Genomic DNA, 288,358 nt, shown 5'->3' with positions numbered 1-288,358 from the left:
CATCATCCTCGTGGACCTCCTCTGCACTTGTTCCAACAGTTCCATGTCCTTTTTATGTTGAGGACACCAGAACTGCACACAATACTCCAAGTGAGGTCTCGCAAGAGCAGAGTAGAGGGGCAGGATCACCTCCTTCGACCTGCTGGTCACACTCCTCTTGATCCAGCCCAGGATACAGTTGGCTTTCTGGGCTGCGAGCGCACACTGAAGCTAGCTCATGTTCATTTTCTCATTGACCAACACCCCCAAGTCCTCCTCTGCAGGGATGCTCTGAATCTCTTCTCTGCCTAACTGGTAGCCATGCCTGGGATTGCTCCGACCCAGATGTAGGACTTTGCACTTGGCATGGTTAAACTTCATAAGGTTGGCATCAGCCCACCTTAAAAACCTGTCAAGGTCCCTCTGGATGTCATCCCTTCCCTCCAGGGTATCAACCGAAACACACAGCTTGGTGTCATCGGCAAACTTGCTGAGGGCGCACTCAATCCCACTGTCCATGTCACCGACAAAGATGTTGAACGTGACCGGTCCCAACACCGATCCCTGAGGGACACCACTCGCTACCGGTCTCCAGCCGGATATCGAGCCATTGATCACAACTTTTTGCGTGCAGCCATCCAGCCACTTCTTTATCCACCGAGTGGTCCACCCATCAAATTGATGTCTCTCCAATTTAGAGACAAGGATGCAGTGTGAGACAGTGTCGAACGCTTTGCACAAATCCAGGTAGATGATGTCAACTGCTCTGCCCCTGTCCATCAGTTTTGTAGCCCCATCATAGAAGGCCACCAAATTGGTCAGGCAGGATTTTCCCTTAGTGAAGCCATGCTGGCTGTCACCAACCACCTCCTTGTTTTTCATGTGCCTTAGCATGCCTTCCAGGAGAATCTGCTCCAAAAGTTTGCCATGGCATGGAGGTGAGACTGACTGGTCTATAATTCCCTGGGTCATCCATTTTCCCCTTCTTGAAAATGGGGGTTATATTTGCCTTCTTCCAGTCGTCGGGAACTTCACCTGACTGCCATGATTTCAAATATGATGGACACTGGCTTAGCAACTTCATTCGCCAGCTCCTTCAGGACCCTACATGATTATTCAGTGTATACAAAAAGATGGGTAGCTTAAGTTTTAATCTGATGATCACTTCAGTTTCAAGAATTTTAATCACTGTATTGAGAGGTAGGAAGGGAACACAAGACCCCTTTTCTCTTCATTCACAGGAGACCAAACCTAAAGTTCGTAAGTAAGATTAATTCTCTTTTCTTCTGACCTTTTCCTCCAAAAATATAATGTTGTTAAAGTAATTGCAAAGCTCCTATGCAAAGGTAGGTGGGAGCAAAGAAGTTATAGAGGGAAGAAAGGGAAATCTCTTCAGCTGACCTAATGCAAGAGTCCAGAAAATTACAGAAGATATTTATTATTTTGACAAATCTCTAAAAATTTGCAGATATTAGATCTGATTTGTCTGAGGCTGACTGACAGCAAATATAGTGCTAGCCAAAATAACACCCGCAGTAAATAATCTAAGCAAAGTGAAAAGGGATCCTAAAGGGGTTAAAGTACCTGTAAAAGGCAGAAGGAGAGCTTAAGTTACCTACTGTATACTGCTTTTTTCAAAGGCATATTTTCTTCAGTTCTACTTTTTTTCTTTTTCTTTATTATTTCAAGTGCTGGCACACTTACCTTCTGCAGTTGAATTTGTTATTTGTTAATTGAAGAGACAATAGTATTTTCAAGCCTATAGGGATGGCAAATGCAGGTCTGCTCCCCAGCAAATGTCATTCATGACAGCAGTTCTTTCCTCTTTCATTATATTCAACATGGCAAATACACACCCTAGGAGTTGAGGAGAGCAGAAGCAGGTCTTAAGATAACTGGCATATTTTTCAAAATCTGCTTATGGACCTGGAGAAGACCACTTTTGTTTGAGAAAAAGGTGGGATTATTAAATTATTTTAGTTCATTTGGCAGGCTGATTCACTTTAAAAGAGGAAAGGCAGGAAAAAAAGGGAGATGAAGAAAGAAAAAGTTTTCCTTTCATTCTTATTGCATTCTTAAATGAAGCATTAGAGCTTAATTTGTGGTTCTCATTCAATAACAGACTAATATCCTTTTATTATCAAAATAGAATGGACAATACTGGACTATTTTTTTTGCCTTTTTTTTTTTTTTAAGACTAAAAAAAAAATCCCAAAAAAGCCCTGGTAATGTTAACACTAATGTTTGATTTTGCTTTTAGAAGTTAAAAGTATGAACAAACACTTCTGGTTCATTGAAAAACACATACAGCAATAGACTACTCACAGTTGGCATTGCTGTATGTCATGATTCACTATCTGGCTGCTGACGGGTGTACTATAGCAGTCAAAAAAAAAATACAAGGATGATTACAGAAAATACAAACTGCTGAACCATTTATAGTGTAATGAATGCTATACATGGCATACACTTCATCAACAAGAACATAGGGCCAAGTTAATCCCAGTTAATTGTCTCTGTGTCTCTTAACGTTCAAAGCCACTGATGTGCTAAAACCAAAACAGCAGAAACCTTATTTTGAAAACAAAAACATCCGTCTCCTGTCTTCACAGACAACTTGTTGAAGTATGGACTGGATAAGCAGACAGTGAAATAGTCTGACAACTGGATGAATTGCTGGGCCCAGAGAGTGGTGATCAGTGACAAGAAGTCTAGCTGGAGGCCAGTAACCAGTGGTGTACCCCATGGGTCAATACTTGTTTCCATCCTGTTCAACATCTTAATTAAAGATCTGGGCAGAATTTATCTTCAGCAAGTTTTCTGATGATAGAAAACCAGGAGGAGTGGCCAATATAACAGAAGGTTGTGCTACCACCCAGAGGGAATTTGAGGCACTGGAAAAGTAAGTTGACAAGAACTTCATGAAGTTCAACACAGTGAAGTGCAAAGTCTCACATGTGGGAGAGAATAGCCCCATGTACAAGTTTATATGAGGCCTACCAAAGCTGAAAAACAGCTTTGCAGAATATTATCTGGAGGACCTGGTAAATACCAAGTTGGTGTTCCTTGTGGCAAAGGTGGCTAACTGTATTCTGGTCTGCATTAGGAGGCATGTTGCCAGCAGGTAAAGGAAAAGATCCCTGAAGTATTGTTTCCAGTTCTGTGCTCCCCAGTACAGAAGAGAGAAAGAGCTACTAAAGGGAATTCAGCCAAGAGCCACTAAGGTTATTAACGGACTAATGCATATCCCAGGGAAGAAAAAGCTGACAGAGCTGGGACAGTTCAACCTTGAGAAGAGGTCTAAGGAGTGATGTCATCCATGTATATAAATGGCTGAAGGGAAGCTGTAAAGAAGACAGAACCAGCCTTGCCTAGTGACAGGACTCAAGGCAGTGAGGTAGTCTGTACAAACTAAACCAAATGATGTAAAACTCAGAAAAAACTTTTTTACTGTGTGAGTGACTGAGTGCTAAAAAAGTTGCCCATAGAGGTTGTGGAGTCTCCATCCTTGGAAATCTTCAAAAGCCACCTAGACATGGTTCTGGGCAATGTGCTGTAGGTGAGCCTGCTTGAGCCATCACTTTTGACCAGATGACCTCCAGAGGTCCCTTCCAACCTCAACTATTTTGTGATTCTGGCTTGAAAATAAGTGTTTTTTTCTGTTGCAGGAGAAGGATATCTGTGATTGGTTCTGTTTTTGTTATAGGTATGTTCCAACCCTGGTTACTTCTTTTAGCTTAGGTTTGCACACCAGTAAGAAAACTAATTATGCAAAATTTTTTTTTCTCCATTAAAATATCTAGGAAATGCAATGAGATTTCTAGAACTCTGAATAAAGAGACAAACAAGGAGGGAATTAAAAAGTTGAGATGAGTTTGTATTGCATCTATCATGCATCTTCTGAGTCATTGCTCTCCTCTGAGTTATTGGCATGCCAATATGCAATGTTAACTGATCAGGATGAAAGCTATGCTAGTCTGATGAGAAATACCAGTCTTCAAGTAAGGTCTGAAAATGAATGAAATATTTTCATCACAGAAAAGAAATAAAGGTTTGATGCTAAAGTTAATGAAGCTGTCATTAGGCCATAGACTTTTTTGGTAAGTTTAAAAGCTAGTCATCATCACTAAAAATTGAAGTAAAATTAAAAAAAATAAAAATCTTCTATTAATAAAGTTGTGTTTACATGGTGAAGTTTTGTTAGTTTTTGTCAGTTCCAGCTGGCTTGGGAAAGGACCCACCACAGGATAGAGCTGAGTCTCTGGGAAAATATCTTTGAGAAAGGGTAAAAAAAATTGTGAAGGAGACAGAGAAGTGAGAAAAAGTGTGAGATAAACAACCCCACAGACATGAACGTTGGAGAAGGAGGGGGAGGCAGTGCTCCAAGCACCAGAGCAGAGATTCCCCTGCAGTCTGTGGAAAAGACCCAAGTGAAGCAGGTGTCCCTCTGCAGCCCGTGAAGAGGACCATGCCAGAGCATATATCAACACTTCAGCCCATAGAGGACCCCATGCTGCAGAAGCTGGGCATGCCCTGGGGTAAGCAGTAGTCAGTGAAAAGCCCACAAAGGAGCAGGCACCTGCCAGAAGCTGTGGCTTGTGTAGAGGAGCCCACACAGAAGCAGATTTTTGCATGAAACTGTGGCCTCTGTGGGGTCCACACTGGACCAGCCTGTTCTTGAATGACTGCGTCCTATGAAAAGGATCCATGCTGGATCAGTTGTCTTTTTTCTCACCATTCAATTTTATGTTTAAATTGGTAAAATGTTACATTAATTTTGCCCAAGTTAAGTCTGTTTTGCCTGTGACAAAAGCTGTTAAGTGTTATCCCTATTTTCTGACCCATGAGCTTTTCCATCTTATTTTGTCTTGACTGATCTGATCAGGAAGGGGAATGAAAAAGCAATTGGATGAGGGTTCAACAGCCAGCCAGGGTCAATGCATTACAAATATTTGTTTAGTAACTGTGTACAATAATTCATAAAGCTTCGCCCTTTCAGGAATGATAAAATTATATATTATATTCTGTTGTCTTTTATGATATATACTACTCATTTTCCTTCATTATCAGGCAGTAGTCCTGGGATTTTTTTTTTTTTTAATTTTTATATTGAATGCATCAAATATTCCCCAACTCAGTGTGATAAAATTTTTCAGTTGTAGTTACTAAAGCCTGCTGTTGCTAACAATTCTGTCCATTGAATTAAACCAATATTGATGTTTCCAACAAACTGTTTTCTGTGAAGCCCTCAGTAGATCTTCTATTTTTATTTAGTAGTCTGTTTTTATCAGACAATTCATTTTGCATTGACCATTACACATAACTTAGCTAACTTTCTTTCAATGGAAGGGACATTGTATGTATAGGGAATGGAACTGTTTCTTTATCCACATTAATCAGAAGGGAATATTTAGAGGGTGATTTTAGAAGGATAACATGTAAGAAAATTTCCTCGCCAGCTAAGTGACATAACTGTTCCTTGACTGCTACAATAAGATTGTTTAAGGAGAAAACATTGATATGACATTAAAAAGGAGGACACATTACTAACACTTCTAGACTGACATGCCATTGGTAAAGACTCTTGTATTGAAAACAATCTGTTGCCATCTCATGAGAGCGCATAAAGAAAACCAAGACATTTGTAACAGAATAATTGGCAAAGCTGTTAATTTCCTAACATGGATCTTCAACAAGATCCTAATTGCCATTTATTTCTATGCAAATGGTAAAAGGAGTTATGAATCATCTGAGAAAAAAACAGACTTAGTCACTCTCTGCTACTTTTTCATCAGTCACAATGGAGACGAACTCATTCCATAAGTCAATGAATTCTCTCTTTTTTCTTGTTTTTATAATCTATTCTGAGATTCATTAAGTCTTCAGAAGTAACCTTTCTATCAAGTAATCCCATGATACTTTCTTATCTCTCAAATATCTAGTGGTCTTGTTGCACTCACATAATTGCAAAGGTGAGCTTAGTGGCAGCTAAAAATAAAAGGAAAAAATGTCTTTCCCTTTTGCTGTACCTGAGATTATTTAAAGTAACTCACAATATAAAGGAACAGAACTTGAAACATCTGCACAGATTAGGATATCGTGTTTCCTGAATTCAGGATTTTTATTTCCAACAATTCTGCCTCTATGCAACAGAAAGAGTTTAGAGAGCCAGCAACTCCTGAGCACTAACCCCACCGCTCATTATCTTATTCTGTATTATCAGACTATTCACTTTAACTTCTTTCTCTAATATTCCCATTAAGTAACATGAGAGATAACATTTTGCAAGGTTCATTATGAGTATTAAATATAATTATCGTTTTTGTTTACTTCTATTTCAACAGTTTCTGGTGTTGATTGTGAGAGGTTGTGAAGTTTGGTGCTTTTTTAGGAAGACAAAACCCATCAATCAGTTCTGTAATTTCGAAAGTTAATACAACACCCTATCTCCTGACAGCAGCATCCTATCTCTTCTTCCAGACAGAACATTAAACAACACACTGTTTAGAATCATAGAATGGTTTGTGTTGGAAGGGATGCTAAAGATCATCTAGTTACAACCCCCCAGCCATGGGCAGGGACACCTTCCACTAGAAAAGGTTGCTCAAAGACCCATTCAGCCTGGCCCTGAACACTTCCTGGGATGCGGCAGACACAGCTTCTCTGTGAAACCTCTTCCAATGTCTCACCACTCTCACAGTAGAGAATTTCTTCTTTATATCTAATCTAAACCTACCCTCTTTCAGTGTAAGGCCATTACACCTTGTCCTATCCCTACATGCCTTTGTCAAAAGTCCCTCTCCAGCTTTCTTGTAGGTCGCCATTAGCGACTGGAAGGCTACTATAGGGTCTCCCCAGAGCCTTCTCTTCTCCAGGCTGAACAACTCTCTCAGTCTTTCTTCACAGGAGAGGTGCTCCAATCCTCTGATCATCTTTGTAGCCCTCCTCTAGACTCATTCCAACAGGTCCACATCCTTCTTATGTTGGGGGCCCCAGAGCTGAACGCAGTACTCCAGATGGGATCTCAAGAGAGTAGAGTAGAGGAAGAGAATCACCTCCCTTGACCTGCTGGTCACAATTCTTTAGGGTGTGATTGGCCTTCTGGATTGCAAGCACACACTGCTGAGTCACAGTGAACTTCTCATCAACCAGTAACCCAAGTCCTCCTCGTGGCTGCCCTCAATCCATTCACTGCCCAGCACGTGTTTGTGCCTGGGATTGCCCCAACGCAGGTGCAGAACCTTGCACTTGGCCTTGTTGAACTTCATGAGGTTGGCATTGGCCCACCTCTCAAGTGTGTCAAGGTCTCTCTGGATGGCATCCCTTCCCTCCAGCATGTTGACTGTACTACACAGCTTGGTAACACTTGCAAACTTGCTGAGGGTGAACTCAGTCCAACTCTCTGTGTCATCGACAAAGGTGTTAAGCAGCTCCAGTCCCAGTTCTAACTCCTGAGGAACACCACACCTCACTAGTCTCCACTGGGACATCCAACCATTGATGGCAACTCCTTTGGCACAACCATCCAGCCAGTTTATTATCCACCAAGTGGTCCATCCATCAAATACATACTATTCTGGTTTAGAGACAAAGATATCATGTGGGGCAGTGTCAAATACTTTTTACAAGTTGAGGTAGACAATGCTAATTGATTTTCCTTTATCCATCAATGCCATAACCCTGTCATAGAAGGTCATCAAATTTTCAGATACCATTTGCCCCTAGTGAAGCCATGTTGGCTGTCACCAATCACCTCCTTATTTTTCATGTGCCTTAGCACAGTTTCCATAAATATCCGCCCCATGATCTTGCTGGACACAGAAGTGAGACTCACTAGACTGTACTTCCCTGAGTCTTTCTTTTTAAAAATGGGGATTATGTTTCCCATTTTCCAGTCAGTGTGAACTTCCCTGGACTCCAATGACTTCTCAAATATGACAGATAATGGCTTGGCAGCTTAATAAACCAGCTCCTTCAGAACCTACGAAGACATCTTTTCAGGTCCCATGGTCTTGTCTACCTTCAGTTTCCTTAGATGATCTTGAAACTGATCTGCTTTTGCAGCAAGTGGCTCTTCATTCTCCCAGTCCCTGCCTTTGCCTTTTGTAACTTGGGTGACTGGAACACTTGTCAGTAAAGACCAAGGCAAAAAAGTCATTGAGTACCTCAGCCTTCTCTATACTCCAGGTAACCAGGTTTCCCATTTCTGGAGGGTGCCTGCATTTTCCATAGCCTTCTTTTTATCACCAATGTATCTGTAGAAGCTTTTCTTGTTGACTTTCTTGTGCCCCTCAGAATAAGTCTCATACTACTATTATCTGTTGCCTTTTATTACTTGTGCTGATTGTTATACAGTGATCAGATTGGGCTGCTGTACTCAGGATCTCTCTTAATGAGGCAGGTCTTTCCTCTTCAGTCTTCAAAGCAGGGAAGCAGTTCTGAAAGTGAACTTGCAGGTAAGTTCCTCTCTCCTGCAGGTCCTCGTTTGCTGCAAACTTTCATCTTTTGGTGTTATTGCCCCCTTTTCTTCTGTGTGTGCTGACGGGGGAACTTTTTGCTGTTTGGCTGCAGGCTGAAGGTCCACTTGCAGACTGTGCTTGGAACCAGCTATCTAACATCTTCTTAGTCTTCTTGGTGTTGTGCAGCCTTCTCACTGCCTCCTGCAGCTAAGCCACCTGCTGTAGGAGGTTTTCCACACATTTTGCACACATTCTGCAGTCAGGTCTGCTGCCTGTTTCTGTCCCAGGAGAAAGGTCTGGGCACTTCCTGCAGCTGAGTTCTGCTCTGCAGCCTCTCCCTTCAGCAGCTTCATCTAGGTGCAGGCATTGGAGCAGATCCCCCAGCCAACACCGCAGCCTTTGCTCTCATATGAGTGCCCACCATTCTGCCTTGAGGGTCTGACCCGTGCAGGTGGCCATTGAATGGTGCCCAGTTGCTGGGTTATTAGACTTCAAGTCTCTCTACTTGGCCAGTGGAACGTCTGTCCTTCAAAGAGACAGCTTCCCAAGTGAACTGCTGTGCAACCCGCTGCACCACAACCCAGCTGATGTGCTATGCCCTGGTGGATGGTCTTGTTGGTGGTGCTCCTGGTCACCCATGCTCCCCAGGGCTGGCATGTGTGGGAGTGGAGGGTGACCACTGTTACTCCAGGCCCCACACATGCCTCATCAGCTGTTCTTGTGTGAGCTGCGGGCTCTGGCAGGTCTTGGGGTTTTCCAGGCTCAGGAACCTCACCCCCAACACACTGTGATCCCCAGCTCCTATGCAGAATGTGCCTTCTCTGGAGCTGATCACTTCAGTGATACGTCTCTTTGAAGAAATGGCATAACAGTCTTTTCATTGTAAATTAGAATTGTCTAATAGGAAGAGAAAATGTTAATACTTCAAAACAATCATGGTATCAACTCATTTTGGAGACTTTGCAGTCTCATTGGATCATTTGTTTCATTTGATAACTTAGAAAAAATTCTCCTTGTCTTATTCTTAATGACACTGAGTAATGGGTTAGATAGTTATATGTGATAGAGTAAGATTAGTATGAAGTCTAGTTTTGTTAGACTACTTGGAAAAAAAAGAATAACTCAGGGGTTCACCTAGAGTTTGACTATGAACTTAATTTTAATAGTAGAGATATAAAAAATCTGAAAAGATACTCATTTCCACAGTCTCTTTGAATCTGTAATTTTGGTCCAAACTAGCAAAACCACCAAAGTATACTGAATATTATGTTTCTGTATTTTTGTGGATTATATTATACAGCAGAGTTATTAGTGTGAATGTAAAAAAGAAGTCCAACCACATGAGTTGATAAGGAAATATTTTTGTAAATTTTTGAAACAATTTGGCCAGAATTTTAAGTCTTTCAACCTGATTTATAGTAATACATTTCTCTTAGGACTAATGATGCCTCTGTTTCCACTGCAATTTTGATCCACAATTTCGACCTAGACCTAAAAAATCCATGAAAACTTCTATTTTTAATAAATAGTAATTTTCTAAGAAAAAATTTGTTCATCTTCTATTCTTAATGACCAAAGTAAGCCTTCATTTTTTATGAGATATGAGATTACAACTAGCTGACAAAGCAGCAAGATGCCAATATGGTCCTGAGCAGAAGACCACTGTACACAGCACAGCATGACCCACAAGACAGATAACCTGCAGAGATGCAGGTCTGTGCTGTGCTGTCCCTCATGTCAGACAAGGACATAGGGGTGCTGATTGATAGGCAGCTGAACATGACCCAGCTTGTGCCCAGGCAACCAAGAAGGTCAACAGCATCCTGGCCTGTATCAGAAATAGCATGGCCAGCAGGGCTAGGAGAGTGATCATCTCCCTGTACCCTGCACTGGTGAGGCTGTATCTCAAATCCTATGTTTAGTTCTGAGCCCCTCACTCTAAGAGAGACATCGAGGTGCTGGAGTGGGTTCAGAGAAAGGTAACAAAGCTAGTGAAGGGTCTGAAGCACAAGTCTGATGAGGAACAGCTGAGGGAACTGGGGGTGTTTAGTCTGGAGAAAAGAATGCTCAGGGGGGACCTTACTGCTCTCTACAACTACCCGAGAGAAAGATGGAGAGAGGAGGTGCCTGGTCTTTCTCCTGGGTAACAAGTGATAGGATGAGAGGTAACTACCTTAAGCTGGGCCAGGGGAGGTTTAGATTGGATATTAGGAAAATCTTCTTCACCAAAAGATTAATCAGGCATTGGAACAGGCTTCCCAGGGAAGCGGTGGTGCCATTGTCCCTGAAGTCTTCAAAAAACGTGTAGATGAGGCTCTTGGTGATGTGGTTTAGTGATGGACTTGGTAGCCCTGAGGTGATGGTTGGACTTGATCATCTTAAAGGCCTTTTCCAACCTTGTTGAAAACTTTTCAACCTGGTTGATTCTATGATTCTATAATTCTATGTCCAGCATGACACTTAAACTTGAGAAGAAACTTCTTCTCAGTGAGGGTGACAGAACACTGGAACAGGCTGCCCAGGGAGGTTGTGGAGTCTCCTTCTCTGGAGACATTCAAAACCCGCCTGGACACATTCCTGTGTAACCTTATCTAGGTGTTCCTGCTCTGGCAGGGGGATTGGACTAGATGATCTCTTGAGGTCCCTTCCAATCTCTAACATACTGTGATACTGTGATACTGCACGGATCTCATAGCTGCAAGGAAATTTCAGCCAGCTGGTGGTAGCAGATGAGCCTGCAGGCAGCTCCCACTTGGTACTAGTAATCATGCCATCTGTGCAGCCTTGTCTTTATCTGAAAATTCAGCCAGAAGTTCTGTGTGAAAAACCTTGGTGTTTGTCAATGATGAATAAAGGTTGTTTAGGTTGGCTTTTTTATTTTTTTCTCTTTCTCTCTTCATGATCAAAAATGGGGTATTCTACCACAAGCAGGAGCTTCACTGTGTGCTGTGTCCTGATCAGAGCCATGTTTGATGTTACAACTTGAGATTCACATCTGAGAGATGCAAGTTTACCTATACTATCCTCTTTTTCTGTCTAGTGTTATCTTTAACAAACAATATTTGGATTGACACTTTACCAAATCTGAGTGCCTTTCTTACTGGGATTGCAAAAAACAAGCACATTCTGGTGTAAAACAGATGCCCAGGTGCTGCTCAGAGGTGATAAACTGCAAACTGAAGTGTCTTTGAGGAAAGTTAGGAAGCAGTTGTAGCTGAGATAAGTTGTGTAAGCAAGTCTCCATTAGTGAAAAAAACAAATCAGTAGAACCAGAGGGAAAATTAAACATGTAAGAGAAATTCCTACTCTTTTAAATATAGGTACAAAATATACAAGAAGTATGAATACCAAATGAAAACTAGAGGAATAAAAACGTAAATGCTCTGAATAGCTATGTAAGCAGAAGTCAGTCTAAAGTCTGGGTGTTGCATTAAGAAGACTGCAATCTCTAATACAGTGCATTGACTGCTGCCTCCCCTGAATCAGAATGGTTCCTTTGAAGAGGAAGAATGCAACGGGGTATTAGCAGAGAAACCTGTGATAAAATTAGTACAACTGATAACTTGTAAACCGGCTGGCATTAAATACAAAGACTCCTACATATTTGTGCGAAATATTATAATAATGCCAAGAGAAGAAAAGAAGACTTAGAATCATTATTCATATTTTATATTGTTTTGATTTATTTAAGACTAAGTAGTTGCCTTTTCTGTCTACTGCACTTCAGTTAAGGTGGCATCAAATTACAGACGTATATGGTATGAGGATGCCAAGGAAATTGTTCCCTTTCTATTTTTTCACCCGGGGACATTTCCCTTTCCATGAAGTAAAATGAAATTGAAAAGTTTCTTATTAGAGGTTGTTCAGAGTAGCTTGAAGATATCTTATTAAATGTTTATATTCTGCACTTGACAAAGAGTGGAAGTGTCCTCTGTGCAATTCTTTCTGTAGAGCTTCAAAATTAGAATGTTACCTATGCTATCCTCTTTTTCTGTCTAGTGGTGTAGAATCATAGAATCATAGAATAGTTAGGGTTAGAAAGGACCTTAAGATCATCTAGTTCCAACCCCCCTGCCACGGGCAGGGACACCTCACACTAAACCATGTCACCCAAGGCTTTGTCCAACCTAGCCTTGAACACCGCCAAGGATGGAGCATTCACAACCTCCCTGGGCAACCCATTCCAGTGCCTCACCACCCTAACAGTAAAGAATTTCTTCCTTAGATCCAATCTAAACTTCCCCTGTTTAAGTTTGAACCCGTTACCCCTTGTCCTGTCACTACAGTCCCTAAAAAAGAGCCCCTCCCCAGCATCCTTGCAGGCCCCCTTCAGATACTGGAAGGCTGCTATGAGGTCTCCACACAGCCTTCTCTTCTCCAGGCTGAACAGCCCCAACTTTCTCAGCCTGTCTTCATATGGGAGGTGCTCCAGTCCCCTCATCATCCTCGTGGACCTCCTCTGCACTAGTTCCAACAGTTCCATGTCCTTTTTATGTTGAGGACACCAGAACTGCACACAATACTCCAAGTGAGGTCTCACGAGAGCAGAGTAGAGGGGCAGGATCACCTCCTTCGACCTGCTGGTCACACTCCTCTTGATCCAGCCCAGGATACAGTTGGCTTTCTGGGCTGCGAGCACACACTTAAGCCAGCTCATGTTCATTTTCTCATTGACCAACACCCCCAAGTCCTCCTCTGCAGGGATGCTCTGAATCTCTTCTCTGCCTAACTGGTAGCCGTGCCTGGGATTGCTCCGACCCAGGTGTAAAACCTTGCACTTGGCATGGTTAAACTTCATAAGGTTGGCATCAGCTCACCTTAAAAACCTGTCAAGGTCCCTCTGGATGGTATTCCTTCCCTCCAGCATATAAACCAAACTACACAGCTTCGTAACACTTGGAAACTTGCTGAGGGTGCACTCAATCCCACTGTCCATCTCACCGACAAAGATGTTGAACGTGACCGGTCCCAACACCGATCGATCCCTGAGGGACACCACTCGTTACCGGTCTCCAGCCGGATATCGAGCCATTGATCACAACTCTTTGCATGCGGCCATCCAGCCAGTTCTTTATCCACCAAGTGGTCCACCCATCAAATTGATGTCTCTTCAATTTAGAGACAAGGATGCAGTGTGAGACAGTGTCGAGCGCTTCGCACAAATCCAGGTAGATGATGTCAACTGCTCTGCCCCTGTCCATCAGTTTTGTAGCCCCATCATAGAAGGCCACCAAATTGGTCAGGCAGGATTTCCCCTTAGTGAAGCCATGCTGGCTGTCACCAAGCACCTTGCTGTTTTTCATGTGCCTTAGCATGCCTTCCAGGAGAATCTGCTCCAAGATTTTGCCAGGTAGAGAGGTGAGACTGAGTGGTCTGTAATTCCCCGCGTCATCCATTTTCCCCTTCTTGAAAATGGGGGTTATATTTCCCCTTTTCCAATCATCGGGAACTTCACCTGACTGCCATGATTTTTCAAATATGATGGCCAGTGGCTTAGCAGCTTCGTTTGCCAGCTCCTTCAGGACCTGTGGATGGATTTCATCAGGTCCCATGGACTTGCATACATTTAGGTTTTTAAGATAGTCCCAAACTAGAGAAGAGACTGTTTGTCTTTAACAAACTGTATTTGGATTGATAGTTTACCAAGTCTGAGCGCCTTTCTTACTGGGATTGTAACAAACCAACACATCCTTATGAAAATTGTTATTTGCTAAAGGAACACATTACCGCAGAGGAACATCTGCCAGACCAGACATTAACTAATACACATTGTCCAAAATACCTGAATCTCAAACAACAACTGAATCTTGACTATGAAGAGTTTTCACTGCTTCTGTTGCTAAGGGAATGGCTTTTCTGTTAAAAGAACATTTCTGTGAATCCTAATTTTTAATAGCTTTTGAGAAAGAGAACAATCAGAAAATGCGTAACAGTGAAAGATGGGGAAAACAGCTGAACTATGTTCCAGCTTTCAAAAATACTATTTGTCCCTTCTAGAAGGGGAACATTTTCATTTTCTCAGACAAAGAGCCATAACTTTTGTTTTATATAGTTAAGCTTGAATATTTCAAAACTGAACAATCTTGAAATACTACTTGTCCCTTCTAGAAGGGGAATATTTTCATTTTCTCAGACAAAGAGCCATAACTTTTTTTTATATAGTTAAGCTTGAATATTTCAAAGCTGAGCAATCTTGATGGAATGTTTTTCTGTTACTTTCTTGGACACTTCTAATTTTTTTCTTAGACTAATAAGTACTAAAATAGTAAGATATGCCTAACCTGCTTTTGTTTATTTTATTTGCAAAAATAAGTCAGATATTTGGATTTATATTTTTTTCTCCCTTAGGTGAGTCAGTATGAAGCAAAGGATTCAGGAAGCACGTAAAATTAAAAAGTTGTATAAATTGTGTAAGTAATTATTTTATTATATATTAAATATGTTTTCAGGGCACAAAAGTTCTTTTTTTTCCACTATGAAAATCAAAGACTTTAATCAAGATTGTGTTTTCTTTCCATTCAACTATCAGCTAAATAAGTAAGCATATAAATAGTGAAAATAGAATATTTTCAGGAAGTAGTTTCTGAAAGCTGGAAATACAGATGAAGATAGAGTCATCACAACTCCTTTGAAAAGACACAAAATTTTCAACTGAAGTTATTTTACATAAACTAATTGGCTGTTCATTGTTTGGGGTTTTTTTCCCTCCAATTTTTTTTCCTTCAAACTAAGTGCCGCAGTAACTAAAATACCTCTTAATCTGTAATTTTGCATCTGTTTAATCATAAATTTGTACCTTTTCTTTTGGATATGGTTACCTACATCTTTGTGATCTGTATCCAAGATCATTATCCACACATTAGGAACAGTTACATTTTTAATTTAAGTGGAATTTAAAGGAAGCTGCCTGCTTCTTGAATGCACTTAACAGAATAGCCTGTAAAGTGTTGCTCCACTAAATTCCAGTGACTTATTGGTGGGAGAGTATGGGTTACAGTTTGGCCTTTAAATACTGCTACTATCTGATACAATGACTCTTTACCTAACTACCTAAACCGAACTTAGCAAGCAAACTAATTGAAATTGATGATCCTAATTTCAGAGATATTATTAACTATGAGGGTGTTCTAATTGGTTGCCCCCATTTACAGTAACTCTCTGTCTAATAAAGAATGAGGCAGGGTTTGAATTTCTGGTTCATCCTATATAGACTTTTACCAGCATTTAGCACTGCCTGACAAAATAAAGGTCAAGCAGGTATGAGATTGTTGAATGCGGATATATCAGGGTATAGACAGCAGAACTGGAAAATATCTATAGAAGATCTGCGTAAGACAGTGGTCAGTTTTGGTGCAACGTCAAATGGGCATAGCTGCCATATTATATAATATTAAATAATTTAAATCATTTAACTGGAAATTAAAAGCATTCTACAACAAAGTCCAAACAAATGTGAAGCAAATAAATATGGAAATAAGTCTTTCCCTCTAATTTTTCTGCCACTCTTAGTAATAATACCATAACCAAGAATAGAAAGCATGGTTTACTTCAGAGTGATTTCAGTCTTTGTACTGCAAGAAATGAATTCTTGTTACCTATTCTGCCATGCTTATTTGATATAAATGTAAGATTGTGATAAAATGTAGAAATATAAGACTTGGTTGAAACAGTTCTTGAATGAGTTTGATTAATAAAATACATAATTATAGCATGGAAACTTGTCATGGTGTTGTGGACAACGAATTTCTAATGTGCTGCAGTGCACAGTGTGTGTATTAGGAACACATTATTAATGTAAATTGTGGACTATATTATAGGACAAAGTTCTGCTGGTACCAGATGTTTTTCTTACCCTATTGCTGAAGAAATGAAGTGCCTGACTAATACCTGTACTTCTTCTCCCTATAATTCTTGTGTGTTGTGGGAACAAATGATAGGTAGTTTAGGGTGTATGTTTAGTAGAAAATAAGGAAAACTCTAGCTTCTATATAATGGGATAGTTTTATGCTACACGGAACCAATGCACAACTTACCATTTTCATCATGTTCACAAAATATGATCAACACTGGATAAGTTACTTAACCGAAAGCCCTAATCAGAAAAAAAAAAAAAGAAAATTTGGTTATTTCTATTTTAAGTGGCGACTTATACTTTGGAAACTTTGGTATACATGTCAACCATCGGGGTGAACAAATCTCCAACTCCAGCTTTTAGGAGACCTTATATGCCATGGAAATATTTAGGCTAAGTTCAATAGATTTCACAGGATGTGAAATTGCAATGATTCAAGAACCAGGTGTCACATGCAGCCTGACAGTGGCCAAATTGGAGATCAGTGACACTGGAAAAAGAAAATCTATTCTTAGAAAAACAGATTAAAAAAACCCAAGCCATTTCTGAGCCAGGAGTCATTAGTGAGAATTAAACTTATTTGCATGAAAGATCAGCTCCTCTACAAGCAGAAGCCCTAAGATAAAGCTTGTATTTGGTAGCAGAGTGGACAGCAGAATACTTTTTTTCATTTATTTCTTGAGCAGCATAGACTTTTGTTAAAAAAAAAAAAAAAAAGCCTTACAAAAATCATATAAAAATGTACAAAATCAGGCATTTTTTTCCATCCAAGCTTTTGCTTTAAGAGTTTTCTCCTAGCTGAAAAATGATGCATTTTTTTTCATTTGTATCAACTCACAGTGAAAATCCACAGAAATAAGTGACCTTTTTTTCGAAGTTATGGCATTTTAAAATAGTATTTCACACAATATTTCATAAATCACTTTAAAAATTCTGAAATGTATTCATTACAGTTCTTGATTAGCTGAAACTAATTACAGTTTTCTGTAAGTCCACTTACTCCAAATTGTTTTGTTTAGGAAAGTTGAAACCATTGTTAAATTATGTAGCATACATAAAAAATACACTCTCAATTGGTGGCTGAGTAAATGGTGCATTAACAGAAAAATTATTCTATTCAGATTCATGGCTTGACTTTTTGTTGTTACTTTGCTTTGGTTGTTTTATTTTTTCTTTTCTTTAAATCAACCACTTTTTTTTTTCAATCCTGCCTGAAAACCTCATAGTTGCATTTATGCTGCCTCTTGCACAGTGTCCTTTGTGTAGACTGTGTAAAGTAAAAGGAGCCAAAGAAAGAATATTAGTTAATGCCTTCAAGAACGTGGTATTTTTGTAAATGTCATTTTGGTGCCAGTGAATCAGCATTTTTCTAGCACTGAAGTGCCATTTCTGAAACTAACACATATGTATGGATTACTTCAAACAGTGGGGATTGAGCAGTGTGAAAGATAAGATAATGCTCCCTTAAGCATGCTGTGGAGAGAATGGATTTCTCCTAGCATTGTGAAAAATAAAAAAAGGCAACAAAATTAAAAATCATATTTTTTAGGTGTCCCAGATGATATACATTAGACAAAACTGGATTTTAAATATGTCCTTAGAACTGAATTTGCAGGGAGATGAATGCATAAGAAGTGGGAACTTGGCTACGAGTCTGATGCAGTAGACCCTCCAAGAATTAAAATTATTAAGACTGTATCATCTGGAAATCCATTCTGTTTTGAAGCTTGTTAAGTAAACAGAATATTTTTTCTAACATTGAAAATAGACAATGGATTGTGTTTAACTGTGATGAAAAAGGCTTTTGCTCTGGAAAAATTATGTAAACCTAAAATTATATGTGGCTGAACACAAATCTTATTGGTAGCCATGCTTAGTAAGAAGCTAAAGAAGCTAATACTTTATCACATTTTCTTACACTGCCAACACCTCCTTCGTCCTCCTTTTAAAAGCAACTTTACATCTGTGTTCAGATGATAACATTTGTTCAATTTAGAAAATGTCACCTCTTACACAAGAGGGTTTTGAGGAAAATGCAAGATGGATCATTGAACAACTGTAAAGCAGTAGTTTGGCAAAGACAATCTATTTATTGAACATAAATAAAGTTATACATATTCATTGTCTGGGTTAAGTAAAGCTGGCCTGTCCACCTAAGAAACGATGGGTGATTATTTTCTTTTGGCAGGGTAGAAGACACATCAAGATTCCAATCTTGCTGTTCCCACATTCTATCAAAGCCCACTTCTTTGTCTGCTGGCAGTGGCCAGGGGAAGGAATGCGTTCCACCTGGGATGGATAGATAGAATTGGTTTATTTACGATTCATCAATTCATGCAATTCATCGATCAAAATTAAGATCTTAAAATTATCCGTGCTTGACTAGGAAATATTTATACAATATCTACTGATGTAAAAAGCACCCTATTTTATAAACAGTGAGCAACCTTTTCCTGTAGGGAACTGAAGAGTGCTAATCCAGCTAATAACTTATAATTACCTTGATGTCATTTTCCACTTGCTCCTAAAGGAAATCCAGTAAATTTAATAGTACTGGCATTCGTCAGTTCTTGAAATTGATTTTTAAGATGTTGATATTTCTCTACTTCCTCTGCCGCTGCTTCTGGCAAAGATCTTGATTTAATCTTATATCTAACTGTGATGTCAACTACAAGGGCCTCCTCTCCCTTAACAAATGCCAGGTCTGGCTTATATAATTCATTATGTTCATCCTTCAGCAGCAGCTACTGGATTATTACCTATTCTTTTTTCTTGGCTTCATTCACCAATATCTCACATAGCTAGTTATGTCTATTAATACTTGCATTCTAAATAAACATTTTATCTTGTAGGCTTCTGTTTCACCTAGAAGGAGGTGGTTTAAGACAGAGTTAATGTTTGTAGTAAAGATAAAAGCCAAAAAAAGGATTACTGAAAATTTATATTTTGCAGTTCCTTCACTAGTATAAAACCATAATGGGTGGAAACAGCATCAGCTAGACTAAGCTACATAATTTCTGTGTGTCCTGTAGGGCTTTATAAATTTTTCCAACAAAAATTGTTATCTCTTTAGAAGTTATGTTAGGTAAGAAACAAACCAGCAGACAACAAAACAAAAACCCAAGAGACAGCATTTTTTTCTTTTTTTTTTGTAGAAGTTATTTCATGCAAAATAAACCAAATACTCATCCTGCTTCACTGAGAGTACAGTTGAAATAGTACTGTTCCACTTCAAGTTCAAAAGAGCTGCTCCTTATCTCAGTCCACAGACATTCCTAAATTTCTTGCAGAGTAGAATTTGAGGTTGAGGAGACTGTGAGGAACAATCTTCTCCACAAAGATAACAGACCTGTAAAATAGGACAAATGGTTTTCAGGTCTGTACAGTGGAAATCAGGGGACTTGGAAAGAAAAACACTGTACCAGATAACAGTGACATACATTGCATTCTTATGGTACACACTGGAAAGGGTCTAGGTCTCTTAATGTCTCCTTTAACAGGCACATTCCTTGAGTTTCTCCTAAATTCTTTGTGAATTTTGCCTTATTTTCATAGTGCACAAAAGTGTCCCTAAATATTAGCCTCAGATATTGTATGTATTTGTTATTTTGGGTACAGATATTTTGTCAGGATAAGGCCTCATATGCTTTTTAATCTAAATATCCAAGAGTCTATTTCATCAGGCAGCTCTTTCAGCTTGGAAGTTAAAACATTCAATTCTTCCTTCACTGAATTTGATGTAAGTGTGAGAAACAGCAAAGTCATCCAGCAGTTATAGAGATAAATATATTTCTTGTTTGAGTGTGTTACAGACTTTTATTGATGTTATTTATTTTTAAAGATGTTGACTCAATTTTACAGTCTGATTACACTCAGATTTTTTTCTTTCCAAAAATGAAACATAGTTGACTGTTCATGCACATATGCACATAATTTACAACCTACAAATACTTTGACAGTATTAACTGACTAAATTCTACCAAAAGTGAGGGGAGCTCTTTCTATTTTGTGATATCCATGTCACATACACTAATGAAGTCTCCTAGTAAATTTAATGCAAAATACATAAATCAGGTTACTGCAATGTATTGTGTTTTAAGCAGTGTTCAGCCACTGTAATAATAGTTCAGCCACTGTAAATAATGTTTTAGTACATACAACTATTAGGGTATCCGACAGAAGCATGATATCTGTTAATCAAACTGACTGCAACATACTTGCAGTGCTTTAACTGTTGTTAGTATTACAAAAGTTCCCTAATGTCAAACCTGAATTTCACCTGTTATAATTTAAGCCCAGTACTTTTAATAATTTACAGGATGAAAAATGGGGAAAAAATAATCTCATACTTTGTGAAAGCCTAGATGACAATCAAAAGGTTTTCTTAATTCAGCAACCCTAATTTCTCCAGTCTCTCCTGATAGGTTTATGATTGGTATTCGTGTTTTCCTCTGCTGATTCCAGCTATCATGTATTTCTTTGAAGTATGAAAAATCCATGACAGAATGCTTGCTGAGCAAAGTTTATACTCATGCATTTTCTACTCTTTCTGTTTATGTTGTCTTGTCCATTTGCTGTTTGTATCTGCAAGACACTGTTAATTCATGCTTTCCTTGTGATCCATTCTAGTTGTGCTTTCTGGACCATTTTCTGCACAGATACTGTCTGCAAAATCATTCTGATCCACTATTTCTGCAGCTGATTTTTTTTCCTGCCTAATTTCACACTTGAACCTTTTGAATGTGTTTGGCTTGCTTTTTTTGTTTGGTTGGTTTGTTTGTTTGTTTTTCTACAGGAAAATGGAATTGTGTTCAGTGCTCATTTGTATGGTTCTTGTGAACTCAAACCATACTCTCTATCGAACTGACAGATTCCTTCAGCATAGAGCCTACAAAAATGTTATGCACCTATTTTATTTTTTACCCTAATAGACCCAGAAAAACCATATGGAATCCTTCTCCTCATACGTTTTCACCTTTACAATAAAAAATTCAAAAGTATTTTCTGACTACTATTTGCAAAGAGCTTTGCAACTTAGCTTGTAGGGATTTCATACAGCATAGATTTCCTTACTTTGCTTCAGAAGGTGCTATATGAGACAATTTCAAAAACCACAGCAATTCTAGAATTGCTGTGGTTTCCTCTGGTCAGAAGTTTTTGTTGTTGTTGTTGTTTGTTTTTTATTTGGTTTGGGGTTTTTTTCTTTCTTTGTTTGGTTGTTTTTTTCAGTCAACACACATTCTCTTATACTGCATTTAATAGAAAGTTCAATGGGAAATGTCAAAATCAGCATCTCAGAGACAGTGGTTACCATTGTGTTTGGGCTCAGATGAGAATCAGTTATAAGCTATATGAATAAATCTTAGTTATATGATTCTGTGAGAAGCAAGTTCTGTGTTTAGAAATTAGGTGAGGTTGCATAAGGGACCTGAACATTTAGTCAATGGTAAAGAACACTGTATATGTCAGAGGGAGGTAATGAGTTTAGTTAAGCCAGTACAGAAATTTCTCATCTACCTTCCGTTATCTATAACATAGCATAGACATCAGAGCTACTATTCAGAATTCTCTTTATAGTTACTATTGAAACAAATGCTGCTGCAGGGTGATTCATGTAACCTATTTTGGGATGAGAAGAACTGCAGCCTTTCAGCAGCTCTTTTCCTTTACCAACCATAAAAGAAGTTCAGAGAATTAGTCCAGATGTAAATTAGGACTGATGACTCCCATCCTGTCTTTGGGTGAAGTATGTGACAATAATTTGGGCTCTCTCTGTGCCTTTAAGACTTTCAAGCTTAGGTGCCAGGCATGTGAGAGGCATATTTGATGAGAAGAAGGTCTAAACTTGGGTCAATGCACAGTAAGTGTTCCTGGAGGAAAGGGGAGAACAAATTCTGCAATATCAAGCTAAAACTCTGGTGTTAAGAAGAATGAGAGTAAATGAAGTTAAAATCCTTTATTATTATTATTATTATTATTATTATTATTAATAATAATTATTATTATTATTTTCTTCTATGTCGGCATAAAAGGCTTTATGTTATTGACATTAATATTTTGCATTTTATTTATTTTTTCAAATATAGCCTAAACTGATCTGTGGTAAAAGTGGTTTTGGGGAACTCTCTGACTTTTGCTGTTTCCTTAAGATGGCAGTCCTTAGAAATATGACATGAAAACATCTCTAACATGATCTGTTCCACCTCCACTGCATATTTCACGGCACCTCCATGGCACAATAATAATAATAAATAATAATAAACTGGAATATTGTGTCCAGTTCTGGGCCCCTCAGTTCAAGAAGGACAGGGACCTGCTGTAGAGAGTCCAGCTGAGGGCAACTCAGATGATTAAGGAAGTGGAGCATCTCCCTTATGAGGAAAGACTGAGGGAGCTGGGTATCTATAGTTTGGAGAAGAGGAGACTGAGGGGTGACCTTATTAGTGTATATAAATATATAAAGGTGGAGTGTCACGAGGATGAAGCCAGGCTCTTCTCAGTGGCAAACAATGATAGGACAAGGGGTAATGGGTACAAACTGGAACACAAGAGGTTCCACTTAAACTGGAGAAGAAACTTCTTCTCAGTGAAGGTAACGGATCATTGGAACAGGCTGCCCAAGGGGGTTGTGGAGTCTCCTTCTCTGGAGACATTCAAAACCCGCCTGGACACATTCCTGTGTAACCTCATCTAGGTGTTCCTGCTCCGGCAGGGGAACTGGACTAGATGATCTTTTGAGGTCCCTTCCAATCTCTAGCATACTGTGATACTGTGAATAATGTCTCTTTCCACTTAACTTGATGGACTAGCTTGAGAGCTGATAATGCTGTGGTCTATCAGGAAGAAATGTCTTTTGGTAACTAGCACTAGCCAGCAAAACTGGGATGAGATATGTATCAGCTGTTATAGTTGGCAAGTGAAGAAAAATGAATTGTAGCAAATTAGATTTATACTTAGGAAATTAATGTGGTTTGCAGTTGTTAAAGCTATTAATTGTTTAGCTTATGCTTGTTTTGAATAATTGTATATAATATCTCACTCTTTTGAACCAAATTATTTGCCTTATTTAATCAAATTTTTATTATTTTGAACCAAATTATTTTGAACTAAATTATTATAATAATTGTTATATTTTGATTTTTTAATGTAAATAGTATATTTCAGGAACTTGTTTTGAAATATCTTGTTATTCCTTCTATAAATGTGGGTAATGTATTTTAACAGAAGGGAAGGAAATTAAATGTAGTGCACATGATGATGAAATGAAACGTAAAAATTTTTTATTATTGTTTTTAAAGTCCTATTGAAATATGAACTTAACATTAATGTTATCTTTCCTGCACAAATTTTGCAGGTTTTCTCATTAAACTGCATGCACTAATTAAGTTGCTAATACTCTCCACTCTCCTATCTTACTCTGTGATTACAGATGTGACAGTTTTTCAAATTTTTGTTCATGTCACTACTGATATCACTATCCTGTGTCTTGTAGCCCACATGAGCTTATTTAAATATAATTTATTTAAATATTAATTTAATCATTATTTAAATCAGCAAGAAAGAAGCCTGCACTTACATAACTTATTTTATTCTTGTTTTATATTCATATACTCAATTTCTAGAGATAAGTTGGAACTTATTAGTCAGTAGGAATTTAGAGCAGTGTGGCTACTGGCTAAAATAGTATTTGTATTGCACCTGATGCTTCTTTTTGATACAGTCAGACAATGCAGTATGTAAATACCAAGAATTATTAAAGGTCATTTAATGATTTTTGCCAATTTTAAAGGTATCACATAAAATAAAAATTAAAATTATAATAACAATAAAAAAATAGAAACTTACCACTATAGCTCTTTGGGTTTGGGTCCTTTTTTCTTTTTAGGTTTGTTTTATTAAGAAAGGCGTATGACATCAGTACTTAAAAGGTTGATGGACAACTATAATTATATAAAATTATATGTAATTAATTAGATTTACAAGAAAAAGGGGGAAAAATCAGCATCTATTTTGGTACCATGTCCACTAAACAACAGATTTGCTATCTGCAGATACTGAAATTTGGACCAGTTCTTCAAGATTCCAGAAAAAGTAAATTTTGTTTACATTTTTCATCTAGTTTGCCATGTACTGAGAATACAGATTTAGGACAATTCAGGCTGAGAATGACCACAGGAAATCTGTGGTTCAACTTCCTGCTTAAAGAAGAATCAGTCATGATCTCACACCATGCCGCTCAGGACTTCAATTGAAGCTTAAAAACCTCTGAGTATCAAGTTTGCATGGCATTTGCAGATAACCTGCTTTTCTCCTTGACCACCCTCAAGGACAAACAAATTCTCCTCCCATCCAGTCTGACCCTTTTCTTTTGTAACAGATACTATAAAATGCAATATAACTTTCAAAATTCGGTTTTACACTTGCACATTCACGATGTAATTGCTGACAGAATATGTTAACTAAATTTCTTAGAAACCTCAGCAGGAGTGCCTGAATATCATTTTTGTACCTTAATTTTAGCTGTTGTTGTTCTATTAAGGATAGGTCTGTATATTATATCTCCTGATGAAAATTCAACACATTCAGTTATTAGAGCAAATATATTTCTTTCTTCATAGGCCTGCATTCATTTCAAGTGGCATATCTTTTCTGAATTGCATAAATACAGTTTCACATATTCTTTGCTGTCATGATGCACAGTTGTTGTCTCTGTTGAGGCTTTTTGTATAAATGGCTGGTAGCTTTTAAGATTAAGTTAAGAAAGAACTGACAGAAATTAAGGATAAAATATAGAAACCCAATATATGAATATATTAATTATGGGTTTGTATTCCAAAGGATTTGGAGAATACTAATGAGCATCTGAGGATGGGAATGGGATTAGTAAACAAGCAAGATCTGAATGATAGGTTAGACTTCTTTGTGAAGTTAGCCCTTGCAAGAACCATTTCCTAGATATTAGTTGAGACATACATAAAATAAAAAATTACCAATTGGTCTAATACACATGCTGGACAATCAGCTTTGCAAGTAGATAAATAATTAAAAGCCAAGGCCATTTTTTCAACTTCAAATAATAAGATTATAAAAAAAAATTGCCATCTTTTTCATTGCATCTGTTTAACAATGAAGCATTTAATGTCTTTAGAAGAATGAAGTCCAATCCAGGTTCTATAAATCTGGATAAAATAAATGTCAATAACTCTTTATTCTAGATGAGTAAAAGAAGGCAAACAATAAACATAAAATATGCCATACCTATACTGACATGAAGCACCTATAGCCTACTTGAATAGCAATGCTCACATTCATTTCTACATTAAAAAATCTAGAAATTGAATTATTTGATTTTTCTCAAGCCCAGAATATAACTTTTATACAGCTCATACTACACTTCCAATTTGTTAGAGTGTTGGTCCAATGTTGTGCTTTCCTCAATGTCAAAAAAGACAAGGGAATGTTAAAAGATCTCTCCGGGCTGAAGTTCCTTTGGGAAACAAGGGAGGCTTATTTACCTCTGCATCTAACATTGTTTTTTGACAGATATCCAAATCCTAACGATTCTATGGCTGACATAACCATCTTTGGTATGGAATTAGATTTATAACTTTAAAAGAAAAATGGGATTACTTGCAAACTTGAGCACATTAAGCTGCTCTTACAGTTTCAAATAGTCTGACAGTCCATTTGAGACACCTGAAAACATTGGTGTGAGCAAGAAAATGTGGAGACGTTCTGGTATTTGCAAACCAGTGCGGCATACTGGTCTTCTAATTTAGTGTTAAATTAATTAAAAAAAAAAATAAATCTCCTGGATCAGTAATACTTGCTGGCTATTTCAGATACAGAGGCATTCATACTTATAAGCATCCCTGGACAATCTGACATACCACAGAGTCGCATTTCAAATTGCATATTACTTATTTCCAAGAACTGCAGTATTTGAATATACAGATCTTGAGACAGACTTCCATACATTCAAAAGGAACCTGCGTTAAAATTCCCTTCTGTTTCTTTTTAGCTGATGGCTTTATTTTAATTTTATAACCTTCCCTACCTAAAAAATATGGAAGCAAATGGCTAAGGAAAAAAAAAAAAAAAAGAAAAAGTTGTGATAGATTATTTCACAGCAGTGGTTGAAAAAGTAATGCCCTGGGATACTGTATTTCAATACAATCTTTCAGTGAATTATATTATGACTACGAAAACAATATGAGCAAAAGATGCTCACTTGTGGTAGGATTATCAGGTTGTATTTTTAAGTAAAAGTAGACATTTTTGTGAAAAAAAAAAGAAATGAATGTAGGTCTATAAGTAACTATATAAGTAACTTTAAGACTTACATTTAATTTCCTCAATACCTATTATCAGAGCATGTTGAAAAACAGAAATAAGGTATTTATTATTGTAAGTCCATAATTGTGATAGAAAAATGTCATTTTGATTAATTGCAGTTTATATTTCACTTGCAAAATCCTCTTTTAGCAGTTATGAATATTCGAAACTAAATATTCATCAGAAACTCATGCTCTGTTAAAATTAGGAATTTCTTAATGACACAAATTTATGATTCTAAATTTATGAAGGTAGACATAATTTAGAAAAAAAGAAAAATGCATCTATCAAACATGTTCAAGGTCATGAGTGGCAGCATTTTGACATTTGATGCCAGGATTTGAAAATCGTGCAATATAAGTTAATTAGTCAAAGAGGAGCTTGTGTATTTGCCTCCTATTCTTTAAGAATGAATGATACTGCTATTCTATTTCTGCTGTGGGATAATCTTGAAACTGAAGAAATACATACATGTCAAATTGCTTGAATCTGCTGACTTCAAATCTATTGCATTGTATTTTTTTTAAAATGTGAGACCATACTAAGATGTTATGTCAATAAGCCTTAGTTCAAAGATTCCAACAGGCAACAGAAAGAAGAGACATGATATGTTACTCATTTTTCTGGGTTTCTTGCTAGTGTAGTGACAAATATATGCTGGATCAGCAATCCTCATTTGTTCAGTGGCTTCCACACTCTAGAAGACCATATTCTACTTAATGGAACCTATAAGCACTGAAAATGGGTTAATTTTATATTGGATGGGAATTAATAATTTTACAATTTCCAAGTCCCATTACAATTTTTTTAGGACATAACTTGATTAGTTTCCCCCCTTTTGTTCTTTTCATTTAACTGCCGGGAGAATGATAATTGTACTGGTACAGTTTATGAATTAAGGTGGTAGAACTTTGATCTTCTAAGTGTTCTACGCCCTGATTGGCCATTCCACCATGAGATATATTACTGACTGTCAGGATCCATAAAACTCAGTAAAGGTTCTCAATTTTCAGAGAGCCATTCAGTCTTTTATCCATAGGGAAAAACAGCTTCAAAATGAGTACAGCGGAAGAAATAACAGCACTGAGTGACAAATTGATGAGTTTGTATTTTGTCTCTTAAAAGTAAGTTGTGTCTATTATGCATAGGCTGGCCTAAGGAAAAGCATGTAGCCTATGTAGCTCAAAAGTAGGCCTAGGTAAATAATATTTTTCAGGGTGGTTGTCAAACTGAAAATTATGATCAGAAGAAATAATCGTAATCTCTCCTATGATATTCCTTCTATCAGGCAAAGAAGCCATCATAATGTCTGGATTTATTATTAAGTAGTCAATATTAATTTTCTTTACAAGAAGAATTGAGTAAATGTGACTTAAGGATACCAGGGAGCCTGCTGCTGGAGTAGTCTTTCAGCAAGAGGAAATGAGAGGAACAAAACCTATAGGGAGGGAAAGAAACAAGTCACTTACTTACTGAGGAAATATTTTAGCCACAGGATTATTGCAAAAAACACACCAGGCACCAAAATATTGTTAATTTAGTGACACAAACTGCAGATAAAAATGTTATCAAATTAATCTTTAATTCACTTGTGGTTTGGAAACAACTGAAATTGTGTTTTCCTAGTGCCAAGTAAAGAAAAATTTTTTCTTAAATTTCAATTAAATGCATTTTCAGAAGTAAACTATTTAAGGGTACAAGTACTTAATCGTACAACTGCACTAAATTATTAAACTTTTCTAGAACATAATTAAATAGCACAGTTGAATGATCGCTTAATACTCTTTACTGGCTCTTTTTTCACTATAGCTTCACTGCTCTTTCTCTAGTAATAAAAGTCCTACCATAAAGAAGAATTATAAGGGAAACATCTTCATTCAGTTTTGTTAACCTCAGTTTTCTGATGAAACAGCAGATGATGTGAGTCATAAGATTTTTGTAAAAATAACAATGTTTCAAATCAAGTCAGGTGTCTTTTCTCCCTCCTATCTCTACTAGAACAATAAAAGTCTTACATTTAAATTTCTGCCTCGGTGGAAAGTGAATTTAACATTTACTTAGGCAGTCAAATGTTTCCAACAGCTGGGATTCTAACAGGAATCTTCTCAGTGTCACATGATTTGCAGTAAAATCTTGAGGTTTGTTATATCACACAGTGCATATCAGGCAATATGCAGGGAGGCAAATATTTACAAGAGGCTTTGCAGTGTCCAGGTGTTCTGGGTTCAGCAGTAGCAGTCATTTTTCTCCTTCTCAGTAGCTGGTGCAGTGCTGTGTTTTTGACTTTCAGCCTGGGAACAGCGCTGATACCACCGATGTTTTTAGTTGCTGCTAAGTAATATTTACTCTGACCAAGGACTTTCTGAGTTTCATGTTCTGCCAGGGAGGAGGGGAAGCCAGGAGGAATAAGGGACAGGACACCTGACCCAAACTGACCAAAGAGGCATTCCATACCACAGCACATCATGCCCACTATATAAACTGAGGGCAGTTGGCCGGAAGGGCCAGATTGCTGCTGGGGTTGGGCTGGGTATTGGTCAGCGGGTGGTGAGTGGTTGCATTCTCTTCCCTTGTTCTTTCCCTTATCATTATTATTATTTGTGGCAGCAGTAGTGGTTTATGTTATACCTTAGTTACTGGACTGTTCTTATCTCAGCCTGTGGGAGTTACATTCTTTCGATTCTCCACTCCATCCCTCCGGGACTGGGGGGGGTAAGGGGGGAGTGAGTGAGTGGCTGCATGGTTCTGGGTTGCTGGCTAGGCTTAAACCGTGACACCAGGCTTCTGCTCTGTGCTCTTCAGATCTGGGTATAGTTGTGGTTTAGGACTAGATCAGTTCTCTATTCTCCTTTGTTGTTACAGTAGTGGTAAAACGAATTCACATTGACATAGGACTTTTTCCTGTAAATTGGAAAAGTTTAGGCCTTAGGTATAGTAGACAGGGCATAGAAGACAATCCAGAAGACAATCCAGTTGACATCCCACCAGGTGTCAACTTCTTATAATCTAGCCTGCTGATTGTTCATAAACATATGAGAAACTGCACTCCTTTAATATCATGTTCCTATACCTCTAGATTCACTCTCAGTCAAGAGTTAGATCATCATGAGATATGTATAAAATAAGAATAAGCAAAAATTAATTTTGAGTATGAGTGAAAATAATCACTAATGTAAAGAATATAGAGCTTTAGTTTAACAGGAATAGAGTTTTTCACAGCTGCAGCAACAGCATAATTTCCATGTCCTTAATTCATCAGAGGAAAATAGAGAGTTAAGCAATTGAACAATGGCAAAAATTAGAATAAATATTTGAATACTATGCCTTCCACTAGTTCCATCACTACTACTATGCTTTTCAAGACATAAGTTACTGGCAAGTTCTTTATTCATCGGACATGTAAAATATTCTTATACTTAACTTTTGATAAAATTATTAACACGATGTCGTGGTTTAAGCCCAGCCAGTAACTCAGAACCATGTAGCCACTTTCTCACTCCCCCTCCTTCTTCCTCCCACAGCTCCTGGAGGGATGGGAAGGAGAATCGAAAGAATGTAACTCCTACGGATTGAGACAAGAACAGTCCAGTAACTAAGGTATAACATAAAACCACTACTGCTACCACCTACTGCTACCACCAATAATAACAACGATAAGGGAAACAACAAGGGAAGAGAATATAACTGCTCACCACCTGCCGACTGATACCCAGCCCAACCCCAGCAGCAATCTGGCCCTTCCGGCCAACTGCCCTCAGTTTATATACAGGGCATGATGTGCTGTGGTATGGAATACCTCTTTGGCTAGTTTGGGTCAGGTGTCCTGTCTCTGCTTCCTCCTGGCTTCCCCTCCTCCCTGGCAGAGCATGAGACTCAGAAAGTCCTTGGTCAGAGTAAACATTACTTAGCAACGACTAAAAACATTGGTGTCATCAGCGTTGTTCCCAGGCTGAAAGTCAAAAACAGCACTGCACCAGCTACTGAGAAGGAGAAAAATGACTGCTACTGTTGAACCCAGGACAAAGGAACATACAAATCTGTTTACGCTTCACTCTGTAGTAGCTACACCCAAATTATTTTCCCAGCATAGTTTCATGTGTAGCTTCACTGCTTCTAAAACAAGTTTGTCTGACAGACTTCTTTCCCATATACTGCTGCATTTAGGCAATTCCCCTAACTGATATGAAAAAACATAAAATACTTTTTATCTAGTCTTTAATATAAATTTTTGAACATCACTATGACTTCAGGCAAATAGCCTACAACCATTTCTTCCATCTACTTGCTTTAAATATTTTAGAACAAAATAAATGTTTATTAATGTTTAATACAAGTTTAGTAGGGTTTCTGAACCACTTAGAGACACAGAAACTTTTTCTTTCGAGATACAAGAACCTTCCTTCTTGGCTTTTGATTTTACACAGAAACTGTAACAGTATCTCTATCTGCTCCAAGGACTCAAAGGTCAACGAAAGGAGACTTCTGTGACAACCCTGTAAGGTACTAGAAGCAAGCATGTTTTCCTTTACATGAGAGATCTCAAAAAGAACCATTCCATTCCATCAACAGGTCTTGAAACTTTCCTGTACTCTACACGTGCTTAGGGTCTAAAAGAAATATTTCAGCTGAAACATATGCTTAAATCCCTTCTATGAGAACAGTGTACACTGGAGTAGGAATTTCAGATTTGTTCTCCCATATTCCAGATGCTTTGTGTTTATTAACACTTTCTTTCTTCTTGAATTCCCTTGAAAGTTTTTTATACTGAAATTTCAACCTCTTGTGGGATAGAAGAATGATTCTTCTCTGGTCTATTTTAATAATTTCTGACAGATTGCTATTCAGTTGTTTTACACATCTTCTCTCCACTTATTTTGGTAGGGTAACCATGAGAAGTCAATACATTTGTACAATTTCCCTGTGTCTGTCTTCCCAGTTGGCTTAAACTATTCTGAAGAACCAATGAATAGTGTCATGTAGGCAGAAAAATTTTCTTTTGGCACCAGATGACAATAAAATCTTGCTTGCCTTGCAACTTCTTTGCTTTCTACTACCTCTTTGGTAACACTAATCTAACAGGTGGTGTGGCCTTTTGATTTCTTGCACTCATATACCCATTGGATTTATGCTGTAGATCAGCTTTGCCTGGTAACATATTTATCTTTGTCTTAGAACTTTGTTAACAGTGATGAGTATCACTATATCTATTTCTTATAAGGGTTGGGTATTTCTGTGTCATGGTTAAAGCCCAGCTGGTAAATCAGAACCATGCAGCTGCTCTCTCACTCCTCCCTTTCTTTCTCCCCACTCCTGGATGAATGGAGAGGAGAACCAAAAGAATGTAAATTCCATGGGCTGAGATAAGAACAGTCCAGTAACTAAAGTATAATACAAAACTACTACTACTACCACCAATAATAATAATGATAAGGGAAATAACAAAGGGAGAGAATATAAAACTAAAAGGGTAAAAGGAAAAGAAAACAATATACACAACTGATGCACAATACAATAGCTCACAACCCGCCGACTGGTATCGAGCCTGACCCAAGCACTGATCTGTGCCTTCCAGGTAAACCCTCCCCTCAGTTTTATACTGGGCATGATGTGCTGTGGTATGGAATATCCCTTTGGCTAGTTTGAGCCAAGTGTCCCATCTCTGCTTCCTTGCAACTTTCCATGCCTCTCCTCACTGGCAAAGCACGAGAGACTGAGAAAGCCCTTGACCGGAGTAATCATTACTTAGCAACAACTAAAAACATTGTTGTGTTATCAGCGTTGTTCTCAGGCTAAAGTCAAAAACACAGCACTGCACCAGGTACTAAGAAGGAGAAAAGTAACTGCTACAGCTGAACCCATGATATTCTGTAATGACTGGGGATGTCGGCTGTCCCACTTTCCCATAGAAGTTAGATTTTGTGATTTTTATCTTTGACAATAAATCCATAATTTTTTACATGTGGAGATATTTTGCATGAACTTTTCGTCCTTGTGTATGATACTGAGCAACTAATGTGGTTTAATTTGAACTGACATTTTTGGCTTTGGGTTTCTTGTGGGGCTGAGGTAGGGCAGGAACATTCAATAATTGGTTCAATAATTGGAGCACATATTATAGCACAGGGCAGAAGGGATATTAGATTCAGCATTTAAAGAGTTTGGGGACAGGAAAATCAGAGTCTAAATACACACTTTGAATGGCAGTTTACTGAAGGCTGTCCTGCTGCTGTTAGGAAGCAGGAGAAAAGAGTGGGTGACTGCCCTCTTTGCCTTTGCCTCTTGTTGCCCTGGGACTGTCCTGCAGCCTGTGTGCTGGCAGCCACTGAAGCAGTGTAACAGGTTGACCAAAGCAACCGTCGCCAGCTTGGCTTTCAACACTGGGAGTCCCTGGGGCAAGGTTACTGCATGACATTGCTCGTAGCAGGTGTACCTTATGGTCCTATACACAAGCCTTTCGTAAGATGGAAAGTTTAGTTATTGCTGTAGAACATAAGGAAACCTCCCTTCCCATAGCTGCCTAAATTTTATAGCTGTTTTCTTTAGACCTTTTAAATGGGTTGTGTTGTATTTATGGCTGAGGGAGAGCATTCTGTAAAATTTTATTCTGATTTCTCTATATAGTAAATTGTTGATGTAATTTTACCCTGAATGACCTTGGATGCCCTACTTCCCTTATCTATGACATTAAGTCTATATGAAAAACCCAATAAATACTGTAATTTAACAGGAAAATTATTCTGTGTTTTAAAGCCAAATATGCTTGTGCAATTAAAGGCTGTAGATGGCTTGGATAAAGATTTGATCCTCGGACAACATCATGCCCAGTTAAATATTATTTTGAGATTTTAGATGGTGCAAAACCTGCTGTTTCCACATGGAAAAGGATTTGCATCTCCAGACAATGTGCAGCATGCTTCAGCATACTGGTAAATGACCAACTTCTGTACACAGAATTTACCTGCAAGTAATACCTTGTGGGTGGTAGTACATGTACCTCCACATTCAGAGAAAAGTACTCATACTACTGTCCGGTAGTTTGGCACTTCTTTTAGAACATCATTTGTGTAATTGTTCCTTTTTAATTAAATATTACTTTTTCTGGCAGACTGAGAGGAGAATCTAAATTAATCAAGAGCCTTGTAGTGAAATCCAATCTGCTTATTAAACAATTGTCAAAGGTTTAATTATTATAAAAAAAAAAGTAAAAAACAAAAACAAAAACAAAAAAAAACCAAAACAACCCCCAAAACCCCTATTAATTCCAATACAATGCTCCTTGGAAATTAATGAATTTTCTGGGTTTTAACGTTGTAACTTGAGTAAAATAAAGGATTTCTTTGAGTTAATTATAGTTTAAGAGATTTTCTTAATTATAAAGTTTTGGGTATTTTTTTAAAATAAAAGAAACATGCAATGTTGAAGAGCTGTGAGAATTCTAATACCTCTTTTGCAGGAAAATTTGCTAAGTTGTATTTCATCTTATGCAAAGCAAGAGCTAGCATTTTCTTATATATGAAGACACAGTATTAAAACTTGCCAAAAAAAAAAAAAAAATCTACACTGCAAGTATATAATTAAGGGGATCTTATTCTATCCCCAGTGTGCAAGTGTGCTGATGACAAACTGCACTCACACATTCACATGGAACCTGCCCAAATGGTAGCTATGGAAATCAAGACTACACCTGGAAAAGACAGGAGAGAGCTTGGCAATTTAAAATGTATGTTTGATTTGAATTGTTTGACTAATAAGCAGGCAAGTGTGTAAGAAAGGAGAGGGTTAAGTTCTGTGCCCTGTCTATGGACAGTTCAGATCCATACATAACTGTAAGAAGCTTGTATGCAGTTTGACAGAAAAAAAGTTACACTCAGCTAAATTTGGAAACTATTTCTAAAGACTTGAGGCTGTCTTAGCTTTCATGAGTACTGCCAATTGTCAAATGGATCCATATATTTGAAGATTCACTCCATTTCTTTTCAATTTCCGGGTGGGATTTAAGGAATTGTATATTGAAACCCGGCTGTATGAGAAAATGTACAGCTTAGCAGCAGGAAGTAAATTAAATTTATACCACTTTTAATAAAGCATCTGTCAGGGTGTTATGTATGAAAACTAATCACAGAATCATGGAATAATTAGGGTTGGAAATGATCATCTAGACTACCCCCCCGTCAGGGAGCCACCTAGACCAGGTTACACAAGAATGTTTCTAAGCAGGTTTTGAATGTCTTCAGAGAGACTCCCACACATCCCTGGGCAGCTTGTTTCAGTGCTCTGCCACCCTTAACGTAAAAAAAATTCTTCCTCATCTTGAGGTCAAGTTCATAATCAATTACCCACAAGCTCATTTGTAATTTAAATAATTTGTGTGTTGTCCTGAGTATTGTGGAGAAGAATTTAAGAGGGACTATGTCTTGCATCTTACAGTCTAAAAATTGCCATATTTTTCTGAAGTTATCAACTGGGGTGTTGGCTACGTCGAAACTTCAAGATTTTGGTGTTAATATTTGTTGTGTTTGTATTGCAGATGTGGTTTGATCAGGGGGTAGCATGATAAATATAAAGTCAAACAAAAATTTGTAATGTAGTAGCACACAATTATGTAGACAGTTATTGATGTTATACAGCTAAAAAATGTTGGTGCTTAGTAAATACCTAAATAAATTCTATACTGTGCAAACATAAACCCCAATAAATGTGTTGGAAATCAATGAATATGTTTTTAAAACACAAAAATTACTCTATTCTTGTTGACTCAATAGTCAGCAGGCTGGTAATAAATTCTCTAATTATTAAGTCTAGCTTAATAGGATAAATGCTACCTAGAGTGACTAAAAGTCCTTGTTATTCTTACTATTTGTGAAATGAGTTGTTGTATTCATCAGTGTTTGAAGTGATGTGTATTTAGACACTAATCACTTCTGCTAAAAAATACAATTTTCACTATTATTTTTTTTTTAGCAAAGAGATCAGTGCCTATTAGAAATTGTAATTGCACTACCTTTTCAATGCAGGAATGTGAAGCCAACTGTTGGGGTGGGAAGGATCAGCTCTGTGAGGAGGGAGGCATGATTAAATGAACAGGGCAGGAAAATGGCCTTTTAAGATGAATTTTGAGTGGAATGACAAGACAGATTTACTGAAGCCATTAAAAAAGATCTCAGAAATGCAGCTGGGAGAAGTGAATCAGCACAACACTTCTGTTTATGCAGAGAGCTAAGAGGAGCTGTATTTCATGTGATATTCTTCTGCAGAAAGATATTAGGCCATAGTGGGGTGAGGATCTAGAGAAAGATCTGTGCTCAGTATTGTATTCATATGCTAGTAATAGGTGACATACAAATGATGAGCTGGTTCATAGGAAAAAAAAAAAAAGAAAAAGGAGACATTTTTAAGAAACTTGAAAAAGATTAAGAACTCCACTTTAACTTGTTTAAGATTGAGGTAATAGCTAGGTATCTATGTGGATATGCCCAACTGTCAGACAAATATTACATTTGGAAAAGAACATCTATGACAAAATATGTCTCCTTGCTTTTTAACTTTTATTTTTGAAGAGCTTACAACAAGTAACCAACCTTGATCTTTTAAACAAAAGTTTGCCATCAACAGTGTTATAACCTAACTATGCGCAAAGGCATATGCGTAGAGCTGCATATGTTCTGGGGAGTCACAGAGGTCAGATGCAAGGAAAGTTTTCACTGAACTAGCTTCCAGGATTTGAATGCAAAGCCGGGTTAAGGTATGCTGGCAAGACACACAGGTGGATTTGCCATTGTTTGGGAGCAGACTTCAGATAACCGCAGGCTGCCTGAAAGCTTTATGCCATGTGATGTGCAATATGTGCTGGATTCCTCTGTGTAGGTAACTTGCTAAATTTCAAAGTGCTTCTGATACTTTCAGGATGAAAAATACCAAAAGGTGTAAGCATTTCCAATAATAATTATTATTACTAATTTACATTTTTATAGTTTATATTCAAAGTTGGCAAATGCAGGGCTGTAAATACCTGCATGTCTTAATATTTTATATCTCCTCAGGAACTTCATAATTGCAGACTAGGGGCAAAGGTCTGAAATAAGCCTGAAGATGATGTAGGACACATTTACATTTTCTGAAATAACCAGATCAGGAACTTACATTCACAAAACATAGTAACAAGAATATGAGTTGCTTTGCACAAGTACATCTCTGGTAATTTATCTTGCTTTGAACTTCTGTGAACAAATTTTAACAAACTCAACAAATGAGGTGCAGAAGTGTTAAGTCTTCCACCCTGATGCATCTTTAGATGAAATTACCAGTGGATAGTTTAACACATCTGTAGCTTGAAGCTCCATTTGTCTAATTGTTCCTATTTAAATGAACACTACTTACTTCAGCAGACTGTGAATTGATTTTAAATTAAGGTAAGGTCTGAACAGTATAAAAGGATTGAGATTTTTTTTGTTTTCTTGTTGCATCTAACATGATTTCATTTTTCTCTCAGCAAGGTAAATATATTATTTTTGTATTTTACCTTCAATTGACTAGGGAAATTCATGGAAACTTTGCAACTGGACTCTAGGGTCTTTTTCTTCTTGACAAATCCATTAGGCAGTTAAAATTAATAGGAGCTACAGAGAGTCATTAAGGTGAAATATAGATCAGCTATCTTCACCTTGACAGGGAGTTAGGAGAGTAAACACCCATGCCGGATTTCTGTATGTGAGAATTACTTCTCAAAAAATAGATGGGTTGTAACACAATGCTTAAATATTTAAGGGTGTGACTTTCTTTCTAGACATCTATTCTCAGAATCTTGTGTACATGTAGTGCCTTTCACTTGCTGTTTATTAAAGCATTTGTACTTAATTATTGTGGTATTAATCTTTGCAGTACAGATAAACCAAGATTTTGGATGGTGCAAAACAAACTGAAGCTTAAAAAAACAGGGTTTTTTAAAAAGAAGTGTTTAATCCTTATAGGATATGAACATTGCTCCATTTTGATGAGCTACATAGGACATACCTAGAATACACAATGAAGTGCTTTTAGAGAACTAAACAGTCTTCTTTTCCTACACAGAGTTTTTCTGTGATGCTAATTTAAGCTAACCAATAGCTTAAAAATATAGATATATTCTTTTTTTTTTTTTACTCAGTCAAGATCAGACCTGGAAAACTAATCTTACAGAAATAACCAAAAGCTCTACTTAAAATCCTCATAACACACATATATGTTTTATTTACTTGGTTAGTTCAGTTTGAGTTCTGCTGTGTGCTTTTAACAGTGACTAGTGCAAGACAACTCTGTCTGTGCTGTTGTTCATCTCATGCCCAGCTCTAATATATTGCATGTGTATCAGCAGCTTCTACATACTTACTTATGCACCACTCTCCCTACCAGGAGACATTTTTGTTTGTATTCCTGAACATCTTCCATAAATGCAGTGAATCTGTCAGGTAATGATTTGTGTTTTGACTATAAAGCATTCTTAAGCATGCATATCTTCAAGATAAATACAGCAGTTGATGTTTCAGAATTGTTTTGCATTTCAACTTTAGGATGCATCTGGAGTGTATTGAGCATGACGGAAGAAATCCCTAGCCATAGGTGAGAAGTGAGGAATATAAAGACATCTTTGTACTGCTGTTACTGTAAAGCTGTACTTCACCTAGGCTTGTGGCTCAAGTGTGCTGCGCATAGACTGCGATTCAAGGCTACTAACACAGCAAAGATTGGTTAGGTACCTGCATCCTCTGGGCATTATCTCTGCTTTGGTCTTTAGTATGATACTTACAGAGGTCTGTTATGAAGACAGCTCAAAAAACCTTTTTTACATAAAGCAACCTGTCTTAGCTATTGTGCACAGTTTACGTGCAGTTATCAAAATGGAGAAAACTTTAATTGTCTTTACTTGGTCATTTAGTTATAGACTGTATAAAATGCTTTGGGGTTAGCTACAAATCTGTGTTCATACACGATGTTATCTATACATTCACATTTTATTTGCTAATCTCAAAACCCAGTTCTGCTATGTTACTTGAATTTTTGGGGCGCTATTTACCTTGTTCCATGAAATGAGCAGCAGAAATGAGAGTAGAAACCCACTTGCTTTCAAAAATTGATAATCATAGAATCATAGAATAGTTAGGGATGGAAAGGACCTTAACATCATCTAGTTCCAACCCCCCTGCCATGGGCACGACACCTCACACTAAACCATGCCACTCAAGGCCTCAGCCAACCTGGCTTTGAACACCGCCAAGGATGGAGCATTCACAACCTCCCTGGGCAACCCATTCCAGTGCCTCACCACCCTAACAGTAAAGAATTTCTTCCTTAGATCCAATCTAAACTCCCCCTGTTTAAGTTTTAACCCATTACCCCTTGTCCTGTCACTACAGTGCCTGACGAATAGTCCATCCCCAGCATTCTTGTAGGCCTACAAGATTTTCATTCATTTCAGATAATACACATTTTTATGTTATTATGGTTTAAAATTTAAGTTTTTGAACATTCAGATAAGAAAGACTAGATCAATATGTGGCTTTTTTAAGTACTATAACAAGGAATACTTTTTTTAGAAGTTGCATTTTGTTTTACTAATAGACAACTCCTTAACAATATTCTTTGTTACATTCATGATAGAGGTAATTGCTGCTGAAAAAAAAATAAGGCCCTTATAGATATTTTGCTTATTGAAAAACATACCACTACAGACTGTTTATATATAACATCAATATCTACTTCAACACCAATTGTCAAAACCTAATTATGACTGATTTCAGAGAACATAGCTTCATGAATTAATACAGTAGAGTCATTGTGTAGAACCTCCTAGGTTCACAAACATGAATAATGAGATCAACATGCAATCAGTGATCAGATTTAGCTGGCTGAATCTATCTTTTCCCTTTTGCAAAACTGAGATTCTACCAAATGAAGAATTTGACCAGATATTTGGAGTGTGAAATTAAACTGTGAAATTAAAATCTGTAACACATCTCTATTTACTTTTTGGATGTTGTTTTTGGTTTTTGGTTGTTCTTTTTAAAAACAGGAAAACAATAAATAAATAGATTTTTGGATACTGCACAGATGATATTTTACATCACAAATTTCAAGTGAATATACCTGAATATAGGTTTCAGACTGCCTATAGCTAGTTTTACACTTACTGCTTAAGCAGCAGTAAGAAGATCATTTTCTTCTGTATTTTTTTTAAAGGAAAGCCATGTCTACTTGATTTGTGCATCCATTCTGAGTAGAGGCATTGTACCCTGAGATCTCTCTTTGCCACACACAACAGGACAGAATAAAGACAAAGAGCACTGTCATTCACTCTACCACATATGAAGAACTGTTTTACATAAAGCTATTTCTGAATGAATATGCATGCGACCTGATCTTGCATCCTGGTTCCACAGAATGTACATTTGCAGTAATCAGTTTAGGTAGCATTTCCTTCACAGCCAAACCTTATCAGTAAACTTTTAACTCTGTAAATAGTTTTGATACATATCGTGTAAAAAAGTGATGTTATTAGAGTGTAGCTTTAATGCACCATCTTCTTTATGATGTTCAGGGTATTCTTTTTTATTGTATCCATGTGCTTTAACTTGTTATGATTCTGCTAAGTCCTTTAAATGCTTCTCAGATTCTTAACTGGCCTTTAAGAATTCAAAAGGGTCTGTAATTATCCTTTAAAGGACCTTCATTAGTTTCATGGTGATAAATGTTTAAGTCTGAGACATCTCTTTAAGATTTACCTCAGCAGAATTTTTGTTTTCTTAAAATCACCTCAGCTATCTGGCTTAGTTTGAATTTAACATTGTATGTATTTTATCACCCAGCTAGCTGCTTACTTCTCTATTTCATTGTTGGTTAGCTTTACATTCTGTTTCCTATGATGCATATAATTCTTAATGAGAGCAAAGTCTTTCTCTTAGAAATGGAAAGAATTGAAAGAATGTAACTCCCACGGGTTGAGATAAGAACAGTCCAGTAACTAAGGTATAACACAAAACCACTGCTGCTACCACCAATAATAACAACGATAAGGGAAATAACAAGGGAAGAGAATACAACCCCTCACCACCTGCTGACTGATACCCAGCCCGACCCGAACAGTGATCTAGCCCTTCCGGGTAACTGCCTCCAGTTTATATATGGGGCATGATGTGCTGTGGTATGGAATACCTCTTTGGCTAGTTTGGGTCAAGTGTCCTGTCTCTGCTTCCTCCTGGCTTCCCTTCCTCCCTAGCAGAGCATGAGACTCACAAAGTCTTTGGTCAGAGTAAACACTACTGAGCAGCAACTAAAAACATTGGTGTTATTAGCTCTGTTTCCAGGCTGAAAGTCAAAAGCACAGCACTGCACCAACTACTAAGAAGGAGAAAAATTATTGCAACTGCTGAACCCAGGACATCAAGGAAGACCATTTATTGAACCTAGCTAGATATTAACATACTTTTTAAATTTTTTTTGTTCTAGAGGATAAAATACGAAATTAGAAACCCAATCCAAGAGTGCAGCACAGGGTGTGATATACTTATCTGGGGAGCAAATCTGTGGAAAGAGACCTGGGGGGCCTGGTGAACAGCAACATTATGAGTGAACACTCATTATGAGTGGTGTGCTGCGTCAGCAAAGAAAGCCAACAGGATGCTGGGTTACATCAACTAGTGCATCTCCAGTAGGGATAAAGATATCATTATCCCACTCTATGCAGTGCTGGTCAGGCCACATCTGGTTTTCTGTGTTCAGTTTTGGTTCTTGCTATACAAAAAAGATGTGTACAGGCTGGAGAGGGTTCAGAGAAGGGCCACAAAGATGATCAAAGAAGTGGGAAGCCTTCCATGTGAGGAAAGCTTGAGCGAACTGGGTTTGTTCAGCACAGGCTTAGGGGGAAACCTTATCTCCATGTGCCAGTATTTAAATGGTGGCTACAAGTAAGATGAAGGCTCCCTTTTTACATGGAATCACATGGAAAAGATGAGGGGTAATAGGTAGAAGTTACTTCCAGGAGGATTCTGGTTGGACACAAAGGGAAACTTTTCATAATGAGAACAATCAGCCACTGGAATAATCTCACCAGGGAAGTGGGTTCCCCAACACTGGACATCTTTAAGATTCAGCTGGACAGGGTACTGAGACACGTTGTCTAGACTGTGCTTTTGACGAGAAAGTTTGGACCAGATAATCCTTGAGGTCTCTTCCAACCTGGAATTCTATGATTCTGTGATTCAATTATATTCTATACAGACTGTATCTCACTTACTCATCTGCCCTCCTTCCCCAAGAAGCCTGTACTCTGTTTCTACAGTAGAATGTAAAAGTGACATTTTAAAATTACATGTTTAGTCTGTGTTGTCAGCCATCTTGCATTTAAAGAATGAGAGGCACCTCTGAATCAGAACTAACAGCCCTGAAAGCTTATCAGATGAAACCAGGTAAGGTTTTCTATGGTATCCTCAAAACTTGTTCTTTTATGAATATTTCAACCTAAAAAGATGTATTAGAAAAACAAAACCAGAATTAGATCATACATTATTTTTAAAATAAAATAGAAAAATGTTACATCTTGCAGATTTACATAGAGTCTCCTTTGCAGAGTTTTGATGTTTTTCCTGGTTCTTGTGTTGCTTTTTCTTGTCATAGTTCTATTGTATATATCACTACAGTATTTCCTGAGCTTAATTTCTTGAAGATAATCGTGGCACTCAGGACAAAAATGATAAAAGTAATAAAGATTAAGTAGCAACCTCTCTTACTGGTTATTGCAACAAACCTACATAAAGATACTGTAAATGAGAGAAAAGTGAACAGCTGTAAAAAAAAAAAAACCAAACATAAAATACAGCTTGGGGCTTTTTGAAGCATAAGCTTTCAAAGAGATTGCTTCAAGACAGATGAATTTTTATCACATGTACTATTGTCCCATAAATATGAGGCAACTTCTTTATATATGTTTCTGATTAGTCATAGCTAACACAGCTAACAACTGGGACTAATTAGAAATATATACTATTAATAGCTTCTCTAAAGTTTTTATTTAATATAATTGTGTTCAAAATGTAAAACCAAATCAAATATATTCTATCACAAAGGCATAAGAACTATTTTGGCTAAAAAATTCATTACTAAATTTATTTATCTTTGGCATCTAAATGGTTTCATTATTGCATTGTCCATATACTTCTCAGTTAACAATGTTTTCTTTTTATACAGGGTTCAGACATGAGAAGATACCAGTTATCTTTGAATATTTGAGCTTTTTTGAATACTTTTGTATTTTGTATATTTGACTACTTTTTAAAAGGCAAGGGAACTAGGACAGGCATAACATCTAATTCCATGGTTTTCCCTATGCCCAAAACAAAGGTGACATAATGTCAGAGCTGAGCAACCATCTTGGACCCTTGTCCTTGGTATTGTTTCTGCACTCAGAATACAGCAATCAGTACCCAGAAGACCCAGTCCAGGATCCAGTTACCAGGGAGCTGGCAACTCCCCCATTAAAGGGAGTTCTGATGCACTCCCTTAACTACTAGGCTGCAACTTCATGCTACTTTGTGTACTCATTTCAATTGCCAGGGAATCTTAAACTACTTTTTTAACAACTGAATAGCTTTGTAAAATGGGAGACACTGCCTTCTACCTTTCAAAATCAGCCCTCTAAGAAGCAGAGAGATGTGGCATCAATTTCCACGCATGTGGCAATTTCAAGCTGTTATAAAAAATGTAAGGAAGAATACCACAGAACCTGTAGTTTGCAGAGGATGTTTTTCCACTAGTCTATTTAGTGGATCATTAAGTCTCTTACATGTGGGTTAGACACTGGCTATGACTACTCTGTGAAAGATGAAGCAGGGTGAATGCTTTGATTCTGGAGCTCAGCCATGTCTGAGAATGCCACTTTCCTGCTCAAAAGTGGCATTTGGAGGACAGAGGGAGTTTGGGAGTGTGTGGTACACTTCCGACTCCCACCCTCTGGGCTGCTCTACAATCATAGAAATTCTTGTCACGCCTTGCTCTTTGTGTAATAAGTTGGGCAGTGGAGCGTCCCTTGACCATACCAGGGACTCTTGCATGGCTAAGGAAGAAGGCACTAATTGTACCAGTGATTCCTGACCCTGGCAAAGTGGGGAAGCAACAGCAGGGATAATCAGTCATCCCCTGACAGCCTTAGAACACTCCTTCCCTTGATGGTAGCCCAGGTGGAATGATAGCATTGTTACTAGAGTTTTGGAAAATGTCTAGTATTTATTGACTTGGGTTGTGGCCACAATGGAAATCTACTAATGACTTAAGCAAATTATTCTGTGACTCTGTAAATGTAGTCCTGACTGAGAAACATTAAGTCTTCTGGACTGCAGCAAGCTAAAACCAGAATCTCCGTCTGAGCAGGACAGCTCTCAAAACTCACAGACTCTCTAGTCTGTGATAATCAGAGGACTGTCTTCAAAAGCTGATGAAAAATTTTCCTTTACATGCCTAATCCATGTAATAAATGAGTGAACCTTGCCATTGACCTTTGTTAAGTCACACTTTTATAAATTCATATTAAAACTACTCTTGCTAATACCTTTGATGATGTTTCTTTGAGCAACCACTTATTTTGTGACAAATTGGCATAGTAAGCAGGATTCCTAATCAGGATTTCATGACACCGGCTGCAATCTCCACATTTCAGCCACCTGAAAGTCAGCCATGGAGTTCCTTGCCCTCATCATGCTCAAGGATATGGCTACATAGACTGATGCAAATAAGACTATCAAGCATCCAGCCTGGAGCTATCTTGTGTCTGTCCAATAGGTATATAAGCAATGTAGTTCAGGTCTGTCTGTACCCGTTTAAGAAGATATCCCCTCGTCTTCTTTGTTTATCAAGCCTAGATTTCATTGCCAAGAAAGTAGAAGCACAAAACTATGATTTCATAATGAGACTGGGTTTTATTTCTCTACGCAAAAGACAGCTCTCCTTGAAGCAGAAATATTAAGAAGGTGAACATAAATAAGTTGTTTATGCAAAATTTGTTTAGACCATCTGAAAAAACAGCAGCACTATTAAGACTTTAGTTTTATGTAATTGTTTCATGTTCAAAATCTTGTCAATTCAGTGAAAAGCACACAAGGATTTAGTTGCTGTACAAAAGAAAATGCAACATAAACAAGCCTGGTTTCCTCAATATTAGGATAAAAAACATATGTAATATGGCTTCTTAATCTTGTGTGAAATTGTTCATTTACCAACAGAGTTTGTGACTGCATTAGGATACAAGTGTGGTGCTTTGTTGAAGCAATGTGTAACAGAGAGATAATATGAAAGAAGAATGGCAGTAAACAGATTTGTGCAAGTTGAACAAGGTCAAAACTACAGGACTGCTTTTTTTCAAAAATGTGAATATGGCTAAAGTGAATGGGCAGGTTTCACCTGCATTGTCAGCACTTAGAGTAAGCTGCAAATAACTAATGTTTTGTTGATATGGACCATATTTTACAGACCAGGGTCATACCCTACTTGCTGTAGGTTAACTGCTGCTGACATTGTTCAGTGCAATTAAACATACAATTCTTTGAAGGGATTTTTTTTTTTCCCTTTAAGAATTATTTTGCAAGCATCAAAAATAGAAAATCTCTTACAGTTGGCTTTTTTTTTTTTCTCAGTTCCCTCTTTCCATTTTTATATCCCTAGGAGGATTATATGCAAAGTATACAGCCTGAATGTGTAGATTTGCTTATATATTGTTTTAGTAGTGTAAACCTCACATGATAGCATGAACAACTTTTAATACACCAGTATGTAGCTAGTAAATACGATAAAGACCTCTTCAAGGAGTAGATTTTCTGTGTAAGTGTGTTGCAGATATGTAGTCTGCTTATACTTCATGGTGAAATAAACACTGAGAGGGAGAGACATTTGAGATACAAGCAGTGACAGAAAGATTAGCAACCACGTGAGTACTTCTCCCATCCATATCAGGAAACAATCAAGCTCTTGCAAAAGCTGTTTCATTCTGAATGTAAAATGAGCAATTGTCTTGTATGATCCTCTTTTACATAAAACCAAAAAGAATAAATTATTCTGTGGGGGTTTTTGTTATTTCAGACATGACTGGACATGTTCGAAATAATATTTATTTAGACTAATAATAATATTTAGACTGCTCCTTTTGCTGAATACTGCATCAAGAGCCCAGACCAGTTCTTGTATGAGAATGAGAGAGCCATGGGAATTTTGTATTTCTGTGTTTGATCTCTAGGGAAATCTCATGAGATACAGCATCTCAAAGTCCTGGGATGACAAACAAGATGCTAATGAATCAGAGGTTCCTGGCAGCTTTTCCCAGCTATTATTCTACTCCTTTTCCATTTATTGCCTGCAAGACTTTTCTCACAAGATCAGCAAAGCAAAATCAGCTGTAACCAGTGGTTTAATACATAGTATCATGTAATTTTGCCTTGTTTGCTCTAGTGCTCAATACTTAGCCTTTGCACACTCATTTTTCTCCTCATCTTGGAGGAAGTACTTATCTTTATATACAAATAGCTCATGCTATGGTGTGACTGTAGTTTGCTTAAAGCAGCATTATCTTCTAAGTCCAAACATTGGTGCTTTTTGAAGAAACTAGTACGCAACCAGGAAGACAGCAGTAGAGCATGCTAAGCCTTCCATATAGCTAAGGGAATGGATGTCTCTAAGGAGTACTGCAGAGGCTAGGCATCTCTATCTTGGCATTATGAATCAAGATTCCCTCCAGATCCTCACACTTGATGCAATTACAGGGAAGATTATATTCTTTAGGGCTTCCATTCTGTCTTTTATCCCTCCTGAAACAGTAGATAATGCTCTGGGCTTTCCACAAATCAAGGTTTAATATTGATCTTTCTCAGTGCTTTTCCCGCAGAAGAGGATGATTTGTCTGTAATATAACCTTGATTGAGCTGTGCATGCTCCTGCTGATATCAGCAATACTATTAGCGCAGTTAAAAACTAATCAGGGTTAGGAAACATGCAGATTTTATGGAGATGTAGAAGATTATAAGAAAACGACTCCCAGTCTGACAATTTTGTGATGCTGGAAAGGACTGTAAGGGAATCCTATGATCCTCCAAAACAATCAGGCAAAGTTTTGGTGTTATCTATCATTTCAGAAGCACACAATGGAGAAAACTGAACATAAATTCCTGACGTTAAAAGAAACTAATGAACAAAACAAAAACACCTACAGAAAAAAGAAGTGAGTAATTTTAGGTTTACTCCTAGCTTTACATCAGTAGAGAGGTACCAAAGAGTATATCTGTTGTTGCCTTCTGCAGAAATTCTCCAACTTTAATTAAAGCAAGCTGAAAGCAGTCCTATATACTCTCTTTAACCCTCAGTCTTGTTTTTATTGTGGGTGCTCATACAGAGACAGCAATACAGTGAAAGTCATCTATACTGGTGATAAGCACTTTCTTCACCTGGAAAACTCTCTCCTTTCTCCTGTAACCCCTTTAAACACACAGCCAGTGTAATACAAGTCACTATTTCTCCAGTATCTGATAAAGACAGATTGCAAAAGGATGGTATTTTTTACTCTTATAAAGTTCTTAGTAAAAAGTACTTGTAGAAGACTGAATAAAATCATAGCCAGTGTAGTATACTGATGGATCTGCTTATTCATTTGTATGTTGTACATGATCAGACATTAATCTCATATATGTCAAGTTCAATATGTTTTATCGTTGTTCCCTGCTTTTGTGTTTTCATGTTTTAATAATAGGGAAGAAACAAATTAAGTATTCAACTGGCTTTGCTGTGTTTTGAAATGCAACTTCATCATGCACTTTCTGAATGCAAATGATAATAAGCTTTTTATTTCTTATATAACCTATATGGGAAATGGAGATAATTAAAACCTGGGACTTGAGACAGCGTAATGAGCTCTTACTGATTTGCAACTCCATATGAATAATACTTAGTCTTTGCTTTTAATGTGTGCATAGAAAAGAACTACTGACAATTAATGAAACCTTTATGTGGATTTGGTTTCAAAATTCCCTATTAAATGATATCTCGAGAATGTATTAATTTTACCTAACATGATTTAAGCGCCAGAACTTCAGGATATTATGTTGCGCACAACAAAACCACTACAAAATGGTCTCTCTTATATCTGTGAACAGGACTATACATCAGTTTTCTGATCAGCCACACAGCTATCAATGTGAGTTTTATTAAGCCAGAAAACTGAGACTTTGAAAGAAAAGCAGTTCTAAAACACGTAACCACTAAATTCTAGAATAACATCTTCAGAATAAGTGTCCATGCTTAAATTTCTGTTACCACATATGACACTAAAATAATTATTAATCTTGAACATCCATGTATTTTGGCTTATTAAAATAACTAACTTGACTAGGTTATTGGCTTAAAATGTGATTTCCCAGCCTTTGGAAATTAGTTAACTTGAAAATTTCAGTTTCCTTTAATAAGACAAGAAGTATAAACAAATAATTTTGGCACTATTCTAGCACACGCTAGAACATACTTTGCTGTCACACCTTTCCTGAATAAGTCTGAGCCATTTAAGGCAAGGTCAAAAGAAAGCTATCAAAGACCTCTGAGTTAGACGCTGCTTCCCAAACTGCAGAGGTACAGAATTCAGCCACCCACTAGTCCTGAAACCACCTTTACTCTCTGCTACTTATGAGATCTTTAGGGTAGCGCTAAGAATTCCCATCAAAGGTATAAGCAACAGTAGTTTTCATATGTGTTTATAAAAGTGTGACTTAACAAGATTTGATTGCAAGGTTCAGCCTATTACATCCTAAATTAATAAAATATACAAAGGAAAAATGAGGTAAAATAGAGCTAAAATAATTTTTATAGAAACCAAAGATGCAAAAGTTTAATAGAGATGCTCCTGTTGACTCCCCTTGAGTTGAGGATGTCCAATGCTTTCTAAACTCCTGGTGGAGCCCTGGTGAGGCTAGGCCTAGTCTTAGTCTCCGACTTTGTTAACTGTTTATATCTAAAAGGTTACAAGTGGCAGGGGAGCCCAAGAATGCTGGCTGATACTCAAGGATCACCCGCTCGAAGCTCAGGAGCATTACATCCCAACAACAAGGAAATGGGGCAAGAAGGCCAGGAGGCCTCCATAGAGGGTTAGGGAGCTGCTGAGCAAACTCAGAAGGAAAAAAGAAGCTTATGGATAGTGGCAGCAAGGACAGTCAGCCTGGGATGAATACAGGGACATTGTCCGGGATCAGGTCAGGAAATCTAAGACCCAGTTAGAATTGAGTCTGGCCAGGGTTGTCAAGAATAACAGGAAGGGCTTCTATAGGTATCTCACTAACAAAAGAGCAATATATCTATAGACTAGAGATAACGTGGGGCCTCTCTGGAAGGAAATGGGAAAACTGGCTACCCTGGATTTGGAGAAGGCTGAGGTTCTCAATGGCTTCATCTCTGTCTTTACTAGCAGGTGCTCTAGCCATGCCACTCAAGTCTTGGAAGGCAGATGCAGGGACTGTGAGAATGAAGACCTTAGGCCCATTGTAGGAGAGGATCAGGTTTGAGGAACACGATTAAGCACAAGTCCATGGGACCTGATGAAATCCATCTGCAGGTCCTGAATGAGCTGGCGGATGAAGTTGCTAAGCTGCTGTCTATCACATTTGAAAAATCATGGCAGTCAGGTGAAGTTCCCAATGACTGGTAAAAGGGAAATATAGCCCCCATTTTCAAGAAGGGGAATATGGAAGACCCAGGGAAAAACGGCAGTCAGTCTCACCTCTGTGCCTGGCAGGATCATGTAGCAGATTCTCCTGGAAAGCATGCTAAGGCACATGAAAAACAAAGAGGTGGTTGTTGACAGCCAGCATGGCTTCACTAAGGGCAAATCATGCTTGAACAATTTGGTGGGTTTTATATGATGGGGCTATAAAACTGGTGGATAGGGGCAAAGCACCTGATGTCATCTATCTGGACTTCTGAGAATCGTTTGACACTGCCCCACACAATGTGCTTGTCTCTAAACTGGAGAGACATCCGTTTGACAGATGGACCACTCAGTGGATACACAATTGGCTGGATGGCTGCATGCAAACAGTTGCAGTCAATGGCTCAAAGTCCAACCGGAGACCAGAGAAGAGTGGTCTCCCGCAGTCGGTGTTGCGACTGATCCTGTTCAACGTCTTTGTCGGCAACATGGACAATGGGATTGAGTGCACCCTCAGCAAGTTTGCCAATGACACCAAGCTGTGTGGTTTGGTTGATAACACTGGAGGAAAGGGACACCATCCACAGGAATCTTGACATACTTGAGAGGTAGGCCTATTCCAGCCTCATGAAGTTCAACAATGTGAAGTGCAAGGTCCTACACCTGGGTCAGGGCAATCGCAGGCACAGCTACAGGTTGTGTGGAGAAGAGATTCAGAACAGCCCTGCAGAGAAGGACTTGGAGGTGTTAGCTGATGAGAAACTGAACAGGCACTGGCTTCAGTGTGGCCTCACAGCCCAGAAAGCCAACCGAATCCTGGACTGCATCAAAAGAAGGGGGAGCAACACCCTTCGAAGCTAAGGAGGTGATTCTGCCCCTCTACTCTGCTCTCATGAGACCCTATTTGGAGCAGTGTGTGCAGTTCTGATGTCCTCAATAGAAGAAGGCCATAGAGCTGTTGGAGCAAGTTCAGAGCAGTGTCACGAGGATGATCAGGGGGCTGGAGCACCTCCCATACAAAGACAGGCTGAGAAAATTGGGGTTGTTCAGTCTGGAGAAGAGAAGGCTGCATGATAACCTTGTAGCAGCCTTCCAGTGTCTGAAGGTGGCCTATAAGGATGCTGGAGAGCCACTTTTCATTAGGGACTGTAGTGACAGTACAAGGGGTAATGGGTTTAAACTTAAACCAGTGAAATATAGGTTAGATATAAGGAAGAAGTTCTTCATGGTGGGGGTAGTAAGGCACTGGAACAGGTTGCTCAAAGAAGTGGTAAATGCTCCATCCCTGTCAGTGTTCAAGGCCAGGTTGGACAGAGCCTTAGGCAACATGGTCTAGCGCCCATGGCAGGGGAGTTGGAACTAGATGATCTTAAGGTCCTTTCCAATCCTAACCATTCTGTGATTCCATGATTCTATCTAAGTGTCCCAATTCACCAGAGCGTGATTTTTACATAGCTTTCACCTAGTAGCAGTCTGTGGTTTTAAGATGGCTCTTAACATTTACAATGTGAATCATAGGTATTTACTACATTTGTTGTATTAATGCAAATACACACATGCAGACGCAGACACAAAGACATGCAAAGGCACCTGTTAAAAATTGCCATTGAGTTTAGTGAAGTATTCTTGTCAAATATGTTGGTATTTCTCAGTGTGAGGGCTGAGCCTCGAGGAGTGGGGGGACTTCAGTCCATGTCCCACCACCACCTTTTGGAGATGGTCCTCTAATTATCGCAGACTAGATATTTTGTGAGCTTTGAGTGGCATCCCACTCAGAGTCTGTTGCAGTCCAGAAGACTTCAATGTTTCTCAGTCAGAACCACTATTTACAGAGTCGCAGAATAATTTGCTTAAGTCATTAGTAGATTTCCATTGTGGCCACAACCCAAGTCAATAAATACTAGACATTTTCCAAAACTCTAGTAACAATGCTATCATTCCACCTGGGCTACCATCAAGGGAAGGAGTGTTCTAAGGCTGTCAGGGGATGACTGATTATCCCTGCTGTTGCTTCCCCACTTTGCCAGGGTCAGGAATCACTGGTACAATTAGTGCCTTCTTCCTTAGCCATGCAAGAGTCCCTGGTATGGTCAAGGGACGCTCCACTGCCCAACTTATTACACAAAGAGCAAGGCGTGACAAGAATTCCTAAGATTGTAGAGCAGCCCAGATGCTGGAAAATGCACCATCACAGTTCCCACAAACAGGGAGCTGCCCCTATTTGATGCTCAGAGAGAACTAGTTGTGAATGAGAATTGCACCAACCAAAACACTCAGTGGGCAACAAATCCATTTAGTCCATGTGAAGCACTGAAGTAAGGTGTAATCTTAATATACTAGTCCTATTGAAGCCTTCACAGGTTGATTCTGGTCCAGATATACTCCTATATCAAACAGGAGTCACAGCTGAGAGATTTCTCCAAAATTCAATTGTCTCCTTTGGAAAAGGGAGCAGGATTTATCTCATTATCTGAAAAGTTTTCCAGAACATCTGGTGTTTGAAGTCACAATCCAGGGTATGAATCTTGAGTTCTGGGTTCTTTACCACCCCTGAAGATTTTCAAATCCAAGTTTCTAAACCCTAGCACAACAGCACAAAACCATGAACAGGGATTGTCTGGATCATTTGTTCATTTTTTTGTCAGGCCCATTGGCTCTCACTCCATTCCTAGGTTAGAAACTTTTCTTTTTATTGTAATATACTACCATACCACATTTCTACTACAAATAACTCACCGGCAAGCGTTACAATTGGTTTTTCTTTTTTTCGCTTAATCACATTATAAGCTTATATTATCATTATCAGCCTTAGATAATGCAAGTTCTTCATATTTTATTATCGCATGTTGTTTAATTTTTATTCTTCAGGAAGGTCATCTTGTGCATGTGTATAATAACATAGACTTTTCCTACACTTTTTTCTGAAACATCTCTTGAACTGCCAGCTCCACAAGCCCATTCCTTCTATTTGTACTGTGGCCACAAATGAATATTTCACAAATAAATGAAAATAAAATGCTTCTACTTTAATAATACTTTTTTTCCTTTCCATTTTTCCCTTTCACTCATTGCACATAGTATTTGCTATATTCCATCTTTTTTACATTATCAAAGAACCATCATAATTATATCATAATTGTATTCTATTCCAAATGTATTCTTTTGCAAAAATCTGTATTTCTTTCCTTTAGGAAGGATTCAGGTATGTAAGAGACCTGTCATATTAGCAATGTTTTAGTAATAAATTTAGTGATAAATCCATGTAATGTTTTACGACTTCACTGTCCCCTTTCAATTTCCATTTTTTTAATTATCCTGGCTTTCAAGATACGCTCCACTTGAGAGGAGAGCCATCAAAGTAGCTTAGTATCAAGTCATTCAAGACTGTTTTCTTGCTTCCTTTTATTATCCTCCTATTTCTTTTATTTGTACAAATTACTTTTTTTTTTTTTTGTTATCCCTTTACAAATTACTCCCTTCACATGTGAAACTTGTTAAAAATGTTTATTAAAAGATTTATTAATTCAGTCTCCAGTGCCCTATGTTGAAACTGTGATTTCCTGTGTTGGAAGCCCTGTTACACACAGTGTTTGCTGCAGAAAGAATAAAATTCTTGACTGTGAAATGAAAAGGTTCACAGAGGCTAAAAGAAACTATTTTCACAAAACCTCAAAAAAGATACCTCCAGGATTTTCACTGCATCCTTTCAGGTGAGAAATCTGAATGATCAGACAGCAACAACAGATAAACTGTCTGTGCAGCCACACTTCCTCTTCCATCCTTCAAACCCAGAATTACAACATTGTAAAGGGAGTACATTCTTCCCCTGAAGGTGCATAAAGCCATGTCTGATCTGTTCTGGGTTCTGTGTCTCAACCAAAGAAGAAATAGGTTTTAAATCCCTAATGAAGTCATTTTTAGCTGCAATAATTTGTAAGATGCGATGCGCACATATAGCTTTTTCTTTTCTCTTTTAAAAAAACAGCCTGAATCAAAACTTTAAGCTTTGCAATCAGAAGACAAACTGTACTATTCTGCCTGTACTGGAAAAAAAAAAAAAAAAAAAAAAAGTTAAGACTAGTAGTTATACTGCCTTTATTTCTGACAAGCATTTTTTACTCAATGTCACCCACATTATAGAGACCTATGATTAAAAAAAAATTAGTAGTATTAGAAGGGTTTGAATTTTATGTTGTCTTACATATGGCTAAAAATTATTCCAAATATCATTCTTAGTGTACCCAGCACAATGTGGCTCTGTTAATTTATTTTTGGTTTATATTTGTCTGTGTGAAGTCTCTGCAGACAGTTACAGCAATGTTTTCCTGTAGGGCTGCTAATAATGTTGGGAAGAAGATTTTACGTGATCTTGAAAGAGCTCAGTTTTCATTAAAAAGATACATTCTCCAGCTGCGCAATGCGACTAGATGCCGTAAAGACAAACCTGTAATACCAGTAAAATTGCAGCAGATGGCACTAGAAGGAGGGTTAATCAGGGCCATGAGGAAGATGAGGAGATCAAGAAAACTGAAATAAATAGGATGAAAAGAACAGAAACGTTTTACAATTGTATCTCTCTTTCTTCCTCTTTTTTTTTTTTTTTTTTTTTTCCCAGTCTCCTGAAATGAAGAGAAAGTGGTAAAGCTGGTTGGATGTAGAAAATGTTGGCTTGATAGAGCTGGATTAGTGAAAGGTGAGATGTAGAAGATAGTAAGTGAATTTCTAATTTCCAGCTTGGTTGCTGGCTTCCGAGGACTTTATGGGAAATGAGGAATTTACTGGGATGGATTAAAACAAATCTCTTCATCCAGCCAGTATTGTTACTGTTGACATTGCTTACTTCCATTCTTGTGCTTCACAAGCAAATATTCATTTACTACATTTGTTTTCATTAAACAATATATATAGTGAATAACGATGATACAATGAAAATGAAAATAACTGTTCTCTTGCAAAGTTTCCCTCCTGCCAGAGGCAGAGGAAACTGCATTCCCTGGCCTATATCTTATAGGTGTGCTATGTCTTTATCATCTTTTAAAATTGTTTTACAATTCATAAGCACATCACAGCAGTACCAGGAGTATCATTAGCATGAATTTAAAAATGTTTCCTCTTTGTAGACAAAAAGTCACAGTAAGAATAATTTTTAGGAATTATTTTTCTACCAGTTTGTGTCTGCTAAGAAAAAGGATTCTGTTATAAAGTCCTTCATTTGTAAATGAAAGCTGGCAATATCAAAATCAAATTATTTGAGTTTTGCACAACCAAATTTTGCAGATGTTTCAACAGTGAGTATGAATCTATAACAAACCATAGCTGTCTTTCTGGGCACTTGCAGTCTTTTTTAATAATACCTACATGCAGAACCACTGGGAAAGATCCTTTATCAAACCAGTTGAACAAAATGTTATGTTTCTAAGAGAAACAGAATGAATAGGATATTTGTCACACAGGGGAAATTTCAAAAACAAGATATGAGAAAGAAAACAAAACACTGAAAGAGTGAGGGAAATAAGAGTCCACCATGAAAAGACACTTGTAAAAAAGCTACGCATCCAAACAGGAGTGGAAAAGACTTGTTCGAGTTCCACAAAAAGGAGCTCAGAAATTAATAACAAGCCTGGTCATTGAATGGAAGAGAAATGGGAAATAAGATGTTGGAATAGAGGCAAGATTATAGTGAGCAGAAACAGTTCGTGGATGCAGGAGAGAGGTATTTCATGATACAATAGCAGACAAGAGGTTGCAATATTCTGGGTGAGTCAAGCTATGTTACTTTATGTACTTTTAGACATCACAGATTCATCCCTAAATAAAGAAGATAATTATCTTCACATTCTAGATGCATATTGTTGCATAGGCTTCTGTAATACTGCCTATCCATACACAAATGTATGTGCACATTTCAGCATATTATTTTAAGACTGTTTTTTCCATCATTATAAAAGTACATGATATCCATCTACATATTCACTTGTAATTCAGACGAAAAAAAAAAAAAAAAGTGACTTCTCTGCCAGATGTTATTTTTTTGGTGACTGAAAGCTTTTTTATAAGACAAATATTTACCAAAATGGCATTGGCCTTTTTACTGAATTTGCATTACATTACTAGAATAACAGTTCTTCCTGATTCAAGCCCTGGGGTTCTTAGAGCTAATCCTAAACAAAACTACTCCATAGAAAGTCCTTGCCAATATTTTATGTGATATTTATCCTATTTTTAAACATGAAATTTTGTCTAGCTGCAGAGTCCAGGACAATCTCATGGGATATTCTTTAGAGATGAGATGCAGCACAAGGAATATTTTTATGCTCATACTAATTTAGTCAGAAGGTCAATATTAACTCAAGGAACTATATGACAAAGAAATTCAGCTTATGGACAAATTACTCTATAATTGTACTAAACTCTGGAAATGCAGTTAATAATTTAAAAGAAGATTCCGGAGAGCTTCTGATCTACATAATTTTTTAATACTGTTTCTTTATTCCTTTTTCACACAAATAAAAGTTGGTATGGAGGAGAGAAAGGCTGGATGCACAAAATATTATGTTAATTTCCCCATAATCGTTGTGCCCAGGATGGTCAGAAATAGGGCTTTTTAATCTTAATCAACTTGATTTGCTGTTTTTAAAAGAATGGAACCAAAATCTGCATTAAGCACCATTCAAAATAGTTTTTGGTTTTTTGCATTTTTATTTCTGATATTTTGGTTGAGCCTTGAATATATTTTTGTAAAACCTAAATTAGGCTGGCTGAGGTAGCATGAAACCAAAATACAGCTTACTCTTCCTTCTCTAGTTGAATCAGAGCATTCTTCAAGGGATAAAGCAATTGATCTAAATAAGCAATTAAAGTTCAGAAGCTTCTGGGGCTTAGCTCACGTTTCTTCTCCATCCCACATCTGTTTCAGACACCAAACCATTCTACATGGCAATCTGCATTAAATTACATAGTCTCCGCAACACACAAGAAAGAAACTCAGCAGTATGCTAAGGTCTGACTCACCAACACCAGAATCCTTTTGGATGGAAAAAACTGTTGGTATATCTGAGCATAAGAAGTAGGAAGACCTTTTGTAGTGCATCATCACAGTAATTTTTGCAAAACAAAAAGACAGCCTGCACAATGGAAGTCTTCCAGAAGCAGAGTTGATGGAGTCACTGATGTGGTCCTTTGGTGCAGCCTTTCCCTTCATTAATTTCAGGAATTCTCTAATAAGAGAGGACTTGAGGACTAGACGAGGACTGGACCTACAGACAGTAATTTTTCTATAGTTAACATATACAGTGATTCAGTCTGTTTTGCAAAAACACTTTGAGGATGTAGTTTAAATATAATGATCTGAAGTTTGTTCCAAATGAAGCGTTTTCCCAATCTAATGGAAGTGCAAACATTAGGACAGTCTAAGAAAGCTTACTTTTTGCAAAAGTGTACAAAGCAAAATGTGCTTTACTTCGGTAACTGGTGGTTGGGTAACTGCTGGCTAAAGTCTTTTGGGAAAGATTGGCACAATCATATTTATAATTGTTTATTTTTAGCAGAGAGTATAATAGCAATAACCTGACCAGAGTGCAGTTTTCTGAGGTGCAGCTGATCACTCGGACCTACTCTCACTTCATAAGTAAAACTAGACTGCTCTTTTTAAGTTTAGGTTCTCTACTACAGGTAAAATGTGTTCATTCAGAAATCCATAACTTCTAATGCTCTTGCAGCTGAAAGTGTACAAAATTACCACACTAAAAACTCACACAGACAGCATGTGCAGCTAAAGCTTTCGTCTGCCCTTCCTCAAAACAGATAAAGATAAAAACAAAACAAAACAACAACAACAACAACAACAAAAAAAACCACACAAAAAAACCCCAAACTAACAAAAAACCAACAACAAACAAACAAAAAACCCCCCACAAAACAAAAGATACTGACAAAGAACCGGCCACGGCAAGCACTCCGCAAGCGGCTGGGCCTCAGTGCTCACGTGCTGGCTGCTCTGCCTCATTGTCAGGCTTTCAGCAGAGCCCACATTTCCTACCTGTCACCACCAGGGGTGTCCAGGACGCGCGGCGAGCGTGAGTGAGACTTCAGCCGCCGAGCGGTGCGGGGAGCCTGGCAGTTCAGCACGGAGTGATTCTGTGAAATTGAAGGAGGGATTCTCGCTGCTGCTCTTCATAGATTGCTGTTGTTACAGGGAAAAGCAGATTTGGAGGTGTGTGCGTATGTGTGAGGAGATGCGGAGTGCATTTGATTGAGGTGTCTGGCCCCTGGGAAGCACTGTGAGAAGAGGCAGAGAGAGGCAGCAAGGAGAGGCGGGAGCAGGACTGAAGTACAGAGCAGCTGTTTCCTAATACTCTGGTTCTCCTAGGTGCCTCCGTGAACATGGATTCTGTCACTGAAATCTTCTTGAAGCTGCTGTTTCTTCTGTCTGTTCATAATTGGCACCTGGCAATGGCAGGGAATAAATGTAAGTATTGCATGGGATTTAAAACTCAAACCACAGTGTTTTGAAAACTTTGGGGTATTTTATTTTCATTTATAATATTTTTGAGAAAAATGTTTATTGCTTTCAAATCATGACAGCAAGTTGCTAGGCTGAAAATGTTCTAAAATCCTTCTAGAGATTTTTGTCATCAGTCTCGGTACAGAATATTGTTTTTAAAGCTTACATACAGCCTAAGTGTATCTGAAAGCATTTGCTAAGGGATGCATGTTCAGCCCCATTTTATTTTTTGTTTTCTGTTTGTAAATGCAGCATTTTCCAAGGAATTTTGTCTTACATGAAAATTACTGTCAGATTTCTATTGTGTACTGTTTCAGCTTGGTTTTTAACAATTTATAATTTTGAAAGCTTGCAATCCCCTGAATTAAGCTGGCACACAAATAACTAATGGACATTACTGTGCAGTTCAAGAGCAGTATAAATGTAACAGGGAAAAACGTGGGTAGCAAGACTTTATAGTCTCTGCATTGCTTGCTTAGGGAATATTGTTCATGCATGACTAAAGAGAACACTATCAGTTCCAGCAGAAAGTTTTTTTAAAAAAATGAGTTAGCCAGTGGTGTGGTCTTGCAAAATAAAGGTGGTGATTACAGTTTTAAAGACAGTCTGCTACCTAGGAGGCAAATAAGACATATACCTGAAAATCTCTGGTTTCAGTGTTGAATTAGATTAATTATCTTTACATTAAGAATAAAAGTAAAAACTTACCAAAACATAATTGTCATGGATTTTATCATTCAGTAGTAGTTCTGAGCTATTCTTGATCAATTTGATTCAGCTTCAGCAAGCTGAGGGATTTAATTTTGCATACATGTGATAGAACAGTAGCCTAAATGCCAGATGCTCATAATCTTAACAGAGCATATTTTCCCCCTTTTCAGACACTGGTTGTGCATCACAGGAATGGGGAGGGCAGGAACAATGCATCTTTGGGAAGAAAGTACATGCCAAAGCAAGAAGGAATGTTCAGGAATAACCTTACAGTCCAGTGTCAGGAGACAGCTCCCTGGAAACATTAGGGCAATGACAGAGAAGTTTGAAGTGCTCAAAGGATCTACAGCCACAGGGGGTTATATATGGATGGTTTGTAAACTAAACATGCTCCCATGAGCCAGACATTCACACTGCAGCACCAAAATGATCTTGTGCTGTCATTCAGTAATGATATCTCATTTGATACTCAAGTGCATATTGTAGCCCTGAACATGAATACTGAGTTCCTCTTGTTAAACACCCTACTGCAATTCAGCCACAGCTTTAATTCTCTTCATCATTCTGCATTGTACAGTTTATGAATACATCCATTTTCACAAGACCATGATAATTGAATTGCACATTAATAGCATTTGGCAGTAGGCGCAAAACTAAATCAGTTGCTTACAAGAAGGCATATTGAAACCGTTGCAAAAAAGACTTGCATTACACAGTTACGCAGTAAAGCACTAGAGGTCACTCTTACAATTTGGGAAGCAAGGTTTAAGGAAAAGGCTCAGGCTTCTCCCCAGTGCAGAATTATGAAGCATAAAACAAATCAGGTATGAAATATATTTACTACTGGCCTTCCAAAGTACTTCTCAAAACCAAGCCAAACTTACAGTATAAAAATGAGGGACTTGAATGAAGCAATTTTCCACATATATTTTAGTATTTATTAATGTGTAGTATCTTTATTTATGAATAATTCCTAAATCCTGTGTCAAATCACTCATCTGAACTGAAAAAGTAAGAACTCTCCCATGCTATAGGCAAGGAAAAGTAAATGAAATTATTTAAATTAAGGAGTGAGTGCTAACATGTGATGAGAATTTTGCCAATCTAATGCATATTATTCCTTTTCAGTATCTAATCTGGAAAAAAAAAAATCTGTTTATATATTATTTTGGGAGTGAGCATTTCAGAGGGAGAATTAGTTAGTTTTAAAAGTGGCAGTTTCCATCTCAGTTATCGAAGTATTAATGGGTTAGTGTGCTAGGTTTCATAAAATGACCTTAGGAGAAAATATTTTTTTCATAATTACTGATTACAGTAGGTACAAACAGCAGCCATGATCTATTCCCTTGACCCTGCTTTACTCCTTTTTTCTTGAGAAGTTGAGCAGGAAATGAAATCCATTTCAGTAGCTGACTCTACTTCAGGCATTAATGTATTCAGACAGGTTTAAAGTTCAGTATTCTTGCATGAATTTTGATGGTAGATTGTCCAGTAGGCTGCCATTCATTAAAAAAAAAAAAAAAAAAAAAAAAAAAAAAAAAAAAAAATAGGTCTTTTCAGTATTCTTCCTCTAAATTAATTTATTTTTCTTCTTTAAATTTTATGGTTATTTCTTTAGTATAATATCCTGAATGCCTAACTTCTGCCTTGTCTTACTTCAGACCCACTGCCATTAAGACCAAAATAAAAACCTTTATACTTTATCCTGAAGTGACAGTGTTGATGTCACTATATCAATTTTATAAAGAAACTGTATTGGATCAAAATATAGATCTGTTCTAATTACGTCTGTCTTGAAAGAATCAATGTACTTCTCTTTTGAGTAAAATGATTTTTAGATTCTTAGATTACCTGAAAGTGACAGACTCGACTACCTAGAATATCAAAGTTAATTTCTGTGGTTTTATTTTGGATTTGTTTGCTTGTTTTCTGCTGAAAAATAGCACTAACATTTCCAACAATGAGCGGTAATAATTCCTGCTGGAAACTCAAACATTTTAAAAGTTCTGTAGTAGTGGTGCCTTGTGCTTTCCTATGCTTCCTTCATTGCAAAGAATTGCACTAACAAAGCAGTTGAAAGAAGTTTGAAGTGCACAACTGCAAATAAGTAACTGCATAAGGTCAAGTGTGAGCTTTAAATTAAGGATTAAAATATTCCTGTAAGATTTTTTCCACTGGTTCTAGGAAACATTTCTATTTTATTGAGAACTTTCTCTACAGCTGTAAATCAGCAAGTTACTAAATCAGCCCTTGAGAGCTTGCCAGAAATTTGTACTCTAATAGGTGCAGTATTTTTTTTTTTTAACTCTGTAAAACTGAAGTGTTGCATGAAACATAATTAAATCCTCTACAGACATCAAGTCAACTGTGACTAAAAATGATTAAGGTTAATTTTGTGGTGAATGGAAATAAAGAGAACACATTAGGGACTTCCTGTGTAAATTCTCACCTCTTTATACCTGCTTCTCTTTGTTAAAACTTTCCAGTTTTATGGAATATTTTATCAATTCAGATTTTTGTATTTTTTCTGCAATAATGATAATTTATAGAAATGCAGAAATTTTTATTATTGTTAGTATAATTTTTAAATATCAGGGATTTTTTTTTTTTTTGCTAATGCTACTACAGAAAACCTACTCTAAGGCTGGCAGAGAATGGCGGTTAATGATACTGAAGTTTTAAAATAGAGGACTGAGTGATCACATACCTTGATTATGTTATCAGGTGCATGTCATTGTACAAGTAATATCCAGAGGGAAGAGATTACTTGCTACAGGGAACATACTGGATCTTAATCTAAAAAATAATTTCATTCTGGTGTTAATTATTGGTACCAAACAGTTCCATAGGCTGTTTGACAACTTTATGGAATCACATTGAAAAATACGCTAAAATGCTATTTACCACAAAAAATTTAAATTGAAATGTAATTCTTTTATCATTAGTTTGTGGTTGATATTAAGTGTAGGGGAGCTGAAAGTAGAAACTTCCTTACTCGTCTTAATATTTACCTTCTTTTCATTATTATCAATCTCTACTCTGCAATAGCAGTGGAGACCCCTTCAGAGACCAGCCATGTCTGGGCAATTATTTACATGAATGAAACATTACAGACATCTCTAGTATATTTTGCATGTTTTTAGTACAGTAACATCAAAAGATTGTACTAAGATCAAATCTAAACCAATACTAATCAATAAAACTGTCAAAATTTATTTCAGACTTTCAAGGTTGAGAATTCACAGAAAGGCCTTGGGTTGATTACACTGAGTATGATCAGGAATTTGCATCCCAGAGCGCTAGGCTTTCAAATTCCCATGTACATTTTGTCCCTGGGCTCAGTCAGCGGGATGGATGGAGAAAATTTGGTTATGATTGATGGATAGTGACAGGCAAGTAATGACATTCTCGAAGTATGTTAGAATAAACCATAAAACAGAAATGCAGTAGGTTATATATGAAGTATATTGTCAGTGCTAGTAATAACTTTCGCGTTATGTGTTAGGATATACTGTGTTTTAGTTGTATATGCATATAAGGTACCATGCTCAGCTTTAGTATTTTTATCTTCTGCACTGCAGTATAAAGCAACAAATAGTTTGTCATATATTAATATATTTCATGTGATAATATATTTACCAGTATTCTGTCTACTGCTTCATCTTCATAGCTTCTAGAAGTTTAGCTGGGAAAAATAGGTCAAATCTCTCTGCCATCCCTTCTTACCCCTGCTGCCTCCCACCCCAAAGAAGCAAATCAAAGAACACTTGAATGCTTGAAAAGCATTACATGTTTCAAATACTTATTTTCTAACACACACCTCTCCTCCCCCCCCCTCCCCCCCCCCCCCCCCCCCCCCCCGCGAACTAACCCTGTAGTTTGCTGCTACTTGCAAGTGAGAGTTACTGTGCAGCATTGCACAGGATTACAGTTCTGGTTTTTTTGTGAAAGTTAGAACTGCTTCTCAGTACTTTTAAATGTTTATTCATTGTTAGTTGCTCTCAACTAAGAAGGTGACAACAGAGGTGGGGGCAGTGAGATCCATCGCTAACTCAAAGGACACTCCTTTGTAGAACACATTGAGCAATGTGTTAGGCATGATAAAGAAATACCAAATACTAAAATCAGAATGCCTGTTGGTGACTCTAGAAGTACACATTAACTTTATTCAAGAGGTTTCTGAAGTGAAAAGTTTAAATTTTCTTTTTCCTCTCAGTTTTCAGTCTTTTTATGAAGAGGGGAAGGAAAACTAAAAAGAATAATGATAACGGTGATCTCACAAGTTCCTGTATAATTGCTTGGTTTTATGCAGTGGTAAATAGGACTAATATTAAATAGTTTTGGTAGTTTGATCTGGTAGTTTTTGAATATAAAATTCTTTTTGTAACTTACAACTTTGGCAGTCAGGGTCTGTGATTGAGTTCTACATTAAAAGTTCAAAAAGAGATTATGTGTATTTCAGCATACAAACATGCATTATATAAATGGCATTATGACAAAAGCTGTCTCTCTAAACTTGAAAATAACATAAAATGTATAAGAGACAGTATGTTGTCGTGACAAAAGTGGTTTTGTTTTGCTTTTTTGTAAAAAAATGGTGCAGCTTTAACATTAAGGTTTAACCAAATGTGGTTAACTGAAATTTTGACTCTTCAGTGTTTTATATTTAAATATTCAATTGTGCTTAGTTATCTGCTGAGTGTTTGTGTTTTATATATGTACAAGTATAACATTGCAGACTGGTGTTTGTCAAAGGAATACTCTGTAGGTCTTCTATCAGATGAAAACTATGCCAGTAATCTTGAGTTAAATCTGTAAAATGCAGAGGAGGGTTGGTGTCCAATATTTTGCTTTTCAGGAGACAGTTTTCAGTGTTTATTACAAGTTTCTATGCTATTTTTTAATAAGCAAAATGTAGTGTGGACTGCGAGGTAAAAATGATACTGTTTATATTCTACCTAATGAATATTTTCAGTGCAGTAATATGAAAAGTGCATGAAAACCAGGAAACTTCTGACATCTAAAGTAGATTATAATTATTAACTACAGAATTATTATTTAAATGCCATGCTCGCTTAATAGACTAGTGAAGAAAACTACAGCTAGGATTTTAAATCTTGAAGGATAGAGAAAAAATACTGTTAGGAAATCTATTCAGCTGGGTAGCTGGTCTAATTACTTTTTTCGTAAGTAGATCTTGTTATTTGGTTGTGCTCAAGAATAAGCTATTGCTTATTCCTTGCTGTTAGAGTGCCTGTTTGTTTCTATAGCAGTCTTTTAGCAATTAAAATATTTACATACATGGTCTTGAAAGAAAAATAGTTAGAAACAGCATGCTGGAATATTATAATTTATGTTTATTACTTAATGTCACTCATTATTCAGACGATCGCTGAAGAAGCTCTTGCTCTTTTTAAGGGCTTTATCTGTACACTTTGAAATGTAGATAGAAACAGCTTTTCAAAAACTTATGTTGTTCCTAAAAATATTTTATAAAGATTTTTTTTTCTCCAGCTGTATCTGGCTGACCTGATCAGTTATTGTGAAAATATACCTTTAAGCAAAATTCTAAACAACAATAAAATAAAGTCTTATAAAGTATGTGATTAAACAAGTATAAAAATTTGCTCTTATTCAGATGCTGTAACACCAATTAAACAGCCTCAGTAGGAGAGCAAACTGAGTAAATTATTATTAGAGAAGCAGAGATCTTGAACAAGATAGCAAGAGTAAGACCTTCAAAGGGTAACATGCACTACAAACATGATGCTGTCAACAGGCTGAGTTGCATACAGAGAGCCTGAATCACTTTGGTTAATTCACCTGCAGCACTGCACTCTTCCCTCAGTTACATTTGACTGGGTATGCTCAACGTGGGTATTCTGCAGCTATCTGAAGGTTTTGCAGGAAGGAGAGGGGGTATTACAAATTAATGGTAAAGGTCGTATGATGTTTAATGCCACGTAATATTAACAATAAGACACTGATTTGAATCTGGAAGACGTTTAGAATTAGAAATAACTATAGAGGAGCTGAATTTTCACTGCTTCAGATATTAGCAAATGTGCCTTACTGTTGAGGTATATGATGAATTTTCCTGCAGAGACTGGAAAATTGGGATTTACCTGTCTAAAATTAAAAATGCTAGAGTTGGGTATTTGCTTCTGAGATAGCTAAGTCCCTTTTTAGTCATATGAGAGAAAAAAATATTTCTTATAGGAAGAAGTCATGTAGAAGATGGAAGGAAGAAATAGCATGCAAAGTTAGTTATCCAGTATGAGGCGATTACTGTGTAGAAGTGCCATTTGCTTCATCACTGATTATGACTCTGAGTCTAAATAACTAGGTCGGCTATAGGCTTTGTAGACATAAAAACTTATATGACATGGGTCCCAGTTCCATCAAAATACCCTTCTCTAATTACTGCTGGAAAAACATAATAGCAAGCTGTACTGACTGCCTTGTGCAGTAATCGCTGGCTATACCTAATGTATTCATGTTTGGTATTGAAGCTCCTAGCCTCCCTAGTCTGTGTTTGGGTAGTTGGGTTTTCCTCTATTTCCCAAGGGTTAAAGCTGCTGCTGTTCACAGTCCTAGTCAAAATATAGGGTCTAAGTGAGGAGATGGAAAAATCCTACGAGTGAGAACATATTTCACTCCTGAAAGCATGAAATACACAAGTATTTTGAACCTTACACAATGTTCTAATAAAGAGAAAAACTCATTAACATAAAAAAACTGGAATTGCCTGTTCTGCCCACCTGGGACAATTGGCTGTGTTTTAACCCCAGTCTTGTGAAAATGTCTTAAATATCTTTTTTTTTCTTTTTTTTTTCTTCTAAAGAAAGCATAGGGAAAGAAGTGACTATTATGAGTAAATCAGCATTTCTTTTCATAGAACAGTAATAAAACAGATAAAAGTATCTTGGTACGTTTATAGTTACTTTAAAGCCTGTCTACTATCCATCACCTAATGATGGTTATAAACTTACTGCTATACAGGTTAGGAAGTCCTTTTATGCTCCAAGCCAGCAAACTGGATCTCACTGTAACTTCTTCTCCAGGTCAGTCATTGGATATTTACCTACTATGCAGCAGTCTGATTTGCAATAGTTTTGTAATCATGGAGAGACTTACCATTCTTTTTCTAGAAGAAAACCCATAATCGTTAGTAGCTAAGATTTGGGTTTTTTTAAATTAATGAAAAATGACACTGTGTCTTGATGTTCTGATTCAGCTAAAGCTCCTAGTAGAATCAATTGGAGCATCAACTGGAGCTTTGCCTAAATAGATATTGAATAAAAGCTTTAGAAAGAATGAGCTGAATATTCATTCAACAGTGGTATGCTGCATAGTCTGAATATAATGGGTGTCTATTTACTTTCTATGTAGCATGCTTTATATGTACTAGTCTTTTCATTTTGCTTTGGTTGGAGAACTCAGATACGGAACTGTGTAACAAACAAGAATTGCTCATTTGTCCATTTGACAAAAAATAAACATGAGGAGAAAAAACATTTAGAATTTTAGCTGTTTCCTGTGGTTAAAGAATTTATATGCCTACAGTGAAAAAGTACTGCTCTGGTTTTATGAGCAAATAGGAACATTTTTTTAAAAAAATCGATGATTGATTTTAATTTTCAAGGGTAAAATAGCCACTCAAAACTTAGCACTTTCAGAAGTATCTGAATACAGCAGAACACACAGGGGGTTGCTGAACTCTGTCCTCCAACTGACAAGGTGTGTTGTGGTAACTCTTGGTTTTATCAGCCTGAATCTGGAATTTGTAGGGCTGTTTTTCAGCTGTACCATGCCAGTGTGCTGTGGAGCTCCCCTGTACCCTTCAGCGATTGCATTTTTGTCCTCAAGCACAGCCTGCCTCAGGGTCTGCTTTTCCACACAGTAGACACGTTCTCAAGTAATTAAGACCAAGAACAGATCTCTTGGAGAAAGAAGGGATCATTATAAAACTTGTTTGCAAATACTTGCCCACAATTTTAGCTTGTTTACTCTTGCATAAACGTATCTGTGCATGTCAATATATGTAATTGGATATGTTGCTTTCCCTGTAAGACAGGAGAAACAGAACCGTGGTGGTTTGTGGTCGTATTTCTTAATGTATTTTTGGACAGTCATGAGGACAGTGATGAGTTTGGCACAAGAAGAGGACTATGACAGGGCTTTGCTCATGGCACAGTGCTGTAAAAACTATTATTCTGGCTTCAGTAAGTAAGATGAAATGTAGAAGGAATTAAATGATAGATGAATCAGCTATGAATTATTTGTTTGGATTTGATAGCCCCATGGTTACTGTAAGACACTGTCGATATATATATATATTTATTTTTTCATCTGGGTGAAACTTGCGGTGCATATAACAATAAATAAGTGTAAAACTGTCAGCTGTCCTAGACAGAGGTGAAGGTTAGAAGCACTCTTCTGAAGAAGCCTTTAAGATATGTTAGGAAATGTATAAATTTCTTTTACAAATCATCACTTTTTTACCATCTACTCCTTGTCTATTGTTAATGTGCTTTGAGGCATTATGACTTCTTTTTTCTCTTTCCTTCCTGAGGGGTCAAAAGACCGTAATCTGTACTCAACTGCAAACTTGTTTTGACTTTTGTGAACTGTGACTATCTCTTATATCATTCGTATGCAGTATAGTTCTGCTTTACTGTGTCCTGAGTAATTCTTTTTGATCAGGAAAACTAAAAATTTAAAAGATGAAGACTGTGAGGAAAGATGATTGATGTGCAAGCACCAATGTGAACTACTCTTTGCTGTCTGTAATGAGGGGTTGTTATTTTTGAACCCTTTGAAAATTGTCTACATCTATTTCCTAGCTTGCAGGAGTCCAGAAATCATAAGATATTCAGTCAGTCCCAGATTTTGAGAACAATGAGTGAGGTATGCATTCACCATTATGAAATTGATTTGTTTTATGCTTAGGATACTGTTGTAGACACTAAGCTTTTTTACACAATCTTGTGTCATGTTTTTTGGCGGGGGGGGGTAGTGGTGAGCTGGGAGAGAACATAATCCACCATGGCAAAAATTGCATTCCTTCTTCTCTCTTTGCATTTTGATTCTTGGGAAGGGTGGTAATGTGTTGTCTGTAGGTATTCTAGGGAAGGATTGAGATCTAGGTAAGGATATTCTAAGAAAGGTTGAGAAATTCTAACAGAGAATTCTCACCTCTTGTGTGTATGTGTGATGAGTGTACTGAAAGGGTTAATTTCTGTTTTGATAGTTTTAATATGTTTTCGTAACATCTCAGTGGATGTGTTTCTAAGATACTGCTGCAGTGTCTTAGAAAAATGTATGTTGAGTGGAATCAAATTATGTCAAGTTTCAGTGTGTGGTTGTGCATACTTGAACATTACAGAGTGAAAGGCATGATTCAAAAACCTACCAACAAGCTACTGTCAGGAAAAAAATACTGTGGTGGCTTACTGAGGAAATGCTAACTATGATGCTCATATTAACACGTTTGCTTTTATAGTTATATTTATTTGTATCAATTTCTTGTTGAATGCTTTAATTGCTTATTAGCAAACTTTTTTTTAGAGATTAATTTTTCATACCTTGTTGTTTGATAGTATCAGAAGTATTATGATTTACTGATTCTATATGTATTTTATTATTTATAGTACTTCTGTTGCTTTAATTAATGTAGAAGTACATTTGGAAAATAGTGTCGCAACTTGGATGTGTCCTTTTCTCAGTCATTCAAGTTGGATAAATATAACATAAAATAATCTAAAACCTGGAAGACCCAGACTCCTGAGGATTTTGAAATGTTCCTGTGATCCTTGCTTTCCTACCCTGCCACTTGCTAGTAGAGAGGTATGTGTAGGAGGAAGCTGTATTGAAGAAGTAGTTCCTCTGACTTTGGAACCCCACTGCTAAAACCATGTTAAAAACACTTGAAATAATACACCGTTTCAGTCAGAAAAAAATCATGTACTATTTAGTGCAATATCGTTTTTCAGAATAAAACACTGTAAAGTGCTTTCTAAAAATGTAATTTCTTGTAAAATCTGACCACATAAATGGGTGGTAAATGGCAGTAAGTGGTAAGCGCTCAGTGTGTTACCCACATGGAATATAAAGAGTGTTCAACTTTATAGTATCCTTTAATGTCCTAAAAGTATTTGAAAGATAGTATCCACTTTAATTTATGCTGACCAAATAATACATTGTAATTTTTCCCACAATCTTTTCATCAGTGAGAAATCGTATGCCAGATCATAGTGTGCTATCTGTATTAGTGTAGGGAATTTCTCAGGAAAGAGGAATTGTTTTATTCCTTTAGACTGAGCAAAGATTTTATTTTCAAAGCCTAACTAAGATTCAGAAGAAAATCAAATATTCTCACTCCCATCCCACTAGACAACTCTCACTCCCATCCCACTGGGGGGAGTGAAAGAGTGTCTGTCTGGGGCATAGTTGCCAGCTGGGGTTAAACCACAACAAGGACTTAAAACTTAATTCATTGGCTTATAAAAATTTACACTTGCCCAAGATGCAGAAAATGTTCATGTTGGTTTGTTTTTTAATTGACTCTGGTTTAGTCTTTTTTCTAGGCTGAAATTTCCTGTAGTATGAAATAATGTTATGTGATTAATCAAAAGAAAGGTTTGGAGATCCAGTGCTTTGTCAGTGACAGTCACAGTATTTCGTAAACTGCTTCTGTTCCCTTTTGCAGGCATCAGAAATTCAGATGCCAGATTTTTTTATTTTTACCATGGCCTCATTTTTTTGTGCTGGCAAGTTGTCCAAGAGTTGGAATTACCTATTTCTGACATGTAGTTTGGCAGCCAAGAGCAGCCTTCGCTGCTCTTGCTCTTTACTGTTTCTTACCGTTACCGAAAAATGAGGGCTTTTCATAGTGGTATGAGTGGATGGACATAGATCCTTCCAGCTTCAAAGTTTTGTGTATACTTGAATATATAAAGAAACAACTAATAAACAGAGAAGAGACTACTAGTCACTTAAAATGTGTGTACTGCTTGTAGCTCATCTTCTGTGCTAGCAAATGAGTTTACTCACAAAGCTTGTTTGTGCATGTCAACAGTCAGTGTTGGTAGGTCATCCTTATGCTGTCTTTTGGTATTGTATAACTTTTGTGAAATTCCAGTATTAAAATAATTGAACAAAATGAAACTTTACAAGGATTTTTTTAATATCTGATCTTTTTAATTGTGGAACAAGAATAAAAACATGTAATCAGTTACCTTAATGAATGCACGAATAATCTGCATGCAGGTCTCCAGGCTTTTAAGTGTAGGCCTCTTTCTGGCCTTGCTGATGGTAGTAGCTGTCAAAGGAAGGACTTCAGCAGGGATCTAGCTGACATCAGCACCTGTAAAACAGCAAGAAAGAACTCGTATCATTTAATTCTTACATTTAAACTTCAGAAAAACTTTATGCACAATATCAATGAATTCTTTAGGCTGGCAAGATTGCTCTTGTAACAGTGTAGTTGGAAATCTAGATGTAAAAAATGACTGCATATGCAGGGATTTGTTTGTTTTTTACAAATCATGACTTTTAAATTGGAACAAAGATGTTTACCATATGTTTGCATCTTTTTAATGTGCTTCACACTGCAGTGCTCTCTTTGACCTCTATTTCATGCTCAGATTTTACATAGTTTTCCTGTGTATGTTCATTCACAATTGCATGTGTTAATTTGATGCAGAACACAAGTATTTTAATTGGACATATCAGTGCAGAATCTGCCTAAGGATGATAAGGAATAGATCCATTTTTGTTCTTGTAAGTGAGTTTCAGAGTTAATGTTGATACACATTCAGATTAAAAATACAAATGCAGAACATCCTGCACAAACATTTTCTGGGGGTTTTCTGAATGTCTCATTCACAACTACTGTGTTCTGGCCTCACATCCGCAAGAAGCAGTGCATTTCCGAATGACGGAAAACTTCTTACTGTCTTTTTTTCCTCTCATTGATAGCAGGTTTGATCAATTCTTGGTCCTTTTATGTTAAACAGCGAGCAGTCTTTTTTTTTTTTTTTTTTTTTTTTTTAATTCTGTATTTAAAACTGTAGGTTTTGTCAAGAAAGGAGATAAATAATCATGACAGTAAGGAAAGAATTTATTTTCAGTGAGATTTATAGTGGGAATTGGTGTTCTCTTTATTAGATTGGTGGATTCCATTTACAGGATCCATCAGTTGTCCAGATGGAGAGAGTTCTTGATTGGTCTCTGTGGTCTGTACAGAGCAAGGAAGGTTATAGAGTATGCTGCAGCCACTGAATGCTTTCTGTAGGTAGCAAGCTACAGATGTTAGTAAAGCTGGGCCAACAGCCAAATATTTAAGTTTTTATGGATATGTGCTTCATGACACATAAAATGTTTCTGCTTTTAGAGAAAAATACCAACATTTTGGCTATTCCTTCTGTTTTAATTGTATTTTGGAGTAATTACAACAGAAATAGATACTACAGAGTTATGAATTTTGGCCTGTGTTTTGTCCTAAGGATTTTGACACTGACTAAACTTTCCAAAAAACATGGTAACTCCTTTTTATAGGTCTCATCTCAGGCGTTCTTTAGGTTTTTGAGAAACTGGACATTCCTGATTGTACTAATACGTGTGGTACATCTAGTATAACTGGTTCCTTTCCTCTGACCGTTTACGATGTCTTTGGCTCAGCAGAGATTTTCTTATGAAGTTGGGTTATGTAGATTGCAGTTTGCTGGATGTACTGCAAGCAAATACAATTGCTTTTTGACAGTGTGGTACCACTGCAAGACTCCATTGATTTGAAAAACTCATATTGATATTTATGTCTTTGATGCTGCCATATTTAGTCAAAACCTTCAAAACATAGCTGCTTCCCTTACCACCCCATCTGCCCCTGCCATCTGTTTAAATTTACTGATTTAATAGCAAGAAATACAGGGTGTCATGTTAAGAAGGGTTTTTTTCCCCAGACCTTTCTATATGATGGTTGTCATTGTCCCAGGAATGACAAGACCCTGGAGCCTGCATAGCCTTTCAGAGCCTGCTACAAGGACTTTACTGGACAGCACACTGTATTGAAGGGTGGTTCAGCTATCCTGTTCAGGGATTCACATTAACAGATTCACCAGTCAAGTCAATTATTCAAGCTTCTGGAAATGCACAAAACAGATTGCAGCAGAGAATTTTTATTTTACAAATTCATAACAGGTTAAGGTTTGCAGATTGACACTGATAGTATTCTGACTGCAAGAACAAGTATAAAATATACAAAAGACAACTAGAGTTTATCATTAAGTGTGATATAGTTCTTGCCCCGTAGGCACCCGTGCTGGAGAGAAGACAAATCCAACTAATTGACCAATCCCAGCAGCTGTGATGGAATCTTCCCTAACTTCTCCTCTTCCTAATTCACCTTTATTGTCCACTTGAATCTCCACTTCCTAATTTACTTTTAGGTAGAGTTTGAGTGACTTTAGTCACACGTTCTTTTGTTACTGATTGTTGTAAAATTCTTTCTTTTTGCTTTTAAAGTTACAATTAACAAAATTAATAAAAATTTAAAGCACATGGTCTGTGAAGTTACTCATACATTGGAAGTGGCAAGGTTTGAGTTGGAGGTGTGCTTTGGTATTACAATGAGCTTATAACAAGCAAAGTTCATCCAAGGAAAGCAGTTTCACCATAATTCCTTGCTCAAACACCAATGTCTTTCCTTATTTTTCTTGTTTGACAGCTGCTATGTGTTTTGTCATGCCAAGCACATTCTACCCTGGAAGTAGTAGCTGCATTTTACCCTAATATTTCTTTAATGTTGTAACTTTGGGGACTGGGGGAGTTTTCTCTAATTTCCCACATTTTTGCACATCTGGTCTGATTCTAAACTTAGGCAGTCTCAAAGAGGAAATGCATTGATAATACATCACTAGCTAGATCATGAGCATTCATTGGAATGGCAGGATAAGCTTTATTTTAATACTGGATAAATTCATTAAACAATAATGAAATGCAGTGTTTTTCTAGACACCATACAAGTTTAGGAGATCATTACATTTGTTTTCTTTACAGGTGAATAACATTTCTTTAAGCAGGCCAACAAAATAAGGCATACAGGAAAACACAAACCTTTTGCCTTTGTATTGATATATACAAATATGTACGGAAGTATGAGGAAGTGTCCAGCAAGGGACTGGCATGCAAAGACTACTCTTACTGAAAATGACGAACTTGAGAAGCTAGGGCCAAGAAAAAAAATAACTGGGTTCTGTCAGACAGTGCATGCTCTTCAGAAAAAGAATCACATACTTGTACCATCTAGGGTACCTTTGAGTTATTAGAGTTTGCCAAGATATTAAGATCTTACCATCTTCAACCTAAACAAAACAGTGGAAGCTCATACAAAAATTTTATTCTACCAAAAAATTGACATATTGACAAGACATATGATAATTTATCTAATAAAGACTGTGGGCTGGTCTCATAACCATGAAGGCAAATTTATCTCAAACCTTTTTTATTGAAAAAAGATTTGGACTGCAAAATTTATTCTTCAGTTAAATTGAATATTAAGTTGTGCCTCACGTGCCTTATTAATTCTTTTAAAGCAATTTAAAAATGTGGTATATACAAAGGTCCTTTTGGTGTAGTTCTTTTATACAGTATTTAAGCTCTATTACAACATGGGAGGGGGTTGTAATGAAGATGTCTTTCTCTTCTTGTTTTTCTGTCTCTCTTTGATAACTCTCAGAGTAATTTTGCAATATTGTACTCCAGGAATAAGTGGAAAGGGAAATACACATTACCTGTGTTTTTCATTGTTTCAGGTAGGCAGCCTGAAACAGTAAGCCTAGTTTTATTTGTTTTATACTCAGTTATATTACTCTATTTGTGATAGTTTTAACAATCTAAATCAAACAGGAACTCTTCGGGCTGATTATCCATATGTCCATCCAACATCCCTCAATTACAGAGCACTACCAAAATTTATATTATCGTTAGGTGCAAGCTATTGATTTTAATTTAAAGATCCATTTTTAAAATTCCAGATTTTTCAATTTAGATGATGAGACTTGAATTCATCAGTATATTTTATTGCTTGATAGCATGTTGCTAATTCAATAGAATTCTGTCATTCATCTAAGAACAAGTAATCAGTAATGCTGAATTTTGTTTACTATCCCACCACTTCATTCTTCCTTTTAAATGTGTAATGTAAAATGATTGAGGGTTGTGGATGAAATGCTATCTTCTGCCACTGGCGTACAGTTTGGTATGTTTATATATATGTTTATAACCTTATCTTTGAGGTTGGAACGTGGATTTGTAATCCTTCATGTTAAGACAGCAATAGAATATGATAAATTTTAAGCAGCCACTTGCTTTTCACAGGTGTTCATACTGGTAGGTAATTCCATGTCATCTTACAACTGACTAATACACTTCAGCCACATCTATCTAACAAGCTTCTGACTTGAGCTGAAATTCTTGTTAATTCCTTTCAAGTACATGACCTTGTACTTTCTGGTGTTGGATTTCATCCTATTTCTGTTACTCTGTCATCATGTAGTTCTTTGTTAGGATATCTTTATTCTGCTCTGTAGTGATGACACATCCTAATTTTACAGGGAGAAGAATTCATAAACACAACTCTTTTTTTTTTCTTTTTGTTTCATATTTTTACTGAAATTAAGGAATGCCTTGATTCTAGATTGCTAATTCCTGTGCAGTTTGATTTTCTCCTTCTCTGTATCTCCCATTATCATTTTCCTGTCCTTATGCAGTATCTAGCTTCTTTTCCCATCTACTCTTAAATGACTAGCAAATTCCTATGCAACAATAGATAAAAATCAGCCACTGCTTTTCAGTCTAAAAATTGCCTTAGAAAACCATAGATTACTTCACATGATCTGTGATAGATAACCTTTGTTGCATTTGATCCAATTTTACACTTACCTTCATTTCCTTAAATATTCTTCCCTTGCAAATTGTTCTACACTTGCATATATTATTGAAGTCAGATTGACAGAATTTTACTCCCTGCTTTGCACCCCTACTATATTCCTCACCTCCACCATTCTCCATTTACTTCACGGAGCGTTGTCTGATTATTCACTATCAATTCTCCCTGGTAGATTAGTATATGGTGGTTGTTTCTGGATCTGTGGTATCTTGTATCAGGTTTTCAGAACTCAGGAATGCAGACTTTATTCTGAACAGAACTGGAATGTTATAATCCATTGCTTGATTTCTTTTTTTTTTTTTCTTACCATTTTTTCACATTTGTTCACATTATCCATCCTGACTCTGTCCTTCTGGTCATCAGTCACATTTCTAATATATTTTGAGAGAGATTGCTGTATAATTTAGTAGCTAACCATACTTGAGGGGGAGCAAAGAAATTTCACAATTAATATTAAATGCTTTCATATTTCAAGAAAAAATGAGATCTATGTTAACAGAAAGTAGAATGTCTCATCAATAAACATAGCAGGCTGTACTTGTTAAACATACTGATTTGGAGAATCATAGATATTAAAAGATAAACATACTCAGAATTCATTCTTAAATTACAGCATAAAAAAATGAGTGATAAGGGCCAATAAATGTTTAAATAACATGAACCTTGGAAAGCTTTCTGGTATTATTACTTCTAAAAAATACGTTGCACGTGCTTAATTTTATATTTGCTTTCTATTATACTAGGAGGGAACAATTAAATTTAATTTTGTACTATTGATTTTTCTTGTTTTCTCTAGCTAGTTAAATTAGACAGTGTGCCTGAGCTGCTGCAAGACAATATATTGTTTGAATTTAGTAAAAATACCTGGGAAAACCCTCACCACACAAAACTAAAAGTAATAGAGCAGTGAGTTCTGTCTAATCTAAATGTGCTGTGCCCAATAGAAATGTTTTAGTTGTTTTATATTTTGCTGAAACACCTTTTTTTTAATAATTAAAAATATCTTTCTCTTCCAAGTTCCTGAGTATATGGGGTTTTTTAATATTCTTGATTTTGTTGTAAAAGTTACTGATCTATGCTACTGAGTCAGTGGAGTCATTCAAAAATACTACATGGAAACTCACCAAGTGTAAAATTTAATTGTAAGTATCCATGTTTGTATGTCTCACCATAACACATACATTAGTAACTGAAAAGAATTACAGTATTAGTATATAGACATTTCTCTATATGAACCAGGGGTACATACTATGTTTGTCCAGAGTGATCCATTGAACCTCTCTCAGTATGTATAAACTAACTCAAAAGAAAATTATTAAATTGTGCTGCGTTATAACAGTAATGGCCCATCATTTTGAATAATGGGCCATTAATAATACAATAATACAGGCAGTTAAACGTAATGATTATTTTATGGAAATTACTTTGGCTCATTCCCAGTTTTAAGCTATTTTTATTATGTAAATTTAAATAAATATTAGCTAACTATTGCATTAAACAACAATATGGGTAGTATAATTGTGCCAAATTGAATTAAACTAAAAAGGAATTGCCAGTGGATTATATTAAAATTTGTATCTTACATGACATTCAGTCCCATGAGATACTGTTTCTTTGCTATTTATGTTATATTTCTTTGATAATATTAGCAGGTTAGGTGTTTCTGTACTTAGGGATCTGGTTGGTTGGTTAGTTGTTCATTTACAGAAAAGAAAAGATTAATGTTCCATAGCAAGCAAGTACCTTCCCAACCCTGAAAATCTAACAAGCAAACAAACAAACAAAACAAAACAAACCGAACAAAAAACAAAACAAAAAGCAAAAAAACATACCCAAAAAAACAAAACAGGGAGAAATTAAACTTAGTGATACTGTGTAACTGACTTGGACTTTTACATACTTTCAGATTATAAATTTTTGATACTTTTGTGAGGAGAAAACGCAGTGCTTTACTTCTACTTTCAAATGCTAAAACTGTTAAAAATACTTTGACTTGCTGTACATTGAGTTTCAACTGAGTGCACTAAGTATTGACTAGTATTTAAAAATACTGGGAAATAAAGGGTTAGTTATCCATCTCCCATGTGTATCTGTGCTTTTCATGTTTTGTTTTAGCTTTGGTTTTTGTTGTTGAGGTTTTTTTGTGGGGGTTTGGTTTTTTTAGTTGTTTTTGTTTGTTTGTTTTATTTCGTGGCAGGCTCAGCATGAACTCTCCTGCTGAAGGCCAAGGTTCTCAGAACTCTGTTCAATGAAGAACATAAAATTCATTTATAGACAGTCCGAGCTTGAGCTTTTTTGAAAGTTTTCAATCTTAATATAGCCTCCAACCTTGCTTTTTTCCATTAATATTTGAGACACCGTCCATGCATTCCCTCAGTTGCCACGGACACTGATTTTATATGTGTGTGTGCTTGTGCACACAATGGTATTCACTACTATAGTGATGAAAAATTGTTTTCTTTCTACTGTCTTAAAATTAATTTCTCTTATGCATTAAAAACCAAAGCTGATAAAAATAATTAATAACCAAAACTGATAGTAGGCTCTGACGTGATCATAGTACTGTCCAATGAATCAGGTTTCTGTAAAGGGAAGAGCTTGGGAGCAGCTGGCTGAATTCTTTAACCCTTCAAAGACTGAGAATGTGTACATGTAGATACAAGTCATATTGAGTTTTGGTCCTGTCTGTAAATGAATATTTGTGTTTGAGACTAATTAATGGAGCTGGACTAAGAAACAGTTGGTGGAATTGAACTAGTTCACTTCTTGTGAAATATGCTGTGTGAATGGATAAATTTTGGTTCTGTCTGGGGAGGACAAAGAAATAGAAAGTGCCAGCACTAAAGAAGCCACCTTTTTACAGATTTACGTTCTACAGTATAAGATTGTATATATACATATAGAGTGATACAAGGTGCTTTGAGCTCCATTGTAAACATTTACCAGGTTTGTGACTGTGGTTGTGTGGATTCTCTGGTGTCTTATGAGAGTCCATCTGACAGTTTTGACTGCAAGCAGAACACTAGTAAAGTCCCTTTTCCTTATCAAAACAAAATTTGTAGGAACTTTGCTATCTTTAAAGACTTTCCAGTTCTTGAAATTCTTGAAATTGAAATTAAGAAACAATGAAAAGTTGGACAACACAATGGCGATAGAAATAGTTAAATACACTGTATATATATATATGCATCTATACAGTTAAATAGTTGTTATGCCTTATTTCTTTAGGGAACTAAGTTAAACTGTATGTTTCTTTTTTCATGATGATCTTTGACGTTTTTCGATGAATTGGGAGAAAATAACTGGGAGAAAATAACAGTTTCATAGTGCTCGGAAGATAGCCACTAAGCCTTTTCTTTGCTTCATTTACACCATCTGGTATGTCTCAGAATTTTTCTGAAAGTAAATATATTAAAAGTTTGACACACTCAGATGATACAGTAAAGGTTATTGGGAACTAAGTAAGATAGATATAAATTCCTTTCAATTCTGGTATATGTATTGCACCAGAGCAACATGGAAAAGTTAAGCTTCTGGTGCAAGGCTAAGTTCAGGAAAGAAATATCCTTCCTCTGGCATTTTAAAATATGTCTATCTGAAGCAAATGTCATTAAAAATAAATCAATCAGAAAAACAGACAGAAATCTTGCTGGCTAATTCTGCTTCAAAGTAGATAAATGAAAGTCTTCAATTTTTATCTAATTTACTGTTATTTATTGTTTCTGTAAATATTATGGGATAGCTCTAAAGGAGAATCTTAGAAATACAGTAAAATGCGAACTGACAGTTTCTACATTCCTGAATGCAGTCATGCACTATTTCAGTCTGAGAGCATCAGGTTTACTACTGAAAGAGTATCAAGCACCAGGCTTTCCTCCCGCCAAGTGCTATTTTCTTTTCTTGTTCCCCTCTTTACCCTTCCCCCCTCCTCCAAAGAAAACAGGCCAAACATATTCTCACTGATGTATTTAATATAAATGTAGATATTTAATTCTAATTGGGAAGAACAGAAGGTTGCATACACATAACTAAAATCACCATGAAAAAGAACAGGTATTAGCAGGCTGACTTTAGAGTCTGATGGATTGGTATTGGAAACCAGCCATCCCAGCCCAATTACAGGTATGGATGAAATTTAAGTTATCCTAACAACTCAGATGGAGTTTGCCATTCTGCTTCAGTCCCATTTCCCATGAAAAGAGATGCTGAAAATGACAGGAAAGAAAAATCTATAAATATGTATGTATTTAAATAAAATTCCTATTCTTCATATTTATTAAACAAATCAGTACAAGTGTGATGTCAAGCAGATGTTCTTTCTTTTCCTGAAGATAACTTCCCCAAAATCAGAAATATGAGGATTCTAGCCTAATACAAGACAAAATTATTAACTAACATAGAAATATTTATTCTAACTGTATGTGAGATAATTTGTGTTCAAGAACTCCAAGTACTAGAACAGAAAATTACATGTTATGGCTATATTTACATGCCAGCTGGGAAATGTTTCATTAGTGGGACTTGATTATCTGCATTTTCAGAAGTTGTCAGAATGGCTATAAGCAAGTGTTTGGTCTCTTCTTCCCCTACCAGTCATTCCTAGGTATATTATATGAGTTAGTGTGAATTTCGCTATGGTCATGCTGTTTGGGTTGCTGAGACAGTTTAGTAATATGAATAGAAGACTTTTGTTGCTGAATGACATCTGCACCAAGGATATCACAGGCACATTCATTTATTATTGTGTGGCATTTGTGAACTGTTCTACCTTCCATTTTAAAGTGCAAATGATTTGTTCATAAGGTGATCATATGGAGTATCTTTTCTTTGAAGGCAAAGTGTGTTCAGAACATAATGCTTAAAAAGTACTATGAATTTTAGAAGTGGCAGTATGGCATGATTTGACTTCAAATCAGATTTTTGAGTAAAAAAACCACAAAAACTAATCAAACCCACAAAACTGTCTTTTCCTCAGAGTTCTTAACTAATGGAACAATTCTACATAAGTTCCTTAGGAAAAGGAATGGCAATTTTATGCTCTGTTCACTTCCTAAATGCTGAGAGACCCTGTCATGCCTTATAAAGACAAAACTAGATTTACCAAGAAACAATAGAAATTATAAATTAATTCTAAACTATTATTTTTTTAGTCTTTACAAAACTAGGAAAGTTAACAACATTGATGCCTTTGAGAATACTTGCTAACTTACCACAAACTCCTATAAAGTATGTTAATAACAGCTCTTATTTTAAAATCAAACTTTAAATGGCCTGGCTGCAGAATTAAACAGTTGAAAAGTATGTCACAGTTAGAAACAAATCTCCAGTGAATAGCTGATGCAGTTCTATTGTGTATGTTAAATAATTTTTTAAGTAAATCTTAGGGGAAAATTAGTAATAATAAAAATTCCCATTAAAATTTTAACAATTAATTACTTCATATTTATGAAGTTTACAAATCCTATTTAATTATAATGCAAATAATAGAATTGTTTCATATATAACAAAAAAAAAAAAAACAAACAAAAACAAAACCAACAGGCTTTTAAAATAATTACATCCTCAACTGAATACAAACACATTTTGATTCCAAAAGCAACTTCAATATTAGGCTGTTAATCTTCTATTGATTAAATATAATAAAAGTTATAATCCTAGGAAGCAAGAGTAGATTTAACCTGTGCATAGCTAAAGATAAAACAACGTAAATTACAAAAATTACTTAAACCTTTCTGATGCCTTTGGATTACTGTCTGTGACAATACTAATCTAGAGAAAAATATGGCTTTATAAAAGTTTTTTTCCTTTTTTCAGTGCTGGATGATGGTTTGGAATTACCACTGTCATTCATGCATCCCGCGATAGATTTTATCATTTTGATCTGCTAGCTTGCCAAATTCCAGGGTATTCTGAAAATTCCTTCTCAGTGCATGTGTTTGAAAGAAGAGGCTTGTATGATTTTTGTCCTGCTTGTGAAAGTGCAAAACTTGGCTATTATCTTTCGTTTACCCTTGTTCTCTAAAATGAAGGCTAAAGAAGGGGAACTTAGCGTGTAACCTTTCTCTGATGCCAGTATACTCTTTTTTTCTGTCTTGTCTCAGCCTAGTTTAGAAATAAAGTTACTTTCAGATATTCTGAGCTAAAAAAAGTTTTTCTAAAATTAAGTAGAACCTATGGGAGGTCACACTCCTCTGAAACAAAGAAAATTTGATTCCAGTGTTCAATACATATAAAGAAATCATACCTCTTGGATTTACTCTAAAATAGAAGTCATTACAACAAATAAAAATTAACTGCATCTCTTTCCAGACTGTCATTATTTCAGGTTAGTACACAGATTAAAACTAACTGAAGAAAACATTTTGAACTGACACCTTAATTTGCATGTTGTTGAAAAACAAGAGCAATGAGAGAACGACTAAGGCAGGGGCTGAACGTGAGGTAACCCAGTGAATAGATTTTTCAACATCAGTTAAGTGTATTCTTTGCATTTCTTGAAGACACCAGGTTGGTCACAGATAACTACTAAAGTGAATGATACTACTGTGTTTGACAAGCATGTACTCTTCTAAGGTTTCTCCACCAGCTATGGGACTTAATTTTTACCCTGTGTCTTCATTTTTCACTGAGCTCTTCGCATATTTTAATGGAGAAAAAGTTCTGAAATAAAGGTTTTCACACATGCTGTATTAACAGGCTTTAGTTGTGGGTTTGTTGTTTGGTTTTTTTTGGTTTTTTTTTTTTTTTTTTTTTTTTTTTTTGATAATTATAGGATTATCTCTTTTCCAGGCTAAATTACTGCCGATCTAATTAATTGATATATGAAATAGTTTCTTTTAGTATCTTTTAGAACCACAAAGGTTTGCTTATTTTTCTTTCTTTGCTTGCCATTCTTAGATCTTTGCTGTTTTTCAGTAAATTTTATTAGATGTTATTACGGTAGTGCTCTAGCTTTGGGTGGTTTCACATGAAGATTTATAACCACTCTTCATTAAATTATTTGATATCTTACAGTCTGTGCAACCTCTTTTCATACCAAGAAAATAAAAAAAGTTCTTGAATCTGTATTAAGGTGTAATGGAACATAGGAACTCTTGATAAGATAAGCTGTGTGCCAGAATCAGATTTGTTTTGTGTCTGAAAAATGTGAAATTCCTCAAAATCAAGAGTGGTTTTCTTCCCTTTGAGTAGCCATAAAAGATGTTTTTAATAAAAATTTACATTTTGAAGTTTCTGAGTAGGGGAAATTATTTGCAGTGTTCACATAGTAAAAAACAGAACAGAACAAAACAAAACAAAAAAACCCAAAACTGAGAATTTTCAAAAGGACTTCAACTCAATAACTGGAAGTGAAAACAGGTCTTGTAACTATCTGAGTATCTCCATTATCACTTGGCTTTCTACTAAGTATTTTATATAGTTAATATGGGACTTGTCTCCACTTATCTTGTGGTAAACTGCATGTATAAATCAGAAGCAATAACCAATCAGTAGAGTCAGTCTCCTCCCATATAGTTGTATTTAGTGTATCCAAAATTCTTTAGTCTTTTATACAAATGTAATTACCTGTTAACGCCTGCTAACTTTGAGCAGTACAAGATCTCACCTTAATTTCTGAAATGAAAGAACTTTTCTAGTGTTTTATTTTAGTTGTGATGTTGCGTGCTTTTCAAGAAAAAATAAATATTCAAGTTGGGAATAAGCTAACTACCTTAAGTGACTGCAGGACCTTTTCATATAGAAAATACATTCAGAGATATGGCTGCAGAAGGCCAAGTAATGATTGAAACAGATCTTGTTTACTCATAACAGAAGTCAGTGCAGTCATAACTTTCATTTTTTTCTCCTGCTTATCATCTCAGCAGAGGGAAAACAGGAAATACTTTAGTGCTTTAGACAAGATAGGTGCTCTGCTTTCATAATTTAAAGCAGTTGGGATGTTGGTGATTTGATGACCTGAAGATTCTTCCTCCTTAGGGGGATTTGCATGACTTTGACATATCAGTTCTAGACTTGCATTCCTGGTATGAATGTTAAAGGGGAGCCTACAGGGTTTTTGATAGCCAAAGTCTTTGCAGGCACAGTAAAAGAAGGAAAATTAGCAATGCTATCAGATGATTCTTGTTTTCTTTAAACAGTGTGGATGTAACTATGTAACTTTATTACCTGCAGCAGATGTTTCTGATTATTTCATTGTGCAACAAGGTCGGGTGAGAATTAATTTAGTTGAAAATTGCAGGTTCCAGGGAATAATAATCTGCCAATGCCATATTGTGGCCAAGAAAAGCAGAAAATACCATATGGAAAAATAGTGGCTGAGGTGAAACTTTCCAATTTAAATCAGGTAAAATATCAGAATATGATAGTGTAAAATTTTACTAGCTCCATTTCTATTTTCCGAAATTTAATGATGATGGCTAGACTGAACTAGAATAGCGTAATGCCATGATGAATGTTAGGCTACTGTTTGAATGCAGTGCCAGGCACACAGCCAACTTCCACTGAACTTATGCACAAAAAAAAAAAAAAAAAAAAAAAAAAAAAAAAAAAAAAAAAAAAAAGAAAGGTAAGTCCTTATTGTAACACAAATTTTACCCTAAACACTGTTTAAGTCATAATGCATAGACACCATAATTAGAAATGGGCTACAGTGCACTGTTTTTCTAATAGTGTGGCATTGCGCGGCTTCTATTTGAATTTGAATAAAGCTTTATTGTAGTTAGAATCGTGTGCTTATCTTCCTGAGACAAAGAACTTTGGTGTCTAGTGTATGATTTCTTCAAGTAATGTCAAAAAAGGATGAATAAAATGTTTTCAAAACAAAATCCTGAAATCACATTCTATTCAACATGACATCTCTTTGTCACCCATTCGCTACATAACAATATAGTTGACAAAAAAACCCCACAACAAAACCAAAAAAATCCAGGTATGGTTTGAGTATTATAGATTTGTTCTTTCAAAGAAAACATTCCATCAGTTGAAATTCTTTAAGTCACTTTAATAAGTCAGTTGGGAATAAGCTTTCAAAAAAAATCTCTGAAAAGTTTGCTTCATAATTTAATATTGAAAGTGTTTATGAAAAAGGAAAAAAACAAACCCCAAACTAACAAACAAACCAGGAAACTATTTCCCTGCTTTTTACAAGTAACTTACTTAGAAAAATGTAAAATTGAACAGTCTGTAATGAGGACCTTACTCTCATTTCCTTTCATTCTGTGCCCTATTGTATATTATCCTCATAAACTAACTAAAACCTGCCAAATTCAATGTATGCCTATACACCATAGTGCAAATTTGTAGAGTGTAATTTTCAGTTAATTCGCCACTTAAATCTGTATGCACTGTTACCTGGAATCATTCAGTAGTTTGAATGTACATTAGGAAGCTTCCTTATTCAATGCCACTTACTGTGTTAGAGCAATGGAAAGATAGATTTAATGTAAACAAATGGTTAAAGTCTTTTCTCTGGGCTAGACTGACCTGGCAAAGCACAGTGCCACTGTTCTTCTTTGAATGCAGTGCCCGACCCAGGCAGCTTCAGCTGAACTTGTCAAAAAAACCAAAAGGAAATTATTATCCAGATCACTGTTGAAGTCATAATGCTAACATATCATAACTTAAAATGGGCTGTGGTCCACTTTTTTACTTATCTGTGTGGTATAGTTCCCTCTGCTATGTTTTACTCTGAGAAATAATGCCACTGGTTTTACAAGTTTCATAAGATATTTTAGAGTTATGCGTGGTACATGAAGAATTATCTGAAATTTCTTACAAATAATTTTGTCTCCATGTTTCATTTAGATTAGTAGCAGTGGTAGTAGTAGTAGAAGCAGTAGGAGTAATATCTGGTTATTCAGTTAGAGCTGTGTTGAACTTCAGTTTAACAGACAAAATTGATTGCAGAGATTTTCAGAGAAATATTCCGAAGAAGTATAGCATGCACTGAAATTTTTACTGCTTAGCACTGAGCTGGTTTGAGTGAATTTATAAACCTAGTGGGTTGCAGAAAGCAACATGCCTTCCTTTGGCCTTCTTCCTGGGACACAGTTGTGCTCTTAACCAGGGATAAGAAATTTGCCAGCTAGTAATTTTGCTATGCCTTCTACTCTTTGTTGTGCTTGGATTTTATCCATGCATATTGGGCTTCACACCAAGAACTGATTTGATTTATTTTAGAAGTAACTAACTGTTGAGGCATGTATGAAAAATGTATTTTAGTTTAAGTGAAATTTGTGGATAGAAAGTGCATTCCTACATAGGGTGTTATATGGCACTTAAGTTGTGTATAGAGAATTAAATGAAACATGGATAAACCTGTGTATACAAGCAGTTTTATCTACCCTGGATCTCTGTGTACAGCTGGAATTGCTAGGTTTTGTCCCTGCAAAGCCTACATTGTGAGGCTTTTTATTTGTGGAATCCACCATGGTATTTTATCATTAGTCACATTGTTGTAGAATATTTTCTCTTGGAAAACATGGAAAAGACATTACTGATTCAAATGGGATGCACATAATTAAACTCATCAGAGAACGCTCAATCATCTGTACTGGATAGACAAAACCTGCAGGTTATTTCACAGTGTGCTTAGGAAGTAGCTTAGTGTAGATCACCTCATATTCACTCATACCCAAAACAGAGTAAGTAGATAATCATAGGTGTTTTTATGTTCCCTAGTGAACTGATAAACACTAAATAACCCATCCAGTCCAAAATACATTTGTGGTAGCACACTCCAGTGTTCTGCTAAGAGATTGGGGGGGGGGGTTTAGCTCTTTGGAGCAAAGACCTGTTTACTAGGTAGTCAAGTAGAGATGGTAGCCAGCCTAGCAAAGAGATGTCTGGATATTCAAGGAAGCAAAGCAAGGATTATTTTAGTTATGAAAAGTCATCCCAAGAAGGAAATGTGGAAGATAGATAAAATTAAGTCTTTCTGGATCCCTAGGAAGCTTTGAAGACAAGTTTGTCTATAAAAGCTAATAAAGCACTTAAAGAGGGGCACTGTAGCCCAGTCACTGGCAGAGTAGCTCTCTCCAGGTGGTCTTTCACAATTGCAAGCAGGGAAGCCTTGAAATTATGCAAAAGCCTGAAACAGTAACTATGCTTTTTAAGGATTGATAAGCAAGGTAGTTGAGTAAAAAAGTGAGAGACAAAAAGAAATCTTTCCGATTAGTGTCAGTTTGAGTGTGTAGGCTCTCACTTTTTCATAGAAAGAAATTGTACTAACCTTAATTTTCCCCATCTGCCTTAATTGAAAGATATTTTAATGTGGTTTAAAGTACCTGAGTAAGAACAAGATGTTTATCTGTGCATGTAGTTTGGAACACTCTAACAGGTGTGTTACGAACTACTTTTTCGGAAACATGAAAAAGGTAATAGTGTTTGAATTTACTCCAGCTTGAAGGAGCAGGTGGAAAAATGGCACCAAAAAGAGAAGTGCATTCCAGAAAAACAATAATTGAGAAGGCACTATAGCATACAGTGACATGCAATGAGGTGTAATTAATTAATAATGAGACCTAAGCTTCTAGGTCTGTGAGGAATGCAACATGTTTTTGTGGTAAGTACTTCTACATAAATATATATATGTTTATTTTAGTTGCACCCATAAATAATTTACTATAGATAAATACCAAAGTTGTATGAAGATATTGTGTCTATTTAAGATTTCCCATGGTCAGAGCACTTCTCATTGTCGGGAAATAATTAAGTCTGCACAGGCATTCTTTTGAAATACAACGCTGTATATAATTCTTTATGTAATAGTCTAGTTGATATTCCCATTTTATTTTTTCTTTTTTTTAGGTTTTCATTGCATCTGTTTAATGAGGTCAGACTTCATCATGCATGCCTGTGAAACTGACAGTCTGTTACATTGTTTCCTATGCAGAGTGATATCAGATGTCAGTAGATCCCAATTATTAAAAAAAAAAATAAAAAAATCAGTGCTGTGGTCCAGACACGTCCATGCATTCTAAAAAGCTCATAGAGCCATTTATTCATTGTTGCATTTACCAATTCTAAAGTGATTAACAAACTTGTTGGTGAAAAGGAGTAGTATTTGGACTCTAATGAAGTGATAGTGATAGTTTTTGAGTCAAAAGCATCCTTCATAAAGATTTGGATATAATCTATAAAGCAAACTGGAGTAATAGAAAATGGTTTTTTTTGTCTAGTATAGGACTTAGGGGTTTGCTTTATATCCGGATCAATTAAATTTAAAACTTTCACTAATAATCTGAATATGAAAATGACATTAAATAGAAATCCATGATAATTATACACTTCATAACAACCATTTGACATGCTGCTGTATAAGACTGATTAAAAGTATTGCATTTTATGTCATTAATGTAGGGCATCTTAAATTGAATTAGAAAGTGCCTCAATGTGAATCTCAAAATGTGTGGCTGTAAATAAGGTGATATCAATAGACTGAACTTTGCCTAAAAGGATGAGTTGTGGAGAGGTACTTCATTCAGTCCTATTTAGTCAGTGACGTATACTGGTATCAACATAATTACAGATTATGCAAATAATATAAAAAAAACCAAACAAAAAAAAAAAAAACAAAACAACCCAAAACCAAGGTAGGTAGGTAGTCATTAGAGTATCATCTCAATTGTCTGTTTATATAGTCACAATACAAAACACTGTGTTTCTTACTGAGAAAAATGTGGAATGATTAGTATGGGTGTACACTTGTTTTGTACCAAATCAGGTTCTGTTCATTTATTGGGAAAGTATCCCAAGTGCTAACCTAAGAAATGGTTAATAGGCCATTATAGAAATTTTTTACAAAATAAGACCTGTGTAATGCCATGGGCAGATGTTTGACAAATACAATATATGACAGTAATTGAACAAAGAAAATATGAAAGTAATTAACAAAGGAAATAAAGAGCAATATTGGGAATCAGTTTCCTTTTGAGGCACAGCACAGATTCTTCTACCAATTTCTGTGCCAGTAGCTTCCCTCCAAGAAAAATATGCAAATTCTGACTGCTCAAAATAAGCCTACAAAGTGATACAGGGACTGGAAAATAAGGCTCACAGAATAAAACTGAAGGAATTTGTCTTACTAAAAATTGAAGAGGTAACCTGATCACCATTTATATATACTTGCGCTTGAAATGATATAACTAATAGTGAAGACAGGAGATTTTTTTTTCTTTGTAAGGAGGCAAGACAACAAGATTCAAAGGCTTACAGCTGTAGTTAGACTTAAGATTTTATCTTTAAGTTCCTGTATCTGAAAAATCCATATTATTAGCTAGCAGTGGTGATATTTAACATGATGAAATTATGAAGAAAAAGATGGAATTTACAATATTATTAAACACAATTAGACTGTGTGTATATGTATGGATGTCCTGGGTTCAGCAGTAGCAGTCATTTTTCTCCTTCTTAGGTAGCTGGTGCAGTGCTGTGGTTTTGACTTTTGACCTGGGAACAGCACTGATAAGGCTGATGGTTTTAGTTGTTGCTAAGTCATGTTTACTCTGACCAAGGACTGTGAGTCTCACGCTCTGCCACACAAAACCACTGCTGCTACCACCAATAATAATAATGATAAGGGAAATAACAAGGGAAGGGAATACAACCGCTCACCACCTGCCAACCGATACCCAGCCTGTCCTGAGCAGCGATCAAGCCCTTCCGAGTAACTGCCCCCAGTTTATATACTGGGCATGACGTGCTGTGGTATGGAATACCCCTTCAGTTATTTTATATACATGTTCTTGTTTCCTCTTCCTACAGCACCATAAGAAGACTCTCTACTGCCTTCAGTATTCTGAGACTGCTTGTGTATAATAGCTGTGTCAGATAACTTTCAAGCAGAGCAGAGCTAGCACTGTGCCTTGCAAGTGACGGTCAGGGGCCATTAGTATTAATTAACTAGTTCCCCTCCTGCCTTTCACCAAAGAACCAGTGGAAGTCACTAGCGCCGTGGGTGGAATTGTTTCACCTTGGAGCTTCCTTCTTGGTTCTTATCCTTCATCCAGATGAATTGCTCCTAAATTATACTTCTCTGATACTTGTCAGAAGATTTTCGATGTCATTGTTCCTTGCTCTGAAACCTCAGCTTTGGGAATGGAAGGCAAGTGCTTTGTAGTTGAAATGCTAACTAGAGTTGTTAAAGTCTAATTAAACAAATGTAAGTGATTTTTCTGAGATGCTTTAAAAAAATCTTAATTTAGCTAAGATAAAATGCTGGACAACAATTGTCTCAAATCAGTGTGATGAAGAATGACCCAGCTGTATTGGTCTTGTAATCAATAATTATGTTTCAAGGGTTCCAGGCCTTGTGTACAGAATTTACTGTGAAATCTTAACACTTATCTTGCAAAGTGACAATTTTATCAGAAAATTGGAGGATTTTGTTCCAAATTCAAGAAAGGATCAGCCTTACCATGAAGATTATGTCCTTGATAAATCATTCTTTACGTTTCCTTTACATGTTCCGTCCCTGGAAGTGTTGAAGGCCAGGCTGGACAGGGATTTGAGCAACCTGGTGAGTGGAAGGTGTCCCTGCTCATGATGGGATGTTCGAACTAGGTCATCTTTAAGGTCCGTTCCAACCCAAAGCATTCTATGATTCTATGATTAACAGAGAAACTGTTGCAAAAGCCTGAAGGCCTTTTTTTTTTTTTTTTTGTTATCTTGAGCAAACAGCTCCCCTCTTTCTTCTTCCACCCCCTTCCAAGACATAGTTGAAATCTATTTATGAAAACTCATGTTTAAACAAACAACCTCACACACACACACAAAATCAGTCTGGGCTAATCACCAATAAAATTTCAACTTTAAGGGTTAATGTTTTTCAAAGTAGTAAGCAGTTGAAACTTTTCTAGTGAGTTGGTTTTAAACTCTTAACTACAAACAGACAGCAGTATATCCAAGATAAAGAAATGTTTAGGTTCTCTGAACAAAGATATCTTATATCTGGTCAGGAAACAAGTGCAAGGGGAAGCATATAGCAGCAGCAGGAACAACAGGCCAGTTTCATATGAGTGACATTGCAGAAGGTCTGAAATTAACCTGATCTGATTGTCTGTAAATCTATTAGCTTGACGACTTCTCACTATTCTTATCCTCACTAATAAAGAGTTCATCATCATCGGGCTCAGCATAATGGTCAATACCTCTCAAAAAAGAAGGAGAGGGGCATATCTCTTTTTATCTGTGTTACATGAATCTCATTAAGTTCAATTAATCTTTGGAAATTAATTATAAGCATGGACTGAATACTAAATTGTCACAATTAACATATTTAAAGATGCTATTAAGTAAAGTGAGATATGTGCTTAGTCCTAGGGAAAATTAAGTATCTTCTGTTGAAAACAATAAATAGGCTTGAGGGTATTTGGTCTTCACAGCAATAGGAAAAGGAAAGCTTTGACGTTTAAACCTAGCCAGTTAACTAACTACCATGCAACTGCTCTCACACATCTTCCCTTAACCCCTCTCTGGGCAGGATGGGGAGAATTGAAAGAATGTAAACGCCATGGTTTAGATAAGAACAGTCTAATAAGTTAAGTATATGTCCTGGTTTACCAGTAGCAGTCAGTTTTTCTCCTTCTTAGTAGCTGGTGCATCGCTGTGTTTTTGACTTTTGGCCTGGGGACAGTACTGATAAAAACCGATGTTTTCAGTTGCTGGTCAGAATGTTTACCCTGACCAAGGACTTTGTGAGTCTCATGTTCTGCCAGGGAGGAGGGGAAGCTGGGAGGAAGAAGAGACAGGACACCTGACCCAAACTAGCCAAAGAGGTATTCCATACCACAGCACGTCATGCCCGGGGATGTAACTGAGAGTTCCTGGAAGGGCCGGATCACAGTGGGGTGGGGGTGAGGTACAGGTCAGTGAGCAGTTGTATTCTCTTCCCTTGTTATTTCCTTTATCATTATTATTATTGGTGGTAGCAGTAGTGATTTGTGTTATACCTTAGTTATTAAACTGTTCTTATCTCAACCCGTAGGAATTGCATTCTTTCGATTCTCCTCCCCATCCCTCCAGGAGCGGAGGGAAGAAAGGTTGGGGGGGGATTAGACTGTGTGGTTCTAATTTACGGCCTGGGCTTAAACCACGACAGTTCTTTTTGGCGCCCAATGTGGGGCTTGAAGGGTTGAGATAATGACAGATCTGACCGAGGCACAATGCTGATTTATTGGCTCTCAGAGTTTTTTCTCTTGATGTCACAGTTTCAGTATGCTGTAGCTTACTTAGAGCCGGTATTTGCTGTGTTAGTGTTTATCAAGTGTGGGCCTTGGGGTAAGGTTCTTGTTTCATTGTACTTTATGGTAATGGCTTGTCATACAGGCGGGCTCTGGCAGCAGGGCGAGATGGACGTGGCCGTGGACTTGTACCTGGCCGTCCCGCTGCTCTTCACCGTCCTGGCCCTCAGCCAGCGTCCTCACCTCCGTCTTCGTGAGGCTGCGGGGAGCCGAGGTGAAGCGGCCCCGGGAGCTGCTGGCAGCCGAAGCAGCCCGGGAGAGCAGCCCCGGGGACCAAGTGGTGGCAGGAGTGGGGCTGGAGGGCGGGAAGGAGGCGGCTGCTGAGCAGCGGGAGGAGGCGGTGGAGGAGCCAAGCTCCACGGCCGAGCCCAGCCCTGCGGCGGCCAAGAGCATCCCCCAGCAGCAGCCCACCGAGCCCCGCAAGCCCGAGCCCCAGGAGGATGCAGGAGGCTGCATTTCCCAGCAAGGCAGAGGAGGAAGATCTGGACTCGGAAAAAGGGAAGCTGGTGGTGAGAGAGCTGGTAATCACAGCAGCTACACCAGCCTCAGTGACAAGTACAGCAGGATCATTTGAGAGTTCTGAAGGTTTTGAATGGCCTTTGGGTACCCTTGGAACCTGCCTGCTGATTGTGATGGTGATCACCATGTTGGCACACACACAGAGTGTGTTTCACCCACGACCATTTTGTCTGATCTCGAAAGTTAAGCAGAATCAGGTTTGGGTCTTGTCTGGGGTTAGGCGACGATACAGGGGGACCAAGAGGTTTTCCCCAAGGCTGGACAGTCATGAGTGGCAGGGCGTGTGGAACAGTATTGGCAAGCATCTGGTCCACTGGGCCCCTCCAGTGCTTTGGAAGCGTCGGAGATGGAAGGCAGCTGTATGGAGTCCCCAACGACAAGTTGCAGCAACTGTTGAAGGGGAGGGTGAATTATTTTGAGGCTGGTGGGCCCATGACACTTCAGGCCATGAGGGCAGAGATGCAACATAGAGATGGACTCATGATCGAGGGGTGGACTTAGCAATAGATACTATTGCCCAGGTTATTCACGAGTGTGAACACTGCACACAGCCTCTCTTGCTTTGAAAGACTGTTACAAGAGATGGAGCCCAACATCATGGACCGGATGGACTCAGCAGCTTTATAGGGATTGGTCCATGCACTAAGATGAGAGTGAGGGTATATTGAAAATGTGGAATCTGAGCATGACGTGAATGGTATGGAATAAGGGGTGGATACTGTCCTAGGTTCAGCAGTAGCAGTCAGTTTTTCTCCTTCTTCGTAGCTGGTGCAGTGCTGTGTTTTTGAGTTTTGGCCTGGGGACAGTACTGATAAAAAATGATGTTTTCAGTTGCTGGTCAGAATGTTTACCCTAACCAAGGACTTTGTGAGTCTCATGTTCTGCCAGGGAGGAGGGGAAGCTGGGAGGAAGAAGAGACAGGACACCTGACCCAAACTAGCCAAAGAGGTATTCCATACCACAGCACGTCATGCCCGGGGGAGTAACTGAGAGTTCCTGGAAAGGCTGGATCACAGTGGGGTGGGGGTGAGGTACAGGTCAGTGAGCAGTTGTATTCTCTTCCCTTGTTATTTCCGTTATCATTATTGGTGGTAGCAGTAGTGATTTGTGTTATACCTTAGTTATTAAACTGTTCTTATCTCAACCCGTGGGAGTTGAATTCTTTCGATTCTCCTCCCCGTCCCTCCAGAAGGGGGAAGAAAGGTTGGTGGGGGGGGAAGTAGACTGCGTGGTTCTAATTTATGGCCTGGGCTTAAACCACGACAGTATAATACAAAACTACTACTGCTACTAACAATAATAATGATAAGGGAAATAATAAAACCAAAAGGAAAAAAAATAACCAACCAACAAACAAGCAATAAACACAAGTGACGCACAGCATACTTGCTCAACACCCAGTGACTGATACCCAGCGAGTGATACCCAGCCTGACCTGAGCAGTCAATCCCTTTTGGGTAGCTTCCCCGAGTTTATATACCAGGCATGACATACTGTTGTATAGAATACCCCTTTGGGTAGTTGGCTGGTTTGGGTCAGGTGACCTGTGTCTGCTCCCTCCCAGCTACTTGTGCTCGTCCTCACTGGCAGATCTTGTGAGAAACTGAAAAGTACTTGATGAGGGTAAGTACCATAGAGCAACAACTAAAATACTGGTGTATTATCAGCATTGTTCTCAAACTAAAGCCGAAACACAGCACTACACCAGCCATTGGAAAGAAAAAATAACTTTATCCTAGCTGAAACCAGGACAGAAATATCTATTGGAGGATAGTTTTTGTAGTATTCTTTGTTGTTTTATTTTTAGATTTTAGCAAGTACTAATCCTGTTGCTACAATATGATGGCTCTTATTTTTAAGAGCCTTTTTTTCATGAAGTTTTTGATTAGATTAATTTGTTGAAATCTGGATGTGTTAATGGCAGCAAAGTTGATCCTTCCTAAGCATTGCAGCGTCACTTGAATAAGAAAGATGAACATTATTAAACTCCTAGAGATTCTTAGAGTTATTATTTCTTATATTCTGTTCCACCAAGATTGCATTTCCAGTGGTCCCTAGCTAGTCTTTTTGTCTGATGTTTAGGTGTTTAGTTTTTCCTAATTGAAGAAAGATTGCTAAACTTTCTTTGATCTATTTTTTGTTGTTGTATTGTTTTCTTTCCTTGTGACTTATTGAAGCATTTTTTTATTTTTTAACATTGAAATTATTACTTTGCTTGTTGGACACTCAGCATGTTCTGAATCTGTGATAAAACTGAAGGATTTAATATTTTTGTAGGGAAGTCAATCATTATAACCTTTTTTCTTTCTTTTCTACATATGTCCTTCTTTACTTGTACTTTTTGGATAATTATGAACAGAATCTTGTTTGCATATCATCTTATAGTAATTAAGAGCTAGAATCTTGACATTTGCTTATTTAGACTAAATTTGCACTCAAATTACTATACATGCAATTCTGTGAATCTCTATTATGGACCAAGCTGAAAAAATAGATGGCAAACAGAAACCTGACTGTTAAATTCAAGCTAAAATGCATTCTTGACATTGCAAAAGAAAAAAATTCTGTGCTTGTAAATTACATAGTGGGGTTTTTTACTACATGGAAATGAAAATATATACTTATGCATCCTTAAGAATTGAATCTCTTGATGTTCCAGAATTCTGCTATTTTTATTAATATTTTATTTTTTATTTTTTTATTTTAGCAAGGTACTGCTTAGGTCTAAGACATAAAATTTATTTGATCAACTGTAGTTGATCAACTACAGTTGATCAAATAAGTTATAAGCATAAACAAGACAACTGCTTTACTACATGGTATCCTATTTGAACTCTTATCTCTTGTAGATCCTATGGCATGATCTAGATAAATTATGGTAGTACCTCTGAATGAATAATTTCTTGGCTTAATCTGAATTTGCATAATGAGGTAGTTTTTGAAGCTGGAAGAGAAATGATAGGCAAACTTTTTACATGCAACACTTAAGCTTTATTCCTATAAAATGACTCAGTTGCTTTATAAATTGGATTAAATCTGGGCTGAAATTGTGGTATTTGGAAAGTCATGCCTTACATAACCTGAATAGATTTTTGCCTTTGGTAATATATTTTTATTTATGTATCCTTCCCTCCAGTTACACATCCCTTCTTTTTCTTTTCAACCAGTTTTTTTTTTTTTAAATCAGCTTTTCACCTCTAATTCCCAGAGTAATGTCTTTCTGTCCTTTTGAATACTGCTCTTCTCAGACATTGTTTTATAAACAGCAGCTATTACAGCTCATGTCAACATACTGCATTAGCCAAACCTAGCATTTCACAATTATTCCTCACTCTTCTAATTGTGCAGTTGTTGTACAATAACTCTGTAGGCCTGAGCTTGGTTTTATTTGCCTAAAGGTCTCTACATCAGAATCACATAATTAAATACATATTCTTTCCTTCACAAAGCTTTGTTTGATACCATATTTTTGTGCATATTACAGAAACCTTTGGTTTGTTTACATTTTTTGTATTCTTAGCTGTTGTTTAGGATAGAAAAAAAAATCACAAAAATCTAATAAAAGTTATATGATGCATACCTTTTAACAAAAATTCTTTTGTTTGAAAGTCATATTAGAATAGGTTACCTAAATTTTCATTTAGCCTGGAGCATCTATACAAAATATCCCTAGGAAGCCCTAGATTGCTTTCAGCAGTAAGGTCTGTTTTGTTGTACTACAGAGGAAGGGTGTCCAAGAGAACTGACAAGCTGACCAGCAGCATGTGGGAAAATACTGAGTTCAAACACTGTTTCATTGTGTAGTATGTCTTCCACTTTAGGTAAAACCGTATGGAATTGTCTTGCTGCACAGATTATGTTTTCATTTGCTTTTATTAAATTTGAGACACAAGTTGATACTGACCATCTGTTCCTGCCAATTTCTACAGAGTGTTTTGGATTTAATTACAGAATTTTTTCAACTTTAAGTTACATTGCACACTGTAAGCTGCCACAAGGACATGTTTTAAGCTACGTATGCTAAGCAATAAAATAAAAGTTGATATGAAGTTATTTTCCTTGAATAAAGCATAGCAGCTGTTGTGAAATAAATGTGTAATTATTCAGAGTGTATCTACTTGTGATACATTGCTCATTTTTCTTTAATTTCTACTATGTATTGTCAAAAACGTGTCTTGCACTGTTAGATTTTAGATGAAGTCTTGTGTATATTCAACTGTTTATGCACCTATTACAAATTGATATTGACATAAATAATTATAGCACATTATTTATGTTAATATAATATATAATTAATACAATATATATAATTATGTAAGTGCTCAATGATTTTTTGGGAATATCTCAAAAATATGTGTATTAGACCATCTAGGCAAAATAACACAGTACTATTAATTCCTTTTGAACTTGTATATTAGGCTAATAAAAGTTGAAAAGTGTAGTCTGCAGAATCAAATAATATAAAGGCTTCAGTCTCATCCTTCCAGGGGAAATTTTTTAAATTTGAAAGCTTTAAATGTTTTTGAGGTTTTTTTTTTCCTTAATTAAAAAGTTGTGAAGACCTAGACGCAGGAGTGTTGTAAAAAGTGTGTATCTGCTGTTGTTTATATGCTAGTGCTTGTATTAGTCACATGGTTATTAATTTAGTAACACATGCCACCCTTCACCAGAAGAGTAAATTTGAAAATATGAGGCATACAAAAATGATGAGACATTTTGCTGTATCCAGGTCTGGAATCCTCAGCACAGGAAAGATGTGGACCTGTTGGAATGGGCCCTAAAAATGATCACCTCTTGTATGAGGAAAGGCTGAGAGGATTGGAGTTGTTCATCCTGGAGAAGAGATGGCTTCTGGAAGACTATTTTGCAGCCATATTTATAAAAGGGGCTTATAAATAGACAGATGGAGAGAGACTTTTTAGTAGGGCCTATTTTGATAGGGGAGAAGCTAATGGTTTTAAACTGAAAGAGGGTAGATAAGAAATAATTTCTTTCCAGTGAGGGTGGTGAAACACTGGAACAGGTTGCACAGGGAGGTTGTAGATACCTCATCCCTTGAACCATTCAGGGCCAGGCTGGATGGGGCTCTGAGCAGCCGCGTTTAGTTGAAGATGTCCCTGCTCGTTGCAGGAGAGTTGGAATGGATTGTATTTAAAGATCCCTTCCAACCCAAACCCAGTGATTCTACAATTCTGTAATTCTAGATCATGTAGATAGATTCTTGGGAAAATACCTTTCTATCGTCTCCTCTTGTTTTTCATTTTGATATCTAGGCTTACATTGTAGACTTTGACAGTAGAAAAAGGATCAGTGGCACCTGATGTGCTCCATTACTTCAGCAGCGTCAGTAGCTCCCTTTGTGGAACACGGCATCTTACACTTCTCTTTCTGGTGTAGTTTATGACTAGTAAGTTCTTCCTACTTTTGTGCTGTAAAGAAATCTTTCACTAATAACCTTTTTTTAGGACTTATCTGTGTAATGCATTTTCCTATAAGATGAAATCTTGTTTCCTATATTTTTTGTAATTCTTCTGTGGTTACCAGTTGCCCAATTTGTCCCAGGTATCATATGCTCCTGCACCTTATAAATCTAATCTGAGGATAATGAAGTGAAAAATGAGCTTGTAATTAGACAACAGAGAGTAGTTATAAAATTTTGCAGTTTGTATTATAAAAAACTAGAGCAGGAAATAAACTCATAAATAATAATTTTGTTTATTCCTCACATGACTGAGGTACTTCTATTTGGTAGAAATATAGCATATAAGTATGTATGTAAGTAATTATGTAAGAAGTATTTAAACTTATCAAATTGAAATATCCTCTTGTTTGCAGTGGCTAGATATTATTCGTGGAATTTGATAGAATTTCTAACTGAAGCATGGTCAGTATTAAGCCTTCTCTTCAGGAAGAGTTTTGCTTAAGGAGTCAACTAACTTTACGAAGAAAACTATTTTTGAAGGTGGCCAAAAAATTCTCTTGAGACAATCATATAAGTCTTGTTGCTACTTGCAAATATCCATAATTATTCAGCAGAAATGCTTAATTATCACTGAGTCAGTAAAAAAAAATTACATTAATTTATATTCATTTTTTTGATAGCGGAAATTTGGTACGCAAACAAAAGGGTTAAAAGAAAAAGGACTTGCCTGTCTTGTCACTTGTCAGTTTAATTCACAGAATGTGTTTGTCCTGAAAAGAACCATTTCATAACGACTGATAGTTTACATAATCTCCTCTGATTTTCTAAGCAACAGATGCCAACACAGTATAGCTAGGGGAAAGCTTTGCTTACACTTCTAGTGTTTGAGAGTCAGTCTTCTTTCAGCTAAAGCAAGAACAAACATTGATTCTCAATTTATATTTTTCAAATTTAAATGAAAAATGTACACATGCCCTATATAGTAATTGAGTTGGGGAGACATTTAACATCCAAAGTATTGATTAGCATTTGCTTGCTTATGCACCATTGATTGTGAACTGCAGTTAAGTCTTCTTTTTCTGAAACACTCAGGTTTCATTCTGCATGATGTTAGGACTTGCGTACTAATAACTGCAATAATGATTTTCTACTGTGTCTATAAAATGCGCATACCACTGGCAAAGCAGAAGATTTTCCATTTTGTTATTCTTGCAGTGCTTAAAACAGATAAGACTTTTGATTTCATTTGGTTTATGGTTTCATTTGAAGGATAGTTGTATTAAATGTTATTGCACATTAAATGTAACTGCACAGACTTGTGCTGGCATCTCGTCTAAAGAAAATAACATGTATTGAGATTGTAGCTTTATGTTGCAACCAGGACTAGGTTAGGTCGAACATACAGGCAGCTGAAGAGCATGTTAAATTATACCTTGGTAATCTCATGAAATATTGGGTAAAAAAAAATAAGTGCTGCCTCAGTACTGTTACTTTCATGTATAATACAGCAACTGGAAACACTTAGAGATGTAGTGTTCTGAGATACAGGGTTGATTCAGATATTTTTCTACAATTCTCTTTCCTCACAGTTTTAGTAAATGGTGTTCATTGTATTAACCTCAATGTGATATTTTTCACTGGCAGATAATTGTGATGATCAGTTGGTGTCTGCTTTGCCTCAGTCGTCATTCAGCAGTTCATCAGAGCTGTCTAGCAGTCACAGCCCTGGATTTGCAAAGCTTAATCGAAGAGAGGGTGAGTGTGTTTATTGGTTGATTGATGTTATTTTTTTTGTAAGTATCTTTTAAATTTGTACCTGTGCATAATGTTGAAATTATAGATAGTGATCATATTCTGTGTTATTGGGTATGAAGAGAGTTACATTTGTTGTTTTAAGGAGAATTGAGGGTAGAACAATCTTGAATTCATTTTGCCATGTTAACTGAAGTTTTCATGATAAAATTATACATTCAGACACTTGTGAACCTTTTGCTAATTTTAGTATAAAGCATTGATTCTGTCTGAACCCACAATCTTTGTGAGATTTTCCAGCATAAAATGTAGACAGCTTTGGACATACACCTGTGCCTCCTCAAAAAAAAAAAAAAAAAAAAAATGAAAAAAAGAAGGAAAGATTTTGTTTCATAACTAGATAATATTAACATGAATAATCTCTTTTCTCTTAGAGGACAAACAAAAGAAGTGCAAGCATAGGAATGTCGTTGTATGTTATTCTATAAAGAAACAAGGGTAAATGTAAATTCCACTTGGAAAGTCTAAACCAGATATTCAGGAAATATTATATATAACTTTCTCTTTTTCCTGACAATTTATAGTCCTGATTATTGTAATTTTATTTCTTCACTAGCCTTATATTTTATTATGATTATTCACTGACGTTGTGGCGAATTGTTTAACTGGCATATAATCCAATTTTTTACAAAAGCAAAGGAAACTTTCCTTGGTTATCATATCTTTATACCTCTACATAGATCTTCTCAAAGTTCTGTGTCATTTCAAGTTTTCTTTGATATAGTAATTAAACATACATTTGCAGTCTTTATGGTCAATTATGGGACAGTTTCTTTTGTTAAATGCATTTAGTAACATTGTTTGTTTGCTTGTTTGTTTCTTACTTTTCTGCCATGTAGCTTAAAGTTTTATAGACTTTGATCTATGGCAGAAGATTGGGAGATTACCGATTTTAACTTGAAGTTTAGTGGTAACTCGGTTCTTATATTTTGTGTCAAGGATACCAGAGCAATGAGAAATTATGAATTTGCTGTAAATATGTTTTCTGTTCCTAATGAAAATCTATTCTGAAGTTTTTTGACTGTATCTGCTATGTTACGTAAAAATCTGTTAAAGAAAAAGAATTTAAACTGTCAAGACATATCAAATTAATAAGCATTATGTTCAAAAGTCATGGAAAAAAACACATATAAGTACACTGAATATTAAAAAGATAAAAGTTAGCTTTGAAATACCAAGAAATCTCAGTTATCAGCCATCAAGTCATCAAGTATCCAGGAGCTCAGTCGTTCCTGTCAATAACGATCCTTTCAATAACAAAAGATATTTTTTCTTCTTTTTTTTTAACTCAGCATACCACCAGAATTCTTGGTCTTAACATCACTTTGCTAATGCTAAGGAGGAAACATGGCTTTAGGAAAGATTTTATTAAAATGTGGCAGTATGGTGTTATTTCAACAAAATCCCTCTATGTTGACATACCTAATATAATACTAAATTTTCAAATTAAGGCTTTAAAACCAGCTAAAGTCTGGCTTGAAATTGCATCAAGTTAGATAACCAAGAGCATATGTTAGTGTTTCAGATCATCTTTGCTGTTTGTAAACCAGCCATAATCCACAGTGCAGTCTAAGTCTGACAATATGCGTATGCAGTGGCTGGAGTTGAGCAGCAGGCTGCTGTGCAGACTTAGGGAAGAATGAGCTTCTAAGGACATTGACTTGTGTTTAATTATTACCCATGGGGAAACAAGAAAGAATCTGATGCAAAGGTGTGGTCTTAGAATCATAGAATAGTTAGGGTTGGAAAGAAACTTAAGATCATCTAGTTGCAACCCCTGTGCCATGGGCAGGGACAGCTTGCATCAAACCAGGTCACCCAAGGCTCTGTCCAGCCTGACCTTGAATACTGCCAGGGATGAAGTATTCACAACTTCCCTGGGCAACCCATTCCAGTGCCTCACCACCCTCACAGTTAAGAACTTCTTCCTTATATCTAATCTAAACTTCGCCTGTTTAAGTTTGAAACCATTACCCCTTGTCCTGTCACTACAGTCCCTAATGAAGAGTCCATCCCCAGCATCCCTATAGCCCCCCTTCAGACACTGGAAGGCTGCTATGAGGTCTCCACGCAGTCTTCTCTTCTCCAGGCTGAACAGCCCCAACTTTCTCAGCCTGCCTTCACAGAGGAGGTGCTCCAGCCCCCTGATCATCCTTGTGGCCCTCCTCTGGACTTGTTCCAACAGTTCCATGTCCTTTTTATGTTGAGGACACCAGAACTGTACACAATCCTCCAAGTGAGGTCTCAGAAAAGCAGAGTAGAGAGGCAGGATCACCTCCTTTGACCTGCTAGGCACGCTTCTTTTGATGCAGCCCAGGATACAGTTGGCTTTCTGGGCTGTGAGCGCACACTGAAGCCAGCTCATGTTAAGTTTCTCATGAACCGACACCCCCAAGTCCTTCTCTGCAGGGCTGCTCTGAATCTCATCTCCGCCCAACCTGTTGATGTGCCTGGGATTGCCCTGGCCCAGGTTTAGGACCTTGCACTTGGATTGGTTAAACTTCATAGCGTTGGCACAAGCCCACCTCTCAAGCATGTCAAGACATCACTGAAATACTGTGCCTTAGGTCACAATCTAATCTTAATAATTCAGCATTAATACAGACAAAAAAATCATGCTGGTTACTCAGAGCCATTCAAATACATCCATTTGCCCTCATAAATTTAATTATTATTTTTTACACTAACGTATGTAATTGATAAGTATGTAAATTAAATCTTAAAAATATTTTGCAGTGCTGAAAACATTTCCATTCTTGAATCTCCATGATTTACTGGAACATTTGCTATGTACTGATAGATATACATACTGTATAGTGAAGAAGGAATATCACATGTTATTTCATTATCCTGATTTGGAAAGCATGAATTTCTGTTTTGAATGAAGTTGTGATATTAAAGAAAATTCTATGTGTGTCCTGGATTCAGCAGGGGAGAAAGGGGGGAGTGAGCAAGTGGCCACATGGTTCTTGGTTGCTGGCTGGGCTTAAACCATGACAAGGTGTTAGAAGGACTGCCTTAATTTGACGTAGTATGTGCTTTTAGGATTTTAACTAACACAGCACTTCACATCAAACAGTATATTGGTCTTTCCAGAAATGTACATTTAATAACTTTTTTCCTTTTGGCTCTTTTCATGTGCTATGATGTTGTCTGTACCATATTAGAATGCATTTCTTAGGTTTATCATTTCCTTCACATTGCCCTGTAGAGCATTCACGCATTATAATTGCTTATAGCTTTACATCTGGTATCTTTCCATCCCATGTAGACACACAGCAGCAAGTTGTGTAATGAAGGGAGAAGATTGCTAGCTCTCTGCCTTCTCATTCCATGTACCTCAGGTTCACAGTACTCAACAGAGTGTGGATTTCAATGTCTTACTCATTTGTCATGTTCAAATATTTTTTGGTTTAATAACTTCTAATGAAACAGGGAAAACATGACTATATATGTAGGTTCATGCACATGAAAATTTTAATTGGTTGAAACAAAGCAAGTGATTATACATGCATTGCTATAAACAAATGGGTTTAATCACACAGAAAATGATTGTTAAAACATATAGACTGGAAAAAAGATCTGTTATTAGAAAAATGTGACTTGGATTGTTGTGTTGTCAGTGATCTCATGGAAACAACACATAATTACAGTTTCAAAGTAAATTGTCTGATAATTGTAAATGTGTTTGCCTTTAATATAGATAATTTCCCACTTTGAATAAAAAACACAGACAGAAGGTTGTGTTATTATTGAGGTCAGGGTCTTCTGGTTTTGGCTGTAATGAGATCAACATGTCATGGTTTTTGTATACAAATTCGTCTCATTCACCATTCCAATCTTACTGGAAAAGATTTATTAATGGGACTGTGAACCATTATGCACAAAATGCAGGCCTTCTCTTGAATTAGTGAACTTTAGCAACTTTAGCAGTAAAAAATTCAAAGACAGTTCCAGTACAAGACTACACATATTGATGAAAGAGCCTTGAAATTTGGGTAGTTAAATAAGCTGGACAGGGATTTGGCTGTGATAGCTTTGCCCCATATTCACACTCACACTTGATTAAAATCCAGCAGAAGAAAATTGAACATAGAAGTTGTTAAGTAGCCAAAAAAAAATCCGATTTAGAGCTTTCTGTTTCCCTGAAGTAGGAAGAAACCCATGTATTTTAATTACACTGTCAGTTTACATTGTTGGATTTTCAGAAGCAGCCTGGAAAGTTGAATGCATTAACAGCTGCTAGGTCTCTTTTTTTCTCTGGTGTGTATATAGAGCTTCTTTCCCCTACCATTTCACTGAATATTAAATACACCTTATTGCATTTTTTTTTTTTGTGTGTGTGTAAAGAGCATTTAAAAGATAGTTTATTCAATATGGTACTGTAAGCTCCACCTTTTTTTTTTTCCTTTGTTTTATAAAACCTTACATTTTATTCCCTTTTTGGGAACTCACACTAAGTGTGCCTAAATGGATAAATGAGTTCTACTTACATGTAGTTAAAGAAAACATCTAGGAAACAGTGTGAGAAAACAAGAACATATCTCACACAATAAGAAGAAACATCTATTTTTGGCCTTTTTTTTTTTTTTTTCTTTTGTTAAGAAACAGTTTAACTTTTGTAATCAAAAAGCTCTGTAGCATCTAGGTTTGTTAGTCACCAAAAGATAATTAGAGCGAGCTTACCATCTCTATTTCATTAGTATGCAGATAAAATTCAGTAAGGCTGGTATTTTGCTTTATTGTACAAGCAATAATAAAATGACTAAGCTAGACTGAAAAAGATCCAACTTGATGGTAATCATTGGGCTTTTATAAATTAACAGCAAATCTAAGTTGATCCAGCTAACATCATAGCTTAGATTTTTATGACTTACCTGACTTTAGTTTACCTGACTTCAGTAGATACATGTGGAAAAAGCAAAAGTGATGATCTCAATCTTTTATTTTTAAACGAAATAAAATAATGAGTGGTTACAGTGAGTTATGGATAAAAGACAAGATGATGTGTACAGATGTATTGTCAGTGAAGTTCCTGTACCATTCAGTTTCTTTGGAAGAAACCAGAATTTTTTTTAACTACTGCAATAATTAGAGCTTTCAGAGAGAACATTGCCATCAATCTCAGCATATTAACTACAAAATTGCTTTTAATACAATTGTACAGTTTCACATTTTTGATAGAAAATGTTTGTAACACCTCTTTTAAACACCTTACAGAAAATACATGAGCATACATGAAAGTTGTATACAGTATGTATACGGTATACTAGGTGGACTACAAGTTCTAAGAAATTACCAAGTTAATACCAGTTTCAGTGAAGGCAGGATTTGAAGCAGTATTATTTCATAAATGTCTAAAATTTTGTTTTGGGTGGGGAGAGAGGAAGAGAGGGAGGGAGGGAAAGAAAGAAGGGAGGGAGGGAGGGAGAGAAGGAAGGAAGGGAGGGAGGGAGGAACAGAGGAAGGAAGGAAGGAAGACAGGAAGGAAGGGAGGGAAGGAGGGAGGAACAGAGAAGGGAGGGAGGAAGGAAGGAAGGAAGACAGGAAGGACGAGAGGGAGAGAGAAAGGAAGGAAGACAGGAAGGAAGGGAGGGAAGGAAGGAGGAACAGAGGAAGGAAAGGAGGAAGGAAGGAAGACAGGAAGGAAGAAAGAAAGGAAGGAAGGGAGGGAAGGAGGGAGGAATAGAGGAAGGAAGGGAGGGAGGAAGGAAGGAAGGAAGACAGGAAGGAAGGAAGACAGGAAGGAAGGAAAGAAGGAAGGAAGGAAAGAAGGAAGGAAGAAAAGGAGGGAAGAAAGGAAGGAAAGAAGGGAGAGAAGGAAGGAGGGAGGGAGGAATGGAGGGAAGAAGGGGGGAAGGGAGAAAATGAGTAAGTAAATGGGATAAAAGATTTACAAATATTTTAAATTTGCAGAGCACTGTGCTTTCACGATTATTTATTACTTAGAAATATTCATACTGTTATTCCCAGAAACTGAATTCCTGCTCTATCATCAAAATTTGTTCAAGCATAACAAAGCCTAACAAAAAGTTTCATTCAGAGCTATTTCATGTGGGAGAACATCTGTGAAGTAGCAAAATTAAATTATGGTGAAATGCACAGAAGGAACAAAGAAATGGTAATAAGGGTATTTTATTGTTGATTTTTTGGGGAGGCACTGTTTTTCCACCTGAAATATAACTATGGGAATAGAAAAAGGTGAGAACATTTTTTGAAAAAAGTTGGTAGAACTACAATATTCAGATACTCCTGGAAGCAAACTTGAAGGGGATGCAAGCAAGTTCAAATAAAAATTTATTTCAGAAATCAAATTTGCTGCAAGTCATGTATGTTATCATCTTTGTTAAACTCAATATAATAAAAAAAATAGACATCTAGATCTGTTCTTATTGATATTTTGGGTTTAGATAGTTTTAAAGGATATATTTTTGAAAGCTTAAAAGCTAAATTTTATAAAAAATTTGAAACAATGTGATATCTTTTAGAGAGACATAACTGAATTTAATTCTCAAGCCTGCTTTGAAGTAATAAATTATTTAAGACCATACCTCTTTTAATATTTTGATGGATGGAAAAACAGATCATAATTGCTGATGCATTTGATTTTTCTCAATTTTTTCCTTTCATGTTCAAGGTGGGAACAGGGGTAGGATTTTTGTGGGTTTTTTTTCTAACAAATCAAAAGCACTGAAGGCCATTTGTCTATTGCTAGATGGGCCAACATCCCAGATTTTGGACAATCTCCTAAATCAAAAAAGGTAGGAAGTTTTCCAAAAGATGTAATCTTGACTAATACCAGTTGTAGTGCAAAGCAAATTTAAGTGTCTTAAATTCCATTTTTAAAGAATCCTTACATTTTTCAATTCCAAAGAATAATATAAACCCATAAGACAGTCTTCCTGCCACATCCCTAAAAAAGTTGAGAGACTTTAATTTGGCAAAGGAACTTTCTCTTACCCTGTCCTTTAAAATATTTTTCCTTACCCTGTTAGTGCCCAATTTGCTGGCCTATAAGATACAATTTTCTCTTTTATGATCCTACTCATACTGCCATTGTGCTGGAACACTACTGCCATGCCAGCTCAGCTGCGTGGAGAGCTCAAAATTCTGAGGCTAAATTTATCTTAAAGACTTACGCAATGGTGGCATTGTCATAAATATCTTAGTCACTGTTTTCCTTCAGTGTCAGATGTGCAGGTAATTAAACCAAATACTATCATAATCTTTACAATATGATGCTACATCTTTAGACATCTCAAAGATGCAGAAAATCCTATACTAAGCCACTTCAGAAAACACTACACAAGAGCTGCAAGTAAATTAGACTCTAACAAACAAATCTAATTTACTTCTCTAAGAAATAACAAACTCCTTACGTTGACTACTGTCTAAAGTAGGTCTAACTGATGGAAAGTAACTTTCACCTGTCTCATCTTTTTGCTATACAAGTGAATAGAAATAAAATATCCATTAAAGGATATTACTTTTAATTTGCTTAAATCAAAACCAGTATTAGATAGCTGCAATATTAAGTAATATCTTAAACTCACATATATATTCAGTAATCGGCTTATGTATGCAAAATGGACTTTTATGTTTTTAGTCACTTTTTAAACTTTCTATCACAATCTGGGCCTGCTTAGAAGACAAGTAACTGAGGAACGTTTTTGAAGTGATATTGACAGTTAAAATCCTATTACTTAGCAGTTTTGAATAAATTTCATTGGTCTCCCGGCAAGTTGGAGAACAGCAGTCTCTGTCCAGCGGTTAAATATTACTTTGTTTTTCTTCCAAAAAAGAAATAGTTTATATCCTAGATGAATAATTTTCAGTTACAGATATTGTATATAAATATTTAGGCAGAGAAATTAGATAGTGAAAATTAGTAAATTATTAAAAGCAGTACATTGTATTTGCTACTAATTTTCCTTGAGATTTCCAATGAACAATGAAATCTGTCCATGGTTCTTTAATCAATTTTGCTGTTGTCTGGGAACTCGACTGATAACCAGACAGGTTGTAGTAAATTATTTGGATGTAGTGAATAGAAAGAGGATGTAGCAAATATTTCAGCTGTGCAGAGAAGTGTATAGCAGCACATTAACATCCTTGTCCATGTTGGAATTAATTCCATTCATTGCTTCTAGTTGTAAAACTGCTATGGTCCAGCATATGGTACCTGTGAAATTTTTCACCTGCAGTGGGGTTGATCCCATAACTCCTCCCAGTGACTGAAATCAGCAAAAAAAGATAAAGCTGCTCCTTCAGCAGGATGATTGATGTAAAAACAGAAGTGATAATGTACTTAAAAGGCTTTTCTTTTTAAGCCAGTTAAATTGGAATGATGGTAGATAGCGGCGTAGAGTTAAGTAGAATTGATTTGGATGGAATCAGAAGAACTTTTAATGGATATTTTTCTGAATATTGCTAACTGCTTTATAGAAGTGGCCTTTTTAGAGATTTTTCTTCCTTATTTTTATATTTCTCTGTCATTATATAACAAAAAAAAATCTGTTATGTTTACTAATACAGAGTCAGTATTACTCACTTTTTATATTAATGTCATTTAGGAATCAATAAATTGCAGTACATCTTCAAATTAATGCCACCTGCAGGGTAAAAGTATTTCCATAAGTTATTTTCCACAGATATGCAATTTATAAGCATGTGGATACTCCACAAAGTCTTCACCTGTATGGTCTCTACATTTTTCTATCATTTTAAACAAAAGATGAAAAGTACCTAAAATTGTTGAGGGTACCAACAAATATCATAGCACATCAACTGTGTTATATGATTTTGTAGGTTTATAGTCATAGAATCATAGAATCATAGAATACTTAGGGTTGGAAAAGATCTCAAGATCATCTAGTTCCAACCCCCCTGCCATGGGCAGGGACATCTCACACTAAATCATGTCACCCAAGGCTATGTCCAACCTGGCCTTGAACACCGCCGGGGATGGAGCATTCATAACTTCCCTGGACAACCCATTGCAGTGCCTCACCACCCTTACAGTAAAGAATTTCTTCCTTATATCTAATCTAACCTTCCCCTGTTGAAGTTTTAACCCATTACCCCTTGTTCTATCACTACAGCCCCTAATAAGTAGTTCATCTCCACCATCCTTGCAGACCCCTTCAGATACTGGAAGGCTGCTATGAGATCTCCACACAGCCTTCTTTTCTCCAGGCTGAACAGCTAAAACTTTCTCAGCCTATCTTCATACGGGAGGTGCTCCAGCTCCCTGAACATTCTCGTGGCCCTCCTCTAGACTTGTTCCGACAGCTCCACGTCCTTCATACGTTGAGGACACCAGAACTGTACACATACTCCAAGTATGCACGAGAGCAGAGTCATCCTTCAGTATCAAATATTAAGGACCTAAATTGCATTTTCATGAAGATTCTAGAATTTAAATAATTTATTAAATATGCTTTCTGTTGTGGTCTCTTCCTAGTGTCATAGTGGTACTTGGTACCAGTTAGTGCCAAATATAAACCTGGCCTTTGCTTCTGATCTTGTAAATTATTGCTCACGAACCATGTTGAATTAAATTAAAAGGTCATCAGTAAATTAAGCTTCTCAGTTGGCTATCAGCACTACTGGGGTTTTTTTTTCTTCCTCTTAAGAATAATTTACATTGCGGGTTTTTTTATTGTTTCAGGAGGGGTTTTGGTTTGGTTTTTTCTTTTTTTTTCTTTCTTTTTTGGTTGGTTTTTTTTTGTTTCAGTTTGGTTTGGGGTTTCTTTGTAGGGAAAGATAGAAAGGCCTTCCTTTCCTATGAATAAAAAGAAAAAAAAAAAAAAAAGGTTGTTCTTCATTTTATACAGTCATCTATTCTATAGTTTAACCTAGAAAAAAAATCCCTATAGTTTCTCATTCTGCTTTTGACAACTGAAGTACAGTTCTGCATTAAGCTCATCATTACCAGATGTGTCTAGAAAAGAAATAAATGGTGGTTCAGGTCTTGGTTCAGTTGTTTGTTGTTTTTTTTTTCTTTTTCAAGGGGTCAGTTTTGGTGTTTTATTTTTAATGTCTAATGTGAGCATTGTAGGAATAGAGAGATGGGGACTACAAAAGCCAGCTCTGCAGACACTCTGAGGTCAGAAACTTGAGTGTTTACAGTAAATTTATTATACCTTCTGACTGATGTAGTCCAATTCTCCAATAAATAATTAACTTAAATAGAACTGCTATTGATACAAGAGATACCTGTGCATCACTGCACACCAAGGTTGCTGTCTGCCTGAAGTATGAGTTCATTGCAGGATGTCTTACTCGTAGATTATCCTCTGTATCATTTGAATGGCAACATAAAGAGATCATTGCTGAATAGTTTGACCTGCAAAGGAACAGGGTTGAGAAAAAACACTTGGGGATTCATAGTAATTCTGTTATCATGAGTAAATTTCACAAAAAACGTTGCCAAAAAGGATAATTTGAAATAAATTGTTTTGGGACAGAAGTAAAGCAGAGAGAGATGTAACCCTCAATAATCCTCTTTGAGGAAGTAATCATTACTTACATAAACAAATCCATCTCTGGATGTGTTCAAACCTAATTAATCATTCTCAGAATAATAAACCCAAAAAAATCGGTAGTAATCCTCAAGATTTTTTAAAGTTTGAAATCTAAAGCAGAATTTTGAGTACATTGTCCAGTAGTTTTGGAAAAAATATTAAAAAAAAAAAAAAATAAACATGAGAAACTCCTACTGTATCTCCAGGGAAAGAGATAAGGACTTTGTAAAGAAAGACCATCTGCATCCTTGCAATGCAAGTATTTTTACTGCAAGTTTTAATCTTTGAAAAAGGACTCTGCAGACTGAAAAAACGTATTTTACTCAATAGTGGCCAAGAATGCTGGTTATTATAAATAAAGAAGTATTTGTATCCACTTCATCAACATTTATTTTATGTTGATAAATTGAAATAGTCTTTTATTTTAAAACTTTTAAATGTAACAAAATACATGCAGTACTGAACAACCTGCAAGTGTTAGTAATATACCTCAAGTATAGTTAATACAATTCTGAAATGCAGATAGAATTTTAAGTAGATAATTAGTGTCATTGATCAGGCATTGATTTAAAAATATCCATGAATGAGATCTTGTCCTGGGTTAGCAGCAGCAGTCAGTTTTTCTCCTTCTTAGTAGCTGGTGCAGTGCTGTGGTTTTGACTTTCGGCCTGGGAATAATACTGATAAAGCTGATGTTTTCAGTTGCTGGTCAGAATGTTTACCCTGACCAAGGACTTTGTGAGTCTCATGCTCTGCCAGGGAGGAGCAGAAGCCGGGAGGAATCAGGGACAGGACACCTGACCCCAACTAGCCAAAGAGGTATTCCATTACCACAGCACGTCATGCCCGGGGAAGTAACTGGGAGTTACCCGGAAGGGCATGTCCTCTTCTTTGTCGGGCTCATTTCTGGCGGGTGGTATCGTATTCTCTTCCCTTGTTATTTCTCTTATTATTATTGGTGGCAGCAGTAGTGATTTGTGTTATACCTTAGTTACTGGACTGTTTTTATCTCAACCTGTGGGAGTTACGTTCTTTCGATTCTCCTTCCCATCCCTTGGGGGGCGGGGGGAGAGTAGAAACTGTGTGGTTCTAATTTACTGCCTGGGCTTAAACTACGACAGTTCTTTTTGGCGAACAACGTGGGGCACGAAGGGTTGAGAATGACAGATCTGACCGAAGTGCATCTAATCGTATTTGTGATAAGTATTCAGTGTTTTGGATTAATAGTCACTCGTCATAATGCTGATTTATTGGCTGTCAGAGTTGTTGTTTTTGATCTCACAGTTTCAATATGCCGTAGCTTACTTACAGCCAGTATTTGCTGTGTTAGTGTTTTTTAAGTGTGGGGCTTGGACTAAGGTTATTGTCTCATTGTATTTTATGGTAATGACTGCAGCTAAACCAGAGGACCAATTCATACCAATATCGATTGCCCCTCTACGCAAGAGAAAAAGCAAAAAAGAGGCAAGAAGGGTAAAGCAAGACGAAGAAACAATGTATTCACCACCCGGGCCACCATCTGATCAGGAGTCATCATCACATGATGAAGAAGAAGAAGAGGTGACTTCTTGACCTCGGACCTCAACTGAGCTACGGAATATGTGAAAAGATTTTACCTGTCAACCAGGGGAGCACATCATCACCTGGTTGCTCCAATGCTGGGACAATGGGGCCGATGGTCACAAACTAGAAGGTATGGAAGCCAAGCAGCTGGGATCACTTGCTAGAGAAGAGGGAATTGACAAAGCAATTGCAAGAGAGAAAAAGTCCCTCAGTCTTTGGAGGCGGCTCTTGGCAGCTGTGAAAGAAAGGTTTCCATACAAGGACGATGTTATGAGTCATTCGGCCAAGTGGACTACTTTAGACAAAGGCATCCAGTCTCTGAGGGAATCAACCATCGTAGAGATGATCTATCACTTCAAGCTGAATAACGGGGATATACCCATAGACCCAGATGAAGTCGAATGTACACGACCCATGTGGCGAAAACTTACACGGAATGCACCATCATCATATGCCCTTTCATTGGCAAAGTAACCTGGAATGACATAGTACCACTAACAGTGGATGAAATGATTCATAAACTCCACGAGTTTGAAGACAATCTCACCCCTTCCATCATCTCAGCTGTGGAAGAACTGTCCCAGGATGTCAAACAATTGAGGGACGATCTCTCTGATTTATCCAGCTCCTCACGTGTACCAACACACGTCTCGGCTGTTAACAAAAGACGTCCTATTGTTCGATAGAGAAGATATAGAAGGCGTACACCACGGGCCACCCTATGGTTTTACCTGCGGGATCATGGAGAAGACATGACGAAGTGGGATGGAAAACCTACTTCAGCTTTGGAGGAAAGGGAGCGTGAATTTAAAATAGGAACAAGGGTCAAGGCTGATCATCCCATGAGAGCTGCGGCTTCAGTCTCTGGTGAGCAGGTTCCCAGATGGAGCGGAAGAGCTGATTTTACTCCAGCTCCTGTGATAACGAAGAATAATCCCTTTCAACATGACTTAGGTGTCCAACATTGTGATGACTGTTAGAGGGGCCCTGCCTCCAGCCAGGTGGAGGTAGGGGATAATCGGATTTACTGGACTGTGTGGGTCAGATGGCCTGGCACATCAGTCCCACAGAAGAATAAAGCTCTAGTAGATACCGGTGCACAGTGTACCCTGATGCCGTCAAGCTGTCAAGGGGTGGAACCCATCTATATCTCTGGAGTGACAGGAGGATCCCAAGAGTTGACTGTACTGGAGGCTGAGATCAGCCTGACTGGGAGGAAATGGCAAAAGCACCCCATTGTGACTGGTCCAGAGGCTCCATGCATCCTCGGCATACACTGCCTCAGGAGAGGGTACTTCAAAGACCCAAAAGGGTACCGATGGGCTTTTGGTATTGCTGCTTTGGAGACTGAGGAAAATGAGCAGCTGTCCACCTTGCCTGGTCTCTCAGAGGATCCTTCTGTTGTGGGGTTGCTGAAGGTCGAAGAACAACAAGTGCCAATCGCGACCGCAACAGTGCACCGGCGGCAATATCGCACCAACCGAGACTCCCTGATTCCCATCCATAAGCTGATCCGTAGTCTGGAGAGTCAGGGAGTGATCAGCAGGACCCGCTCACCCTTTAATAGCCCCATATGGCCAGTGCGAAAGTCTGACGGAGAGTGGAGACTAGCAGTAGACTATCGTGGCCTGAATGAAGTCACACCACCATTGAGTGCTGCCGTACTGGACATGCTAGAACTTCAGTATGAACTGGAGTCAAAGGCAGCCAAGTGGTATGCCACGACTGATATTGTCAATGCATTCTTCTCAATTCCTTTGGCAGCAGAGTGCAGGCCACAGTTTGCTTTTACTTGGAGGGGCGTCCAGTACACTTGGAACCAACTGCCCCAGGGGTGGAAACACAGCCCTGCTATCTGCCATGGGCTGATCCAGAATGCACTGGAACAGGGGCAAGCTCCAGAACACCTGCAATACATTGATGACATTATTGTGTGGGGAATATAGCGGAAGAAGTCTTTGAGAAAGGGAGGAAAATAATCCAAATCCTGCTGAAAGCTGGTTTTGCCATAAAATGGAGTAAGGTCAAGGGACCTGCACAGGAGATTCAATTTTTGGGAATAAAACAGCAAGATGGGTGGCACCAGATCCCCACAGTTGTGATCAACAAAGTAACAGCAATGTCTCCCCCAACTAATAAGAAAGAAACACAAGCTTTCTTGGGTGCTGTGGGGTTCTGGAGAATGCACATCCCAAATTACAGTTCGATTGTAAGCCCTCTCTATCATGTGACCTGGAAGAAGAACGATTTTAAATGGGGCCCTGAGCAACAACAAGCCTTTGAGCAAATTAAATGTGAGATAGTTCATGCAGTGGCCCTTGGACCAGTCCGGACTGGGCCAGATGTAAAAAATGTACTGTACACCGCAGCTGGGGAGAATGGTCCTACCTGGAGCCTGTGGCAGAAAGCTCCAGGGGAGACTCGAGGTCGACCCCTCAGCTTTTGGAGTCAGGGATGCAAAGGATCTGAGGCCAGCTATACCCCAACTGAGAAAGAGATACTGGCAGCCTATGAAGGGGTTTGAGCTGCTTCGGAGGTGATTGGCACTGAAGCACAGCTCCTCCTGGCACCCCGGTTGCCCGTTCTGGGCTGGATGTTCAAAGGCAGGGTCTCCTCTACACATCATGCAACCGATGCGACATGGAGTAAATGGGCTGCACTAATTACACAACGAGCTCGAATAGGAAATCCCAGTTGTCCAGGCATTCTAGAAGTCATCATGGACTGGCCAGAGGGCAAAGGTTTTGGAATGTTACCAGAGGAGGAGGTGATGGATGCTGAAGAGGCCCCACCATATAATAAACTGTCAGAAAGTGAAAAGCAGTATGCCTTGTTTACTGATGGGTCCTGCCGTATTGTGGGAAAGCATCGGAGATGGAAAGCAGCCGTATGGAGTCCTCAACGACAAGTTGCAGAAACTGCTGCAGGAGAGGGTGAATCGAGTCAGTTTGCCGAGGTGAAAGCCATCCAGCTGGCCCTGGACATTGCTGAACGAGAAAAGTGGCCAGTACTTTATCTCTCTACTGACTCATGGATGGTGGCAAATGCCCTGTGGGGGTGGTTGCAGCAATGGAAGCAGAGCAACTGGCAACGCAGAGGTAAACCCATCTGGGCTTCTGCGCTGTGGCAAGATATCGCTGCCCGGGTGCAGAACCTGGTGGTGAAGGTACGCCATGTAGACGCCCATGTACCCAAGAGTTGGGCCACTGAGGAACACCAGAACAACCAACAAGTGGATAAAGCTGCTAAGATTGAAGTGGCTCAGATGGACTTAGATTGGCAACATAAAGGTGAATTATTTTTGGCCCGGTGGACCCATGACACTTCAGGCCATCAGGACAGAGATGCAACATATAGATGGGCCCGTGATCGAGGGGTGGACTTAACAATGAACACTATTGCCCAGGTTATTCATGAGTGTGAAACATGTGCTGCAATTAAACAAGCCAAACGGTTAAAGCCTCTTTGGTATGGAGGACAATGGCTGAAGTATAAATATGGGGAGCCCTGGCAGATTGATTATATCACACTCCCACCAACCCGCCAAGGCAAGCGCCCTGTGCTTACCATGGTGGAAGCAACCACCGGATGGCTGGAAACATACGCTGTGCCCCACGCTACTGCCCGGAACACTGTCCTGGGCCTTGAGAAACAGATTTTGTGGCAACACGGCACCCCAGAAAGAATTGAATCAATGGGACTCATTTCCAGAATAACCTTAGAGACACTTGGGCCAAAGAGCATGGTATTGAGTGGGTATATCACATCCCCTACCATGCACCAGCCTCTGGGAAAATCGAACGGTACAATGGGCTGTTAAAAACTACATTGAGAGCAATGGGTGGGGGAACTTTCAAGCATTTCAAGCATTGGGATACTGCTTCAGGTAAAGGCAAACCCACTCGTGGGATTGCTTTTGCTCAGGGACCTGGATATACTTGGTGGGTAATGCGGGAAGATGGGGAAGTCCGATGCGTACCTCGAGGGGATTTGATTTTAGGGGAAAACAGACAATGAACTCAATTGTACGCTGTTGCCTGCTATAGCCCATCAACTAGAAGTCTGCAGGGCACCAGCGACTGGCCCTGACTTCCCTCCGACCATCATCCCAACAGAGAATGAACTTTGAAAGAACCGGACGAGTTCTACAGTAAAGGAATGATCAACATCAGCAGGCAACAATCCAACACTGCACACAGCCTCTCTTGCCCTGAAAGACTGTTCCAAGAGATGGAGCCCAACATCATGAACCGAATGGACTCAGCAGCTGTATAGGAATTGGTCCATGCACTAAGATAACAGTGCACTGAGATGATAGTGAGGGTATATGGAAAATGTGAGATCTGAACACGACGTGAATGGTATGGAATAAGGGGTGGATACTGTCCTAGGTTCAGCAGCAGCAGTCAGTTTTTCTCCTTCTTAGTAGCTGGTGCATCGCTGTGGTTTTGACTTTCGGCCTGGGAATAATACTGATAAAGCTGGTGTGTTCAGTTGCTGGTCAGAATGTTTACCCTGACCAAGGACTTTGTGAGTCTCTTGTTCTGCCAGGGAGGAAGAGAAGTCGGGAGGAATCAGGGACAGGACACCTGACCCCAACTAGCCAAAGAGGTATTCCATACCACAGCACGTCATGCCCGGGGAGTAACTGGGAGTTACCCGGAAGGGCATGTCCTCTTCTCTGTCGGGCTCATTTCTGGCGGGTGGTATCGTATTCTCTTCCCTTGTTATTTCTCTTATCATTATTATTATTGGTGGCAACAGTAGTGATTTGTGTTATACCTTAGTTACTGGACTGTTTTTATCTCAACCCGTGGGAGTTACATTCTTTCGATTCTCCTCCCCATCCCTCTGGGGGGGGAGGGAGGGGAGTAGAAACTGCATGGTTCTAATTTACTGCCTGGGCTTAAACCACGACAGATCTCCTGTGTTGTCAGCTGGAAGAAGTGAGGCAGAAGAGTGGGAATTTTAACACAGTCACCATCCAGAAACCTTTGATGTGAATAGAGCTTTAAGCATCATTTCTAACAATAGTTGTTGAATTTCAGTAATACAGTGAGATTCTATTGAAAGTTATGAATTAATTTTTAACAGGGAATATTACAGAATAGTTGTAATAATCTAACAAAAATATATAAGCAAGTGCATAAAATAGAATTAATACAAATGTTTTCAGTGTTATAGTTTATTTGTTGCTTTGTGAATAGTGAGTAAAAGTTCTGCTCTTTGTTTCTGGAAATAAAGCAGACAAAGTCTTTCTTTGGTATTAAATCCTTGACGTATAGAAAGATAAATGTCTTTCTGATAGAAACTCTATTGATTCCAAAGTGTACATTCCCAAAAACAGACTGACAGGATGTCACTGATAAATCAGTTTTCAGACAGCCCTTGATATTTTAGCTTCTATCATTTTAAATGGGATTTAGCTGATTCATGTGAAAGTGTACCAGATTTCTAAATATAGAATGAAGGGATAAGTGAGAGCTCCACTTTTGCAGTTGTTGAGAGGGCTAAATAAGTTTACATCTGGCAAGATGTACATGCAACCTTTGTATGAGGTTATTGTATGTCTCTACTTCTGAAATAACATGTTTGCGGTTGAAGAGAGTTTACAAAATCATCGAATTTTTAATTAAGCACAAAACCAAAAAAAAAAAAGATGAAAAGTCAATGCTACTCAAGTATGGAATCATGCTAAATTCAGGAGCTTAAAAATTGTTGAAGTATCTTAAATCAAATCAAATTTAAGACTGATTAAGGATGAGGAAGAACTGGAAAACATATTGGTATTTATTAAAAAAAAAAAAAAAAAAATTACTTCTCTTTTTCCGTAAAAGATTTTTTTATAAGATATCCAGTGGAAATTTGCATGACTTTCAATGTATTTTTACAATGCTTTATATCCCAAAGCTTCAAGACATCTTTTAAGCATATTTTGATTAATGAGCCGGGAGGGTTTAAATAGACATTTTAGTTCATTAATCATAATAACTCTGAGAAATGTATGCAGTGTTGTTTTGTTACTCCTTTGTTAAGATATTATTTATGTCTCTTAAGTTTTCAATGTCTTTTCACAAATAACCACCTTGCTGACTGCAGATTATCCTTTTGAATTTTTTGCTAACAAATGTGGGACACATAACATTACTAAAGAGTGTTGGATTCTGAAGTGACTGCTAGTTGTCGAAAGAGACACCTCTTGCTTTTTAGAAACCAATTGCTCCTAAATGAGACTGGCACTGAAAATAAAATCTTCTATTTGCTTTAAAAACTGATCGCTACAGTTTTTCGAAGTTGTGTGTATATACACATACATATATATGTATGCACAGCAACTATAGATAAAATATTTTAAATTACTAAAATGTAAGTATTCTGACTTAGGTTTACAGAATTTAACACATCCATAACCATACACATTTCTGTTTTGCTGAAATGCAAATATTCAATAGAAAGATTAGTAAAAGTACTTTGAAAATTAACTCAAAGTTAATTGTGCATCTGTGTGTGTGTGCGCCTCATATGTAATTGACGTGGTTTAAGCCAGTTGGCAGGTGAACCACGCAGTTTCTACTCCTCCCCACCTCTCCCGGAGGGATGGGGAGGAGAATCGAAAGAATGCAACTCCCACAGGTTGAGATAAGAACAGTCCAGTAACTAAGGTATAACTTAAATCACTACTGCTGCCACCAATAATAATAATGATAAGAGAAATAACAAGGGAAGAGAATACGATTCCACCCACCAAAACGAGCCCGACCGAGCAGAGAGTGCCCTTCGGGTAAGTTCCAGTTACATTCCAGGCATGACGTGCTGTGGTATGGAATACCTCTTTGGCTAGTTTGGGTCAGGTGTTCTGTCTCTACTTCCTCCCGGCTTCCCCTCATCCCTGGCAGAGCATGAGACTCACAAAGTCCTTGGTCAGGCTAAACATTTGAGCAGTAACTAAAAGCATCGGTGTTATCAGCGCTGTTCCCAGGCCGAAAGTCAAAACCACAGCACTGCACCAGCTACTAAGAAGGAGAATAAATGACTGCTACTGCTGAACCCAGGACAGTAATCTAAAATGCAATAAACCAGAACAGATTTTGGGTTTGCTATTGTTTTATAATGAAGGATCAAGCTTCTTGTATTTTAAACTAATAATTCAATAGCTTTGTTTCCTGTGATATTCTGCTTTCTGCGCTTACCCTCTAGTACTGTAGCTATATTTAAGATCTTTTTCATAAATTGAAATTATTTGTTTGACAAGACTAGACTACTTTTCTAAGTTACCTTTCCTTAACCCCCTCTAACAGTCATAGCAGTAATAGTTTTGAAATATATTTTGTAGGGAAATCACAGTTTCTAATAAGTAGTTTCTGTACATCCTCACAGGACTATGTACTAATTCACTGCAGAAGGCCAGCTGTCTACATTTAGTAAAAAGCCGACCTTGAAATTGGTAAGCTTAGAAGAGTAGTCATGAAGGAGCAGCTCAGCGAAAATGAAATGACTCATTAAAATCGTAGATTTCACAACTCATTGCATTGTTGACTGTGTTTCCTCAAGGGATTGTTTTGCCTTTTGGAGAACTACGGTGGCGTGATTATTTTTCTAGCCTGTATAAAGACGGAAAAATCTTTCATAACTTATTTTTTTTACAAGGTGGAAGTGCTAGAGATATACCTATGTCATAAAAAGCCCCATAATCTCAGGTTAAATCTCAGGCTATTTCCTGATTATAAAAAAAGGCAAACCAAACCAAACACCTTCTATTTCTAACTGCAACAAATAATCTCTTACTTTCGCTGCCATATGAGTGTTTGTCACATAAAATTAAATATGTGACCATAATTGGTGGCTTTAAGTTTTCTAGTGTGTACGTGGGAACAGAGAGATTGTAATCAAACTGTTATGAGAAGACATGCTTAAAGAACCATACGCATGCTTAGGACTCTTCATACTCAAATGAGAGAGCATAAAACTTACTGTGGCTCTGTTCTAATTTTTTAAAAGTATACAAAATATTTTTCTCTCATAAATCCAGAAAACTATCTGTGTACATCTTCCCCAGATCTCCTAGGAACTTATTTCCAGATCTGTCTATTTGACTGACCTATTTGTTTCACTCCAGTCTCTATGACAGTCTTTTCAGCTGGTGTGAGACTGTGAGCCACTGTTAAGCAGTTCTACCTCAGGTATTCATCATTTTCTGGGGCTGGGAACTGAGAAGAAACCAGGAAGAATCTGGCAAATTTAGGACTGAGCTGGGATTTCTGACACATAAAATTATACCACAAAGAATGTCATTATGACTAATACTGGATAGTTTGACCTAGTTCCAGGAGCTCCCTCCCTCCTGGGAGGGCATACATAGTGAGAGACAAGAAGATTTTCTAAATGCCAGAATTCTGCTTTACAGAAGACAAGATTCCCAGTGCAGTTTCTGGCTATATTGCCTCTGCAGTAGCTCTCAAGTCCTTTCATGTGGCTTTTCCACTAATTTCTCTAACCTTTATGTAATTTCTAGCATCAGAAAACACAAAGACACAATTATTTGTATAGCTTCCTACTTGCTGAGACAGTATTGGTTTACATGATTACAAGTGTCCTTCTGGCCTTTAATACAGGTTCCAGACTGCCTGGACTCAATTTCACGGTCGAACTACCAGATATTCAAACCAGACATGAAGTCACTGGACCTGCCTGACCGTCATGTACAAGAAGTGATCTTGTAGATAGAGAATATCCTACCATGAAAACAGTTATCAGAAAAAAGTCCTCACTCTACAATCCCTAAAGAAATTGAATGTTACCTGCAACTGATCCAGGTTTTGGTACTAATTAGCCTTTGACTTTTTGCTCATTGAATCAAAAGCAGACAGTATATTAGTATCTTCATCCATGTCATAACAGCAATATCTGTTTGTCCTTCATTTGTGCAACATGGTTATCTTTTTTGCCTCAACGTCAGTACTTATGAAGAAAAAAATTAATGACCCAACTATTAGAGAACATAGTCTAAGATCATAATTTATTCTCTCTGTCATTTGTTGCCATCCCTGATTTTGAGGTCACTTTAAGACTTTCTTCACATAATTCTTCTCACATTAAGTATTTATGTAGTACTTACGAACAGTCTGATGCAGTTGTACTAAAGCTCTTTAACTGAAGTCCAGTTCAAGTCACAGTGGAGTTCTTTGTCCCAGTCTGTATTTCTCATGTTTGATCAAACTCTGGTATTTCGATACTGAATCTTCAGCTTTCCAATCACCTAAATAAAGAAGATGGAAATACCCTGCGAAATAAACTTCCTTATTTCGGTCTGACACTTGGTGTTAGTCTATAAATCTCAGCAGCACCAGTACTTCAGTGGTATAATGCAGACAGGCCTTTCAGAGTTACCTTATAAATAATATTGATAATCTGTGTGCACAACTTTATACATCAACCGCATGTGGTGATTGGTATTGAAGGAAAGGAAAAAAAACCCTAAACATATTCTTGACATATATTTATCATGTAATAATGAAGAAAATCTTCATCTAAATCTTGGAATTGCTAAGGGCATTTGTCAGATAAAAAAGGAAATAGAAAAGGAGAAAAAAATAAACCTTGAAACAACTAAAGATTTCAGATTAGTTATAAGTCTCGGAGGATTTGGAAGCAGAGACTTGTAATTGGGAATAATGGATAACCTTATGATAAACCATACTACCAAAATTTCCTAAAAAGTAATTGTTCCTGCATTTTTTTACAAATCAGTGGATTTGAAATACAGATCGGTATGTCTTCCATTTCTTGTAACTTAATAAGGGAGGAATAACATGTCAGCTCTTGGCAGGCTATAGTTGGGGAATCAATGTTTAGAGTGGACAATTGGCCATAAAAGGTTCCATTAATATGATCAGCTGAGGGTAGGTTTGTGATTGATTTGTGGCTCACTTGAAGCCCATTTGTATATTATGCTACTTAGTAAAACAAAATGTAGCTATTAGTGCTAAATTACTTAAGGAATAGGAGTTGAAAGTGGAATTTTAGCTACCAGATCTCTAATTTCTGTGGTTTCTCATAGAATAGGCTGTCAAATAGTGAATAAGGAAAACAAAATTTTGACTATTAAAGACTGAAGCAAAGGCAACATTCAGCCAGGCTGGTCTTCTTCACCACTGATTCAGTTTTAGGCACATGGGAATTGCCTGCTCCTTCACGTTTAAGATTCCATTCTTGAACAGCTTTCAGCCTTCCTGGACCTTTTTGTCCTTTAGTAGTGTTTGCAAAGAGATTCTCTCTACCAGTGTCCAGAAGAGGCTGGTCAACACTCTGGAAGTCCAAGGGGATGGTTTTGCTGACTTTCTCCCTGGCTTAAGATCGTCCGGATTTTTCTGTTATTTTGCTTATCATTTTGCTATAGCAAAGTTGAAGAAAAGACTGGTCTTTTCTTTGACAGCTAAAAAAAAAATAAATCTAATACTAATGAATAATTAATAGACTTTTGTGTTAGTTATTAATTAGCAGTTTCACAATCATATACCTAATAGCAAAGATCAACATTCCCTAAATATTAGTTTTCACTATGAAGAAATCTTTGCTGTACTGTATCTTCATTCATCTGCTTAGGTAGAAAAAATTTCCTCATACAGATATGAATCTTCAAAACCAAAGTATATAATGTTATCATGTGGGCAAATGTGTTATCTACATCAAGTCTCAGAATTTTTAAGCTCCAAATCTACCTTTGTTAGAGATTGAGTTGTTATTCTTTGGACAGTTTTTAACAACTTTGACCTCAATCCTGGACTGAAGCTCTTCAGACTACAAAGGAATAAGTTGGCCTTATGAAGTTTAACCATGCCAAGTGCAAGGTCCTGCTCCTCGGTCAGAGCAGTCACAGGCACAGCCACAGGTTGGGCAGAGAAGAGATTCTGAGCAGCCCTGTAGAGAAGGACTTGGAAATTTTGGTTGATGAGAAACTTGAAATGAGCCGGCTTCAGTGTGCACTCACAGCCCAGAAAGCCAACTGCATCCTGGGCTGCATCAAAAGGAGTGTGACCAGCAGGTCAAAGGAGGTGATCCTGCCTGTCTACTCTCTTCTTTTGAGACTTCACTTGGAGTATTTTGTGTAGTTCTGGTGCCCTCAACCTAAAAAGGGCATGGAACCGTTGGAACAAGTCCAGAGGAGGGCCACGGGAATGATCAAGGGGCTGGAGCACCTCCTGTATGAAGACAGGCTGAGAAAGCTGGGGCTGTTCAGCCTGGAGAAGTCTGTGTTGAGACCTCCTAGCAGCCTTCCAGTATCTGAAGGTGGCCTGTAAGGATGCTGGGGATGGACTCTTCATTAGGGACTGTAGTGACAGGACAAGGGGTAATGGTTTCAAACTTAAACAGGGGAAGTTTAGATTGGATCTAAGGAAGAAATTCTTTACTGTGAAGATGGTGAGGCACTGGAATAGGTTGCCCAAGGAAGTTGTGAATGCTCCATCCCTGGCAGTGTCCAAGGCCAGGTTGAACAGAGCCTTGGGTGACATGGTTTAGTGTGTGGTGTCCCTGCCTATGGCAGTGGGGTTGGAACTTAATGATCTTAAGGTCCTTTCCAACCTTAACTATTCTATGATTCTATGATTCTATCATTCTATGAAATGAGTTCTTGAGTTCATAAATCCATTTACAATCCAGTTAGTAATCTTTATTTCTATGTCACCTGACATTCATAAATCAAATAATTAATATGCTGTTAAAACTAAAGGAACTTCAATTTTAAATATATATATGTATATGCTTTTCTGCTTTCTGTCAACTTCGGGGTTTTTATGTATATACGATGTGTAAGCATGCATATATGATGTGTATGCATGTGTATGTTGTGTGTGTTTATATGTGATATCTCTACACACGTATATGTATCATCATATTCTACTTCAAAAAAAATCTTAAAACTATAAAGAGCCAAAATTTTAATTGAAAGCACCTACTGTTCCATAACATTTTTGAGATAACAAGACAACTGTGAAATCTCTTATAAATAAAAGCAGAGACAGAAGTCCTATTTCTTATTCAATATTCATCTAGTGAATCCTGGATACCCTACATCTAGGATAATGTTTCAGGATATAGAGTTAGTTAAGCTGCCACGTGAGTATTTGCACATGGAGAGCAGAACTGCAACAGTTAGTTTGCTGTTGGGAATTAGTAATTGAATAAAAATAGATGCAGATAAAGCACAGATATCTGGTGACATTCTATTGATGATTATATCTATTTTTTGCCTTTTATTTTTTCCTAAAAAGAATTTTTTGTTTCAGCAATTAGCATTTTATTTACTCATGTGTTACAAGAATTTGAAAATAATTTACAAATAAAGTGGATTTATTTCTAAAAATACAATTATTTAATGGATAATTGCTGATATCAGATTGACTTCTAAGTCATCAGATTCATGTTAAAGCCGTGTCAGTTTACAAAATGCTTACAAACAAGAAGAGACTGTGTAAGTATTATTTAGTTGAATTGGGTTGGTATTTTGATTGTGTTCCTGTAAAAAAATTGTCTGCATTATTTTAAATGCTGTAATATTTCCGAAGAAAAAAAAAAAATTTGGAATCATGGTAGCCCAGAGAAGCAGCTTTTAACAAGAATATTCCTTTTCTGAAATCTCTGGAAACTTTTCTACACAGCAACTACCATGATTTATTTATTTTTATGTATATTGTATGGCCTGATTCCAGTAGTTCTGCTCTCTATAATGGCTGTCATTAAAAGTAAGAAGCTGTGACGCTCTGAAAAAATGGAATCTGAATATGCATAAATGCACAATTTTCAGTGTAAGGAAAGCTTTTATGTTAAACATAGCTTTATAAATAACACAGCTTAGCTGTGCATTTCTTATACACCAGTTGTCTTAAAACTGAAGCAAATACAAAGTCCCTGAATTTCTCATTTGGCTGTCAAGGTTGGCTGACTTAGTTTCATAAACATTATAATGATATTTTTGAAAATCACAAATTAGGACTAATGTCATTATAGCACTCTGGGAAAAAAAAAAAATCAGATTGCTGAAAAATTAAGTTCTTCTTTGTCCTTTGTTCCAAGGACAAAATTTAAGTGAATTGAACTGCACTTTTTCTTCATTGTTAGGTGCTTCAGCTAATAAATTTTCTCTTCCAAAGTTGCTTGAGACAATAATAAAACTCTCAATCTGGTGTCCTGAGTTCAGCAGTAGCAGTCATTTTTTCTTTTCTTAGTAGCTGGTGCAGTGCTGTGTTTTTGACTTTCAGCCTGGGAACAGCGCTGATAACACCAATGTTTTTAATTGTTGCTAAGTAGTGTTTACTCTGACCAAGGACTTTGTGAGTCTCATGTTCTGCCAGGGAGGAGGGGAAGCTGGGAGGAAGCAGGGACAGAACACCTGACCCAAACTAGCCAAAGAGGTATTCCATACCACAGCACATCATACCCACTATATAAACTGGGGGCAGTTGCCCGGAAGAGTTAGATCACTGCTCGGTTGGGCTGGGTATTGGTCGGCAGATGGTGAGCAGCTGTATTCTCTTCCCTTATTATTTCCCATATCATGATTATTATTGGTGATAGCAGTAGTGGTTTGTGTTATACCTTAGTTACTGGGCTGTTCTTATCTCAACCTGTGGGAGTTACATTCTTTCGATTCTCCTCCCCATCCCTCCGGGAGCAGGGGGAGGAAGGGGGGAGTGAGCGAGCGGCTGTGTGGTTCTGGGTTGCCAGCTGGGCTTAAACCACGACATCTGGTAATATTTATAACATTTATACTTATAATTTAACCATTTAACTAACAAAGATGTTATGTTCCATTCCTATTAATCAAGCCAGATGTGATTGTATTTGCAGATCATGAGATTCCATTAGTCTAGCTCAACTGCATTTTCCCTATGCTATTTTTCTAGCCATCACAGTTATACCCTTAGTCTTTATGTCATAAAACTCAATCAGGAGTAGATGCTGTTTGTACCTCTCTAATTTAAAATATCCAAACCTCTTCTTCCTCATAAGGGCTTATTTTCAAATCCTATGGTGAAGTATTGATGTAAGAATCCATAAATTCTGAAAAAAACAAATGTTACAGAAATACACAAACCTAGAAATTCCCTTGGGTTTGACAAGTAATAATGTAGTTTATTTTTAATTTTTTTATTTTTCATTTTTATTTTTAATTCTTTTCATAAAAGAATAGGGATACTAAGACACTGAAGGCAAATGAGTCAGTGGATTGGTTAAATAGTGGCTTTCTGAAAGCACCATGCTAAAATGCTATATCAACATTCAGGTCAATATGGAAAATTTTAGTGAAAACTAAATACAGTGGCTTAAGGAGAGTTCTACTAACTTTCCAGCTGAGGATCTGGCATAGTGTGTCTATAGATACCAATTAATGAATTGTTATATAACCTTGGAATTACTAAAAAAATGTCAGTTGACTGACAAGTAGTTGAATTATTAATATGTACGTATTCTAAATAAGTATCGCATAACCTATAATTGCAGAAGTGAACAGAATGCTGGGAGTCATAACTGGACAAACTAAGAAAATAGTGTTTATGTAGGGGACATTGCACTTACCTGGTTTGATTTCATCCTTTTATGTGTTTGTTAGGTTAAGTAGCTCACAAATGTACACGTTCACAAATAGAGCTGCACATGTGCATGCATATTGCAGCACTTGAAAGTACCTTACCCAGAGCCAAAATGGAATAAATCCAGATATTTGAGCTGACTTATAGAGTATTTGTCAGTCCATTGTAGAATATTTGTATTTTTGTCCACATAAGCACAAATAGGCTATAAGCAGCAGGAGGATGACGCTGCACTTGTTCTCTTATGTATAAAGTCATGTTCTTTTTGTGTATGTCAGATCTGCATGCAGGCCAGTAGCCAGATGGAATAGGCTGGTATTCTCCTGCTGCTAGCTGTAGTAATTTCTACCCACAATGATGGAAATACAGCTTTTCCATTTTAAATACACACTTTGAGTATTTTTGCTTGGAAAATACAGGTGTCAGTATTTTACTGTTCACTTTGCTGTACTACATGCATTCTGTTTTATGTGTTAAAACAGGTAGCAAAGTAAGTGAATCAGCATTTCCAGGGTTGAATAGAATTTTCTGAAGTCCCACCATCAGAAAGTGAGATTAAAGTAGTGATAAAAATGATAGTCACAAACATGTTCATCTGCTCATAGATACTGCTGTGCTTATTATCTCTGGTAGAATGTGCAAACATATGACTCATGCTAAGTACAACTGTAGAAGGTCTTTTTAGCTTTATATTAGAACTGGGTGATAAATATCAGAGGGATTTAAGATTTAGTTTGTTATTATTTCTGAATTTGTTGCCTTTGTTTTTACAGTTCACTGATATTGCTGTTTAACAGTGTCCAAAGCAGTGTTCAGTTCCTCAAAATAAATACAAGAGCATATGAAATATTCTTCTTATTTTTGTTTGCAGCAGGGTTAAAATTGCCTGTGTCAATCCGCTCTTAATAAATTCAGTATTTCTTAAAATCAGTATTTTCTACTAAAATGCCAATGTTTGAGAAGTCAGAAACACAAGTCATAAATGAATGCCTGGATCAGAGAAAAATAAATATACATATTTGAACTTTTCAGTGTAATTCACCTCACTGAAGACTGTAGCTTCAGTTAGGAAATTTAACTTAATTACCCCAGAAACATAACAGAAGATATTTCTGTTTTTGTTGTCCCCAGCAAGTTTTCTGTGCATCATCTACCTATGGACAAAATTACCTCCTCAGACAAAATTTACAACAATAAGGTGTACAATTCCCACTTTGCTGAGGAAGAAGAGAGAGAAGATTAAGGATGAAACGTAATGATTCAAGCTTCACACACAGTAGGATTTGCAAATACAGCATACTAAATTCATATGTACTCAGAGACTAGAGAAAGAAAAGAGAACAGCACTACTGCAGGAGTGCATTTTTCTAAGAATGAAACAATCTGCCAGGTTGACTCCTGGCTTAGTTTCAGTCTTGAGTAATTGTCAGCGTATGTGCCAAAAAAGCAGTACACCTTCAAGCTATGTGGAACTCCTGGTTCCTACTAAGGGAGGCAGTTTGCTGATGATTATCAAATGAAGGAATATGGTAACAGCCAAGAATGATAAAAATTTTGCAATGAATAAATACCCTTCCAAAATACTTCGAAGTATTGTCTGTGAAGAGCAAGAACTACTTTCCTAGCAGGACTCTTTTGAAGGATATTTTTCTAGTACCTGCCTTCTGCTGAGGGAAAAAAAAAAAAAAATCCCATTTTAATACATAGTAGGAATGGCTCAGTGTCAGAGTATATCCTAAACAGTTACAGCTTTATTACAATATTTCTAAATAAAAGTGTCTATTTAAATGAAAATGTGATCTACTTTCAGATAATACAGTACAGTTTTACTTATGTGAAAGGATTTGACTCAAACTTGGGCTTTCCAACACATACAAAACATGTTGCCTAGTGTAGGCCACTGATTCGTAGCACTTTGTGGTATAATGGTGATGAACAAATCTGAAGCAAAAATACTGGCTTTGATAAGTCTTTGATTTATTGCCAATAAGCTCTCCTTTTGATAAAGTGTGGCAGTCGCCTTTTAGAAAAATACCTCCCTAGATATATATACATAATGATCAATTGAGAAGAAGTGTCTTCAAAGCCTTCTAAAGATGGAACATAAAGAGGAATTCACTGACTGACTGACTGACTCAATCACTCACTCATCTAAATTGCTGTTAACACAGAAGAAGGGGGATGAAATATAGATAGATACATTCTTCTACATTGCTCTATGAAGCAAGAACAAATGTCATTATTAATACAATTTCCCAGAGGCTTTCTGTCGCAATGAATCAGATCCCAAATGTCTCTGAAACATCTCTTGACATAGTAACTGCTACTTGTCTTAAATTATTATTAAAACCTAACATTCATTTTATAATACCTGCTACAATTTTGAAATTCAAGATCCTTACATATTAAATATTCTGGCAGCTGAAAAAATAGATGCAATTGCACCTTTTCTTCTAAGATCATATCTGTTTTCTTCATTGGTACTCAGGTTCAAAAAGGTAGACCTTCCTACAGCAGTAAGTTTATTCTGCTTTCGAGGCCACTGAAGTAGCTGTTCCAGCCACCTCCTTTAAAAGAAAGTCTACCTGACTGAAGCATTCATATAGTTCTTTTTATGTTCTGCCTAGCTCAAAAATCCGTGAAATTTTTCAGTAGCTCTCATTTCCACTGAGAAAGTTTTGCATGCCATCTGTGAAATACTTCCGGGAAAATATAACTTCCTTACACGGATAAACTAACAAATACCTGTTATTTCTATATTTATTCCTAGAAATTACTCAAATAAATTCCTCTTATTCTTCGTATTTTAAGAAGCAAGACTTCTTCACTAATTTCTTAACAGCAAAAATAATTTCGATTTTTCAGAATCAGATGCCATTCGTATGGGACTTTTCAGGCTTTATTCAAACAATGCATCTCATGAAATATTCCTGAGTAAGAAGTTCTGCTTTTTTGTTTACTTGGTTTTTTGAGGGTGTTTATGTACGCTTTTCCCGAATACAAGGCCTTCATAAATGCAGCTTTGCTTGTTCTCTCATTTTTTAAAACTTGGCTAAGATCTCCCCTAACAGTACAGAGAATGTTGGCTCATATGTTAGGAAAGAATGGGTGGAACTAAAGACCTTCATGGTTTGTATAGCCCCCCAAAATCCAATTTTGTTTTAGTTTAGAGAAATAAACATTTGTTCCTAAAAGAGGGCACCATTCAGAAAAACTTCTTAAAGGGGAAATAATTCTTTGATTCCTTGAAATCTATCCAAGATTTCATTCTGTGTTTCTGTTGAGACCTTAGTACCTAATACTGATCAATGTATGTTTGTCAGTTTGTAATATATGAAGACAAGACCGGAAACCAGCTAAGCAGCAATGCATAAAGTTGGGAGTACTTCTTAATTTTACCAGTCCTTAATAGTTGGGGCAGGTTTATCTTATATTATTTAAATACTAGATAGAAAATGATGAAGGCATTGAGTGGTTTCCTGTGGAATCCAGTTATTCAAGGACTGAACCATGACACTGTTCTGAAAGATAGCCATGGAGTCTTTGTATAGACCATTGAAGTGGCAGGTCAAAACTGTTTTTAGTCTCCTCCAAATGAGTAGTGAGTCTCTTTCATGCAGAAATTGCTTACTAGAAATCTTAGATCTCCTTAACTATTCTAAGACTCCTGTTTTAGTAATCTCTAAATAAAGAGGTATTTGTTCTTACAATTTAGCTGAGTGCAATCTGCTCACCAGTTTAAAATAACAAGGAGAGGAGATTGCAGAGATAAAAGCATTGAGGTTGTTCTATCTGGGACCAGTTAGACATTGGCTTTAGGACTGACTATATTGTATGATCGTTTTAAGTATAACCATGTGAATATGTGTCCTGGTTTAGCAGTAGCAGTCAGTTTTTCTCCTTCTTAGTAGCTGGTGCAATGCTGTGGTTTTGACTTTCGGCCTGGGAATAATACTGATAAAGCCGATGTTTTCAGTTGCTGGTCAAAATGTTTACCCTGACCAAGGACTTTGTGAGTCTCATGTTCTGCCAGGGAGGAGGGGAAGCTGGGAGGAAGCAGGGACAGGACACCTGACCCAAGCTAGCCAAAGAGGTATTCCATACCACAGCACATCATGCCCAGGATGTAGAACTGAGAGTCCCTGGAAGGGCTGGATCACTGTGGGGTGGTGGGCGAGGTACGAGTCGGTGAGCAGTTGTATTCTCTTCCCTTGTTATTTCCCTTATCATTATTGGTGGTAGCAGTAGTGATTTGTGTTATACCTGAGTTACTAAACTGTTCTTATCTCAACCCGTGGGAGTTGAATTCTTTCGATTCTCCTCCCCGTCCCTCCAGAAGGGGGAAGAAAGGGTGGGGGGGATGTAGACTGCGTGGTTCTAATTTATGGCCTGGGCTTAAACCACGACAATATGAGAAAAAAAAAATTTAGTTCTGAAAATAATCTCATAGGAAGCAATAAAATTTTCCTTAGATCAAAGGAAAGAGACTATGCAGAAATTTTATGTATGGAGTACTTCATACAAAGCTGGATTCTGACCTAACAGTCCCTCTCTGCCTCCTTCTGTCTGTGTTCAAAGGTCTCTCATTGTCTTCTTAGTTCTACTTGCCACAGTTTATCCATGTTTTAAAATTTTGATGCTTATGCTCATGTCTTTTAGCACTGAGTTATGACTCAGAACAACATTACTGCAATTGTTTTTGCATACCCTTTTGACAAACTGGCTAAGTTGTGATTTACACTGTTCGGCTTCTTTGGCTGAAGTTGAGGTTCTTCCTGATAATTACTTTTTTTGGTATTTTGCTAGTGTATAAATTTGGGGTTCTTATTGCATGAGCTCTATTTCTTGGGTTGCACAGGAGAACTAAAATCTAGAAGATAAAGGTTTGATCCCAGCATTCTTTTTACCAATTCTGTTACTTGAGAGGATTTTCTAAGAGGGGTCCAGCATGGTAGCAATCCATCAATTCTGTTTGTCAGGTCTGCCTCCCTAATTTACATCCCTGTCATCAGTCAGTGGATTTTAAGAGAAGAAAATCCATTTGTGAAAGAGGATGCCTTGATTTTCAGCTTAGAATGAAAATAATGTCAGATTTTGGTATTGTATGGATTTGGATGCTTTAAAACACTTCATTTGACTTTTCTAATCATAGGAAGGATTGTCAATTACTTAATGCATGTAGAAAATCTGCTTTGTAATACATGCAGCCATATTTATTCCTTGTGCAACTTTATTGACTTCAAATTAAAATAATTTTCTGTTAAATGATCTATATGGGAAATACATAGCTTGGTTAATCAAAGGAAAACATCTTTTATAATATGTGTTAGTTTAAATCTGGATTTTTACTTATATTTCTTGGATAGACTGAAAGTGGTGTAAATTGTGATTCTGGCTAAATGATATAATGAGCTGCATATGATGAAGTAGTGTGAATGCACATATGAGTGTGAATTGTGTGTTGGTTTGCATAACCACATAGTGGGAGCCATAGAACAAGATGAACAAGTAGGAGGGTTCTGTTCATACAAAGGAGGACTCTATATCAGTTTCTGTTCTGTATAGTACAGAGTTTTTACAGTCAAGCAAAAGAAGCCTGGCAAGGTCATAGCTACAGAGAATAGTTTGGAAAGCTTAAGCATTACATAATAAATTTTCTGCAGTAAGGTCAAGTTTTAAACCTGATATAGCCCTCCAGAATCCGCTGTAAGAATACTCAGGTATTTTCTGTCATGGATTTGAGGTTTTGGGTCTTTTTCCTCAGTTGTTTCTTGGTGTGTTCTTTTTTAGCTATTTACTAGCTTTGTTATTTTTATCTACTTTCAATGTGTTAATGATAATGGGATCATCACCCTTGTGAAGCTAAGGAACTGTGAAAACACATCTTTTTAAAACGTATGTCCTAGCAGACAGGAGCCAGGATGAGGAAATAATACCCATTCAGCTTTGTGATGTATTCGTATTGGTGGCCATGTGGGAAGGCAGAGGACATTTACCCTGCAGAAACAAGGGAAAAACAATTTCATACAATTTAAAGTGTATGGGAAGTGCGTAAAATTGAAAATCTATTAATGTAGTCAATCTGAAGGAATGCAGGTCTTCTCCCATAAATATAGTATCTAAATCCAGGTCAGATTACAGAACTATAATCTTGTTTATATTTTAGCAAATTAACTGACTAAAAAATTGTTGTCTACTGTATGCTGATTGCTTTAATGAGTAACACCTCTTTATTTAACTTCTGCAGAAAAACATTATGCATTGCATGGGAGAGGGTGCGAGGAACCCTCAATATATTGACAGTATTCACTGACTTGAAAATGAATGTTCCAATATTGTTGAAACAGAAATCAAGAATAATGAATGTTCAATAATATATGAAATATGCATGATTGCTTGGATTTAAAATCCAGAACAAATCAATCAATTTTAATGCATTAAAAATATCAAAAGCTTAGGAAAATTTCACGTCATTTAATACTTAGTTTATTTATGAATATTACATAAAGTGAGGGATTTTATTTATCCATCTGTACAAGAGATGGAATGAAGCTAAACTATGATTTAATTGCTGCTAGGCTGGATGAAATGTCTCCCAGTAACTATAGATACTCCATTAATTTGTCAGCTATCAAGGCAAGCCGGCAAGTTGCTACTAAAATGGGACTGAAATACAGAGATTCATTAGTTAAGAAAAAAAGTACTTTAGAAAAAATATGTGCTTGCTAGATGTATTCAGTAAATCAGTGTACTTTAAAGAGAATTACACCATATGTGTAGAAACATATTTTTCAAACATTTAAATTAAAAAAACTATTAAAATAGGAAGATCTAACATTAAACAGAATACAAAGTTTTTATTTATTAATTATGTGTGCAACTCTAAGTCATCATCTTCCTCATAAAAATGAAATGTATAATAGTTTTGGGTTTTGTTCATGTGGGTTTTTTTTTTTTAACAGATACCAAGCCCTGAACTTGCATGGTTCTGCAGCCTGATTGTAGATTGTTGGTATAGTTCATGCATCTAATCTCAATATTGGCAAGAGTCAGTGGAAAATGAAGAAGGTTAAACAGCTCTTGAGAAGAGGTTCAGAACAAAGTATCTCTAGATATAGGTTGCCTCCTTTGTGAAAATTATTCTTCTGATTTTCTGTTAGCTCACAGGGGAATATGTTTCTTCAGCAGCTGTTAGGAAATGCAGAAAGAGGCAATCGAAGGAAATATGTGCATTACATAAATGATACTGCAAAAAAGAAAAGTTAGCGAATGAAGGTGAAGTCTGCAGTCAATCATCCAGAAAGTTTAGCAATGACAAAGTTATGTACTTCCTGTAGATCTTAATTTAGCCCTGTGTTTTCATATATTCTTGTATTGTCTTAGGAACACACTATCTGTATCCCCATGGAGACTCCTGAAAACCTCCCCATATCTCCCAGGATAAAACACTGTAAAAAATACTATAAAGTGCTGGGTGAGAACTGGACATGTTTTAACAATGTTTCCTTCAGGACTGGGCAAATGTTTCATCTCTGTGATACTGCAGATAGCAGGCAGATGCTGGAAGGACATCTGACTGTTGGACATTCAGACAGGAGAGCTGCTGAAGAGCCTTTGTCAAATGAAAGCACCATGTGAAACAGTGGTGAAGTGCTGCAAGAAGCAATGTTCGTTGGCAGATGCTCCGACCACACCACCCAAGTCTTGGAAGGCAGATGCAGAGACTGTGAGAATGAAGCCCTTAGGCCCACTGTAGGAGAGGATCTGGTTGGACACCATCTTAAGAAGCAGAATGTGCACAAGGCAATGGGACCTGAAGAAATTCATCTGCAGATCCTGAAGGAGGTGGCAAATGGAGATGCTAGCCACTGTCCATCATATTTGAAAAATCATGACAGTCAGGTGAAGTTCCCAACAAATGGAAAAAGGGTAATATAACCCCCATTTTCAAGAAGGGGAAAATGGATGACCCAGGGAATTACAGAGCAGTCAGTCTCTCCTCCGTGCCTGGCAAAATCTTGGAGCACATTCTCCTGGAAGGCATGCTAAGGCACATGAAAAACAACAAGGTGGTTGGTGACAGCCAGCATAGCTTCACTAAGGGGAAATCCTGCCTGACCAATTTGATGGCCATATATGATGAGGCTAGGGAACTGACGGACAGGAGTGGAGCAGTTGACGTCATCTACCTGGACTTGTGCAAAGCGTTCGACACTGTCTCACACTACATCCTTGTCTCTAAATTGGAGAGACATCAATTTGATAGATGGACCACTCAGTGGATAAAGAAGTGGCTGGATGGCCGCACACAAAGAGTTGTGGTCAATGGCTCAATGTCTGGCTGGAGACCGGTAATGAGTGGTGTCCCTCAGGGATCAGTGTTGGGACTGGTCTTGTTCAACATCTTCGTTGGTGACATGGACAGTGGGATTGAGTGCGCCCTCAGCAAGTTTGCCAATGACACCAAGCTGTGTACTTTGGTTGATATGCCGGAGGGAAGGAATGCCATCCAGAGAGGCCTTGACATGCTTGTGAGGTGGGCTGATGCCAACCTTATGAAGTTTAACCACGACAAGTGCAAGGTCCTACACCTGTGTTGGAGCAATCCCAGGCACAGCTACCAGTTGGGCAGAGAAGAGATTCAGAGCAGCCCTGTAGAGAAGGCCTTGGGGGTGTTGGTCGATGAGAAGATGAACACGAGCTGGCTTAAGTGTGCGCTCACAGCCCAGAAAGCCAACTGTATCCTGGGCTGGATCAAGAGGAGTGTGACCAGCAGGTAGAAGCAGGTGATCCTGCCTTTCTACTCTGTTCTTGTGAGACCTCACTTGAAGTATTGTGTACAGTTCTGGTGTCCTCAACATAAAAAGGACATGGAACTGTTGGAACAAGTTCAGAGGAGGTCCACGAGGATGATGAGGGGGCTGGAGCACCTCCTATATGAAGACAGGCTGAGAAAGTTGGGGCTGTTCAGCCTGGAGAAGTCTGTGTTGAGACCTCATAGCAGCCTCCCAGCATCTGAAGGTGGCCTGTAAGGATGCTGGGGATGGACTCTTCATTAGGGACTGTAGTGACAGGACAAGGGGTAATGGGTTAAACCTTCAACAGGGGAAGTTTAGATTGAATATAAGGAAGAAATTCTTTACTGTTAGGGTGGTGAGGCACTGGAATGGGTTGCCCAGGTAAGCTGTGAATGCTCCATCCCTGGCTGTGTTCAAGGCCAGGCTGGAGAGAGCCTTGGGTGACATGGTTTAGTGTTGATGTCCTTGCCCATGGCAGTGGGGTCGGAACCTGGTGATCTTAAGGTCCTTTCCAACCTTAACTATTCTATGATTCTTTGATTCTATGTTGCAGCTGTGGAATGGTGATTCAGGCCAGGCTATGGCTTCACACAGGCCATTTGAGGTATCTTGCTGCTTCTGTTCCATGGCTATTCTATATATTTCTTATGTGGTATTGGTCAGTAGATGGCTGACAGTGAGCTTCTGGGACTGCATCTTTATTGTAATCCTTCAAATCAATTATCCCTGGCATTAGAAACCTCTGTATCTGTGCCTTTCTCTTCTTTCCATGTGATGTGGTGCAGTATAATGGGGTGGAATAGACTACCTGGTGTCTTGCCTTGCAAAATTTTCTGGAAAATATGGTACTAAAGGCAGAAATACATCCCTCAGCTGACAGTAGCTGTGTGCCACAGATAGTGTATGCTACAGATGTGGACTGCCCTGCTTGTGAGTATAAAGCTCCTTGTTTAATTTTCAAGGCTGAGAGTTCACAAATTTTTTACTTGCCTTATGCTGCAGTGCAGCTCTCTACAGCCACTAAAAGATGAAATAGCATGGACACGAAGATAAATCTCTGAAGGCTGTAACAGAGCAATTGAGTTGCAGCCGCGAACCAGGGAGGATGCAGTATCACTTGGTCTTCCTGAAGAAGTAATTCTAAGGAAAATCTTTTTGACCTCCTCTGTTTTAAGGTAAAGCATGTAAAATATTAGTGGAGCCTTCATAGAAAGTAACTGTGAGTATGTGAGATTTATCAGTGATTGAGTTTTAAATTGGTTAAATTTGGAGAGTGCCAAAGGATGAATATCCTGGTAAATATTCAGGACCTTTCTGGAACAGGTTGCCCAGGCGGGTTGTGGAGTCTCCTGCGTTGGAGATATTCAAGGCTCGGCTGGACAAGTTCCTGTGTGATGTACTCTAGGTTACTCTGCTCTTGCAGGGGGGTTGGGCTAGATGATCTTTTGAGGTCCCTTCCAACCCTTGGGATTCTGTGATTCTGTGAATTGAGATTATGGGCCAGATAAACTTACTGGATTTTTTTTCTGTATTCACATTGATTTTCCATATTTTATAGTTTTCTATAATCCCGCTAATTTTCTGTCTGGTTTACTAGCTTTGAAGGAATATGCCTTTTGGCACTTCAGCCTTATCTCACTACAGCCAATTTCAAACCCCAGGAGGCTAACTGGCCCCTTATTTTAGTGTAGGATCTATATAATTCACAGGGAGCTGCAAGAATAGTGAATTGAAAAACAATTTGCTTTTCAATTAGTTCATTTATTCATTTCCACAATGCAAGATGAGATGGCATTGGATGTCAAGGCTGGTGGGTTGGTAGCAGTAAAATAATGCTCTGTCCAATCAAGGGACACAGCAACCCTGACCCAAATACTACCCTGTTACCTTCCTTCCAGGGAGAAAGCCTTCCTGTTGGGTTCTGTGCTGTATTCTCCTTAACATCTGTTGGCGCTGAATTAAGTACTACTGGTATAGGTGGGAGTAGACGGGAAATGGCAGGGTGTCTGTGTGAGGATGAGTGTAGTGCAAATGAAAGCTGCTGCGTGAGAATTTTGAGGGGAGCTTCTCAATAAGAAGGAAGAGAATTTAATGAAGAACTGAATTTACCTGAAAGGAAGATGAAGGTTTTTTTCGAGTAGTTTAGACATTGTCTTAAATTAAGTGTCATCTTGTTAATAATTTTTAGAACTTGTGTTGTAACTGGAAATATGCTATTGTGGATGTACCTATTTTCAGGGGAGAGGCTGAATGGGCCACATTTCTCTGAGAGTGCTGATTGAGAAAGCCTGGATGCCCCAGTGACATCTTCTCAGAGAGCAAGCTTCTGATAGGCTTGGTTTTGCAGCCTTGGTTTTGCAGTAACAAGTATATTATTGGAAATATATTAGTGATGGGTGTCATATAAAAAGCATGTGGTGGGGAGTAGTGTTAATGAGGCTCTTTCACTTCAGAAAATAAGTGAATACATCTAAAGTGTTTGTCACAGAGGAAGGATGGGCTGACTGAGTTCAACTATGGTTCTGAGCCCATGGACAGGGCATAGGAGCAGGACCTGTTAGAGACTGGGCAGGGCTACTAAATACTCTTAGTGCCCTCGGGGCACTTATGCTGTTTTAGAAAGATAATGCCAAGATCATGGAAAAGATAAAGAGAAATCAGTAGCTGCTGAATAGGAGACCAGTGACCAGTTTAGAAAAGGAAACTCACATGCTCTCACTGAGGACTACGTTAATATATTTATTATTTTATCCAGGGCTGTTTGTTATGGTTGGTTATCTCTGTGCGTTTTGGGTAAAAGGAAAAAAGAAAAAAAAAATTAAAAAAAAAAAATCAAAGAAAAAGACCCCAAAATTTTGCCATCTAGTGCTAAATGAAGTACATTTGAAATCTTGATTTTTTTTTTCTTTTAAATCTCTTTTCTCTTTACATTGCTGCTGAGTATGAAGAATTTGTAACCAGCATCTTGAAGAACTGGTAGAATAGATTCTTAAAGAATAATAAACTGTCATGAAAAAGAAATCGAAAAGTTGAACCTTTTATTTTAAAGAAATAGACACTTTCTCACCTAGTGATATACTTTTCATTAAGAAAACATAAACGAATATGGATAACCTTGCCTCTGTATGTATTAGGAATTTAGTGTGTTTCTCTGAATTCCTGTCTTAGGTAATGCTGTATTCTTTGCTTCTTGTTCTTCATCTTCATTTTCAGAGGCGTGTCTGTATATCTTCTGTTAGATGTAGCCAGTTACATGTTCATCTAAGGAAGAAAGTATTCTCTATCAGAACTTATATTTATTAGAGATAGTTCAAATTTTGAAGGAATCTGTCTTCAGAGACTGCTAATTCTTGCCCATTTAATCAACTTGCATGTGCAAACATTTGGATTATTTGTGGTGTGACTGTCCCTTCAGAATTTTTTTTTTTTTTATAAAATATATGTGTATATATATATATAAAAAGTTGATATTTATTGGGAAATGACATAACTGGGATAGAATTGCCTTTAAGTGACTTCTGAGACTAACTATTGATCTTCTGAAATTAGTTTGCTAAATAATTATATCACTAATTATGATTAAGTGAAAAGTCAAAGTCCTACTCAGCTACAGTTTCCATGAAAAATGGGTTAATAAAGAAACCACATGAAATTCATGTGTAGAAAATACTATAGATACATCCTGGACCTCATGTCTGCTTTTAGGAAGAAATTTCTAAAAGGAGATATTCAGTGGAAATTAAGGTAAAATATCTCAAATTATTTGAGAAGTACATGTTACGCTGTAATTGGCTTATAAATATTCAGACAAAATAATTGTAACATACCTGGTGCTTTATACATTTCTCTGAGCTGTTTCCCCTTACCTTGCTCTGTAGAATGAACCTCACTTTTTGTAGCTTAGGAACTTTTATATGATTTCCCATTTTATTTTGTTTTAAATCCCTAAGTAATAATTCTTTTTTCTTTTATTTTTTTCTTTAGTAATGTTAAAAACTTGACCTTGAACAGAATTAAACAGATGTGATGTTTTATTTACGAACTGTTATGCATTTAAACCCTATACAATCATAAGATTGGATTGAAATTGTCTATTTCCACACAATATACTGTTTATTGATTGTGGGAACTAGATATATCTGCTTTTCTTGTTCTGGGTCTGTGTGCTTTAAGAAATTTTTAAGGTGCCTTTGTGTGAGTTTGGCTGAATTAGATCCGAATTTGTGCTCACAAAATGAAACTTCTGCCATTTGTTGTCACCCCATTCTCTAATAAAACCTACTAGGTGCCAGCCGTGTCTGAATACTTAAAAATTCTGCAAAATGTTGTCATAATCCAACATTTTTTACTCATGAGATTGTCTACCCTTTCCCTACATGAGGTTTCTCAAATGATTAATTAATTTTTGCATATACAAGTTTTGTGTTAACTTTCTTCTTTTAGGAATACATTTCAATCTTTTTCATTCTTTTTAAGGTGCTGGTGGCTGGTCTCCTCTTGTGTCCAATAAATATCAATGGCTTCAGATTGATCTTGGTGAAAGAACTGAGATTACTGCTGTTGCTACTCAAGGTGGTTATGGGAGCTCCGACTGGGTAACAAGCTACCTTCTGATGTTTAGTGATAGTGGACGAAACTGGAAGCAGTATCGTCAAGAAGAAAGCATTTGGGTATGTTCTTTCAATAATGAGAATTAAGTTTCTGTAGTACTGATTCCAGAGTGTTAATTTTGACTTTTTAATTAGGAAAAAAAAACCCAAACCCTTCTTTATTTTTTCCTAGACCATTTCATCTGATTGTAAAAAATAAGTAATACAAGAAATCAAAATCATAACCAAATCCCAGTTTATTTAAAAACCAGTGAATATTAAGCAATTTTTAATTTTGGATCTTTTAACTCAATCTAGTTTCTGATATTGCAGGCCATTTCTCTCCTATTATCTTTGTAGCTAACAATAATAATTAATAAGCCTTTCTATGATCATCACTAATTATCTCATGCATATTATTGTGAGCAAAGGATACACAAAATCAGATAGATGATGTCCAAAATTTACATGAAAAAATAAATTATACAGTTCCAGACCAGAATTGAATCTTTCCCTGATCCCCAGTGATTAGCAGCTTGGATTGAATATTGTTATTATATTGGAAGAGTATTGGTACTTGTGGCCTACATGTTTATCCTGTTACTTCTGTCCTTCATTTCATATAAAAAGATGATTAGTTTTTTAACTTTACTAAGATTCAGGCTTCAGTTGTTTCTTGCTACAGTTAAATATTATGTTAAAACGTATTTTATTTTATGCATTTTAATTTTCTTGACTTTTAATTCAAAATGTTACTGTTATTGTCAAACCCCATCCATGGTACAGTGCGATTACACAGTGTCTTATATTTTGCGTAGTTATCCTCCTTTCTGAATTTGTTACATACTTCTGTTTCAGATTGTGTTTTCATAACAAAAATAAATAAATGATTTTCTAATCCATGTGGCTGTGGGAAGGGAGAAAAGAAAAGCAATCTTCCAAATGTTAAATGAGCATTAGCTGCTACAATATTGTCTTTGCCTATCTTCAGACAGACTGATAAAATGAATCTGAGAGGTAGAGCTGCTTTATCTCTTTAGAAAGGGCTTTTTTGAAATCCCATATTGGTATTGCAAACAGTGTTGTAGATACTTACTTCCTGAATATTGACACCAGTAAAATATACATTAAAAAAAAAAAAAAAAAATTGTTAAATGCTGATACAGACACTGGGGTAAGGAGGTTGTTAGATCTGTAGGATTCAATTCCATTTTCTCAAGTTTAATAAAAAAGATATTATTTTAATGATTGCAATGCAGATTGAAGGCATGGCTTGAAGGCACTGATGCATAATTCAAGGATGTAAACCATCAAATTCAGGGATAGTCTATTGATCTCTTTTATGTATCTTTATTTAGGAGTTGTGCTTCTAGGGGAATATATTTTCTGTTTTCTAATCTAATGTATAGACGTAGTCTTGAAATTAAACTTTTAAATCTCGATTTATTCTATAGATTTTCTTCGACTGCTACCTGTTTATGTTAAGTCTTCATAAATGAAGTCCCTAAGTTCATTTCAGGCAAGAACACCTCACATTTTATGATACCTACTGTGGTATTTCTATCCTTTTTATAACTGACTCATTGCTCTATTATAAGATTGACTAACATAACAGAGGTAATGGTTTTTTCCTTTTTTTTTTTTTTTGACTACTACCATGCCTTAGAATGATGGAAAATGCTTGATTTTGAAGGTCCTGTATAGTATAAGTACTTCAGAAATATAACTTAGAAGAATTCTGAAGTATAAGTACTTCAGAATTCTTTGCTGTGCGTAAGGATTTGCACTCATTCTGTGCTTAAATAGAAAGATTAGTTACCTTCTGTACCATTTCACAGCTCCATACTTTTTATTTTCCTTTTCAGAAGTTAGTTTTGAATTGTATTTTTCATTTTATGACTTATCATAATTTAATATTCTGAATTTCCTGTTATAAATAAAGCTGATCACATTTTTTTCACTCACCACAAAATTTTTATAACTGAGATGCAAAGATGACTATCCAGGCATCTGCAGAGTATCTAGTTATAAGAACTCTCTTCGTAGTCTTCGAAAAGAGTAGTGTCTTCTAAGGCTAGTTCTCTGACCTTAGGTATCTTTGTTAGGTTGAAATGAATCATGTATAATTTCTTATTCCTCCACCATCTATAAAATGCTTCATTGCCTGCTGGTGCTGAATTTTGATGTAGATCTTCTAAATTTACGTGAGATGAAGCTCTATCCCCTCTTGTGGCTGCTAAATATGATTTGTTTTCACTTCTCTGCATATTAGGAATTAGTTTATAGGGAGTCATGGTGACCTTAGTCTTAACTGAAAGTCTTAACCCATAGTCTTAACCTAGGCAATACACCTTGATCTTATTCTCCTTATTGTTTCCTGATGACCTAAATGTATGCCTCACTTGCTATCTTATACCTGTGAGGAGTTTATCTTTCATGTAGATTTTATTTACTGTTTAAAATCCTTTAATTACTAAAGATACTTTTTAAAGGCTAATTCCGTTACAGTTACTAGGACTTCTCTTGTACAATAATTATTGGCGAGTGTAGTTAGGTATAGGTAATTTCAGTAGTTTTTCCTTAGTTTGACAAAAAAATCTATTTGCACACTCATTTTGATTTCTGTCATCACTGACATGACTATTACTTTCTTTTCTAAAGTTATTTCTAAGTATTTTCTGAACTGTTCTTGATAATTATGTTAAGGCTTTTTTTTCAGGCAGGACTTCCTAAGATCAATATCAACATCTTTTTAAGTTTGCAGAGTTGTGGTCAAGATATAATTCTAAAGCAAAATAGTTGTTATTAATGGTGAAATGCATATTTGAGGACAGAAGTTTTTCCTCTGAGAAGGATTAATTTAATAATTACTATTTTGATTATATAAAGTTGTATGAATGTTGAATGATCTGTTGTGCATGCCTTGCTACTCATATTCCAAATTTCCTCTCTAAAGGAATTGGGGTATTAGAGCTTATTGGAAACTTCTTGTGCTATAAAATGACCCACCATTATGCAAAGTTTCAGGTTAAGGAATAATGAATCACAACCATTCCTCCCCCTTGGAATAAAGTCAGTCGCTGTTCTTCATCATTATCTGCTTCACTGTAAAAGCAAAAGTCTGCACCTTTATGTTACTTTTCTGGACTTCTGTTAATTACTACTTTGAACCAAAACAATTTTCTACTGATTCTTTTTGCAGTCAATGGCATAGATAATTTAAATGAGTGCTCCATCACTGCATTTTCCTTACACATAAATTCCAGATGTTGTGACCAGTACACAGACTGGCTTGCCACTCTTTCTGTTGCTACTTACAGAAAATAAGCTACCTTTTAATCTATGAATTGAAGTAGGGCAGTTGGTTCAACACAGTTGGTTCTGATGCGGCTAGGTTTGTTGTAATATGTTCATCGTTCACTTTTCATGCATTTGCAGCCAAAAAACTCCCAACAGAAGAGTTTTAACTGCTCAATTCAACTGTGTAACTCAAACACATGTAACAACTTAGCTACAACTGACTTCTGTCTTTCTGTAATATCCTCAAAGAGAAAATTATCACAGGGTTTGTCTGATTACATAATTTATGTGTAAAAACTTCAAAGTCCATTAATATGTATAAAGTGGTTAAAAAAATATTGCAGCTTTAAATTTTTAAATTCTTTGTGTAAAGCGTAATAATAGCATAAAAGACAAGCAAACTGTATTTTACTTTCGGATGTTGATTAAAAATCCTCTGCATCTTGTGCAGAATGTGTGTTTTAAATAAAAGAAATGCATATGTTAAAAAAAGAAACTCTGTATCCTGAAGTTGTAAAATGTATTATCATCAAATGGTTTATCTTGGAAATGTTCTGTTTCAGGAAGGTTTGTTAAAATAACAGTAGGAACAGTTGTGGCATTGCTGTTGTCCATAACATTGGATATACAAAACCCAAGAGCTACTGACTAGAAGAACAGGTAACAGAAAGAGAGAGTGAAAAACAGTAGTTATCAAAATCTGTGCAGACCAGAAGTAAATTTTCTGGCAATATTGAGTTAAAATAAAGATTTTCAGGATCTGAAAGTGAGAGAGTTCAGTTTAATGGCACACACAGAAATCTGCTTTGTCATGCTAGCTTAAGATGATAATTTCAAGGCTTTCACCTTTAGCAGTTTGAGTGTTATGAAGGTAAATATAAAATGTGCTGCTTCTTATAGAGTATGCAGACTGGTATTACATAAGCTTTTGGAGTCTTTTGTAATTATATTTTCTTCCTTATTTCACCATTATCATAATTGTAGTAAACCTGACATATATTGTTCCTAATATATATATATCTCTTTATTTTTAAAAAGCAAGTATTTTTTCCAGAGCCATTTAAATGGTTATGGTGTGTATCCATATGGGGTATGGTAGGTTGACCTTGGCTGGATGTTAGCTGCCCACCAAAGCTGCTCTATGACTCCCCCTCCTCAGCTAGACAGGAGACAGAAAATATAACAGAAGGCTTACGGATCAAAATAAGAGCAGGGAGATATCATTTAGCAGTTACTGCAATAGGCAAAACAGACTCGACTTGGGGAAATAAGTTTCATTAATTACCATTCAAATCAGAATAGGGTAATAAGAAAGAAAACTAAATGTTAAAAACAGATTCCCCCCACCTTCCTTCTTCCCAGGCTTAAATTACTCCTATTTTTCCCTACTTCCTCCCCCAAGAGCTTCAGGGGGATGGAGATTGTGGTCAGATTGTCACACATTGTTTCTGCCACTCATTTCTCCTCAGGAAAGCTCTCCTCATATCTTCCTTTGCTCCATTGCAGGGTCCCATGGGAGCCAGTCCTCCATGAGTTTCTCCAAAGTAAGTCCTTCCCATGTGCTGCAGTTCTTCATGAACTGCTCCACCGTGGGTCCCTTCTGTGGGTGCAGTCCTTCAAGAACAGACTGCTCTAGTGTGGTTCCCTTCCATGGGGTGCATCCTTCAGGATTAGACTTTTCCGGTGTGGGTCCCTCATGGGGTCACAAGTCCTGCAGCAAACCTACTCCAGTGCGGGTTCCTCTCTCCACAGGGCCACAGGTCCTGCCAGAGGCCTGCTCCACTGTGGGCTTCCCATGGGGTCACAGCCTCCTTTGGGCATCTTCCTGCTCCAGAGTGCAATCCTTCATGGGCTGCAGGTGGGTATCTGCTCCACTGTGGACCTCCATGCGCTGCAGGGGCACAGTCTGCCTCATCATGGTCTGCACCATGGTCCGCAGCGGAATCTCTGCTCTGGTGCCTGGAACACCTCTCCTTTCTTCACTAACCTTGTCTGCAGAGCTGTTTCTCAACATATTCTCACTCCCTTCTCCAGCTGCAATGGCTCTTTGTGCAGTAACTCTTTCCCCTTCTTAAATATGTTACCAGGGAGACACTACCACCATTACTGATGGGTTTGTCCTTGGCCAGAAAGGGGTTTCTCTTGGAAATGGTTGGCATTAGCTGTATGCACATGGGGAAAGCTTGGAGCAGTATCTCACAGAAGCCACCCCTGTAGCCCTCCTAGTACAAAAACCTTGCCATTCAAACCCAATACATAGTGTTATCTATCTATTGCAATAAAGCTTTTCTGTCAAAAAATATAGCTAATGCAAAAAAATAATTTTACATTCTGTGTAGCGGAATTGGCTTGTTTCACATCTTAAGGTAGCATAAATGTTGGGGGTTTTTGTTGTGTGTATTTTAGGGGTGGTATGTTTCCGAGTAAGACGTGAGCAGTGGAAATAGGCATTATCTTCCATTGAACCCAAGATAGGTCCAAACAAGAATATGAAATCCCATTTGAGATAAGAAACATGAGGTTCAGTGAAAAAGGGTCGGATACTGAATCATTTAGTGGATTCAAACATTTGAAAAGTTTGCTTAGCCTGTTATTTTATTTAATGTGAGCAGAAGAATACAGGCAGGTGAATAATTCATAACTAATATTTTATTCAACAAATGTTTGCATTTTCTTCCTCAGAACTGTTTGTTAGAGTGTGATTGATGTAAATGAATCTGCTATTTTCAAATTATTTGTAAATACTGCTTTTAGAAATAGTTCACAGTTTTTATTCAGCTTGCTACAAAATTCATGAACATGTCTTGGCAGCTTTCAGTATGTACACAGATCACAATGATATGTTTAAATTCCCCAACTAAGTAACCATAAGTGTTAAGTTCACAGCTTCATGAGTAAATGTTTAGAATAATGAATTTGAAACTAATTTTCCAGAAGAATTCTGTACTAATTTCATGACACCATGGTGAATATATTTACAGTACTCCATGAACTAGAAAATTGTGGGTAACAAAAACAAATGAAATATGAAAATGGTTAAAATAATTTAATTTAAAAAAGATTATGACTGATCACTTTTAATGTCTGCACAGTTATAGGGGAAATTAAATCCGAGCATCTCAGTACTGTTAATCTTCTGGATATTTCTAGTAACACCTGATTTCTTGTCCTTCCTCTTTGGTTCCGCAGCAGCTTATCTTTTGCAATTATCAGAAATAGTACATTGAACAACATTTTCAAAGCTCTTTGGTTGCTTGTTAAAATGTTATAAGGTGACATCTCTTCCTTGAAACCAAAAAAATATTTTGATGTATGTGCATGTATACACCCACACTTACAGATGCAGAGATATATTCCATGATAGGAAACTGACTGATACAGATTCTAATAAAGAGAAATTGCATAAAAATATACCTTACATGTCTCTATAATTGAGGGAAATATGAGTAGATTTATGTCAAGTAATATTACTCAAACAATGTTTCTCCCACTGTTTGTATGCTAAAGAAGCTTAAAAGTATGAAGTTGGAACTCAAAAAGACAAACAGTTCATAGAATCACAAAGGCACAGAATCACAGAATTGTTTATGATAGAAAAGACCATTAAGATCATCAAGTCAAACTGTTAACCTAGCATTAACAATTCCACCACTTAACCGTGTCCCTAACTGCCACATTTGCACACCTTTGAAATACCTCCGGGGGCAGAGATTCAACCACTTCCCTGGGCACTCCGTTCCAATGCTTGATTACCCTTTTCACTGAAGACATTTCTTTTATATAATAAAATCATAGAATCATAGAATAGTTAGGGTTGGAAAGGACCTTAACATCATCAAGTTTGAACCCCCCTGCCATGGGCAGGGACACCCCACACTAAACCAGATCACCCAAGGCCTCATCCAACCTGGCCTTGAACACTGCCAGGGATGGAGCATTCACAACCTCCCTGGGCAACCCATTCCAGTGCCTCACCACCCTGACAGTTAAGAACTTCCTCCTTATATCCAATCTAAACTTCCCCTGTTTAAGTTTGAAATCATTACCCCTTGTCCTGTCACTACAGTCGCTAATGAAGAGTCCCTCTCAGCATCCTTGTAGGCCCCCTTCAGATACTGGAAGGCTGCTAGGAGGTCTCCACGCAGCCTTCTCTTCTCGAGGCTGAACAGCCCCAACTTTCTCAGCCTGTCTTCATACGGGAGGTGCTCCAGCCCCCTGATCATGCTCGTGGCCCTCCTCTGGACTTGCTCCAACAGTTCCCTGTACTTCTTGTGTTGAGGATGCCAGAAGTGTAAACAATACTCCAAGTGAGGTCTTACGAGAGCAGAGTAGAGGGGCAGGATCACCTCCTTCGACCTGCTGGTCACGCTGCTTTTGATCCAGCCCAGGATATGTTTGGCTTTCTGGGCTGCAGGCGCACACTGAAGCTGGCTTATGGTAAGTTTCTCATCAATCAACACCCCCAAGTCTTCCTCCGCAGGGCTGCTCTGAATCTCATCTCCGCCCAACCTGTAGGTGTGCTTGGATTGCCCTGACCCAGCTGTAGGACCTTGCATTTGGCTTGGTTGAACTTCATAAGGTTGGCATTGGCCCACCTCTCAGGCATGTCAAGGTCCCTCTGGATGGCATTCCTTCCCTCTAGTCTATCAGCCAAACCACACAGTTTGCGTCATCAACAAACTTGCTGAGGGCATACTCAATCCCATTGTTCATGTCGCTGACAAAGACGTTGAACAGGTTTAGCCCCAGTACTAACTCCTGAGGAACACCACTTCTTGCCAGCCTGTAGTTGGACATCGAGCCATTGACCACAACTCTTTGCGTGCGGCCATCCAGCCACTTGTTTATCCACTGAGTGGTCCATTCATGAAATTGATGTCTGTCCAATTTAGAGGCAGTCTTTCCAGTTTAGAGACAATCTAAGTATATCCAATCTAAATTTCCCCTGGTGCAACTTGAGGTCGTTTCTTCTTGTCCTGTCACTTGTTACTTGGGAGAAGAGACCAACACCCTCCTTGCTGCAACTCTCATTCAGGTAGTTGTAGAGACTGATAAGGTCTCCTTTGAGTCTTCTCTCCAGGCTAAACAACCCCAGTTCCCTCAGCCACTCCTCATCAGACTTGTGCTCCAGCCTTTTCACCAGCTTTGTTGCCATTGTTTGGACATGCTCCAACACCTCGTTGTTTGTCTTGTGAGGGGCCCAGAACTGAGCACAGTATTTGAGGTGCGGCCTCACGAATGTCAAGTAGAGGACACTTCCCTGGTCCTGCTGGACATGCTGGTTATGATACAAGCCAGGATGCTCCTGGTGTTCTTGGCCACTGGGCTCACCGCTGGCTCATACCTCAACCATCTTTCCCAAGTGCTTTTCTGGTGGGTGGCTTTCAAGCCACTCTTCCCCAAGCTTGTAACATTGCATGGTGGTGTTGTGACCTGTTGTATGTTGTAGGACCTGGCACATAGCTTTGTTGAACCTCATACAATTTGCCTCTGCCCATTTATCCAGCCTGTCCAGATCCCTCTATAGAACCTTCCTGTCCTCAAGCAGATCCACACTCCCACCCAACTTGGTGTCATCTGCAAACTGACTGAGGGTGCACTCATTCTCCTTGTCCTGATCCTGGATAAAGACATTAAGTAAAAATGGCCTCACTCTGAATCTCAGGGAAGACCACTTGTGAGTGGCTGCCAATTGGATTTAGTTCCATTCACCACCACTTTTCAGGAGGATCTATCCAGCCATTTTTTTACCCATTGAAGAGAACACCCATGCAAGCCATGAACAACCAGTTTCTCTGTGAGAATGCTTGGGAAGTTGTCAAAAGCTTCACAAAACTCCAAGCAAACAGCATGCACAGTGTTTTCTCATCCACTAAATGTGTCACCTTGCCGTAGGAGAAGATCTGGTTTGTCAAGTAGGACCTGTCTATCACAAACCCACGCTGACTGGGCTTGGTCACCCAGATATCCTGTACATGCCATATGATGGCGCTCAAGATGACCTGCTCCATAACCTTTCCAGTCACTGAGGTCTGACATGCCTTTACTTCTGGATGTTTTTTTATTCTGGATGCTCTTTCTAGCCCTTTTGAAGATGCGGGTGACATTTGCTAACCTCCAGCCAACTGGGACATCCTGATTAGCCAGGACTGCTGCTAATTATTGAAAGTAGCTCAGTGACTGCTTCTGCCAGTACCCTCACTACCCTTGAGTGGATCCCAGGTAGACCTGTAAACTTGCGTGTGTCTAAGTGGTGTAGCAGGTCATTAACCATTTCCAGTTGGATTATGTAGGATTTATTCTGCTCCCTGTCCCTGACTTTGAGGTCAGGGGGAATAATAATAATATAATTGGTCTTCCTGTGAAAGCTACACCTCTCATTGTTATGGTGAACAGCATAATTGTATGCTTTTTTAAAAAATTACTTCTAAAAAGCCATGCTTTTAGATCCATATAAACAGTTCTTTACTGTCACTTAAAAATATTATACCTGTCAAAACAAAAATAAGCTATCTTGAAAAGTCAAGTGTACCATTATGAAAATATTACAATAGAAAGGCTATTGACAATGACATTTTCTTGTTATTAAAAGCTGATCTTGGCCTAAGTTACTCTGTTTGACTTTGGCTTTGCACGATTAGCAACTTTATAATGCCAGACAAGATAGTGTAAAAAAATTTTATATTCTAATTTGGTAACTTAAACTACAGTTCTTTAAAAGAGATTACTGGAAAATAATAGTTTCTGGTCAGATGATGATATTATGGAAATCCATCCTGTCTTCATTATTTTGGTCCTTGTTTTGATGAAAGGGCTAATGGACAATAGTGCCTTTTAATGGTGAGAAGGAATAAGGGACAGACATATGTATTAAAAGATGAGTTTTGGCATAAGAGCAACTGTTCTATTATCTGCCTAGATTATAGATTAATTATTATATATTATAATTATATAATATATAATTATTATATAATTATATATTATATAATATATATATTATATATATAATATATAATATATAATATAATATATATAATTATAATTATATATAATATATATAATTATATAATTATTATATAATATATAATTATTATATATTATTAATTATATAATCTATAGATTATAGAGCCAAATATTTTTTTGTCACTCATTTAGTCTATAAATTGACTTAGCATGTTATCTTCACAGTGTTCAACTATCTTTTATAAACCATCTACACTGGTCTGAAATTCTTCGCTACAAAAACATAATGAAAAAGCCCTGCTATGTTATGTAGAAAAAATGTGAAATCACGTGAAGAATTCTGCACTGATCTCTTCTAACCAAACGGTAGTGTCTTCTCTAAAAATTTAAGTGGTTTTACTCTTTTTTCTTGGGTCCACATATGGTCATCCCTGATTGTTTCTGGAAGATAATTAAAATGGGCAAAACCTCAAAAAATTTTGAGGCATATGTAGTCAGTTCTCATATTTGCTTATCAGTTCCTGTGCAAAAGCAAGACTAAAATTCTGGCAAATATATTCTTTAAAGATTTAAGATTTACATTTCACTTTTCATCTTTTTGAGAAATATTCAGTAAATTAAACTAAAACATGCAACTCTGAAGTACACAACAACAACAACAAGAAGCCCTAAATTTTGCTTTTTTTACATTTTTATATTGTTTACAGTCAAGCCATTATTAACACATGACAGGCAGAACAGTGAGATCTTGTGAATATCAGGAGTTAAAAAAGACCCAAGTTTATTGTTTTGACATCTTAGTTGAAGATGAGGTGCTGAATTTTGCCTTATTTATCTGAGGTTAGATTATATAAACATTTCTTTTAATGCATAAATCTTCAAATCCAGTAGGAAATCAAAATTCTTCATACTGTATAATTCCTGACATTTAGCTTTAAAACTTTGAAAAAAACTTGATTTTTGTCTTATACTAGTATTTTATGTTTTAAAACACTGAAATAAAGAAACAACTTTAGTTAATTTCTGTTTCTTATGAAGAAATTAACATAAATTACAAAATAAATAGAAAATGAATTTTCAAACCTAGGAAATACAATAATATCTCAGTGAAATCATACCACAAATAGCATGAGGAAAAAAGCAAAATTATATAGGAATATAAGGCCCTCTGAAATCTGTTATATATGTATTACATTTCTTTGGATTATACTTCTATGAAAATTTATATTTTTTTAAATCCTCAATGATAGAAGCTTTCTGCAAGGTATAAATAAATTTGAAATATTACTCTGTCTCTGAAAGTTCAACAAACTTAAACTAAGTGGGCTCAAACCACTGATCTGCACTTTTTAGTTGTTTCTTAGGGATGTTTCATTATTATCATCATTTTTCTGTTTATGTGTGTCATTTAGGAATTAATTTCCATATTAAAATCCATATATGCATTTGAACGTCTTCTTGGCTTAACTTCAATGAAAATTTATTTGTTTGTTTTGATACCATGAATAACTTCCAGTATTTCCATGGATAACAGTGTCATCTTGAGCATATTTACAGATTTTTATTACATTCCCTGAGTCTTTTCTCATGTATGTAATGCTTTCATTTGTTACTCATGCATCTCTGTATAGTTCTTGAATCTTTTTAGTGTAAGAGACATGCAGGTTGGTTTTGGGTTTTTTTTTGGTTTGTTTTTTTTTTTTTTTTAATGAATTTTGAATTAAAATAATACTTATTCTTCTCTGTTTCTGTTAAAAATCTGTATTTCCTGCATTATAGAATATCACCTAGGGTTAATTTAACACTTAGTATGATTTGAAAAATTTAACATTTGCACTAATAGACTTATACAAATTCATATATAAAGCTGAATCCTTCTTTGCCACAAATCTCCGCCACAGAAAATCGGACAGTTGACAGATCTGATTGCTTAAGCCTTCAATGCACATTGAACACCTGGGCCATAGAGAAACTACGTAGCTATTTCTTCACACTCTCTCTCTCTCGTTCAACAAACCCTAGCCTGTAGTAAAATAGGCATAGCTGCTAGTTATACTTCAAGTCCAGTTTCTTAGAGTTTCTAAGGTTAGGCAAGTTGTGTACAAGTGGTTCAATGAAGAACGCCATCAAGGCAGTGGAATGTGTAGGTCATTTAAGTCCGGAAATAAAAATTTACTTTCAGTGGCGAGAAGAATGTCTTTGAGAGCTTAATTTCTTGCTTTATCAATTGCCTGTCCAAATTCCAATGCTATTCTGGTATTATAAGGCAGAATGGAAAATACTTGGCCAGACCTGTTTGCTGGTCCATTGGCCTAATGTGAAAATACTTGGCCAGACCTGTTTGCTGGTCTTTTGGCCTTATGTGGTTATTCCAGTAAAATGTTAAAATTTGAATACTTGTAGCAAAGCATTGGTATGAAGCCCTGTCCATAGGCTGATAAAAAATTGTGATTCCCAGCTGACAGAATAGTAAAATCTGCTCCTTGCCTCCATCCATTCCTCTTCTCTGGATCTATTAATCCCTCAAGAAATCTGTCTCCTCCCCATGTCTGTATTTGTACCTGCTGGACTGAGTCACACTGTACTCAGTAAGTATTTCTCTTTTGATTTTTTAATTTCAGCACTGCAGGTCAAGTACCTGCAGAAATTTCACTGTAGACATCTGGTAGTCTGGTCACAGATCTTACGATGTTTACTTTGGTAAATGCAGCTTTCGTGTGAGGGGTGCTAATCAGTGCTCAAAAAGGACTCCATGTGATACAGTGCTGTATTCCTTGCTCATGCTCAGGATTTAAAGAAATCGTTGAAATCCTTAGTCATTGGAGGTCAGTTGTTTCTCATTTCTTTTGGTGATAGTTGGCAATAGCACATTTATTCAGAGTAAATTTTTCCTTGAAAATATTGCTATTCAGATTAATATTTCTTTATTATAATAAATGTTAAGAAAGTGTTTATTTTCTATAAAGCTCCTATTCATGGCAATACAATTATGGCATTTTCCTCCATCACAAGAAAATGGTAGTCATATAAAATGGAGATTGATTGCAGACTCGTATTTTCATTTTAAAATTTTTCATCACATGTAAGTGTGTACACTCTAGCTATTCTGTCACCAAAATTGATTTTTTTCATTACATATATTTCTGTTATGTAATGCAAACAAAAGCTTTATCTAACAGAGCAAAGATAAATAAAAAATATTTTTCTTTTGCCTTCAGAAAATCTGAATTCAAATTAATAATAAAACTGACTAAGGAAATTTCTTTGACTTGTGGGAGAAGAAAAAGAATAAGTAAGTTGCAGGTTTGATCAACTCCTCTTGGAGGGTTGGTCCTGAAACAATAGTTACTTAATAGTTTGCAATTAACATTGGGAAGAAAAAATCTAGAAGTGTGTTAATTAAATCTGATGTTATTCAATTAGTGTTATCTGCGAAGAAAAAAAAAAAGTAACTTGTAAACTAAACTGAGTAACATTGAGTATTGGGGTTGTAAGAATGAAGCACCAGTCAGTAGCAGCAGAGAGGTCATCATTTGGAAGAATCTTAAAGCTTGCATTTCTTACCTGGAACATGCCTGTAAGCTGCTAACATAGTTCTGGAGAAAGCAGTAGAGCTTTTATATGCATGAGGCAAAATTTTTGAATGTTTAGAAGTTGTGAGTAAAATTCCTCTTGGTGTGTTTAGTGCTATTCTAATTATGTTACAGAAGAATGCAAACTGGAAGGGATAGAGAAGGGCCATGAATATCATCAAATAAATGGAGAGGCTATAATTTGAGAGAAGGCAACAACATTTTGGTTTGTTTAGTCTAGGAAGAAAGGCTGAGAAGAGTTTCTGTTCACTATCTAGGAATGTGTCTGTGTGTACAAACTAAAAGGAAATAACGTCTATTTAAGACAAAATGGCAGGAGGAGGTAATAACCCCCCCTGAAATTTAGATCAGAACAAGTTAATAAAAACTCATGTGTATAATTTTTTTTGTAAAAATCAGAAAAAAAATTGCTGAATGAGTTTTTGTCAGGCTCCAACAATAGGTTTTCAGCTAATATGTCCATGCATATCTTTCATTTCTATTGGTCTTACGCTGATTTTACAGTGTTCCTAAAGAAACACGGCAGTGCCTCTTGTGTTATATTTTTATTTTCTTACTCAGTTTGCTTTTTGTATATTTCTTCTTTTTTCTCTCTCTTTTTATTTTTTTTTTTTTTTCTGGGTAAGTGGGGTCTAATGTAAAGGCCATGCAATTCAGTACTGTCTTTCTCATTTTATCAGATGGCTTTGGTACTTAAGCACTGGTACAGCTTCTTTTTCTTATTTTTATAACATCAGAAAAAAATATTTTGGCCTATGATTCCATACTTCACATTAGCAGTTTGGTTAGGTTTATTGGGATATGGAGTTACATACACCCCACAGTTCCATAAGCAATTCAAAACCATTAGTAACTAAGGAAGAACTTCCTATTTACAGTTAGTACATAGAACTTCATCATAGTAATAAAACCTTCAGCAGTGCTTATTTATATTTATTCTGTATACTTAAGCATTTTATTTGGACAGCCACTAATTTATTCTTTCTCAATGCAGGAAATCAGTTATTAAATATACTCCTGTTTAATTGATTGAGTTTTTTTAATTACTCTATTTCCAGGAACATATGACCTGTTCTAATTTTTATTTGAACTGTTTGGGGTTTTTTGGCTTATTTAGATCTATGGTTGCACTTTTGCAAAGTTTCTTAGGGTTCCTCTCTTGGGTGTGCTTCAGTTTCTTCAGGTAACTTTGCATGCACTGATCACCTGCATATCTTCCTGTGAGCGTAGTTTCTCTTCCTTTTTATAGTAATGTAAGCTGAAATGAAGGCCCTTCTCTTTCAGAGAAAGAGTCAGACACATTAGGGATTATTTGATGAGGATTATAGTGATGGAAATGATATGACATGGTTGCTTGTAACTTGCTTTTCTGACTCAAGAGGTGTTCATGTTAAAAATAGTGTTAACATGAAATCACTACTCAAGTCAGCAGCGTGCATGATCACGTAAGTGAATGCAAGCTGGTACTATAAAGTGAGTCAACGCTAGCACAGTTATACAGTTGTATCAATAAGTGCTCCAGCCAGACCAGCCTACTACCTAGGTAATTCTTGTTTGAATATGTGCTAATCCAGGAATGGCCTATACCAGCAGTTTTATCTCTGTATTTCTCCTTGAAATCATTATGAAAAAGAGGGAAAGTTTGAAGAAAACTGACGAAATACCTTATATCCTACAAAATTGTAATTATTTCTGCTGCTCAACCATTTCTGGGGTTAGAACAGATTATTTTATTTTGATATTTACAAAGCAAATCAGATTGCTTCAGAGAAGAGGTATTTAAAGTGTTATTCTGTGTAGTTTGTATTGTAGAAGTTTTAAGGTATACTGTATGGAGGAATTTAGAGGAAAAAAAATGTCATCTGCCTGTACAGGCTAAGTATAAGTAAATATTGAACTCCTCATGAATATAACTTATCAAGAAGAAAAAACTAAAGATAGCAAATGCAGAACTTTTAATTCCGGTTTTCACAAGCTGCTATATATTATTGTTCACAAGGGTAATGAAATAATAACTTTGCTTAGGTCAGGGACCTGATGGCTTTCAGAAACTGTAATGAAAAGTTCATTGAAATACTTACAGGTCACTTGTTCAGTTCAGCTTTATAATCTTGCTAAATTTTCTGCCACATGAAAATATTCAGCTGTGAATAAATACATGTTGCACACATTTTGAAAAGACTAAATTGTTTTTAATCTATATGTAAATGCACTTTAAATGTATTGTGGTTGTTGTTCTTATTATTATGTTACTTATGCAACAGATAACATACTCAATGTTATAATAACTGAAAACCAAAAATATTACTACAGAAAATAGGTGTTCATTACATTTAAAATGTGACATGGAAATTAAAATCATAGCACTGTTATTAAAAGAATGAATGTTATCCTCTTAATGACAACAAACATATTGAATACCTTGATCAGATACAATAAATTACTTATACTCTGTAAAACCAAAGTACTCAAATGCTGAGTAAATGTCTCAAAAAATCCTTGAAAAAAAGGATTTTTACACTGTGTAAGCTAAGCTTTTTATTACTGTACAAGTAAGTTAGCTGGGGTAGATATCAGTCGTTATATTTCCTTGGTTTCCTGTATAAAACTAGAGTTTTATTTAGTATAAAATACAGAACATAAAAATGAGAAATAACAGCACATGAACATGGCTCAGAATGACTTTATTTGTTCATAGTTTTCAATAGAAATATTTTCACCTTTTTTTTTTTTATCAAATTATTTGTTATTTGTTTGCTTTTTATATAAATGTTTTTTTTTCTACTTATGGGGTTTTTATTTGGATTTATTTATATTACCTGAAAAATTCCTCTGATAATCTATATCTCAGAGAGAAAATATGCTGCATGGAAACAAGACCACCTCACTTCTGTGTTGACCTTCTTCAAATAACTGAGGTACTTGTAAGGATTGCATACAGGCCCTGAGGTTGAAACAGGAGGTCATAAAGAGTCACTTAATTTTTCAATATGCTTGAGTGATGGGATTCTTTCAAAGGATATACTTGAGCAGGAAGATATGTGAGTTATAAACATCAATACAACTTTGAGAACTTCCTCTTTTTTTTTATTTCTGTTTCATTATGTGTTATGTCAGCAATATTTCCCATTTCAGGTACAATTTGTTCTTAGGAGAATTAAAAGTACAATTCTTATTATTTCTTTTTTTTTCTGTCAAAATTCAGTTAGTAATTGGAAGATGCTGTTTTGGAATTGTCTGATGTTTATGTGCACAGATGACAGGTAGGCAAGTAATTTGTAAGGCACTTGGCCAGGTCAACTGAATGCTCAGGACTGAAATCCTTTACCTATTTATTGTAAATGTAAAGACATAAATTGGTAAGTTAAGAAGGATATAGCAACGTTCATGCTTGTAAAGTCAAAACTAATTTCCTCAAGCTTGTTTTTCCAGAGAGTAACTTATTTCTGCCTCTTCCTCTCTCTGTCTTTCTCCGTTTCTCCCTCTCTCATTCTCTTGGTGGTTTAGAAAAAACTAATAATTTCCATTCTCAAGAAACTGATGAAAATCTGTTACCTTTCTTTAATTTATATGTTTGTGAATTCTGTAGCTTTTGACAGTCTCAGCAAGGTAATACTGAAGTAGGAGGCTACATGTATCTCCTTCCGTGAACATTAACTTATCTTTTAATATGAAGGTAATTTTTAATCTGGTAACTTTTGCTAGATATTTCTTTTTCTGTTTTGCTTTCATCAGCTTTGGAGTTGGTGAAATTACACTAATAAAAAAAAATCTGTGACACACAGCCTGTGGTTGCTGTGAATTATCGTCAAAATTTGTGCTTGTCATAAATCATGTAAATCATAGAATCATATTATAGAACGCTTCTGGTTAAAAGGGAGCTTAAACATCATCTAGTTTAAGTCATCCTGCAATGGGCAGGGACACTTTCCACTAGACCACATTGCTCAAAGACCCATCCAACCTGGCCTTGAACCCTGCCAAGGATGGGACAGCCACAACTTCCCTTGGCAACCAATTCCAGTACCTCACCACCGTCACAGTAAAAAAGATTTTCCTAATGTCTAATCTAAATTTCCCTTCTGTCAGCTAAAAGCAATTCCCTCTTGTCATGTCATTACACCTTCTTATAAAAAGTTCCTCTCTAGCTTTCCTGTAGGCCTCCATTAGGGACTGGAAGGCTACAAGGTCTCCCCAGAGCCTTCTCTTCTGCAGGCTGAACAAGACCAACTCTCTCCAGCTGTCTTCATAGGAGAGGTGCTCCAGCTTCGTGGGCCTCCTTTGGACTTGCTTAAGCAGGTCCACATCCTTCTTGAGCTGGGGGCTCCAGAGCTGGGCACAGTACTGCAGGTGAGGTCTCATGAGTGTGGAGTAGAGGGGAAGAATCACCTCCCTCGACGTGCTGGCCGTGCTCCTTTCCATACTACGTAGCATACAGTTGACTCTCTGGGCTGTAAGCGCACACTGTCAGCTCATGTTGAGCTTTTTGTCAGCCAACACGCCCAAATCCTTCTCTCATGGCTGCTCTCAATCCATTCTCTGTGCAGTCTATAGTTGTGCTTGGATTGCCCTGATCCTGGTGCAGGACCTTGCACTTAGCCTTGTCAAACTTCATGTGGTTGGCATTGGCCCACCTCTCAAGCATGTCAAGGTCCCTCTGAATGGCATCCCTTTCCTCCAGCATATCCCTTCCCTTCAGAACCACACAGCTTAGTGTCATTGGCAAAATTGCTGAGGGTGCTCTCAATCCCACTGTCCATGTCACTGACAAAGATGTTGAATAGGATCAGTCCCAACACTGACCCCTGAGTGACACCACTTGTTACTGATCTCCAGTTGAACATCGAGCCACTGACGGCAACTCTCTCTGGTTGCCATCCACCCAATTCTTTATCCACTGGGTGGTCCATCTGTCATATTTATATCTCTCCAGTTTAGAGACAAGTTCAGAAACTGGAAGCTGCTCTGAGGTCTCCACGCAGCTTCTCTGATGTCAGTTATATCATATTTGTTTTCAGAGCTGTTTCTAAACATGAATGTAGCTTAATGCTCCATTCATCCCTGCACATCAACATCAATTTTATAGAAAAAATTGTTGCTGTCAAACTTAGATCCCTACATTTCTTTCATAGTCTTTCCTCCTGGTTTCAGTGGAACTGTGTTTGTTAGTTTCACAGTGAGCCTTCTCACACCCTGATTTCTTATTTGGGTTTCTAGTGACACTGCATGCGAGAGGTAGTATCAGATTAAGAAAAGTAAAAATTAATGTATACATTGAAAATGGCTGTAATTATTCCTTGTTTATTACATCCTTCTATAACCTGTCTTTCTAGTGTTTGCATTCACAGATCTTGTTAGATTTCATTGGATTTCATAGACTGATAAAAGTAACTTATTATCTACTTGTTCCTGGCTATGCCATCTGAATTAAATCACCTGTAAATTCTTTTATTCGTGTAATTCCGTCATCAGATTTGCACTAGGGGAACTGACTGAAAGAAAACTACTTTTTGAAGCTGCTGCCTGTAATCATAGCATTCTACCACTGAAACCAATGAAAATGCTTTCATCAGCATTCACAAAGTTAAGATATCAATCCAAACCTTCTGTTGTGCATTCCTGTCTCAACCTATGAAGTGTGTTCACCCAGCCTTTTGTAGTCATTATGCCATCATTATAAATAGGTTGGTGATATCTCTTCACATACAAACTCACAAGACATGAATAAATGAAACAACCACATTTCATTCCTCACCTTCACCTGTCATTACGCATATTTAGAACTCCGGACTGGCTATGATTGTATGGCTGAAATGGCCAAATGGACAGTTGACAATCTTTAGCAGAACTTCTCAGAGAACTTCTCAGCAGAGATTCTCAGAAATGAGTCAGATGAAATTTTAATGAAAATAGAAATTGTGAATGCATTCACAAAATCCTGTTTATGCAATGAAAGAATGAACTTCTGGTGTCACTACCTAGAGTACAATTAAAAGGGTCACATTGGTTTTACAGCATAGGCAATAGATTAATTTCTCAGCTAGGAAGGTAACACCTAGTCTAGAACACCAGAGAGTTTTAAGTCACCCCTGAGACACCTGTAAGCTTATCTTTAGAACACATTCAATAGATGGCTAGTCTTTTCCACTAATGACAATACCTTTATCCTGATCACAACTGTAGAAAAAATGGCTTTAAGTATAGAGAAAATAAGAGGTATGGAGGCTGTACTCAGTAATAAGAAATGCTTTCCTTAAAAACTCCACATAATTTATTTTGTAGCTATATGTTTTTTCAGACTGTGGAACTTGTTTATCAATGCTGTGGGATAGAATTCAGTCCTGGCTAACCTATTCTGTTTCCTAAAGGTAGCTTATATAACCTACAGATATGTCTTTTGTACAGGATGGACTTATTTACAGAGCCTATTTTGTAAAGGATTTATCAGGATTTTTTTTTTTACCCCTGAATTATTTTGAATTTTTTTTTTTTTTTACTGTAAAATTTGCTTTGAACTTTAATTTGACATGAAGCATCTGTCATGAAGTGTGATTTATATTTAAACAATGTTCTCAACATATGAAGAACATAGAGCTTTTGGAGCAAGTCCAGCAGAGGGCCACGGGGATGGTAAGATTCCTGGAGGACCTCCTGTATGAAGACAGGCTGAGAATCATAGAATCATAGAATAGTTAGGGTTGGAAAGGACCTTAAGATCATCTAGTTCCAACCTCCCTGCCATACCCACAGTTTGGGCTGTTCAGCCTGGAGAAGGGAAGACTGCATGGAGACCTCATAGCAGCCTTCCAGTATCTGAAGGGGGCCTACAAGGATGCTGGAGGGAGACTCTTCATTAGGCACTGTAGTAATAGGACAAGGAGCAATGTGTTTAAATTTAAACAGGAGAAGTTCAGGTTAGATATAAGGAAGAAGTTCTTTACTGTGGGGGTGGTGAGGCACTGGAACTGGTTGCCCAAAGAAGTGGTAAATGCTCCATCCCTCTCAGTGTTCAAGGCCAGGCTGCACAGAGTCTCGGGTGACATGGTCTATTGCTAGATGTCCCTGCCCACGTCAGGGGGCTTGGAACTAGATGATCTTAAGGTCCTTTATAAGCCTAACTGTTCTGTGATTCTGTAATGTGGGGTTTGCATAAGTCTTGTACTTGAGGGTTTTACTTAGGTTTTGTACTAATGGTCCCTTGCCATTATTCTGCATCAGTATATATAGCATTAGATCAACACACATTTTATTACTATATCTCAGTGTATATGGCATTTATAAACATCAGAAGATTCAATGTAATTACACTGCAATTTTGTGAATGCATTTTCATGGTTTGGGAACACTCTTCATGCATCATTCCATTGCCTTTAAAAAGTTCTCACCTTGAAATTTAGAATGTGGTAGTCATTCTGTTTGTGTCAAAATCCTTTTAAGAAAATGAAAATCAGTATAGCACTTCAGTTAAGGTTTAAAGTAAATAATCAGAGTACTGGGATCTCATCAGGATATTGGAAGGAGAAAAAAGAAAGAAAAAAAATTGTTAAATGTATAAACAAGTTCCAGGAAAATGTATTTTGTCTAATAAAGTGTATCCTAGGCAATTAATTTGTTATTTTACTTGCACTAAAGATCACCAAGAAAGAAAACAATCAATTTCTGTGAAAAGCTGAAAATATCTTTGGTATGAAACAATTTTTCCATGAGAGTAGTGCTGAATCATTTCAGGCTAGGTAAATACATTGAATCTATTGATCTCAAATACACTCAAACTCAGTACATTTTAGCAAAAAAATGTATTTTAAATTTACTTCAGTATGTTAAATATTGGAGATAAATGCAGTTTACAAAAATAATTCTATTGAGATAGTTTAAGGTCAAATGAAAAATTACTAGTAGCTTTACATGGACAGGATTTTTTTTCCAAAGAAACATTTGACTAAAAAGACATGTGACCTTTTCATGTTTTCCAGTAGAAAGACATTTTGCAAATTTTAAATAATAAAGAAAATTTTCTGGTCTTTAAAACAGTTATAACATATTTCTAGCTTTTAAGTTTCTTTGAAAGAGTAAGTTTTCATGCTTAGAAACATTTTCAGCATTTCAGCTTTAAATTCAGTTCCTATTAAATATTTGCATTTAGTGATATCTTTTACTTTAAGCAAATTCGATTAATCAACATTCAGAAATTGTATGTATAACGTTATGTGATTTCATTAAAAGCAAGTGTTTCTATTTTATGTAGTGGTATTTTTTTAGATTTGACAGTGAAATTAAAAGATTTTTCCTTGTCCAATTAAGAAAGAGTGAAAAGTAGAAGTCTTCCATTAGATTTTCATCCCAGCTACATTTGCACAGTTGAAGACATAATCCTCCTCTTCTGAACACTTTCTAACAAATCAGTCCACTGCCTCCTTAGCAGATTTAATGCCTCATAATGTAGAATTCAGGAGGGGGAGGGAAGAAATTACCGTTATATTACTGTTATGCTCTTGGAAGCTGATCTAAATTATTCGACTTAATTCTTGCTAATAAATTATCAGGAGTACCAAATTACTGCATAAATATACCATCCTACAGAGTGATGTTTAAAAAGGAACTGCAGTAAAGCTCTTTTTGGTAAGACCATTTCAATTCTCAAAAGACATTCATGGAAAGAAAAAGGTATTATATATGAGAAGAGCATATAGAAAGTTTTGTTATGAGCAACATTTCAACGTTCAAGACCTTTATGAGCCACTTAAATTTCCTTTGATCAGGTTAGCATTTAAGCTGTATATATTACTTTTTATAACATTAGTGGATACTGATACTATGGAGTGTCATCTATTTCTACTTCTGTCTTACAAACCAAGACCAATTTTACCAAATCCTGAACTGCACTTAGGAGAAGAGAAGAAATCTAGTATCTGGGATGATAAAGGTATTTAGTTCATGCACTGAAATTAAACTTGAGCCGATCACAATATAACCAAAGAACCTTTGGTTCGAGACCATCTTAAAAACCTAAACGTACACAAGTCCACAGGACGTGACGACATCCATCTGCAGGTCCTGAAGGAGCTGGCGGATGAAGTTGCTAAGCCACTGGCCATCATATTTGAAAAATCGTGGCAGTCAGGTGAAGTTCCTGACGACTGGAAGAAGGGAAATATAACCCCCATTTTCAAGAAGGGGAAAATGGATGACCCAGGGAATTACAGACCAGTCAGTCTCACCTCTGTGCCTGGCAAAATCTTGGAGCAGATTCTCCTAGAAGGCACGCTAAGGCACATGAAAAGCAACAAGGCGCTTGATGACAGCCAGCATAGCTTCACTAAGGGGAAATCCTGCCTGACCAATTTGGTGGCCTTCTATGATGGGGCTACGAAACTGATGGACAGGGGCAGAGCAGTTGACGTCACCTACCTGGATTTGTGCAAAGTTTCCGACACTGTCCCACACGACATCCTTGTCTCTAAATTGGAGAGACATCAATTTGATAGGTGGACCACTCGGTGGATAAAGAAGTGGCTGGATGGCCGCACACAAAGAGTTGTGGTCAATGCCTCGATGTCCGACTGGAGACCAGTAACAAGTGGTGTCCCTCAGAGATCGACGTTGGGACCGGTCTTGTTCAACATCTTTGTCGGTGACATGGACAGTGGGATTGAGTGTGCCCTCAGCAAGTTTGCCGATGACACCAAGCTGTGTGGTTTGGTTGATATGCCGGAGGGAAGGGATGTCATCCAGAGGGACCTCAACACGCTTGTGAGGTGGGCTGATGCCAACCTTATGAAGTTTAGCCATGCCAAGTGCAAGGTCCTATGCCTGGGTCAGAGCAATCCCAGGCACGGCTACCAGTTGGGCAGAGAAGAGATTCAGAGCAGCCCTGCAGAGAAGGACTTGGGGGTGTTGGTTGATGAAAAAATGAACATGAGCCGGCAGTGTGTGCTCGCAGCCCAGAAAGCCAACCGTACTCTGGGCTGCATCAAGAGGAGTGTGACCAGCATGTTGAAGGAGGTGATCCTGTCCCTCTACTCTGCTCTCGTGAGACCTCACTTGGAGTATTGTGTGCAGTTCTGGTGTCCTCAACATAAAAAGGACATGGAACTGTTGGAACTAGTCCAGAGGAGGGCCATGAGGATGATCAGGGGGCTGGAGCACCTCCTGTTTGAAGACAGGCTGAGAAAGTTGGGGCTGTTCAGCCTGGAGAAGAGAAGGCTGCGTGGAGACCTCCTAGCAGCCTCCCAGCATCTGAAGGGGGCCTACAAGGATGCTGGGGAGGAACTATTCATTAGAGACTGTAGTGACAGGACAAGGAGTAATGGGTTCAAACTTAAACAGGGGAAGTTTAGATTAGATATAAGGAAGAAATTCTTTACTGTGAGGGTGGTGAGGCACTGGAGTGGGTTGCCCAGGGAGGTTGTGAATGCTCCATCCTTGGCTGTGTTCAAGGCCAGGTTGGATGAGGCCTTGGGTGACGTGGTTTAGTGTGGGGTGTCCCTGCCCGTGGCAGGGGGGTTGGAACTAGATGATCTTAAGGTCCTTTCCAACCCTAATTATTCTGTGATTCTATGATGATTCCACAGAGTCATAATATCAAAGATACTCTTGATATTAGCTAAAGAGATCTATCTCTTGATATTCACTGAAAGGTGTTTCCCTTAGTAATACACTTAGTAATATGCATCTGGTGTATACTGATATGAAGAATGAAATACAAATATTCCAAAACAAAGTAAGTAAAGTCTAGGTTCAAAAGCTGTAATGGAAGTCGTTCTCAGTATGCAGCTTCCATAAACAGTAGAAAAGTGCCAGTGAGGAGGCTGTGATAGTCTTCCCAAGACAGTAATTATGTTGAATAGAGAAGGGAGTGTTTTTTTAATCAGATAGGGAAGGAGAACATGATTTGAACCTGAAAAAAGTGCTTATGTTGGATGAAACAATAGTAAAAGTCTCTTTTGAGTTGATTAATTTATCTTAGTGATGTCTAGATTTAAAAAAAAAAGAATACAAGACATTTTATCATTTTATTTAAAGATTTCTACAGTTTATCTTACTTTTATTTTTAAAATGGCAGAGGATCCTAAGTAAGGTACATTTGTGTAAAATTTTTAGGTTCTAGTAAACTTGAACTTCACTAACTTAAAGGGGAAAAAAAGATTTTAAGGGTGTTGTTATATTTATGGAAAGCAAAGAAAATAATCAGGAAAAAATAATTCTTACATTACTCCTTTTGTGCATACGTTGGATAAAAACAGAAACAGAAATCTAAAGCAGATCTTCTATGTGCTACTTGAAATTTTTTAATTCACCTTTTCTTTTAAAATCGTTAACTTTAGTGCTGTTATAACCAAGATAATGTAACTAGTGTAAAAGCATCTGTGTAATATTCTATGCATTCAGGAAAAGGAAAAATTCGGGGTTTTTTACTGACTTTGTTGCAACAGAGCACAGCCTAAGTATAGAATCTACTTTCATTCTAGCAGAGCTCATCATTCCTCACCTAGAAGAATCACTTCCATCAGAGGATGTTGTATTGCATTTTCCAATAAGATGGGAACTGGTGAGACTCAAAACAAAAGGATTATTGCCAAAATCTTTTATAGTATGTACAATGGCGGACTTTCCTACTAGGAACTAGAATAAGATACACAAAATCTTTCACACAAGACATCAGTCTTTAGATAGTGATAATCAGTCACTGCTGAGTTGAAATGAGTTTAAATTGGTCACCTAGAAATGGACAGCTGCTTTTCCCATTTGTTGCTCTCTTGAGTATCTCAATACATACAAAGGTTTAACATCTCTATCCTGGGTCAGGTGTACCAAAGAGCGATGATTTCAATATATGGATTAATTGGGCTCCTGGTAGATACAGTTGCAATGAGGGCAATGACTTAAATGTTATGGAAATGATCTGTCAAAGGCACTTTTATCGAATTATAGTAAATTTTTGTTGATTTACTTGAGCTCTTGTTCAAGATGTTCCTCAGAGATGTGTTGGAAGCTGACAGACTTCTACAATAAAAGTGATATACTGTGAAACAACAGTTATTCTTCAGCTGCAGTCAAGATGGAAACTGTTCTGCCGTGTATTTTATATTGTGTTTTCTCTTTGTGCCCTGCCTTTGATTTTGTTTGCATCTTATATTGTAGGATCAGTTTGTCCCTAGAATTCTACTGAAACCTCTGATATATCTAATTTATTTTCCCAGATCATATGCTGAATTATACTATGTATCCTTGGCAAAATTACTTATACTTTGGCATATCTCCATTCTCTTGGAGACAAATTCTAGGAGATATGGCTTTCTTGTCTTTCAGGGTAGCGTTCATCCTACCTAATTAGAGATGCTTTACCAAAGAATGTAAATTAGGGTCTTTGTTTTTCAGTGATGCTGGGAAGTGCAGTTCATCCTTCTTAGAAGATAGTTTTTTTTTCTACATGTAAATAGTTATATCTATGTTCAAGCCATTGTATCTAATACCCAAAATATAATTAACTGTTCCAGCATTCTAGGTTGATATTCAGTCACAGACTTATTTCCAGGAACTGTTACCAGAAGTTAAGAAGTGGTGTCAGGATTATTCTTCTTGGACAGAAAACTCACAGGACAAAACTAGTCACACATCTGAGCTGCTGTTTCAGGATTTACAGTGTTCAGCATCAGGATAGGCTTGTAGAGCCTTATCCCATAATCATGAGCAGAAACTTTCCTTTTCACTGACAAATAGTGAGGTTTTTCTGGAATTGTCATATATGAAGAGCTAAGGCTTTTGTAAGCACTTCACTTTAGTTCCTTTTGCAGTGATGTAATCATTCTGAGAGAACTGATTCATCAGAGACAGTGTATACCCAGCAGAAAATAATTGTCCCTGATTCAACAGGCACTGAAATCAAGTTCCTAGACTGTATTTAAATTTATGTTTTTAATGGAAAACATCACCCACCGTTTCCTCACTAGCAAATTTTTTTGCTTTCCAGTAGAAGTGTCTATGGAATATTTGAAGTTGTAAATACAGAATAGTAATTAGTAATATCAAATCACTATGGATTTATCTTAATAGTATACCTTTGATTTATTGAGAGCAGTGCTTTGGAACAAATGTTATGGAAATATAATATAGGTGAAGTACAAATAATTACCTCTTTTAATTAAACAGTCAGTAGGACTAGTTTCCTTAATTTAAAAATTATTAAGATATAATACTAAGAGTACAGTGGAGTTCATGTATCTTACATTTACTCTTCATCATTGTTCCTCATTCTTCACTGTAGGTTTGTACTGAAATCCTAAATTAGCTCACTGCTCTTGAGTGATGATTTATCTGTCTGATCTTGATAACAGCAAGCTTACTTCATATCAGGAAATAAATCAGAATTCCATCAGGTTTGGTAGGAATGATGAGAATCTTCATTCCACCCAGTATCTTACAATATGTTGAACAATATTTTAAAATAATGGTGTGATGCATGGTCATCTTCTTGAGCATTTAATACAGTATGATTACTATATTATTATATGCAATTACTATATTAGGCACTAGTACTCATAGTGTTCAGACTAAAAGTTTTATTCAATTGTGCTCATATTTATAGTTTAGGTAGCTTTAATCCATTTTATAAAACATAGTTGTGATGAAAATTTTGGATATCAGAAGATCTAACTATGTTTATTGATCACTTTGAATCACATTGTAAACACATGGATTCACAAAACTTTTAATTCTACAGAAAAGAAAAAATCTCCAGTTTTGCCATAAGAACCCCCTCCCACATGTATTTAGACATTTAAAAGCCACACTTGTGAAAAATGTGAGTTTGTTCCTGTCAGGGAGAAAACCCCAGTGCCGGATCCTGTTTTGTTCATGATCCCAAGAGTGAAATTAAGACGCAAAAGAGGTCAAGTACCATAATTGATCAGTTGTTTTATTACAAAAAGGCAATTATTATAAGCAAATTATATAAAGGAGATAGCGATAACACAGATAGATTGGAAAAAAGGCAGAAAATGAAGCAAGAATTTGGGGTGCAGAGAGAGAGATCTGAGTCACCACTGTGACTCCAGCCATGTCCCAGGGATCCGTCATCGTCAGAGGTGGTGGAAGTTCTTCAAGGTTTGTAGTCAGCCTCAGTACAGTGTCCCCAAAGACTCTGTAGTAGTCGTTGGAGGTGGGCGTCTTTGTGGAGTTGTCATTCTGAAGTCATCCTCATGGCAGTGGCTGCTTTTCGTGCTTACCTTTTCCTCCTTTTATAATGAGTTGGGGGGAATACTTCTGTCAAGTGTTATACATTCCTGGTGGACCAGTTTCCCTGGTCTTGGAGCCAGCTCAGCTGCAGATGTCTGCAGCAGTTCTTGGGATACTAGGCAGCAATTCCTCATACCAATCCTCAAGATAATGGATGGAAGAGTCTTATCTCAGCTCTTTCCCACTCATCCCTCAGGCAATGGACAGTGGAGTCCCATTTCAGCTCCTCACACCCTTCTCCCAAGCAATAGATACTGGAGTTTTATCTCAACTCCTCCCACTCATCTCTGAGACAAAAGATAGGTGGAAGTCCATCTCAGCTTCTCATACCTATCTTTGAGACAATGGATTGGTAGAATTCCTCTCAGATTCTCATACCAATCTTTGAGACAGTGGAGTCTGATTTCAGATCAGTCTGTCAATTCCTCATCAGCATCAGAGCTATTTTTTTACTAGATTCCCGAAATCCTTCTTTTGGAAAAGAATAATTATAATTTCTTTTTAAATAAATTATGGTTTTCATTAGAGTTGCCTTTCCTGACTTTTTGTTTGTGGATCAACTACTGTGAATTTCATTACATAACAAACACATTCATTTCTGCCTGCAATTCGTTACAATATCTTACATCAGTTGCTTCTGCCCACACATTTCAGTCCTTCAGAAAGACTAATTTCTAAAAAATTCAGTAGTTCAGTCATCTTTCCATGATGAAAGTTGTTGACCACTAGAACAATTCTGAGATAGGCTAGAACTATAGCTGTTATTGAAAACACTTATATCCATAATGAAAGAAATAAATGTGGAAATGGAACTGTTAACATTAACTCAGTGCTTAAAAGTGCAATTGAAAGCTGTGTCTTTAATAAGAGGAATATTGCCATGTATCTTAATGTTTTTGTAAAGAATTTGAAAATTAGACATTAATATTACAGATTTGGATTATTAGTGTGTGTTTTTTCTTTACTTTTTAGATAGAAAATGGATTAAAAAAAATCCTCTTAACACTTTCCTACTTCTACCATTCCTGTTGTATCATCATGTTTGCAGTTCTTATGTCTTTCACTTCTTATCTGCCTCTTCTCCATCTTCCTGGGTTCATCTGTAACAGTTATTTTTCTCCTTCTTAGTAGCTGGTGCAGTGCTATTTTAAGTGTAATGCTGGTAACACAATGATGTTTTAGTTGTTGCTGAGTAAGGGGTATTCCATACCACAGCACATCTTGCACAGTATATAAACTCGGGGTAGTTACCCAGAAGGCTCAGAACCCTGCTCGGGTTGGGCTGCATATCAGTCAATGCGTGGTGAGCAATTTTGTTGTCCATCACTTGTGTTTATTGTTTCTTTCCATTCCCTTTTTACTTTCATATTCTCTCCTTTTGTTATTTCCCTTATCATTATTATTAGTAATAGTAGTTTTGCATTATACATTAGTTATTGGGCTGTTCTTATCTCAACTCATGGAGTTCACATTCTTTTGATTCTCATTCTGCCAGGAATGTGGGGGAAAAAGGAGGAAAGTGAGTGAGTGGCTGCTTGGTTCTCAGTTACCAGCTGGGCTTAAACCACAACATCCATGAATGCCCACTACACCCTGCCTAAAATAATACCACAAATACCAGAATAACGAAGAATACAATTGAGGGATTAATACTTTTCAGACTACTTGTACAATCTGTTTGTATTTTGTTGTGTCAAAATATTTTGACATAATGCCTCCTCAAAAATTTCCCAAGGGAACCAAGCAGGCTTATCTTCTCATTTTGCTTGGATAGTATTGTATCTGAACTTACTCAAAGAGACCTTCCTCAAGATTTGTAGGAGCACCTGGTGAAAATACAGTATTTATTCCCCTGATTGTACAGTAATGTATGTTTCCTTGAGCTATTGAAATAAAAATTTTGCACTAAGTGATGCAATGAGTAAATTAACCATGTGTCAAGTTTATGAACGTGAAATTATAGAACTTTGCCTCTAAGACATTTTTGAGCATGGTAAACTTTGATATCTCTTAATAGCCTGCTTAAGCCTGTACATTATGTGAATCAAGACAACAGCAAAACCAAACCAACCAACCAAAAGTAACTGATCAAAACAATAATAACAAAACAAAACCTCTTCCGTTTGTTGGCAGTGAAGCTACTCTACCTATTATGTAACTGTCCTTTGCTAGGTCTAGAAGCTGGCAAAAAGGAGGGAAGGCAAACTTCATCTTACTCAGAATCTGGATATTCAGAGAATAAGTATCGCTGAACTTTAATATCAATACTGCTTCTTGTTTCATTATTGTGACTAAATGGATTTTTAGGGATTCTACAGAAATAAAATTGTACCTTAAAAATTTCCTTTGAAAAAAAAAAAAACCAAACAAACCAAACCTGCTAATATTACCTGCAGTTGTTGAACAATGTCCTTTATAAAAATAAAAGAATGATTGAAATAATTTTGTTTCAGTTACTTTTGTGTTAATGAATGAATTTCAGCAGTTAAAACAGAATGAGTAAATCACTGATAAAGCTGAGTGATATAATTTTTTTTTTAATGAAGTATTTTGAAAAGTTATCATAAAGTTACATGATAGTAAAGCTCTAGAAAGAGATGGTGTGGTCTGTCAAAAGCAATCATTGAAAATGCTATAACTAGCAGCATTATAGCTATATAAACATTCATATACATTATACTACATATAATACAATAGTTTATATAGTGTTAAACTATTACATTTATATATTATAATGTATTATATTGTGTATATATATTAGACATCAGTCTATGGACTAATGTTAGGTGAACAGTATAAAAAATGGTGAAGGTAAGATCTTGAAGAACATCAGTAGGATCTAGATGTAACATTTCCAGTTGGTTTTTTCTGCTTGATTAAGTTCAAAGTTCATTTACATAATTTAAAAATGTCACCTGGCATTGTCAGTATGATACTGTGCTGATTTGTGAGCTCTCAGTTCCAAAGGCTAAACACAAGCAATTAAAGAAAATGGATAATAGTATTGGTTGTTGCCTTTCTATTCTGTGTGTCTTTAGCTCAGCCACTACAAATTTACAGAAATTGCAGAAGAAGGGAAGTAATTCCTGCTTCGCTGTTGATGGTTAAAAACTTGGCTCCGTAGTAATGAAAAGAAGATGCATTATGTCCCATTTTTTTTTTCCCCTCAAGAAGCTAATAATTTTCGGCTCCTGCTTACTGATTTGGTATTAAACTGCTCACCAGTTCACCAGTCAGATGAATCTAGCCAAAAAAGAAAGGTGTAGGTAAAGAATTTAGTCCAGTTGCATTTCACTGTGATGCATTGTGATTTTGATTAATGACAAAATTCTTCCGTGATTAGATCAAGTCTCAGACACTTCAGCTAGAAGTGGACGGTAGGTGAAGGGCTTTATGTTTATATGTAAGATTTATTACCTTTTTGATATACCCAAGTTGTGAAAATTGTGAAAAAATTCTTTCAATTGTGAAAAAATTCAACTATGGTACTGTTGCCATCATTTTCACACAGTTTTGCAGATACCTAAAGTCATTCTAAATCTGTCTTTATTCTCCAAAGATGCAAAGTTCTTTTGATGCAGTGAAGCTGGTAGCAGTTTACAAGACACATACTGCATTGTAAAATACGTGAGCTGTTCTAGCATTTGCATTTTGTGAGCATGCAGTAACACAATGTGACCTCAAAACCTGAGCACCTGAACTGTGGATATTGAGGTGATAAAAAACCCCTAAAAATCAGGCAAGAATTGATGACTAGTTAATATATTTTATCTACTTTATTTATCGTTATACAAATACAGGTTTTATTTCTTAAAATTAGATATTTTTTTTAATTTTATATATATATTATGTTAGAGCATATTAATTAAATATAATTAAATTTTCTCATTTTTTCCTTCCCTATTTCTAAATGGCATTTGGCAATCAAAGGTCATAAATTCCAAATAAAAGTGGATTAATAATTAATTTTTATTTCAAGGAGGCTGTCAAAAAAAATGGGAACCTCATAGTACTATTCTGGCTGTTTAGCTTGCAACATATAAATAATCAGCATGATAACATATTTAAAAAGAAAAAAAAAAACAAAACAAAACCAAAACCTAAAATCAAACAACCTGCATATGATTCTTCAGTTCTTGTGATATCTATACTTCATCTATCTTCAAACAGATTTTTCTGTAATATGAAGTGAAATTGCTCTGTTAACCTCTGATCTACTTCATGTGGTATCTGGAGAATTATCACAAGAGGTAGTGCCTCATATAAGTGATTTCATCAAGCAATGATGTGCTTTACATCTTGGAAGAATCAAACCCTTAATAAGCTGACATAAACTGAAAGAGTGTCTAATTATGCACTCTGCTCGTCTCATTTCTTTTCTAGCCTGCTGTAAAAGAGACAAAAGGGAAGAGATCTTTCCTGTAAATCTGTGACAGTTAATATGACAGACATTAAGCAGGCACAGCAAAATAGGTTATCTTTGAAAAGTAATTCTGAATCTCTGCAGTAGCTACTTAGTGAAAAATTAAAAGCATATGGTGGGCTGATGCCAACCTTATGAAGTTTAACCATGCCAAGTGCAAGGTCCTACACCTGGGTTGAAGCAATCCTAGGCACAGCTACCAGTTGGGCAGAGAAGAGATTTAGGGCATCCCTGCAGAGAAGGACTTGGGGGTGTTGGTCGATGAGAACATGAGCCGGCAGTGTGTGCTCGCAGCCCAGAAAGCCAACCATATCCTGGGCTGCATCAAGAGGAGTGTGACCAGCAGGTCAAAGAAGGTGATCCTGCCCCTCTACTCTGCTCTCGTGAGACCTCACTTGGAGTATTGTGTGCAGTTCTGGTGTCCTCAACATAAAAAGGACATGGAACTGCTGGAACAAGTGCAGAGGAGGGCCACGAGCATGATCAGGGGGCTGGAGCACCTTCTGTATGGAGACAGGCTGAGAAAGTTGGGGCTGTTCAGCCTGGAGAAGAGAAGGCTGCGTGGAGACCTCATAGCAGCCTTCCAGTATCTGAAGGGGGCCTACAAGGATGCTGGGGAGGGGCTATTCATCAGGGACTGTAGTGACAGGACAAGGGGTAATGGTTTCAAACTTAAACAGGGGAAGTTTAGATTGGATCTAAGGAAGAAATTCTTTACTGTTAGGGTGGTGAGGCACTGGAATGGGTTGCCCAGGGAGGTTGTGAGTGCTCCATCCTTGGCAGTGTTCAAGGCCAGGTTGGATGAGGCCTTGGGTGACATGGTTTAGTGTGGGGTGACCCTGTCCATGGCAGGGGGGTTGGAACTAGATGATGTTAAGGTCCTTTCCAACCCTAACTATTCTATGATTCTATGATTCTAAGATACTCAAAGCACCAGGTATGAATAGCTTAGCCCATTCAGATATATTTAAAAGTCATCAAAGTATAGTTAAAATTCTAACCAAATCTAAAGGCCTTAGTAACTTTGTCTGACCCTGCTCTAAGCAAGAAGTTGGACTGAATGACCTCTCCAATTCAAATTACCCTATGATACACTGAAATTATATTCTTTTGATTGATTCCTGAAATTTACCAGTATTCTTTTGATCGATTCCTGAGATTTACCAGTTTAACTTATAGAATCATTAAAAAAAAAAAAAAAAAAAAAAAAGGCAACACAAAAACACCACCCTTCTCCCCAGAAAAAAAAAAAAACAAAACAACAAATGCCTCCATCTTTCATATTAAATGGCTATGGACTTCTGCAGGACAAGAGCTTGAAGTTATGAATGATTTATAAATATCAGCTAGATCTTCACGAACAAAGATGCAAATGGAGTGTTAGACTTATTAAGAAATGAGTAGGGCATGAGACAGAAGGCCTCATTATCTCACTGGGTAAATATATGTTTTGTTCATGTATTCAGTGCTGACCTGATCACACATTTAAAAAAATGATCTAATAGAACTGGAAAAAAATCAGAGAATGATGATTTAAAAGATTAAAAGGGAACAGTCGGTATGATAGAAATGACTGAATAGACTGGGATTCTTTGGCCTGTAAAAGAGAGTATTGAATATGGATGAGACAGAAATCTGTAAGCACAATGGCATGAAGAGAAAATAAGTCAGTTTTTCACTGCCTCTACGTGTACACCAGAGCAAGAGTCATATGCCCTGCTCATGACTCAGCAAAACTCATTCTTTTGGGATGTTTGTTCTGAGTAGGCTGCTTAAACCTGTCCACTGAAGACTAAATGAGGGATACATCTTACACTGTAACATGCCTGACTGTTCCTTGTATATAAAGCACTCAGAAAAGAACTCTGATCATTGTAGAAGTATCTTTATCGTGATGAAGATAATGGTCAGTATGTCACTGAAATGAAAATATTTTGCATAAAAGTTCACATATATGTGGCATCAAACAAAAAAATACTTTGCCAGTTCAAATAATTAGGGATGCTTGCTATAACAGTATAAATATTCTATGTTTGATAATATTACCAAATATAGAAAATCTAACTAGGTCTTTTGTTCAATGATTTGTATGAAGGGTTTGTGTCATATGGTAAATAAATTCTTGATACTGAGTTCTGGTTGTTTGAGATTTTACTTAAGGAGGGCTTGAATGGTTGATTTATCTTGCATGTTTTCCTCAGTCTGGATAATGCACGTGGCATTATCAGTTTATTATGGCACATCTTCCACACATTTTGTTTTTTTATCTAACATTTTCCTTTTTTTCTTTTTTCCCCCTAATTTTTGGAATGAAAAATTTTACCTTATAATTTTAACTGAAAATACTATCCTCAAAAGAATAATTTCAGAATGTTGTCTTAGCCTTTTTTTCATGTGAGGTCATATCTTTGCTTTTTTAAAAAAGCAGTCAGTTCAAATGAAATCAGTGGAATTACGAAGTGATGTTATAGCTGAGCAAAACACTTAGATATGTGTTAGAATATTTAACATCCTGGATTTAAAAAGTAGATTTTTTTTTTTTTTTTTTTTTTTTTTTTATGCTCCTGAACTAATGTACCTTCAAAGAAGGCTTCTGTTTGTCCTACTTTCTGTCATTGACAATGCCTGTCATTAATTTTCAGACTTGGTTTTGATCACCTATAGGAGATTATTTTTAACATGGCAGGAGTTTCTCTAATGCAGTCTTACTTGAGGACTGTCAAGGAATGTGTCAATTGTAATAGATTTTTGGTGATACGGAGCACAATTCCATTCATAACAACCTGTATTTTTTCCCAAACTCCCTGTATTTTCCATAGTAAGAGTTGGAGGTCATATTTGAAGTACAGTTTACTTGTGCAAGACAGGGTTTTTTTGGCTGAATATGTGTGTAGTTTATAGGCTATATACTCTAGCCTACTTGCCTGGCTGAAGATGAATAGTATGGGAATGAATTTCACATAATGCTGTAGAGCAATCTTTGTCAGCATTAGGGTGAAGGTTTGTAAAGGCTGGAAGGAGAGTCATGAAAAAAGCACCCTGAAGTGGTTAACAAAAGCACAGCTGGTTATTATAACTGTAGTGTTTTCCCATGCCGAGACTCTGACTGCTGTCCAAACTGAAGATGTGTTCCCATGACTGGAGGCAACCAGCGAGGAGCTCTCCATGAGCAGCTCAAAGCTCTGAGATTTGTTTTCCTGCTTGCACAGCTCTGATGAGTTTTCTACCAGTTTAGCTTTGCTAAGCTGGAGCTGAATTTTAGTTTCTTGGGCCACAGTTGGAGAAAATTACAGAAATTCCTGGAATCAAGTTAATCTTTGGATTTATAATACTGCTTATGGGTTTTGCTAGGTGGTTAGAAAAGTTATGACTGGGACAAATTAGAAACTGATGATTCTGTTTAATAAATTGTGGTTAGTTACTTCTGACAGAGACCTCAGAAAAAGATCAATGAGCTAATTTACTCCTTTGTGAATATGATTAAAAGGATACTGTAAAGCTATGGAACAGTCCTAAATGTACTGGAAATTTGAAGAGACATTCCATTCCTGAATGATGATCCTTAATCCAGTAAAGTCTAGAAAGTGCTTACTAAGAATATAAGCTGCCAGCAGACTTTATAGGAGACTCTGGTCACAGGAACAGCCTGGAAAAAAAGAGCATGTTGTAAAAGTTAGGCAGCAGCCTAATGCTCTGCGGCTGCAACGTCAGGTGGGAGCAGCTGTTTGGGATAGAGGGGTCTGTCTCTAGAAGAAACCTTGCTAAAATCTTCTTTATTTTTATGTCTTTAATGTAACATGGAGTAGATCTGTAATATAGCAGCATCTTACCTCAGTTGTGCAAGGAAACTAGCCACAAACTTCATTACAGATTACTACAAAACCTAGTAAAATTCTATAGATTTTTTTTTTTTTTTTTTTTTTTAGTTAGCACTTAAAGATGTTCTCAACATTCTGCACAGTAGGTTTCAGTGGGGATTTCATGGTGTATCCCAAAAACAGAGCCAAGCATTTGGACTGACTGTTAAAGCATGGGCTATACCAGTCAATTATAAGATCCTTTACAAGGCAGTGGGTATTTTCTCTAATATACAATGACTAAAAATATGTACATTGATTTGTTAAAACTATTTTGATAATAAAGTATTATATTTCCATTTTTTATTATACTCTTAAGCCTCTGTTGTGTTATGCATATGTACATGTATAGATATGCACAGACAGAGACAGACGTCTGCTGAAGAACTTCCTCTCTTATCTTCAGCAGCTAAAAGCTGCTAAAGCCACCTCAGACCTTAGGAGCAAGTTTCGGATGGAAAGACTTGATTTATCTATGTAATAACATGGTGAGGAGTAATTATTTGGGGGCTCTGGATATCAAGGTTGCCAGAAGGAAAGCAAGACCTAAGTAGAGATCATGTTGAATTAATTCTAGAAGGATTTTTTTATTGTCTCTTTTATTACACATACAAATTTCTAAATTAAATATGAAATAAAAATTCTTTTTTATTTATTTAATTCTGTCAAAACACCAGTCATGCCAACAACAAAAACAATACAGCACAGAATCTCATGAAAGGCCCAGTGATTGTGCTTCATGTTTATCAGCTTCAGTCATCTCAGCTCCTAATTATGGTCCTAGATTTTTTTTAAAAATTATCTGTGGCAGAATCATTTTCTTCTGAATTTTCTTTCCTTGTCTTCTGTGTCTTTGGCAAGATGAGTAAGACTCCTGGTTTACAGTTGCTGAAAACTGATCAGTACATAGACTTCCAATGTCTAGAATGACCTTCTTTCTATGAAGATGCTAATTTAAATCTCTTTCTTTACCAGCTAATCAGAAAAGACCAGGGAGACTGGCAAGCAGAATGATCACATAAGCTTTTTTAGGTATGACAGAGGTCTGAAGAAGTCTTGAGCATTCTTAGTGATTATTGCTGTAGTAAGATTTGCCTTTAGGATAAGACTTCACGCAGACCTAATGACAGATAAAACTTCACAGAGACTTAATAACAAACTGAGTACAGGTACTGAAAACAGAGTCCGAAAAATTCAAAGTTAATTATTTTTCAGTTCTGAATTTCAGTTAATAATATCTTAGAATAAATAAATACAAAAATACTGGCACACATATATCCTAAGGAAGCACACTTTTTAAGCTGTGATGTATAGCTTAAAATAACAAAAGTATTGTAAAAACTTGTTTTAAGAGTTACACAAAGAAATTACTTAATACCTACTAAACTAATGTTTGTAATGAAGTCCTATCCATCCATTACTGTATTGAGTGCTTCTTGCTTATGGTTTTTATTTAATTTTTTTTGTTAGTTTGTTTGTTTGGTTTGGATTTTTTTGCTGTTGCTGGTTTTGTGGTTGCTTTTTTGTTTGTTCGACTGTTTGTTTTGGGTTTTTTTCCCATGTGTATTTATTGCAATCATTAATTTTATTTTTTTATTTTATTCTAAAGAGAAATAATTTTAAAGACATTTACCAAACTATGTGATAGTATTTATAAATATATAAATATTAGGCTTTTTGCTTTATGATGTGAAAAAATAAATTACAAAGTATGATATTTATTAATATTTTAAATACAACATGAATGCCATTTTCAGTTAAAAAGTATTGGAAGTTTTTTAGTCACTCTGTGTTATATGAAAATAATTTGAAATGTAGCTTGATGGCTGAAGAATGATTTCCATATTCTGACAGATCTAAAAATATGTACAATTGATATTAAATTGTTGAGTCCTTTTTCTATACTTATTTCAACATCACTTCTGATTGCCAAGATGTTAATTGTCCAAGCAGAAGCAATCTCCTTTTATAATTAGCTTGACCCTTGATTTATTCAATGATGACAAAGTTTTTTGCCTATTATAAAGGCCAGACAATATTACAGAATGAAATCAGTATTTGTTCCATCCAAAATTTGACTGTCATATGTAAAAGAAAAAGGAAAATATCTAATGTAGCTGACATAGAGTAGGAGCTCACCAATTTTTAAAATAAATTAGATATCAAGAGTTGGAAACTTAAGTCTTGAGAATGACTGAGTTGCCTTCTATGAGCGCTTCCAACTGCTTTGAGTGGTTCAGTATTAGAGAGACTGAAAGAAGTGATGAAGTATTTTCACCTCTTTCTTTTCCCAGACTTCTTCTACCCCTAGTATTTGTAAAACATACTGATGAATTAGCCTTTAGTTGTTAAGTTAGTTATATTCATAGAATCATAGAATACCAGGTTGGAAAGACTCTCAAGGATTACCTGGTCCAACCTTTATTGGCAGAGCATGACCTAGACTAGATATCCCAGCATCCAGTCCAGCTGAATCTTAAAAGTGTCCAACACTAGGAAGTTCACTACTTCCCTGAGGAGGTTATTCCAAGGACTGATTGATCTCACAGTGACAATTTTTCCTCAAGTCTCCAAATGGAATGTCCCTGGGATTAACCTGTGCCCATTACCTCTTCTCTTTTCCATGTGATTCCTTGAAAAAAGGGAGTCTCCATCTTCTTTGTAGGCCATCCTTTAAATACTGGAACATACTGATACGGTCTTTCCTAAGACTTCTTTCTTAAGGCTGAACAAACCCCTCTTCCTCAGTGTTTTGTCATATGGCGGGCTTCCCAGTCCTCTGATCATCTTAGTGGCTCTTCTTTGGACCCTCTCCAGCCTGTCGACATCTTTTTTGTATAGTGGAGATGAAAACTGAACAGAATAATCAAGTTTATTCATAGTATGATTCATATGATTCATAAAATCATATTCATAATATATTGCATTACTATCAGAAGTTTGCTTTTAATTTTAGAGTTCTTGCTACTCAAAGGTTATCATTCTTATTTGCATTGAGGAGCTGTAGTCAGGCAACTTCTTGCCTCATCTTTGTCTTGATTTATTTCCAGATTTGGGTCTTCTTTAAGAAAGAGTCGAGTTTCTATTTCTACCTATACACATACTGAAATTCAGTGATGCAAAGAATAATCTTAAGTACTTGCTGCCCGTAACAGTGAAATATGAATTGAACTGGATGTGCTTAATATCAATAGTAATTAAAAAAAAAAAAACAAAAAAAAACAAAAAAAAAAAAAACAAAAAAAAAAAAAAAAAAAAACACCAAAAAACTGAGAATGGTCCTTAGTAGATTTAATTACTTTTGTGTGATTGACCTGTATTTTTAACATGAGTTAAGAATATGTTCACTAATGTGCATCTCTGCAATTTTGTGTTTCCTTTATTGAGGCGAGGAATAATTTTCAGATAGATTTTGGTGTTTGTTACATGAATCACATGATGATGTGGTTTGGGTTGTTTTTTTTTCAAGAACTTCTACAGGAAATAAAAAAAAAAAAAAAAAAAGATAAGAGAAGCCTGATACTAAAAATCAAATTTAGATTTGTATTTGAATACCTTCAACTTCTCAGCCGGTTAGATCTCTGTTTGAATGCATTTCAGAAGCATTTCAGAATCAGTTTATCTGTTTAAATTCATTCTTTTCTCCACGTATATGAGACTAATTCTTTGTTTCTGTCTGCACTGCACTTAGGCTTTTGAAGATACATGGAGTAGGTAGGAATGATTAGCAAACTAAATTTATCCACCTGTGATAGCTTTATTTATATCTACTCAACAGCACCAAAAGCCAGTTTAAAGATGTTACAATATAAAGTGAGATCCATTAGGCTGAAATATTTCAAAAAGTCTAAGACAGTACAAATGAACCTGTGTCACACGCTTTCCTAGGGGCTGCTTCAGCTTTTTGTGTGTCTAAAAATCATCAAAAATTGCTATTAATATCATCTTGAAATAAAATTTCTTGTGTCACAAATATATAGTCAAAGAACTAACATTCTTACTGTCAAGATTCTTGTAGAAGTAAAGAGGATTTTATAGAGCTTTAAGCCTCATGAGCGATGTCTACATTAAAAGAAAATACAGAATAAAAAAGCAGATTTTTTTTTTCTACTTACTGTGTTCTTATTCTACCCTGTAGAAAGCTATGAGATGCCATCCACCCTCAGTTTGGGTTTAAAGAATGGGTTTAGAAGCAGTTTCAGTGCATGTGGAATGGTACTGTCTCTTTTGGAAAATCTGTTCCCATATGGTCAGTTTAGAATATTGAAATTAATGAAATTAAAATCAATATCAAGACTACAAAGAACAACAACAAAAAAATTAGCTGGAGAGATGTGACCACCCATGTACCTGTAGTAATTTGATCACCATTTCCAGTTTAGCAATGCACAAATGACTCTCACTGCCTCTCATCTTTCAAGCTTTGTCATAAATGTTAGACATAAAATATATTATTCTGGAAGTTATTATGATGGAAGCTGACAACACTTGTACTTCAGCAGAATAATTCTGTGTGGCATTGATTTTGTCAAACAAACATGTTGCTGGCACATGAACCTCCCCCAAGGGGCACTATGTTAAGCAAGTGAAAAGGGAATTTGGTGGTTCTTTCATTTAATATGCTTGTTAGAGCAGTAGTGTGCTAGTAAGCACCTTAGCTATTAAACATAGTTAAGTCTCTCATACTGTGGATTTTCTCTGCTTCTTTTTTCAAAAAATGACTCTTATTTTCTGTTTTATATGAGCAGATACTTGGTGGTGGTGTTTTTGCTTTGTTCTGAGTTTTATCCTAAGTGCATCACGTGAGATAAAGATATTAAAATACTAGTAGTAAGTCTAAAAAGAAATATCATTGCAACTGATAGTACAAAACCTTCCAGTCTTCACTGAAGCCTGGATTGAAAATGTTTGTTGTGGTTTGACCCCAGCTGGCAACTAAGCACCACACTAAGCCCCCTAAACTAAGCCCCCTAAAGTGGGATGAGAGTGAGAATCAGAAGGGTAGAAGTGAGACAGACTAATAAGTCAAGCAAAAACTGCATACACAAACAAAACACAGTAAGGAATTCATCAGGTTTCCCATTAGCAGCCATTTCCAGGAAAGCAGGGCTCCATCATGTATATGGTTACTTGGAAAGACAAACAACATCACTCCAAACGTTCCCCCTTCCTTCTTCTTCCCTTGCTTTATATGCTGAGCATGACATTGCATGATATGAAATATCCCTTTGTTTGTTTGGGGTCAGGTGTCCTGGCTGTGTCCTGTAACAGCTTCTTGTGTACCCTAAGGTCTCACTGGTGGGGTGGTGTGAGGAGCAGAAAAGGCCTTGACTTTGTGAAAGCACTGCTTGGCAGTAACTCAAACATTCCTGAATTATCAACACTGTTTTCAGCACAAATGCAAAACACAGCCCCATGTAAGTTACTATGATGAAAATTAACTCTCTGCTAGTCAAAACTAGCGTGCTCTTCCAGCTACTTTCAGATCTTTTCCCAAACTTAGAAAACTCTTTTCTTCTCCCCCCTCCATCTCCAAAAAAATAATACTTTTTGAATCTCTTCTGCTAAAATAGGTCACAGCAAGACGATTTCTGGGAAGGCAAGTGACCTTTTGCTAGGGTTTATACCATTTTATCCCACAGTTGTAGACGGCTTTCTTCTGAAAACCTTTCCTTGCTTTGTTTAATTCAAATTTCTACACCTCTTTTCTGTTGCTCTGCATTTCTGTCTAGGCTCTAAGTAGAACCACGATGAAGCTATCTCTTGCTGTTACCACCTTCAGTGGTGATAGAGGATTTCTATTTAGTGCTAACAGCTCAATGCTTTGCATTACTTTAACTGCTTGTCTTTTCTTTTGAAGACAGAACTTCATTTTCTATCCTCATGTATAGCAAAGTTCTGCTCTTATAAGTGGAACGTAACGTTTTCTTATGTCTCTGTCTCTTGTTCTTACACTGCGGATGTTTTTTAAGCACCGTGTTCAATAAGTTGAATACACGATCCCAGTTATTTGTATTCAAGAGCCTTAAGAGGCTACAACACACGTTAAAGTTATCAATTAAATCAGTGATGAAGTATGAACCTTATTGAAATGCTTGCATCTGTTTCTCATAGATGAAAAAAAAAAATTCCATAGATCAAACATGACAGGAAGTAAATCACAGAATCATAGAATATGAAATGTTTTGTTTCGCTCAGTAGTCTTTCTTTATTCATAATTGGAAGGAAGTTATACTCTCCTGATACCTAACTTACATTGTTTTTTATCCTCCAAAAAATAAACAGTAGTGCTTTCAATCTGACAATTTTATAATTTCTAATACAAGATATGAAGACAATGAAGGTAGCTCAAAATGGGTGTTTATTTTTTTCTCTGAAAGCATGAAATCAAGAAGTCTGGGGTTTTTTTGCTTGTTTTGGTTTGGTTTTTTACTTGGGAATAAGTATAAACAATCAAAATAATCACACCATAACTAGTTGACTCCAGGACCCAGGTTTTTCATCTGAACACGGAATGCTTCATATATCAGTCTAACCATGTTTTTAATCCCAAAGTGATTTGGTCTTGCTACTTACAACACAGAAGAAAGAGGACTTGTGAAATTGAAAGCCTTGCATGGATATAAGTAAACCTGTTGAAAACAAAAAATCTAATGAAAAATAATACATATTGAAGTTCCATGGGTTGAATAAGATAATATTCACCTGCTTAATCCTTTGTATTTGGTTATACAAGGCAAGTGGTAAGTTTTAACCTTTTTTTTTTATTTTTTTTTTTTTATTTGAGTGATCAATTCAGTACCTGTAGCAGTTAAGTATAACTCTGATTTCACTTTGCCTGAAGTTTCTATGCAAGTCATAGAATCATAGAATAGTTAGGGTTGGAAAGGACCTTAACATCATCTAGTTCCAACCCCCCTGCCATGGGCAGGGACACCACACACTAAACCATGCCACCCAAGGCTCTGTCCAACCTGGCCTTGAACACTGCCAGGGATAGAGCATTCACAATCTCCCTGGGCAACCCATTCCAGTGCCTCACCACCCTCTCAGTAAAGAATTTCTTCCTTATATCCAAACTAAACTTCCCTGTTAAAGTTTTAACCTGTTACCCCTTGTCCTATCACTACAGTCCCTAATGAATAGTCCATTCCCAGCATTCCTATACCTCCCCTTCAGATACTGGGAGGCTGCTATGAGGTCACGCTGATCACGCTCCTCTTGATGTAGCCCAGGATATGGTTGGCTTTCTGGGCTGCAAGCGCACACTGCCGGCTCGTGCTCATTTTCTCATCAACCAACACCCCCTAGTCCTCCGCAGGGCTGCTCTGAATCTCTTCTCTGCCCAACCTGTAGCCATGCCTGGGATTGCTCCAACACAGGTGTAGGACCTTGCACTTGGCATGGTTAAACTTCATAAGGTTGGCATCAGACCACCTCACAAGCGTGTCAAGGTCCCTCTGGATGGCATTCCTTCCCTCCAGCGTATCAACTGAACCACACAGCTTGGTGTCATCGGCAAACTTGCTGAGGGCGCACTCAATCCCACGTGTCACCGGCAAAGATGTTGAGCAAGACCGGTCCCAACACCAATCCTTGAGGGACACCACTTGTTATTGGTCTCCAATTCGACATTGAGCCATTGACCACAACTCTTTGTGTGCGGCCATCCAGCCAGTTCTTTATCCACTGAGTGGTCCACCCATCAAATTGATGTCTCTTCAGTTTAGAGACAAGGATGTCGTATGGGACAGTGTTGAACACTTTGCACAAGTACAGGTAGATAACGTCAACTGCTCTGCCCCTGTCCATCAGTTTCGTAGCCCCATCATAGAAGGCCACCAAATTGGTCAGGCAGGATTTCCCCTTAGTGAAGCCATGCTGGCTGTCACCAACCACCTCCTTGTTTCTCATGTGCGTTAGCATGCCTTCCAGGAGAATCTGCTCCAAGATTTTGCCAGGCACAGAGGAGGGACTGACTGCTCTGTAATTCCCTGGGTCATCCATTTTCCCCTTCTTGAAAATGAGGGTTATATTTCCCTTTTTCCAGTTGTCGGGAACTTCACCTGACTGCCATGATTTTTCAAATATGATGGACATTTTTCAAATGTGATGGACAACTTGTTTTTAATTTTTCATGTCTCTTCACTTCTACTGCTTTGCAAAAAGGAAAATCATTGAAATGATGTAGAAGCAAACAAAAACATGCTAAGATTTAATTTAGTTTCAGTGGAATTGTAGCATTGCATGAACTGTTTAGCTTTTATAAAAAATTCGTATTCCTCATCTACATTCTCAATTTTGAACTGCCACAACTTCATCTTTAAATGTCATTTAAATGAATGAAGATTGTATTTTTCCTTAGATTGCACTTATCTTTCTTTGAAAAGATTCCAACAATGAAAATTATGAAACTGTACAGGTTCTTAAGATGGTCTGGAACCAAAGCCTCTCCTACAGCAGGCCTAGAGTCTTCATTCTCACAGTCCCTGCATCTGCCTTCCAAGACTTGGATGGTGTGGTCAGAGCATTTGCCAGTAAAGACTGAGGCAAAGAAGTCATTAAGGACCTCAGCCTTCTCCAAATCCAGGGTAGCCAGTTCTCCCGATAGCTTCTGGAGAGGGCCCACGTTGTCCCTAGCCTGTCTTTTATTCGCTACGTACCTATAGAATCCCTTCCTGTTATCTTTCACATCTCTACCAAGTTTAATTCTAACTGGGCCTTAGCTTTCCTAACCTGGGCCCTAGCTTCCCTGACAACATCCCTGTATTCTTCCCAGGCCTCCTGTCCTTGCTGCAACCTTTTATAAGCCTCTTTTTTCCCACTAAATTTCCTCAGCATCTCCTTATGCATCCAAGGAGGTCTCTTGGCCCTCCTGCTGCACTTCCTTCTAGTTGGGATGCAACACTCCTGAGCTTGGAGCAGGTGATCCTTGAATAACAACCAAGAGTCTTGGGCCCCCCTGCCCTCTAGGGCTGTTTCCCATGGAACCTTACTAAGCAGGTTCCTGAAGAGGCCAAAGTCTGCTCTCTTGAAGTCCAAGGCAGTGAGCTTGCTGCACGCTCTTCTCACTGTCGTGAGGATCTTGAACTCGGCCATCTCGTGATCGCTGCAACCAAGGCTGCCCTGGAGCGTCACATTTCCAACCAGCCCTTCCCTGTTGGTGAGCACGAGGTCAAGCATGGCACCTCTCCTTGTCGGCTCCTCTATTACTTGCAGAAGGAAGTTGTCTTCCACACAATTGAGGAACCTCCTGGATTGCTTGTGCCGGGCCGTACCGTCGCTCCAACAGATGTCAGGGTGGTTGAAGTCCCCCATGAGAACAAGGGCCTGCGAGTGTGAGGCTGTTCCTATCTGCCTATAGAGCACTTCATCCACAGATTCCTCTTGATCAGGTGATCTGTAACAGATCCCCACAGTAATGTCTCCCATTGCTGTTCTCCCTTTAACCCTGACCCACAGACTCTCTGTTAACCACTCACCTGTCCCCAGACAGAGTTTCATACTCTCCAGCCTATCCCTAACATAAATAGCAATCCCCCTCCCCACCTGCCAGGCCTGTCTTTTCTAAAGAGCCCGTAACCTTCCATTCCAGCACTCCAATCATAGGAGCCATCCCACCATGTTTCTGTGATGCCTATTATATCATACCCCGATAGATGTACACACATCTCCTAATTCCTCTTGTTTTTTCCCCATGCTACAGGTGTCTGTATAGAGGCAAAAAAAGTCTATTAAGTAGTCTTAGTCTATTTCAATACAGGTGTATAACCACAGAACAAGAGTCATCAACTAGCAGTTTGATTAACTTGATGAAAAATAATTAGAGAATGTCATCACAAGACATGAATGTGGGTGGTTATCGTGTTGTCCCATTTATTTTCAGTGTGGCTACCATAAATGTTGATGTTTCTTAAAAACCAAACTTCTGCTTCTGTTCTCCAGATGTTCTTAATAGGACATATTTTACATGTAGGTTATAATTTTTTCTAGTTCCTGATAACTAATTCTGAATGCAGCCTTAATATACATTTGATGAACATTTCTGACAAAATTTAATACAAAATTCGCATAAGTATACAGAATTAGTATACAGAAAGGTCTTTGAGATATTATTTACAGTCTGGCTGAAAAGCTTAATCTCTTCAGTGAGTTTCTCGAGGGTTTAATTTTATAATATCTTTCAACAGAATAAAGAAATGACATAGAAACTGATTGCTTTAGAATTTTTTTTATAGAACCAGAATGGCGAGCACTATATAAAAAGTAACATTTGCTACCTAAGTTTTTGGTGAGATGGGTGAAATATTTGAGTAATTTGAAAGTTGTAACAACATGAGAAACTAATTATCATTATGTTAATTTGGTGTGTTATACACTGAGTCCATAATGATGAGTTACAGAAGAATTCGTATATAGGCTTTTCTCTAAAGTCAGAAATGGTGCAAATTCATATGTGAAAAAACACAGAAATAAATTCAGTAGGAGACCGTGAACTCTTTTCCTGTTTATGACCATTAGGACATAAAATCTAGAGAGCATTTGCTCTGCCATTTCTATGTTGCATAGCTAATGAGGTTTCCTTCTTTTTTTTCTGGTCAGTTAATTTTTTTTTTAAAGCAAAGTGGGAGATTATATGCGAATGGAATGTTATACTGTAATATTAAGACAGTTCTTTTATATTGCTTTGAGCAAACAGGATTCCCACATACTGTTTTGACATTTCAGTAGACATATTGCTCTTGCATCATAGCTACTTTAGTTATAAATTGCCTGAAATGTCTTTATTTCTTATTTGTTTCTGGTAGCGTCTGTGCTATGCTATGTGCAGTGGAAGCATGATAATGAATCCTCATTCCTACTTAAATTCCATACAATGAGATATACACCAACACCCCAAAGTTTACGACTTTTAACAAGTAAATATGTGCAAGAAACAGGTTAAATAATTTATTGCTGTTTTAAAACATTTCATAACGCTATGGAGCTTATTATTTCTAAGTGTGTAAGTCTGTTTGATTTGACACTCAACATTAAATACCTTTATTAAAAACTTTTTTTTTTTTTTTTTTTACCCGGAACAGTAAAGCACAGTAGCGGTTGAACTTCAGACTTATTTGAAAGTGAAAAAGGACAGTTACACTCTAGCCTGGATTCAAAATTCAGTGTTTTAATATTTTAAAGATTGTTTTAGATGGGTTTATCAAAAAAGAAAAGAATAAGAAAGAAAAAAAAGAAAAAAATGAAAATAAATTGGCATTTCATTAAAAACTATTTTGGTTATTACCTTAAGAGATCACCATAGTTACCTTTAGAATACCGGAATCCAAATTTATGGACTACAGGTCCATATTTTATACAAATATATGTAATTAGCTTCAGATAAGCAACTAGCTGATCTTTGCAAGGCATTGAATATATTGTTTAGAATCACAGTGATATTATTATGAAACATTCACATTTTCAATTTCCAGGGAATATCTTGAGGTACATGTACTTAAGTATTTATTAATAAATAAAGCATAGTAGTTTCATAATTACATATTGAGAATTAATAAAGAAGAATTGTTATGATAATTTTTAAGGGAGGATTAGCAGATCTCAGCGTAGTGCCCAATTGTGTTAATACAAGAGCTCCCTCCAATGGCGACAAGTTACTTCACATACAGTTTATTGCTACATATGGATGAATGAAACAGGAAATAAAGTAAATGGAAGAGCTCAAAAAGTAGTTGTCTCTGGTGGTTTACATTAAGATATTTTTACTGCATTCATTGGTCCCTACACCATGGCATCTAGATAGCTAGATAATAAAGTACCTTTTCATTTTAGATCTTCTGAACATAAAAAAAAAAAAAGAGAGAAAGAGAAAGAAAGAGAGAAAGAAAGAAAGAGAGAAAGAAAGAGAGAGAGAAAGAGAGAAAGAGGAAGGAAGGAAGGAAGGAAAGGAAGGAAGGAAGGAAGGAAGGAAGGAAGGAAGGAAGGAAGGAAGGAAGGAAGGAAGGAAGGAAGGAAGGAAGGAAGGAAGGAAGGAAGGAAGGAAGGAAGGAAGGAAGGAAGGAAGGAAGGAAGGAAGGAAGGAAGGAAAGGAAGGAAGGAAGGAAGGAAGGAAGGAAGGAAAAGGAAGGAAAGGAAGGAAGGCAAGGAAGGAAAAGAAGGAAGGGAAGGAAGCGAAGGAAAGGAAAGAGAGAGAGAGAGAGAGAGCTCAGTGAAGAAAACAAATGCTTAGTATGAAAAAATACTATAGATAGACTGAAGGAATATTGGTAATTTCCCCCAGTATCCTGTTTCTGACTGATAGTGCTGGAAAGCTGTAAGAACAGCATGAGAATTTACTGAATGCTCACCAGGTGTGGTCTCCAAGCCAGATGTGATTCATGGCTTACTACTTTGCAGGAAGAGAAATAGGTAAAGATGACAGATGTCATACAAAACTATACCACCATCATCAGTAGGACACACCAGAAAATCCAAATAATTTATTTTTAAGATCAGGATTGAAATAAAAAGTCTGAAGAGAAAAGATAGACACAGAATTTTTACAGACAAAAGCCCCAAAATTTTAGGCAAAGGAAAAAGAAAGAACTGAAACTGGAGTATTTCACATGATCAAACATCAACTTAATATTCAGAGAGTATATCTCTAGGGATGGTTTTGTGTGTGAAGTTTTTGGTACACTGTCTTGCATTGCATTGGAGATGTTAACACTGTTAGTCTACACAAGATCAAGGAGGTGGACCTGAAGGTTTGAGCCTCACAGAGGATTCTACTGGGATTTCAGTCTGGTGTCATATTATGAATTCTGTTTTTTTGACTCTCACCACCTCAGAAAAAGTCTACACAAACCTTCCATTTTATAATGTGAAACAAAATATCACAGAATCACAAAATGGTTGACCCTGGATCCATCTTCTGAATGTCCTTCTTGTAAGTATTTACACACATTGATAGTATTTCCCCTGAGCCTTCTCTTCTTGCTGGGTTGCATGGACCTGGTTCATCTTCAGGTTCCTTAGATGACCTCAAGCCTGATCTTCTACAGGAGGTGGTTCTTCGTTCTCCCAATACCTGCCTTTGCCATGTGTAACCTGGGATGTGTGACTGGAGCTTTTGCCAGCAAAGACCAAGACAAAAAACTGGTTGAATACCTCAACCTTCCTCATCTTCTGGGTGACCAGGTCTCCTGTTTCCTTCTGCAGTGGCCCACATTTTTTCTTGTCTTCCTTTTATCCCAAACGTACCTCTAAAATTTCTTCTTGTTGTCTTTGTCACATTGACCCTTATGACACACTGCTGACTAAAGTTTAGTTTGGAAACTTGGCTTTTCCCTGCGTTGAGTTTCCTGTTGGTCCATTTTTCCAGCTTGTTGAGGAAAGCAGTGCAACACTGGTGTATCAGGCACTCCTCCAGGTTCTGATGTCACCAGGAAACTTTTAAAGGGTGTGTTCTGTCCCATCATCTAGATCGTTCATCAAGAAGTTAAACAGGATTGGATCCAGTATTGAACGCTGGTGTACACTGCTCATTAATGGGCTTTGCCTAGATTTTGTGCTACTGATCACCACCTCTGGGCCCAACTGTTCAGCCAGTTTCTAAGTATGGCTGAATTAAAGTAAAAAATGGAGTCTACATTTCTACTGTACATGTGTACAATAGCCAAGTGTTTCTTTTGCATCTGTTCAGAGTAACAAATAACTTTTATACCTACAAGGACAGAAAACTCTGTCTGATAACCCCATAGTTCTTCTTTCATACATTTTATTTGGGTATTCAGTTCTGGGTTTGCATCACTGTCAGGATGTAAAAATCAGTAAAAAAGTTACAGATGAGAAACGATATAAGAAGGGTGGCACTAAAAGTGGTACGCAGCTTGTCCATCTGATTGCTTGGTCATTTTTTTACGTTGGGTTAACATGTTAAAAATTATTTGAATCGTATTATCTCAATACTAATGTTTCTTAACATTAGAATTGTTAGACTTGGTTACAGAAATTAAATTGTTGATGGGAGGTCTAGCATGAAGAATCTACAGAGATGTTTTCAATGAAGAAGTAGTTTTGGAATTTCATCTTTTACTTATATTGAAGCTTGTGATAGTCACCTTAGAATAAAAAGTACAAGGACAACAATCATTCTGCTTGCACATTATCACTGCCAAAGAGAAATTCCAGTGATTTAAGTTTAGGAGGTGGGAGACACTGTTTTATATAGGTGTTTGACTACCTATTTTGCAGCATTCTGAACATTCTTTAGTGTGAGGTGTCCCTACCCATGGCAGAGGGGTTGGAACTAGATGATCTTAAGGTCCTTTCCAACTCTAACTATTCTATGATTCTATGATTTAACTTCTTCTTTTCAAAATGTTCCTATTTGAGAATTGGTGATAATGACAACTTTTTTTTGTTTTGACATTTATAGAGGTCTCATTTATTTTAGAAGTACTTGTTTTCCTGTTCCTTTCTGCTGTATAAACTGTGTTTGCAAATGCTTTTAGTTCAGGCTGTTTCAGGATTGTGTATATTTTTTAATAATTAATATTATAAGTGGAACATAGATTCACTGCTTACATATCTAAGTACACAAGTGACTTTTTATGGAGGGTATTGCCAGCAAATAATGTGCAAAAGTAGAATGAAAAAGAACATGGCATAAAATATAATCCAGTTATTGTTTGGAAGTATGTCATGGCTTGCTAATTACATTATTTTATTTGAAGTTTAAATAATTTGACTTAGATTGGTTTTGATGTATATCTGGCATTTTTGGGTGGAAGATAGATCTAGTTTTCAAGTCTTTGGGAAGAAGTTAATTTTAAACAATGCTCAAAACAAGGAACTGCAAAAAGAACAGTTTATCTTTACGAGTTAGTAGTGAAATTGAGTGCAGCTGATGTGTATTATAGAGAAATTCCACTGGACATACAAATCTTCCTGCTGACCTTATTGAATTGTATGATGTATTTCTTGCATCCTTTATTGCCTGTTGTCTTCTGTGCTGTGAATTTTAGGATTTTTTTGTTGTTGTTGTTTAAAAACTTGAAAGCATCCATAGCACTTCCACAGTGCTAAACCAAAACCAAAAAAAAAAAAAAACCAAAACAAAAACAAAAACAAAACCAAAAGGAAAACCAACCAACCAACCAAACAAAAAAGGTGCGTAAAGAATTTAAGAAGCATGACTAGGCAAATGACAAGACAGGACTATGTAAAAGCTCATGGCTATGAGCTAAGTATTATAACATGAATATAAGGAGCTTGAGTTTTAAAGCTAAGAGTAAATATCACTAGGCAGCAAAGAGCATTAAACCATGGTCATACTGGTCAGCCAACCACTTTATTGCAGTAAAGCATTTCCCCTAATGTGCTGCCATAAACAGTAAAAGATAATACAGGTTGGAATTGATCTCTTGTTCTGGAGTCTTTAAGAAAATACTTTTGGATACTGAATAATTTCACATAACTGGCTATATATAATGGCTAGAGGTGTTTTGGTGGGGTTTTCTTTTTTTTTCAAAAGAAATCCACTCTCCTCCTGTTTTTCATCATAGTACATGAGAATAATTCACCTTGAGGTGTTCTATAATGAGCAGAGACACAGTTTAGTAAGTTCTTATGAAGGGAAGCTATATAAAATAACTATGTACAGTGTAATCTTGAGTTAAATAAATTCACTTTATACGTTTCTAGCTCATTGTGTATAAAACTGTTAGTAATGCATTTGCAAAATAAATAGTGTTTGAAACATTCTGAGGAGCACTCAATAGTCGGTTTTGCCACCCATAATTTTAATAGCACTCAGAGATGGTTAGTAATTAAATAAGAGATTTATATTATTCCTGCTAAGTGAAATAATTTTGTATTAAAAAAACCCCTAACCAGTAGTACTATCAGTGCTATAAGCTGTGAGATTCCAATTCTGTACTCTTGATCTAAAAGTATAATAAATTATACTTTAATGGAAAACTCTATGTCAGAATGAATTGAGAGATGCTTTAAATATAATGTTGAATGGTATTCCTTAAAGTATTCTTAATGAACTGCAAAAACACTAACTGAAAAATGCAATTATAGATGAAGTAGTCTTGAAATCTCTTGCTTCAGAGGATTTTTTTAATTTTTTTTTTATTTTTTGCTAATTTTTATTTGTCAAATAACATAACGTTCAAATGGACTTTTACTTTGGATTGCAATAGTCAAGTTTATAATATTGAATGATGAAATAAGTATGCCACAAATATTTAAAATCTTTTAAATAAGCCCATTAAAAACATCTATGTAATAAAAACAAAACAAAGCAAACCCGACAAAAGAAGCAGCCAAAAACGCAAGCAATCCCAAACTGCGTTGTCGTTAGCAAAGATGATAGATTGAGGGAACCACTGAATGAAATGGACACCATAATACTTGTGCAATATATCTGACACAAGTTAGTCATGGTTGCAGCACGGCAATGATTTTAACATCCCTCCACTTTTTTGCCTGGAAATCATGTTATTGCTATAGCTGGCCAGATATTTTTTTTTGACCATAGCACTGTTCAGATGATGTGCACAATGTGCAGATGATGTAAATGCATCAGAATTTGCCAGATAAATTATGTTCCTACAGAAATAGCAGAAGATGTTAAAAGCAATGTGTACTGCCCGGAAAAATCATTTATGATATTTTTCTAGCCTTTTTTTTTTTTTTTTTTTTTAATTCTGCTCTGTATTAAACCTGTTGTCATTAATACATACCATCCTTGTCTAAAAAAGGGGTTGTGATCAGAAAAAATAATGACTATATGCAACTGTTGCATGATTTTGTTGACTTAAAATTAATTTACAATAGTTCAATTGTATCTTCAAATAATTCAGAGACAAGACCTGGTGAAAAATGCAGTGAGTAACTTAGGGCACAGGGCCCCTCACCAAGGTGCCTCTGCTAATATTTTATAGCCAAATAATATGTCAGTTTTTGCATAAAACATTGATTATAACCAGTAAAGCTCTAACAATCTTTTAACAATTTTATCTAGGCAATCATTTTTTCCTAGCCAAAATTCCAGTCTGGAGATCAAGGAAAAGAGGCAATCGTTTGGTTAAGTGTTTTCTGGTCAGACTGAAGGACTTTCACACTCATTTTTTCACTTTAACCGAACAGTTCACATCTGTTGACTTTCAGGACCAATTTTAAAAGACTAATAATAACTTCCCACAGTAGTAATGGGATGAGAAGGAAGAATGAATGTTTGGATTCTTTTACAATTAATATTTCATTGATGTTGGAGACAATTTTTTTTTTCCTGAGAAATTGTTAAGCTACTGTGTGAACTTGTATATAGCTTAGAACTTATGGCAGAACATAATTTCTTTTGAACTCCTTTAGTTCTTGGAAGAGCTCAAGATGGGTTAAATCTGCTGCATTTTTAGAGTAGTTCGAACGTTGCTCTACGGTAAATGAATTGACAGTATCCTACTAGGATACGTATTCCCCTTGTGACAAGCCTTGGCACTTCTGTTTATGACACACAGCGATTAAAGTTTTGGTGTGTTTTGTAAACAGAAAGATTTGTACCGGCAATTTTATTTTACAGTGTTTGCAAAGCATAACCACCATCATGAAGTGCAAGGTCCTACACCTGGGAGGGTGCAGGCAGTCCCTGGCACAGCTATAGGTTGGGCAGAGAAGAGATTCAGAGCAGCTCTGCGGAGAAGGACTTGGGGATGTTGGTTGATGAGATAATGAACATGAGCCAGCAGTGTGCACTCACAGCCCAGAAAGCCAACCGTACCCTGGGCTGGATCAAAAGGAGTGGGACCAGCAGGTCAGAGAAAGGGATCCTACCTCTCTACTCTGCTCTCGTGAGACCTCACTTGGAATATTGTGCGCAATTCTGGTGTCCTCAACGTAAGAAGGTCATGGAGCTTTTGGAACAAGTCCAGAGGAGGGCCACAGGGATGGTCAGGGGACTGGAGCACCTCCCGTATGGAGACAGGCTGTGAAAGTTGGGGCTGTTCAGCCTGGAGAAGAGAATGCTGTGTGGAGACGTCATAGCAGCCTTCCAGTATCTGAAGGGGTCCTACAAGGATGCTGGGGATGGACTCTTCATCAGGGACTGTAGCAATAGGACAAGGGGTAATGAGTTTAAACTAAAACAGGGGAAGTTCAGGTTAGATGTAAGGAAGAAGTTCTTTACTGTGAGGGTGGTGAGGCACTGGAACTGGTTGCCCAAAGGAGTGGTGAATCATATAATGCTCCATCCTTGGCAGAGTTCAAGGCCAGGTTGAACAGAGCCTTGGGTGACATGGTTTAGTGTGGGGTGTCCCTGCCCATGGCAGGGGGGTTGGAACTAGATGATCTTAAGGTCCTTTCCAACATAACAATTCTATGATTCTATGATCATGCACCAACAGCAAGCATTTAATATTAATAGCTGTTAGTTACTTCAGACTGATTTTGCCAACTAGTTTTTCTGGGTTTGGTAGTAGAATTCATAAAACATATAGCAAAGCTCAAACTGTTCTTGAGGTACACTGGTACCTCACTAAACTTCCTAAACTTCCTCTTCTGACAAAATTATCCTGGTTTCAGTCCTTTTCTACTTTTTTGTTATTAAGCATGAAATGAGAATTTACATCTGAGTATACTTATTTAACATAGTAATATTTGTATTTTATATGAAGTAATATTTGTTATAAATATGATAGTATTTTGCACAATGGGTACATAATATATGTAAAACCACTGAACATTATGTAGTCCTATTTTATATTTTACAGTGTATAGATATTATATAGTAGAGGTCGCATTTGTAAGTAAGTGTAATATTTTTTAGGTGATCTAAGGTATGTCTCAGTACATTCAGTGCATGTCTCATACACAGTTTTACCTGTGGGGGACTCTGACTGACTGGGGAAGTTTTGGACATGAATCTGCTCTAAAACTTCATTTTCTTACTACATAGAGGGAAACAAATATCTTCCTTTTTAGTTTATCTTGATGTAATCTTACTTTCACAGTAGTTTTGAGCTTGATGATGTCCTACACGCAGGATTTAACTTTACTGATACAGTCTGGAGTACATTTGTGCTTTCTAATGCCATAGTGAACACTAATTCTGTCTTCAAAGCAGGGTTAAAGTAGCTTGAGGTAAAGAAACTACAGGATTAGAAATTGAGTAGGAGTGTTAAAACAAGTTTGACAGTAGGCCCTCATTTCAGGCTTCAATACAGCCCAGGATATTTCTCCACTGTGGAATAAAATAGGCCCTGAAGAGCTATTAGACTTCTATGCTGCTCAGTGCCTCTGTTATTGCCTCAGGCTAAAGCACAATACAGTGTTTCCATGTTTCAAAAACTGCATTCTTTGAGAAAGGTGTTTTTTCTTCATGCTATTACAAAGCAGTATAATGTAGCATCTGTAAGAGCATCAACTAAGAATCAGTAGGCAGTTACATTAGAGGGGTTAGCTCTACAATCCTATGAATATTTATGCAAACTATGCTTATTATATGTAACATTCATATTAACAGGGTCACATTGAGTCTTTTAACCATCAGATGCTTGTATAGGCTGTGAGGAGTCTGCATAATTTAGAATAATGGCATCTTCCCTTCAAGTGATTTGGCACAAGAATGAAGTGATCTGAACAGTCTGAGGAAGGCAGGGGTGAGAGGAAGGAAGCTCATTAAATGGATATAATTGCATGTTTAAATGATTGCTGGATTGTGTTCTACTGTAAAGACAGGAGTTTATCTGTCACATTGAATATATTTCTCCTCTAAAAAGCCTACAAACTACTTTCATAGGCTTCAGGTACACCTTTAGTATATGTAGTCTATGAGAAAAGCTGTCTGATTGCCTTCTCTTTCTTGTGGAAAGGATTAAAACTGAAAAAAAAAGCCCCAAACTGCATGTTTTAACCTTCACAGTACTTAAAATCAAGCATTAAAGACCCATTTAGAGTCAACTCAATTGGTACACTTTCAAATGTGTTCTTCCCAGATAAAGGCTTTGTAAAATGACAGCTAAAACCATTGATTTTTAAACTGACCATTCTGAATGGCTTAAAGAGTAGTTTGAATTACTTTTAGGCTGCTACTGAAATAAAAACCCTAATTTTAAATTAAAACACATGGTTTAAGTATACCCTGAAGTAAAAAAAAAATCAAGCAATATACATTCTGTACTCAAAACTTAACACCTAATTTTTATGAGGTGGCTGCCTTCTGAAAACAATTTTGGAAAAAAATTAAATCTTAATCAAACACTTAATTTGCTCACAGTACTTCAACTTCTGGACACTGGGTTATGGTTCAGTCAACAAACTAATTGGCACTTTTATTGAAAGCTAAATTTGTTACAGACTGCAAATAAGGATTTGAAGGGACAAGAGGTCTGGAAGGGTCTTACCCTCCAAATAGTGTCTCCTTGCCAGTGTTTGTTTTAGTATGTTTCCACCTTCACCTGCTGTGATAGTGAAATTATAAAGCATGAAGCTGAAAGTGATGTGGACATTCAGAGTCCATAACTTTTGTTGCTTATAACTAGCTGAATAGGTTAGCTGTAACGAGCCCATTCACCATTCACTAGCTGCTGCTTTTTTTTTTTTCTTATTGAATGTTCAGAGGTTAGAATTTATTAAAATTTTACTTGGTAGAGGGGAGGGAAGATGCAAAGATTTATGTATAGCAGGATAAATAATTAATACAATCAAGCTCACCTCTGCCACAAAAACTTATGCAAAGAGAAGCTGCATAGCAAAAGATGTTGTTTTTTATATGCTTCTCTAGTTGAAACATCTGTGACTTATAGCTATAGCAGTAGTACTGCCCATATATCCAGAAATGTATAATTTTTTATATTCTGCTCATGAAAGCATTTCAGAGCTATTTCTTTCTAATTTATCAGGTATTTAAATCCAAAATGTTTGATTTTTTTTTTTTTTTTTTTTTTTTTGCATCACATATCACAAACAGGCAATGAGAAAAAAAAAAAACAAACCGTAACATCTGAACATCTAACCAAAAAAATCAGACTATATTCTCCAGAATGCTAAAGTTCATGATGACATCTCTGTTCTTCTTTGAATTTATGTTTGTATAAATTTTCTTTATGTGACAAAAAAGGGAAGTAGTCTCATCAGTTAAATACTGCCCCTCAAATAGTTTCTATGATAATACTTCATCCTTTTATATATCACTTGGGGATAAAATTAGAAATTTACATTTTTTTGGTTTTTTAACAGAACACTGAATTAAAATCCTTTTATTATACTCTGGATTCTTTAGTTGGAAACCAGTCTTTCAACACCATGTTCTGTCAGTCTAAAATACAGGTTTGCAATGATATTTATCTAACCTTTTGGTAAGAGGAAATCACAGTCCCCACTGTCTTAGGAAAAAGTATTAGTTGGTATAATACACTGAAACACCAAGATTTTCTACACATTTTGCAAAAGGAATGTTTGCTTTTGAAGTGTTTCATTAACTTAAATTTTAGAAGGTGTGAGGTTTTTCAACTGCTATAGTGTCAGTGCTAAATGTACAGATGACTAAACACTTGATCCACAAGAATAAACCAGACCGATTCAGCTGTTGCTCCTATGGAGTTCACTGATGATTGCATTTTATTCCTGTGCTTGACTGCTTGACAGATGAGGGCATAAAGATCAGCAATATTTCCATATATTTCTATGCTCAATATGGATGTGGCTGACCTCTCTTTCATTTTCTTCTAGGCCTTTTCTGGAAACATGAATGCAGACAGTGTTGTATACTATAAGCTTCAGCATTCCATTAAAGCAAGATTTCTCCGTTTTGTTCCTTTGGACTGGAATCCAAATGGCAGAATTGGAATGCGCATTGAAGTGTATGGATGCACATACAGTAAGTGTTTTGCTGAATCAGCTAAATTAAATGATTATTCATCATTGTCTTTTGTAACCTAAATTACACTTGAAAGTTGATTTCTAAGCTTAAGTTTAATCTTGAGTAAAACTGACTCAATAATACATTTATGTGCAGATTCTACTATTTCTGCATCATCTAACAGTATGCAATGTTTATTTTCCAGTTCTTTTTGTGTTGGAATGAGTGGTGTGAACATAATCCAATAAATGGTTTACTAAAAACATTTTTTTTTGATAGTCTTAAAAACTGCACTTAATGTGGTGAAATATGGAAAATGTTTACAGTTTTAAAAATATATGATCTTGGTCTTGTTCCAGTAAGTGTACAAGTAGATAGACCCACAAATACACAGTTGAAGTGTACTTCAAGGTTGTTATAAATTTAAGAGGTATTTTCAGGATAATTTTTTGGTCATTAATAAAACATTAAGATCTGATATAAGCATTTGGTTGTATTGATCCGCTGGACAATGTAAATCTTCCTGTTGTCTTCCTGTTACAGTTCTTCATCCCTAGAATTTATTTTAAATATTCCTCTTAGCAAGTTGCTTACTGTCTTTTATTCTCTATATTTTTTCCTCATGAGGGAAACAGAGTTTATTTTAATCAACCTCTTCAAATTTTTAAGAACCTTCATCTGTTGTTTTTGTAGGGTTTTTTTTTCAGCTTCTCTGCTTAAGTCATGCTTTACACGGCTGATCACTTCTGAATGGCCTCCATATATCCCTCTTCTATTTCTATTCATTAGTATCTTACTTTAAACTGAACATCAGTAAAACACATCTCTGGGCTTTCTGCCTCCAACTTGGCTTTTTAAAATGAGTGAATGGCCATGAACTAAGGATACTGAAAATTTCAACTTGGATGAAGAAGATTAGGTCACATCAGAAATGAAGTAAACCACCCAATCCCAGAGAACAAAGAGCTCATGCCAGGAGAAGAGTGTAAGGAGATAAAAACACACAGAATTTCTCAATGACATCTGCCTGGGTACTAGTAACATGATTTTTGATTCTTAGACCAATCTAATAATACTGCTGTAACTGAGAAATCTGGCCAAGATGCAACTTACCCTCCACTGTTTTAACTACTAAAAGTTGAAAATAAAGGCTGAAGAGATGACCTTATCATTCCCAGGTGAGGACTCATATGAGTCTCCCTTTGAAATCTGATCTCTATAGTACTTGATGAAGTACATTCTCTCCTGTCTCTAAGTTTCACTGAAAGTGAATCAGCTTTGCTTCTTAACAGTCCGTTACCTTGTGCATTAGACTATGTTTAAATCCTTACTCAAAGTCATATTCTCAAACATTTCCAAACTGAAGAGCTCTCTTTTGCACATGCCTAAAATCTAGATCTTATTTATGTTCACTACTGTAATTTCCTCTATCAGACCTTGCAAAGTATCTTGTGGTTCTCTTTTTGATATTCCTGTTGCTATGTTCATTTTTGATGTCAATGGAAAAATTTACAGTTCTAAAGGACAAAAATAGACAATGTCTATGTTACAAAAATAATAAAACATATAGAATACGAAGTTGTGTAGATAAAATATTTAGTGTGTGGTCAGTAAGTAATTTGAGGAAGATTAGGTATTTTTCTGTATTTTACTCATTTGATACAAGAGCAATACTATAGATAGCTTATTGAAACAAATCAATGATAATTGTCTTCAGAGGTGAGGCTGAATTTAAAAAAGAATATTCATTCACTGCCCACCATAATGGAGTACATAAAGAACATGACTGTTAAATACATGGGAATCTTTTTAAGCTGGTAAAGATTTTCTCTGTACTAATGATGTCGTGAGTTCTTGAAATGCCTTTTTTTTATGTATAAATGCTTTTATTCCAAAAGAATTGCAAACTCTTTATCATATTTTTATTTTTAACATCTAGAATTGTCATGTGCTTTTAGTAGTTCCATTCAGTGGCTGCTGCTGAAGACAAACCAGATTATTACAGTCTTGGAGTTCTAACATATGTTTAATCATTTGAAAGATTAATTCTTTCTCTTCAGTCTTTTCCTCCATTTATCAGACACATGCAGGACATGTAGTTATTGTTACAGTAATTATGCCTTGCTCTTTCTAAATTATTATGAACTTTTCCAGGTGAGAAAAGGAAAGAACAAATGCCCGTCATGCCTACTTTAACTTTGATTTACACTTTCCAGATTTCCCATTTCTCATTCTTCCCTTCAGAGAGATAGATCTCACTTAGTCTCATAAAAGTAAGCAACTCTCCATTTACTACCAAGTATGTGGACTGTGTATCTGCTTGCAAATGCAGTAATTTCTTCCTTCAGTCCTATCTGTTACAAATTACATAACTAAAATTGCAAGAATATATAAAGTTGATCTCTCTGTTTCATAAAGTGATACTAGAAAATGCATGTCTGTTACATCCAAAAGTCACTACTATCTTAGTGAAGTAATACTTACAGGATAATTGTTCGCACTACTTTCAAGTTGCTGCTCTTTTGTCTTCCAGCCAAATATCTGCTGTGAATATATCCTCAGAACTAATGTTTCCCCTTTAATTAAAGTTTCAGTAAGGTTTGGTAAGGTCCATAGTAGATGTCCATAGGATAAACCAGGAGTTTTGTTTCCTATTTTCTTACAGAGAGCTCCTTTATTACTATAAACCTTTTTAGGCCAAGGGTTGTCATATTTTATATGTTTCTAAAGCTTGCATCTGGAACGAGTGCTTCCATTTTTGGCTTTTGCTACTTACGGAATAGAAAGTCTAAATAAAAGTAGTCAGTTATGGAGTGAAATGAAACATTAAAAAAGTTCCCCTGTATACTTTGTGTTTAGTTTTTCCATTTCCTCACTTTCCTACATCTACCATGTTCCTCACTTTTCTTGCACCTGTTCTGAAGTCTTTCTCTTGCAGGAAAGAAAGAAAAAAAGATATTTCCTCTTTCCAAGGGGTCTACCTGGCTTTATGTGGACTGAGGAAATCTGCTTGTGTCATGACTATGCAACAAACACTTTGTGCTGCCAAAAGAAACACCCCAAAATCTTTCTCAGCCTCTTCCTGATAGTTCCTACTGTTTGGTGTATGCAAAAGAGGCTGATGAACCTCTACAGATATATCCTGTGTCCTTTCCCTGTACTGTCAGACTGTAACAATAAAGCCATGTAAAACAGAGCTCTTGTTAAGCTATGTTTTGGCTCTAAAAAAGGGAAATCAGAATTTCTTTTGCCCTACTCTTTTCCTCCTTAGTTACAAAGCCCTTTCTCCAAAGCTTTCTTTTCTTTTCATCCTCTGAAAACCAGTAGGCTAAAAATAAGAAATAAAAAAAAAAAAAACCCAACAAAAACCCAAAGTCTTCATATGACAGACAGAAAGATGGATTTAAATGTGAAAATGACAATTGTAGAAAATTGTAGGACAAAGGTAACAGGGAGCTAAAAGCACACTGTACATAAAAAATTTTGTTAGACTCAGTGCCTAAAAAGAAGCACTGCAGATATTATGATATGCAAACCTTTTTCCAGAGTCCTCTAACAATTAAATATGTTGAGGCTGTTTGAGCATTCCTTTCCTGGGTTGAATGCATAAGATCAATGGCACAGTTACATCAGTCAAAAAGAGGACTTGTAAACCACTTCATAACTGGGATAATGCAGTTTCAAAGGCTTGATGTGAAAGTGATTGCAAATAAGTTAATTTTAAGTACAGCTAATTATGAACAATTTTAACTTTTTCTTTTTTTATTTTTCTTTTTTTTTTTTTTCCCCAAGGGTTTTTGTAAAGCAATACCCTAGTCCTGATTTTTCTGACTTTTCTGAACACTGTGAACCTTTTCAGGTCTGCCTTCCTCAAAACTGGAAAGCTACATAAAGCAGATTTCTCATTTTAATTCAATTTTTTTCAGGACTAAGGATATCTAAAACCAATAAAAGAAAAAAAAAAAGCCACAAAATAATGTGCATTATTTTTTGCTGTGGTTTTTTTTTTCTTACAGAACATTAACATTAATTTCAATTATTTTGAATATTAACAAAACCCAAATTGTTTTTCAAAGATACTGCAGATGAAACTTTTACTCAGGATAGGCAGAACTCTTGATCCTATGGTGTGTGAGGTGTCTAGAATTTCCAGGTTCTCAGAGGCATTTCATCACTTCCAAAGGTATTTTCACAATATAATAAGGATTTAGATTGCATTACTTTGAGAAAGACACATTGGAAATTGTGAAAACAAAAGATGAGTCTTCACAGAGCAAATTGAGAGTACTTGGTAAATACGAAAGAGGAAAATGTTATGGCCCTCTATCTATCTGGGCTTATTCTTTCTATCCTGATAAATCTGTAGGAGACCCAGCCTTTATCACTCACAACTCTTTCAATTTATTTTTAGTGGTAATGCATAGATCGTGAAAACAAAATATGTATGACAAAAGTTACAAGAATTTTTATTAACATCTGCAGCATTTTCACAATCTTCATTAATGCATGCTGGTGGGTGAAAGTTTTGATTATATTTATTTTCCAGATTTGGAAAGAGTAGGTTTTGCTCCTTAGGAGCTAGTGCTGCAGAATTGTGAAAGGGATTTTGGAGACCTGTGTTAAATGTTTATGCTCTTGTCTTTATAACTAATAACAAGAGTATTTTCACAAACAAAATCCTGTACTGCTATCAGTACCTATTAAGAATATAGCTAATTAGCTGGTTTGATATATACATAACAATGCACAAGTTCTGCTATTGAAGTTTTTCTGGAAGCTTTTAGACTTAGTAATTATTTAAATTTAACATTGATTAATGTTTTTACTGTCTGCATTCATTCAATGACATGATGAAATAAATAGTCAACCTAGGATTCATTTTTAGGTAGAATTTTTATTATATTCATTCATTGTCATATTTATTCAGTGTACCTTTAGTAAATGAGTTCTTCGTAAGTAAGAAGAACATCATCAAGATGTGAAGAAGATCAAGAAACCATACTTAAAAACATAGTTGCATTGATTTGGCAAGGGATTTTAAAAATGGAATATAAATGACTGACTTTAAGTACAATAGCTAATTTGAATTGAGTTCATTTCCATGCAGATAATGTGCAAAAATATTTTTAGTGAAATTAAAGTTAGTAAATAGATATTGGGTTTCCATTGACTTGAAAAACGTCAACCAGTCAACTGAAAAATAGCTTCATATTTTATTGAGTGTCCTTTACATCTTCATTTATTTCACAAATGTATCTTTCAAGGGTAATTACCTTTTTCTTCTTTACTTATGAACTGTAAATACTCTACAAGCTTCCCATAGAGTTATTAGTTCCTTTGTGTGTGTCTTATTCAATCTGTACTGATTTTGACAGATATTCCTATATATTACCAGGATAAAATCAGCAATCAGTTCGTTTTTGCTTTTTCCCTTCCCTTCCCTTCCCTTCCCTTCCCTTCCCTTCCCTTCCCTTCCCTTCCCTTCCCTTCCCTTCCCTTCCCTTCCCTTCCCTTCCCTTCCCTTCCCTTCCCTTCATGTTCCCTTCTCTTCTTTCCTTTCCTTGGCTTTCCCTTCCTTTGCCTTGCCTTGCTTTGCCTTTTGCCTTGCTTTGCCTTTTGCCTTGCTTTGTCCCTTGTTTTGACCCTTGCCTTTCCTTTTACTTTCCCCTTTTCTCACTCGTTTCCCCCAAACAAAGTGAAACTGTGTAATGGTGATCGAAATTAGTCATAAATAGAACTTAGATTTCACTGGAGTACTGTCATGGTGCTGTAACACTGAGTCTACCTTTAAGCATACTCATTAGGACTATGAATGTGGGTAAGTGAGAAAGCATACATTTATAATGGAACTAGATGATCTTTGAGAAGACCCTTCAACACAAACTGCTGTATGATTCTACGCTACAAAGATGTCCCTTTAGGTGTGTTCCCAACTCTCCTCATTGCAGGTGTTGACAGCACCTCTATCTGCCTGTCTGACTTGCGTTCTAGGGAGGTTGCTGCTTGCTAGGGATACGGATCCAGGACATTGTGGAGAAACTGTTAAGGTTTGTCTGTGCTTCAGATTATCTCCCTCTGTTGCATCAACCGTACAGCCAGGTGTGACCTGGTGGGTATCACTCATTTCTACATGACTCTAGGGGAAAGAGCATAGGGTCTTTGATGTCATTTTCCTTGTTCTTGCTCACAAGAATGAAGAGATCGAGGAGCACTGGATTGATCCTTTGGATCAACAGCTGGTTGCACTGCTTGTGTCAGCAACAGTTATCCAGATTTAATGACCTTAGGGCACCCTGAGGATCAGGAGTGCTAGAAAGAGAGAGAATCCATTTGACCATGCAAAAGCACCTGTTCTAACACACTGGCTAACCTGGAGAGGAGAGCTCGAAACTATGAATGACAGGGGAGGGAAATGATGGATAAAATCAAGTGAGGAAGTGATGGACTGGACTGAGAACAAAAGGTTTCAGAGCAGTGTGAAAAAGTGAGACAATGAAAACAACAAACTAGGGCTCAACGGAAAGCACTTGAGCATCTGAAGTGCAAACACAAAAATAGAGAAGTGCCTGCATATTAATGCACACAACATGGAAAACACACAAAATAAATTAAGTTCTTTGCATATTTGAAAGACTACAAATTCATCATGACTATAAAAACATGGTGGGATAGTTCACAGGGCTGGTACAGTGCCATACATACAGGTCCTTTAGAAGAGAATAATCAGGTCAATGAGGAAAGGCAGTTAACATTTATGTGAGCAAGCTGCAGGGGTGGATGAAACTCTGCCTGGGGACAGATGAAGAGATAGGTCAGAAAAAATTTATAGATTAGAATTAGATGACAGACTGTAGGTGCTGCCATTGTGGCAGATACCTGTTACTTACTGCCTAATATGAGGAAGTGGGTGAAGCTTTCTTCAGACAACTGGAAGAAGCCTAAGGTTCACAGGCTTTGGTAGTTACTGCTGACTTTAATCACCCTGGTATCTGCTGGTGGGACAACATAGCTGGGCATAATCAATCCAGGAGTTTTCTGGAATTTTATAATGATAACTTGCCAACACAGGTGATCAAGGAGCTGACAAGATCTCTACTCTGTAAACATGAGGGCTCTACTGGCCCTCATGCTTACAAAAAAGGAAGAACTGATGAAGGAAGTTAAAGATGCAGTAGCCTTGGTCGCAACAACCATGAGACTGTGATGTTCAGGATCCTCAGAGAAGGCAACAAGTCAAATGGGATCACAGCCCTGGCCTTCAGGAAAGCAGACTCTTTCATGCACAGGGACCTGACTGGAAAAGTGACATGGGAGATGGTCCTGAAGATAAGAGGGATCCAGGTGGGCAGATTGATTTTCCAGGATCATCTCCTCCAAGCTCAAGAAAGGTCTACTCCAAAAAGCAGGAAATCAAGCTAAAGTAGCAGAGGGTCTGCACGGATAAGCAAGAAGCTCCTAATTGAGTTCAGGAATAAAAAGGAAGTGTATAAGAGGTAGAAGTAAGGTTAGATGACTCAGGAGGAATATAAAAACTGTCTAAGCATGCAAAGATGTGGTTAGGAAAACTAAACCACCTGGATTTGAAACCGATAAAGGTTATGGAAGACAAAAATGAAGGGTTTCCACAGGTATATAATCCCTATTGGGATGCACCTGAGAGAGCTAAGGGAACTGACATTAGTCATTATGAGGCCACATTAATTTATGTTTGAAAGGTAGTGGCGACTGGGAGAAGTTCCTAAAGACTGGAAGGGAACAAATGTCACTCCTATTGTCAATAAATGCAAGAAGGAATACCTGGGGAACTACAAACTGATCAGCCTCATTTAAATCCCTGGGAAGGTAAAGGAGGAAATAATACTAGAACCATTTCCAAACACAGAAAAAATTAGGAGACTGTTGGAAATAGGATGGATTTATGAAGAGAAAATAACTGATCAAACTAATAGCCTTCTACAGAGATATAACTGATTTGGTGAGTGAAAGGGAGTGTTTGGTGTTGGTTATCTTGAATTTAGCGAGAATTTTGATGTTATATTTATAATGTCCTCACAGACAACTGATGAGTACAGGCTGTTCAGGTCAAAGAATTGAACTGAAAACAGACTGAACTGCCTGCCGGAAGGAGTTTTGGTCAGTGGCACAAAGTCAAGCTGCGTCTATTCACTTGTGGTATAGCCCATGGGTTGATACCGGTTTCAATGATGTCCAACACTTTCATTAATGACCTGGATGATGAAACAGAGTGTACTTTCAGCAAGTTTGCAGCCAAAAAAATTTGGAGCACTGATCCAACACGTTAGAGGTTTTTGTTGCAATTTAGAGGAACCCAGACAGGCTGGTGAAATGGGCTGACAGGAATGTCATGCCATTTAACAAAGGAAAGTGGATCTAGGGATGTTAGTGGAGAACTTCATATCACATTGAAGTAACATACAACTGTTTCTTTTAGACATAGCATTATACATTATCTTTCATTTCTTTACTTCTAGGGTCCGAGGTGGTTGGCTTTGATGGGAAAAGTTCTCTAATTTACACATTTAATCAAAAACTCATGAGTGAACAAGTGATTTCTCTGAAGTTTAAGACAATGCAAAGTGATGGAATTCTCCTCCACAGAGAAGGACAAAATGGAGACCACATTACCCTGGAATTAATTAAAGGGAAGCTGTCCCTACTCATTAATTTAGGTAACAGCTACAGCCTCATAAAATCAAATATAGTTGTTAGGTATAATTTGACTAAAACTTCTTTAATTTATTAAGTGGATTTTAATGTATAGAGTATGATAAACTAGCAATATCTATTAGAATAATTATTTTTATATGGAATTAATAGTTTGTGTTGTTTTTTTTTTCCTTTCAAGGTGATACTAAAACTCATCTTTCTAATGCCCAAATTAATATTAAGCTGGGCAGCCTTTTGGATGATCAGCAGTGGCATTCTGTTCTCATTGAACAATTTAACAATCAAGTAAACTTTACAGTGGATAAACACACTCATCATTTTCATACAAAAGGAGAATTCAATTATTTGGACCTTGATTATGAGGTGTGAAAATTACTTTTCCTTTATTATCGTTATTAACTTTGATATGTAAATGCAGTGAAAAGAGCAAAGGGTATAGAATGTAACTAAGTTTGTAGTGCTTACGACTTTAGGGATTTTCTGTCTCATAAAGGACTGAATCAAAGGAAATGAGATGTTCTTAAATTACTAATGCTCCACTAGACTTGCAACTGAAAATTTTCAGAAGACCATCTTTTTCATCTCAGAATTCATTTTTATACCTTTGTTTCAGTAATGCTGCAAATGTAGGAAATGTATACAGAAAAATATATAGAAATTATATTCTATATATATTTTATAGAAACGTATACAGAAAAATATAGAAAATGTAAGGAATGAACCCCAAGTAATCAACCTATGGCTTGATGGAAATTCCAATAAATTAACATAAAACCATTTTAAAAATGTTCATATTGAAACTTCAGTTCCTGTTAAATCTGTCTCATGTACTGTGAAAAAATCTTGTTTACATGAATGGTCGATTCATAAAAAGGAGTAGATGTAATTTGCTGTGAGAGTTTCCCACCGATGGTTGAAAATACCACTATTTCACAGTTGTAATGTGATGACTAGCTGCTTTATGTTTGCCCCTGTCCTGTTTGTTGGATGAGAAAATGAGTGATAGTGCAGAATATCTGGAGCCTGCGGATCTAAATTACTTTATTCTACTCATTTGAGCTTTTAAGCAGTTTAGAGTAAGATTGCATGCTGTTCTGTGTCTGCATTATCCCATTTCAAAAATATCATTCACAAGATTAAAGTCATGATTCTGCTTAAAATTTCTGAATCCAAACCACAATGCCAAGGCTTGGAGGATCATTTGAATTAAAAAAAAAAAAAAAAATGGGGGGGGGGGAATGAATGCTAGTTTTAACTGATTAGCAAATAAATATATTTTTACTAACACCCCCCCAATATTGCAAATTAATTTTTCCTCTCTTCCACATGCTGTAGTTTCATGTATGTGTTACAAATACAGGGTAGAAGGGAAAGCAGAAGCTGGAAAAAAGCCTAAAAATATCCAATAAAGTACGAACCAATGTTATTAGAATTGCATTTTTTACTATAAAAAAATCTTAATAAGTGAATTAAATATGGTATTTTTTAATAACATTATTTTAAATATTGAATGAAATTTCAAAATTAAAAGAGAAATAATTTAAAATTACCTTTTCTACAATGTCAACCAGAATAACTTTGAAATGAATGAGTTCAAAAGTTCACTGCAATTGGGATCCTGTATCTGATAGTGTCCGAGAGTAGAAACATAGACCAGAGCATCGCTCAGGTCACCCCTGTGTCAATGCTTTTCTAAAATAATCTACTGTTTTCTAACAGTTTCTGCCTCAGGAACTTATTAAGACAGAGCAATATTTTTTAATTTAATAGCTCTCAATGGATTTTTATTTTTATTAAATCTTCCAATTTCTTTCTGAACCGAAGGAAACATACGTCATAACATCAAGCAACCACATAGCCTAAGCATTTTGAAAGGGAAAATGTTCTTTCCTTTCATTTGTTTTCAGTCTGCCCTAGAATAACTTAATTGGATGCATTCTTATTCTCCACTATTGTAGTTATAATATGCACACAGTGGAGAAGTCAGGATCAAATTTCCTAAAGAAGTTGTTAATGAATTCTCTTCTCCCTCTTCGCACTGTCCAGCATGGTCTGTACACACTGGGCTTTGTTTTTTGTTCCCCTTGGTTTTGCAGCTATAACGGACCCTGAGAACTAATAAGACTGTATAGTAAGACTGTTTAAAGTAAGCAACTGTTAAAAGGTATCGTCAGACCAAAAACAACAACAAACAAAAAACCACTACAAAAAAAAAAGAAAAAAAAAAAAAAAAAACAAACCCCGACATTTCAGAATATTTTACTGCATACATATGACTCAATATAACCTAATTTTTGTTAGCCAGTTCTTTTAATACATAGATGTGATACAAGGAAAGAGCCAAGAAAAAGCAGATTTCTGGCCAATCTTTGACTTCTAATCTTATGTTATTGGCAACTTCACTCTTAGAAAATTACTCAATAGTATCATTGATTTCTCTTCTCTTTCTAAGCTCAGCTTTGGAGGGATGCCAGTGCCTGGAAAATCAGGGACATTTTCACACAGGAACTTTCATGGGTGTTTTGAAAATATTTATTATAATGGAGTGAACATTATTGACCTGGCCAGGAGGCATAAGTCTCAGATCTACTTTGTGGTAAGAGATTCATAATTAAGAAAGAGCAAATAAGTAAAATAAGAAGAAAAAAATAACAGCCACTTTTATATGCAGTATGACAGTGCAGGATGTATTTTATTCTTCAGTTCTGCATCAGATATTTAGATGTGTGTGTTATCTCGCTGTTTTGTGGTACCTCACTGTTGTGCATGTACAAAAGCCAGTCAGTAAAATAAGATGTATTTGAAGTCATCGAAGGTCTCGCTTTGAGTCCTGTACCTGACTAGTAAGTACACCAGCAGTATATTTTAAAAGCCTTCTGTTGCTGAGGACTCTGAACCAATTTGTTTTCTCCAGAGCATTATAATTTTGATAGATAAGTTCTGCTTGTCAATTCATATTGCCCTTTGTCTGAAGAGCTATACTTTAGGGTTTAATGTGTTTATTGTGACATGGCCAACAGCTGTATTAGCCAAATTGCCACCTTTTAGAGGACTAGTTCTAGTCAATAGACTTTCTTCTGTGTTACAGAAAGTTATCTATATATTTTACTAAGACTTTTGTTGTTTGCTTTTATTTCGTTGATTTTTTTTCAAGTAGTACCAGAGCCATCTCTATTTGCAATGTTTATTTATTTAATAGCAGGATATACAAACTTATAATGGAAACAATCAGTTCAAAATAATTAACCAAATATGAAATGCTTTCAAGCTCCAAATCTTTTGATTTGGATTTCAGTTCTGAATATGAATGACCAAAGCTGGTTCTCTGTTCCAGAAAAAATGGATGACAGGCATCTTTTCTTACATGAAGCTCGTCTGAAATATTCCAAAATTAATTAAACTGATACCTGCATATAGTATCCCGTTCATGATGCTGATGGATGTTGGGGAACGGGTAGTTACAGGAGGTTCTGTGGGAACTAATGAAAGGGGAACTATGAAATTATTGTCATAATATCATCATCTTCATTTCAAATAATTTAAACTGCTGTGGTACTTTCAGAACCCTTTAGGAAATGTTTTATAACGTACCTACGTTACCATAGAATCCTTGTTAAGTAGCTGCTTTACTGGTCTGATACAGTATCAAGCAGCTGTCCAGATAACACGGAAGGGGAATCTGCGGATGGTAAGCTTTTAGCATTTAACAAAGTTTATTAATCTGATGACTGCGTTTTCACTGGGTCATTTCAGTTGATGATTCATTTCTCTACAACTGAGTTCGTAGCACAGAGTTTTTATCTATTTATATTTTTTCTTTGAAGAAAAGTAAGTCCAGATAAAATTTAATGTCTTGCCATGCCAGGGGCTAGAAAGTATTTTTTTTTTTTTACTATAAAGTAAAAATTTTATGTATGTTCAAAAGTTTAAAAGTTCTCTGTGTTGAACAGAAGTTAAATGTACTTTGAATTCTAAAGACATTAAGCTTTTAGTTATCTTCTTTACAGAAAAAATTAGTTAGGGTTCAAAGGGTGCCAACAAGTCATATTGTGCACTATCAAGAGTCAGAATGTATTGACGAACTCTTACACCAGATGCAAAAAATGCATTATTCCCTTTCCAGTCTTACCTATGTCACTCAGTACAACCGCAAATGCAAGTTAAGCTCAGAGTTTGTCAATGAACTCATCCACGAGCTTATTTAGGTATCCAAGAACCAGTGATTTCAGAAGCAGTCAAGCACAAAATAAAGACTAGGCACCTAAATATGACTCATGATCTGGTCCGTATGTCTGCTCTTGAAAACGTGTTTCATTTTGATTTATGAAGTGTGTGGTTTACATTTGTAAGTAGCAAGAGTTTTATATGGAATTTCTTTCCATTTGTGGAAACAAATACTGGGGACAGTGTACATCTCCGGTTGCATTGATTTAGAGAAACTGCTTCTTGGTTTGGTAAAATGATTTTTTTTTTTTCCATCAAATTTAACACTCCCTTAAACAATCAGTAGCCAAGTTCAACATTTTTCTTTTCATACTAGCATTTAGACCCATACAAATATTTGTACCAAACTTTACATTCAGTGGCATTTTATGTGATGTTCAGAAATTTGTCAAGTCCCTAAAGCCTCCAGAGGCTGAACCAAAATACAAAGAAAGCAGGTCTAACTCCTGAAGTACCATTAAATCACCCATATAAATTAGGATTTTTACGTCATTCTCTTGGTAATTGCCACTCTGTGTTCAGGCAGATATGTCTGTTCTGGTCAAAGAGCTAGGTACGCATTTCTCAAACTAATGATGTTCTTGCATACTCATACATGATTTTTAGGCTAATACATTCAGGTGTTACAAATATTAGGTTCTATGCACAATGTTTTGAAATTCCAAAATACCAAAGTTCTCATGACTTTTCTTCCCTCAATGTTCCTAATGACATATATCTTGTTTATTTCTAGGGCAACATATCCTTCTCATGTTCAGAGCCACAGGTGGTTCCTGTCACTTTTCTGAGCCCCAGTAGTTATCTCGCACTGCCAGGCACATCAGGGCAAGATGAAGCATTCGTCAGTTTCCAGTTTCGCACCTGGAACAAGGAGGGACTTCTATTATCTAGTAAAGTACACCAGGCTTCAAGTGGTTTCCTTTTATATCTGAGTGATGGGAAAGTTAAAATCAGTCTTCATAAACCAGGAAAAGCACTAAGTGACATCACTGCAGGTAACAGAAATTAAGTAAAAAAAAATAAATTAAATCCAAGATTCCTATACATAAAAAGGTTATTATAGTTATTATAAAGTCATTCAAATTAGTACCTACATTATTGACAAGTTTTATGACTAGCATGTGTGTAAGTTTGCTTTATGTGTGTGAATTTTAATACCAAATGTTTATAAATACTTTCTTTTCTCATAAACCTGTATCTATGTTTGGGGTTTTTTTTTTCCATGACTGAGTAGAAGTTGCTTGCAATAATATAGACTGCAGAGGAGAGTCCTTTGTATGTGTTTACATACATATTTATGCACTAGATGTGAGAACAACAAGACTGCTGACTCCTTCTTTCATGAAATGTAAGACCAGGACAGAGCTGGCATCATCTCTGTATTTCACAACTTTTTAAATAATGGTAAAAAGCAGTAATATCAGCATGTGAAAATATCAATACCTTCACCTAGCAGCACTTCATCAGTAGTATACTGTGCTCTGACATTCCATGCACCACAGCCTCCACAGAGTTTCTCATCCTTTATGTAAACAATTGAATTTTGCCCCTTTCCTGTAGAGGATAAAATTATCATTACAAAAAATATATGAAGATGAGGAAATTGGGCTGGGATTGGTGTGATTTGTGTATGGAACCATGTAACAGAGACCTAATAGCTGGAGGAATATGTCCTAGAAGCAATGGATAATTTGGCTGCAAAAACCATAGTGATGATACCAAAAGCATCAGTTGATCATAGGTTTATTTTGAATGGTACACAATCATATACTTCATAATCATAAAGCAGGATCATCAGTGAAAATGAAGCCAAGTTAGTTCCAGTAATATAATGCATAAACTGAATCAAAAGATGAATAACAACTGCATTTTCCATTGGTAATTAGAAGGCAAGTTAAGGACTTGAATGTGTGAAGAACTCAACCTTGTATAAGATATATTCATTAGAGTGATAGGAACCAAACAAAAGGCATATTTCAGGGGAGTTCTCAAGCCAGAATATAAAGTTTTTAATGAGGTCATTTATTGCTAATTTGCCTGGGCAGGAACACACACAATAAGTAAGCTAAGAAGTTACTGGCATAAATATAAATTATAAATAGTAACATAATTCATAAAATAAAAAAAATAAAATAAAACATCATAGCAATTAAAGCTTCCAAATCTATTTCAGACCTCACAGAATTAAAAAAGTTATGTAAAAGAGGCAGAAATTTCCTAAAAAAATATATACTTGGTGTACAAAAAAATAAGAATTACTCACCTGATTTATTCACAAATCATATGCTTGGCAGTGTAAGGCAGACAAAAAGAGCAAAGTGGAGCCAAGCAGAGCCAAGAGACAGCCACAGGACTTGAAGGTGAGGCCCCCTTGATCTTAGTTCTGTGCTTCTGTTTCTCTTAGATTGATTCCTTCCTTCAATTCCTGATACAAAATGAAAATTTCTTTGAGGGGGTGGAAAAAGGAAAAATAAAAATGTTAAACCTAACTCTGAAGCTCATTGCATTTCTACAGGTGTATAATGATTAAAAATAAAATTTTAATCAGTTGATTATTTTAATTCAGGAAAAGGCTCTAAGCCAATAATGACCACAGATAATGCTGAAATTTACATAAATACTTTGATCCTGCTTCTGTGCATGATAATAGGATCAGCCCTGGTATTTGTAATCTAAAATAACTGATGCACAGAGTACCATTTTAATGGCAAAAGGTTTCCCTAGGCTCAGTATTTGAAAATGTCAATTCTGTAATAAGAATGTCAGTGGTACGTAGTTAACAGTGATGAATTTGGCTTTTTGGGCAATTGCAATTGCAACTATTGCCATGCAACGTCATTTTAACAGACCAGCTGAAGGTGGTGGCAGCTTTGAACAGCTGTAGACTTGAACACAGAGCATTTTATTCAATTTCAAAGTTGGAACACAATACATAATATATTAGCTGAAACAGCCCAAAATAAATCTTGACACTACAGTGAAACAGAATTTAATGTTCTCATGCTATGCTAAGCTTATTCTTCATAAAATCTAACAGGAAGAATTGTGTTTGTCTTGGTAAGGACAGAAAATACTGCAAAACCGTCTTATTCTGTTATGAGAAAGAAGTTATCTAATAAAATCATATAGGGAACTTTTTCTGGAGTTTTTTAAGTGTTTATTGTTACACTCACTGAAGCAATTCTAGTCTGCATTTGGAGACTGAGTAATTAAATTATGGATGGCTGGACAGGTTTGTTCCCTTACAGGCAAGGACTTATGACCTGACTTTCACACACAAACACACACACACAAACACAGACAATTTGATAATTAAATGAGAGCATATTTCTTTTTGCACAGCTCTTAAATTCATTATCATGGTTTTTAAAGATTTCTTCAACCATATAAAAACAAGGAGAATGGCGTGTTAATTCATGAGTGATTGAATTATAAGCTGTACCCTTTTATAGAATAGTTGCTTAATATCTTTCCTTTGTAGCCTCTTTTGCAATCTAGTCATCAAACATTCAAAAAGAAATAGCACAGATGAAAAAAGAAATAACAGAAAGTTAATCCATGTTGGATTATGAGACTAAATTGAATTACATGTATAAATGTTTAAGTTCTTATTACTCAGTTTCTTCATATGACCCTGTCTTTCTAAGCAGCTTTTAATTTCTGTGAAACTTTTAATTAAAGGATGTTAATCATTGCATTCAGTAGTTATACTTCAGACTAATCTATACATTACTTTTCCTAAACTAGTTTCTTGTTTATTTGTTTGTTCCTCACTGATGTAATAAATTATATACTTTGTATTTTATATATGTGTTCCTAAGGTTGTATGTCATCGTTCTGCAACATGTCCCACAGACCTTTTTCTTTTAGCATTTATATATTAAAATAATGAATATACTACTAATGAGAATAAATGGATATCTTGTAATAACTAACTTTTTATGTGCTAAAAGTTTAAGTGCTATTCTTTTCCTCACTTGTTTCTGATGAAGCATTTTAAAACTCCTAGTAGAATACCATTTATATGTTTTTCAAATGGAATGGAAATATTAGTCTGTTGGCCTCCACTATTTTGATGTCGTACCTCTCCTTGGCTTTGCACAAGCAAATGTGAATTTATTTAAGTTTCTCAATTCAATGGCTATGACAATCTTTTTTATCAGGAGTGACTTATTCTCTCGCAATAGAATTCCTCAGTCCCCAGACTTAATGAAAGGGACTTTTGGAAAGTCTTAACTTGAGCTATATGAACATAGTTTAGTATCTTTAATCATGCAAGCCTGTATGAAAGGAAGATTAAATATCCATTCCAAAATCGGAATCATAGAATAGTTAGGGTTGGAAAAGACCTTAAGATCATCTAGTTCCAACCCTCCTGCCATGGGCAGGGACACCCCACACTTAACCGTGTCACCCAAGGCCTCATCCAACCTAACCTTGAACACTGCCAAGGATGGAGCATTCACAACCTCCCTGGGCAACCCATTCCAGTGCCTCACCACCCTCTCAGTAAAGAATTTCTTCCTTATATCCAATCTAAACTTCCCCTGTTTAAGTTTGAACCCGTTACCCCTTGTGCTGTCACTACAGTCCCTGATGAATAGTCCCTCCCCAGCATCCATAGTAGATCTGTGTGATAAACTGTAGTGAACAAACCAAAAAGTGCAAAATTCATATAATCAATTTTCCAGTAACCAAAAAAATGTATCTACTTCAGTCATGCATGCAATCTCATTCTTTATGCCTTACCTACCTTTACAGTTAAATATTTAAGTATTTAGAATATGGGTTTCTCACCAGAAGTTGTTATTGGAGCAGGATGCAAAACTAAGAATTAAAAGCAATTATACTTGCAACAATTGAAATAAAATTACCGTTATATTTCAGATCTTCAGTAATGACAGAGGTAGTGGGATTGGATACATCCTCAGTAAGTTTGCTGATGACACTAAGCTGAGTGGTGCTGTTGATTCACTAGAGGAAGGGATGCCATCCAGAGGCTTGAGGAGTGGGCTCATGTGAACCTCATAAAGTTCAACAGGCAAAGTGCAAAGCTTGCATCTTGGTCAGCACAATCACCATTATTAATACAGACCTGGAGATGAATGGATTGAGACCAGCTCTGCAGGGAAGTACTTAGGGATACTGAAAAATGATGAAAAATTGGATGTAAGCTATCAATGTGTGCTTGCAACCCAGAAAGTGAATTGTATTCTGGGTTGCATAACAAGACACATGACCAGCAGGTCAAGGGAAGTGATTTTCTCCCTCTACTGCACTTTCATGAGACCCCACCCAGAGTCCTGTATCCACCTCTGGGGTTCCCAGCAGAAGAAAACCATGGACCTGTTGGGGTGGGTCCAGAGGAGGCCCACAAAATTGACCAGAGGGCTGGAACACCTCTTCTATGAAGAAAGGTTGAGAGAGTTGAGGTTGTTCAGCCTGCAGAACAGAAGGCTTTAGGGACACCTTATTGTGGCCTTTCACTGACTCATAGCTGGAAGTGTTCAAGGCCAAATTGTACACGGCTTTGAGCAACCTGGTCTAGTGGAAGGTGTAACTGCCTGCGGTAGGGGATTGGAATTAGATTACTTTTAAGGTCCCTTCCAACCCAAACCATTTATGCTTCTATGATTGTATGATTGTATGATTCTATGAATAAGAATGGAGAGACTTTTTTTTTCCCAGGGCCTGCATTGACAAGACAAAGGGTAACAGTTTTGAATTGAAAGAGATTAGATTTAGACGTGCTACCACTGGAAATGCTCAACGTCAGGCTGTAATGGGCTTTCAGCAACCTGAGCTAGTAAAAGAAGTCCTTGCACACAGGAGGGAGACTGGACTGGGTATCTTTAAAGGTTCTCCTAGGGCCAAATTATTGTATGATTTTATGATTGCTAAAGGAAAAGAAAGCATATAGCAGAGATGTGATTGAGGAAAACTTCATTCACCTGAAGTACCTCTAACAATAAAAAACTTGCTTGCTTAATCTTAGAGATGAGGTGAAAGAAGCTAGGGCTTTTGGCAGCTGGGGATGAAAGCTATAAAGGAGGAAATAAGTAAGTAGGAAAATGTTTCTTTTTTTTGATTTTTCTTGCAAGTTGCTAATCTTAAAAACAGTGTGACAAGTGACTTTATGGAGTATATATAGTCTATACTATAAGATTTATCTCTTGATTGTATGTTGAGCCTGTCTTTAGACTGTTGCAGTTAAGATATGGATCCTGATTTTGATGTAATTTAGCTATTTGAATATTCACATCTTTCTATTTTTATTTGTTTTCAATTTGAATAATCAGTTAATTGGTGGACTATTTCTCTACAATATACAAGACATTCTAGAGAGAGTATTTAAATACATGCGATTTCAAGAAGGAAATCACAGATCACAAATCATAGGTGCTCTGCAGTCAAGAAGAGATTTTACATAATTCTAAAAGGCTGTATTCTTTGTTCTTCACCAACAGAAATATCTCTGTTCTGAAGAACACTTGAAAACATGACTGACATAGAGCACTAATTAAGGACAATAGTGTGCTTACATACTGCCCTATAAAATTTATTAAAGAGTATATATGCAAGTGCTTTCCAGAATTAGGACTTTAGATTTATTGCTGTGTCATATCTTACACCTGCAGAGCCAAAGGTAATGTAAATTGCTGTTAGAGGCTACGTTTCAAGAAAATTTTCCCATACATTTGTAATAAAAGAGACAACTAAAAGAAAAATAATTTTGTGACATTGGCATGACTGTTGCTGAAGCTTTCAGCAGGATTTTGCTATTTGAATGGGTTCTAATATAATGTCTACCTTTGATTTTGAAATATAAAGAAATCCATTGTAATAGTGAAGTAAAAATGTGTATTGCGTGTAAAATACTGTATCAGCCATCATAATGATATCTTAATGATACCCTTCTTAGATTGGAAGGATATTTTTTATAGCCACCACTTTAAATGGATGTATTACTTGGATGTATTACTGATAATTAGGAGTATTACAACAGTAAGGCTTATTCACGAAAGTACTTTTATTTTTTCTTTATCAGATACGAGCGAGGGAATGGACAAAGGTTCTGTCTTCACAAAGGACATTTGTGTTCTTTGTTAATTTTCTCTTCCTTTCACTATCATGGGGGTTTTTATGTGGGCTATAATTACTGATCTCTCCTCCTTTTGAGTCTATAACATTCAAGTATCATAACAAATAATGGATGCTTATACTTAATTTTGCTTTTTATTTTCCTTCTAGGTGCTGGATTAAATAATGGTCAGTGGCATTCTGTATCCTTGTCTGTCAAAAGGAATCGTATCAGTGTAATAGTGGACAATGATGTGACTGCATCTGCTCATGCCTCCATACCTCTGCAAATTTATTCAGGAGATGCTTTCTACTTTGGAGGTGACATATGTTTATTTATGCTGACAATATCCAACACTTAAACATTTATTTTTTTTTCTGATGTATCTGATCAGATAGTGTGAGTTATTTGGCTTGCCTTAAGTCTTTGCCTAGCTTGGATATCTCTCAAATGATCCAGTTTTCAGGCACTGCTATGATATTTTTGAGGTTGTGTTTCCTTAGAGTTTTATTATGTTGGGTAGGATAATTTGCAACCCTTAGTCCTTGGCCACTTTTTTGAACATAATTTTCTGGAATCGTGCTCTGATAATTGAATATAATGTGGTTGAGGGTCAGACAGACACACAAAGGTCTGGCATATGTATTGTGTAGCTAAATCAATTTTTCGTGAGAATATTCCACTGGGATGACTTCAAGTTTTCAGCTTACTAACTTGTGCAAGTGTCCTCTTAACAGAAACTCTTAATTTTTTGCTTTTTCTTTTACTACAGTGATATAACTTTCCCATGTTTGAAGAACATAACTTGTGCCTAAAATCTACATTTTGGTATCTTTATTTCCCTAAGAATATTGACAATTATCTGTCACCAAGTGATTTTGTCATTCATCAAATATATTGCTACTGATAAATTAGAGAAGGTTGTAATGTCTAAGTCAGTTGGGAATGGACTGCATAATAACGTTAAACAGCATCTGAATACATTATTCTACATTAGCCTAATGCTTCATCTCTTAGTAGCTTAGAAATTAATAATTGAATAATTTTTAATATAACAATTCTCAGATTTATGAGAAAACTTAAAAATGTATACAAACCCCTAAATAAATATGGACCAAATCATTGTCCACAGATCAGTTCTGTTGAATCAGCAGGTTGTAAAAAAATTTAATGCTCACAAGCAGACTGTAAATATAGGAACTATTACATGAGCATCCATTTGACATTTCACATCTCACAGCTAGCCTTCCTACTATAAACATCTCTTGAGCTGGCTGATAATCAGAGAGAGATACAGAATATTGGATTGAACAGCAAAAAAACCTCCTGTATTTTTGTTTTTTTGTGGTTTGTTTTGGTTTTGGGAGGATTTTTCTGTTTGTTTGTTGTTGTTGGGGGTTTTTGTTTGGGTTTTTTTTGTTTGTTTTTTATTTTATTTTCCTTCTATGTTTCTTCAGGATCCCAAATCTCTCATTAGGTGGTCTGAACCATTTCAGGGTTAATGGCAGAAGTGAACAGAACAGGAGGGATTTGGGCAGTTGCAAAACCCAGCATATTCAATTAAGTTGTACAACGACATTTCTCTTTATCTTTTGGAGTGTCAAAGGGGCAAATTAATTCCAAGAACACTAAAAGCACTAGCTGCATATCATCCCTTCAGTGTCTCTGATATCAGCTACAACGCTGAAATCAGCAGCTTGAGCATGTCATGCAAACTTTGGGAAAACTAGTAGAAGGTTTCTGAGTTTAGAAAATTGTTTCTTAAAATTTTATATTATATACCACTGTCAAAATGCAGTCAATGCATTTTGGCTTTCTTTTTAAGTTTATATGAATATCTACCTTGTTTTTTCTTTCTTGCTGGTTCTTAAAACACAAATAGCAGCGTTCCAGGAGAGGTTTCCTGGGGATATGACTGTCAGTTTTCTTGTTTTAATGAAGGCAAAGTATGCAAGAAATGTGTATCCTTAGCCAGGAAAATATGTAATAAACATGAAAATACTTTAGCTTTATGTCAGCAAAATTTCTAATCATGCTATCAGCAAGGATATACTACCTCTCCCCAGTTCTGGGAATAACTCATTGCAACTACAAGTGCAAAAAAAGATTTTTTTAATACACAAAACCTGTAATTATTATTGAAGGATTTCTTGCTATCTTTAATGTCTGCCCCACAATTTAAAGGAATACCAGTTTTATTAATACTAATGATATTACCTTTTCTGTAATACAACTAGCAGACAACTTTTACAAACAGACACACACAAAAATCTGAAATACAATTTTGTAGAATATCTACAAGATATAAACTTTGCCTGCCTGCTCTGGATTTTTTGTTCCTTTTTTTTTTTTTTTTTTCATCATGACCTCTAGTGCCAGTACCTCGTTTTCAGATGAGTGTTGGATTTTTCAAAGAAATTACAGGATTTATTTGACCATTTTATTGTGGAATGCTGTAGTCCAATGCTGTTTTTCTACTGAGGAGTTTGGAACTACAGCATGCCACATGTGGTCTCACAAATGCCACATAGAGGGAAGGACCACATCCTCAGTTCTGCTGGCTGTACTCATACAGCCCAGAATGCCACTGGCCTTCGGTGTTGTAAGAGCACATTCCTGGCTTATGGTCCACCTGCTCAGCACCAGGACCCCAGCCCTTTCTTTGTGGATCTAGGTTGTTATCCTTAAGCTTGGATAGTTGCAAGGAATCATTCCATCTCATTAAAGACCTTGAACTTATTGTTACTGAACTTCATGGCATTCCTGTCAGTTTATTTTTTCAGCTTGCCCATGTTCCCCTGAGATGCAGCCCTCCCTTCCAACACCTGACCCCTGCCCCCAAGTCGATGTCAGGAACAGCCATGCTGCAAGTTCACTCTTTCCTATCATCCATGTCATTAATGAAGACACTAAACAGAATTGCTTTCAGTACTGATATCTGAAGGACCCTCTGTTCACTGATGTGAAGCAGGACTTTGCATCATCAATTATTCACTTATCCCACCTATATATCATCAATCTGCTGACAGGGAGACTATAGGAAACTGTTAGGGGCTTTGCTGAAGTCGTGATATGCCGTGCTCACTGCTCTTCTTTTGTACACAGTGTCCATCACCTCAGCAAGTTAAACAAAAAAAGCTTGGTCCAGCATTATTTAGCTTAGAAGCTAAAGTTACCCAGATACCTTCTTATCCTTCACGTGTTTAGAAATGGCTTATGAGGCTTTGCTCCTTGAACTTGCCAAGGACTGCTATAAGGCTGGTGGACCTCTAGTTTCCTGTGCCCTCCTTCTTGCCTTTCTTGAAGATGAGTGTAACATCTGCCTTTTCCAGTCATCAAGAAACCTATTAAATGACCAGGCACTTTTGAGGATTAGAATTCACATTAGAATTGTGGCTTCACAATGATAATGGCAATTGTTCTAATGACACCAGACAGTTCCTGCAGGTGCCCCTTGGTCTCTTTTCTCCTTCATTGTTGATACTGTATCCCTTCTTGTACTCTGCTAGGACATGAGAAGCCTAAGGATTAGTTTTACCAGTGAAGACTTAAGAAAAAAGTCGTTACACAAACCAGTTCTTCACAAGAACCTTGTCACTAGTTCCCCTGCCCTCACTTATTCAGGAGCTCCATGTTTATGTTTGCAGGCTTTCTGCCACATTTTCTTACTATTTTAATATCACCATGGACTTTTCTTATGCACCAAAGAGCTTTTTGTTGAAAAAATATCCAGCACTTTTACTCTCCATAGCAATTTCCAGTACAATCCTCAAAGCAGGTCCTGAACAGATCAAAACTGTCTCCCCTGAAGTCAAGGGCTGTAATTATGCTGGTTTTTCTTATTCTCTTCTCTGTGTATCATAAGCACCACATGTTTGATGCAGCCAAGACTGTCCTTGACCTTCACATTTTCAACCATTTCTTCCTTACACAGATATAGCAGGTCCAACAGAGGATCAATCCTAGTTGAATCATTGATGATCTGCATCAAGAAATTTTTTTCAATACTTCCTAGAATCTTCTGGACATCTTGATAAGTTAAAATCACTGTACTTAGTAACTATTTTTTTGTCTTATTTGACTTCAGTTAGCTCCAAATCATGTGCATCTTGTAAATTAAAATTTTGTGACTAAGGTTAGTCAGTCAATCTGTTCAGATCTTGATTCCATTCATTGCTTTGGAACTTTTACTTGAGTTTCTACTGAAAGTTTTAGTGATGCTTTTGCATATGCTTTAAAAAACAGTAAGACTGCACAGAAATATTTCTTTATAGTTGCACCACCATGCCTAATAAGAAGAGCTTCTGGCTAAAGTCTTCCACTCACAAAGTTTACAATACCTGGAGATTATCATAGTTCAGTCTACTTTTGGAATATATAAATTTTTAAACAAAATACTTTTTTCAGCTCCAGGTCTTATGCTTCTTTCAGGCTGCCCTACCACTGGAAACAGTTCTGAATGTAATACCTCATTTGGTGGCTTTCAAGGATGCATGCGACTTATTTCCATTGATAACAAAGCAGTGGATATGATCTCAGTTCAGCAAAATGTTTTTGGCAATTTCAGTGACCTTCAGATAGATTTATGTGGCATTATAGACAGGTAAGAAAATAATATTTACTCACTATTTATTTATTTGAATGTTGTTTCCAGTACTGAATGACAAAGAACAGAACACTTGCAAAATGGCATGGCTTCTTTTGTAAGAATTCCAGAACAGAATAAACTCAATAAACATAGCAAAGCAATTAGATTTCCATGCACTGGAAAAAAAATAAAGTAACTGGGGTTAAAATTATTTGATGTTTCTGACCAATTTTAAGTATCTCATATTCTTTTCAAATAAAGCTATAGACCACTCTCCATCATCTTTACCAAGTCTTGGGAAACGGTAGAGGTGCCTGAGGACTGGAGGAAAGCAAATGTCACTCCAGTCTTCAAAAAGGGCAAGAAGGAGGACCCGGGTAACTGTAGACCAGTCAGCCTTACCTCCATCCCTGGGAAAGTGATGGAACACCTTATCCTTGATGCCATCTTAAGGCATGTCAAGGATAAGAGGGTTATGAGGGGCAGTCGACATGGCTATACCAAGGGGAAGTCATGCTTGACCAACCTCATAGCCTTTTATGAGGAAATAACATTGTGGATGGATGATGGCAGAGCGGTGGATGTGGTCTACCTTGACTTCAGCAAAGCATTTGACACAGTCTCCCACAGCATCCTCATAGCTAAACTGAGAAAGTGTGGTCTGAATGATCAGGTAGTGAGGTGGACTGCGAACTGGCTGAAGGACAGAAGCCAGAGAGTTGTAGTCTATGGGAGGGAGTCTAGTTGGAGGCCTGTATCTAGTGGAGTGCCTCAAGGGTCAGTAGTGGGACTAGTATTATTTAATATATTCATCAATGATTTAGATGAGGGAATTGAGTGTACTGTCAGCAAGTTTGCTGATGACACTAAGCTGGGAGGAGTGGCTGACACGCCAGAAGGCTGTGCTGCCATCCAGCGAGACCTGGACAGGCTGGAGAGTTGGGCAGGGAATAACTTGATGAAATATAACAAGGGAAAATGTAGAGTCCTGCATCTGGGCAGGAACAACCCCAGGTTCCAGTATAGGTTGGGGAACGACCTGTTAGAGAGTAGTGTAGGGGAGAGGGACCTGGGGGTCCTAGTGGACGGCAGGATGACCATGAGCCAACACTGTGCCCTTGTGGCCAAGAAGGCCAATGGCATCCTGGGGTGTATTAGAAAGGGGATGGTTTGTAGGTCGAGAGAGGTCCTCCTTCCCCTCTACTCTGCCCTGGTGAGACCGCATCTGGAATATTGTGTCCAGTTCTGGGCCCCTCAGTTCAAGAAGGACAGGGACCTGCTGGAGAGAGTCCAGCGGAGGGCAACTAAGATGATTAAGGGAATGGAGCATCTCCCTTATGAGGAAAGGCTGAGAGAGCTGGGTCTCTATAGTCTGGAGAAGAGGAGACTGAGGGGTGACCTTATTAGTATATATAAATATATAAAGGGGGAGTGTCACGAGGATGGAGCCAGGCTCTTCTCAGTGGCAAACAATGATAGGACAAGGGGTAATGGGTACAAACTGGAACACAAGAGGTTCCACTTAAACTGGAGAAGAAACTTCTTCTCAGTGAGGGTGATGTAACACTGGAACGGGCTGCCCAGGGGGGTTGTGGAGTCTCCTTCTCTGGAGACATTCAAAACCCACCTGGACACATTCCTGTGTAACCTTATCTAGGTGTTCCTGCTCCGGCAGGGGGATTGGACTAGATGATCTTTTGAGGTCCCTTCCAATCTCTAACATACTGTGATACTGTGATACAAACCCCCTTCTGTGACAGGTAGTTCCATTCACCCTTTGAAATACTATGTTCTTTACAGGTTATTGCTGCTTTGTATATTCTGCCCATCCAGAAACACAGTAGATAGTATTCATCACAGTGAGTGGGCAATCTTCTTTAGACTATGATCAGAACTAGTCTCATAACTTGCAAGAGATGGTATTTGCATCTGTCCATGGCAGGGAGGCTGCAACTAGAGGTCTTACACTCCTTTTCAACCCTAACTATTCTATGATTTTATGATCCAAAAGAGTGTAACTAGTTGAAAGGGCTCCCTCTGCAGGGTGGAAAGACTATCTTCCTTCCTTGAAATTTAAATGCTGGACAGAGACGTTGCTGAATTTCAGCATGGAGAAGGCAGAGGATGATCCAAAATGTGTGTTGCAGAATGGCAGAGGCTGCTGGCAAGAGAAGGAGAGACAGGCAAATGGAAATAGAAGAAGTTTTCTGCTGTAGACTCAGAAGAATGCAGACACAGGCATTTGTGCAAAGTCTGCTTTAATCCAGAAAAGGCTGCCTTGAATGAAGCAGAAAGGATACACTAAAATGACAAAACAGGCAGCGGAAAGATGTACTTGTGCTTGTAAACACTTCTCCCTCACCACCTAAATTTCTAGTACTCAAAAGTTGCCATTTTATCTTAAAAAGTCGGGCCTTTAAATTATAAGACTTCAAGAAATATTTTTTTTTGGGGGAAAAACAGTTAAGGCAGACACTGAGATTGCAGTGTTGATCTGCTGGAGGGGAGGAAGGCTTTGCAGAGGGATCTGGACAGGTTGGATCAATAAGCTGTGGTCAACTGCATGAGGTTCAACAAAACAAAGTTCTGTGTCCCGCATGTGGGCCACAGCAACCCCATGCAAAGCCAGAGGCTGGGGGAAGTATGGCTGAAAGCTGCTGGGTAGAAAAGGACCTCAGGTCGTTTTCTGGGGACGCTGACTGACAGCTGCTGAATATGAGCCAGCTTTTGCCCAGGCAGCCAAGAAGCCCAATGACATCATGGCCTGTATCAGAAATAGCGTGGTCAGCAGGGCCAGGGCAGTGATCATCCTCCCGTACTCGGCACTGGTGAAGCTGCACCTAGAATCCTGTGCTCAGTTCTGGGCCCAGCACTACAAGAGAGAAACTGAGTAGCTGGAGTGGGTCCATAGAAGAGCAGTGAAGCCGGTGAAGGATCTGGAACACAAGTGTGATGGGGAACAGCTGAGAAAACTGGGGGTCTGGAGATCTGTATATTCTTAGTCAGATGCAAAAGAGATGTAAGCAAGATTATGAGTGTAAAATGTCACTTAATTGGTTCACAATATAGTTGCTGCGAATTTCTGTCCCTGGTTTTTCAATGTACAGTGTAACTGGGGACCTCTCAAAACGCTAATCTCAGAGCTGTAGTTAAGGAACCATGTCTTCCTCCATGAATACAGAAATATTTTTCCTAAATTTTTAAAGGAAGATGGTGTATTTTTGCATGTAGTGATTTCAGTTCCTTTCAGATTTTGAATGCCCATATTATGTGTGTACATGTGGAGTTTTAAAAATAAATTAACATGTATAAATATGTGTAAAGTCACTATCTGAATCTCAATATATAGAAATCCAGCATTATTTACAATATTCCAAATATCATAAATATAATTTTATTTTATTTTTTTTAAGCAGTGCATCAAAGGGGTTCTATTTACTTATACTTTTATCTTGCTGAATTTTTATTGCATATGAATATAGTTATCATCCTTATTTTGTGTCAATACCACTGCCATACAAGTTTTTTTCACTATGGACTTGTGTAAGCCACTTAAGTTTCCCAGCCATACTCTTTTTCAAAGTGTTTTGATTACTTTCTGGCACTGTATTGTCTTTTTTATTATTATTTATTTATTTTTATTTTATGCTACTCTCATAGTTCATAAAATTTATGTATGGATACCCAAGGAAAAAAAAAAAAGAAAAAAGTCTAAAAAAATCTTTATAGAAGGCTTTTGGTTGGTTGGTTTTGTTTTGTCTAAGATTTGCTAATGTTAATTTGTGTCCTCTTTTATCTTGATAATTGCACCTTTCTAACACTAGCTCTGCACATTCAGTTTTCTTTCAGTGCTCAGAACACTTACCATATGTCTTCCAAACTTATGCAAATAGAAATTTATTCCACCCATTTTTATTAATTTTATTACACTTACTATCTTTTATTTCAGAATAGACTGTTTGTGAAAAGCCTCCCTGGTCTTGTGCCAGCTTGCTCCAGGGACTATTTCTTTCCAGTTTCTTCAGACTCACATTTTATTTCACATCTTCAGCTTCATGTTTCTCTCTATCAAACTAATATATATTATATATAATATATATATATATATACATCTCATCATAAATCCCAATTGATAAGATACATTCTTTTTTGCCACATTAACATTCCTTACATATATTAAACAATTTCTGATAGGTAGCTTGAGCTCGAGCACCTCCCATAGAAAGACAGGCTGAGAAAATTGGGGCTGCTCAGCCTGGAGAAGAGAAGGCTGCATGGAGACCTCATAGCAGCTTTTCAGTATCTGAAGAGGGCCTATGAGAATGCTGCGGAGGGACTTTTCATTAGGGACTGTAGTGACAGGGCAAGGGGTGATGGGTTCAAACTTAAACAGGGGAAGTTTGGGTTAGATATAAGGAAGAAATTCTTTACTGTGAGGGTGGTGAGGCACTGGAATGGATTGCTCAAGGAAGCTGTAAGTGCTCCATCCCTGGCAGTGTTCAAGGCCAGGTTGGACAGAGTCTTCGGTGAGATGGTTTAGTGTGTGGTGTACCTGCCCATGGTAGGGGGTTTGGAACTAGATGATCTTAAGGTCCTTTCCAACTCTAACCATTCTATGATTCTATGATCTTGTTCATTATATAATTTGTGAGAAAATATTTGCTTCCTACAATGATTTTAACATGACTTTGATTGCCCAAAACTGAAGTAATCAACATTTTTGCCACTGTGCTCCTGATGGTAGATATCCCTCGTACAGCTGAGGGCAAACCAAACACTTCTTTGTTTTGGAGTCTTCATGGGAGGCTTTTCATCTAAAATACCAAATAATAAAATATGACCCAAATTCTGTTGTTATCGATGGCTTTTTACTATCTTTTTAGTAGAAAAAAATGAATCACTAAATATAATAGTTTTACACATTTAAAGAGCATGAACACAAATAAAAATTACTTTTTACATAATCATCTGAATTTATATGCAGAGTAAATAAATGGAAAAAATCTATTAAGCCAATTCTTCATCTGATGTAAATATATATTCATTTATACACACACATACATACACACACACATTTAAAATACATTTTCAATTCCTGCTCCTATGCTAAAGTTATTATGACTCCTTCTAGTTGTCATGGTTTAAAATAGCTGGCAACTAAGTACCACACAGCCACTCACTCATCCTTCCTTTTTCCCCCTCTCTGGGCAGGATGGGGAGGAAAATTCAAAAATATAAAACCTGTGTGTTGAGATAAAAGCAGTTTAATAACTAAACTGCAGCATACTACTACTACGACTACTAAGGGAAATAACAAGGAGAGAGATATAAAATTGAAAGGAGAAAAGGAAAAAAAAAATAAACAGAAGTTTATTACCCGGTGACCAATACCCAGCCTGACCCAAGCAGTGATCAGCTCCTTCTAGGTAACTCCTCCCCGTTTCTATACTGGGTATGTCGTCCTGTGATATGGAATATCCCTCAGGCTAGTTAAGGTCAGCTGTCCTGTTTCTGCTTCCAACATGGTTTCTTATGCCCTTCCTTACTGACAGAGCATGAAAGACTGAAAAATCCTTGATCAGGATAAACACTACTGAGCAACAACTAAACCATCCTTGTGTTATCAACAATATTCTCAGATTAAAGCCAAAACACAGCACTATGCTAGCTAGTTGGAAGGAAATTAACTCTATCCCAGCTGAAACCAAGACACTAGTCATTGCTCTTCCCATGCTCCTTCATAAGGCCTTTTCGTTGTGTAATATCTTTATATTGTTCCATTCCTCATATACTACTTGTGCATGCAATTGATTCTCTTCATATGTTTCTCCTTAGTACGTGTTATCTCAGCTCCTTTGTTGATATGTATTGATTTTATAACTACTAATTATACATAAACCAGTGACAAAATAACATAATGTCATTCTAAATGCCTTACAAAGTTAGTCTGAGGAGAGAATGTCAGATGAATCTGTCATAATTACATAAAGCTGTAAACAGAAACATATGATTGCCTACCAGGTGTTATTACTGTTGGTGTCCTAGCAGCTGTGTGTTTTACAGAAACCAGAATAAATAATTCTAATGTTTAAAAAAAAAAAAGAAAAAAGAAAAAAGAAAGAAAAGAAAAAAGAAAGAAACACTGGCACTGTAGCAATTTTCATATATTTTTCTTTTATTTTTTTTTATTTTTTTCTTTTTAATTGAAGGTTAAAGAAGAAAAAAATTATTTATTCTTTAAAATTTTTTTAGCCATAATTTGGAACCATGATAGTACACAAAAATGTATTTAGCAGATACTTGGCATCTGAATTTCTTCTTTTCCCCCTCTTTATCAAAAGTATATTGCTGAATTAGTGTTCTGCTTTGAATTTTAGCTTATGATTATTATTAGCCTGCTACCTTCATTTTAAATCATATATCATTTTCAGGTGTCATACTCTTAAAAGCATACCATCAAATAATATGTGGTAAATACTTATCAGCTGTCTTTTTTTCTGTTTTAAGCAAACATAGTAACGAATCCAAAAATTACCTTTTATAGATGAACTATTAGAAATACTTTTTCTAATATAAGAAATATTTTTATTAGGTTAGTTTCCTTAGAGAAAACCCTCTGAATCTTGCTTTGGGTAGGATTGCAGCATATAATATAATTATAGCTTCACTTTTATGTAACTAGTGGTTACTTTCTAATACACATTCTGAAACAGAGGGAAGATGCAAAATCTAATGTTAAAAGATTTTAAATATACGCTACATTGTTTGAATTTCTATTAAAGTTGTTTTAAGCATCATCAATTTCGTCTAAGCTTTTCATTTTGTGAACACGATTAGGATGATTAATATCGACAGGGAGTCAATACAAGTAAGGATCATGTAAATCATACTTTGGAGATAGTGATGTCTTTATCAAAAAGAAGCAAGACAAGAGAAATCATGACTAAAATACGTGCAAGCATAGCAGCAGTCTGAAAGACTGTACTGAAATACCTGAGTGGCAGTTATGTTAGAGGAGTTGTGTATTTATAATAGCTGACAACTAGTCATACCTGTAGAAAGCAAAATAAAGCATTTACAGTAAGAACTATTACTATACACATTTCATAAATTGCTCCAAAGTATTTAATATCAAAGCATTTATAAGCCTGATGCCTAAAAAAGACATACGTCTTTTACAAACTTGTCTTACAAACACATTCTGTGTGTGAAATAATAGATATGCTACAAGATCAGCTCTTTCACTTGCAAAAGTATCACTTATTTCATGAAAATAGGTGATCTGTATCACTTTACTTACTTTACCTACACTTTACCTGCTGCTTCGTTTTATTCTTCCCTTCTATGAAAACCTCTGCATATCTTTGCTTATAAACATGAAAGAAAGAAAGATAAAAAGTCTTTGAGAGTAAGAAGTAAATATACAAAGGCCCTGAATTCCTGAATTATTCATAGGGCAGGTGTGTGAACTGCTGGATTTCTTACAATCCTAATTTAATACCCTGCTAAAATTTCTTGAATGAATTAAAAGGTATTTTAAGATCCTGTGAATATTAGTGGGCCTGTTTTACTTTTTCCTGTGGTTAATGTCAACAACTAAGCCTTTTTATACTTTTGAGCTCTATTACATACACGTGCATATACATATGCATTCACTGCAGTTGGAATGTTAACTGATTTCTAAGTTGAAAAGCTAATGAAAAATTAGTTAAAGTGTACCACTGTTTTTCAGTATACTTTCAATTGTGTTTACGGAAAGACAAATTTGAGGTTTTCTTCATCTTCTGCAATATTTTATATCTAGGTATAGTGCTGCTGTCTTAACCTTTAAGAAGTTACAGACAAATTTTCTTTGCAGTCAACCATTCTAAATCCACAAGAAAGCTAGCAAAATTTGTCAGGTTTCTGTTCATACCACCAGAATAAAAAAATTGCTTTACTGGTAGTTACCTGGTGTGACTGAACTGACGCACTGATTTACTCTTTCTAGAATAGTGAGTAATCATGACATTAGAAAAAGAAACAGCTCTCAGGTATTATGGTAAATTTTATTTCTTTTTGTGACTTTTTTTAAATTATTTTCTGTTGTTTGTAAAATAATGCGATTGTGATACTGCTTTGTTGTGACATATCTCGTTGAAGAAATCCTATCAGTTACAGTAATTGCCAATGAATTATCAGCATGTAAATCTTTCACTGGTTTATCTGTACTGAATTGCAGATAGCTGAATGGTAATAAGTAACAATTATGCAACTTACGCTTTATTTCTGTTCTCACAGGCTCATCACATAATTAACGTATTTATGATAGGCAATAGGAATAGCGGGAAAGATGAAAGGAAATTCTCTAGATTTTCTAATAATTATATTGACAATTTTCCCAATGAGCTTGAGGACTTCATGTTATTGTACTTCTTTTCCATGATTTTGCATTCCTTGATAAGTGACATGTAAATAAATAAAAAAGAGAATGAAAATGCTCTTTTTTTTTTATTTTGTTTTATTTTAGGTGTTTGCCTAATTATTGTGAACATGGCGGGGAGTGCTCACAGTCCTGGAACAGCTTCTACTGCAACTGTGCCAATACCGGATACAAGGGAGCTACTTGCCACTATCGTAAGTCTAAGATGTTTTCTGGCTATTTTTCTCTTCTGGTTGAATGTTTCTCACTAAAAACCTATACATTAGTATTGATCATTCATATTAAAAGATTTTTCAGTCATGTAAATATTCACAAGTTGGTTCAAGGAAAGTCCTTGAGAATATAAAATATGTAGCAGCAAAAACTCATTGAAAGTTCTAAAGCTTATCTGTTTCTGTTTCACATTTTTCACAATTTACATGAGATCAGTAATATACTCTTCCATCCATATACCTTCAGTTTATGAATCAGCAAATCATTTAGAAATGTGTTTAATTCATCATTATTCATTACAACAATTAGTATTATTTTTTTCAGAGACAGTGGAACTACATTCATGTATAATCACATGCACTAAGCCTTAAACCTGTGTTTATGTAGTTGGCTGAATCAAGAATTAGATTAGGAGAAATTAAAAAAAAAAGACAAAACCAACAACCCCCCCAAAAAAAAACCCAAGCAAAAAACCCAACCAAACAAACAACAACAAAAACCCAACAAATAAACAAAACCAACCAAACAAACAAAAAAAAGGAGAGTAACTAGTTTCACTGGAGATCCTCCACATTTGTACCACTTTAACTATATTCTGGGAAACAGAATAAATCTGGAAGCACTGCTTGAAGACAATTATTGAATAATTGAGTCTGTTTAAATTTAACTAAGACTATTTTCTTAAGAAACCATCAAATTCCAATAGAAAATTACATAGTTTGTGTATTATGAATATTTCATACAGTTAGCAATCCGAATCGTTTATCTTTCTCATAGGTGTTGCCTTATAATATCAGTAATCATCAAGCAAAAAAATACAAAAGTCACAGTCTTCCTAGAGCTAGCTTGATTTTTAAAAATATCACTGTACTAGTACTTTTTTAAAATATTTCAGTAAACTTAATTTATATAGATAAAAATCTAGAATATTAATAATTGCTATGGAGTTATATTTTTATTTGTATAGCACTCATCACTCTTTGTTTTGTCTGAATTTAAAAGCTCTTTCTTTTTGGCAGACTGTTTTCAAGTTTCGATAATAACTGATAGAGCACACAGTCTAATTTTGAAAAGAAAGACCAGAACAGTATGACTGCTGGAAGCATTATAATGGTTAAAGGAGAAGTTGGGCTAATGCAGTCTAGCTATGGCATTACCATCAGTGTTTCCTGTTTTTTTAAGTTCAAAGGTGGACTCATAAGTCCCTTGCTCAGGTTTTTGGTCATAAAGAAGTCATCACAGAATTTTCTTTATGTTTTGGCTGATACAAAGTATACATGAGATAGGACCAAGGAGCTCTCATTTTGTCTTTGTTTATTTAGTTCTTTTACCGCAGTCTCTGACAAGTCATTCGCCCTTCTATTTAAACAGGAAAGAAAATAAGAAGTATGAAAGCCAAAAAAAAAAAACAAACCACAAATGCCCGGAGACAATCAGAACATCTAGAAACACTGCCTGCCTTCTGTCTTATGTAACAACAACACAAATCTGGTTTAGTTGATGTAGTTTGTGTTTGTTTCCTCAAAGTCTGATTAGCAGGATCTAGGTAGTACCCTTGGCATTCACATTATTGCACAGGTTTTACAACCATTTACTCACCTACATTTTACAGTTTCCTCTCTGAAGTTTCCAGATTGAAATAAGGGAGAAAATGCTTGAAAATGCCCCTTCTGATCTCCTCAATACATAAAACCAAATGCGCTCTACAGAAACAAATGAAAACATAGTTCTGGTTATGTGATTTCTTCTGTATTCTTTAGCAGTGAACACACACGTCTTCTTTTTCCCATTGACAGGCTCCACATGCTTTTTTTTTCTTAATTCCCTGACTAAAATGTAAAATTACGCCATTACATTTGTGATAGAATTTGTTCTTTTACAGCTATCTATGAGCAATCATGTGAAGCCTATAAGCACAGAGGGAACACTTCAGGCTTTTTCAATATTGATTCAGATGGAAGTGGCCCATTGGGACCGTTTCTCGTATACTGTAATATGACAGGTGAGGTGATGAACTTTCTTAGCTCACAGCTGGGTCTGTATGCATGCTCATTATATTGAAACACAAGTTATCAAGTAATAAGCCTTTGTACCTCATAAGTTTAATGTATACATACACAACAAAATGAAGGTGACACCTTAGCTCAGAATACTGGGCAAAGAATTAGGCTGGGAAATTAGAATAATAACAGGATTCAGGCTGTGAATCTAACACAGTGTTTCTGTTGTGTTTTGCATAAGTGAGACGTGTTCCATATGGAGACAATGTCATACTAGTTCATTTTTGGAGAGCAGCTTTGTTTTTGCTGAAGGTACAGCCTCTTGAGAACATTTAAGAAAATGAGAAATAAGCTATACTTTACGAGAAAAATACTGATTTTTCTAGGCAGCTTTCTGAAAAATTATAATTCAGAACTGGCCATTGTTATGAGGAATATAGATATTAAGCTTAATTTTTCTAATTGCAAATAAATCTTTTGGAGAATGGAAATGCAATCAGTGGGACACTCACAACCTCACTTCCAGGCACTGTGCCTCCTTTTCTGCTCTTTGAATCACCATTCACATCACTAGAAGGTTTAGATATCAGAGGTTTTTGTCTGTGTGCTTTATAATAAACCAGTTGTCTATGAATGCCTACTGGTATATGTCCTTTTAATGAATCTTACATTTAAATGGCTTTTTTAAATTATTATTTTATTTGTGTCTGTTTCCTTTTCTTTTTGCTTAGGCTGTATTTATTTGAATTGCTTTCCAGCCATGATGATGGAAACATTTCGTTGTATTATGTGACAAAAATATATTTTTGCACAGTTATAACTGTTTGAAAAATTGCATGAATAAGCTACACTTTAATTTGGTTCAGTTGCATCCTAAGTGTTAAGAACTTGACTTTGAAATGTTATCATAAGCTTTTGATGTTGATTTGTAAATTTGTAGTCACATTTATTTATTGAGAAATTGACAGAACCCTGACTGCCAGTGGCATTGGCTGATTTTCACAATGATCTAAAGAATACTTATTATAATACAATTCTCATCATCTCAATCAGTCTGTGCAATTTAGCTACTCTTAACATGTCAGGTCCTGACTTTGACTTCTATATTTAACTGTGCTAGCTCATGGTGGGTACGCTTCTGTCCTGGGTTCAGCAGTAGCAGTCATTTTTCTCCTTAGTAGCTGGTGCAGTACTGTGTTTTTGACTTTCAGCCTGGGAATAGAGCTGGTAACATTGATGGTTTTAGTTGGTGCTCAGTGATGTTTACTCTGACCAAGGACTTCTATATTTGTTTTGTTCCCAGTTTCATCATGACTAGTATTCCCTTTTCCCACCAGAGGCAGCGAAAGCAGATGCCTGCATTTCTTACAGCACTGCCTTGTCTTTGACATTCATGGGAGTCTATTTTCACACAGCTGGGAGGGAGGTGCCTTTCCCTGGTTGTATTCTTGGAAGTAATTTTCAGAATGAAAAGACTACAGTTCACACTGCCAGCTAAGATGACCAAATTCTGCTGTGACCTTTTTTTTCTTTTGTAAATTTGTGAGTGTGATAGGAAGTCTGGTCGATGACTTGTTTGTCTAAATTTTTATGCCAGTATAGCCTTTGGATATATATTTGTGTCTGTGTGTATGTGCATGTACAAAAAAAAAATCTAAGTTTGCCATCTGCTTTTTGACACCATGCGTGTGTATTTAATAAAATTTTATAATTTGACCAAAAGTTGGTAATAATAATAATATAATTTAAAAGTTATACTAATAAAGTAATAATAAAAAGGAGCATAGAGTCCTGTAATATAGCATTTTTTGAATAGTCATCTCACCTTGGTATTTCCTTTAGATTTTCTGATGAATATTTGTCCTTTAAGTGACCATGAGTTCTTTCCTCTCTCTAAGTATCTTATAATGTCAGCCATGTGTAGCCCGTAGGAAGCTAATGGAATACAATAAAATGTAACTCTGTCAAAGAGTTTGAAATACTGCTTTAAGAACATAAGAAATATTATCATCAATACTACAAGTTAGAAAAAAATAGTATTTCTTATATGTACTCAAATTACGTTGGCCATTAAGACACAAAAATACAGTGAAGATGAATCTAAACTTGCCTGACCCAGTCTGGCTTCAGCCAGGAGCCTGCTCATCCCTACCTTGAAGTAGATTCTAGACATGGGTGTCAGATTGTTATAGGCTTTGTGACTGGAAGCTGAAACGGAGTAAGCTCAGTGCTTCCCTGTTCATAGATAAGGAGGTATGGTAAATGTGCAAAACAGGACAATCATATGAGCCTTTATCAACTACACATATTTGGGGCAATTTACATTTCAAAAAACATGAAGTGAGTAATCTCTAATACTAAGCAGAGTATCTGATTGTCATGGTTTAAAACTAGCCAGCAATCAAGTGCCACACAGCAATTCACTTACCCCTCTACTCCTTTCTCCCTCCTTGAGCAGGATGGGAAGAGAATTAAGACAGTGTAAAACTCACAGGCTGATATAAGAACACTTTAATAACTAAAGTACAATATATTACTAATAATAATAACAATTATAAGGGAAATAAGAAGAGGAGAGAATATAAAAAAGGGGAAAGAAAAAAAACCCACAACACCAATAAACACAAGTGATGCGCAATATAACTGCTCACCACTCACTGACCAATACCCAGCCCAGCCCGAGCAGCAATCCGTCCCTTCTGGCTAACATCCCTCGGTTTATATACTGGGGATGTCATGCTGTATTGTGGAATATCCCTTTGACTAGTTCAGGTCAGGTGTCCTGTCTCTGCTTCCAACTCCATACTGGCAGAGAGCGAGAGACTGAAATCTAGATCAGGATGAGTGCTACTGAGCAACAACTAAAACATTGGTGTGTTATCAACAATATTCTCAGACTAAAGCCAAAACACAGCACTGTGCCAGCTGCTGGGCAGAAAATTATCCCAGCTGAAACCAGGACACCAACGTTACATTTCCTTGTATGCAAAGAATAGGACAGAGTAAGCAATGCATTCCTGTGTTATTGTACCAGCCAGTTTTATCCTTCCTGTGACTCACTGTACAGAAAAATTATTTTTCTAGTCTTAAAGTAAATATACAGTAATTAGTCTGTTATCTCTAGTAGCTTTTAAAGTAATGCCTTCATATAAATATTGTTATGCCAAGTTTAGTTCTTGATCTGTGTGGTTTTGCGTTGTAGTAAGTTTTAAAAATTAAAAATGCATTCAATCATTGCTGTAGAAGTGTAAAAGAAGACTTCTAATGAAAGAATATCAAGATAACTGTAAAACTATTGAACTACTTTGTTCTTTAGTGTAACCCACATGGCTCCAAGTTGGACAAAGTCTGTTTCATAGCAAACTGCATATCTTGGTACATACCTTTTATAAACATGCTATATATCGTTTATTGATCAACCACTTGAATTATATGTATATTTATATGCAAGTATTTTCTGCTCTTTTATTACAAGAACATTACTTCGGAACATATTTTTCTAAAAATAATATTTGGAGTACTGAATATTTACTAGTGATTTGTAGAAAAAGCAATCTTGCAGACACAGTTTAATTGCTTCTAGAATAAATATTTTGGAAATATTTTGCATGCCGCAGTTTGTATGAATCATAGTCTGTCTGCACAATTCAATGAAATACATAGCTGACTTACCCAGCCATATCTGTGTCAAAAAAGGAATGAAGAGCAGTATGTGGTTTTTAGGAAATGCAGCTCTCAGTTCTGAACTGGTATTCACCATGTTATAGTACCAAATCAAATAGCAACAGCATGGTGGTTGCCATAAATTAATGTCATGTCAGATGTTTGGAAGAAACTTTCTATTGACCTTTGGAAACTGTGCTTCTTAGTTCTTGACTAAATACAGGGTTTGAATAGTACTTCACATAATTACTACAATTTGATTTTAGATGGCTAGGATAACTCAACTTCATGTAATCTGAGTTTTATAGTAAATACAGTATTTACAAGCTACTTTTGCTTCTTTGTATAATAGAAAAAGTATGTAGGCCATTTTCTCACACAGAATTTAAATTATAGTTGTTGTAACTAGAATGTAGAATAAAATTGATTTTATTTTAAAAAGCAGGCAAAATAATAATAAGCATTATTTCCTTTTATTCTTTCACTGCAATTTATGAAGTAAACTATATCTTATTGTAGAGACCATTATTTTGGTGTTGTCACTTATGCTTTTTTTATTCAATTATCATAACAAGCTGAATACCTGTTACAGTCATGGTATGATAATGTACAGATTTACATCTCTGTTTGTATGCCTGAAAGCGCTTTATGTGATCGAAGAAGTCACCTTAAAGTTTAGTTGATTTCATCATGGATTCTCTTTCCATTAGCAATTTATGCAACTACTTTTCATTCTTTATTACTTATTACATGTGTTTTGAAAGATGCAACATGGACAATTATGCAGCATAACAACACCAACCTAACCAGAGTCAAAAGTGCTAATCAAGAGAACCCTCACACTGTGTTTTTCAAGTACTTTGCCAGCCTAGACCAACTTGAGGCTACAATTAACCATGCAGAGCACTGTGAACAAGAGCTTGCTTACCACTGCAAAAAGTCAAGGCTTTTAGATAAGCAAGGTAAGTAAAGCAAACAATCTTATTGTGGTATAGTACCTTTCATTTTACTGGGTACTATAGGTATTTTTTCTGTCAAGGTTATAGTGTTTTGCTACTACAGAGCTTGAACTACTTCATATATATAGTGCTCATATTTCTGTAAGTTACCAAGAGACATTTGAACCAGAAAAACACAAATGGCAGTTTATAATGATCTTCATTCATAGAATTAAGTGCTCTCAAAGTTAATTTCTCTCATAAATCTTTTAAATTAACAGAGATTATTATTAACAGAGCTCTTGTTGGGCTGCCTTCCAGGGATTTTTAAATATTAATGAAAGAATTACTGAGGAAATATCTCCTTAACACAAACTAGAGCATAAATATCAGAATTTTATTTCTGAATGTTTTTGAACACTTAAACATAATGTGAGTGCTTTACAAAAAGCACTGGTAACATTAAATTTCCACTGTTCAGCATAGGCATCCATAAAAAGAAAAAGGATATGTTAAAATGTGGATTATTGACAAAAGTATATATTTTTCTAAGAGAAAAATGAATGGAGACACTCTGACATACTTAAAGGAAAATGAAGTTTATGCAGTCTACTTAAATCTTAACTCTCACTGACACAGAGCTACTGTTAATAGGATTTACAGTTAAAATTCCTTCTAAGTAGTTCAAATAATGTGGAAGATAAAATCTTAGTGTTTACCGTCTTTTGAAAACTATGTAAAATTGTTTGACTTCACCACCAGAAACTGAAACTGCTCAAATTGATTTAATGGCATCCATTCCTACTAAGCATAAAGCAGGTCTCTGACTGCAACAATCTCTGGTTCTGTCTCTAAAGTTTTGTAATACGTACTCTTTCTCCTCAATAATGTCATGGATAGCACTGGACTTCTTAGACTAGAATTTACTTTTGGCAGAATTATCTGCTTAAAAACATCTCTACAGCATAAAAGGTGAACTTACGCCTTAAGATGTCCCACTGAGTGTCCCTTTTACCTATGGGTTCCAAATTAAAGTTATGGTTAGATGTTCAAAAGCCTGGTTTACACAAAGCAAAGGTTTCAAGATTCCTGTTGGTATTAGACATTACGTTATCTTTTGGCTGTTAGCTGTCACACAGGCTAAGTGGAAGCCACCCAAAACCCAACAATAAACCCCAGCTTCTCAACTCACCAGTTTCAGTTGAGTGATCAAGCTGGAAAAATGAAAACATTTAGGTTGGAGAAGAAGGGAGCAGAGGGAAAGACCCAGGCAAGCAGGACACTTTTTTTTTTTCAATGTAGTCCAATGAGATTGCACAGAAATACTTAAAGAGTCCATTAGGTCAATTGTGCTGAGACATCTGAAATTTAGAGGTTTGAATGGTAGAAATGAATAGAAGTTATAGGCACGGAAAAGTTATTTGTGAGTTTTATAGATTTTCTAAAATCTTTCTTCGTTTAAACACTACCAAAGACTGTACCAAATGCAGCTTGCCATTCCTTTAAAGAATGGCCTTTAGTCTGTTCCGAAAGAGCTCTGAGGTGACAGAAAGCTAGGCTCAAGTGATGGTCAGTCTCCGTTTCTGCAGGAAGGCCACTTGAAACAGTCAAAGCTGAGGTTTGTGATATAGGGATGAAATAACAACACTTATTAAGGAGAGTTAGGGTTTAAGTTTCCCTCTCTGAAAGCAGCCAGAACCACACCTTACAACTGTTTAGAGGATGTTTTAACTTTGCCTTATATTTTGTAACATTCTTAACTAAATCACTTCCTTTAAATCAAACTAAAATTTTTACATTCCAGAAGTTATATCTGACATTTTTTAGTCCAAAGATAGTGACCATGGTGGATGACTTACATAGGACAAATCCTTTTTGACCATTCACTTAGAGTAACAGTGAAACCAGCTGAAGTTCCTGGGAGAACAAGCAGATGTCTCTTTGTAGATAAAGACTGCTCTATGATTTTGAAGGGCTAGGTCTGACCTACAAGGAGAAAGAAAAAAAATGGATTTTTTTTTCAAAATACATATGTTAATACTGTTTTTTGGGGAGCTCAGTGTTCACTGTGCCTAGAGTATCCACTGAAACAGATGTTGTTTTCAACACCTCAATTACATCAGCAGCAAACATGAGTTTGCACAGTCTTAGAATCACAGAAACACAAATCACTGAGTAGCCAAGGCTGGAAGAGATGTCCAGAGGTCACCAGGTCCAGTGCCTCTACTCAAACACGGCAACCTGGAATCAATTGTCCAGGACCATGTCCTGACCACTTTTTAATGTCTTCAGGGATGGACAACTCCACAATCTCTCTGAGCAACCTGTGCCAGTGCTCAGTAACCCTCACAGTGCAGACATTTTTTCCTGATGCTCAGGAAGAGCATCCCATGTATCAGTTTGTGCCCATTGCCTCTTGTACTGTCACTGGGCACAACTGGAAAGAGCCTTCTTTATATCCTCCCTTCAGGCATTTATATGAATGGATGAGGTCCCTCCCCGAACCTTTTCTCAGTCATTTTTACACCCTCCCTTCAGCTATTAGTATACATTTATAAAATCCCCTAAACCTCCTGTTTGCTAGGCTGAACAGTTCCTGCTTTCCAAGCCTTTCCTCATAGGAGAGGTGCTTCAGTCTTTTAATTATCTCTGTGGCAATTTGTTGGACTGTCTCTGGTATTTCCATTTCTTTTGTAACGGGAAGCCCAGGACTGGACAAAATTCTCCATGTGTGCACTTCTTCATGTGTGGTATCACCTGTGCTGAACAGAGGAGAGGAATCATTTCCTCCTACCTGCTGGCAACATCTCAACCTCCTAATTCAGTTCAGGATAACAATAGCCTTCTATGCAGCAAGGGCACATTGACAGCTCATGTTCAACCTTTTGTCCTTCAAGACCCCCAGGCCCTCTTCAGCCAAACTGCTTTCCAGTTGGGTGGCCCACAGCATATATTGCTGCCTATGGCTGTTCCTGCTCAGGTGCAGAACTTTCCAATTCCCCTTGTTGAACTTCATGAGGTTTCTGTCAGCAAGTTCTTTAGCCTGGCAGAGTCCCTTTGGACAGCAGTGTGACCCTCTGGAATATCAGCCACTCCTTCCAAACCCTTGGTGTACATAGGAGTCCAAAAGTTTTCAGAAGTGGTGGAAGATTAGGGTTATATTTACACAGTGATCACTGTAGAGGTTGTAGCTAAGAAGATCTGAGCAATCACTTTAAAATTATGTAGACTAAATACCTAGCTCACTGTTAAGCAGAGCTCTTTACAGAATTAGCTGCATCAGTGCTGCTTTCTAAAAGACATATCTACAGTCTTAGAAGCAGTCAAGCAATCTACTGTTAAGCAAAACTGGCAATGCCTAGATAAGCCCTATTTAAAACTGGGATGCATCTAAACTGGTAACAATCAGTGTGTTGTGAATATATGCTAAAATAGTTTTAGTCTGGCAAATACATTTATTCTTTGAATACAATGAAATGTAAGCTGAGGCTTACATTTTAAATTTGTTTCTGAGGCTGTGAGAGTAAGTTTTTCAAATATCGTCCAATTTATCATCTTTTTCTTTCAGAAATAAACATTTAAAAGTTGCTGATATCATAGAAAAGGAAAATGCTAGTATCTTTTGAAAATTAAAAGTTCATGCAACTGCATGAAATACTTCTTTTGTGTCCTGGATATCAGAGGGCTGGGGAAAAAACGGGGAATTTGGCATCCTCTTTTGTTTTCATGTCTTTTTTCTTCAAGATATATCTTTCACCTGAAAAGCATGAAGATAAGACAAAATATATTCCTCTGAAGAGCAGCAATTTCAGATTTGAAACTGTTTCCAAACAATATAGTTCTAGGTTTTTTTGAGAGCTTTGGAAATAGATTTATTACCTATTTTTATCTGAAACATGTAATTTTCAGCCTGCTTTAGCAAGTATGCATTCTAACTTTTCATGTCTCAATAGAACCATAAACTTCAAAAGTTTTGCTAAAATTTTTTGTGAGGAAATGGCAATTGTAAATGTGAATTATAATTAAATTTTATAGGATCTTCAGCCTATTTAAAAGAGCTCAGAAAGCTAGATAAGTATTCTGTTTCAAATAGAAATGCTTTAAAAAATTGAAGTGAAGTTTAGGAAGGTAAAGTGATCTAATTTGAAATTTTCCCTTGCTAAATTAATTGCTATTTCATCTATTCATAGTGAAGACTATGATGATAGTCTTCACCAAGTTTTCCTGTTTAAGATTACATTTATGTATTTTCTTGCTGATTTTTATGCATGTTTCTTTGAATGATTTTATAGTCAGAATTACAAACCAAACAAAAAGCAGTCAATCACACATAGCTGATAATTGAAGCATTACTTAACATTGAAATGAAATTCAAATAACATTTTACTGAAATAAGTTCGTTCTGTTTCATTTATTGTAAGCACAATGAAATAGTAGAATTTGAAATGCAAATAGGTACATTATCAAATTGCCTACACAATTTAATCCCTCCAACTTCTGCCATCTGTATCACTAGCTATGCTTGGCAAGTACAAAATTTGGTGATGGTCATATAAAATATCTTTTGGAACATGAAGTCATGAAGGAATTCTTAACTGACTGTATTTTAAGAATACATTATATTCAATCAGCCTGTATAGCATTTGCAAACAACATAATTAAAGAAGTCGCCTGTTAATACATTTAAGTGATCATTATGAAAAAATCTCTAAACATTTTAATAAGCTCCATTTTCCTTAGGCAATATTTTCTGCCAAAGCAAGGATAACAATCTGGGCTAATCAGTATGAACTTACAGCATTTCAGTAAACAATTCTCTCTTCACCCAGCTATATGAACAAATAACTGAGACCATTTTTTAAAGACACCCCAATGTCCCTAGTGAAAGACTGGGAATATTAATTCTAACTACAGTATAAACCTAAGGTATGTTGTTGAAACAGCAGAAATACTCTGCTTTTTACTGTCTTAGTTGTTGGAAGTTTTTTGAAGTGTTGTCTGATAAATTATTTATAAACTGTCTCTAGTTTTTCTTCCTCCTGTGATAGCTTGCAAACACAAACACTGATATTGGACATTGATGCCATTATGCAAGTTTGACTTTTCCAGAAACTGCTCATACTGGTTTTTGGCCTGCTGTGCTGACAGTTGTGTGGTAATGAATGCAGTCAATATGGTTACAATCTGAGAGACTGTCAGTGTAACAGAGGTCTTTTCTAACAGTGAGGTTTAATAAACAGTGGCAGTTATAAGTAAAGCTGAGACTAGGATAAATTCCAGCTTCTTTGTGGGGGCCTGCTGCTGAATACTTGGATGTTCAACAACAGCAAAAAGAAGTGCATCTATAAGAAACTCAGTAATTTATCAGTACTTGATTTCTTCTCAGGCTTTGACTTTCAAGCATTGCATCTGTCACCCTTCTTCCTTCTCATTTGAGATGGTTTATCTTTATGCTTTATATCTTTTAGCTATTATCTGTTCAGGATATATTTCCTGCTGCTGTGCTTGCTTGGCAACATCTTTAAGCTTAATCTGCAGTATTGTAACGTTAAGAAAACATCCAGTTTTATCATCTTGCTACAAATAATGCTGACTGGATGCACCACACAGAGATGTAATAGTCCTGGGAAACCTCACTTCTGCTCACCAGACAAATCGTCTTGCTTATGGGAGCGCCATTAACATGATTTCTGCTGCTAAGTATATAAATTCTGAATCTGCTGCCTGTGACCTAACAGGTCTTTGGGCATTTCTGATTAACACCACTCTTCAGCTTCTTAACATTCATCACAGATATAGGTAGTAGTACTCTTGTAGTGGGATGAGATGATTTCTGCACAGTCTTTTTTTTTTTTTTTTTTCTGTCACTCTTCTCATTTTGTTGCTGCTAGTTCCATGATCTGAAATTGATATTTACTGAGAAATATACTACCTTGATTCTTAGGGTGATGGCATCTCCTCTTTCATGGACCATTTTAAAATGAATTATATTAATGCATTGCTTAAGATACATGATTCTAATATCATGGCTGGCTGAGCTAGGGACTGTGAGTTCCCTTTTCCACTAATGCAAGCAAAAACCTGTGACAGTCATTTAATACCTGATAATGAAGTATTAAACTGAATAATTATTTATCAAGTAAATGTAGTATTTTCTTTTTCCAATTGTTGTTTAAAATTTTTAGATTTAAGGGGTGATTTTTCTCTGCTTAACCTTTCAGAAACTTGCTTGGATGAGAAGAGCTGGAAGAAGTAAGAGACAAGACTAGTTACTGATTTTCTCTAACCTGTCTTTTAGGCGGGATGCCACTGAGCTGGTGGATTGGGAGAACCAATGAAACACAGACTTACTGGGGAGGATCCTTGCCAGCTGTACAAAAGTGTGCTTGTGGATTAGAGGGAAACTGTATTGATTCACGGCATTACTGCAACTGTGATGCAGACAGAGATGAATGGTGACTTTTTACTGTTGTTTATTCACAGTATTTTCCCTGGAAAGTAAATAAAGAAAATATACAGGCCTTAGCACATTTAGAACACCAATTCTAATGTATATTTAAAATACTATAGTGTCACCTGTTTCTTTGGTATAGAACACAGACCTTAAAAGTCTTTTCCAGCCTAGCTGATTCTATGATCATATATGCATTAAGTATTATTGCTAATTCTTTCGTTATGGATTCTGAGAAGGGTTTACTTTTATGCAGATACTTTCTAGTTTTTCAGTATATCACATGATATATATGAAGACATTAGATCTTACCTTTAGTACAGCTTCAGTTGCTAGTTTTAGAATACTGAAAATAATTAAAGAAGAAAAAAGTAAATTTTTCATGTAATTTTTAATTACACTTTTGTGTTTAGACTTTTTACCTTCTTTTTTGTCATCTACAACTTAGATAATTAAAATTGGGCACCCTTGCTCTGAGCAAAGGAAAGAACTCTCATGGAATCCTACTCTAAGGGGATAGAAAGATTTCTAAAATGTAGATCTTCCACTTGTACTTGAAATTCTCTGACATTATTTATGATCCCATTGGAATAAGTACTGTAAGAGATGAGTTCCTGTTACAATACCAAATATGGCCCTGACTTTTCAATTAAGGGGATCAAGTACAACTTTCTCAGCAATAGCTCCAGTAAAGTATAGGACTCTATAGAGCAGGAAAAGACCTTCCAAATGAAAGCTTTTGTACTGAAGAAACTGTTAAGCTTTTAAACTTGTAAAGCATACTTATATAAATCAGATTCAGTTAGTACATTAATACAAGCATGTTAATTAATGTATCAACATTTGGTTTTTGTAAAAAAAAAATGTAAGGAAGGTACTTAGGATCATATTCATGTGTACAAAATGAAGCAATACATTATTTTCTCCTCAAGTTATATATCCTTCATTTAAAGGAACTACTAGTGAATTTGTTTGGAAGATGCTTATTCTCTCATCATGAGCACAGAACACAGATACAGAAATGAAAATACAACAAACAGTCAAAGAACAATTCTTCACAAGCTTCAAAAGTTTCTGTAGGGAAAGAATTTGCATACTGCGGTGTTGGAATGGAAGATTACAGACTCTTTAGAAAAGACAGGCCTGGCAGGTGGGGAGGGGGATTGCTATTTATGTTAGGGATAGGCTGGAGAGTATGGAACTCTGTCTGGGGACGGGTGAGCAGTCGACAGAGAGTTTGTGGGTCAAGGTTAAAGGGAGAGCAGCGATGGGGGACATTACTGTGGGGATCTGTTACAGACCACCTGATCAAGAGGAATCTGCGGATGAAGTGCTCTATAGACAGATAGGAACAGCCTCGCGCTCACAGGCCCTTGTTCTCATGGGAGACTTCAACCACTCTGACATCTGTTGGAGTGATGGTACGGCCCGGCACAAGCAATCCAGGAGGTTCGTCAATTGTGAGGAAGACAACTTCCTTCTGCAAGTAATAGAGGAGCCGACAAGGAGAGGTGCCATGCCTGACCTCGTGCTCACCAACAGGGAAGGGCTGGTTGGAAATATGACGCTCCAGGGCAGCCTTGGTTGCACTGACCACGAGATGGTTGAATTCGAGATCCTCAGGACAGTGAGAAGAGCGTGCAGCAAGCTCACTGCCCTGGACTTCAAGAGAGCAGACTTTGGCCTCTTCAGGAACCTGCTTAGTAAGGTTCCATGGGAAACAGCCCTAGAGGGCAGGGGGGCTCTAGACTCTTGGTTGTTATTCAAGGATCACCTGCTTCAAGCTCAGGAGTGTTGCATCCCAACTAGAAGGAAGTGCAGTAGGAGGGCCAAGAGACCTCCTTGGATGCATAAGGAGCTGCTGAGGAAAATTCAAAGGAAAAAGGAGGCTTATAGAAGGTGGAAGCGGGGACAGGCGGCCTGGGAAGAATACAGGGATGTTGTCCGGGAAGCTAGGGACCAGGTGAGGAAGGATAAGGCCCAGTTAGAATTGAACTTGGCTAGGGATGTTAAGGATAATAGGAAGGGATTCTATAGGTACATAGCGAATAAAAGACAGGCTAGGGACAGTGTAGGCCCCCTCCAGAATATATCGGGAGAACTGGCTACCCTGGATTTGGAGAAGGCTGAGGTTCTTAATGACTTCTTTGCCTCAGTCTTCACTGTCAAAGTCTCTGACCACACCACCCCAGTCTTGGAAGGCGAACACAGAGACTGTGAGAATGAAGACCCTAGGCCCACTGTAGGAGAGGATCTGGTTCGAGACCATCTTAAAAACCGAAACGTACACAAGTCCATGGGACCTGATGAAATCCATCAGTGGGTCCTGAAGGAGCTGGCGGATGTAGTTGCTAAGCCACCGGCCATCATATTTGAAAAATCATGGCAGTCAGGTGAAGTTCCCAACGACTGGAAAAAGGGAAATACAGCCCCATTTTCAAGAAGGGGAAAATGGATGACCCAGGGTATTACAGACCAGTCAGTCTCACCTCTGTGCCTGGCAAAATCTTGGAGCAGATTCTCCTGGAAGGCATGCTAAGGCACATGAAAAACAAGGAGGTGATTGGTGACAGCCAGCATGGCTTCACTAAGGGGAAATCCTGCCTGACCAATTTGGTGGCCTTCTATGATGGGGCTACGAAACTGATGGACAGGGGCAGAGCAGTTGACGTCATCTACCTGGACTTGTGCAAAGCCTTTGACACTCTCCCACATAACATCCTTGTCTCTAAATTGGAGAGACATCAATTTGATGGTTGGACTTCTCGGTGGATAAAGACCTGGCTGGATGGTCGCATGCAAAGATTTGTGGTCAATGGCTCGATGTCCGGCTGGAGATCGGTAACAAGTGGTGTTCCTCAGGGATCGGGGTTGGGATCGGTCTCGTTCAACATCTTTGTCAGTGACACAGACAGTGGGATTGAGTGCACCCTCAGCAAGTTTGCCGATGACACCAAGCTGTGTGGTTCGGTTGATACGCTGGAGGGAAGGGATGTCATCCAGAGGGACCTCGACACGCTTGTGAGGTGGGCTGATGCCAACCTTATGAAGTTTAGCCATGCCAAGTGCAAGGTCCTATGCCTGGGTCAGAGCAATCCCAGGCACGGCTACAGGTTGGGCAGAGAAGAGATTCAGAGCAGCCCTGCGGAGAAGCACTTGGGGGTGTTGGTCGATGAGAAAATGAACATGAGCCAGCAGTGTGCACTCGCAGCCCAGAAAGCCAACCGTACCCTGGGCTGCACCAAAAGGAGCATGACCAGCAGGTCGAAGGAGGTGATCCTGCCCCTCTACTCTGCTCTTGTGAGACCTCACTTGAAGTATTGTGTGCAGCTCTGGTGTCCTCAACATAAAAAGGACATGGAACTGTTGGAACAAGTCCAGAAGAGGTCCACGAGGATGATGAGGGGACTGGAGCATCTCCCTTATGAAGACAGGCTGAGAAAGTTGGGGCTGTTCAGCCTGGGGAAGAGAAGGCTGCGTGGAGACCTCCTAGCAGCCTTCCAGTATCTGAAGGGGTCCTACAAGGATGCTGGGGAGGGACTCTTCATTAAGGACTGTAGTGACAGGACAAGGGGTAACGGGTTCAAACTTAAACAGGGGAAGTTTGGGTTAGATATAAGGAAGAAATTCTTTACTGTTAGGGTGGTGAGGCACTGGAATGTGTTGCCCAGGGAGGTTTTGAATGCTCCATCCTTGGAGGTGTTCAAGGCCAGGTTGGATGAGGCCTTGGGTGGCATGGTTTAGTGTGGGGTGTCCCTGCCCATGGCAGGGGGGTTGGAACTAGATGATCTTAAGGTCCTTTCCAACCCTAACTATTCCATGAACCTATGATTCTATATGCAGTAAAACTCAGAGTGATATTTGCTGTTCTCATTCCAATAAAGAAATTAAACGAATATATAGAGGAGTGAGAATTTTCATATCATTGTGCTGTACAAAAATACAAACAATTTTTGATTCCCAAAAGGAAAACAAGTCTTAAAAGATTAGCTCATTTTAAGAGATAATTTTTGAGTCGTTGCTAGTGTATGTAATGCATTCTTTCTCAGTTTTGTCATTCATTTAATCCATGCTCATATACATAGGTTAATTTATAATAGTAACATACTTGTAAATAAAGTAGATAGAGGATGATATGCATGTCTTCTCTATAGAGACTTCTCTATAGACTCTGACTGTCTGAAGTGAAAACATTTTGATGATTCTGTTACATTAAAAATATAATGACTTCCTAAATTTTTGTATGTATCCACTTCTGACATTTTAATTCTCAGTTAAAGTGGTGACTTACTCCAGTAACTCCAATGTTATGGAGGCTTTGTTTACACTTGTTTTGGTAGTTATGTTTAATATTACATTTATTTCCTTAGAGACTACTGGTTTGAATCAGTTGACTCAACACTGTTTACAAGGTGAGAAAAGTAGGTAGAATCAGTACTTGTTTCAGATGCTTTCAGAGCACAGAAACCCAGAGTTACTCGCAGCATGGTTTTGAAAATCTGGTTATGATATTCTATCTTGTTTCATAGTTTGGACATAGATTTAGCTCTAAAATTCCTTGTTTGACTAATCAAACATCTTTAAGTCTAAAACAAAAAAATACGCTGTTAAAAAAAAAAAAAATCTTGTCCTAAAGATCTACAAGAATGCAAATCCTCTCTGCAGAAGAGGCTAACTAGTTACTAGTTTCCATTTATTTGCAGCATAGTTTTACTGTCTTTTTTTAGTGTTTTGAGGGCTTTTTTCAGTTTTTAGTAAAAGGAGGAAGGACAGGGTGGAGGGAAATCTCTAATTTCTTTCAGCATAAGGACAGAATCTCTTCATGTTGTCTCAGTCCTAATGCGTGATATACTGAGAAAGGGAATTGCTAAGCCTAGCTACATTCCCAGAGGAACGTGGTGGCTTGCTTGATGACTTGTGTGTCTTGCATTTAATTTCTGAGCAGTGTGAGTTCCAGATTGACTCCTCTCTCTGAGTTTGTTCTGTTGTCTCTGATGTATTTGCTTTGCCCATTAAAAGGAAGATTCAACTATAAATAGATTGAATGGACAAATTTAATTTTCCAGAATGGTACTGAGTGATTGAATATTTTCAGGCCTTCAGGAGAAGCAATTTTAGGGCCAAAACTGGTGCTTATGAAAGTTTTACATTCTGTTTTGACACTAAGTTTTCAGAGATTTTGAACAAGGAATTTGGTCTAAGATTACAAGTACTGTATGTGTGCTCTGAGTGCTAGGTTGTATATTTCCTTTCCTAATAGCTACATATTTATAGCATATGCTGCTTTTCCTGTACACTAGACATGACTTTGCAATTTTCTATTTTTTTTGTTTTATCAAAATGAAAAAAGAAAAAACAAACCCCAAACTTAGATTTACTTTAAAGTTGTAGTAAGCCATTTACTATTCCATAATGAAGAGAAAGCCAATAACAGACACAGTATGTCCTTAGCAACATAAAATCATTGACACAGGTAAATACATTAGCTTGAGCTGCCAGTCAGGTACCCATTTATGTCAAAAGAGTTCTCCTATGGTTATGCAGACAAGTACAACTAAAAATCTGCCCACTTACCATTAATTTGTTTCAGTCCTGTCAAATGAGCACAATATCAATACCAAAGCATAGGTTTGTATTCACAGTTTTTTGTATTACCTATAGAGTTATGCAACCCTTTAGTCAGAATTTGATTCTTTCCTTTTTCCCAGCAATGTGTTAACAATAATGACGCATTTGTCAGAAACATTTAGGAGACATAGCTTTCTTTTTGCTTTTTCAGGACTAATGATACTGGATTCCTTTCCTACAAAGATCATCTACCAGTGACTGAAATTGTGATCACAGATACTGACAGACCAAATTCTGAAGCAGCTTACAAACTGGGGCCTTTGCTTTGCCGTGGTGACAGTAAGTAACAACTGCAGAGTTTTGCTAAGCAAAAACTGATTTTGGTTACGGTAATTGTAAATGTTGCTTGAAAAGCAGCTTCAGATACACTTTTGTAAATATTTCATCCATTTCCTTTAGTAATTAGAAGCCAAAAAGACAAAATGCCATGGTCTAGTGCAAACCACAGTAGAATTGTAGAGATACATTATCAATGATAAATATCAACATTAAAGACAGAAATTGTATATTTTTCAAACAGATATTTTGAGCATAGTGTATTTATACAATTTGAATTAAGTTATCAATAAAGTATTACATGAAGGGGAATTCATAACTGCTTATCATATGTTGGGAACATACCCTTCACTAGATATGCATGCTTCCATTACCAGACCTTATACATATTAACTCCTCTGAGTGTTTGCACAACTATGAAAACCATACTACAGGAGAATAATCCAACTATACTACAGGAGATGAGTCCAGTATAGGCAATACCTATGAGCAAAGTTTCAACTCCACACAAAAATTTAAAATTTAGGAAGTTATACACTAATTCAAAACATAAAGCTTATACATTCTGTATGAAGTAACCAGGAAAATATGTGTGAAGAAATTGCTTAAAGGTAATGAAACAAGTGGAGCAAAACTGGTACCTTAGTGAATATTTGTAATGACATTTCTGATTTCATTATTTGTCAGCAAAGGAAACAGATTTTGGTTTATGTTCAATAGTAAATTAGTGCACAAAATTCTATGAATGCTGTAGTATCTGTTTTTATTCATTATGTGATTTTTCTCCATAATAATATTATGTGTTTGATTTACAAATTTCTTCAACCCTTATGAATAACAGGAAATGAATGCCAATCAAAAATACCTATCTGTACTTTTAGGTTCACTCAAGAGACTGCATAGATAAATAAATATAAGATAGCATGTATTTAATTTTATGCTATCTCTGCTTTCATTCCTGAGGCTTTTCGGGGAAATTTGTAGCAGGAAGATTTGTTAACAGATGTGTCTTACAGCAGTGCATTCTAATTTTTTTATGGAAATTTATAAGACATGAAAAACACCCTGTTAGATGCTTCCTAATCATTTTTCTGACATCAGATTATGAGCTCATCATTTATCCTACCTACCAAAGAACTGTTCAATCATGGTGTTATGATATAGGATTATGGTATAATTGAGAGTGGGAAGGAACTAATGAGGTCTCCTGCTTAAACCAGGATCAGCCATGAGCTCAGACTATGTCTCTCAGGGCTTTGTCAAATTGGAGCTTGAAGCCCACAAGGATGCAGCATACACTACATCTCCTGGCAGCCTGCTCCGCTTCTTGTCTATTGTGGAGAATTTCTTTTACTTAGATCAAGCCTGAAATACTGTTGTTTCAACTTATACCCATTTTTTTGATATTCATACCTTGCACCAGTGCAAAGAGCATGGCTCCACCTTTTTGATAATTTTACCTTAGGTTTTGGGGGCTGCTGTTATGTCCCTCATCTTATGCTATCCCACACCCAGGTTGAACCAGTACAGGTGCCTCAGCCTGAAAGGCAGGAAAAGTGCTCCACACCTGAACATCCTGGTGGCCACTCTCATACTCATTTCTGTTTATCAATGTTTTTCCTGTACCATAGGCCCTAAAATTGGAGGCAGTGTGTAAATGCTGTCTGCAAGTGTTGGGTAAAGGGGAATAACCACCTCTCTCAACTGACCGACCATGCTCATACAGCCTATAATGCAACAGGCCTCCATTGTGGCCGAGGGCAATGAAACCAGAGATAATGACAGTGATGAAACAGAAGTATTTGCAGCTTCTGTAGTACTAAGAAGTGGGAAAAATTTCCATTTCATTACTCACCAAGTTCCCAACTATAATTAATTACATAACCTGGCCCCATTTATCAGAAATCTTGAAATGTGGAAGCCAACTAGCTTACCCAGGTGAATCATTAAAACATACAGACAGTTCTGACACCCATTGACCTCCCTGCCTTTATTTGATATTTGCTTTTTTCTGAGTGATTGAATTGTGGCAAAATTTCACACTGATATTAAATGATCACTGTATTTCTAGACAAGCTGCAGTAGAGAACTTTAAAGTATCGTGAGTACAAGCACAAGAACTCAGAGTCTGAATGTCAGAGACTATGTTATAGAATTTAACTTCAGAAAGAGGCAATTCAGAACTAAAATAATCTCAGTGAAAAACATTGCAGAATGTAACAGTTAATGGTAATAACAGAAAAACTTTGAAAGGAATGTTCACTTTGATTTTTAAATAAAAACAGCAATAGTGCAATATTTCTCAGCTGTTTATAACATAAAGACAAAGATAGTAAGAGATGCCATGCTTTCAGGGAGGTAGGGACTAAAATTTGAAAGAAATTTCTGAAGGAAATATTAATGTAAAATCATAGAATTTTTTGCATAAAACCAAAGTGCAGGTTGTTGAGAAAAATGTTGATTGTATGATAATACATAATACAATATCAAAATCTAAACTATCATATAATCTGATGCATAAGATGCATTTCATATCATATGTAACATATAATAAATTATTTATATTCTATAACTACCATTACCACACTATATCATTCTACATAATTTATATTAAAATTATAGATAATATGGACTATAGCTTATGTAATAGATAATGCATAATATATATATAAAATTATATTAATACACTTTATTATATGTGACATAATTATATATATTACAATAAGTATTCTATCTTATAATTTTAATCATTATACTGCAAATGACTGAGTGTACAACTTGCTGGAATTTTTTGCACTGGTCTTTATATATCAGCAGTGTTTTTTATGAAGAAAATTTTCTTTAATGTTTAATTTTCCAGAAAATGTATAGTAGTTGTAGTAGTTTCTGAAGGTCTACATGTTAAATTTCACAGTGGTCAAAACTGGTGAAGTCTCAACTGTCTTGTAAGATTGGCAGTAATATACTTGTAGCACTTTGAAACTTGGAAAGAAGCAGTTGTTTATTAAGACTTTTTTGTAATCTGAGGTTGGAGACAACCATGAGGGCCTAATTAAATTCACTTTTAATGACATTTATTTTCTTCTGCACCTTTGGATAGGTGGAGAAGACAAGAAAGATCTAGTAGAAAATACCCATTTCTCATAAGTGCTGTCAAACAAAAAGGTATCATTTTGGATACACAAGTGTGATTTGAGAACTCTCCAGAGAGATTATTGCTTATTTCTGCTTTTCGCACTCTCTACAACTAAATTATACAATTCTACTTCCTAGAGCATATTCTTTTATTAAACACTTTTTTTGTTCTTTCCGGAAGACATAAGTTCTTCTGAGTAGCTCACTGGCATACCATATTAAAAAGTATGGGAGAAGGTTTACTTGCATTTGTGGTACACTTAGATTTCACTAAATGATTCGAAACCAAAAGATCATAAATTCTAAATATGTCAATAATCTAGTCCCTGTAGGAAATCTATTTAGAGATCAAAATAATTGTTTACGCCCACAACAGAATCAAGCAGATCCATAAATATTTTTTTGACGTGAATTCTCATAAACCACTGTTGGCTAAGTTCCAGAGTCAGAGTTACTTCATTAGGTACTTCTAAGAAGTTATGTATCATTGTAGTCCAGGGGAAGTTTGCCTGTTCTTTATTGCTGTTGTGGTTTAAGCCCAGGCCATAAATTAGAACCACGCAGTCTACTTCCCCCCCAACCCTTCCTTCCCCCTGCTCCTGGAGGGACGAGGAGGAGAATCAAAAGAATGCAACTCCCACGGGTTGAAATAAGAACAGTTTAGTAACTCAGGTATAACACAAACCACTACTGCTACCACCAATAATAATAGTGATAAAGGAAATAACAAGGGAAGAGAATACAACACCTAACCACCCACCGACCGATAACTCGCCCCCACCCAGCAGTGAGCTAGCCCTTCTGGGTAACTCTCAGTTACATCCCAGGCATGACATGCTGTGGTATGGAACGCCTCTTTGGCTAGTTTGAGTCAAGTATCCTGTCTCTGCTTCTTCCCAAATTCCCCTCCTCGCTGGCAGAGCATGAGACTCACAAAGTCCTTGGTCAGGCTAAACATTTGAGCAGTAGTTAAAAACATCGGTGTTATCAGCACTGTTCTCAGGCTGAAAGTCAAAACCACAGCGCTGCACCAGCTACTAAGAAGGAGAATAAATGACTGCTACTGCTGAACCCAGGACAATTGCACATTTTTTATTTTGAATTTTTTATTTAATGTTGCATTTCTGTACTTGTTTCTTTTTGTTAGGTTTTATGGATTGACTCACTTAATGAAGTGTGTTGTTAGAAAGACTAACTATATTTGCTAAAACAAATCAGGAAAGAGTAACCAAATAAAAGAAAAATAAAAGCAAAACCAATACCAGTAGAGGGGTTTTTTTATGTATAAATTTCCATCCAGATATGGATATGGACTCATTTGAGCAAGTCCATAAAAGGACCATGAAGATGATCAGAGGACTGGAGCACCTCTTCTACGAAGGCAGACTGAGAAAATTGGGCTTTTTCAGCTTGGAAAAGAGAAGACTACAGGGACCTTATAGCAACCTTCCAGTAACCTAAAGAGGTCCTGCAAGACAGCTGGAGAGGGACTTTCATACAAGGGCATGTAGTGATAGGACAAAGGGCAATGACCCTAAGCTGAAAGAGGAGAGATTTAGGTTAGATATTAGGAAGAAGTTCTTTCCTGTGAGGGTTTTGAGGCAGTGGCACAGGTTGCTCAGGGAAGTTGTGGCTGCCCCTGGAAGTGTTTAAGGCCAGGTTGGATGGGGCTTGGAGCAACTTGGGCTAGTGAAGGGTGTCCATCCCTGTTGCAGGGGGGTTGGAGCTTGGTGATCTTTAATGTTCCTTTCCAACCTAAACAATTCTATGACTCTATGATTACATGATATTAATAATTTTTCTCAGCATTTGTGATAGTTAGCTATCTTTATTTCTAAGATGCCAAGGTGAATGAAAGTAAAAACATTGTACAGGAATATGGTCATTTAGATAAATTAGGCCATACGGTTTGGTGACATTCATCTCTACACATGTGAGTAGCACTCACCTGTTTCTATAACATTTAAAATATATCACTGTATTTTTCTTTTCTGCCAAACAATACGATACGCTAATAAATTTTATGCCAGCACTGCTGGTATCAGATTGAAAACATATATCTAAATATAGTGAAAGTTAAGATTAAAATTTACCTATACCAGCTGAATAGGGTAACAGGTATGACTTTGAAGTATAAGAGGACAAAGGAAATTTGGGAGCACTAATAGATATACTATGGTTTTTCATAAAAAAGAAATTAAAAAAGAGGCATCTCCATTATTTTTTATATTATTAAAGAAAAAAGCCACATGTGGATAAAGTGTAATAAAGAGCTTTAGTTCGTATGAGTAGGTTTTTAGAAAAAACACACCATTCAAGGGTTTTTTTGTTTTTTTCCTTGCAAGAATTGACAGAAAATACTCCAATTCATTACTATGAATTTCTAATAACTATTAGGACATATAGAAATATCCTGAAAGCTAATGTGCCTAAATTATTCGTAATCAGAGGGTAATTATAATCTGTCAATATCAGACTGTTTCTTGGCCCAAAAATGGAATTGATGGTACAGATCTTAATTGAATGAAACTGAATATAAGGATAGGGCGATGCATTTTAAAGATAATATATCATTCAATATGAGTTTATTTACAGTAAATTTGGCCAAACTTTTGAGGGACTTCTGCAGTGGTAAAGGCAAACTGGTGGGGTGGTATTAGAATCTAGTAAGACATTTCGATGAGTGTCACATACTTGGTTGAATTAAAAAAAAAATAAAATGGGGGGAGATCCACAAATTCAACTGCAAAATAATAGTACAAAAGATAAATGTGAGCTGATAATCCATTCAATGTGAAGTCCCAGTTCAACATTTAAATCAAAAACTAGTGTGAGCTTTGAGTATAATAATTTTAGCTTTGGATATAGTAATTTTGCTTCCTCTTACTTAGCTGTATAATTTTGATCTATTTTTGCTCTAACCTCACTGTAATCACCGTTATTTTGATCCTCTTTACTATTTCCTGTATAATCACGAAGTTTAATACAAGTCTGTGGTTAGTTTTACACTATATAAAAAGGATGTAAGATTTAAGGATTTAAAGAAGTTGAGATGCACTTTTTATTGAAAGCCTCTTAAGCTAAATATCTCTGCTTAATTCAGGCAAAATCTGAAATTATATGCTCAATTAAATGGAGTTCCACAGAGCAAGAACTTTCAAATAATGCTCTTGAAAGCAGGAGACAAAGTCAGAAAAAGATCCAGTGGTCAGGATTTGAAGTTAGGCCAGTGGATTGAGTGTATATGAGGACATAAATACACATAAAAATAGACAGTAAGAGCATTTGTGAATTTTCCATAAATGGACAAATTGAAATTTAATTTATTGAATATTTCTTTTCTAGAATACATACACTTTTACAAACATGAAATCAGGGAATTTATATACATTCTCTAGCGTATCAGAGGTCAAATCAGATGATTGCAGTTTTCCCTTCTGGTCTTTTAATCTACTAATCCTACAATAAGCAATGTAGCAGAGCTGGAATTAGTGATACAGGTGGGGCAGCTGAACTCTACACATCCTCAGAGGCAAACAGGTGCCAGCTGGTCAGATTTTATAATATTAGGAGCATAGCTTTTGAAGAAGTAATTTGAGCAGCTCAGTAATTCTGGCCTTCTCTCTGCTGCACTCTAGGAAGGGAAATTTTTGTGTGTAGTAAAACTGACAGAAACATTGGGGAAATATGGAAAGAAATAGATATAACTAAAACATGTAATAGGTAGTGATGATTTTGCTGCTTGGTTTTGCACAGGAATATAGTGAAGCACACACACATTACATACCGCCCCCATACCCCAAAACAAAACAAAATACCAAACCAACCAACCAACCAACTAAAACCATTAAGATACAAGTAACAGATGATCACATAACTTAAACATCCATTTAAGACACCTAGTAGGTAGAAGCAGACCAAAGACAAAAACAAAGAGGGAAACTCCTCATCATCTACTGCTACTTTATATCAGATAACCCAGTAGTGTAGATCAGACAGGCTAATGGATCTGCAATTTAGAATGAGCATGCTTTCTACAGTATTAACCTTCTACATTACTACTGCTGTGCATTTATAATCTGGTCACAGTGACATTCTAGTGAAATTCAAAGATCTGTGAATGTACTGGAGACGAGAAGCTGCTCTGAGAAAGAAGGCACACTCTGCTGGAAGCACTTTTAAGTGTTTCACAAAATCTCTCTAAGAGGGAGAATATGGTAAAGATGGAAGGTACATTGAATGTTATCTTTACAAACACTACAGTTGTTTTTAAAACAAAACAAGCACCTCCAGATAAACAGCAGTGTTCCTTAGCTATATCAGTCTGTAAAAGCTGTGTAGTATTTTATGTGTCATGTCAATTTGAGATTTTTTTATTTTTGTTTAGGGAAAAGGGACACTAGTAAAAATATTACATACAAAAAATGTTTTTGGCAACATAACTTTATTTTCTCTGCTTCAACACTCACTATCCCTGCTGGAGTTTCACACTAAAAGAATGATGCTGCAACACTTAGACATATCAAAAAGAATTGATACAAGTAATAAATAGATTTCAGTTTTGATTAAAAACTTGAAGACTGCCAAAATTCGAAATCGTAGAAAAACAATTGTTTTGAGAGTTACTTTTATTGTATTTGCAACATCAAATGGCTAATTTATCTGTCTTGTTCTCATTTGTCCCTCTTTCACTTTACAATGTAAAGTTGGCAAAACTAGCTGCTATATGCCAAAAATGAAAGTAATTTTTGCAATATAAATATGCTGCTGTTTTATTTATAACAAAGAGGATTTTTTTTTTTTTAATACAAGAAGACTGCAGTTTTAAAAACAGATAAAATGCTAAATATTATTGATTTATTAACTACATGGTGTTTGGCAGTCCCAGAAAACTAAATAAGAGATTGTGAGCTAGATACTGTAAATTGAAGAAATTATTTTCTCACTGTGACATATCCCTACATAGGTTACATTATAATATACTTTTGCTAGTTTGGTATTTAACCCTTTTAGAGGGCTAGGTAGGATAGAGTACCTTAACATTCATAAATCACAGAATTTTCAGAGCTGAGAAAAAGAACAACTAGATAAGACAGGAAATTAAGAGAGGAAGAATTAAACTTACTATCCCTGCTCTCCCCCAGGGATCATTCAAATGCTTCATTGAAGCTAATTGTATCATTACTCTACTGGACTGTTACTGCTGCTATTGTCTCTCTTCTAATTACTAGCAATATTTTACCAATTTTGTATACATTACTAGTATTAAACTTCCCAGTGTTTGAATTACTGGTAACAGCCAGCCCATTGTTTTTTAAATCACCGTTATATACTTGAGTCATAACTGTGATGAAGTTTGCTTTATGGAAACCATGACCTGAAACAGTTGAGGAACATGGGCTTAAAATTGATCTCAATATATAAGGCAGCTGCCTTCAGTCGATAGAATTTTGCACAGGATGATAACTCCAAGGAGCCCATCAGACAGCAAGGAGAGGAAGATGCAAAGCTATACTTTCACAGTCTGAGCCATCTATTCACAGCTCTGCCCTACCATGTAAAAGTTGTCCTGATCGCTGGTCTAACTTGTGATGTCTGGCAGTACTCCCAGATGGTGGGTGTCACAGCAAGGAATTGCCAGAATACACACAAACATACAGCCAAGCGGCTTTTTTCAGGTGTGAGATTTGAACCCTGATTAAAACTCTGCTAAAAAGTCAGGAGGAATTAGTGAATGGACTTTGATTTTACTTCACTGGGCTGTGAACCAGGTCTTTATGTCACACTGTATCATAGATTTTGATCTTGCAGGTCAGAGAGAAACTTAAAAAAAAAAAAAAAAAATTCTCCCCACACTAAAACCAGAGAGTGCCTAGAGCAGAAACTGCAATTTTGTATAATATTTAGGCCCAGATCACAGGAATAGCAGGAGAATGTACAATGGCCTTGTTCTATTAAGACAGGAAGGTACTGAATGCCTCATTTGATTTAGAAAGCAATATAGCTCAATAAAGAAGTACAGATACATCTGTAAGAATTCAGCAATAATAACAAGGTACCTAGTTGAACACCATAAATGCAGATCATGTTCTTATTAGAAGAGGGTGTTATTCCAGATTTTCCATAAACTTTTTAATAATCAAGAATGAAATCTAACAAATTATGATTAAATGCCAGCTAAAAGAAAAATCAAACCAGGAAAATATCTGTTTGATCTTATAACCTTTTTGTAAGTAAAAGTGACTTACATTGGATCTATCATGTAAGCAAGAATTCATATGAATTTCTGAGCTGCAGACAACTAAAGAAGATTTTATTATTTCTTCCACAGTAATTACTAGGAGCTGTATCCCACCTCTTTGTGTTATCTAGTAAAACAATAACAAAACTCTTTTCCTTGTTATGTGAGAAATATACTGTCACAGTTATAGTGTATACTAGCTAATGGGAGGTATAGTACTTCGTTAAAAACTCCTCTGTTTATTTCATAAAAGAATACATCATGACATAACTGGATTGTCTAGCTGAAATGCCAGGCATTTTATTTCCCACTGATTTTTTTTTTTTTGGTTGCCTGAACTGAACAAAGTAATTATTCTTGCTGAATCATTTTTCTGTGTCTCCAGTAACTGCCACTTTTTGTTTTATAAACTAAGCATGAGGCTTCTGTAGAAGTTAGACTCTCTGAACAATGTAACCCCTTCCTACACCTGGGCACTTCCCTTTGATTAAATGATTATAAAACTTATACTGGCAATATTAGATAACAGTGTTTATCTATCACATAATCTTTCATTTTGATAACCAGGAACATTTTGGAATTCAGCATCCTTCAACACAGAGGCATCGTACCTGCATTTCCCCACCTTCCATGGAGAGCTCAGTGCAGATATCTCATTTTTCTTTAAAACTACTGCTTCCTCAGGAGTTTTTTTAGAAAACCTGGGAATTCAAGATTTCATAAGGATAGAGTTATACTGTAAGTAACACAAATATTACTATTGCTATTATTAGTAGTAGTACTGTTACTATTAATATAACTGACTTTCAGTTGGACTAAATTAGAATTAACTTAAAGGGGGGATATTTAAAACTGCTCTCTAGCTTTATTACTTTTACTACTGTTACTGGAGCTTTATAATCATCCCAAAAATTCTAGCGCTGAAACTAAACAGCTGTCTATTCAAAGATAATTTCTGCCCTAAAGAATTCATAACCTATGAGTACAGCAATTAGACCCTGAATGCTCAGACTATTCTTCCTTCCCTTACTCACTGCATCCCTGCCATCAAATTCTCTCCCTCTAGATTTTAAGGCCAAGCATTACATGTGGCTGCTGGGTGATTAACTCAGTCACAACATCTAACTCATACCTTCTGTGGCACAATGACCTTAGTCACACTTTTTCGTCTTTTACTTTTCTTTCATTCTTCTTCTCCTTCTTCTTCTCCTTCTTCTCCTCCTTCTCCTCCTTCTTCTGCTTCTCCTCCTTCTCCTCCGTCTCTTCCTCCTCCTCCTCCTCCTCCTCCTTCTCCTTCTCTCTCTCCCTCTCCCTCTCTCTCCCTCTGCCTTTCTCTCTTCCTCTCCGTCTCCTTCTCATTCTTCTTCTTCTTCTTTCTTCTTCTTCTCCTTCTCCTTCTCCTTCTCCTTCTTTCTCCTTCTCCTTCTCCTTCTCCTTCTCCTTCTTCTTCTTTCTTCTTTCTTCTTCTTCTTCCTTCCTTCCTTCCTTCTTCTTCTTCTTCTTTCTTCCTTCTTCTTCTTCTTCTTCTTCTTTCTTCTTTCTTCTTCTTTCTTTCTTCTTCTTTCTTCTTCTTTCTTCTTTCTTCTTCTGCTTCTTCTTTCTTCTTCTTCTGCTTCTTCTTTCCTCTTCTTTCTTCTTCTTCTTCTTCTTTCTTCTTCTTCTTCTGCTTCTTTCTTCTTCTTTCTTCTTCCTCTTCTTTTCTTCATACATGCCCAAATCTTTAGCCTTTTACATATGAATAAATTTTTGTAGCACAAGAGAAAATTAAATGTCTCACTAAATTCAGTAGGAGGACTAACATAAAGCTTTATCTTAGCTGACTTGATGCTTTAGTACTCTATTATTCATTATTAAAAGGGAGAATGTGTAATAGGATGAAGTACTTTTTTTAAAAAAAAATTTGGATTAATTTGAATGCCACATAAATGAAAAAGTCTTATATTTGATAGGTGCCTGTAAGAGTCCCGAGCTCTTTTTACCTTGGGATTAGACAGTTCCTTACTTTTTTACAATTCCTTTGTGTTATCACACTCAATTATGTTCTAGTGAGGTGTAGAAATGAATATATATATGTATATAATATCATATAAAGCAAAATAACTATAGAAAAGTTAATGCACCTTTATTAAAAAGTAAAATATTCTGCTTGCTTGGGGTTTTTTTGCTGATGCTAATACTTTAAGGTTTTGAAACAAACTGGGAAATACCTACTGTGCTCTTCTGTAGCAGTTTAATGATAGAATATTGCCCAATGGTTAATCAATTTGGTTTGTGCTATCTTAAACTGTAATGCTTTATTTGAAAAATACCCTGTTTGCAGCAATGGTTTTGCCATGTTTATCAAGAGTATGAGCTGCTTTCTTTTAAAGTTCTGAAAACAGGTGAAAACACAGTAGCATTATAACCTCTGTGTGATGCAATACAGAAAATGTACTGGGTCAGCACTTAGGTGGAGAATCTCTGAATCAGTTATTACATTCTTGAGTGATAAATGATTTTCCATTTTCAAAATAAACAAATTATGGAATCGTTAAAGGAATGCTTCTGAGAAGTAAATTTATTCAGAAACTTGGCAGAAGACCATTACTCTTTCTTCAGAATAATAATATGCAGATAAACTCTTATCACTTGTATTTTTAGCACTGAAAAAACAAAGTTCATCTCATTATTGTGTAGCATGTAGAGATATTTGTTCCTTTCCAGAAACATCCTAATTAGTTGAATGTAGAGGAGTATAAGTTTTTTTATACCATGGGTAGGATTGTTTGTAGTGGATCCAGAGTTGCACGTGTTTGCACTGGGTGTAATATTGTCAGAAATAAGCAATATAAATTTCCATCACAAGTACCTTTTCCTTTTTCCCCTTGAACATTTCATTTTGCATAGGGTTATTTAGATTTCATCATCATATAATCTTTTATAATAGTTGTGAATGTAAATCACCAGCCTACACTTGATATTCTATTAATAGTTCCACATAAATCAATGGTTAATGAAAATGTCAATGTTTAAAATAAGGATGTTAGAAATTATTTAAAATTCATTATGTCATTAATATTTGGCATTCCACACTTGTGAACACAATGATTCCTCTTAACACTTTATTAATTTCCTAAAGCTTTATATCTGATTCTTTTCAGTATGACATAATGATCTTTACAGCTTTAACTCTAACTTTGCCAAAGAGTCTTAATAAGAATTGCGAAGTTTAGTGTTGTTTGTTTCATTTAATGGAGTTATAAACACCACAGTGCATTTGTGTATAATATTTTAGAAAGCTTTTACAAAAATGGAGGTGTGAATCCTAATTGAATCTTAAAACACAGAGGAAGTGAATCATCTTGAAGAAAATACTTGGTAAGGGTTTTTTTTACAGAGTTATGAAGAACTCTAGTCTTTGAATTTTTATCTGAGTTCCTGTGTTTTTCTGCAGAAGTGGTTGAAAGCAACAAGACTGATTCAACTCTGAGTAGTACCCTATTAAATACTTATATGACTGCAGGTTATATCCTATAGCTGAAAGTCTGAGTGACTATTTTATACTGTGTGCTCACCAATGGTTATTTCATATTTAAAAGCAATGAGTTAAATAGAAATTTGAAGTAGGGTTGGGAACACTATGGTGTATTAATTTGAAGAGTCTTCTGCAGTTCCTTTGAAAATAGTTCTGAAGAGTCCAGTATGCAGTAGTTGTTGATCTTTTCCCTAGTTATTAACTAACTGTCTAGGATGAGTGAAATTCAGTTGTTTCCTTTATGGAAAGTGCTTGGGTTTGTATTCTGTAGCATATTACTTAGTAATCACTTTCTGCTTCTTCATATAATGTTTAACCTCAATACTCTGAATGGTTCTCAAAGACTGTGCTTTCTTTTTAGTTATTTTAATCACAAATACCCACTGACTGCACTCCATGATTACCATCAACTGCATCTTCTGCTCCACTTTGCCAATCTATAGCTCTGTTCTGCCTATGTTTGAATGCATCAGAGCCACAAAAGTATCTGCAATGTTCAGAAAATTTTTCAGTAACACCAAGTTAGGTAGGGCCCACAAAATATTTTCTCATCAGAAGAGAACTCCTGGATGTACCCTCCTCTGCCATCCATGAAATGACCTAAGCACTCTTTGCCTCAATCCTTTGTCACAAGAGGACAAATTTTAGAACTCAGTCAGCACTTCTCCATGTCCTGTGGCATACTTTTCACAGGTGGTTCTGCCACTGTGCATATAAATGCTAAATTTCTTCCAAATTTGCCGTGTAGCTAGTTTTATCAGAAATATTAAAAATATTATAAAAGTTAATTGAATATATTTTTCACATTTTCTGATCAAAGTTCAGACACTCCAGCAGATGACTGTACAGCCATCCTTGCTATCTGTCCCTTCATTTCTGGAATTTCTGGGATTAGTTCCCTTTTTTCAAGATTATATTAGTTTTATTTATTCATATTAATATAATTCATTATTTTAGTGGTTATTTCAAATATTATGTGATTTCTTGCCTTTAAAATCTGAACAGTTACATTATTTACCAGATCTGTTATTCTGATATGATATTTAATAGAAACATTCAGTGAGTTCAAAGCAGAACTTGTGTTTTCAGGTTTCACTCTAACAGTATCCAGAGGATTACAAAGACCTCCCTACAGAAGATAACATTCAGCAGAAATTCTCTTTACCCTGTCACATAGAGTTTCCGTTGTGTTTGTTCTCCTACTGTGTGGTTTGGGTTTTTTTCCTTTTAGCCCTCAGTAAGGGGAAACTAAGCTCTCAACTTTGTCCAAATGAAACAAATTAATCCTGAAACTCATTTCTTATTATTGTATGAAACTGTTGATCTTTATTTTATGCAGAAGAGATGATTTATTATAAAAGGCATTCTGTTTAAAAATTGACCTCACATTATGCCCTATCTTATTTAGTAAGTCAAATGCTTGGTGTATTTGTCAGTTTACATTTGTCTCTCAGGTTCAACTGTTAGAGAAAAGTACTTTATAATAACGAGATTCAGGTTTTAAGGGATTGCAAGTGTGTGGCATTACTCAGTCTAAAGGTTGGCCAAAGTTGATCTAACTGCTATAAAAAGTCTAATGTATCTTTTAAAAGTGAAAAAAAGAACCCAAACAATTGATTTTTTTTAAAAAATCAGCAAATGCATCTTTGAAAATGTTGTTTGAAGCTGATTTATTTCCCTTAACCACTCCAAATCAATTGCTTTTCTCTCAGAGTTCAATGACATAAATGGGAACCTTTCTTCTAGATTCATGGAATCTTCTCATACCTCTACTCATTTAATTAAACCCTTAGTGATTAAAAATTATGGTAATTCCTTCTTTAGGGATTACCTATTTTCATACATGATTGTCTTTGAGTATGTGAAAGAAACTGTTTCAGGGAGAATAATCATAATTCTCAAATCTTCAATTTCATCTATCTATTTTGACCTGCAAAGACGTAGTTATGATTTTCTAAGCCCACTATACAACCATGTAATGTAAAATATTGCTGATGGAATTACTCAATTTAATTCTCATTATACATAGCCTTAGAAACTGTGTCGAAATTTACCCTCTGATATTTGTAGAGATTATGTGAGTAAAACAAAAGTAAACAGACAGTAGAAGATGTCGATTGAACTATAGTGGTGATAATTTAAATACAGTTAACAATGATAACCAATTAGCTTGTTGTCAAGCGATGCTATTTATCCAAACTGAAAAATAATGAAGCTAGAACATTTTACTGTTTCTTAACTACTATGCTTTCTAGATGTCCACAAAAGGTTTGATTTTCATGCTGTGAATGAATCATTGTTCTCACTGTCAATGAGTGTGAAGGATGAGCTTTGAGGATAGGCCTTCTGAAGTAAGCTTTTCCACTAAAACAGTCTTACACCAGTAAATAGTAGGCTACACTTTAAAGTAACTTGTTCTGTTACTTTGTGATTTTGTGAACCAACTAACTATGAAATAATTTAAATACCCTTTATTACTGATCTCTTCTAGCTCCATCTGAAGTGCTTTTCTCATTTGATGTTGGAAATGGACCTAATGAAGTTACAGTGCAATCACTCACTTCCTTAAATGACAACCAGTGGCATTATGTGAAGGCTGAACGAAACATCAAAGAGGCCTCCTTACAAGTAGATCAGTTTCCTCAAAGGTCTCACACTGCTCCATCTGATGGACATATTCGCTTGCAGCTCAACAGCCAGCTTTTTGTAGGTAGGCACTCATTTTACAGAATCTTTCTTAGTTATGGTGGAAAAAAAGAAAAAATGGAAGACAAAAAGGTGGCAACTGGATCTTTTGAAGAGTTCATATGATGAGAGTCTCTTTGAAACATCCATGGAGATGGAGATGTATTTTGACATTACAAATTCAGTGCATTCATCTCTATTGAGCTGACAGTTTAAAAACTGTTTTGACGTATTTACCAGCATTCTATGTGGCTCGTTTTCTCATATAATGTTTTGGAGAATAATTGTATTAGAAGAGTGATTCTGTTTTGCTTTCGAATTTGTGTGTCTTTTTTCCTCTCTGAGTATTTTTGAAGATTCCAGAGTAAACTGAAATAACATTCGTCATAGTTCTGTGTACCTTGAAATCCCTTATGAGTTTATACAATTATTTTGAAATAATTTGGAGCAGAACTGATAAAAAATGGCATTTGTTTAATTTTATTCTGATAAAACAGTGCTTTTGAAGTGTGGCATGACAAATGATGGTGATTCGTTCGAAAAATTTGTCATGCATTTCCTGAACATAATTTGTAATGATTAGCTGTGACTGAAGCAAGGGTTTTCTGGGGTAACCTGTTACTGCAACTAAATGCAATACTGTCATGTAGATCAATATGGTGTGTAGTTTATTTTGTGTTTGAGTTGAACAAGCCTTTTGGATAATGCAGCTTTTTACAACTCCTAACTTTTTATAAGATAATTTCTTCAATTAAATATAATTTTCTTCTGTGGTCGGAGTAATAAGACTTACTGTTTCAATATTTTTTCTGACAGTTTGCTTGTACAGACTCAGGATTGTCTGCTCAAGCCAGTGAAAGGATTTAGAGAAAAATGAAATATACGGTACCTGAAGAATGACATTAGCAGAGGCACTTTACTTGAATGTTTACTCATTTACTTAAATGTTGTCTCATACAGCGAACATCAGGTACCTAGTATCTGCCATAGTCATGCATCAGTCAGTCACTAATATATTAAGAATGACATTTCTTCGGGCTAAACCACTGTATTTCTTGGACGTGTGTACTCTGGTTTTCCAAAGAAGCCAGAACAAAAGCCTGAGTCTCCCACCAAGATGCTCATTTTAGGAGAGATAACATCAAATCTTCATATTGTTAGGTGCTTTTGTGCCATTATATCAGTTAATAAGAACAGCTATGTCAAGATTTTCCATGTAACACAAAGAATTTTACAAACTTTGAAATAGAAAAGGATGAAAACTACATTAAACCAGAAGTTTATTTGAAATGCATGAGAATTATAAGTTGTAATCTTACATATTGTGGAGTATTTTCTGCTTTTATTTTTTAAAAGAGGGCAAGTGTCAGGAAATATGACTAAGTTGTACAACAAAGGACAAGAGAGATGGTATGTAGATTGCACACCTTGCTAAGCAATCAGGATGAAAAAAATGCTAGTGGTCAGGAAGTGTCCTAAAAATAAACAGTGAAAAAACAAATGAAGCAAAAATTATTGTTAGCCTTCGGATTGCCTTGTATCTTTATCACATATGCTTGGTAGTCAGGTTTATCCTGACTGGCTATTCTTCTGTAGTGAGAGGGATAAACATTCCTATTATCCAGGAATGAACACAGCTTGTAATACGGGACAAAGTGTGTCAGGCCACATCCTGACTGTGGGGTTCTGTGATCTATACCAAAAGACACACAGATGGACAGAGACACAAATCAGCTGAATAGCTAGCAGGATATAAAAAAGTTAAAACTGTACAGCTCATCACTCTCCCATCCTCTTTTTTCTTACTTCTTTTGTTTGTTTCTTTCTCTCTTTTCTTTCTCTCTTTTCTTCCTTCCTTCCTTCCTTCCTTCCTTCCTTCCTTCCTTCCTTCCTTCCTTCCTTCCTTCCTTCCTTCCTTCCTTCCTTCCTTCCTTCCTTCCTTCCTTCCTTCCTTCCTTCCTTCCTTCCTTCCTTCCTTCCTTCCTTCCTTCCTTCCTTCCTTCCTTCCTTCCTTCCTTCTTTCCTTCCTTCCTTCTTTCCCTTCCTTCCTTCCTTCCTTCCTTCCTTCCTTCCTTCCTTCCTTCCTTCCTTCCTTCCTTCCTTCCTTCCTTCCTTCCTTCCTTCCTTCCTTCCTTCCTTCCTTCCTTCCTTCCTTCCTTCCTTCCTTCCTTCCTTCCTTTCTTCCTCCCGTCCTCCCGTCCTCCCTTCCCCCCTTCCCCCCTTCCTTCCCTCCTCCCTTCCCCCCTTCCTCCCTTCCCTTCCCCTTCCCCTTCCCCTTCCCTTTCCCCTTCCCCTTCCCCTTCCCTTCCTTCCTTTTTTCCTTTTATTCTTTTTGTCTTTTTTTCTTTCGTTTTATTTTTCCTTTTTTCTTTCCTATTTTTTTCTTTTTTCTACCCTTCACCTCTTTTTTCCTCGCTTCATTTTCTCTTTCTCTCTTCTCCTATCTTCTCCTCTTCAAATTCTGCATGTTAATCCTTTGTCAATTAATACAAGTATGCATCATTGCTTGGTATCTTACTGTGCAAAATCCTTATTTCCCATTAAATCTTCAAGTGTTTGCTGTAATTACTTTACAAAAAAGAAATCAGATATGCTTTTAAAGCTATTTATAAGTATTTATACATGCATAAGCTTGAAACTTGAAAATTCATAATGTACTGTTCAGGGGCTGTAAAGTATAAAAAGGTTTTTGCACATCAATGTGTTTAATTTTTTTAAAGATCATATAAATTTATTTCAGGTGGGACAGCATCCAGGCAGAAAGGATTTTTGGGATGCATTCGTTCATTACAGTTGAATGGAATGGCCCTTGACCTGGAAGAGAGAGCAAAGATAACACCGGGAGTTGAACCAGGCTGTCCAGGACATTGTAGCAGCTACGGTAAACTGTGTCACAATGGTGGAAAATGTAAAGAGAAATACAGTGGATTCTCCTGTGACTGCACTTTCTCTGCCTATGCTGGGCCGTTCTGTAAGAAAGGCAAGCATGTCTTTTAGTTTTGTCAGTTATTGAAATAGGACCATACAGTTCAGAACAAGGTCTTGACAGCAGTTTAAAGAGATGCTTAAATGCTTGTAAAATATTTGTATTACTTAATGTATAGAAACATTCAACTCATTTTGTTCAGTAAATCTAAGTTTTGCTAAACACTGTCTTCCAGAGATGTGTTCAACATATTCTGCTTAAAGCAGGATCACGCCAACTGAGATTAGCATCATTTTTTAATGTTATGCAGCTCCTTTGATTCTTTAATATTACTATAAGTTATGAACTATATTTTTATGATTTTTTTTAATTTCTGTGTTGTAAGTCTTAATCTCAAAACTAAGACTAAATTTGGAAAGTGAGATGCAGAAGGTAAAATTCTTTTTATCGTGAGAACAAAGTGAAGATATTAGAAACAGGGCTGAGCCTAATTTTTCAGCCATTTTAAAGGAATTCTTTGGTGATGATGTCACACTGGTAAATGATCTAATTAGCATCACGGAGACTGGCTAGCGGAAGGTGTCCCTGCCCATGGCAGGGGGGTTGAAACTAGATGATCTTTAAGGTTCCTTCCAACCCAAACCATGCTATGATTCTATGACCATAAGTTGTCAAATTTTAAGAATGTAAATTTAGAACTTTTTGTATTTAAATATAATTCCAATCCATTAAAAATTATTTGCTTCCTCAATGTATTGAAGGGATTATGCGCAGTACCTTGTGGCTTAAATGTCATAACTCCACGTTCCTCTAAATTAGTTAGCATAACATCTATCCAGCCACTAAAAGTATGAAGGGCTCATGTGAAGTTCTTCGATACCTTAGCTCACCTGTGGTGTTAATGTCATTGAGTGAGGAATGATCCTTTCCTCCTCCCCTGCAAACAGCTGAAGAGACTAATGGTCACAATCTATGTTTATTATACTTGCATGGGTAAAATGGCTCCTGTTGCTGAAAGTGTGGGATAACCTGTAGGAATAATACATATGAGAGAGGACATATTGGGCTTGAGGACATGGATAAACAGGGAAAAAAAAAAAAACCAACAAACCCAAAACAGAAAGTATGGCTAAAACTAGACAAAAAGAAGCACTTCATACAACAGATATTTAAGACCCTTACCTAACTGGTCTTTGCTCTACCCATGTTGGGTCTTATTTTTTGCTATAGTCCTAAATATTAGTTCCATTTATATTTTATTTTCAGCTTAATTAAAATCATTAAGAATACATTTTGTCTTCTTCTGTAGCAGAAATAAATAGAAAAGAGAGGTAGTCCTGTTGTGCATGATATTTAAAAATCAAATTACTTTTTGTTTCAGAGATCTCTGCCTATTTTGGGACTGGCACTTCTGTGACATACAATTTTCAAGAATACTACACCTTAGCTAAAAATTCTAGTTCTCACGCTTCTTCTTTCTATGCTGACATGACACTGAACAGAGAAGTAATTACGTTTGCCTTCCGAACAACGCGAACACCAAGCTTACTGCTCTATGTCAGTTCCTTCTACAAGGAATACCTCTCAGTCATTCTCACCAGAAATGGTGAGTGTTCAGATATGTCATATGGAAACACTAATAAACATCATAGCTGCCAACCCTGATTGCGAGACCTGAATCACAAACTAAACATTGCTTTATTGTTGCTTTAAATGATATATTTATTTTTCAGCTGCACTAAGCAGTATTTTCCAAATGAAAATCATTCTTTCTACTGTAGTTTCAATTTTTACTACTGATTTTTATCATGTTGGCAGAAATAGTTGTTTCTGGAAATTCTCTGGAAATACAGTAGAATATTTTTTAAAGTTTTTAAATGAAACTCAAAAGATATATATGATCTGTCTGTTACTCACCATGCTAATTGACATTCTCATGGTAAATAATGAAATACTTTTTGAAAGTACATTATCCATTTTGAAATTAAATGGGTCATTACGTTCAAGTAGTTTCATAAGCTACTTATATACCTATGACCGCACATGTATACACTCCTGTGAAAATACACATAACATAATTGATGTTTCAATTTATGCTGAACATCAGGTGTTAGTTATATCTTTCTTTTCATTCTTTCTTCTATGTCTAGATCTTTTTATTACATTTTTTATTTAATTAAAAAACCTCACAGACTGAGGTGAATCTTTGGGTTTACCAGAGCCTCTGCAGTCACAATGGTTCTGTGCTCAAAGTAGGTTCTGTGCTTTCTCAAATACAAACTTGGAGGTAGAATAACCTTAGCATCCTCCCCATCATGTGAGGTGGAACATGTTTTACTCCTGACTGGCCTGGGTATGGCCTGGGCCTTTCTTTCCGAAAGATGAGTATAAAGTTGTAATCTATCTATCTATAGCTGAGAGGAAATCTCTGACATGGAAGCTATGCTGTGTCTGTGTTCTGTTGTGGCAGAGTCTGTGTGTTATTGTCTGTGACAGTACACTGGGTGTTAACAATAAATGGAAAGTGAGCTAGAAGTTATTAACTGCATCCAAGTGAAATGGCAAATGGCCAGAAGTTTACAGGTCCAGACAGTGTAAACATTATTAAAGAACAGTACTTCTACAGTACTGAATTTCATTTGATGTCACATTAGTATGAGTTATCAGACCAACTCTTTCTCAGCTGAATTATAAAAGTACTTACTAAAATCTCTGCACAAATTAACTAATTTTGGAGAATTGTGACAGTTTATGGCTTTCTTTGCAAATACTTCCTACCTCCAACATTACTATTACTTTTCCTGTTGCTTTTTTTAATTTCTCACTTATATAGATTTCTCATAGTTAATTTTTTAAATAATTCAAACATTGCTTTGTTCTTCCTGTGAAGCAGGAGGCATTGTATATGAACTGCACTATCTGTTGTGTATGCAGTGTACTAATCTTTTTACTCTATTTAACCCTGCAGGAAGTTTACAGATCAGGTACAAGCTAGATAGCCATCAAGATCCTGATATCTTCAGCATCAATCTCAAAAGCATGGCTGATGGACAACTGCAACACATGAAGATTGATAGAGAGGAGGAAATGCTCTTTGTAGAGGTAATTCAGTTAGACAAAAAACAAACCAAACCACAAAGTGGGTTATCTTAAAAAAATAGAAGACCTCAAGCAAAATTAAGTAAAAATTACAAAGCAATTACCTCAGATAAACTGTACTTTAGTATCTCAAGTAAATAAAGCAAAGGATAACAGACTTATGATGTACAGTGAAAATCTACATTAGACAGTCCCTTTGGTATTCATTCTGTCTATTTCAAAAGGTCAATATGTCACAATTTTATATGAAAATTCAATTAATTGTTTGATGGTTAATTTTTATCATTTATGAAATGCGTATGACTACTGATTTTTTGAGGGGTTTTGCATTCTGGTTTCTGTTTCAAATTACATGCCAAACTACATTACAGTTAACATCTAGATAATAATTTAAGCCTATTTATTTGTCTTATTTTCTTTGGACCCTTTCACATTGAAACAATGTGACTATTAAGGAAAAGATTCTTGTTATTTTTTGTGGAAATTTTTTGATAAAATAGAAAGATTCGATTTGCTAATACTAGATACTAGCATGTAAAGAAATCTTAATTTTTTAATGGTATAATTTTAAAAACCTAGATGTTATAAGTTAGTATTTTGAAACTAGAGCTGAGTTTGCTTAATTGTGCAAGTTTGCTTAATTATGGTACAAGGCTTGAAGGCAAGTAGTTCTAGAGATACCCTGGGGCAGAGAATTTAAAGTATGATATTTGAGCTTTATGAACTAAATGTTGAAAGCCTTTTTTAATGAAAAGAACCTTTTTCATGTTTTTGAAGGTTTACCACATTTATTCATCTCATAGATGAAAAAGAAAGAATCAGACAAATTAATAAGATAAATAAAGGTTTATTAAGTGGAATGCTTAAGAAGTATTGCAGCTATAATCAGTGATGTGATGAAGCTGATCATCTATTTCTGGAATAGTTTTTATGCTGTAACTAAGAAATGCTGCCCTCAGCTACTTTCATTTTTAACCTTGATTATATCTGCTTTCTTGCAAACTTTGACTAATATCTCCCCCATTATTCCACTTTATTCTTCACTGAACAATTCTACAGGTTAACCAGAATGAAAGAATGAAGTTTGTTCTGACTTCAGGCACAGAATTCAATGCAATTAAGTCTCTCACACTTGGCAAGATTTTAGGTAAGTGGAACACTGCAGGATTTTCTAAAACATAGATCAAAATGTCATCAAAGCACTTAAAAAAATAATAACCCTAAATTCACTGAAATACATTTGTTGTCTTCAATTTAATTAGACACCGGGTCACAATTAAGGTATAAGCTTCAGGCTTGTTGAAATACAATATAATAATGGGTAAGTATTTCCTAAAAAATGATCAAGTGGATTCAATTAAAAATAATTTCACAATTCTCTATCCCATTTTGCAATTAAACATTATGAAACACCGCTTTTTTTTTTACTCTTGGGAAAAAATGAATCACTGTGAAATCATACCCAAAGACCACAGAATGCTATTCTTCATGTATCATATTTGAAAACTCTCTGTGATTAGATTTTAACGTCAACAGTTAGGTATAAGTTAATGTAAGCAAAAACTTCTTAGACCTGCTTTTTAAAAACAATTTATGCTATGACAAAATATTTTGTCTCCTGAAGATTCATTGAAAGGCATCTGTATTCTTGTAGTAATGGTCAAAATGAAATTTACCCATCTACAATTACCATTTTGTTAATTTTGTTAAAAATAGCCTGAACAACAAGTCTCAAGCTCTTCAATATTTGTCATGTTGGAAAAACTCATTGATAGTGGAAGACTTGGTCTTGCTGAAAATTTAAAGGATATTTTACTTTCCTCAAAAGTTATTAGAATCATAACATCAAAGAATGGTTTGAGTTGGAAGGAACCTTAAAGATAATCTATTTCCAACCCCCCTGCCATCAGTAGGGACACCTTCAACTAGCCCAGGTTGCTCCAAGCCCCACCCAGCCTGGCCTTAAACACTTCCAGGGATGGGGCAGCCACAACTTCCCTGAGCAACCTGTGCCACTGCCTCAAAACCCTCACAGTAAAGAACTTCTTCCTAATATTTAATCTAAATCTCCCCTCTTTCAGTTTAGGGTCATTACCCTTTGTCCTATCACTACATGCCCTTGTATAAAAGTTCTTCTCCAGCTTTCCTGCAGGCCCCCTTCGGGTACTGGAAAGCTGCTATAAGGTCCCTGTGGAGCCTTCTCTTCTCCAGCTTGAACAAGCCTAAGTCTCAGCCTCTCTTCACGGGAGAGGTGTTTCAGTCCTCTGATCATCTTCATGGCCCTTTTTTTACCTCCAACAGCTCCAGGTCTTTGGACTTACTCAGGCAGGTCCACATCCTTGTGTTGAGGGCCCCGGAGCTGAATGCAGTGCTCCAGGTGGGGTCTCACAAGAGCAGAGTAGAAGGGTAAGAATCACCTCCCTCAACCTGCTGCTTTTGATGCAGCGCAGGATACGGTTGGCTTTCTGGACTGCAAGAGCACATTGCTGGGTCATGTTGAGCTTCTCATCAACCAGCATCCCCAAGTCCTTCTCCTCAGGGCTGCTCTCAATCCAGCCTCCTCCCAGCCTGTGTTTGTGCTTGGGTTTACCTTGACTCAGGTGCACTTGGCTTGTTAAATTACATATTTGCACTGGCCCACCTCTCAAGTCTGTCAAGGTCCCTCTGGATGGCATCCCTTCCCACCAGTATGTTGACCACACCACACAGGTTGGTGTCCTCAGCGAACTTGCTGGGTGTGCACTCAATCCTACTGTCCATATCTCCAAGAAAGGTGCTGAATAGAGCTTGGTCCCAGTACTGACCCCTGAGCAGCATCACTTATCACTGGTCTCCTCTTGGGCATTGAGCTGTTGACCACAACTCTTTCAGTGAGACCATCCAGGCAATTCCTTTTCCACAATGTGGTCCACCCATCAGATCCATGCCTGTCCAGTTTAGAGGCAAGGGTGCATTACAGTGTCAATTGCTTTGCACACGTGCATGTAAGTGACATCAATTACATCCCTTATCCACAACTTCTGTAACCCCCTCATAGAAGGCAGCAGAATTTGTCAGCTTGGTGTTGTCACTTGAATCCCACTGTCCATGTCTCTGACAAAGATGGTAGACAGTTAAAGTCTATGATGCTAAATTCCTGTATCAAGCAAAAGTCCATTTGTACATTCTTCCTCTAGTAGCACTTTTTGTTGCAATAAAAGACAGAGCTGGGATAGTTTGTGATATTTAGGAATTAAGGCTACACCGATATTTTCACCATTTTGTTATTACAGTGTTATTTTCACCTTTCTACAAGTAGTCTTAGGCAAAGTGTAGATTAAATAGGCTTACCAAAATAAGGACTACTGGAAATTATTACATTTAAGTTTATAGATCTTAAATGTTTATAAATTCATATGGCCCACAGGTCACCATTGCCAACAGAAATTCTGGGTTTTTTTTAATAAAAGCCATTTTTAACATAAATTATGAACCCTGTTACAAAACAAGATGTGGGAAATGCACTGGCTCCCTAGCTCTTTTTGCTTGAACATTTAGCCAGTAAAATGCCTGCAAAAAAGTGATGGTTTCCCAGTCTTTAAGAATTTCTTCAAGTAAGCTAAAGTGTTAACATGCTTTTTGTAAAAATAAATTCAGAATACTTTGTTATGGAACATAGGGAAAAAAAAAAAAAGAATTTTCATCTCAAGGTAGTATAGATAATATATTACTTTATCTCACAGGCTTACAGGAACTATTTACATGTTTTACATAATACCTACCCTAAACCAGAAGATTGAAGAAGTGTTTTCTTCAGACTCAGTGGTTTGTTGTTTAGTTTAGAGGTGTTTTATTACTAAGTACCTGAGGTGCCTCCCTGGGATCCATATATCTACCACTTTTTGTATAGCAGCTCTGGACCTTTGGTAATAATGTAACAGCTTTGGTAAATCAGTATTTCTGCAAGTGTAGCAGTGCCAGAAATACTGTCCTGGCTATGATGGTAGAAAACCCTGTTATGTTTTCCCAAAGAATCTCTTACTGATAAGCAAAATATTATCTGAAATAGTCCATCATGTCACTGGTTGGGGGCAGCCTCTGCCCAACTTTCAAATAATGTAAGTTGGAAATAAAATGTGTTTGAAATTAGCTTTCTACTCTATTCTGAGTAAAAAAAAAAAAAAAAATAGTTTAATGCTTTCTGTCACATATATATAAGGTGATAAGAATCTCCTCCCTTGATCTGCTGGCAACATTTTTTTTTTCACAGTCCAGGATACAACTTGCTTTCTGGATTGCAAACACACATTGCCAGCTGAGACGCATTTTGTCATCCACCAACATCCCAAAGTCCTTCTTTGCGAGGCTGCTCTCAATTTACTTAAACATTTATTTGATTCAAAGTGTTGAAATGTGCATTTTTAGGCAAATAACAGTCTCTTTTGTTCAGGATCAATGTCATCTCTTCCAAAGAAACCACACCATTACAAAAGTTCGGATGTGGGCATTTCTTCAGTTAAATAACGGCCTTGCATCTTCACAGTATTGTGAAGCATGGAGCTACAATGACCTAAGGGGGTACTTGGCCCAATTTGTCTCAGTTTATGGAATCTGGCCTGAAGAAGACATATGTTATATATCTCTCCCTTTAAAAGGCTAGATGCTGTAGAAAAGCTACTGTTTCTTTTCTAAATCTGCTGCTTTAGGTCCTGCTTCCTGTGACATCATATTTAGAGATGGAAGGAGACTTTCTAGAGGTAGTGGGAAAAGGTAATCAGTGTTTGCTGCAGTGAAGAGGTCTAAATAGAAGGAGGAGTAACAAAATATGAAAACATGTATTTCCTGTACTTTGAAATGTTGTTTAGGAAAAACCCACAAGTTTTAATTTAGGCCAGAAAACTGTGGATTTTTAAAAAATTATTTTCAGTTGCAGAAGTACTTGTTTGAGCGCTTCTTCAGTTGTAGTTAGCTCAGGTTTCCTTGTTGAAAGAAAATCTGAGAGTTAGCTGCTGAACTAGTTTTGAATTCCCACAAAAAAAAAATCAAACTTTCCAGAACCTAAGTCTTCCCATGTAAAGAATTCTGAATTTGTGTTATGCAACATTGTTACAAAACAGGGAGCTTGGCTGTGTTAGGACTCACCAAAATACCTGAACATTAAGTTGTGAGGGAAAAGAGAATGAACACACAGCCACAAAGTTCACAGGATACAAGGCAACAGGCTTCTTGTGCTTTTGTTTTCCTTCTGAGAAGGTACTTTCTCTCGAAGCACTCAACACTGTAAGAAGGCTGTAGAAACCCCTCTTTTTACAGAAGTTCAGTGAAGAATTAATTTATTACTGCTGAGTAAAGCCACATTTGTGCAGGACAAAGCTTCCTAGCCTTCCCGAGGGTAAGGGTGGTGAGCTGTTGGTGACCTTTTCTTCAATGAGAGTTGTTAACCTTTCCGTGCCGAGGTAAAGACAGGCTTTCAGCATGATTTACTTAGACCTGATTTATACACAAGGTTTCACCAGCTAATGAGAATGTGTGTTTATAAGCCAATTCACGTAAAGGAAGTAATGATTAGGGACATCTCCAACAACAGAAAAATTGGTTATTTCAGTAATAAATAAAACCAGATTTTCACTTGACTTTTAATAAGAAGACCTAAGTTAAACCAGTAAAATAATTTGGGCTCACATATGAAATTTCTGTATATTCGAACTATTCTATTTGTTATAATTTTTTCTTCTCTTATATTGATTCATTTATCTCTGAAATTATAAAATTGTATACTTTAATTCTGTCTTTATGGAAATATCTTTAAGGATAACAATTGCACAGCTTCTTTTAAGAGCTCTAATTATGGTTTTATTGATAAAGATAATGACAGAATTGCAAAAATCTCACTGTGTTATACTGATATACAAAAATGCAGTGATAATTCAAATTATTAATTTGAAAATCAGCTTTTTAAAACTAGAATGTCTGGATACTCCCCAAAAACCTTTACAGTAATACACATGCTAAATAGAAGTTACTTTAAAAATGATAATTTTTCTTTATGCAACTTTATTATATGAATTTGGGAACACATATAGTAATAAAATAGTAAAATTCAGTCTGTTTAAGCTGGTTTAGAAAAGCCTTTAATAGAAGACTTAGTGTAAAATATAATTTTTATGCAGCTCCCACAATTTAAAGTACATATAATTGGTTTTAATTTATTTTTTGTAATTCAATTTCTAATTTAGTCAGTCAAGCTTGTCAAAGCTTCCTTCCAATACAGAAGCTTTTCAGGATAGCTATTTGAGGGAAGAGAAAGTTTTCACAGCCTTGCAATTTTGGGCAAAATACCAGTATTTAAAAAATCAATAATCAGGGATTTAATGGAGATACTTTAGTTTGATTAAATAATTCTTTTAGCAAAATATCTACCTTTAAAGATCTTGTTTTAAGGATTTTTCTTCTCAATCTCAGCAATGATGGTTCTAGAAATAATACTCACTTGTGACTCCTAATTGCTGGATTTGTGTTGTTGAAAAAGCAGCAAAAAGTCTCAGTGACAAAACTGTCTATCCTTTCCTGTCAGTCAAATTCTTTGCTGTGACTTTTCTTCAGTAGTAAACTGCTGAAACAAATGACAAATTGAGGAAAAGGAGCCTAGACCATTTTGGATTGGTTTTAAAAGGTATTCTTTTGTGCACAAAAATCTGAAAAATAATTGTTTAATGACATATTTTTTCAATAAATTATCTCCTGATCATCTCAATCTGAATCATAAGTAAACCTCAGTAAAAATTAACAGCATGGTAGCATTTAGGTGGCTATATATTAACCACAACTAAGCAGCCGTGGTTAATATGTTGAATATATGATATGTGGTTGATATAGTTGAATATATGATTCAACTGGGTGTGCAGCTGTAATTAGCTTTAACTGTAATAAGTACTTTTAATGGAAAAAGCCTGGCCGTGTGAAAATCTGCATACCAATACAGGCTTGTTGCACAAGTGTAAGATTTTATGGCAGTCCATTCCAAGGATGTTGTTAGTACCTCCAGCTAGTAATTTAATTGTGAATTACAAATGTTCATATTTTTTTTATTTTTTCTTTTTTAACCGAGCAGATTAATAGAATCATAGAATCATCTTGAGCTAGAAGGGGCCCATAAGGATCATCAAGTCCAACCCCTTGCTCCTAACAAGACTACCTAACACTAAACCGTGTGACTAAGAGCATCATTCAGACATTCCTTGAACTCTATGACATGCTTGGTGCTGTGACCACTTCCCTGGGAAGCATGTTCAAGGGATGGACACCCTTCCAGTAAAGTAACTTTTCCTAATGTCTAATCTGAACTTCTCCTGATGCAGCTTCATGCTATTTTCTCATGTCCTATTGCTGGTCACCAGATCAGAAGCTCCAAATCCTGTGCGCCCTTTGATGAAGTTGTAGACTGCCATAAGGTCACACCCCAGCCTTCTCTTTTCCAAGTGACCTCAGCCACTCCTCGCAAGCCTTGCCATTGAGACCTTTCACCACTTTGGTTGCCCTTCTCTGGACACACTCTAATAGTTTGATGTCTTTCTTATATTGAGGCATCCGCAACTGCGCACAGTACTTAAGGTGTGGGCACATCAATGCAGTATGGAGTGACAGTATCTTCCCTCAGTGAGCTAGCGAAGCTATACTTGATGCTCCTAGGACACGGCTGAACCTTTTAGCTGCCAGAGAACATGTTGACCCATACTCAACTTGCCATCAACCCAAACCCCCAGATCTCTTTCTGTGGGGCTGCTCTTCAGCCTCTCATCCCCCAGTTTGTACATATAACCAGGATTAACTTGCTCCAGGTGGAGAATCCTGCACGTGCTCATGTTAAATCGCATACAGTTAGTGATTGCCCAGCTCTCTAGTCTATCCACATCTCTCTGCACCCTCGAGGGAGTCCACAGCTCTTCCTTATTTAGTATCACCAGGAGACTTACTCAGTGTACATTTGACATATGCATCCAGATCATTTATAAAGACACTGAAGAGAACTGGCCCTGGATACCCACTGGCGACTGGCCACCAGCTTGATGTAACCCCATTTGCTATAAATTTTTGAGCCCAGCCTGTCAGCCAATAGTTCACCCAACATATTACAGACTTGCCTAATTTTGAGAAAAGATAAAATTGTACAGACACATGAAAAATTTTGAAATCTTCAGCTTCAAATAAGCAAGAAGTTCGAATTTCTTATCTGATCTTTCTGTCTGCTGACTTTCAGTATTATTTCAGAGAGCAAAGACGGTTGAAGCAGAACTTAAGAAAGAGGTTATTTAATCTGTAGTTTGCTTTTGGACTTTTTTGCTTGGTTTTTTGGTTTTTTTGGTTTTTTTTTTGTTTGGTTGATCGGTTGTTTTTTTTATTTTGTTTTTTAACTAAAGCCTTGTGGGTGGAGTCATTTTGCCTGCTAAAAAAAGTTGAGTACATTAGGAAATGAATTGCTGTTAAGATGCTAAAGGGTGCATAATTACAGTTTACAATAAAATACAGTCTCTGATCAACAACTTGTGTGTGTGTCAGACATTTTCAGTCAGTTAGTTAAATTTGACTTAGGCACTAAAGTGGAGAAGGGTTTGTCTTTCCTAAACCTCATAAGTTTTTACAGCCAGATTGCTTGATTTAATAAAGTTTTATCCCAGCAGTATTTTCTAATTAATGAGTAAGTTGAACTCTATGGATTTTAAATATCTAGTTTCCTTTCATATTATACACATACAATGCTTATGAAATGTTTTGTATAGGAAGCTTGAAAATGATAGAAAACACTTCACTCTTGAGATTTTTGAGCCTGCATTATAGTTAATATATAGATATATTAACTATATAATACATTAACTAATAGATATGTATTTTTATTGCAAGGTATTTTGGGCTTTCTTTTCCTTGTTACCTCAGTTTAATCTTTTTCTTAAGATATCCTGATCTAGCAGATACTTCAGTGTGATGAGGCAATCATCAGAAGCAGTGTACGCTACAGAGAAAACGGACAGTTAAACATCCAACATTCTATATAGTCTATCGGTGTAGGTGAGCAGACTCTTGGCTGCTCTGATAAAACCTCATCACTGCAACAAGAATAGAGTAGTTGGGAAAATGCCTCTGTGCTATTTTGCAACATTCTTCCAAAACACATTAGCCCAATTTTCAATCTTAACTGTATTGAGGAATGAATTGTACATTTAAAATTGTTTTGGTAGCCACTGTAAAGATCACAAGTTCATTCATGGGTTCTAGGATAAATTGGAGGTGGAAATTCATGAGATTAAATTCCCATTTTATTTGCACAAAACTTGAAATTTTACTTTACTTAGGAGTCTGCTTTGAATAATTAGTAATTCCAGAGCTTTTACTTAAAGTAGAACTGTCATAGTAAATAAACCATTTCCAAAGTGGAGCATTAGTGAGCATTAGCTGGTAAATAAATAGAAAGCTCTGACATGGTACATACATTCAGAAATGCAGCTCAGGAGAGTAAGTGATGGGCTTTTGTTGTTGTTGTTGTTGGGGTTGGTTTTTTGTGGGTTTTTTGTTTGTTTGTTTTTGGTTTGGGTTTGGGTTTTGGTTTTTTTTCCTTAGTGGGAAAGATAACGGTATCATGTGTAAAATGTATGGTAATTTGCAACAACATTTATTTTTTAGAATTTCACAGAAAATATCTTGATGGAGTTCCAGGATCTGAGGTCTTAAGAGAGTTTTTGGTTTTGTTTTGACAGATTTGATAGTGATGGGATGAAGTAGGTATATTAATGTGTGGAAAGATTATGATACAAAAATGTACATATTTATGAGAAGAAATCTAATAAGATATGCATTTTTCATGAATGCATGCTTCATCCTTATCTTTTTGCAGAGTGCAAAAAGCATTGCATTTTAATTGAAATATATTAGTTACATTTGAATCCTTTTGCATTGAATCCTATTACCTTTTTGCTATAGTAAGTTAAAAGCATTTCTCTTAGCAGACTAACGAGAGTCATCTGTTAAAATAAAGGGCTGAATATATTTGACTGTCTTTTCATTAAAGACAGACAAGAAAGGGATTCAATGAAACTACATATGTTGTGGTAACTCAAATATACTCAGAGGAACACAAGTTAATTATTCATTTATTCTTCTGTCACTTTATTTTGTACATTTGCACTATGATTAATTGTGTTCTGTACTTTTTGTTTAACAGAAAACAGCGATGTAGATGAGGAGACAATGAAGGCAAACTCTCAGGGGTTTATTGGATGTCTCTCTTCAGTGCAGTTCAACCACATAGCTCCTTTGAAGGCTGCACTGCATCACAGCAGCTCGGACTCCATCATTGTAAAGGGACGCCTCACTGAATCCAACTGTGGTACTTTAACTGGATCTGACTCAACATCAAGTGAAACAACCCATTCATTTGCAGGTGGTGTATGATTATCACTTGTTCTGATCTCTGCAGAGTACTCATGACCTGAATCACAGCTGTTTTTTGGTTGGTTTTTTTTTTCCACATGAGTTAACATCTCAGGAGCAGTTTAAAAAATAATTCTTTTGTATATGTACTTACTTCCTTTTCTTCAGGCTTTCTCTATTCCTCTGAATGTTTCCTTTTTTTCTCTTTATCTCTGCAAAGTATCATCTACATCACTGCTCTTTCCATGCTTACTGATGCATGCTAATGCCAGTGTACCATAATGTACATGATCTGTAACCATGTAAGAATTACTTGAAAACCCCTCTTCTATTTGTCTGCCACTTTCCTTTTTTTTTCTGTTGCAGATCACTCTGGACCAATAGACGAGGGAGAGCCCTTAGCTAATGCAATCAGAAGTGACTCTGCAGTTATTGGAGGTAATAGGGGCCATAAGAACTCCACGGGAACCTTTTATTTCTAATAACTGTGAGTCTTTCAGTGCTGAAGTGAACTCAAATTAGTTTTGTAAGCATAAGTATACTAGTAAAAAAGCTTAATTTTATTACAAGTGGTAGAGAAAAATCAAGCATTGCTTTTAAATGCAATCAATAGCTGTCATATTTTCTTACTACATAAATTTTAAGTGATCAGTGTTTCTATGCATTAGAACACTTTGCTGAAAACAGAAGATAGTAAGAACAGGTTTCTAACCTGCCTAATGGTAGTGTCTGTGACTTTAAAAAGTACTTGGATATGTTATGAAAAATAGCATATGTTTAAGGAAGAACAGTCTTTGCTCCTTGACTACGCAAAAAAACCCAACATTTTGCTACTTGAACAGTCAAGTTCAAAATCTTTTCTTAACAGATTTGAGAAACACAGATTTTCCTTGAGAAAGTGGGATCTAACACTGCTTGGATCAATTCTTTGATAGACTGAGGCAAATTTCATTCTGATTCATCATTTGGAAAGCGATGTACTCTTGGACAGACTATCACTTGCACTGATTAACATCTTAAAAATAAAATGCGTGTTAAAATAATAAAAAGAATTAGAAATGATTACTAATGATTTGGAATACTCCAGTTTCTTACTATTTCTCTTGGCCAATTTTATCAGCTCAAATAGAATTATAACAGATCATCCACAAAATTATTTCAGAACTTTATTTTTAACAGAGGAATAGTGGAAGAGCCACGTACAGTTCAGTTGTTCCTAAGTTAAATGTGTTGACAGACACTTTATTTTTTTGTGCCTATCAGAACAAATATGTCATACAACTTAGGACAGAGTTCTTAAGACTAAAGTATAGGACTGATAATCAGGATGTGCTTGTTCCATTACTGTGTCTTTCTGACTGATTGTCCTTACGCCAAGATCTATCTCTGTTGTAGTGGGGAAGGCTACCAGTTCTGTCTCTTTAATAGAAATGAAGTGTACTCCAAGTGAGCCTTATTTGGGAGAGTTTGGGATTGGGACCCTCAGAAGAATTTCAGTTCTTGCCACTGGAATTGGAGCAAGTGTATGGCTATGTCAGCTCAGTTTTTTTCTCTCGAGGAATAGTATTGTCCCTTGTGACAATCTTCCCCTCTGAGAATTTCTGGTGATATTCTTTCTGTTGGGATGAGGTGAGGGAAGGAAACTTGTTTTCATTCGTTTTTGCAGTATAATTCACTGTTTCAATTTCCATTAGTTACTTCAACAGAAAGAGGGCAGTGGGAGGGAAAGGTCATACCCTTCATCTTTTAAATACCAAATAGGTTTCCTTTCTAAGGGTTTTAAAAGCTTCAGCAGAAAAATTACATAGTGGGATTTAGCAGAATAAAGCTGTCAAGGCTTGTCATTGAAGATAAAAGCAATTATTTCTTTGGAAGGTGGAGTTAAGGACCTGCAGTTACTTGTGTGTCCGCCATTTAAATAATGATACCTGTTATGGTCAGTGCCTGCCAGCAGCCCACTGCAAGGTCACTGACCTTTAACTCAGTAGCTCTACAGATACTAAAATAAGAGGTAATAAAACTAGAAGCTTCCTTGCTTGTAAAGTGACACTTAAGACTGTATTATACACACAAACTTTGAGAAATTTACCACTGAGTTCAGTGGGATCAGAATTTAAAAATACAGCTTCTGAGTTCATCTACATGTAGAGCTGTCAAAATGTATTTTGTTATTTCAAAAGATAGGTATTATAAGTATCTGTACATAAAGATCACTTGGATAAAAGATCACTTTATGTAGTAGGTAATTTACTCCGGGTAGAGAGTTTTAAGTGTACTAACAACAAAGGCATTTTTTAAATTCAAGCTACGATAGTTACAGTCTTTTTAAGATAATAATAACATCACAGTTTTATTTTTATTAAACACATTTGGGATTATGCACTCACAATTTTTCTACTGCCTAACTATGGCCGTTTAAAAGTCAAAAGAAAGCAAGCTTAAGCAATACAACACAGTAAAAGTTTAGTGTAAATACTCTAAAATGAATATAACTGAGAATTGTACCAATTCAGCTACCTCAAACAAGGCAAGTTTATAGACAAGCCCTTACAGGATGTATGCAGTATGACTGTGAAACAAAGGAATGACTTTTATTTAATCTACAAAAGAAAACATTTACTCAGATCATAGAGTGTGTTCCAGAGAAGATACTACATACAAAATAGTTATGTTCCTACCATTAAGAATGGTTGCTCATATTAGAGAACAACCAAAAATGACATGCCAAATTTTGGATGGTCTGTTTTTATTTACAGCACTAAGGGATTATGGCTTTTATTTTTCTTGTATTAGTGGCTTAGTTATACAGCAGATTGTTCCTTCATCTAGTACAGCTGAGCCACTGCATTACAACAGTTTCCCAGAGTGTTTAGTGCTTTTTTCCTCCCTGCAGCTTAGTTTTGTTTTTTGTGTCTTTGACAAGCACATTCTGCTTTCTTCTGGTTTATTTGTAACCTCTGACTCATGAACTTGAGGGCCTGAAACCATGTGAGGATGAATGAGGAAGTGAGGAGATGGGCTGGAAGTCCGTAATGTCATTTTTATCACTGTAGGAAGTGTTACTTTTCTTAGTGTCCCTAATACGCTGTGCTAGGAGCAGCATGCCCTGGTAACAGTTCAATAAATCTTAAATAGTGACCTATAAAACTAAATTCCTGTTCCATTTACTCTCTTATGCGTTGAGAATCTGGCACATATGGTGGCTGATGAAACCCTTATATAAAGCTTATTCTCCTACTCCTTGATTTTCTGACTGATCAGCTAGAATACCATAATGCAGGCGGATGTACTGATGATGATTCTACCCTACCAGATGGGGCTATTAAAGCTGTTGGAAAAGGAAGCTTACTCACTGCCATCTGTGTAGGAAGGGACCTTGTTTGCTTATGAACCCAAGATCATGTAGCCATGCAAAGCAGTAAAACACCTAGGATGTCAAAAGAAGTGCAACAAAGCTGAAAGAGAGGGAAGGAGTCAAGCCTGTATCATTTCACCCTGAACATGAAGTGAGCCTTAATTTTAGTATTTTAGTATTTTAACCACCGTCTATTCATAACAATGATGCAGTTACAAAAATGCGTGCCTTTGCTAACGTAGACCATGAAAACCTTTTTATCCCTTTATGATGTACTAAAAGTAGTTGGAATTTTCTTACCTGACGCAGAATAAACATTAGAATTTCAGTCCTATTTGAACTGATGATAGGTGGTTATAAGCACTGGCCAATTCCATTGGGGTCCCTATGATGTTTTACATCTGGGTCCCCCCCGTTTTGCATTTTCTTTCACAGATTCTCCTCATTAACTGCATTTTTCAGTCAGAACCAGTCACTGTAGTCTGAACTAATTTGTGTGGAATACTGGATATGAATGGGCCTAATTCTGTAAAAACATTTTTACTGGCAAGGGACTGAGGCTTTACTTTGTGGTGTGCACTGTCAGAGCTAACAGAAGATCTGGTTCAGAATTCCAGATTGGTACTTTTGTCCTCACCCTGTTCTGCTCTGTCTCTGCTCTCCAGATTCCTTTCCCAGACCTGGAGCAGTGATTGACAAGGGAGATAATTGGCAGGTGACAGCTTGATGATAGGACACATGATCCCTTCCTTCCTGATGTCATGTGGTGTGAGAAAGGGCCCTGAGAAAAGGAAGAGTACTTTGTCCATATGGGGAAAAGGAGAAAGTCATAGTAGTGCCTTTTTAGTCCCATTGTCCAGCAGTTCCTCAAATCTGCAGATTTCAAACCAATCACCATAAAGCTTATACTACAGAGCTGTTTCTCGTTTGAAAGCAGCTATGCCTTCTTATTGTTCAGGCAATCTTATTCTTACTGCAGTCCCCTCCATTTTGTGATGGAGTCGTTCCTTCTTTGTCCTTATTTGTTGGTCCTTTTTCTTGACTTTTTTCTCTTTTCTTCTCCTAGGTGTGATAGCAGTTGTGATATTCATCCTACTTTGCATCACTGCCGTAGCCATACGCATTTATAAAAAAAAAGGCATATACTCAAAAAATGAGGCAAAAGGATCTGAAAATGAAGACAGTGCTGAATCTGCACTGAAAAGTGAGCTCAGCATGCAAAATACAGCCAATGAAAATCAAAAGGAATACTTCTTCTGATTGGCATTCATACTTTAATATAATAATGTGACAGTCTGACTTTCTTGCTAAGCCAGGGGCTCTCAGTGGACAGAAAAAGCTCTTGCACTCTACAGTAAATGCAATGGATTTGAGACTTATTATATTGCATATGTTCGGTCTCAGTGATTGCTGTAGGGGACCTCTTTAAATTACATGCATTCCTTAGCTATTATACCGTAAATGCATTTTATGTAACAGTGAATTAGATATTGTAACCAATTTCATTGTTGGTAGTTTCCGACTCTTCTGATGTTACCTTCTACAACTGAAATTTAATGTACACACTGGATATGATTTTTGAATGGGAAAATTGTTAATGAAGTTATTCTTTTATTTAAAATTTATTCTGAAATTTTGTTCAAGGTGAAAGGTGGATTTTAATAATTCGTGGTACTAAAGAAATTCTGCTGTGTTGCATTGTAGTGATCCCCCTTACTTCCTCAAATGGAAAATGCCTTTTGAACTGCTGTTGGCTAGTGTCAGCATCTGCTTGGAGTCTGATGTCCAAAGCAAACTGTACTTCTTTCCACTGGGATGTAACCAATGTCATCACTATCCTTTCTCTTTGGCAAGCCTAGCAAGACTTAAAACTGAAATGTGTACAAGGTGTTGAAATGCTGTAAAATCTCTTTTGTAATAGGTTTTCACTTATGGTCAAGTGATGGCACCAAGAGACTCATTCTAGGCATTTTAAATAAAATTGGGATCACAAAAAGCAAACCACTTTCCTGGAAAGATCAAATAATATATTAAGCATGGTGAAATTACCATGATCATCCAGAAGATGGTCAAGATTATTGTCCCTGGTAATTACAAATGTTTCTTCTGTTGAGAAGTGCTTTGTGCACTAGATGTATTCTCTGAAAATGTTGTATCTATTATCAGCTCCAGATCTCAAGATTAAGTTGTTCTAAATTATAGAAATTATTTATTATTATTATGGCAATAGAAGTAGGGAATTTAAAGTCTAGTACAGAGGCTGCTACTTGAATACTTATGTTCTTCACCCTTTATAGTACCTACTATACCCCTGCAAGATAAGATCTGATTATACCATTCAAAATTAAACAGGTACTTATTATCCTGAAAAGTAAATAAGAGCTGTCTATGATGTTGTATAAACAAATTATCAGATATAAAGGGTAGGTTTACATTGTTTAAACAGATGTTTGTAAGGTCACTTTAGACACCACAAAGTATCTGAAATACCTATGTGGCCTGGTAGGAATGCTGCAAGTTCTACAGAAGCTATGTGTCTCTTGGTATGTGACAGTTGGGAACCGAGTAGAATACCCCAAGGCATTGAAAATGGCACTAGATACCAATATTTACGTATCTGACACACAGACAAAGGATTTTTGTTTTTCTGTAGACTGAAGACTGTGTGCCTAGAGCTTGGATCTGAGAAAATAATCAGGAATTCTGTGCCCTTGTAGACTTGAGTTTAAAATTTAAACAGCTTTCAGAATTGATTTATATCTGCTCTCATTGAAAATGATGGTAACAGTCATCATTCTTCTCCTCTTTCAGTGAGGAAAATCAAAGCTAGACCCTAGACTGTGAATATTAGAAAATGTTTATCATAGATGCCCAAGAACATTATAAAAACATGGAAACATGACATGGTGTGTCAAAACCTTTAATATGTACATTTATTTACATAAACAGTAGTTGTAAATATAAATGTCCAGCAGATATCGTCTTTTAAAGCTTATTTTCTTCCATCGTTCTTTATCTTCTATTTTCATAATTCTTCATTTCCTTTTCTGCTTCCTACTGTACAGCTTCACTTCATTTTTATGAACGTATTCCCTTTTTTTGGTACCTAGAAGCTCTGCAGTAAGAAATTGTTCAGATTAATATGCAGTGCTTTCTTATTCTTCCCATTTTTCCAATTCTGTGTGTGTCTCTGGTAGATGAATAAGGCTGGGGACTGAGGATCAAGAATGGGCTAGCCATGTCATATATGTATGCTAGCGTATTCGCTGATGCAGTTTGGACCATGATAATAAGTCACCTTTAGAAAGGACAGAATATGGTGAAGGAATGATACTGGACTGTTCCTGGCAAGTGATATGCATGAGAATACCTATTTTGTGGATGAGGAGTGGAGGAGATGAAAGCCTCAAACAGCTCATGAGAAGAACTTAAGTTTGCCACTTTGGATGCTCTCAGTCTAGCTAGTTACTTTGAATGGGAAATTATGAATCCTTCTTTTCAAGGGTCTGACCCAAATTGCTTTGAATTAAGGAGTGATTCTTCCCTGGACTTCTCTGTAATTTAAACTGCCTGCTTCCCTTCCCATGACAGATATGTCAGCGTCCACCTTTTTGTGTCACTTACATCAACAAATCTCTCAGCAGTGATGAGTCCTAGTCAACTCCATTTTTATCAGTGTGGGATGTCGTAACCATGGAGGACAAAACTCATATGAAAATTTTGATTATAATATATTAGATCACCAAAATGAATATTTTGAGTGATTGATAAAAGGCAGACTATTCACACAGGAATTAACCATATACTAATCTTTTTCCTTGCTTTTACTTCTATTTCCTGATTTATTTTTATTGTGTGTCTTAATGGAGGAAAAAGTGTCTTCCCTTAGTTTGTTTTCTTCCAACTGAATAATTATTTTCTTTCCATATTTATCAGAATTTTTAAAAACAACAGGAAGAGAAAAGCTAAGTAAAACCCCTATTTCACAGCCTAATTAGATAAGAGTGGGGAAGCTGTAAATACCTGAGTAAATTACACATTATTTCATTCAAAGACCTTTTTAAGGC

At 36.7% G+C, this 288,358-nt stretch overlaps 1 protein-coding gene across 1 annotated transcript; it reads left to right on the top strand.

Annotated features, from left to right (window-relative positions):
• Positions 1 to 57,700: 57,700 nt before the first annotated feature.
• Positions 57,701 to 285,551, top strand: CNTNAP4 (contactin associated protein family member 4; the record flags this gene model as incomplete). The annotated part of the gene is made up of 24 exons (XM_080637446.1): positions 57,701 to 57,785; positions 98,311 to 98,421; positions 138,430 to 138,623; positions 196,634 to 196,781; positions 205,256 to 205,453; positions 205,630 to 205,814; positions 207,904 to 208,047; positions 210,409 to 210,670; positions 216,927 to 217,076; positions 221,188 to 221,359; positions 229,854 to 229,960; positions 231,862 to 231,981; positions 236,407 to 236,604; positions 242,879 to 243,035; positions 248,811 to 248,938; positions 258,879 to 259,049; positions 264,317 to 264,535; positions 267,251 to 267,490; positions 268,818 to 269,042; positions 270,405 to 270,538; positions 271,595 to 271,682; positions 280,728 to 280,946; positions 281,303 to 281,374; positions 285,358 to 285,551. 24 exons carry the CDS (start codon positions 57,701 to 57,703, stop codon positions 285,549 to 285,551), a joined length of 3,921 nt encoding a protein of 1,306 aa, XP_080493572.1.
• Positions 285,552 to 288,358: the final 2,807 nt, after the last annotated feature.

The sequence above is a fragment of the Psittacula echo genome (assembly GCF_963264785.1).
Source record: "Psittacula echo genome assembly, chromosome: Z".
In the NCBI taxonomy this organism is placed as follows: domain Eukaryota; kingdom Metazoa; phylum Chordata; class Aves; order Psittaciformes; family Psittacidae; genus Psittacula; species Psittacula echo.
The sequence above is the reverse complement of the archived record's forward strand: the minus strand, read 5'-3'. Positions and strand labels throughout refer to the sequence as shown.